A 243793-nucleotide genomic window follows, 5' to 3' on the forward strand; every position below is an offset into this window, starting at 1 on the left:
CTTATTTTACTGAAACCAAGTGTGTGTTAGCTTCAAGTGAATTGTGAAAGTTAAAGAGGAATATTTAACCCCTAGAGGCATCTAACAGCAAAAAAAATCTCAAACAATACATCTAAAGTATTAGGAAATTAAAATGGTATCCAAAAAGTTTTGTTTAATACAAAAGACAGTGGAGGAATAGAGGAACGGAAAAGAAATGAGATATATAGAAAATAAATAGGAAAACGGCAGATAGAAATCAACTACATCAATAATTACATTAAATGTGAGTGAGCTGAGCACTCTACTCAAAAGGCAGAGGTGGAATGGATAAAAAAACAAACAAAAAAAGCTAGAAGCAAAATCTTACTCTCTGTCTACAAAAGAAATACTTAAAATTCAAAGATACTAATAAGTGAGGGTAAAAGTATGGGAAAAAATGCCTGCCTACAGTAATCATAACAGAGTTAGAGTGACTATATTTACATGAGATAAAATAGACCTCAGTACAAAGATTATTACTAGAGATGGTTTTGTTCCTAACATTTCATAGTGATAAATGGGTCAAAACATGAGAGAGATATATTAAGTATATATGTTAATAACAACAAAGTCCGAAAACAAATGAAGCAAAACCTGACAGAATTAAGGAGAAATAGAAAATACAACAGCCATAGTTGGAGATTTAGCTACTCCTATCCCTGTAATTGGTAAAAGCAGAGAGAAAATGAGTAAGAATAGGGAAGCATTGAACACTATTAACCAAAAGGATCTAATTGACATTTAAAGAATACTCTAAGAAGTAGGAAGATCGGTAGGAGAAGAAAGGGAAGAAGAATGGGGGTGTAAACAGAAGGGGGAATGAACCATGAGAGACTGTGGACTCTGGGAAACAAACTGAGGGCTTCAGAGGGGAGGGGGTGGGGGAATGGGATAGGCTGGTGATGGGTAGTAAGGAGGGCACTTATTGCATGGTGCACCGGGTGTTATACGCAAGTAATGAATCATGGAACTTTACATCAAAAACTGGGGATGTACTGTATGGTGACATAATATAATAAAAAAATATTACTATAAAGAATACTCTCCAGATGGCAAAGACAAAATACATATTTTCAATCACACACGGAACAATCTTCAGGATAGACTATATGCTATTCCATAAGGCAAGTCTTAAAAAAATTAAAAGGGCTGAAATAATACAAGTATTTTTTGTTGTAACAGAATTAAATTAGAAATATAAAGGAGAAAGCTATTCGAAAATGCCTAAATATTTGGAAAATAAACCACAGACTTCCAAAAAATCCTGATAGTTAAAGAAGAACTTACAAGGGAAATTGTACAATACTTTAAAATCAATAAAAATAAAAATACAATATATCAAAATGTATGAGATGTGGCTAAAGCAATGCTTAGGAGGAAATGTAGGTCATAAAATGCTTAGACAGTTAAAAATGAAAAATCTAAATCAAAACTTATTTTCTACCTTGACAAGCAAGAAGGAAGAAATCAAACTCAAAGTAGAAAGAAGGAAATAATAAAGACCAGAGCAGAAACCAACAGAATAGGAAAGGAAAACATGAGAAAATGTCAGTGGAAGCCCAAGCTGGTTCTTTGTAAAGATCCATAAAATTGATACACTCGAGTACACACCTTACAGGAATTGCAAGAATCATAAGGAAATATAAACAACTTTACATGCCTACAAATTTAACACTTAGAAGAAATAGATAAATTCCTAGAGTGATACAAATTACCAAAACTGACCTGAGAAGTAATGGAAAATCTGAATAGATCTCTGCAAAGTAAAGAAGGCAAATTAGTGATTCAAAACAAGAGGAGGGAAATTGCAGTGTAGAGTTCACTTTGCAAAATTCTATATATTATTTGAAGCTTTTACAAGGAGAATATAGTCCCCAGTTGTTTATGTGATAATGAAAACGTCTGTTTCTGCTGGCTGTAGTTGTTTTACATTTCAGCTGAGCACACATTAGGCTTGACCCAGCACCATATGTATGTCGTTTTAAAAAAGCAAACAGGATAGATGCAGCATGCGAAACAACACAGCCATGGCCTTGTACCTCCCAGGCGCGGCTTGCGATGTTCCTGCCACGCTGCTTAGAGAGCACGCATGGTCATAAGAAATGAAGCTGAAAATGTGCATGCCGCCACAGCTCGGGGACTCGTTAGCTCCGGATCCTTTAAGCTTTTATTCCTGATTTAGTCAGCCTGCTTTCTCTGGTGTGTGCAACCAGCCCCAAGTCTCCGGGACAGCTCTGCCTCATAAATACCAATGATTTGTTACTTGGTCGGCACAAGGAGGTGGGATTTGGTCCTGTACCTAGTCCTTGGTCAGATTCTTTTTAAATACAGATCTGCTCTAGTTAAATTCTTAAAAATTACTTCAGTTAATATTGCAGGGAGGGTTGAAAACGGCTCAGATCATCAGACTTTCCTTGAGACTAAAGGAAATGTCAAAGAAACAGCTGTTAACTCCTTCTTTTAAATGAGTTGTTTTTCTCTTTATTTTTTTATTTAAATTCAATTAATTAACATATAATGTATTATTGGTTTCAGAGGTAGAGGTCAGTGATTTATCAGTCTTCTATAGCAGCCAGTGCTCATTACATCACGTGCCCTCCTTAACGCCCATCGCCCAGTTACGTTAACTCCTTTTAAAAGTCTGGACAGAGATCACTGAAAGGTTAATACCAGATATGTGATAAGGTTATAGGTGATTTCTTTTTTATTTATATTTTTACTTGTTTTTGTAATTTCACAATGAGCAGTGATTCATTTTATATTCAGAAAAATAAAGCTATTTCCAAAAATTTTTGTAAACAAAATCACATGTCTGTTCAATTGGGGAAATGAACAGTCGGTGCCGACGGCAAATATTTTCATGTTTGCCGTTCCTTGCCGAAATGACACAGAATTTCATTGGCATGTGGTAGTCTTACATATTACATTTTCACTTCATTAACTCTGATTTTAAAAATTACATCTTTAAAAACTTCCATAGAGGCGTTAAAACTAAAATAGAGAAAGGAACATGTTTTGAGTACATTTAATTTCCCGTTTCATTTTTTGCAGCAGGTCGGGCCGTCCCGGGAGGAGACGCGGAGACGGACGCTGGCAGGCGGGAGGTTCAGCCGCGGTGCGCCGCGCGTTGAGCGCACCTGCCGAAGCAGGATCGGGCAGACGGGAGGGCGGAGCCGCAGTGCGGTCTCCGCTGAAGCTTCAGCCGACCACCGCTCCGAAGAGGAGATGACCTTCCAGGGCTGTTCTGAGTGTGGGAAGAACCGTGGGAGAGAGCGGGAAAAGGTAGGAGAAGGGGGTGGGGGCGTGAAGGGGAGGAGGAGCGAGTAGCGCCCCTGCAGGCGCACGTGGATGAAGATGGCCTCGGGAAGGGGGTGAGGCCTTGGTGAGGTGACTCCTTCAGTTGGGGCGATACCTGAAGGGAGCTGATAGCTGGAGGCCTGTCTTCCTCGGAGCAAGCCTCCTAGCAGCAGGCGATCAACCTGGAAGGTATATTACAGTGCGCCCTTGCGATTTGAAAGTGACAAATGACGTGCACGAAGTGTGTCTTGTAACGCAGTCTTGGACAGCAGACACTCTTAGTTGCCCAGCCAAGAAGCTGCAAGATTCTCCTGTGGTCTAATTTGTTTGAAGCAACGATGCGCCGAGGCCAAGGGAAATGACACGCGTGTCTAAACCAATTCTAAGAATCCTGTTCTCTGCTTTCCTAGAGTTTCACCTGCTCTCCCACCCTCTGCCGTGGTTAGATGTGGTCAAATAGCCTGACGATGATAAGATAATGAGACTCAAGGAAATGTCTGCTACAGGAATTCTGAAAAATATTTGTTTTCGTTGTTAAAAGGAAAGAATGATGCTGATGTCCCCTCATGACCTCCCAGTTCCCTCTTCCTTTTCTCATACTCGGCTGTGGTACTTGTAGCTGTTGTTGAAGTTACCTTGCAACTGAGAGGAAAAGGTCAAGAGAATTTTTATGAGTTTGTTCTGACATTTATGAACCACTGAATAAAGCCACAAACCTACCTCTGGGTTTCTTGCTCTTTAATAAAAATAAGCCCTAATTGTTTAAGTAGCTAAAATTGGATATTCTGTCACTGGTAACAAAGAGTAATCGAAAATGTGTTGAGCTGTAAGATGGGATCATGACTCTATTGAAAATCTAGAATGGATAGATCTAATGTACGTGTGTGTTTACCAAATTGTGTATTTTCAGTTAAGTTTGGAAACACCGTAGTATGGTATTTTCCTTCGGGGGTTGCATCCTGCATATTAGCAAGAGTGATATTATTAGTGTTACGCTGTTCTGCCATATATCTCTTCCAATGTTTATCCTTCTTACACGTATTTGACCAAAAAATACGTAATAAAATCCCTTCACCGACTTCTGTGGAATGGATTAGGAATCAGGTAGCACGAGTTCTGACCCCTGGTTCACTACCCTGCTCCTTATTTCTGTGATTATTTTCTGCAGCAGTATTTTTCTTTCCTTAGAGATTTTATTTATTCATTTGACAGAGAGAGAGACAGAGAGAGACAGAGCACAAGTAGGGGGAGCGGCAGGCAGAGGGAAAGGGAGAAGCACTCTCCCCGCTAAGCAGGGAGCCCGATGTAGGGCTCGATCCCATGACCCTGGGATCATGACCTGAGCCTAAGGCAGATGCCCAGCCGACTGAGCCTCCCAGGCATCTCTCTGCAGCAGCATTCTCAGGAGCATCCAGTTCAAGTTGAATTAAGCAAAAGCAGTCAAACATGGTGACTTTTTTCCTCTTGTGCTTATGACTGGATCACTCAAACAAACTAGCTGTGAGATACTGACATGTCTGTGTTTTAGGATGTGGTCGAAGCTTAGCAGAGAAACACGTGTGGCAGCACATTTGCAGGTCACAACCAAGCTGCAAACTTTGTTTGTTGGTCACAACTAACATCCTGTGTCTGTGCGCTAATTATTTTTATCTGCCTGCAATCAGCCCCCTTTCACTCAGGTAGGCTTGCTTAGTGCGGAAACAGACACAGTGTGGAGACACCCGGCATCCTATGCTGAAGGACGGCGTCCTTTGTTTTGACACAGGAAGTCAGGGTTGTGGCCACTTCAACAAATGTCCTGAGTTGCGCTTGCTCGCTCGTGTCGTTTCTCACGCCAGCCCCTATAGAAAGGGCTGTGGACACTCCCCCCAAAGTCGTTCTAGCGGGACCGACTGGGGACCCGCCTTGCTTCTCTTTGACCTGCTTCAAAATGGTCCATCTTGTAGTTACTCGGTCATTCCTCTTCTGAGGGATGACTTAATGTCTCACAGACATGCCAAACTAAAATGTTCTAAAACTGAACTTTTGATTCCTTCTCCATCTGCCCCATTTTGATAACAGCACTATCATCACCCAGAAACCTAGAATTCCTCCTTGCTGCCTTGGCATGGCCCCACTCCCCTCACACCCAATCCATTTTCTTTTTTCTTTTTTTATTAAAGATTTTATTTTATTTATTTGACTGAGAGAGAGAGACAGCCATTGAGAGAGGGAACACAAGCAGGGGGAGTGGGAGAGGGAGAAGTAGGCTCCCAGCGAAGGAGCCCGATGCGGGGCTCGATCCCAGAACGCCGGGATCACGCCCTGAGCCGAAGGCAGACATGTAACGACTGAGCCACCCAGGCGCCCCCAGAATAATATTTTAAAAACTGAATTAGAACAAGTCACTCCCTTGCTTCATGGATGCTCTCAATGGCTTTATGTTGCACTAAGAATAAAATTCCAACTCTTTACTGTGCCCTCAGGCCCCGCAGGGTCTGGGCTGTGCGCAGTGTTCGTACTTCAACATGTAACGTTTTTCCTTTTGCTCTATTGTCTAGAGCAGAGCAAATTACAACCCATGGGGCAAATCCCCCCATCACCTGTTTTTGCAGATAAAGTTTCGTTAGAACACAGCCACACTCAATCATTTATGGACATCTATGGCGGCTTTTGTGCGCAAAGCAGAGTTGAGTAGTTTCCACAGAGAACACCTGACCTGAAAAGCCTAAAATAGTCACTGTCAAGTTTGAGAAAAAATGTGCCAACCCCTCCTCTGGAGCCTCAGTAGCCTTTTTTTACCCGCTTGATCAAGGTAAGATCTTTATCACCTCCAGCCTTTGCCCTGCTTGGAGAGGGTAAAATGTTTCCTTGTAAAGCTTCTTTGATCTCCTCCTCAGTGGCCCAGCTCAAATTTAAATATTCAGCACAGCCTTCCTTTAGAACTCTGACTGAAGTAGGGCGCTCCTCTCCCCAGGTGCACCCTACTCTATTATATCCCATTTCCTGTGTAACACATTAGAATGGAAATGACTTTGCTTATGTTTTTGTGTATGGTCTACTTTCCTCCACAAGACTCTAAGCTCCAGGAAGTCAGGCCCCATGTCTGTCTTCTTCAGCACTGCTTCCCCAATGTCTAGAAAGCGACTGCACACAGTAAGCGCTCAGCAAATATTTGTCGATTTTAAAAAGTAACTGTTATTAACCAACTTCCCTGAATGACAGTCCTCATTTAGTTTGACATCCAGTAAAAATTTCCCACAGGAAATTTTCCCTTCAATACCGCCTAGAATGCATGAGAGGATAACAATAGGTATTACGACTGCCACTCCGAGAGGTGGTACAGTTGCATTTTGTATTCATTCATTCATGCATTTATTCATTGAACAAATATTTAGTGATTGCCATCTGAGGGAAGGGTGGGGAGAGACAGGATTTAATAGGCTTGGCCATTAGGCAGAAGTGATTATCATTGTCTTAATTTGACTAAGAGACCTTGAAAGTTAAAGAGACACCATTCTGAGATTTCCCCAACCTGTTACCCTACTCATCAGGAACGACCGCCTTGGAAGACTCAGCAAGAATTTTGCTGTTAACCCCAGGGTGAAAGTAGTCAGCATAAGGCCTTCCAAGACCCAGCGGAAACTGTTCTGTAGAGCTCAGCCTGGATTGATAGATGCTGCTGAAGCATTCTATAAGCTGGGTTAAAGTAACTGGTGTTTCCTGCAATGATTAGGAGTCTTGTCAGTGATGGAGAAAGAGGAGCAGTTGGAGATGAAGGACTTTTCTGGAGCTCAGTGTTACTGGGCTTGGATGTGGCTCCGTAGTAGAGAGTTGTGGACCGTGTGGTCACTGGGTATTTGTGGAACTAGACAAAATGTCATCTGTTCACTAAGGAGAGGGGTGGAGAAAAAAGCAAAACCATACTTTGTCTACATTATGCCAGTTGCGCCATGTCCCGCTGCCACTGCCTTCTCTTTAGCCTTGGCCACACCTCGCAGGTCTTCCCTTATTTGTCTTTGTACCTCTCAGTGTGCCCAGCTCAAAGTTTTCACACTGTATTCTCTTACACATTTTCTAGATTGAATAGCAAGTACAGTTCGAGAGAAGGGATTTTCCCTGTGATTTCATCTACAATGAATGCACCAACAGCATTTGCGTGGTTTTTCACTAGAGTAAGGCAGGAGTTCCATGCTACTAAACTCATTCAGTTTCGGAAACTCTTTGTAAACTGCACGAATAGGTGAATTTGCAATGGCAGTATTGAAAGATAGAGCTAAGGGCTTTTGGTGTCAAGAGATCAAGCTGCCGACACTTGCCATCTTGTTCGGAAATGGCAAAAGATGGGTGTTAGGATGATCAGCAAGTTGCAACCTCATTAATCTGTCCTTGAAATCAGTTTTACTACAAGCTGCGAGATGAATTTCCTGTGGGAAACCGCCACTCTGCCCCTAACCCTCCTCCTCCCACCACTGAGTCTTAACTGGCATCATTTCCAAGAAAGCTCAGTAGAGTTAGCAAACAACAACAACAACAACGACGATGGTGATGAGTTTTAAGATTTTTAAGAAATCTACATTTCTGGACAAAAAAGGAGAGAAGAAGGAAGGAGCATATAAGCGTTATGTATACAGTGGCTATTTATTTAGTCTTATTGAAGTGCTTTGCATACGTTGGTATAAACCCTTTCAACTTTAGCCTGTTCTTGCTACAGAGACAATTACAATTTTAAAAAGGCTCTTCTGCCTCTTTTCACTTTCATACTCTAGAGAGCCACTCCTTGCTAATTATTCTAGTAAATATTCATACACATTGTTCCTGTTTGCCATCATTCTTCTATCAGTGAAGACATTGTATTAGAAATAGCAAAACAAATTGCTAGCAATCGTGATTATACAAAAAGCTCAATATTGCCCTGCCATTAATAAAAGCCAAACTATTTGGGAGGAAGAGATCACAACATAAGGATATCACTTCGCTCAGAACCCATGTCCTCATTTGATACCAAAAAGCTGCCAGATTGAAGCACTTAAAACTATTCAGACAAAATAAAAGGCTAATAAATCATTTTGAGAATCATGGCTAAGGGTAAATATTGGAATTTCACAGCTGTTTCGGAAACTTCCATGTATTTGAATAACACTGAATTAATATATCCGCAAGAAAAATGAGAAAATAGTTTTAGTCAGGTAAGGAAATGCAGATAAATTTTTAAAAATCGAATGGTACTATTAATAGCTCAATGTTAACTCAACTACCATGTTGTTGAGAAGAAATCAATAGTGTTTCTCTCTTACAGGTGAAACACACAAACTCACTGTCCAGCAAAACCCTATCAGGCCAAGGTCCAACTTATTTAGTGGCTCTATTAGTGTAAAATGCATCTGGATTTGCAGGAAAGGGTACATGTTATAGAAGTAGTATGTAAATGCCTTTAAATTGTATTATGTAACCGTCCTAGGGCAGAGACTATTTCTTATGCATTTTTGTGATTCTCCATAGTGCCTGAAACAGTTCCATGAATATCGGAGCTGCCCAGTGTTTGTTTCCTAACAGAATGGACTTAGTGCTAACTCAAACTCGGAAACCTAGACAATCCTAAATTGTACGGTAACTTAGCCATGTTTTACACTTAAATATTGTAAAGGACTTCATTTTGTTATATACTTTTGTATTTTTATCTCTCCTGAAATTCTAACGTATATAAATAGGTAAATTTTTTTTTTATTATATTATGTTAGTCACCATACAGTACATCCCCGGTTTCCGATGTAAAGTTCGATGATTCATTAGTTGCGTATAACACCCAGTGCACCATGCAATACGTGCCCTCCTTACTACCCGTCACCAGTCTATCCCATTCCCCCACCCCCCTCCCTATAAATGGGTAAATTAGTATCAGTTCTTGGTGAACAATAAGCGGATTTTATAGAAGACTGGCTTTTGAATTATATATTCTATCAGCCTGATACACGGTTATCATTCATCGTGTAGAGCAGGATGGCAAGATAAGAGATGTCATGATCTTTAAGATGCACATTTCAGGGCAGCTTTTTAAAATTTTCTAATCAAAGGTATTTTATGTTTAACTTTGATTTTACATATAACTGTCTTGTCTTGTTTGTTGCTCAAATAATTTATTGTATGCCTATTTTTTGCAAACTTTTAATTATTGAGTACTTTTAAATTTACAGAACTATGACGAAGATAGCATCGAGTTTCACATGCCTCACACCCAGTTTCCCCTATAATCCTACCTTACATTGGTACATTTGTCACGATTATGAGGGCTAGTGTGGTGTATCTTTCTCCATCTCTTTAATTTTGACCTATCGGTGTCCTTATATTTCAAATGATTTCTCTGAGATCACATAGAGTTGGGTATTGTTTTTTTAATCCACCCTGACAGTCTCTGTCTTTTAATTAGTGCATTTAAACCATTCGCATTTAGGGGCAAGTGGCTTAGTCTGTTGAGCGTCGGACTCTTGATTTTGGCTCAGGTCGTGATCTCAGAGTCATGAGTTTGAGCCTCATGTCCACCTCCATGCTGAGCATGGAGGCTACTTAGGATTCTCTCTCTCCCTCTGCCCCTTCCCACCTTCTTCTGCTCATGTGCATGCTCTCTCTCGCTAAAAAAAAAAAAAAAAAAAAAAATCATTTACATCACATTTAAAGTGATTATTGAGATATTTGGATTAATATAAGCAAATTTTGTAACTTTTCTATTGATTGTCAGAGATTTCTGTTTCTGCCTTCTATGCTTCAAAGCATGTATTTTATGAGTATTTTCTATTTCACTCCTCTCTTAGCATGTCAGTTATACTTTTTAAAAACATAATGCACTGTTTGTCCTAGAGTTTGTAATATACATTTTTAACTAAATCTGCCTTCAGTAAAACTATTCTACTTCATGTATAGTGCAGGAACCTTCTGACAGAGTTCCCAATTCCTCCCCCTCACCTCTTGCTGCCATCCATTTATTTATCCGTGATGTTATAATTACCCAATACACTGTTACTATTATTGCTCTAGATAGCTATGTTTTAGGTCAGTTAAGAATAAAAAAATATTTTACCCACATTTATTCTTTCTCTAAAACTTTTCCTTTCTTGATGTAAATCCAAGTTTCTGACCTATGTGGTTTTCCTTCTTCCGGGAAAAAGTCTTTAAACATTTCTTGCACAGTAGGTATGCTGGTGATGATTTTATTCCATTTTAGCTCGTCTGAGAAAGGCTTCATTTCTCCTTCACTCGTCAAGTATAATTTCACCACATACAGAATTCTAAGGTGATGGATTTTTTTTTCTTTCAACACCTTCAGTATTTCATTATATTATTCCTCTGGTTTTCCTCTTTTCTCATAAGCCTGATGTCATTCTCATTCTTGTTCTTCCATAGATAAGGTGTTTCTTTGCTTCCTTATTTCCTGGCTCCTTTCAAGATTTTCAAGTTGTCTTTGGTTCTCTGCAGTCTGACTCTGATACAGCTGGGTGTATCTTTTGATATTTATCCTGTTTTCTGTTCTCTGGGCTTCCTGAATTTGTGGCTTGGTGTCTGCCATGAATTTTGGAAAGTTTTCCATGACATTATTTCAAATATTTGATTCCCTTTTCTCTTTCTTCTTGTCTTACAGTTTTTTAATGCTCTGTTTTATTTTCTTCATTTTTTCTTCTCTTTAAATTTCGGCTTAGAGATTTTCAAGTAACCTGTCTTTAAACACACTAGTTCTTTATTCAGCCATCTCGAGTCTTCCTAGCATTTCTTGGTGATTCTTAGAATTTCCATTTCTCTATTTATATTATCCATGTTCTTGATGTTGTCTACATTTTCCATGAGAGCCTTTAACTTAACCATATATATGTTATGATTTTCTGATCATTCCAACATCTGTGTCATATTTGAGTCTAGTTCTGATGATTTGTCTTTTTACACTGTGTTCTTTTTTGCCTTTTGCCATGCCTTTTTGAAGGCCAGATATGTTGTATTGGGAAATAGGAACTCAGCTAAATAGGTCTCCAGTGTGAGGGTTTATGTTAATTTGGCTAGGAGTTGGGCTTTGTGTACTATTTTCTGTAGCTGAGAGAGGCGTCAAATTTCCCTAGTGTCCTCACGTTCTGTCTCCCACATTGACTCTGGGCTTGCCTAAGTACTGCTGCTTCAAACAGAATCTGGGTCTCATCGGTCTTTCAGCTGTAATCCACTGCAGTTACACTGGAACCCTGTTGGTGTGGTGGTAAGGTGTTGGTGGAGGGGGCATTCTGTAATCTTTCAGTTTAGTCTCGGCCTTTCAGTGAGCTGCATCTCTGGTTTATGACTTTCACAAATGATTCTTCTTGTGTAGCTCTCCCTACCCCACCACCTTCCTTAGGGCTAGGTGAGGCTGGAGTGGGAGCAGTGTCTTTCTGCCACAGTTCTGGAACAGGCTGATAAAGTTTTTTTTTCACCCTCCCCCCCATGGGAAGTAGGCCTTTGTTAGGAGGAGGGCCCCAGGCAGGTGCATTTCACAGCAATTATTCTGTCACGAAAACGGCTATCGTTCTCAGATCTTTGCCATGAGAACTTGTTGGATTTCCTGGATATAAAGTCCATAAAAGTGTGGCGTGCCCCCTAAAACTTTGACCCCCAGGAGTTATTCTCACATTAGTTCATAGATAACTTCCAACAATCCATTAAAATCGCCATTTAAGTATTTCTATCAGTTTATGCCATCAGTGATGTCTACTCTAGGTAAGCAAATCTTACTATGATGCTGGATTTCTGTCTCTCCAGATGTCAGGCAGGATTTTGTGCTGCAAACTCATTCTCTGATGACTCCAAGAAAAGATATTGATTTTCTTGGTAGCTTGGAGAGAGGGCCTCCAAGCTCTTTAAATGTTGGAGCTGAAACCTGCATTTAACTTTCATTGGCTGTCTTTTGCATATGAAAGTTTCATACTTAAATCTTAAAATATTCGTGTTTTCCTTCTTGACAAGACATCAATGGCCATTGATTTAGATTTTTATCACCAGCAATAAAAAGGCTACAGAGCCATTTTCCACCTCATGCTGCACGTCTTGCATCCACGGTGCTTCCTTTCATTTTGTTGAAAATGCCTGGCTTCATGTCCTTCGGCCACAAATCTTAGATGTACAAATGGACATAAATTACATCAAAGAGCCTTTTTAAATGTACGTATATATGGTTTTCTTATGTTACATTTTTAATCTTTTTATTGTAAAATACATATTCATAAAATGTACAAAGTACACATGTACAATTTAGAGAATGATTATAAAATCATTACCCACATTAAGAAATATAATATTGTGAGTTAAAAGTCTGCAGTATAATGCTAGATCATAATAGAAGTAATGGGCATCCTTGCCTTGTTCTTAACTTTATTGCAAAAGCCTCTAGAGTTTCTCCATTAGATAAAATGATTACTTTAAGTACCGAAGTATATGCTTTTTATCATTTTTACTATTTTATTGACTGTTTTGTTTTTTTTTTTTTTATCAGGAATGGACGTTGATCTTTTTTTTTTCCCCAAAGATCTTTCAGCATGTATGGAGATACTGAAATGATTTTTCCCTTTGGTCTATTAATATGGTGAATTAAATTAACAAATTCCCTAATAGTGAATGGTCCTTGTATTCTGGAGATAAATCATACTTGGTCATCTTGTCTTTTTTTTTTTAATATGCTGATAAATTCAGCTAATCATAAGGGATAATGAGGTCATATGAGTGGGTCCTAATCCAGTATGACTGGTGTCCTTATGAGAAGAGATTAGGCCACAAACACACACGGAAGGGACACTATGTAAAGATGCAGGAAGAAGACAGCTATTTGCAAACTAATGAGAAAGGCCTCAGAAGAAATCAACTGTGCCAACACCTTGACTTCTAGCTCCAAAACTGTGATGAAATACATTTCTGTTGTTTAAGCCACCCAGACTGTGATACTTGGTCATGGGAGCCCTACCAACTGAAACATGACAGTCTTCACTTCAGTGCTTATAAACACAGTCAGGAAAATCACTATGGGGTGATGACTGGGAGTATGAAGCACAAGGATTTCAGGCAACTGTTAACAGAAATTTATATGTGTACATTTTTCCTGAGAAGTCAAGTTCCTGTGTCATATAATGGGCTAGCAGAGTTGCTCATTTTTGGTCCATTGATCATTCTGTTTTAATCCTTGAAAGCAGTATTTTTTCGGCCAAGAAAGATGTGACTAATGAGAGTACCATTTTTTTTTTTTTAGAGATTTTATTTATTTATTTGACAGAGAGTCAGACAGCCAGCGAGAGAGGGAACACAAGCAGGGGGAGTGGGAGAGGAAGAAGCAGGCTCCCAGCGGAGGAGCCCGATGTGGGGCTCGATCCCAGAACGCTGGGATCACGCCCTGAGCCGAAGGCAGACGCTTAACGACTGCGCCACCCAGGTGCCCCGAGAGTACCATTTTTTAATCCAACCCTGCAAATGAAGTAAGTGTCCTAAATAATCTGTTTTCTCTATCAAAACTCTTACCCAATTGTTAAATGTTTTCTGGTTTAAATTCGTTTTGTCTTATGCTGCTCCGTATTCACAGCGCACTGAAGTTATGTATTGAAGGTTCAGCTTTGAAAAATTATCTGCGGAATAAGCTAAATTTGTGAGTGACTGTTTAGCTGAAAAGTGAGAAATAAATTCATGTACCTTTCCCAGTTTTACTCTTTGCCATGGAGACTTTTCATTTTATTAATGAAGAAAAAGTAGCAATTTATCCCTCAGTTTAAAAATTCTGACCAGCAACTTTTCCTGGCTAAGAAAACATACATCTTTGTGAAGAAATACTAAAAAAAAAAAAAAAAAAAAAATCATAAGCAAGTCTTTTAAATTTATAATTTTTATCTCTCTGTAGAACGTAGAAAGGCAGACTTGGAGGCAAAGTATCTTGCTTCTACATCCAGGATGCTTGGTGACCATGCGAGCATCCCCTCGGGGAGTTTTGTTTCATATAGATTTGACTCCAACTTTCCTCACATCTGGTCATATGTTCCATTCAATAACCAGCTCAAAAAACCTTGCTGAAATTTTCACCCATCATTTTACTATCAAGTACATTATAAATTAACCTGACTTCAGATGTTCCTGGTATAAATGTAGTGGATAAAAACAAAAAAGGGACCATATCACGAATGTCTGTATTTTCATCCAGCCCCATGATGAAGGCTCAAGGTAACCTTTATCTCTCAGCTACTTGTTTGAATCCAGCCTTATCTACAGCACAGTGCTGTATCAGGTTTTATTCTCTTAAAATAGGAGGCCCACCTTCCAGAGTAATTCCCAAACTGAGTTTAAGGGAAAATGTCAGGCGATTTTATTCTCTTGTTTACGCATCTCATGGTATGACTCTTCCTCAAGGCTTCTTTTCCTTTCCTTCTTTCTCTCTTTCTTTTTTTGTTACAAAATGTAGACATTTTCCTAATGAACAAATGATTAATTCCCGAGCATTCACAATTTTTGTTCTTTCTCAAGGATTCTAAGGATTTTGTGTTTTGAGTCACCTCCAGAGCACTCCTTGGTTCTAAAGAAATGGATGATATTAATGGGATGTGAAGTAGAACTAAGGTTGTGTTTATTTGGGGGAAACATCAAGAGCTGGGGAAGGGAGGAATTTGGGAGAGTTGAAGGTGGAAAAGAGAGAGAATTGGAGGGAGAAGATACTTTTTGGGTGGAAGTTGTAGAGGGGAGGGTGATGATTAAAGATTTTTAAACACACTTGCTTTGCTTTAAAATAGACTTTCCTCTTACATGATCCACTAAGAGACTGATTAAATCATTAAATCTTTTAAATTACCTTTTAGCTGTCAAAACCAGACAATGCAGGCTTCAGGATTGGATCCATTTATACCGATTGATTTTTAAATGTCACCTCTGAAAGGACTGCTTCAAGCTACTATTTCTCAGGGCTTTTTCCACACAAGAATCACAAGAATGGAAAATATAAAGGATAAACTCTTCCCAAGGCCATGATTTGGCTACGGCTGGTTCTTCACCAGCTTGTTTTACTTTGACTACATCAAACTACCAACTCCTCATCCTTGCATTGGGTGGTTCCATTAGGCTTTTTTTTCTGAAGAGCCTTCCCAGAGAAACTTAGGAAAAAATCATCACAAGTGGGCCCTCCAAATACTTCTTTTTTTTTTTTTTTTTTTAAGATTTTTATTTATTTATTTATTTGGGAGAGAGATGGAGATAGTGACAGAGAGCACAGGAGTGGGGAGGAGAGGGAGAAGCAGGCTCCCTGCTCAGCAGGGAGCCTGACATGGGGCTGGATCCTTGGACCCTGGGATCACGACCTGAGCTGAAGGCAGATGTTTACCTGACTGAGCCACCCAGGCACCACCTTCCAAATACTTCTTAGATGAATCAGTTAATTTATTTCTTAAGTTTTAAATTTTTTAAAAGATTTTATTCATTTATTTGACAGAGAGAGAAAACACAAGCAGGGCGAGGCAGGCAGAGGGAGAGGGAGAAGCAGGCTCCCACTGAGCAAGGAGCCTGATTCAGGACTTGATCCCAGGACCCTGGGATCATGACCTGAGCTGAAGGCAGACACTTAGCCTACTGAGCCACCCAAATCCCTGAATCAATTAATTTAAATTGATATGCATCTGTCTTTTTGCTCTCATGCTCCCCTGTTCTTTACCTTTTGTTTTATAGGAGTTTCTTTTAGAATTCTTCATGAGAATGCCCACCTGTCACCACCAGGATAGAATATGGAGGTCTATAGGTAAGTGGGTGCTCGCGCCTGGGGGCTGAATCAGACGTGAAGCAGCTTAAGCAAACAGCGTCTCCTTTCCTGCCCCCAGTGACAAATTGCTTCTCAGAAGCCTTTCCAAACCCAATGTGCTGATTGTGGCCAGTAAGGCTTCTGGACACACTCCCCCAACCCTATTCCAGTTCACAGTGGCCTGGTGAAAGGACAGAATCTGAGCCTAGCACATGCATACACAGACCACGGCCTGCTCCATTTTCTCAGGGGCGGCAGTGCTTCTGGGCCCCTGCATCTCAGTTGCACAGGACAGCTTCCAGAAAGCGAGCGAAAGCGAGTGTAGGTGGGAGCGCCTCACACCACGCTGGCGTGTGAGGCAGATGCTGTTCGGGCCTATGCGCCCGGGGGGCTTGTCTGGATGCTGGATTTTGTCAGTAGGGGAGTAACACTGTTGTGCGGCTGGGCCTGTATTTACCCACTCCTTGTCAACTGCGATCTTGAAATATCTTGAACCCCCTGCATTCCCTACTCAGTTGCTTTTAACTTTGCTCTCTGCTGCCGTTTCCTTCCTAGATGGGAAAGGGTAGAGCACTTCAGGTAAGTGTACTGCTTTATTTTATTTTTTAAAACAGATTTTATTTTTGAGTAATCTTGGCACACAACTTGGGGCTCAACACTACAACCCTGAGATCAAGAATTGCATGCTCTACTGACTGAGCCAGCCAGGCACCCCAAGTATACTATTTTAAGAGGAATTAAATTTTTTTAAAAGATTATTTATTTATTTATTTGACAGAGATAGAGATAGCTAGTGAGAGAGGGAACACAAGCAGGGGGAGTGGGAGAGGAAGAAGCAGGCTCATCGCGGAGGAGCCTGATGCGGGGCTCGATCCCATAACGCCAGGATCACGCCCTGAGCCGAAGGCAGACACTTAACCGCTGTGCCACCCAGGCACCCCTAAGAGGAATTAAATTATCTCCATAGAATGGGTCTGCTTTGGGCCACTGAGCAGACTGGCTTCTCCTCAGGTATGTGTCATCTTCACAGATGAACCTTCACAGAGGAGAGAATGTCCTTATTGCTGTCCCTGCCTTATGCTGATAAAGAGGGTTGTACCTTCATGGCCATACTCTCCTTTCCTTCAGCAATTATTCTCTGAGTCCCCACAGCCACCATGTATTAGGCTAAATACTGGGGATACAAAGATGAGATTGCTGCTGCCTTCATGACTGATCAGAAACCAGACATGAAAATAATCAGTCGTACCAGAAAGCACAAGGAAACAAGTCTAGGAAAAGGCATATGTAAGATGCTATGCTTAATCCTCATGACAAGAAGATACCACTGAGAAACTAGTATTTGAGGAAGGACTTAACAATGAGTAGATAGAGAAGGCAGGAAAAGACTTTCTAAATGGGTGGAACAATATAACTTGAAGCAAAGAGGCATCAGAGAGTATGGCATCTAAATACTGTCCGTGGGGCTATTAAATCAACCAGATTAACTATTTTTAAATCCTTTATCATCTTATCACTTTAAATCCTTACCATCATCATTATTATTATCTATCATTTGAAATATCAACCTCTGATGGAGGAGTGTCTCCTACTTGAAATAGGATGTTTTATAACATTTTTTTCTTTTATTTTGATTCATTTTTTAATTACGTATTTTTATGCTATGTTCATCAGTATATAAACTTTCATCACTATTTTATCTTCTTGATGGATTGCATTTTATGAATATAAATTGAAATAGCCATCTTTATCTGGTTAACCATTTTTGGCTTAAATTCTACTTTGTCTAACTTACTAAATTACTTTCATTAAATGAAGTAGCTGAATCTATAATAATTGGATCCCAGTCTTCTGCCTGGACCTTGAGAAAAGAAAGAATAATGCAATGAGAGATGAGCCCAATCTTTGATCTCAGCTTTGAGAGTAGTGATCAGTGAGGACATGGTTTTGGTGTATAGGAACTAGGGAAATAGTAGAAGAGGGGAAATCTGTAAAATCCTGAGGCCTGGACATACACCAGAGCAAACACAATTAATGACGTTCACTTCCCTTTCATACTTCTTTGAAACCCAAACTCACTTCTCTACCTCTTCTAAAGTTAGGGGATCTCAGGCCCTATAAAGTTGAGTTGTAGGCCAGGACAAACCATTAACACTTCCTGGACGCCCCATAAGCTACATGTTCTCCCAAAGGAAACAATGTTCCTTCAGTGAAACCATTCTGCCATGGGACCAGAGATGGGAAAATGGGAGGAAAGGTAATTGGTTACACTTTATCTTTGTTCATAAATAAATATGCCTCTTTATCATTTTTGGTTGAGCCATGTAAACTAAGAAGAAGGGGAGAGGGAGAGAGAATCTCAAGCAGTTTCCACACTGAGCACAGCGCCTGACACAGGGCTCAACCTCACAACCCTGAGATCACAACCTGAGCTGAAATCAAGAGTCAGATACTTAACTGACTGAGCCACCCAGGCACCCCGTGAAACTTTATTTCTAAATCCAGCCACCATGCTGAGAAAAGTGCAAGCTCATGAAGAGGAACATGAGTGTTGCAATTAACAGCTCCATCTGAGCTTCCAGCCAATGGCGAGCAATGCAAGTGGGCCCCCTTAAGAACCTAGCGTAGTTCAGCCTTTGATGCCAACATCTGGCTGCAACTGCATGAGCAACTCCATGTGAGAACCATCTAGCTGAACCCACACAGTGTAGTGAACTGTGAGAGATAATAATAAAGATAGCTGGTATTCTTAGATAGGCATAGTACTGACTCTGTGGCCCCACAGATGATGAAACTGTCACAAACTTAATCTGCTTTTCCTCTTCCTTTTCTGAACATTACAGGTGTCAAAAATAAAAATGTTTGTTCTTTTTTTATCCCTTCTCCTCCCACTTTCCTTTCTTAGAAACGTGATTTCTACCAAAGATTGTTTTCACTATCTGTGGTTTCTATTTACCTTTAGATTCTTGCTTAATTCCCCTGTTTCTAAGAATTCATTGAAGAAAGATATCTGCTTTTTATAAACTCTTACGTTATATAGCTTTGCAACACTCAAGAAGTGAGCCCCACAAACTCACTTCTCAGTAGTACAAGTGTGAAGGGAGGGCAGTTAGGTGAAATCCAAGTGAATTTATCCTTATATTTTATGTCCTGAATATCAAGAACTTAGACAAGCACTGCAAGTAAGAAAAAAATTCAAAATTTAAAAAATATATATAACATATATAATTATTGGATATCTGCATTGGTTTCACTAAAAAAACAACTGAGAAAAGTGGAATGGAGATTAAAAGTTTTCATTCAGCAAATATTTATAAGGGTATTTTCCATTCAGTATTAGATTTCTGTTCAACCCACCGTCAATCATGGCTGTTTGGTAAGGAGTCAGTCCATTCACACGATTTCTGGTGACATTTTATAAGGAGTAACACACAAGCCTAGCTTGATGAGAAAGGATGCTTTCCTGGCAAAACTGGAATGTATCGATAAATTGAACATTTCCCTAACTTCTTAAAAAGAAATCATCTTGACAAAGTGTTCAGTCTCGTTTAGTGAGTTACGTGATGAACAAGTTATGTATGGTTTCCCAAATGTAGGATGAGGTTTAAACAACAGATGGAAAAATTGGAAAAAAAAAAAAGAAAGACTGATTTAGGGAATGCCACCAGAGACGAAGATGGAATGTCAGAGTGAGTGCTTTCATGAGGAAATATAGAAAAACTATACTCAAGTGTTCTCACAAGGACATATGAGACACTTGGTACCTTTGACTTCTCTGGAAGCGTTCTCTGAGTAGAAACTATTTAAGTTGAAGTACTGCCTGTTAACCAAGTTCATAATGTCCATTATTTTTTGATAGAATAACCACAAACATAAAATTTAATCAATTATAAATATATCTATGCGTATACCATTAACTAATCGTTCACGGATTTAATTTAATGTAGAATACTGTAGTAGTTGCCTCACCCTTATCTTACTCAAAACTCCCTTCTTAATTTTTATAGCAAAACATAGAAGAAGTTGGGTGATTTTGGATAGCTTCTTTGAAGAACTGCTGGACAACAGTAGAAAATATATGAATTTTGCAACAAAAGCTATCTGGTTGGGTAGATTTCATGTTAATGAGGGTAAATCACAGCTTTCTGAGACCTAGTTCCTTATTTTAAAAATGAGAAAGAGGTCTTATCTAGTATGAAAAATTAGCGAAGTACATAACATGCTCCAAGTTGTAAATCTCCAATCTCTTTCACCCATTTGGGTTAGGTGTCTCTCTGTGTCCTTTTTCAGCACCTTGTAACCAACTCATTGTATTGTATTCCATCTGTCTGATGAGTTATCATCTCACATGTTTCTCATGGGTAGGGGCAGTGTCTCCCCTGACATTGTGTGCCCAGTGCCTATCCATGTTACCTGAGCCAAACTAGGCTCTCAGTGAATGAATGAGTGAATGAATGAGAAAGACATTCAAGGTGGCTCACTTTTGTTTGGGTTTATGTATTGTGTCTTGAACAGTACAAATATTACAGAACATTTCCATCATCACAGAAAGTTTTATTGGTCTGGCTACACTAGATGCAATAATGAACAGTAACCATATCTAGTTTGGGATGAAGAAAGGATTTTTTTTATAGGAACGGTGCAATAATTACATGTTCTGTTTGTTTAAATATGTTATAATTATCTTCAGAGAATGCTGCATACCCATCTTAATGGGACTTAAATACTTCACAGTATGCAAATCTCACCTGATTATCATAAGTAACAATAAATCATCTTCATGGTGAATGTTAGAGAGGCCTTTTATGTTTGTAAAGGGTAGTGTGACCAAACCAAGATCTTCCAGAACAAGATGGTTGGCAGTACAAACACAGTGGTAAATTTGAATAAGTGCTGAGGGAGCTCCAGCTGATCTCCTTGTGCATAATTCTAAATCAAGCAAGTTGGCCTAAAGCTTTGGTGTCCTTTTTTTGTTTTTTCAAGATTCTGTGATTTTATAAATTGTTAAATGCTTTAATAACAATCCTCAGGGGACTGTGTGATATTCAGCTAAGTGAGAGATACAAAGCTGGTGATATCCCAGTTATGAGAACAGATTCCAAAGTATTTTTCTAGGAGAAGAGGCAGATACTGAACCTGATATTCAAATGTCATGCTAATGTCATTCCTTTTAAGTGCTCAGAAAAGGTTCTCACACAGATGAAAGAATGTGAAATCACTTGACACTAATCTGGAATCTCTTTTACTGTCTGAGGACATTGCTTCCAGGAGTGGATTCTCTAACCCCCTGGCTCTTTTTTAGTACCTGTGTCTCCTCACAAGTCCTGCCCTGGTTGAAATTTAGAAGATAATACTAATTCAGCATAAATAGTTCAATAATTCATTATTTTATTTTCCAAGACTTGAACTAGCAAAGAAAGAATGTATATATCAGCAAATAAAACATTCTTCTAATTGGTTTTCCCATCCCAAATAATACTCTCTACCTTTTGACACCCAACTTGTCTGTTATTTTTGTTGTTCTGCTTCTGCATTCAAAACAAACTTTTATATAATTTTATTAAAGGAGAGAACCAGGAATATGGTGGGGTACAGGGATCCCGAGCTCACCACATCCCATGGACACACTGAGGCAACAACTACACCTGTACAACTTACTCTGAAAATGACCAGAAGACTGGCAGAACAAACCTCTGCAGCTAGTCATGGAGAGAATTGCACATCGAAAAGGGTAGGAGGGGTGGGGTTGTCGTTGGGAGCCTAACCCCTGGTTGGACTAACCACAAACAGAAGGGACCTCAAAAGCATGGAGGAGAGAGGGGATCATACCCCACACTGGGTGCCACCCACCCTAGGGACCTGCCCTGGGAAGAAAAGTCCCCACAAGTCTGGCTCTGAAAACCAGTGGGGCTTAATTAATTCCAGGAGTTCTCAGCAGGGCTTAACTCTGGGAGAATGAGAGGATGATAAGAAGCTGAGTCCCTGCCCTTAAAGAGCCAGCATACTAAATAACTCAACCCACAACACAGCACAGAAGCAGGGGTTTGAAAAGCACCTGGGATATGTGTGAAGGAGATCTATTGACCAAACTTAGAATGTATGCTGGAGGGGCAAGGATCTGCAGGAGGGTTTTCCAGAAACAAAAGCGATGGCAGGTGCCATTTCCCCCCTCCCCCAGCCCAGATAGCCAGACACTTGTGGGAGGCAGCACAACAGTCTACACCTACCTTGCTCGCATCATGTGCCCTGTCCCCACATTCCCCTGTGGAGCCAACCCACCCGCTTCTTCAGGCATCCTACCAAAGCAGCTCCCATTCCACCACGTCTGGCAGGCAGCCCTTACTGGGACCAGCACCACTCCAAAGTAACTCCTGCCCTTCCCCACCCCCAGTGGGAGGGAGATAACACACACACCACATCTGTAGTCCCTGCAGCTGGGCCTCTTAGCTAGCTGTGCAGGGAGTGAGCCCTGCCCTTTAGTGCACCTAAAACTGTGGCACACAGGCTAATTTCAGACAGCTGGGGCTGACTGCCAGCCCCGCCCACCAACCAGTTGCTATGCTAACTGCAATAGTTCTCTCAGTAGCATAGGGAGAAGACCCTGCCCAGTGTGCCCACCACAGGCGAAGCAGTCACAGCTCAGCCACAACAGGAAGACACACACAGTTCACACAGGGAACACCCCTGCAGTGTGTGGTCCTGGTGATCAGGGGATGGCACCATAAGGTACCAAAAGACTTCTATATAAGACCATTACTTTCAAGATCAGGAGACACAGTTGACCTACCTAACACAAAAACAAACAGAGAGAGAAAAGAAATGAGGAGTCAGAGGAATATGTTCCAAATGAAAGAACAAAACGAAATCAGAGTAAAAAAGCTAAATGAAACAGAGATAAGCAATATGCCTGATAAAGTGTTCAACGTAATGATCTTAAAGATACTCACTGGACTTGAGGAAAGAATAGATGGACTCAGTAAGTACCTCAGCAAAGACATAGAAAACATAAAAAAGACCAGGTAGAGGTGAAGAATTCAATAACTGAAATGAAAAAAATACACTTAGAATGAATCAACAGCAGATTAGAGAATGCAGAAGAATGGATCAGCAATCTGGAAGACTGGGTAATGGAAAGCAACCAAGCTGAACAACAAAAGGAAAAAAAAAAGAATAATAAAGGGAGAATAGGTTAAAGGAGCTCTGTAACATCAAGCATAATCACATTCACTTTATAGGGATTCCAGAAGGGGAAGCGAGAGAAAGGGGCAGAAAACTGATTTAAAGAAATAATACTGAACACTTCCTCATCTGGGGAAGGAAACAGACACATAGATCCAGGAATCACAGAGAACCCTAACAAGATTAACACAAGGAGGTCCATACCAAGACACAAAATAATCAAAATGACAAAAAATAATGATAAAAAGAGTTTTAAAATCATCAAAAGGAAACAGTTACATACAAGGGAAACCCCATAAGGATGTCTGCTGATTTTTCAGGAAAAAGTTTGTAGGCCAGAAGAGAGTGGCAAGGTATACTGAAGGTGATGAAAAGAAAAAAACCTACAACTAAGGATATCCAACAAGGTTATCATTCAAAATAAAAGAGACATAAAGAGTTTATCAGACAAACAAAAATTAAAGGAATATATTACTACTCAACCAGCCTTGCAAGGAATGTTAGAGTGAATTATTTAAGTGGAAAAAAAGGCCATACTAAAAGAAAATTATAAAAGGAAAAAATTCCACAGGTAAAAGCAAACATATAGTGAAGGTAGTAGATTAATTATTGATAAAGCCAGTATAGAGGTTAGATTTCAAAAGTAATAAAATCAATTATATCTACAAAATTAGTGAAGGGATACACAAAATAAAAATATGCAAAGTATTTCATCATATAAACGTGGAGGAAGGAGTAAAAATTTAGTGCTTTTAGAAAGTGTTCAAACTTAGGTGACCATCAGCTTAATGTAGACTGCTATCTATACACGTAGGATGTTATATACGAACCCAACGGTAACCACAAATCAAAATACTAGAGACACAAAAATAGAGAAAGAAATCCAAGTATAACACTAAAGAAAGCCATCAAACCACAGTGAAAGAGAGTAAGTGAAGAAGAAAGGAAGAGAGAAGCCCTACAAAAACAACCAGAAAACAATAAACAAAATGGCAATAAGTGTGTGCCTATCAACGATTGTTTTAAATGTAAAAGGACTAAATGCTCCAATCAAAAGACATAGGATGACTGAATGGATAAAAACAATGACCCATCTATACTGCCTACAAGAGACTTGCTTCAGACCTAAAGACACATATAGACTAAAAGTAAAATGATGGAAAAAGATATCCTATGCAAATGGAAGCAAAAACAAAAACAAAAACAAAATCCACAGTAGCAATGCTTATAACAGACAAAACTGACGGTAAACAAAGACTGTAACAAGAGACAAAGAAGGGCATTATATAATGATAAACGGATAAATCCAAAAAGGATATAACAATTGTAAATACCATGCATCCAACATTACAGCACTTAAATATATAAAGCAAATCTTAACAGACAACATAAACGTAGAAATTGATCAAATATATTAATATTTCCAATAAGGAATTATTATCTGAAATATATAAAGAACTTATAGAAGTCAACACCAAAACAAACAATCCTATTTAAAAATGGGCAGAGAATCTAAACAGACATTTTCCCAAAGAAGACAGTCATGAAAAAATGCTCCACATCACTAATCATCAAGGAAATGCAAATCAAAACCACAACATGATACCTCCTCACACCAGTGAGAATGGATAGTATCAAAAAGACAAGAAAGAACAGGTGTTGGCAAGGGTATAGAGACAAAAAACAAATTTGTGTACTGTTGGTGGGAATGTAAAATAGTACAGCCACTGTGAAAAACAGCTCGGAGTTTAATTAAAAATCAGAAATAGGATTTTGGGTATCTACCCAAAGAAAACAAAAACACTAATTTGATAAGATGTATGACCCTATATTTACTGCAACATCATGTATCATAGCCAAGATATTGGACGCAATCTCGGTGTCCATGGATAGAAGAATGGATAAAGAAGAAGAGGTTATATGAACAAGTTTCTTGTAGATATATTTATATATACCTTATATATATATATAGGTGTGTGTGTGTGTGTGTGTATATATATATACATATGAATATTACTTAGCCATAAAAAGGGATGAGATCATGGATGGACCTAGAGGATAATACGCTAAGCGAGTCAAGTCAGAGAAGGACAAATACCGTAGGATTTCACTTGTATGTGGAATCTAAAAAAACAAAACGAATGAATAAACAAAAGAAAAGCAGCAGCAAACCCATAAACACAGAGAACAAACTGGTGGTTTGTGGGGGGAAGACATATGGTGAAAAGGAGTGGGAGGTACAGGTCTCCAGTTATGAGATGAATACGTCACAGAGATGAAAGTACAGCACAGGGAATATAGTCAGTGGTATTGTAGCTGTGCTGTATGGTGACAGACGGTCGTTACACTCGTGGTGAGCATAGCCTACAGAATTGCTGAATCACTGTGTTGTACCCTTGAAATTAATGTAACATTGTGTGTCAACTCTGCTTCAGTAAAAAAGGACCCCTTTTAAACATCCTTTTATACTTCCATGATAGATGTCATACTTTCCAGTATTCATGAAGAAACATTTTTCATATTCATTTATCAAAATGAATATTTCTTGAGAGAGTATTATTAAGGATCTGGGCCACCAACAAGGTAAACATAATCTCTGCCTTCACGGGGATTATAGTCCAGTGGGGGAGAGAAGCATAAAATGATTCATAGAAATAACTACATATTTACTGTTTGTTAAGGGTTAAGATGAAATCGTGGAGAGAAACCTCCCCTGTGGAAGTGACCTTTATGTGACTTGAAGATGAGTGGAACTGAGCCTGGTTGGGAAGGTAAGTGCAAAGGCCCCTCCCACGGGAGCCTTCTTAACTGGTACCAGCCTAGTTGGGGGCGGGGGGCGGGCAGCACACACTTCATTTAGATATAACTCAACTGGTTAGGAAATAATTCAGTGGAACTGGATTTTACATGGCAAAGCAAAGCACCTCTTTGGTTATCTCTGGAGTACTCAAAAAAGCTGCAGAACCTGCTGGAGATTCCATCCAAGAATGGAGAACAAGTAGGAACAGACATGCAGGTTTGAAGGTCCAGGGGAAAAAAGAAGAGAATTGCATAATCATTTTATCCTACCAAATCCTGCTCATTCGGTGAGAGAACTAGGAAAGATTTTGATTGCTGCAGATTTGCATTTAGGAAGCATTCCCTGGGTACCATGTGGGGACTGAGTTAGAGGGAGCAAGGACACTTTCAAGGAGACGCTTGGGGGATCAATAAGCCTGGGGAAAGATGACAGAAGTCTGGAGGAGAGTCGACAGCAAAAGGGGTGAAAAGAAGTGCAAACATGCGAGGTGTAAATGTAAATACATAAAAACCAAAAACTGCTTATGAATTTGGTGACACTTTTAAGTGTTTGTGTTTATTATGCCAGCATACTTACATGTTGGAAAAATAGTAAAACACTTTGTGGTATTTTGAGTCCTCTGAGCTGCCGCTGCCAAGATGGGATTCAGGCCCCCCCGGAGTTCTATGGAGGGAGAGGAAATGAGGGCCAGGCCCCTGAAAGTACAGTGCCAGTCTGCAGTGCAAGTCTGACCCCGGGGCGTGGGGGGGGGGGCGGTGAAGGAGAGACTGCCAGCAACTCCCGCACCATTTAGCAGGGTTCTAGGGCTGGTTCCCTAATTAGCAGTTGCCCTTTTAAGCTGTGGCTTTGTTTCTATGCCTCAGGGCAGACAAATCTGCTCTCGGGCTCTCAGTGCCATCCCTCCCCATTGCAGATGGCAGCGTGGAGGGTGGGGGTTCCCTTCACGACCCTGTCTCCATCTGTCTTGCTGGTCTCTGTGTGGTCGCTCTATCTTTTGTGGTGCAGGTAATGTTCAGTCAGCCCTCGGTTCTTTAGGAGAAGTTTCTCTGTAAATAGGTATATATTTTGTGTATCTGTGAAGGAGGTGAGTTTAGGATCCATGTTTCCATCTTGGACCAGAACACAAACGGGTCCTTTAAAAAAAAAAAAAGAAATTGCTCGGAAAACCTGTTTTTAGCTCCTTAAAATGATGACACTAAGGCCACACATGGGTTTTTACACGATTTCTCCCCAAAGAACAGGCTCAAGTATGTGATTGGGATGAAGGATTTGGGGAACAAGAAAATCACAATATGAAATAGAAACAGCATCAGGAAGGTCAGAATTCCGTTTTCTCGAATACTTGCCCTTGATTTAAACAATAAGCATTCCTTTAGAGGAAAAATCAGAGAAAAGGAAAGTGTGTGTCTTTTGTACTCTAGCCAAGGCTTTGTGAAGAAAATGGAAACTGGGGACCAAGAAGGGCAAACCTGAAATGAGCACTTTCCTCTGGGATAAGTGTTTGGAGAGAAAGCTCCAGATGGGACAGGCTTCCCCTACCTGAGCTGAGGGCCCACATGGTGCCTCAAGAGGAGATGGAAATTTGGATTTGAAAGTGAAATATCCTACAGTTTCTTGTGGGCAGCTACTTTAACTTTTACAAAATAGTGTCCAGGCCAAACTCTTCAGCCAAAATTTGCATCCTTTGTGTTATTAGACCTTCTCCCTTTGCTCCCAGTTACGCTTTTACCGCTCATGTTGTCCCAGGGCCTGCTCAACTCCTGACTTCTTGGGTTCTGACTCCTGCTCTAAATGCCATGTGTGCCTTTGACCTTAATGAAAAATCTCTCCAAAAACAAGGGGTAAATGAGGTTACAGGTTTTCCAGCTCTTGATCCTCATATTGCCCAGACCTCCACTCCTACCACCAGGCCTCCAGGCCAGGACCCCAAGAACAAGTAGACAGGGCTTCATGCCAACAAAAAGTGACAGCCCCCCAAATACCCTGGGGCTTTGCCAGATTTGTACAAGCATAACTTATTATTTTGCTGGCAGAAGAGTGAGATAAATGAGGACTCAGAGGACCAACAAAAACTGAAGGCTGTCAGGACTAAAGCAAGCTCAGACATCGTGGAGCCTTGGCCCGAACTTGATGCCAAAAGGGGAGTGCTGAGGTCACACCCCAGATGTCTTGGTTGGCATCAAAAAGCTCCAGAAAGAGCCAATTGTTTAAATTCTTCCCTTCATTCTGGGCCAGAAATTCTTAATTCCAAGGAGGAAGTACGGCAGAAAGAAGGAGGGGACCTCAGAGCAGAACGAACTCCTGGACTCTGATTTATGGGCACAACGGTCGGATTTGGGCATGTGACAGTAGATCACTGTTCTTGTGTTTGCTGACACAGCTTTGAAGCCCTCATCCCCATCTCCAGGCTCTTGGCCAGAACTCAGATGGAAGAGACAAAATAATAATAATGGGGACCGATTGTGGAGGAATATGTCAGCGAGTATGACATTCATGAAGATTCTGTTCGGGGGAGACGAACTGCAAAAAATTGAATATTGAAACTAGCAGTTGTCAGAATTCTTTTCCCCGATCCCCACATGCCCCTGCAAAGTTTTATAATAAATATCAATTACCCAGTAGGAGAGGTGTGAGTTAACAGCCATCACCAGACATCTGGCTTCCGAAGCACCTTTGCCAAAGAGAGCACAACCTGTGCAACTGGATCTGAGCAGCCTTCACTCTCGGTGGTCTCGAGCATCCTTGCACCCAGAGAAAGGAATCACTTTGCTATTTTATCTAATGGTTTATTTATATTTTTGCATAACATATTTTGGCTGTATGACTTTCTGGACTTCCCTCTTTTACAACCAACAATCGCACTGAAATGTGAAATGTGCCTAAAATTAACAAAGGCAATGTCTCATCCCACCTCTCCGATCCTATTTAGGCTTGAAGAAGTGGGACAACAGCAGACAGGGTGCAAAGCAGAGGAGCAGAGAGACCTGGGGTTGCTCCCAGCTTTGTGCCTGCAAAGCTGCTCATCTGTGACCTGAAGTCAGCCACAACAGTTGTCTCAGTCTTAGAGGGAGTTGTCTTTTGAATGACGGATTAGAATTAGATCATCTCCAAGGGCCCTGGTTGCTCTAACACTCTACTGCTGAACTCAGGCTGACATCCGAGACAGACTCATGGGACTTATCTTCAAGTTTTCATTCCTATAATGATATGTGGATGACTAGGGGCTGAAGTGTTGGGAAGATATCTTGGAAATTTCCCCATAGAGACGTCAAGAGGAAAGAGTTCACAGTCTTTTTGCACCATTTCTGCCGAGTGTTCCTTATTTCTCTGGTCAAGAAATATAAGTTTTGAGAATATCTTCAAAAATAGTATGGCTCTCTCCTTCTCCTCTACCCCTGGAGGTTCCACTGGGTGATGAAGGTCTGAAAGAGATGCGGGAATCCAGCCAAGCACTGCCTTCCCCCGCACTCACAGGAAGGAGGATCCAAGAATCTGCCGACAGCCAGCAGGGGGTCCATTTTGAGCCATCTGCAGATACTTTAGAGAAATTGTTCTCTTTCAATGAGGAAAAGCCACACATACACAAAAACATGCTCACTACCTATTTCCTGACCCATTGCAGACCACCAGTCTCTTCTCACCAGTCATTCTTCCAAAATGTAAACTATACCACAACGCCCATAATGCTTCCGTTTCAATTTCTGAGGCAATATTTTCAAGATCCTTGAAAGCTAGATTGACAACAGCCATCCTATGACTTCTTTTTTAAAAAAAATCAATGGTTATGTGGCTGTTTCATATCTATTTCTGAGTAACAGTTCACCCCAAAATTTAGTGTCGAAACAACAATTTCTTTCTCATGGGGTTCTGTGGGTTGATGGGGAGGTTTTTCTGGTAGGCTCATCCAGGCTCACTCATTTTGCTGCATTCAGCTAGAGAGAGTCCCTGACTCCTTCACTGATGTCTGGTAGGTGGCCCTGGCTGTTGACTAGAAGAATTTTGTTCTCCTCTGAGAGGCCTCTTATCTTCTAGTAGGCTAGACTGGTTTCCTTACATGGTGGTTTCAGAGCAGCACTTCAAGGGAACAAAGTGGAAGCCACAGGCGTCTTAGAGCCTAACCTCAGAAGTTCTACATAATTTCTGCCATATGCATTGGTCAAAGTAAGTCACAAGTCCACAGCAGAGTTAGGAGGTGGGGAAACAGACTATCTCTTGATGGGAGGCACAGCAAAGTCAAAGAGACATGTGTGCAGGAATTGGAGGACTGTGGACTGTTCTCTTTACCTCTACCTACTGCAGATAACTTTTAAAATGATTTTTAAAAAGTAAAACATTATAACTATGGAAAAAGTGGAAAATGTATCAATAATTATAAATAAGGAAATAAAAATCACCCTTAATCCCACCACCCCAAGAGAATGACTGTTAATATCATCAGCGTATGTACGCCCAGCATTTTTCTATACATCTTTACATTAGGTCAAGATATACATATTGTTTTGTTCCCTGATTTTTAGAATCCAACAGCATGCCCTAAACATTTTCTCATAATGTACCTAATCTTATATTAATGTGCCGTGACTTATTTATATATTTCGTGTATTTTTACTACTATAAATAATCATATAGTGAACTTTTTCATATAAATCTTTGTGCATATCTCTGGTTATTTCTTTAAGGTTAAGTTCATAAATTAGAATTGCTGGGTCAAAAGAAATATATTTTAAGACTTTGAGATATTTTGCCAAATGACTTCCCATAAAAAATTTAAAATAATTTTATGTTCTCAGCAGAAGAATACAAGGAATCCCTATTTTCCCCTTTTCCTTAACCCTGGTGAATCTGAGAGGTGAAACTGACATTCATAGCTATCTCAATTTGTATATCATTGTCAATAATGTTGAACATTTTCCCATTTTTATCAGCCATTTGCATTCTCTCACCAATACAGTCTACTGCTTGTCTCTCTCTCTCTCTCTCTCTCCCTGGAAATATCAAGAAGAAAAAATGGAGAAGTCATGTTTCTTGCTCATTCTTAGTGGTGATAGAAGCTTAATGCCGTAAATGACTTAAAGGGTAAGGGTCTCACTGTGGATACATCATAGGTTCATAGTCTAATAATTAGACATCAGTAAGTATCTCTGCTCTGCCCAGTTGTTTCTTTCCCCTAACATCTGATGCCTTACTAGATTTTAAGTAGTTCGGGAGCAAGAATCATTTCTTAATGCTTCTCTGTGTCTCCAGCACCTACAGATGGCAGATGTCAATGGTTGTTGGTTGGCTGGTTGAATAACTGAATGGATGAATGTTGGCCTAAGAATTTTTCTACCCTTCTATCTGATTCTATCCTGCTTCAACTTGAGAGACAAGCTAGAGTTTTTCATGCTGTTGAAATATACCATGCTACTGAAATATGCCATGAGGATATTTCTGTTAACTTTCTAAGGGCTATCACTGAGTTTTGGTGCAAAAGGATCAATCCTGGCATACCCCAAATGTAGTAGTGCATTATTTCAAATAATGGGTTGCCCAGTCTCCCTGGCTCTTATACCCCATGTTCTCATTTAGCTCTACACCAGCATCCAGCCAATATTCATTTTCTAAGCCTTTCTGATCCATCTCTGCTCATAAAATTAATTCTAGCTTTCCTTCCCCACCTCTCCTCTACCTTCTCTTGAGCATATAACTTTTTTCCCTTTCTTCTCTTTCCCTCCCTGCCTCTCCCTTCTTCCTTCCTTCCATCCTTCCATCCTTCCTTCCTTCCTTCCTTCCTTCCTTCCTTCCTTCCTTCCTCCCTCCCGTCCTCCCTCCCTACCGTCCTTCCTCCCTCCCCTTCTCCCTCCCTCCCCTCCTCCCTTCCTTCCTTCCTCCCTTCCCCCCTCCCACCCTCCCTCCTTGCCCTTCCCTAGCCTTCCCAGGCCTTCCCTCCCCTTTCCTCTTCCCCACCAGACTTGGTCTCATGAGACATAATTATTTTATCACTTTAAAGTGCTCACATTTATAATAACTACTTGTCCATAGGAGAAAGAGACTAATATAATGATAATTAAGGAAAGGTTTTTCCATTAAGACTCCTTCTTCTCACAGACACAGGAGACAGAATAACAAGTATAGAGGAGAGCACTGAGCTAGAATGTCTGCCATGACAGGTGATCCCAGGGTGAATCTAATAATGCAGACTTGATCTATGTCACTTTTAAACCCTTCCACCAAAATGCTATCCACTTCTGGGAAAATCTACACGTTTTTGCCTCCTTTAGCCTCCACCATGCTCAACCTCTTTCTTTTCACTATTCTCTTCTCCAGACTCTTCCTTCATTATTCCTTCCAGTGTCCCTTACGGCAATCATCTCCATCCAGGATCTCTGTCTCTCACCTCTGCTTTTGTCCACACCCAACAGTTGAGTTTGTTAGCCTAGTATTACCACAACTAACTTAACAACAAATGCCAAGAACATACTATCATCTATTAGACATTTCCAGCATCCAAAGGACCTGGATGGTCCAATTACTGATCCTTTGGACAAATAAATTCACTGAGCCACTCAGGAATACTCTTTTTGGGCACTGGAATGCAAATTTTCTTCTTATAACCGACTTGCACCTGATTAGAACCTTGATGAGTGAAGATATTTTATGGGTTCACAGCTAATTGACAGGATCAACTCATCAAGTTTTATAGAGCCATTTTTTTTTTTATCTCTGCTTGATGATGCAGAACTCTGCAGTCTTAATCAGGTACCTCTGTACCCCTTGAGCTGATTCCAAGATAATTTTTGAGGGATGTATTGCCCTATCTCCAAGCAAATCCATGACTAACCTCTATTCAGGGTGGGTCAGCCTCTCATTTTTTTTTTAGGTTTTTAATTAAATTCCAGTTAGTTAACACACAGCTAAATATTAGTTTCAAGTGTAGAATTTAGCCGTTCAACACTTAACATAAACACCCAGCGCTTCTCACAACAAGTGCCCTCCTTAATCCCCATCACCTGTTTAACCCATCCCCCCCACACCTCCCCTCTGGTAACCATTACTTTGTTCTCTATAGTTAGGAGTCTGTTTCTTGGTTTGCCTCCCTCACTCCTTTTTTCCCCCCCTGTGCTCATTTGTTTTGTTTCTCTAATTCCACATATAAGTGAAATCATATGGTATTTGTCTTTCTCTGACTGACTTATTTCACTTGGTATTATACTCTCCAGCTCCATCCATGTTGTTGCAAATGGCAAGATGTCATTCCTTTTTTTGGTTGAATGGTATTCCGGTGTGTGTGTGTGTGTGTGTGTGTGTGTGTGTGTGTGTACCACAACTTCTTTATCCATTTATCTATCGATGGACACTTGGGCTTCTTCCATAATTTGGCTGTTGTAGATAATGTTGCTATAAACAGAGGGATGCATGTATCCCTTTGAATTAGTGTTTTTGTATCCTTTAGGTAAACACCTAGTAGTGCAATTGCTGGATTGTAGGGTAATTCTATTTTCAACTTTTTGAGGAATCTCCATACTGTTTTTCGGGAATCTCCATACTCTTTTCCAGAGTCAGCCTCTCAATTTTTTTTTTTTAAAGATTTATTTATTTATTAGACAGAGACAGCCAGCGAGAGAGGGAGCACAAGCAGGGGGAGTGGGAGAGGAAGAAGCAGGCTCCCAGCAGAGGAGCCTGATGTGGGGCTCGATCCCAGAACGCCGGGATCACGCCCTGAGCCGAAGGCAGGCGCTTAACGACTGCGCCACCCAGGTGCCCCCAGTCTCTCAATTTTTATCTGCATTTCAGTTTTGTTTGTTTGTTTAACAGGCTCCATGCCCAGTATGGAGCCCAATGCCAGGCTGGAACCCACGACCCTGAGATCAAGACCTGAGCTGAGATGAAATGTCGGATGCTCAGCTGACTGAGGCACCCAGGCACCCCTGACTTCAGTTTTTACATTGAATATCAACCTGACTGGTTTTTCATGTACTGTCTAAAGTATATGCATCCACAAGATGAAATAGTAGCACTTCCATGCCTCATCAGAGAACTCTCCACCTCCAGCCAAAGACAGCTAGAAATTTGTGCTTGAGACACCTGCAAACTTCCTGTGGCTATTGGTTTTTCTGGTCTCCTCCTATTTTTTTCAGATGTACCATGAGTTTTTAAAAATTAAACATACATTCAAATGCAAGTTATAAACTGTAAACAGGTACAAATAGGTTTACTATAAAACATATAAAAACAGAAAAGGTTAAAGAATGAGAAAACTGAAAACGAGAAACTATTATTTACTTCTTATAACGCACGGATTGTTTTGCGTATTTCCACATTCCACATTGAAGACCTCTGCCACATGCACAAGGGAAGTCATAGGAAAAGAATGCTGTGCCTTAGCTTAACCTGTCATAGATGATCCCGTCAGCCCCAGCACCATCTTTCCTACCTTTACTTTTCTTAATTGCTCAGTTACTTTTACTGAGATTTAAGGTCCCAGTTTTTCAGCCTCTGCTCTATGCTACCAATTTTTTAAAATAATTTTTATTTTGTTATATTAGTCACCATACAGTACATCCCCAGTATGCTACCAATATTTCAAACTTTATTTACATACTATAAAATAAAATGAAAAGTGAGCAGTAGAGGATTGGACGGCAGAGGAGATAAAAATGATAAAAAATTTGCCTCCACATTTGAGTGATTGGGCAACCAGTGCGCTCTTAGGAAGAAGATAGCTCCAAAGAGAGAAGAATGTTAAGATTCCACTTAGTTTGTCTACAAATTTTGGAGGAACGAAAACCTTTCTTCCATCTTCTTTGTGTGAGACCTACTGACTGTTTTCCAGGGATGCTGAGGTGGAAGCTCGAACGAGCAGTGGTTTTTCCCTGGCAACACCCTTATAGCATAAGCAGTGACTGCCAAGGTCAGGGACGAAGGCAAGAAGCAGGGTACGTTGTCTGCAGAGAATTTAAAAGCAAGAATAAATCTGAGTAAAAGTCTATTCAATTTTTATTATCACCATACACTGGCAATTCTAAATAATGTCAATGGTGAAATACTCCTCCCACAAAACATTGTTAGTCTAAAAAATTGCTCTGATTACTGTTGAGTATCTTTTTTTTTTAGATTTTATTAATTTATTTGACAGAGAGATAGAGAGCACAAGCAGGCAGACCAGCAGGCAGAAGGAGAGGGGAGAAGCAGGCTCCCCGCTGAGCAGAGAGCCCAACATGGGGCCCCATCCCAGGACCCTGGGATCATGACCTGAGCCAAAGGCAGATGCTTAACCGACTGAGCCACCCAGACGCCCCAGTGTTGAGTTTTAATAATATTTGTGTAAGCTTCAAATTAACACCTTTTAATTTCTCATCCTTTAATAAGCAACGTATTCTACATGGAAGTTAATTCAGGAAACTTCCACTTATATGGGTACGCCCTATATATTCAGTCTCAGCTCTCAACCCTCATTTTTTTTTTTATCGAAATGTAGTTGACACACAAGGTTACATTAGTTTCAGGTGAACACCACAGTGGTTCAATAGGTCTGTACATTATGCTCTGCTCACCACAAGTGCAGCTGTCATCTGTCACCATGCAACACTATTACAGTGTCATCGACTAGATTCCCTATTCCCTAGATTCCCTTTTTATCCCTGTGACTTATTCATCCCATACCTGGAAACCTGTATCTCCCTCTCTCCTTCACCATTTTGCTCATCCTTGCCCTCCCCTCTCCCCTGACAACCATCAGTTTGTTTTCTCTATTTATGGGTCTGTTTCTGCTTTTTGTTTGTTGGTTTATTGGTTGATTCATTTGTTTTGTTTTTTAGATTCTACATTTCAGTGAAATCATATGGTATTTGTCTTTTTTCTGACTGATTTGTTTCAATTAGCATTATACCCTCTAGATCCATCCATGTTGTTGCAAACGGCAAGAGCTCATCCTTTTTTATGACTAATATTCCATTATATATATACATATATAATACACACACACACACACATAGACACCACATCTTCTTTATCCATTCATCTGTTGATGGACACTTGGGCGACTTCCATATCTTGTCTCCTGTAAATAATGCTGCAGCAAACATAGGGGTGCATATATCTTTTCAAATTAGTATTTTATTGTCTTTGGGTAAATACCCAATAGTGGAACTACTGGATTGCATAGTATTTCTATTTTTAATTTTTTGAGGAACCTCCATACTCTTTTCCACAGTGGCGATAGCCAATTTACAAGTATTCCCTTTTCTCCGCCGCCTTGCCAACACTTGTTATTTCTTGTGTTTTTGAGTCTAGCCATTCTGACAGGTGTGAGATGATATCTCATTGTGGTTTTGACTTGCATTTCCCTGGTAATTACTGATGTTGAGCATCTTTTCATGGGTCTGTTGGCCTTCTGCGTGTCTGTGGAAAAATGTCTATTCAAATCCTCTGCCCATGTTTTGATCAAATTACTTATTTTTATAATATTGAGTAGTATGAGTTCTTCATATATTTTGGATATTAACCCCTTATCATATATATCATTTGTAAAGATCTTCTCCTATTCAGTAGGTTGTCGTTTTGTTTTGGTTTCCTTCACTGTGTAAAATCTTTTTATTTTGGTGTAGTCCCAATAGTTTATTTTTGCCTTCGTTTCCCTTGCCTGAGGAGACATATCTAGAAAAATGTTGCTAAAGCCAGTGTCAGAGAGATTACTCCCTATGTTTTCTCCTAGAAGTTTTATGATTTCAGGTCTCACATTCAGCTCTCTAACCCATTTGAGTTTATTTTTATGTATGGTGCTAGGAAGTGGTCCCGTTTCATTCTTTTGCATGTGGCTGTCCAGTTTTCCCAACACCATTTATTGAAGAATCTCTCTTTTTTCCATTGTATATTCTTGCCTCCTAGGTCATAGATTAATTGACTAGATAAGCATGGGTTTATTTCTGGGCTTTCTATTGTCTTCTATTGATCTATGCACCTATTTTTGAGTCAGTACTGTACTGTTTTTAATTATTATAGCTTTGAAGTATATTTGAAATCTGGGATCATGTTACCTCCATTTCTGTTCTTCTTTCTCAAGATTGCTTTGGTTTTTCAGGGTCTTTTGTGGTTCTATACAAATTTTAGTATTATTCTCGTTCTACAAAAAATGCTGTTGGTATTTTGATGGGGATTGCTTTGAATCTGTAGGTTGCTTTGGGTAGTATGGACGTTTTGACAATATTAATTCATGAGCATAGAATATTTTTCCATTTGTATTGTCTTCATTTTACTTCATCAATGTTTTGTGCTTTTCAGATTATAGGTCTTTCACCTCCTTGGTTAAATGAATTGCTAGGTACTTTATTCTTTTTGTTGCAGTTATAAATAGATGGTTTTCCTGATTTCTCTTTCTGCTACTGTTACTAATGTATAGAAATGCAACTGATTTCTGGGTGCTAATTGTGTATCCTGCAACTTAACTGAATTTATTTATTCTAAGTTTTCTGGTCTTCAGGGTTTTCAATGCATTGTATCATGTCATCTGCTAATAGTGACAGTTTAACTTCTTTACCAATTCGGAAGCTTTTTTCTTGTGTGTGTGTGTGTGTGTGTGTGTGTGTGTGTGTGTGTGTGGTTGCTGTGGCTAGGACTTCCAGTATTATGTTGAATAAAAGTGGGAGTGGACATCCTTCTCTTGTTTCTGATCTTAGAGGATCTCTCAGCTTTTCAACATTAAGTATTATATTAGCTGTGGGTTTATTATATGGCCTTTATTATATTGAGCTATGTTCCCTCTAAATTCACCTTGTTGAGAATTCTTATCATGAATGGATGTTGTACTTTGTCAAATGCTTTTTCAGCATCTATGGAAATGATCATATGGTTTTTATCCTTTCTCTTGTTAATATGGTGTATCATGTTAATTGATTTGTGAATATTGAACCAACCTTGTATCCCTGGAATAAGTCCCATTTGATTGTGATGAATTATTTTTTAATGTATTGCTGAACATGGTTTGCTAATATTTTATTGAGGATTTTTTTACATCTACGTTTATCAGGATATTGGCCTGTAGTTTTCTTTTTCTGTAGTGTCTTTATCTGTTTTGGTATGAGGGTTATGCTGGTCATAGAATGTATTTGGAAGCTTTCCTTCCTCTTCTATTTCTTGTAATAGTTTGAGGAGAATAGGTATTAACTCTTTTTTAAATACTTGGTACAATTCACCTGTGAAGCCATCTGGTCCTGAGCTTTTTTTTGTTGTGATTAATAGTTCAATTTCATTACTTGTTATCAATGTATTCACATTTTCTATTTCATCCTGATTCAGCCTTAATAGATCATATGTTTCTAGGAATGTATCCATTTATTTCTAGGTAGTCCAATTTGTTGACATATAATTTTTCTTATTACTCTCTTATTATCGTTGTATTTCTGTGGTGTCAGTTGTTACTCTGCTCTTTCATTTCTGATTTTGTTTATTTAGGTCCCTTCTCTCTCTCTCTCTCTCTCTCTCTCTCTCTCTTTTAATGAGTCTGGCTAAAAGCTTAGCGATTTTGTTTATTTTTTCAAAGAACCAGTTCTTTTTTTAAAAAAAAAAAGATTTATTTATTTATTTGAGAGAGAGAGAGTGAGCTAGAGCACATGGGTGGGGGAAGAGGCAGGAGGAGAGAGGGTGCAGACACCCCACTGAGTGGGGAACCTGACATGGGGCTTGATCGCATGACCCATGAGATCACAATCTGAACCAAAACCAAGAGTCAGAGGCTTAACCAACTGAGCCACCCAGGTGCCCTTCAAAGAACTAGTTCTTAATGTCATTACTTTTTTCTTTCTTTCTTTCTTTTTTTTTTTTTTTTTTAGTTTTTATTTCATTTACTTCTATTCTGATCTTTATTATTTCCTTCCTTTTACTAACTTGGGGTTTGTAATATGCCTTCATTTCTATTTTTAAAGTAAGTTCATGACACTTTGGAAACATTCAAGTTTGCCTTTGTGTCTACAACTCCTGTCCTGCTATGTATTTATATCTCAAATTTATATCTCACCTTTCCCCTGAACCCCAGACTTGTATACACAACTCTTATGCCACAGCTCCACCTGGATGTCTAATAGGCCTATTGAATTGACTCTGATCAAATATGATTTAACATTCTTGCCATATCTGTTCTGTCCCCAGGGGTCCCCATTTTAGCAAATGGCATCATTCTTCAACAAGTCATTTAGAATATAACTTGATCTTTCATTACTCTGTTTCTCCTGTATCTCATACCCTGTGCATTAGTAGAACTTAAAAGGCTCAACCTTCTGTATATAACGAAAATTTATCCAGTTCTCACTCCTTCCCTTACTACCATTTGATATCCGGAACTGTACAAAAGCTTGCTGCTGGGTTTCCTTGCTTACCTGTTTTCCTCCAGTCTCTTCCATAGCAGTGGCCTTAGTAAGCTTTGTAAAACATAAATGATCTTATGTAAATAAGTCATATCATCACTCCCCTGAGCAAAATGCTCCAGTAATTTCCCATCAAATTTACAATAAAAACCAGAAACCGTACGTTGGTTTACAAGTGCTGTATAACCACCCTGGCCCCAGTTGTGTTTTTGACCACTTTTCTCATTTCTCTGTCCTTATTCATTTCACTCTCTTCGGCCACACTGCCTTTGTTACTATTCCTTCCCGCCTTATGCTTTTTATATTTGCTTGCCCCTTAGCCTGAAACATTTGTCCCAGCGTTTTCTGTGCTTTACCCCACACATCCACAGGTCACTGTTTACAAGTTATCTTTTCTGAGATGTCGTCCCTGAACGCACTGCATTCTATACAGCACACAAGTATACTCAATTGCCTTGCCTTCATTTCTTCCCCTTCAGGGCATTTTTCAATATCTGACATATTATAAATTTATTTTCCACCCTCGAGTGTAGTCTCAAGAGCGCAGAAACCTTGCCTACATTGCCCGCTGCCCACCAGAGCTACGATTTGTATAGAGACACTCTATAGTCACTGAATTAACAAATGGACAAATGTAGCCAACTTTTATACCAAACCCAAGTCTGTGCTCTTTCCTGCTCTTTTTCACTCTTTTGTTTCCTCAGCTCCTATTGGGGCATTAAGGAAGCATCCTTGACTTTTTGCTAGCGTCATCGAGCCCCATTCTCGAAGTTTCCTGAGAGAGATATGTCGAAGAAATAGCGGGTCCTCAGAGGGCATCTTTAGGGAAAGGGGCAGTGAGGCTATCCACGGCAGCAGCAGAGTCAGGCTTCCCCACCTGACTGCCTCCGACAAGGCTTATCCAACAGCCATTCTCTGCTTCTTCATCTTGCTTTTAAATCATGGGATTCAATCCTGGTGACCATGTATCCCATCCTAGAGAATAAATCACATATGAGCCCAATGGTCTTATATAAGGGGTTGTAGCGATCTACTCAATTTCTCGGTCACACTGGGAAGGGAGGTCATGTGACCCAGAACTGAACAGTGAAATATAAGGGGAAATCTGCTTGAGTTTCTAGGGAAAAATCTTGCTTCCAAAATGAAAAGGCAAAGCCTCCAGAGAAAATGGCCTTGCCCCAGTCCTTCCTTCCTGCTCAGGATTTTGGCTGAGGCTGTCATGATGCCTGCCAACTTGGGACTAACAAGAGAGCAGATCAAGGATAAAAATCCAGTGAACTGAGGATGGTAGGGAAAAGGGGCAGAGATCAGGCCGGTGATGACCCTATCGAACCTCCAACGAGAACCTTGCCATCAAACACTAGGCTTCTGGTTAAGTAAATAGTAAACTTTCCTGTTCATAAACCACTGCTAATCAGGTTTTCTCTTACTTTCCCACAGATGGAATAGCCAGGCACAGTAAAATGATGTCTAAACAGGTGACAAATAGGGTTTTGCTGAGACCCTAAAGTCACCTCTTCCTAATGAAGGATCAAACAAAAGGCCTATAATATGGGGCCATTAACAGAAGGCGTGGGTGCTGTCCTTATCAGGTCGCCAAGAAGAAAGCAGAGGGAAGAACAGAAAGGCGGGAGGGCTCCCCTTGGCAGAGAACCAGAGCAAAGGCAGCTGGTGCTTATCGTGGACACACTGAATTTATCACAGTTGTGTGTCACACCCTAGCAGGCATTTCTTTGAAAATGTACTGGGGAGTGTGCTTGTATGTTGTGCTTGCTTGTGTGTGGAGGCGTGTCCACGTCAGTACCCCAGGGTATAAAACATCCTTTCCTGACCAGTCTTTTGCAGACCTTTTCTGAACTTCTTGGTGAGTGAATTTGCCCTGCAGCCACCCTTCCTAAGTCTTCAAACCACTTGGGAGAGGTCCGGGCTCTTCCATGCTGATACCGTTGTTCCTCTGTCTGTTCTCTCTTAAAACTCTCCACGTGCTCTTTCCCCTTCTTCCCAGCCATAGTGGAGCTCAGAGACACCAACATTCTGTCTTTCCTCCAGGCCCCGGGACACTGCTGTTCTCCAGGATGAAGTCTCCCTCCTGCTTCATTCTCATGCTCATCCTCCTCCAGCTGATGACCCCAGGGACTGCTCCGTGTACCTTAGACTCCATTGTGGCTACAAAGATAAAGGAAGCTCTCACCGGCTTAGGTGATTGACTGGGGGCGGGGAGTGGGAGAGAACCCCTGATCATGCCTCCTGCTCCTAAACCTAGCTTGTCTATTCCGTCCCCAATTACCCAACCTCTTTGAAGTCCATTCAAGCTTAATCTTCCCACCCAGAGCTCTGCTTCCATATCCTTTTTGGATTCCTGGCTAGAACTTCAGGTTTCCCCGATGGTGATAGCTTGATGATGGTGGTGGTGAGAAGGAGGATAGTTATAACTTATGAACACTCATCATGAATGAAGTATAATGCAAAGCTTTACATAGATCACTTCACTTAATTTTTTTTCACTTTAGAAAGTAAGTACAACTATTACTTTCATTTTACAAATGAGGAAAGTAAACTTCAAAAGCTAGTGAGTACCATGATTATGGACACAGTGATACCTCTGAGGTAAAAGGAGATTTGGAAGGGGATTATGGGAGACAGATATCATGGGCAATATCCCTTCTTCTCTCCTATTCAGAGTTAAATCCTTCCCCAACAAGAAAGATGTCATGTATCAGTATCAAGAACTCAGGCAGACTGTCCTCCTGCCCTGCAGGTGAGTAACTCCACGAGGAGGAATGGTGGGTAAGATGCCCTATGACCTCCCCTGACCAGCCCCCCGTCTCATGTCTGTATTATCCTGGGGCCCATTCTCATTTCCCTTAACAATGCTACTGAGGGCTCTTGGGTTTCTGCCTCTTCGCTTCCCACCTCCCTTTCATGACCTCACACATCAGCCCTCCTTCCCTCAGTCGTCCTGTTAATGATTCGTCACCTACCATTCCCCCTGTCATTCATCTCCCTTTCTCTGTCTATTCCCTTATTTGGGTGGGTAAGGCCAGCATAGAGGTAAATATATCATGAAACTAAGCAAAGAAATGCCCAGGTCCCTCACTTTCACAGGTCTCCCGTGGCCCTATACCTAAGTTTGTTTTAGTAATTTTTGTTTTTTTTTTTCCCCTTAAAGAGGGATCTCAAAATTGAATTACCTTTCAGCTCCAAAAAACTTAGATCTACCACTGGGCTGCACAGAAATGAAAAATGGTAGGAGTGCCCCCCCCCCCCCGCCCAAAGCCAAGGGTTCTAATGTCTGCGTCTCATGTGCCCATGCAGGGATGGTTGTCACCGGCTGTGCCTGTGGCTATGGCTGTGGTTCCTGGGATATCCGGGGCGAAACCACATGCCACTGCCAGTGCAGCACGATAGACTGGACCACTGCTCGTTGCTGCCACCTGACTTGAGGGGGAGGAGGAGGAGAACCCAGCTGTGTGACCATGACCGTAATGAAACCATAAGCCAAACAGGAAACCTGACTCAAACTGTCCCTTTCATTTGTTACAACCTGCTTCTTGGGTAGTAAAGACAATTTTTACATCTCTCGTGGTTGTATTTTTGATATTACTGCTCCTGGCTTAGGATTGCTCTAGTCAAAAAATTTCTCCAGCATCCTAATTGCCCCTTCTCAGCAAGGATGAGGAAAAATGTGGGGAGAATGGGAAAAACTGGATTTGATACTCCAGACTCCTAGTTCCCTCACTGTTTAACAAAAGAACGATGACTGTGCCAGGCATTTTGCTTGGCACTATAAGTACAGAGAAAAAAAATAACATGCATGCCCTTATGGAGCTCACTGAGTAGAACGGTGCAGGCAGACTTTCCAAGGTGGAGACAGGTCATGCCAGTTTTACAAGAATAAATTTCTAGATTTCTGCTTTGAGTATATACTGTTTTCTAAACGTGTCAGAGACCCATTTTGATCAAAGTGATGAATTTGCCATGTCTTTCTCCCCCATAACAAAAGAAAAACACAGGCTTTACCTGCCATAGAACCTCACCATGATTCATCAGCTCGGGGTATAAATATCCGCAGAATGGAAAGGAATGATTTCAAATATTGGCACAAAGGCTGAGTGATCTGGTGACTGGGTAACGAGTCCTTTTATAAGTTGTGAGGCATCCAGTGTTTGATGTAGAAGGGTACCATCCTGTCGTCAATTGGTAGACCGCCCAAAATATTTTTTTTTAAAGATTTTACTTATTTATTTGACAGAGATAGAGACAGCCAGCGAGAGAGGGAACACAAGCAGGGGGAGTGGGAGAGGAAGAAGCAGGCTCCTAGAGGAGGAGCCTGATGTGGGGCTCGATCCCATAACGCCGGGATCACGCCCTGAGCCGAAGGCAGACGCTCAACTGCTGTGCCACCCAGGCCCCCCCCCCAATATTTTTAATAATAAGTTGCAGTATAATTTTTAACAAATACTTAAAAGGAATTCAAATGAAGCAAATGATATTACTACAATAAAATTTTCCCTCCCTGCATACTTAATTATGAAGTTGTCATCTTAAAGCTTTTAACTATGAACAGAAAAAAGGGAAATATACTTGGCTTTCAACCTCATCTCTCTCTAGGATTATTTGTTCATGGAGATATAAACTACTCAAAGGGGAAAAAAGCAGCTCCATCTCTCTCATTAAGAAATACATTTCCAAAATATACTGTTTGTGTTTATTACTTATCAAAATTTGTTACAAATGTTTTGTTCAATTGTGTACTGTTAATTGGTGTAATAATAACTCAATACCCCTACTTATGGCAAGTAGAGTGAGTCTCTTAAAATATAAACCAAAATCATGTCACATTTCTGCCAAATTATATATTCCAGTGACTTCTCGTTACACAGAAAATAAAATCCCAAGTATTTATCATGGCCAGCATGATCTGCATCTAGCCCCTGGAAGTATCTCCAGCCTCATTTCTAATCCTTCACCCTGGCCACATCTGAGTTCTTGGTGCTCCTAAAGGCAATAGCCACCCTCCCAGCTTGGGGCCTTTCTACTCCATGGCCCCCAGATAGTTACATGGTTCTCCACACACAAGGTCAATCATCATTATTTCAGAGAAGCCTTTCTGGCATGCTCTATCTCTTGTCATTTTCTTCTTCTTCTTCTTTTAATACTTTTTAGTCTTGACTTCAAAATATGTATTTATCGGTTAATGTATGATCTCTCCCTTTGGAACATGTAATCCATGAAAGATGAAACTTTGTCTAACTTGCATATCATTGAATCCCCGGTGCTTAGAATGATACCTGGCCCGTGGAAGAGCTGCAATGAGCAAATGAATTAGTGTCCTACCAAGTCCGAGTCAGCTCCCTCTCGTGCCTCTATCCCATTTCTGTGGTCATTGAGGGACAGACACTGTTTTACTGGTCTCCGGGTCGCGCGCTCAAGGTGCCTGTAGAAGAAATAACTGTACATCAGAGGGCACATCTTTTAAAGAAAAAGTCAAGGTGAAGATGGAAGCCAGAGGGGTTAGCAACAGCAGAAGCAGAAATTGGATTTTGTAGCTCTGGCTGATATGGGTGCCCACTGAGTGGCCAATTTCCCCTTTCTCTGTGTGAACAGCGTCCTGGTTTCACTCAGAATAGTAATGTGCCCAGTCCTGGGGGATAAATTACTGTTTAAGTCAATAATGGAGCCACTGTTCCTCTTGGCCAAATACTCTCTTTCCTAGATACCTTTGCATGGGGTGGAGTTGGGACATGTGACCCAAATCAGGCCAAGAAGACAGAGGAGGACTCTGCTTGGGTCTTCTGAGAAAGGGTTTGCTTCCTGGATGAAAAGCAGAGACTCAAAACTGTCCATGCCAATTTGTTGCTTTGGGTTTGAGAATGTGAGGTCTGGAGCTGCGACCATGGAGTTAGTCAACCATCTTGTGATCTTTGAGGAAAACCTGTAAGTATGGGGAAGAAGGAGGGAAAGAATCTGAAGCTGCTGGAACAAAGAATTTGAAAAAAGTCTAGAATCATCAAAACCTCATTTCTTCATAAGTGGAGAAATCCATGTTTGTATTTATTCATTTTTTAGAAGTATTTATTGAGTTCTGCTGTGTGACAGGCAGTGGGATACAATGGTGGCTAAAATAGGCAAAAATTACTGCATTCGTGAGCTTCCATTCTTTTTTTTAAAGATTTGTAAAATTAATTAATTATTATTATTTTTTAGAGCACATAAGTACGGGAAGGGGCAGAGAGAAAGAGAATCTCAAACAGACTTCCTGCTCAATGCAGAGTCCAACTTGGGGCTGGATCTCACAACTCTGAGATCATGACCTAAGCCGAAATCAAGAGTCTGAGACCGACTGAGCCACCCAGGAGCTCCAATGGAGCTCCAGTGGAGCTTCCATTCTAATTCTAGGCATCCACCAGCTGGAATTTTTGTTACTGTCCCACAGATAATAACCAAGCAGATGACAACAGAGTCCCAAGACCACACCTTTCTGCCTCTTCCTGTTGAAGGAATGAACGAAAGATCTGTAATGTGAGATGTCAGCAAACTTGGTAATTCCTGGCAACTTAGCTGCCAGGTTTGTGGGGCTGCCAAGAGGAGAGGGGAGGGGGAAAGAGAAAGGTGGAAAGATTTACCCAGCAGAGAACCAGAGCAAAGGCAGCTGGTCCTTCTCTGGACACACTGGAGATTGTTGCGGCCTCTTTCTGAAGGCTGGACCCTCCCCAGCTCTCTTAGATCCCAAATATTGTCTGTGTTTGTTGGTGGAGATGAGGGAAAGCCCTTGCCACATGCTGCCAGGGTGAAAAACGTCGTGCCCTCCCAGCCTTGGCAGCCCTTTCCTGAACCTGCTGCAGAGCTCTGTTCCCTGACATCTCTGCCTGTCAGGAGTGCTGCAAAGGGATCCAGGTTCCCCAGTCCAGTTCTTCCCCATTGTCCTTTCCCTACTCTCCCCTCTGGACCCCAAAATTGTTTCATCTTCTCTCCACATTTTCCTCATAGCAGGATGCTGTCTTCCACCAGGATGAAGCCCTCTTCTCGCCTCCTCCTCATCCCTCTTCCAACTCATGAGCTCAGAGGATTCTTAGTGCTGCTTACACTTCGCTATGGATGAAAAGGTAAGAGCAGCTCTCAGTGAGTTGGTTGACTTACACTGGGAGGGGAAAATGGGAGCAGGGGCAGTCATATCTTGGATTCTCAATCCTATTAGACTCCACCCCATTTCCTAACCCATCTTCAGATGGCCACCTCTAACTGGAAGATTCATCCCCAAACTCCCTGCCTTCCCTGTGCCTTATAGGCTCCTAGAGCTGCTGGTGGCTCGGCGATGAAGTCTACACCTAACATTCGCGAGCATTTACCATGTGCTAGGCACTGTTAGGCGTTCTATTATTATTTTATTAACTTCTCACTACAGCTATGAGGTAAGCACTGTTATTTCCATGGTGCAGAAGAGAAAACTGAGGCTTAGACAAGTTACATAATTTTTCCAGCAGCACACAACTATTAAGTGGCTCAATCCTGGATACGTTGACTCCTTTGCAGAAGGGGGATGTAGAATGTAGGGGAGGGGGCTGGCCAGTGTAGGCCCTGTCTTAGCTCTTCGTCTCTCCCAAAGAATGCAAGCCCTCGGACTGCATGAAACAGCCCTGCTGTAGTAGCATCAGTAATGAAAATAGCATGTCCTCCTTCCTCTCAAATAAGTTACTACATGAAGGTGGAGGTGTTTGCTCACCCCTTGCCCTTCCTCATGCACCTGAGCCCATTACTGTACCAGCAGGTTTTCTCCAAACTCAGGATTGTAATGTCATTGTGTTGGGTCACAACTCCAATACCCATAATTTCCATCCTTCCCTCCCAAAGGGCTACTAAGGGACCTGAGGTTTCTTCCCACTCCTCTTCCTTAACGTCCCCTACACCAATCTTTCCTCTCCTCCAGTGCCCTGCCATATCACCTCCTTCCCCTTCTGTGTTCTCCCTCTCCCCCTCCATCTAATCCTGTACTGTTTCTGCCCCCCTCAGAAAGGAGGAGGCAAAGGATAACTGGGGAGGGCTTCCTCATGTGCCTGTGCCCGTGGCTCCTCAGATGTCCGGGGGGACGCCGGGTGTCCTGCCGCGCAATCCTGCAGGGCATACATGGTCCACTGCTGCTTCCTCACCTAAGGAAGGAGGCAAGATCTCAGTGTGGGGACAATAAAGGCTGTAAAACCGTGAGGCCAACCAGGAAAACTCCACCCCCTCTCCTTCAAACCGTGACTTCTCAAGTCCCCTCTGCCTGTGACATCCCTGCCTCACCAGTAGTAAAAGTAGTCCGTTCACCTCCCTGTTTGTGTCTCCGGTGTTACTGCCACGCTGAGGTGCTAGCAGAGGGCAGAGAGCATGAAATGGTGGTGGAAGACGGACCCTGTGGCTACCAACCACGGCCTGTGAGCAGCTACAGAGGAAGAGACCTCCGAAGCTGAGTTTTACACCAGTTAATTGTTTCTTATCTTCCTTTTTTCTCCCCATTAACTTTTATGGAGAGCACTGGGTGGTAGCTAACGTTTTCGGTACTAGTTTGCAGGGAGGAGGAGAATATGTAGCCAGGCTCCTTCCACATCAGGTCGCTATGTTCTACCAAAGCCAGAGTTCCTACCAGGGGGTTATTTCTATGTTCTCTCTCCCGGCTTCAGGATCTGCTCCTTCTTCTGAACTGCTGTTGGGTTCTCCTTAGTTACACCTTAGCCTGGGTGGGCATCTACTTCCTGCTGCAACTCTGACAGATACGATCACCAGGAACAAGTCTGCCCCGCTCCGCCCCTCTGCACTTCAGGGAGTACAAGGGGTTTAGAACCTTCATAGAACTTCCGTAGTCTAGCTAATCACATTTTCGCCCTGACCGCTCTCTCTGTTGATGTAAGCTCATTCTGACGGCTTCATTTGTATTGCATTGCCACAAACCAAGCCCAGGCCCGTAGTCCTTTGAGGAGCATTAGCGCGTACTGACAAGCCACTATTTACCAAGTGCTATAACAACCCTTTTACACACGGTATATCATTTAAAGGTCACAAGATTGGCAAATCCATTCTACTCATTGCTCAGGCCAAATATACTGGAGTCATCCTGCTACCTCTCTTTTCCTTACCTGACAAATGGGGATACTCTACAAATGTTTTGAATGAATCAATAAACACTTCTATGGTAGAGGTGTTATCTACTATTGCAGTCGCAACTGAGGCTGAGGGTCATGGAGAAACCTGCCTGAAGTGACACAGCTGAGAAGTCAGAGCTGGGAGACTCTAACCTGTTCTGTGTGATTCTGAAGCCACCCTTCCCCTGGACCAGGCTGCGCCCCAGCGTGGAGCTGCACGTTAGCCTCTGTCTGCTCTTTCCGATCCTGCCCCACCTGCTGCACCCACTGTGTCCATCTGCATAAGGGTCTCCCCTGAAATCATCTCTTTGCAAATCACTCAAAAACCTTCACTGCCGCCCACCCCTGCCACTGCCTGGGGTACCAAGCTTACCGTCCTCAGCTTTGCTGCGGTCCGCGCCTCCAACCTTCTTTGCTGCTCCGCCCCAGGAGATCTTCACTTTATGCAAATGTGTCAATTCCTGGTAGCCCTAATCCACTCCCCACACTTCTTTTTCCTCTCTGCCTTTGTACAATCCATTTCTTCTACCCCAGCTGCCACCCCACTGCCACTGCCCAGTTCCCCCTCCCCCCACCCGCAATCCCACTCTATAGAAAGCCTGCCTGTCCCTGAAGGGCAGGAGCAGACCTCATCCCCACCGAAGCTGTCTCTGACCAACCCCAGCCCACAGTGACCACGACTTCCTCTTGCTTCCAACATCTGTCTACACCTTCATTTTGCACTCGCGGATTGCTTCCTGTAGTGTTGATTATCTCTTTATGTGTTACGTCTCATTTCTCCTACTACATTTCATGTTTTCTGTGCAGCAAGGACGATGTCATATCCATCCTCCAGAGTGCCTAGGACAGAATTTTACATAGTGTAGGAGTTTCGTATCTGTTTCTTATATGTCATAGCATGCTCTGGAATTTAAATGAAGTACAACCTAGATGCTAGACTGATTCCTCTATTACAGGGTTTTATTTCAGAGATAGGAAGTACATGCTGTGCATAGAATATTGGCTTTAATTAGACAGATGGACCCTCACGTCTCATGCTCTTTCACAGCATGAACTTGGTCGATGCTCTTAATATCTAGGAATCTCAGTTCCCTTTTCTGTAAAATGGGGATAATATTACCTTCCTCATAAAGTTGTCTTAATGATTAAGTGAGGTTCCTGTGCTAAATGCCAGCACTGTGATTGGCACATAGAAAACACTCAGTAAGTGGTATTAACTACTCTGGAGCCATCAGAAGCACATGAGCTATTATCATGGAATCAGAAAATTGGATATCCAGGAAGCAGCCCAGCCACCATCCAGTCTGCCCTCTACCTTTTTTTCAGGTGTTAATTGGAAGGTGAGGGGCTTGATCAAGGTCAAAAAATTGCTAGTATGACAGTAAACACCAGCAGTCAGATCTGTGATTTCCCAATCCCAGGCTCCTTCTACTTTACACCCTGTTTCTCATGACCAAAGCATGTAGTTTTTAATTCTTATTTAAACCTCATTTAATTTTTTTCTAAATAAACATTGGTTCTCCTGAAAATTTTATTTCTAAACTTTTGTATCAGTTGAAAATTATATCCTGGAGGCTAATGTTTAAAACAAGAAAGGATCTAGTGTCATGGTTTTGGCTTACGGATATAGAGAGCTGGAACGAGCATCACTCTTATACCTACAACAAGAAAAAGGGTTGATAAATGGCAAGTTCGTGACACTTTTTGGAACCCACCTGAGGGCTGACAAAAAAACTAACCCAAATCTGAGGAGACAGCTTCTGAGGGAGAAATGGGATAGAAGCTGTTGTTTACCTGGGGCAGGTACAGCCAGTAAGAAGAAGTTGGACCATTTCCATAGTCTCAAGGTATTTCACTTGAATGCTTATTAATTACAGAGGGAAAACTAGTGACTGTACAGTTGATAAACCCAGAAGATCTCACCTTAACTCCATGATCAAATTGAACATTACCAGTACACCCGACGTGATAGCTGACACATGCACCTCTCTTCTGTGGTGTTCTTGCCAAAAACGCATGACCTCAATCTAATCCTGAGAGAGCATCGAACCACCCCAAATTGAGGGACAGTCTTCAAAAGAATGGGCTAATAGTCTTAGTAGTATCAAAGTAAAAAGTCTAAGAAATTATCACAAATTGAAGGATACTAAGGTGACATGATAAAGAAATGTAGTATGGGGTTCAAGACTAGATCCTGGGAAAAACAGGATCTTAACAACAACAACAGCAAAAAGTGGAGAAGTCAGAGGAGAAATAGTCTGCAGTTTATTTAATACTGTTACATTGATGTTAATTTCTTAGTTTTCGTAATTCTGATTATGAAAGGATGTTAACATTTGAGGAATCTGAGTGAAGGGTGTGGGAAAGCTTTATTATTGTTGTAGCTTTTCTGTAAGTCCATGCTATTTCAAAATAAAAGTTTTTTTAGACATGGAAGTCATGGTAGTCATAGGTTCTCAAAATTGAAAGGGGTAGTTCAGTGTCATTTAGTTCACTTTTCACCTAAACTTACATATTTCTGTTTCAGGCATCTACATGTACTTCTACTAACATCTATACGCAGTCTGCTTTCAGTCCGTCTGCTTCAGAAAGAAGCAGAGTAATTGTGAAATAGCAGGCATCAGAATTTCATTTTAGGTGGACAGAAAAGAGAAGCCCAGAATGGACCCTCAAGTCAGGTGGCCATCTTCTTTCTTTCTATTGCTGGGAGGGAAATCAGTCAGACCACTTATGATGAGTTATTTGGACAGAGTACAAATTTATTCAAGTATGGTAATGTCCTAGTTAGACAAATTAAAGAGTAAAATACCAAATTTTCAAGATGCTTATACAAACATTGATCTTGGCCCTGGATACTCTACCAGAGCTAATCTATGTAACTAAATCAAAGAAAGCTATATAAAGAGTTGATTGTCTTGCTTTTTCATCCCCAGTGAGAGAGAGAGAGAGAGGCTTTGTAAGGTAGAACTATGGTCTTCATAAAATTTGTAAATGTAAGGAGTAGTCAACAGGATGGTGGAATAGGAAGTCTCAGTCCTCATTTCTCCGCACAAACACCAACTTGACAATGATGTGCATACCACAATACCTTTATGAGAAATCTAAAGTCCACTTAAGAAGTTGCAACACTCCAGATGAGCCCAGAACCTTTAATAGCTGCATTGAAATGCGTAAGAAGAGCAAATTCAGGGGCGCCTGGGTAGCGCAGTCGTTAAAGCGACTGCCTTCGGCTCAGGGCGTGAGCCCGGCATTCCGGGATCGAGTCCCACATCGGGCTCTTCTGCTGGGAGCCTGCTTCTTCCTCTCCCACTCCCCCTGCTTGTGTTCCCTCTCTCGCTGCCTGTCTCTATCTCTGTCAAATAAATAAAATCTTTAAAAAAAAAAAATTTAAAAAAAAGAAGAGCAATTTCACTTTAAGCTCATCAACCCCTCTCCCAAGCCAGCACAACCTCAGTACCAAGAGAGATGGCCTTAGCCTGCAATTTCTCCTCGCAGGATAGGGAAGGAAGTGTGCATCCAATTTTCAGCATGCTGCCCAAAGGGCTGGTTTCTGTCTCAACACACCCAGAGCACTGATGAAACCAGCAGCCTAAAACAAAGGAAAAGAGAAGGTTGGCTTGCTGTGCCCAGCACAGCTCCACAAGTTTGGGGAGAAAAAACCCACAAGAACTTAAGGTTTCTCCATAGGGAAAAAGAAAGGAATGGAGTGTGGCTCCAATGTCCCAAGTCTTAATACAGAAGTCAGACACCAGGAGCAAGAGATTATGGGCTCCTGAAAAGAAACCAAGAAATCCCTGAAATTGGGACTTTATAGGTACAAGTCCAGAGAAGACATATGCATAGAAAAGGTTTGAGAAGCTCTCAGAATCTCTATGAGGGCAGATTGGTGAAGGTCTTCTGAACCTGTCAAAGCCAGTCCATAAAGATTGGGAGTGGTGGCTATTCCCTCCAATGCACAGGCACCAACACAAAGCCACTCAGAACATGAAATCAAAGGAACTGCAAATAGATCTGCAGTAACTAATCCTAAATAAATAGAGATCCACGAATAGCCTGACAAAGAATTCAAAGTAATCATCTTAAAGGATCTCAGTGAGTAAAGGTTTTAGCTTTCTCCATTGTTACGAATAATGCAAGCAACTGTGACTCGGGCCATGCCTGGATATTTCTGCCAAATATCTCCCATAGAGTTGTTCCTGATTAAGGCTGGAGTCTGACTGGTAGTAGCAAGACAAATACTCATATAGACTCCCAGGGTGGAGGAGAAATAAGCTGCATTTTAAAAGGTAATGAATCGAATAGGAACTTCAAGGGGGGATCCAGTTATAAAATCGCACAGCTTTCCAGCTATGAGTCAGGTAATATGTGAGGAGGCAAAAATCTGGCCAAAACCTTTCTCTTTTTATAACCTAAAACACCAAATGCATTAGAGCACATCTAAGGTTGATGGGATCTTGTTGCAAGGATCTTGCCCTTACCTTCACGGGAACTTGGAGGGACCTCGTGTACCTCGGCCTCGAGTAAGGCTGGTTCTGTAGTAGGGTAGATCTCCGTGATCGTTTACAATCTCAGCAGCCTGAGTTTAAATGGCACAGCTGGAAGATGGCCATGTGATGACAGAGCTGTCTGGAACCAGCACAGTTGGAAAGTTTCATCCTGCCTTGTTGTTCTTCACCAACCGCACCCCCCCCCCGACCCCCGTAGGCTGCTGAATACCAAGAGCCATACTATGCTTATGAGTGCCTTCTAAATAAATTTATGATTTTGGTCCCAACAAATGCCAAGTCATCTTGACTGAGAAATGCCGACTGTTGGAATGTATGGTGGGTTGGGCCTGATTAGAATGAGCGTGAACCACTACCCAGACCTAAAAATGATAGATTTATCAGGGCCCAATATGTATTGCAGACAGACTTCTCTATGATCTATACCACTGTTCACCATAGCCCTTAGCCCTTGCAGCTCAGAAGAGGGGTGATTGATGTATAGAGCTGGGGTGGTACTATCTTCTGGACACAGCAAAGGCAAGTGCACCTGAACAAGTGAGCTTGAAAGGTCACCCGGGCTCAAATGTGTTTAAACCATATTCTTGAGTTTGGAAATGTCTCTACTTATTGGGTATTGACCTAATGTCTTTTTTAAAAAAAAGATTTTATTTATTGATTTGACAGAGAGACAGCGAGAGAGGGAACACAAGCAGGGGGAGTGGGAGAGGAAGAAGCAGGCTCCCTGCGTAGGAGCCTGACATGGGGCTCGATCCCAGAATGCCGGGATCATGCCCTGAGCTGAAGGCAGACACTTAACGACTGAGCCACCCAGGCACCCCTGACGTAATGTCTTAAATGCCCTGACTAATCGGGAATTAGACTGGCTAGGTTGCCGTGACAAAAAATTAAAACAAAGTTTAAGAAAGTACCTCCTATAATGCTAAGTGAAATAAGTCAAGCAGAGAAGGACAACTATCATATGATTTCTCTCATCTATGGAACATAAGAACTAGGATGATCAGTAGGGGAAGAAAGGGATAAAGAAAGGGGGGGTAATCAGAAGGGGGAATGAAACATGAGAGACTATGGACTATGAGAAACAAACTGAGGGCCTCAGAGGGGAGGGGGGTGGGGGAATGGGATAGGCCAGTGATGGGTAGTAAGGAGGGCACGTATTGCATGGTGCACTGGGTGTTATATGCAACTAATGAATCATCGAGCCTTACATCGGAAACCGGGGATGTACTGTATGGTGACTAACATAATATAATAAAAAATCATTAAGAATAAATAAATAAATAAATCTCAATAAGAAAAAAAAAGTACCTCCTATCTAATTGCCTGAATGCTTATCTTTAGGGTATGAAAACATTAATATAATGTTCCTTTGTGCATCGGAGTAATAAGTGCCACAGAGCATAAGATAGTACCAGTCCCATCAGTAAGGGTGTTTAGGTAGAATGTTTAGTTCTCTTTCTCTATTATGAACTTGTTTGTGACAGGTACATTTTTGACTAGATTCCAGCCTAATTACTTCAGAATAGTGGTTGGATATGAGGTAATTGAGCAGTAATAAGTTCTGCGATGTTCCCAGTACTTGGATAGCCGAAATCGCCACCTGGTTGTAAATCATAACCATGGCTAGCCCTTCAGATGAAACTGGGCTCTGGTGCAAAACTTTGTCAGTTTGGGATACACCTCATACCTGAAAAGGTCTGTGACCAATAAAAACATTACCACTGTGAAAAACCTCCATCCCTTGGGTAACTCTCAGTTCGGGGGACCATGGTTTAGATCAGAGCAACTAGAATGACCATAGGACATAATTAGAACTATCTGGTAATTATAAAGAATGTCAATGAACAAAAAACACTGAACTTGAGAGAAGCCTTGGCAAAATGTCCTACAGTACACTGGCTCGGACTGATGTTTTTTTGCTTCATGTTTTGTTATAAATGCTTTATCATATGAGTTAATTATTTGTGGTGCTAAAGTCTTTGGCTTTACGCCCTGTTGAAATAATTCTACTGCTGTATCATATTTTCCTGCAGAATGACCAAGGGATCATTTTCCATTGACTACTCTGAAAAAAAAATAAACAAAATTATAAGCTAGAGATAGTTGGAGTATTACAGACTTGAACGAAAGATATTCAAGACAACAAAATGAACTGTAATCATATGCTTAATGCTCAAGACAGGGGATGCTCTGTGCTTCGTAGTTAGATATGCCAAGCGCTTAAGTAAGTAAAATTTAAACAGGCTTAACAATAGAATCTGCCTAGCAATTTAGCAGTTTAGGTCCCACGAAGATTCACGTTTATGTCAGGAAAGAGGACCAGGTCAAGGCAGAGGACAGTGAGCTGCCCACGGCATGCATGTAAGTCAAATGATATCCAAGGTAGTGATCCCAGAAGATGACCTTACTCAACCAGGAGCATTAGCTTAGCTTGATGACCCAGACCACAAGGAGACCAACGGACAAGTTGTTCTTGCCTTGAATTATAGAAGAGTCTTGAGGGGTTTGTGCAAGCTGCGTGGCAAGATGGGGCCGGCTCGACTAGGAACTTCTGCAAACATTAAGAATGAACTCAGGAGAAAAGGGAACTGCTCTGCCTGAGCGGTAGCTTTAGAGCCAATGTTCATCTTTTGTGTATTCAGAAGAGGTGGCTTCCACTATTACATCAGAGGGAGGCTCGCTCCAAAAGGCCAGTTTGCAAGGTCTGTGCATTTTCTGTGGCAGCCTCCTCTCCAGCTACTCTTTGCAGAGACGATTGCACTGGTAGGAAGGTACAAAGGGGAAGAGTCTTTGTGTCTTTGGCTGAGGCCATATATACAGTCTATGTCAGCCCAAATCCTGCACCTGTTTAAAAAAAAAAAAAGCATTTTATTTATTTATTTGAGAGAGAGAGAGCACAAGCAAGGACGAGGGGCAGAGGGAGAGGGAAAAGCAGGTTCCCCACTGGGCAGGGAGCTCAATCCCAGGCCCTTGGGATCATGACCTGAGATAAAGGCAGATGCTTAACCAACTGAGCCACCCAGGAGCCCCTATGCTGAACTTCTTTATCAAGACCTGGTGAGTGACATCGTACTTTCTTCCAATTATTTTTTCTCCTTCCAGCTGTCTCCTGAGACCTCAACCTGCTATAACCTGGCTGCAAAGCTTTTTAGTCCTGGTTTTTCTAGGAGTAACCATGTCCCCAGTCCCCAGGCATCTTTGTAGTTTTCTCTTCTTTTCCTGTTCTGTCCCAGGACATTACTGAATGGGCAGGAAGAGAAGGACATTTTCTCATACTAAAGACAAGGAGAATACACTTCTCTGGGCTAGCAATTAGAAAGAGGCCTAAGGTCTCCCTAGTCGTAGGAATGTCCTTACTTCCCCTTCCTCACTCCACCTGGATGAGGTGAAAACACCTCAAAAAAAATAAGGATTCCATATTTGTCAAGGAGACTAGCATCCAGGGAGCTTTGTACCCTGAACATGGTGAGGAAGCAGTGGAACTGGTGTCCCCAAATGGGCCATAGAGTCGGGACAACTGTGGTCTTTGGTAAATGATTGAAGATCAAAGGAGATTTCCTCATTTCTTGGCTTGATATAAGATGTTGACTCCGCTGTATAGTGGGTAGCCCCAATAAAGAGTGAGGTTGAATTTCCTACAAGCCTGGAAAAATGAGGACCGTAAGTCGAAATTAAGTTGACTTACAGAACATAAAGAAATATGGCATAGAGGATGCCCCCAGCCACATCTCTTAGATCCCAAGTGTTCTCAACTCATCTCAGGGGGGTTGTGCTCTGGGAGCCAAAATAGAAACCCCATAAGACCAGCCCCCTCATTATTCCAAACGCCTTTATTGAGCTTTGTTCTAAGCACTCTCTAGGCTTCAGGGGCGCAAAGAGGAATAGGAACCCACATAGCCCACGAGGCCGGTGAGGTTCAGGGCACCAGGGGTGGTTTTATCACAGCTCACATCCTGGTTTTTTGTTTGTTGCTGCCTCACCACCACCTGAGGCAAATAGGGTGTTTCTCCTTTCCAAGCAGTGACCTGGCCATGGCCTGGCTCATATTCTTCAGGGTAAGTCATTAGCCTGTCACCAGTTCAGGCAGAACTTTGGCAGGCCCACCTTCTGCCATTATCAGGATTTGAAAGTGCAAACAGCACGCAGCTGAGCAAGCTGCAGGAGATCAGCTCTCTCAGTCCCAGGGATCGGAGTCCGGCCCGTCTGAGGGAGGAACAAAAGCAATGGCGGACACTGGGAAGGGGATCGGTAGGATTTTTATATCCTAGACAAGGAAAAGGTGCATCCAAAACAGAGGTTATTTCCTCAACTTCACTTTTTTCCTTTGTAGGGATAATTGGAAGTTCACATCAAAAAGCTGTCATGACTTTTTAAAATGCTTTCTGATTAAAAACAAATATTTTTTAGAGGTGCGTGGGTGGCTCAGTCAGTTAAGCGTCTGACTCTCGGCTTCAGCTCAGGTCATGACAGGGTCATGGGATTGAGCACCACGTTGGGCTTTGTGCTTAGCTCAGAGTCTGCTTGAGATTCTTTCCCCTCCCTTTCCCACTCCCTCTGCTCCTCCCCCTGCTCTCACACACACACACTCTCTCTCAAAATAAATAACATCTTAAAAAATATATATATATTTTGTAACCAACACGTATTTAGTATCTCTGGTGTACTAGACATTTTGGCAAGTATTAAGTACACAACAGTGATGAAGATATGGCCGCTGCTCTTGGGTATTCATAGAGTAGTCAGGGCGATAACAATAGAATTTCAAAATAATGCAGTAAGTGCTGGGTGGAAGGGTGCCCCAGGTACAAGAGAAGAGCTGACTTAACCACCTGAAAGATGCTGAAAGAATGAGAAACAGTTGAGGTGAGGTGACTGGTAAAGCCTCTCACATAGTAACTTCTCATTAGCAGGAGCTCTCACTGTTCTCTCATCAGTTAGGTGGACTTGTGGGCACATGGGCCCAGGTGTCACGTGATGACTGAAAGTCATACTTCCACTCTCAGTGCCTCTGTTACTTTTTTGAAACATTTTCCAAAATATTTGTAAAAGATTTTCCATTTATTAATGAAAACCTAAATGTTCTGTATGTCTCCTGTTTCAAAGGAAATGACAGCTTTTGCCTCTTCTTGGACATTTTGGGTTCTGTTTTTTGGTTTTTTGGGTTTTTTTTTTTTTTTTGCAATAGAGCTGTATACAGGCAAGCAAATGAGAAGAACCACTATTTGCCTTAGTGACCTGGAACTAACCATTTTCCTTTACGTTTTTTTCTCATGTTTCTCTGCTCAGGATCACTACCAAAAAGCTCTCTATAGCCAATGTGAGGATTCAAAAGCAAACACCTAACTGTTAAGAAAAAGCAGGAACTTGAGAGAGTTGTATAATCTATGCCTCTGTCTCTTTGTGTATAAAATGGGGATAGTAGTAATACATACCTCATAAGGACGTTGAAAACGACTAGGTCACACATATAAAACATTACATAAATAATAGCTTTAATTGTTTATGCAATTAAAATATCTTTAAAATGACTTTTCCAAAGTACCAATTCAGAGTCTAGTATGTAGTCAGTGCTCTAGGGTATTATTTATCTTGCCAAAGGTACGACTTCAGAAATGTTACTATCTGCCATTGACATTAATCTTTCTTGTCTACACCAAATCATCGTTTTTTCTACTGCAAACAGTAGTGAATCTGGCAGAAGAAGGCCTTCATCAAAAGCAAGGAGATCAAGCAAGGAGATGGGGAGCTGTGCCAGGGATCCATCCATTTATCATTCCAGAAAAGATAAAGAAGACATTTCTGAAGCATTAACTTATGAGCCTAGAATTCTAAATTACATCACCTATAAATCTAAGCTCCCCCTGCGTGAGACTTACACCTGAACTGAGAGCTGAAGAATAATGGTGTTATTTATCTGCGGGGACCTCATGGGTGGCAGAGGTCCCAGAATTAACACTGATAAGACTGCTGAAGAAGGGCTGACCACTCTAAATCAGCCCACATGTTTTATCTGGTAACAGTCTCTGTCGTATAATTCAGACAATTAAAATTGTTGTAGAATTCTCAGGAAACCAGAGTGTCATCAACAGGGAATTCTCTGGCCATAGTTTGTTTTGCTGGCTTTGGGTGGCTTTAAAAGGAGTGGTATTTCTTTTTTTCCCCTCATGAGAAGCAATTATAATCAGCAGGATTTTTTTTTTTAACTCCTCCCTGGTGGCTTTAGCCTTCTCTTTCCTCCTTCTTCAAGAATTTAACATTCCATGGTGGTTTAAATGTAGGGTTTACATTTTAGGAGAAAATGGGAATTGCTCATTAGTGTTGGCTATGGCAAAAAAGTTTTTTTTTTTTTTCATTTTAGATTAAACTGTCTAGTTAGTGACTGGAAAAAAACCAGGGATTTTTTTTTTTAATTGCTTGCTCTCTAAGGACAAATACTACAGATTTTAATGATGTTTAAAAAAATTTTTTTAAATCACCAGTTGAAGCTCGGACCAAATTGAACACACTCCAAATCGCCTAGCGACTATTAGAGAAATGCCCCAGCAGAAGGAAGGAGAAAAACCCATTTCTTTTGACTTCAAGAAAAACTAACAGCATATAACAAATAATGTCCTAATGTTCTGCTTAAAAATTGTTTTATACAGTCAACAAAGGCGCACCATTTCTGAGACGAGATAACTGGAAATGTGCCCTGATTTTTGATATTCTAGAAAGCAGCCTGCTAGGAGCTTTGGGAGGGGTTTCAGTCTGGGAAAGATAAGAACTGTAGCAAAAGCACTGACAGAGACACAGCCTCCCCCACGCGAGTATTTCCTCAAGGTTACTAGTCCTGGCAACGCCATGTTAGGCACAACGATGGAAGAATCGACAGAGGATAGCATGAGCTCACCATAGGAAAGCAAATTCAGTTGTTCTGCTGGGTGCCAGGCAACCCTCTTTTGCTGCATTGCAAGATATCTCAGAGTGACTGTATCTATCTTCAAATCCACAGAAAATGAGACTTTCTGGATGTGATGAACAAAGTAAAATCTCTCCTGTCCAGGCTTTCTCCGACTTGTGGAGAAGAAAAACTTTAAACACGTAAGCACATAGAAAGGCACATAAAAAATGTCGAAGTGAACAGTTTGTTGTGATTCTTGCTAGCTCATTCACCCTGATTCCTTATCATTGAGGGACATACAAGGATGCTGCATTTATTTCCTATAAAATGGAAAAATACCTGCCTTGACAACAGCTTTGAGCCTCACTGGTAATTAAATACAAATTAAAGTAAGATAACATTTTCATTTATCAGACTGGCAGAGATTAAAAGAATAGTATTATCCAGTGTTCGCGTGAACGTGTAAGGGAATGGGCACTTTCACATACTGCTCTTGGGAATGGAACTGACTGTTCTTTCCAGAATGACAATCGGACAATACCATTTTCAAAAGTCCTTTAAAAAGAGAATATTTTAAAACCAGCATTTTCATTTCTGGAACTTTCTCCTGAGGAAACAAGAGTCCCAAAATACATACAAGATTGTTGCTGTGACACTATTTAAAATAGTGGGAAACAGACGTGCTGGCCTCCCATCCTGGGTGAGTCTCCCATGGGGTGAGTCGTTTCCAGCTCCATGTTCGGTCTTCTGGAGATTGGCAAGGCCGATGTCAAGCTGGCCAGCTTTCCAACTGGAATGACGCCATTGGCCATCCCGGATCTCCAGCTTGGCAACAGCAGCTCCCGGGTATTGTCAGCCTCTGTAACCACGCCACACCGGAATAGGGCAGCAGCGTTTGAGGAGGGAGCTTCGTGAGGCATCTGTGGTGACTGCAGAAGCTTGCGGGCCTCACAGGGGAGATGGAGCCGCCATTTTTGCAACCTCAGGCTGAAAGACACACTCCAAGCCTTGGTGGAGGAGGAAGCAAAAAGCTCCATCCTTGAAGTAATGCATCATCCTTGAATTGTCCACCCTTGGCCAGCTTGTTTTAATAAGAGAAACAATGCCCTCATGCAGTGAGTGGTTAAACCCTCAGAGTCAGGTTTCTGTTGTATGCAACTTATCTTACATGGTAACGGAACTTATATGTTAATGCACCATCTTCCACATAAGTTCTTATAGTCGATTTCCAACTTGTTTATCATGTTCTGTTGAGTTGTCTTGTCAAATACAGTAACAATGACACTCTTAAAATCATTGCACCATAAGTTTCGTTACTGGATGGGACTAGTGCCCCCTTTTTTTCAAAATACCTTTTTTTTTAAATGTTTTTTTATTATGTTAGTCACCATACAGTACATCCCTGGTTTCTGATGTAAAGTTCGATGATTCACTAGTTGCGTATAACACCCAGTGCACCATGCAATACGTGCCCTCCTTACTACCCATCACCAGCCTATCCCATTCCCCCACCCCCCTCCCCTCTGAAGCCCTCAGTTTGTTTCTCAGAGTCCATAGTCTCTCATGCTTCATTCCCCTTCTGATTATCTATACACAAATATTTATTCTTCCTGATGAACTCTAGAATTACTTCTCAAGTTGATCCAACCCATTTTATCTTTTGAATGGAACTGTATTAAACCTATAAAGTAATTTGGGAAGAATTCATACCTTGACATTTCATCTTTTCATTCTTTTTTTTTTTTTTAAAGATATTTTATTTATTTATTCGACAGGATAGAGACAGCCAGCAAGAGAGGGAACACAAGCAGGGGGAGTGGGAGAGGAAGAAGCAGGCTCACAGCAGAAAAGCCTGATGTGGGGCTCGATCCCAGATCACCAGGATCACGCCCTGAGCCGAAGGCAGACGCTTAACCGCTGTGCCACCCAGGCGCCCCTCATCTTTTCATTCTTGAGCATGGTATACCTTTCTGTTTTTCCCAAGCCTCTATAACTCCAAATAAAGGTTTGTAGCATTCTTCACATATGATTTCTGCACAATTCTTTCTATGGTTACTGCTAACTATTTTATGTTTTTATTGCTATTGTTGATTTTCTTGTATATTGTACAACTTCTTATGGTTAGCATACAGAGAAATCATTGATTTTCAAATATTTATCTTGTATTTTCTCATTTATCCTAAGACTTTTTCAGCTGATTCTTTTGTTTTCTAGGTATGTAATTGTATCATCTGTAAATAATGATGATCTCATCTTCTCCTTTTTAAGAATTCGACCACTTATATTTTTATATATTTTATTGCATTGAGCAGAAAAACGTTGAAAAAATGGAAGTAGCCATGCTTGTTCTGCTCTTGATTTTACAGGACTATTGTGTCTCCATACATACATTCTATTGTTGTTTTAAGATAAGTATTCTTATTATGTTAACCAATATTCTCCTATTCTGATTTTTAAAGAGTTTATAAAAATTTTAAAAATAGTGAGAAATATAAACTGAATGTCCATTAATAAATTGCTTGAATAAATTTAAAACATATATATAATGGAATACCACACACCCATTAAAAATAAAGATCAATGTTAAATCGTTTATAAACCAACCTGGGTCTGTGGATGATAAAATGTACAGTGATTCTAGATTTATTTTTTCCTTTATGTGTTTTTGAAATTTTCTACAGTGATTCAGCCACCTGAAAGACGCCGAAAGAATGAGAAACAGTTGAGGTGAGGTGACTGGTAAAGCCTCTCACATAGTAAGTTCTCGTTAGCAGGAGCTCTCACGGTTCTCTCATCAGTTAGGTGGACTTGTGGGCACATGGGCCCAGGTGTCACATGATGACTGAAAGTAGGATTCATACTTCCACTCAGTGCCTCTATTACTCTTTTGAAACATTTTCCAAAATATTTGTAGAAGATTTTCCATTTATTAACGAGAGCTTAAATGGCCTCTATGACTCTTGTTTCAAAGGAAATGAGTGCCTTAGCCTCTTCTTGGATTTTTTTTTCTTGCAGTGCAGTTATAGGCAAGCACATGAGAAGAACCATCATTTGCCTTAATGACCCAGAACTAACCATTTTCCTTTGTGTTTTTTCTCATGTCTCTGCTCAGAATCACTACCAAAACATCCTCTATAGCCAATGAGGAAGGATTAAATAGCAAACACCTAAACATTAGGGAAAAGCATGGTATTTGAAAGTTATTTCCCCTAGTTTCAGAGTTTTAATTAAGAAAACTGAGAAACCACAAGTTTCTATATGACGTGTGAATCACATTCTAGAAGTGCGGGATCTTTTGATAAAAAATTGACTCCACTGATGCTTAACGAGGCCAATAGGTCACAGGACACCATCCCCTGCCTTGGGCTGACTTTATTTAATAATCCAAAGACAAATTAAACAGGAATATCATCTCTGTCACCATTAAGAATTACTAAGAAAGCTTGACTTTGTCCCTTGATTATTTATGTTCTCTAAGAATTGGATTCCTTCCTCTCTCACATACTCTCTTTCCCTCCTTTCATTCTAATACCTCCTTTTCTTTCTCCTCCCTTCTTTCCAGTCTCCTCCTCACCTTCCCGGTGCTTGAACCTGCTACCTTCCCTGAGAGTCACATGAACAGGGGTCAAATCAGCAATGCTGCACGGGTTACCCGGCAGTCAGTCTTCACATTTGAAGCAGTCTCAGCCCTTCTCTGTAGAGTCTAAAAATAGTCTATCATTGCTATTTTCTTTCTACATTAAGTAAAACAGAGTAATCACTAAAAAAAGAACTATAGTCAAGCAAAAAAAAAAAAAAAGAAGAAAAAAGAAAATGAAAGAATCTGAAACCTACCATCCTGTAAACCACTGCTATATTTAGAATGTATATTTCCAGTGTGTTGCTATGTATATGAAACATTTTTTTACAAAAACTGGATCATAATCTCATACAATTTTCTAACCTATTACCTTTCCACTTAATCATTATACAAATTTTTCCATGTCATCCAAAATTCTCTAACATTTTTTTTCCATTTCAATTTAACAGACATTTCTTTAGAGCTACAGTATACAACTCTGTTACCCTATACAAACCAGAGAGAAGCCAGACAAACATAGCTCTATTTGCAGATACAAAACAAATACAAGCCAGGTGTTAGAAAGTGGGTAGACAAGGTGTTGTAAAAGTAAATACCCAGGAGACTAAACCTTGACCAGAGCTAAGAAAGAGTTCCTAAGAAAGAGCTCCTAAGGCTCCACCTTGTAATGAGAATGCAGGTATTCTGGTGTATATCTGCTCCTATCGGAGGCTTTCTCACCTAGTTGGGTCTGCCAGGTGTTCCTTTATATTTTAATAATATGTTTCATAATTCCTGTTAGCCATCTGTGTGTAGATAGGCTTGTTTCTTTGCCTTTGCCGATCGAGTGTATTTGCTATCTAACAGGTGTCTCCTAGGCCTGTGATTAAAACAGGGTCATACAGGGAAAGCGGCAAGTGAGTATTTCTCTAGTCTGGCCTGAACCTCAGAACTGCCTGCTGAATGCACTGCGGGTACATTGCCTGGATTCAAACTCCAGACAAGAGACATTGGAGAAAGTTTCTCTCTCCCTCTCTAAGCTTCTTTCCTCATCTGTAAAATGGGGGCAATTATCCCACTTCATTAATTGTCATGGAGATCAAGTTAGAAAATGCATGTGCTTACCTGGCTTAAAGTTAGCATTACTGTTATTGATATTATCAGTAGTAGCGGTATGAATTCACCCGTTTGGCTGACAATGGCAGGAAGGGAGAGAAGTGGAAGCCTGGTGTCTCATACAGCTGCATATTCCCAAATGACTAGTGGTTTCCAGTCACAGAAGTGGTTTCCAGATTGTTCCTAGTACCTCTGGAATGGGATACCTCGCCAAGACCACTTGGAGAGGCCACAGGGTCACTCTCCTGCCATGCTCCAGATCACTTCAGTGCTTGAAGGGTTTTCCTTCTTTCTTGTCTACTCTGCATCATTCCTTCAGATTATTGTCCCTACTCTCCATACAACTGGAACTCACTCTCTTTAAGAAATACTCTGAGTAGGACCTCTTGGGGGAAAAGCACCAAATATTCTTGACATCAGGGAAGCCCCAAATCCCTTTCCTAAACCAATCCTCTCCGTAATATGCCCTGTTTGGTCCCTCCCTCTTCCGCCAGCAGCATCCAGACCATGATCTCTCTTCTCCATTTCTGCTGTGTTTTGTGGGGCATCTTACGTACATTACATATTTGCTCTGACTAAATTTGGAGGTCAGGTGCCGAGGCTTTTTTTCTGACTCGTAAATATCCACCTTTAATTTTATACTTAGAAAAGATGGAATGAGGAAGACAGATATTTGAAATCTGCAACTCAGGGTAACATTCAGGATATCAAATTATGCAGGAAGTCCCCAGTCAAATATTTAGATCAACCAATCTCTTACTTCTCCAAGAGGGAAAGAATATATTTATAACGCTGATCATTGGAGTAAATGTTCTTCTGCTTGGATATGGAGACTTGGGAATGCTGAGGAGTAGTTTACTGCTTTGTGACTCTTTTTGAGGGTAGAATCTTAACGTACGGGTGTCAGAGTCTTAATGTCTTCATCTAAAAATGGATCAAATAATACCTGCCAACGTCACAGAAATGTCACGAGGCTCACACCATACTTGTGAAAGTGGCTTTCAAATGTTAAAAGTTTTGTAAGCGTTAACACCATTTTTAGATGAGCTGGCTCTTTCTTGGGTATAGTGTCTTACGAGGTCCGCGGAGATGTTGTAAGGTGCCCTCCAACAAATTTCACAGCTATTTAAGAAATAAAATCTACTCCTTTCAGATTTATTTCCATGTGTTTCTGTTGCCAACTATTTTAAGGAAGTTTTAAATTTGGTTATGATATTTCACAAAACAGCTAAAAACATTTAACGGACTTGATCTCATCCATCAATTAAAGAGAGGTTTTGTGTGTGTTTCATGTTTTTACTCTTTCATGCTATAGCATTATCACCTCTGATGTTTTTTCTCTACAGAGTCAAGGCTGGGCACAGAAGCAGATGGCTGAGAGCTGACGTCTGGTCTCAACAAAGCTGGTATTGCAGTGACATAATTTGCTTCCACTGACCTGCAGGTGCCACTCCCGCTTTGGGACAACCTACCGGAGCAGAACGGGCATGGCTTTGGAGGCAGACCCGGCTTCAAGTGTTAGCTGGGTCTTTTCACTTAATTATTTTCGTTTTGCATTTTTTTATTTTTTATTTTTTGCTTTATTATTACTTTTTAATCTTTAATCCATAGATAGTCCTACTTTGCAGCATGTTTGAGGACTAAATAAGGTGAGGAGTATTAAGTAACAAACCTGGGATTTAGAGATTTAAAAAAAATGCTTCCTTTTTCTTCATCCACCTCCAAACTGATGCTCTGGTATCTCCAGCTGAGTCCCCAGCCACGTCCCTTGAGCAAAGTGAGGGTCACGTTAGCATCGAGCTCAGCGGCTGCACGTCCTCCATCTGGAAGGGTTCTGCCGTACGAGACTAATTGCTAGGTAGGGTGCTAATTGGTTGGTCATATGGAATATAAGTGAATTCAGATCTGTTTCTTGATGAATGCCTGCTCATTGAATGTGCACCTATTTATCATAGGATAGCAATGACAATTTTTCTCAGAAAGAAATGTTTCTGATTTACATATATGTGGCTGATGCATGAAGTGGGTTTTATAAATCACTATGTCATCACCACCAAAAAATGCCCTGTAGCCATATTAAAAAGAGCCCATGACAAGGGGCCTATCAAATTGAATGGAAGGGCCATAAAACCATCTGTTCATTTGACATAAAACTGATATATTATGTGATAATGCTTCAAGTAGAACCCAGGACCCCATTCATCACATAGTCCGCTCATGGGCTAGGTTCTGAGCTGGGTGTTAATGAAACCGTCACACTCCGCTCAAGCTGCAGACCGCAGGCTCCAGTCAGCACTGGGGACCTACACACCAGCAAATGTTCCCATTGAAAATATGTTTTGTTCACTAATGACGTTTCCTGGGAGAAAGTTGTATCAGGACAGAGGTCACACAGCTCCTTGGAGACAGCGTGTTCACATGTAAAGGGCGAGACTAGGTCCATGGTTCTCCGGAAGAGAAGTGCATGAGACTCACCTGCCTAACCTGCACAGACGCAGGGGCTAGGGCCCTCTCCCAGGGCAGGACCTGGGCAAGCCCAGCTTTAAAAAGATCTCTCGGTGATTCCAATGCTCACCCTGGGTTTAGCCTTTTAAAAAAAAAAAAAAAAAGATTTATTTATTTGAGAGAGACCGACTGTGAGTGGGGGGGGGGCGGGTAGAGGAAGGGGATGGGAGAATCCTCAAGCAGACTCCCTGCTGAGCTTGATCCCTGAGCCGAAATCGAGAGTCCAACACTCAACCGACTAAGCCACCCAGGTGCCCCCCTGGGTTTAGCCTTTTTTTTTTTTTTTAAAGATTTTTATTCATTAGAGTGAAGGAGAGCATAGAGGGAGCCTGAGAGGGAGAGTGAGAGGGAGAAGCAGAATCCCTGCTCAGCAGAGAGCCCCATACGGGACTCAATCCCAGGACCCTGAGATCATGACCTGAGCCAAAGGCAGACGCTTACCTGCCTGAGCCACCCAGGCGCCCCTGAGTTTAGCCTTTTTACTCAGTGTCATTACAGCACTAACAGCATCAGCGTCTGCTGCGAGCTTATTGGAAATGCAGAATCTCAGACCTACATTCAGAATCTGAATTTTAACAAATCGCCAGCGACTCAATGCCCATTAAAATTTGAGCAGCATTAGAGAAGTGTTTCACAGCCTTGGCCCCATATTAATATCTCTTGGGAAGCTTTTAAAATCCCAATGCCCAGCTGTGTCACAGACTCTAATCAAAACCTCTAGGAGTGGAACCCAGGCATCCGAGTTTTATCTCCCCAGGTGATTCTAATGTGTAGCCAGTGCTTGAGAACTACTGCTTTAGAACCTCATTTACAGTTTACACCTGAGGCTTCAGCTGGTCCTGAGCACATGACCATGATGGGACTACGCAGAACCACTGATTTAAGGAGGTGGCTCGGAGTAACAGCAGAAAGGAGAGAGGCATTTTTTATGGAGTTCCACCTTCACCCAGGTATTGTTTCATTCTGTTATATATACCTTCAAGACAACGCTACCAGGTAAGAATTCTTAAATATTTTTAAAACGAGAAAATTGTGGCTCAGAGAGGTAAAGTGATTTGCCCAAGGTTGTATAGCTAGTGAATATTGTGTATCCCACCCAAAAGTTCTGCTCTACGATATTACGCTCCCCTCTCAGGGTTCCATTGCTTCTCTCCCTCTGTACCTCCCGGGATATATTAGGTTTTTCTGTTTGTTTGTTTTTAGTGGGAGCACAATTACAGAAGTGATAGGTAGAAATAGGATGATTGCTCTTTCCAGGATCATTCCTTTTTTTCAAGTATCATCAGAATGAAATGTAGAGAAATATCCAAACTCAAAGCTTTCAGGGATAGGATCAGTAGAAACCTGGAGGAGCCCAGATACGCCCAGCTGGGTGGTGGTAACCGGGTGGGACCTTTTCTTAGTGTTTTTACTCCAGTTGACTAATGCAATCTCCTTAGAATGTAATGACCATACTGCTACGGGAAATGTGGTGCTAAGAACACAGCTTGAGATATAATTGACATACAATAAGCTGCGCATATTTAAAACATACAATTTGGTAAGTGTTGAGTATGTATACATTTGTGAAACTATCACCGCAATCAAGATAATGAACATATCTGCCACTCCCCAAATTTTTCTTTTTTAAAAAGATTTTATTTATTTATTTGAGAGCGTGCATGAGAGAGAGTGAGCCTGGGTAAGGGGGTGGGGAGGAGCAGAGGGAGAGGGACAAGCAGACTCCACACTGATTGCAGAGCCCAAGATGGGGCTAGACACTACAACCCTGAGACCGTGACCTGAGCCGAAATCCAGAGTTGGCTGCTTAACTGAGCCACCCAGGCGCCCCTCCAAATTTTTCTTTGTGCTTCTTTGTAGTAACTCCTTCCTGTCCCTCCCCCCTCCCAGGTAACCAGTGATTTGCTGTCAGTAGAGATAAACTTGCCTTTAACAGAATTTTGTACAAATGGAATCATACAATGTTTACTCCTTTATTAGTCTGGCTTCTTTCAATAATTATTTTGAGATTCATCAAAATTGCTGCATGTATCAAGTGTTCTTTTTATCATTTACCCATTTACCTGGTGAAGGGTTGTAATACAGTAAGAAATATATATATTTGGTTTTTGTCCCTGGTTCCTGACATGGAAATCTTAAAACCCTTGGAATTCTCAAAGGGATGAGGGTCTTTGGGAAGTTAATGAGAGGGCTCTTGCCTGAAAGGCCCTTCGATAGCTTCAGGATGGAAGCTGGTCACCAGAGAGCCCAAGGCATTTTGGAACATTCAGCCCTACCCCTCCATCTCCAGGGAGGGGAGGAATTGGAGATTGAACTAATTACCAATCACCAGTGGTTTAATCAAACATGCCTGTGTAAGGGAACTCCCATAAAACCTTCTAAACAATGAGGTTCAGAAAGCTTCCAAGTTGGTGAACACATCAAGGTCCTGGAAGGGTTATAAACCTAGAGAAGGAATGGAGGCTTCATGTCCCTTCCCCCATACCTATTCATCTCTTCCATACATCTGTTTTTGAGTTGTATTGTTTATAATAAACTGATAATAGTAGGTAAAGTGCTTTTCTGAGTTCTGTGAGCAATTCTAGCTAATTATCAACCTCAAGGAGAGGGTCATGAGAACCCATTTAGTCTAGTCAGTCAGAAACACTTCCAGGGACTTGAGAGTGGAATCTGAAGTTGATGGAGTCTTGTGGTTCTAAGCCCTAAGCGTTTCATATGTTCCATATATTTACCTACACTTGATATGTTCAATCTTTTAAATTTTAGACATTCTAATAACATCTCCCTATGGTTTTAATTAGCATTTCCCTAATGACTAATGAGCATGTTTTCATATATTTATTGGAACGTGTGTGTGATCCGTTTTATTTTTCCCCCCTTTTTATGGACTTGTTTCCCTATTACTGCATTCTGAGGGTTCTCTATACATAAATGTAATTTATGTGATTTAAAAAATATTTTCTTCCAATCTATGGCTTTTTTCTTTTTAAAGATTTTATCTATTTAGAGAGCATGCACGTGGAGTGGGGGAGGGACAAAGGGGGAGGGAGAGAGAGTCTTAAGCAGACTCTGCACTGAGCCCACTCGGGGCGCGGCTAACATTGCCAGATAGAGTATTCCTGGTTGTGGGTTGTTTTTCTTTAAGCACTTCGAACACATCCTGCCACTCTCTTCTGGCCTTCAAAGTTTCTTCTCAAAAATCAGCAAATAGACCAATGGGATTTCCTTTTTATGAACTAAGTGCTTCTCTCTTACTGCTTTTAAAATTGTCTTTATCTTTAATCTTTGAAATTTTAATATGTGTCTTGGTGTGGCCCTCCTTGGGCTCATCTTGTTTGGATCTGTGTGTTTCTTGAACCTGGATGTCTATTTCCTTCCCCAGTTTAGGAAAGTTTTCAGCTATTATTTCTTCAAACTTTTCTGCCCCTTTCTTTTACTTCTCCTGGAGCCCCTGTAAAGCAAAGTGTCTGTTTGCTTGATGCTGTCCAAGAGAACACTTGACCTAGCCTCGTTTCGTTTTTTATTCTTTTTTCTTTTCGCTGTTCAGCTTTGGTGCTTTCTGTTACCCTCTCGTCCAGATTGCTCGTCTGTTCCTCCGCGTCCTCTAACCACCGTTGGCCCCCAGTGCGGTTTTCATTGCGCTTATCGTACTCTTCAACTCTAATTGGTTCTTTAAAAAATTTCTCTTTGTTGAAGTTCTCACAAAGTTCATCCACTGAGCATCTTTATGACTATTCCTTTGAACTCTATCGATAGATTATCTCCATTTAGTTATTTTTCTGAGGTTTTGTCTTGCTCTTTCAGCTGGAGCTTATTTCTGTCTCCTCATTTCTTAGTTCATAGAAACAAGCACTGAAAATTAGGTAGAGCTGCTCCTTTTCCTAAGCTCGAAGGGAAGGTATTGTATATCCCCTGAGTAAACTGTGTGTACCTGGTGACTTTGGCTGGCTGGACCTGTGACTGGCGTGGGCGGGGGATCTTGGGGATCTCTGTGCTGGGGCTGCTCTGGTGGGATGGCCAAAGCCGAAGAGGGTGTGGACTAGGGCAGCCCTGCGGCTGTCTGCAGAGGGAGCACCGTGGCAGGAGAGTGAAACTGAAGTGGACGTAGGCCAAGTTGGCCGCAGGGCTCTCTGCACAACAGGTGCCCTGGCAGGACAGTTAAGGCTAAAGTGGGTGCAAGCTAGGATGTCCTGGGACCCTCTGAGCATGGGGCACCCTGGGGTGGCTGCTGGGGTCCAGGTAGGGAACAGGCTGGAGGTCTTGTTGGAGCAGCTGGAGCTGAGGTGGGCTCGGGCTGGGGTTCCTGGGGTGCTTCATATACGAGGTGTCCTGTAAGAGGAGCTCAAGCTGAAGCGGGCATGTGCTGGGGTCCCCCAGAGTTCTCTGCACTGGGGGCGTCCTAGCAAGTTGTCTGGAGCCGAAGTGGTGTGGGCTTGGAGTGTCGCGGGGGTGCTTTGCCCCTTTGTCACTTTAGGAAGATGACTGGAGCTGTAGGGAATGCTGACCACCAGTGTGCCACTGTGTACCACGCTCGGGCTGCCTGAGCAAGATGGCTTAGGCTGATGTGGGCTGGGGGGCCAGGGGTCACTGTGGCGGTAGGCCGGCTAGGGCACCTGATCTCGGCTCCCATCCACACTGTTCAGGTGGGGAGGGGAAACGTAAACCATGCTGCTCGCCAGCCGCTCCAACACATAGCATTTCCGCAGCTCCCGCCCCATTTGGCAGAATTCTAGGGCAATATTCTAGCTGCTCTCTTACACTGGGGCTTCTTCTTTCTGTACCCAGCACATCTGGGGCTGACTGCAGCGGTAGGCCAGCTATGGCATCTAAACCACGAACTCGTTTGCACTACCGAGGTGGAGAGGGAGCGTAAACGATGGTGCTCACCAGCCCCGCGGCAGAGAATTCCAACAGCTCCCTGCCGTCCGGCGGAGTTCTAGGGCTGGACCATTTGTCTTGTAGCTGCGCTTGTAGACTGCGGCTTGTTTTCTGTGCCCCAGGGCGGACGAACCTGCTCCCCGTCCCTCGGTACTGTCCCTCCCTGCTTTGGTCTGCGGCGGCGTCGGGGATGGTGGTGCCCTTTGCTACCACGTCTCCGTCTCTCTTGCTGTTCTCTCTGTGGTCTCTTTTGCCGTGCAGAAGCTGTTCACCCGACCTCCGTCCTTCAGGGGGAGCTGCTCTATAAATAGGTGTAAATTTGGTACGTCTGTGGAGGGAGTGATTTCGGGGTCTTCCTGTGTTGCCATCCGAACCACTGCCTATTGTTATTAAAATACGACATCAGTAGGGCCGAGTATATACAGCTTAAATAGAAGTTCAAGATAGATAGAACATCGTATAAATTCTCGAGTCTTTCCTCTTGTCCACCCCTGCATGTGCCCTTTCCATCAAGTATTAGTTGATCCTATCTTTATGCGTTTTCCATAAAGGGAATCATACAGTATGTACTCATTTTTATCTGTATTAATTCATTAAAAGATATATCTTCATAATTTATCCATATTGTGAGGAAAATAGTCCTCTTTTTCCCTGCTTTATAGCACTCTATTGTAAGGATATACAACAGTTGGCCCATTCTCTTATTGATAAGTTCAGAGTTATTATGAGTAATACTGCTGAACATTCCTGTACACGCATTGTGGTACACACATGTACACATCTCTGTTGTGTGTATTACTAGAATGGACTTGGTGGATTGTAGAGCAGGTCTAATCTTAGCTTTGGTAGATCTTGCAAATCTGTTTTCTAAAAGGATTATGCCAACTTGCATTCCTACAAGCAAACGGAATGAGAGGTTCATTTGTTTCACATTCTTGCCAAAATCTCGTAATTGAGGTTTTCACTTGTTTATTTTCATTTTAGCCATTCTTCTCCATGTATAGTGGTATCTCTTGGTGGTTCTATTTTTTATCTTTCTGAAAATTAATGATGTTGGCCATTTTTCATGTGCTTTTGGTTATTTTTGGTTATTTTGCTTTTTGGTATTTCATGTGCCTATTTATGAGGGGTGCGTTTTCCTCTTTTGTTTATATTAAGTTTACTTCTTTTTCTTATTTATAAAAGTTCTTTATACAATATGAATAAGTGCCCCTTGTCTTTTTTTTTTTTTTTTTTTAAGATTTTATTTACTTAGAGACAGAGCACAAAAAGAGGGAGAGGCAGGGGAGGGGGCAAGGGAGATGGATAAGCAGACTCCCTGGTGAGAGGGTAATCCTGACATGGGGCTCAATCCCAGGACCCTGAGATCATGAGCTGAGCTGAAGTCAGATGCTTAACTGAGCCACCTAGGAGCCCCAGGAGTCCCTTGTCTTATACATGTATTTCAAATAATGTGTCCCAGATTGTGGCTTCCCTTTTTGTGCTCTTAATATGTCTTAAAAAAAAGTTTTCTTGAGGTATAATTTACATGCCATTAAATTCATCCAGTTTAAGTGTATGGTGTGAAGATATTTAGTGAATTTATTCAGACAGCAACCACTATAACCTAGTTTTACATTTGTTTAATTTCTGGAACCAAAAATTGGAGGGGTAAAATTTATCCTATTCTATACTTTGGTTGTGTAGAGAGGGTTCACTCCACAAAGAGGATTCATGTTGTTGTAGTCAGATGTCACACAAGTCAATGGTTTTATAATAAGTATAAAATCTTAATTGTAATGTCTAGTTTATTAATCCATTCCTTCATGGAAAAGCCTTTTTGTGTCTTAAGAAGTACAAGGGGATTTTTCTCTTATCTTTACCCTGAGAACCAGGTAGGCCTCCTAGAGATAAACCTCACAAAATTCCCAGGGGGTCTCTCCCTTATGTGGGGCCCCAGTAATGTTCATTTCTCAAGCTAGTTCACACTTAGTCTTCAACAATTAGCCATTTGCCCCGTGATTTTTCTCTTGCTGGTCCCAGCAGTGTCTTCTGCTCCCAGTAGGCTGTGATTCTCTGTGTTCCTCTGTCTCTCATTTTCCGATCAGTTTGCCCTGTGACTTCAATTCTCTGATGGATCTAAGAAGAGTCGTTGATTTTCAGCTTGATATTCAGATTTTTCTGGTTGTCAGGTTGGGATGAGAGTGATGATTTCCAGGCTACATGTTGGACCAGAAACTGGAAGTCCTTATGTTTACTTTTGATACTGATTTCTAGCTCAATACTATGGTCAGAAATATACTCTGCATTATTCCAACTTTTTGAAAGTTGTTGACAGTTGCTTTGTGGCAGAGCATATGGTCTGCTTTGGTTAGCCTTTCACATGTAGCTGCAGAGAAAATGTATTCTACAGTTGCTGGGAGTAGTAGTCTATATGGGTCAATAAGTCTGTTTGTTCTATCATTTACTGAGACCAGTATAGGAAATATCCCAATAGGATTATGGATTTATCTCTTTCTCCTGCAGTTTAACAAAGGCTTTGCTATTAGATGTACCCAAGTTGAGGACTGTTATATCTCCCATGAAATGAGCCTTTTATCATTGTATCTCTCTCTAACCCTAGTAATATTTCTTACCTTAAAGTCTATTTTATATTAACGTAGTTATTCCAAACATATTTAGGTTAGTATTTGCATATGATTTTTTTAAATATATTTTTAATTTCAGCATTTCTGTGTTCTTACATTTAAGGTGATTCCCTTCAAAATATAAAATAGTTGTTGTTTCTTGTTGTTTCTTTTGTTTTATGGTTATAATCTGAGCTTCCAATCCTTGTCTTCCAATTAGAAAATTAAAGTTACTGCTATTTAATGTAACTACTAATATATTTGCCATTTAAATCCATATTTTATGTGTTTTATATTCGTCTTTTCTGTTTTGTTCCTCTTTTTTTCCTTCTGAAGTGTTTTTATTCCATTTTCTTTTCCGTTGGCTTTATGATAATATGTTCTTATAATTTTAGGCAGTTAGTGTGGAGATATCATGCATCCTGACTGATTACTCTTTATCTAGCTAGTGCTTTTACCATTTCTGAGTAATGCAAGAATCTTACAACATTTTTAACTCATTAACAAACTCTGCATTTTTATTGTATTTATATTATGTTTTGAATTGTATTTTGTCAATATGGGTTTATAGTTGACCCTTGAACAACATGAGTTTGAACTATATGGGTCCATTCACATGTGGATTCTTTTCAATAAATACGGTCTAGTACTGTATATGTATTTTCTCTCGTGATTTTCTTAATATTTCCTTTTCTCTAGTTTATTGTGTTATAATAATACTATATGTAATACATATTTTTAATTTTTTTATTATGTTAGTCACCATATAGTACATCATTAATTTTTGATGTAATGTTCCATGATTCATTGTTTGCATATAACACCCAGTGCTCCATGCAATACGTGCCCTCCTTAATACCTATCACCAGGCTAGCCCATCCCCCCGCCCCCTCCCCTCTAAAACGCTCAGTTTGTTTCCCAGAGTCCATAGTCTCTCATGGTTTCTCCCCCTCTGTTTCCACCCCCCTTCATTTTCCCCTTCCTTCTCCTAATGTCCTCCCTGCTATTCCTTATGTTCCACAAATAAGTGAAATTATATGATAATTGTCTTTTTCTGCTTGACTTATTTCACTTAGCATAATCTCCTCCATTTCCACCCATGTTGGTGCAAATGTTGGGTAATCATTTCTGATGGCTGAATAATATTCCATTGTGTATATGGACCACATCTTTATCCATTCATCTGTTGAAGGGCATAATACAATATGTAATACATATAACATACCAAATACGTGTTATTTGTGTTATGGGAAAAACTTCTGGTCAAAAATAGGTTAAGTTTTGAGGGAGTCAAATGTTACATGTGGATTGACTGCGTGGAGATCAGTGCTCCTAACCACCCTTTGTTCCAGGGTCACCTGTATTTGTTTGTTTTCCCCTGTTGGTGCTCTTTATTCCTTCCTGCATTAACAGTCTTCCATTTAGGAACATTTTTCTTCTGCCTAAAAAAACTCTCTTTAGTAAATGAGGTTCTATAGGCAATAAATTCAGTTTAGGTTTGTCTCAGAGACATTGATTAATCCTCAATTTTAGAGGATATGTTAACTGGAAATGGAATTCTGAATTGGTAGTTACTATCTTTCAATATTTAAACACATCAATGCATTATCGTCTTGCTACCAGTATTTCTTGTATAAAATTAGCTCTGTTTTATTGTAGCTTTTTAAAATCCCATAATACTTCAAGATGTATTATTTTTCCAGCAGTTTTTCTCTGCTGTACCTGAGTGTGGCAGTAGCAGCTTTTTCTCTTCCCCTCCCTCTCCCCACCCCTTCTTCTTTCTTCCTCTTTCATCTTCTAAATGTTACTTGGGGTTTGAATAGATTCTTCAGCCTGTGGCTTGACTGTGTGTGTGTGTGTGTGTGTGTGTGTGTGTGTGTGTGAAATTTTGGAAAATTTGTAATTACAATCTCTTTAAGATTTATGGGGTGCTTGGGTGGCTTGGTCAGTTAAGTGTCCAACTCTTGCTTTTTGCTTTGGTCATGATCTCAGGGTCCTGGGATCGAGCACTGTGTTGGGCTCTGCACTCTGCTCCGAGTCTGCTTGTCCCTCGCCCTCCCCCACTTATGTCACATTCTCTCTCTCTCAAATAAATAAAATCTTTAAAAAAAGATTTATGACCCATTCTCTCTCTCTTTTTCTTCTGGGAATCCAATTACATGTATGTCAGGTGCTTTCACTTTTACACTTTCCTGCATTTTCTATGTTTTTTGTTCTCTAAGCTTCAGCCTAGATATTTTCTGTTGTATCTTCTTACTCACCAATCCTCCCGTCTGCTGTGTCTAATGTTCTATTAAATCCACCTATTAATACTAGATTACAGTTCATTTTTTTTTGTTTTGAAATTTTACTTAAATTCTAAGTTACTTTCTTTTCATCTGATTTCGCAAATATATTAGTCACAGTTGTTTTGAAGTTTTGTCTCGTAATGAATGAATCTGGAATACCTGTGGGTCTGTTTCTGTTGTCTGTTGTTTCTCTTGGTTTTCAGTCATTGAGTTCTATTTCTCGGCATGTTTGGTAATTTTTGTGTGTGTATGGAATGCCAGTTGTTACGTATGAAAAATAAAAACTGAGTAGACTCCAAATTATTGTTGTCTTCTAGAGAGATTTTATCTTCTAGCAAGCAGATAGAGCATGGGCAGATCACTTTGATCCAATCAGGTCTGACCTATTTCTGGTTTGTCCTTACCCCTGAGATTCTTAAGGTTCTCAGGGGAATGCCTATATTATTTGTGAGCCCTGAACTTCAATTCTGAGACTTTGTGATATATCATAAGAAACATATATTTGGTCTTCATCCTCATTCCTAGCACAGAGCCCTTAAGACCCTTGGAATTTCTTAAGGGATAAGAGTGATAAATGTGTCTTTTTATTCATAGCAAGCCTCTTTCAACCATACCTTGCTTTATGTTAATGAGATAACTTTTGGAAAGCCCCTAAGGATAAGAATGGGGATTTGTTGCCAGAACGAACCATGTGATTAGAGGGTTGGCTCTTTCAGCCCTACTCCATGATCTCCAGAGAGTGGAAGGGGCTGGAGATTGAGTTAGTCACTAATAACAAATAATTTAATCAATCATGTCTATATACTGAAGCCTCCATGAAAGTCCCTGAACTACAAGGTTCACAGAGCTCCTCGGTTGGTGAACACATGGAAGTTCTGGGAGGGTGGTACAACTGGAGAGGGCATGGAGGCTCTCTTCCCCTTCCTACTACCCTGCCCTATGTATCTTTTTTATCAGGCTGTTCCTGAATTGTATACCTTATAATAAACCAGCAACCTAGTAAGCAAACTATTTTCCTGAGTTCTGTGAGCTATTTTAGCATACTGTCAAATCTCAGGGTAATGGGAACCTCTGATTTATGCCTAGCTGGTTGAAGCCCAGATGAAAAACTGGACATGTGATTGGCACTTCAAGTGGGAAGGCAGTCCTGTGGGATTGAGCCCTCAACCTGTGTGATGTGATGCTATCTCCAGGTAGATACTGTCAGAATTAAATCTGTAGGGTGGCAAATGTGTGTCCACCAGAAAGTGGGAAAATTTCTTGGTGTGTGTTTGGGTGTGGGACAGGAACAACCCCCACAAATTGGGCAACAGAATATGCTGTGAGTAGGCAGAAAAAATAGGTGTTCCCCCCCCCTTTTTAAAGAAAGGAAGGCTGCCACATGCAGCACCTCGTTTGGATGTGTCTGAAGTCTTGGAATCTTGACTGCCCTATATTCTCCTATAAATGGACCTTAAGAGCTTGCTTGGGCATTCTAGCAGGGGAGTGTAGCTACTTGCACATCCTTTTTTTTTTCCCCCCAGATCTAGAACTTTTTTTTTTTTTTTTTAAGATTTTATTTATTTGACAGAGACACAGCAAGAGAGGGAACACAAGCAGAGGGAGAGGGAGAAGCAGGCTTCCTGCTGAGCAGGGAGCCTGACTTGGGACACCATCCTGGTATCCTGAGATCATGACCTGAGCCGAAGGCAGATGCTTAATGACTGAGCCACCCAGGCACCCCGCTACTCGCACACCCTTGAGTGAAGAATGGTCCTCTTCTGTCAGAGAAGTTCATCCTCTTCAACAGAGCACACAGCTTCCTGTGGGACATACGTGGAGCAGTGAGGAAGGAAGGGTACACCCACCTACCCAGCCAGATCAGCTGAATCAACCCTGGCAATCGATAGGGTGACAGATGTCACAGCCAGATTGCCCACACTTCCAAGAGGTGTTTTGCCTTATACATTTTCTCTCTAGAATCCTAGCAATGCATAAATCTCAGCTTAGCTTTATAGCCTCTTAGCAACTCATTTCCTGATTTGTAGATTCTTGTCTGGCACATGTGCAACTGAGGAATTGACAATTGCTTCAAGGGGAAATGAGAATGTCAGTCTCACTTCTGTACAGTTTTGTCTCTAGGACATTAGTATCAGGTTCTGCTTGTCATTAGCCATGAACTCCACTGTATTTTTTGTCTCTCTAATCTGATACTTTCTTGAGCAATATGTAGTTACTTCTCAGTATCTATGCCCTTGAATATACAAGTGCCTCCAGGAGAAAATACAGCCTGTTTTCTCTTTGGAATCATGGCTCCTCAACTCCTGGCTATCCTCATTATTCTCTGATGCTTTCAATTAGCTGTCTTTGAAACATTTTTAATCCAGTTTTTATAGTTTTTCTCAAATAACATGTTAGTGATACCAACTTCAGCAAAACCATATGTAGAAGATTTAAAATACAATTTATTTCCTTTTAATTTTTATAAATCCTAAATTCTAAATATATGGAGAATGTCAGTCATGCTTCTCTAAGGATCTTTTGTCTGGCACTTTGAGTACTTTAAGTTGTGGTTGTTTATTAGTTCTAAACTCCATTATTAACTAATATGGAGTTATAACTTTTTAAAATTATTTCTAAGGAAAAATACTATGAATTTATATTCAGTCAAAATATGGGAATGCCTCAGAAATGAAGCAACAGTTTTAGAAGGAGCCAATTTCTTTACTTTTTCTGAAATAAGAAGTAACAAAAAGAATTTTGCAAGATGTATAAACAAAATTTATTAAATACACAGAAAAATCCAAACTATTTTAACTCACTTTAAATCAATTCCAGAAGGGAAAAGAAGTCTTTTTATGTCCAAAAGATACTAAAGAAATGGAGGTGAGGTAAGAAACTATATAAAACAAAGACCAAACCCCATTATTATATATACCATTATATATATATATTATATATACCATTATATATATATATATTATATGCCATTAGACTGAAGAAATTTAGATCTGGGAAATCATCAAGTTCATGTCAGTAACTATTTACCTTAAGAAATAAAGCTGAAAAAATATTTTTCCCAAATCAAAGACTAAAAATTGGAGCTCTAAGGATGATTCTCCAGGGCACAAAAATTGTAATTCTGGAAGTATTGGTTTCATCCCTGTGTTTATACAGAAATAGATTTTTCTTACTATGAAAAATGACAAAAACAACATTAAAAAGTTGTACTGATGGTACAATTGTACCTCAGTAGCCATTTGCATTTAGATCAGAACTAGAAAAAATTAGTTCAGTAACAGATTTATTAGAGCAAGGAGTTGAGAGTCATCATTAAAATTTTTTATTACTGTTATGTTTACGGATATTTTGCATTAAATATAGATTTAAAAGCAAGATTGTATATACATAAAAGTTATAATAGAAAATATTCTAGGGGCTAGAACTATGGGTGGTATTTTTTTCTCCTATGTTTCTATAGTTTGAAATTTGCTGTATTTGGTCTGCATTACTTTCTTAATAAAGAAAATACTATTAAAATAGTTTAGTATTTAGTAAAATTCTGTGAAAGCTATAATATGCTGGTGTGTAGCCTCACTCTGTGGTGACTGCCCTTTACTATCGTAAATTAGTCTTTGATGAGCTTTAACCATTCAGAATACTGAGAAGATCCTGTCCGCTTCCTATCCCTAAGGAAGAAATGCAGACTTACTAATCCAAAGAGACTAGACCGGGGATGGTCTCATGGCATAGGATGGGCAGCACTGATGCTGACAGTTAATGAAGAACACTCAGGTTTGTAATTCCGTCAGTGGCTTTTCATCAAGTTTGTGAGATTTTTGTCTACTCAAGCCTGGTGGGAAAGAGAAGATTGGCAGATACCTACTTGTCAAGCAGTAGTTGGGGAGATATCTGAGTAAATTGTCAAAATATGGTTTTGAAGAAAAAAAGTTTTAATCAACTTAATAAATTACACCTTGGTTTCATTTTCATCTCCATCATAATTTTTAGTCTCTTTTTTGTTCATGGAAATCCTGAAAAATAAGCCAGTCATTTTGAACATCTCATCAACATTTTTGTCTTAACCTTTGTAAAATTTTGTTTCTAGCGATCTAACTAAGTCCTCTTTGAGTTTTATTTGGTAGGTTCAGGGATAATTGGAAGACCTAGGAAAAGGCTCACTGGCTAGAAACTGACTGGGGATTATTACAATAGTGGCAAGCCCAATCATTTGCACTATCAGTGATATTATAAGTATCCCAGGTTTTACTGAATTTTCCAGGCAGAGTATAGAAAGTCATCTAGACCATGACTGAAAGACCTCTCTAGGTTGCACTTGTTTTTCAAGTTGTCCTCGTCCTTACCTAGAATGGCTACTCTGTCCTCTTATATAAGTTCCATTTGATTCACAAGACCCATTTACTCAATATTAACTGAATACCTATATTATGGCAGATAATGTTTTAGACAATGGACAAATAATAATAAACAAGGCAAGATTTCTGTTCTCATGAATCTTATATTATGAAAAAGACAATAGACAAGTAAACAACTGAATTTCAGATAAAAAGGGGGAATATATATCTGTGGTAGAGAAGAGGTCTGTTTTCATCATGGCAGTCAAGGAAAGCTACTCTGAGGTCACATTTGAGCAGAGAACTGAAAAAATGCAAGAATGAAACATGTAGTCTAAGGAAAGACTGTTCCTTGTGGAGAGTACCTAAGGTAAGGTCCTAATATGACTGAAAATCAGCAAGAGGTAATTTGTTTCTCCATTTTTGATGAGAAGCTCTGATTCTCCCATCTCACAATGACCAAACTCTTATAATAGCACTTGTCTGTGTCATTCATTTGGCACCAAATGTATGCTGCATTATAATACTAGCCATCTTTGAGAAGTTGAGATGCTTGCTCTCCACTTAAGATTTAACTACTTCCAGCCAGGGACCTTGTCCTATGCCCCTTGATATACTCAAACCCCAAAATAGTACTCCTATAACAAACATTCAATAAACACTCATGATGATCGTAACCCAATGTAATGACCTGTGCTTTTGTCATGCCCTCAAGGAGTTTGTCAACTCTTGACTGAGAGCAGTGAGAGGCACTGGCTATCTTAAAACAAAACAAAACATATCCAATAAATATATGTTGGTTTTGAACTTCTACTTAGGTTTATTTTGTTTTTGAATTTTTTTATTTTAATTTTTTTATTATGTTAGTCACCATACAGTACATCCCTGGTTTCTGATGTAAAGTTCGATGATTCATTAGTTGCGTATAACACCCAGTGCACCATGCAATACGTGCCCTCCTTACTACCCATCACCAGCCTATCCCATTGCCCCACTCCCCTCCCCTCTGAAGCCCTCAGTTTGTTTCTCAGAGTCCATAGTCTCTCATGCTTCATTCCCCCTTCTGATTACCCCCCTTTCTTTATCCCTTTCTTCCCCTACCGATCTTCCTAGTTCTTATGTTCCATAAAATGAGTGAAACCATATGATAATTGTCTTTCTCTGCTTGACTTATTTCACTTAGCATTATCTCCTCCAGTGCCGTCCATGTTGCAGCAAATGTTGAGAACTCGTTCCTTCTGATAGCTGAGTAATATTCCATTGTACATATGGACCACATCTTCTTAATCCAGTCATCTGTTGAAGGGCATCTCGGCTCCTTCCATGATTTAGCTGTTGTGGACAATGCTGCTATGAACATTGGGTTGCATATGGCCCTTCTCTTCACTACGTTTGTATCTTTGGGGTAAATACCCAGTAGTGCAATGGCTGGGTCATAGGGTAGCTCAATTTTTAACTTTTTTTTTTTTTTTTTTTTTTTTTTTTTTTTTTTAGTGAAAAATTTATTCAGAGAAAATTTTAGCTCTTTGCTTTCTTTTTTTTTTTTTTTTTTTTTTTTTTTTTTTTTAATGATTTTTTATTATATTATGTTAGTCACCATACAGTACATCCCCGGTTTCCGATGTAAGGCTCGATGATTCATTAGTTGTGTATAACACCCAGTGCACCATGCAATACGTGCCCTCCTTACCACCCATCACCGGTCTATCCCATTCCCCCACCCCCCTCCCCTCTGAAGTCCTCAGTTTGTTTCTCATAGTCCATAGTGTCTCATGTTTCATTCCCCCTTCTGATTACCCCCCCTTTCTTTATCCCTTTCTTCCCCTACCGATCATCCTAGTTCTTATGTTCCATAGATGAGAGAAATCATATGATAGTTGTCTTTCTCTGCTTGACTTATTTCACTTAGCATTATCTCCTCCAGTGCTGTCCATGTTGTAGCAAATGTTGAGAACTCGTTCTTTCTGATAGCTGAGTAATATTCCATTGTATATATGGACCACAGCTTCTTAATCCAGTCATCTGTTGCAGGGCATCTCGGCTCCTTCCACGATTTAGCTATTGTGGACATTGCTGCTATGAACATTGGGGTGCATATGGCCCTTCTCTTCACTACGTCTGTATCTTTGGGGTAAATACCCAGTAGTGCAATGGCTGGATCATAGGGTAGCTCAATTTTTAACTTTTTAAGGGACCTCCACACTGTTTTCCAGAGTGGCTGTAGCAACTTGCATTCCCACCAACAATGAAGGAGGGATCCCCTTTCTCCACATCCTCTCCAGCAATTGTTGTTTCTTGCTTTGTCAATTTTTGCCATTCTAACTGGCGTAAGGTGGTATCTTAGTGTGGTTTTGATTTGAATTTCCCTGATGGCTAATGATTTTGAACATTTTTTCATGTGTCTGTTAACCATTTGTATGTCTTCATTGGAAAAGTGTCTGTTCATATCTTCTGCCCATTTTATATTTTATTTGTTTCTCATGTATGGAGTTTGAGAAGTTCTTTGTAGATCTTGGATACCAGTCTTTTATCTGTAGTATCATTTGCAAATATATTCTCCCATTCTGTGGGCTGCCTCTTAGTTTTTTTGACTGTTTCCTTGGCTGTGCAGAAGCTTTTTATCTTGATGAAGTCCCACAAGTTCATCTTATCTTTTGTTTCTCTTGCCTTTGGAGATGTGTCATGAAAAAAGTTGCTGTGGCCGATGTTGTAGAGGTTGCTGCCTATGCTCTCCTCTAGGATTTTGATGGATTCCTGTCTCACATCGAGGTCTTTCATCCATTTGGAGCTTATCTTTGTGTATGGTGTGAGAGAGTGGTCAAGTTTCATTCTTTTGCATGTAGCTGACCAATTTTCCCAGCACCATTTATTGAAGAGACTGTCTTTTTTCCACTGGATGTTTTATCCTGCTTTATCAAAGATTAGTTGCCCAAAGAGCTGAGGGTCTATTTCTGGGTTCTCTATTCTGTTCCGTTGGTCTATGTGTCTGTTTTTGTGCCAGTACCATGCTGTCTTTGTGATCACAGATTTGTAAGTACAGCTTGAAATCCGGCATTGTGATGTCCCCAGCTTTGTTTTTCCTTTTCAACAATTCCTTGGTGATCGGGGCCTTTTCTGGTTCCACACAAATTTAAGGGCTGTTTGTTCCAGTTCTTTGAAAAATGTCATTGGTATTTTGATCGGGATAGCATTGAAAGTGTAGATTGCTCTGGGTAGCATGGACATTTTAACTATGTTAATTCTTCCGATCCATGAGCATGGAATATTTTTCCATCTTTTTGTGTCTTCTTCGATGTCTTTCAAGAGTGATTTGTAGTTTCTAGAATATAGATCCTTTACGTTTCTGGTTAAGTTAATTCCGAGATAACGTATGATTTTTGGTGCTATTGTAAATGGAATGGATTCCCTAATTTCTCTTTCTTCCGTCTCATTATTCGTGTATAGAAATGCAACTGATTTCTGAGCATTGATTTTGTATCCCGCCACATTACTGAATTGCTCTATAAAATGCCACAGGGTTGCAGATTGGATAAAAAGACATGACTCATCCATTTGCTGTCTACAAGAGACTCATTTTGAACCTAAAGATACATCCAGACTGAAAGTAAAGGAATGGAATACCATCTTTCATGCCAATGGACCTCAAAAGAAAGCTGAGGTAGCAATTCTCATATCAGACAGATTGGATTTTAAACTAAAGACTATAGTTAGAGATACAGAAGGGCACTATATATTCTTAAAGGATGTATCCAACAAGTGGATATGACAATTATAAATATATATGCCCCCAACAGGGGAGCAGCAAGATACACAAGCCAACTCTTAACCACAATAAAGAGACCTATAGGTAAAAATACGTTAATGGTAGGGGACCTCAACACTCCACTATCAGCAATAGACAGATCACCTAAGCAGAAAATCAACAAAGAAACAAGAGCTTTGAATGCCATACTAGACGAGTTGGACCTCATAGATATATATAGAACACTACACCCCAGAACCAAAGAATACTCATTCTATTCTAATGCCCATGGAACATTCTCAAGAATAGACCATGTTCTGGGTCACAAAACAGGTCTCCACTGATATAGTCATTTTTAAATGATCTTTTGTATTTCTGTGGTATTAATTGTAACTTCTGTCATTTCTAACTTAATTTGAACCATCTCTCCCTCTTCCTTTTCTTTCTTTCTTTTTTTTTTTTTTTTTTTGAGTCTGGCGGGAAGTTTATCAACTTTGTTTACCTTTTCAAAGAACCAGTTCTTAGTTTCATTAATCTTTTCTATTTTTTAAATCTCTATTTCATTCATTTATGCTTTGATCTTTATTATTTCCTTCTACTAATTTTGTTCTTTGATCTTTTTCTAGTTCCTTTAGATGTAAGATTAGATTGAGATTTTTCTTGTTATTTAAGGTGGGCCTGTATCACTATAAATGTCTCTCTTAGAATTGTTTTTGCTGTGTCCTGTAGATTTTGGAGTATTGTTTTCATTTTCATTTGTCTCATGGTATGCTTTTATTTCGTCTTTGATTTCTTCATTGACCCAATGATTGTTTAGTCACATGTTATTTAGTCTCTGCTTGTGGTTTTCCCTTTTTTTTTTTTCCCCAGTTTTCTTATGGCTGATTTCTAATTTTATACTCTTGTGGTCAGAAAAGATGTTTGGTAAGATTTTAATCTTAAATGTATTGAGAATTGTTTTTGTGGCCTAACGTGATTTATGCAGGTCATTTGGGGTTTCTTTCTTTCTTTCTTTCTTTCTTTCTTTCTTTCTTTCTTTCTTTCTAGATAGAGCATGTGAGCAAGAGTGCACAAGATTGGTGGGGGCTGAGCAGAGGGAGAAGCAGACTCCCGACTCCCCACTGAGCAGGGAGCCCGATGTGGGACTCAATCCAGGACCCCAGGATCATGACCTGAGCCGAAGGCAGACACCCAACTGACTGAGCCACCCAGGCACCCCCTGGTCATTTGTTTTTTTTTTTTTTTTTTTAAAAAGGAGTTTGGGGTGCCTGGGTGGCTCAATTGGTTATGTGTCCAACTCTTGATCTCAGCTCATGTCTGATCTCAGGGTCTTGAGTTCAAGCCCTGCATTGGATACTACTTAAAAAAGGGGGGGGGATAGTTTGAGGTCACGAATCTAGATTAGAATCATGGCCCAACTACTTAACAGTTGTGCAACCTTGGGTAAACCACTTTCTCAGTATTCTGGTCTCCTAAGTGGAAATGGCATCTTTCCTATATACCTTCAAAATTTTTAGGTTCCTAGATCATTGTCAGTTTTTCAACCTTGCTAGGCAGTATTAAAAAGTATTAAAGTTCATGTGGTTCAATGAATCAATCAAATGTTATGGGGTATAATATTTTATGTAATAAAATTACTTCTTAACATTTTATTGCTATGTGAAACTGGAAGTAGAAATAATGGTTATATCCTCTTCTCCCTTCATCCTTTTTAATAGAATTTTTACTTTTCTATTGAAATATAATTGACATATAACACTAGTTTCAGGCATTAAATGTAATGATTTGATATTTGTATATTTTATGAAATGGTCATCACAATAAGTCTGGTTAACATCTGTCACCATTCATAGTTACAGGTTTTTTTCTTGTGAGAAGTTCTGTTCTCTTCGCAACTTACTAATATGTAATGCAGTTTAACTCTAGTTATCATGCTGTACATTACATCCCTATGACTTATTTTGTAATGAAATTTGACCACCTTCACCCATTTTGACACCCCTCCCCATGCCATATACACATGCAACTACCAGACTGTTCTCTGTACCTACGAGCTTGTTTTTTTGTTTGTTTTTTTAAGATTCCACATAAGAGAGATCATACAGTATTTGTCTTTCCCTAATTTCATAGCATAATACCTTCAATGTCCATTTATTTTGTCACAAATGCCAAAACTTCATTCTTTTTAATAGCTGAGTAATATTTCAGTGTGTGTGTGTGTGTGTGTGTGTGTGTGTGTGTGTGTGTGTGTGACCTCTTCTTTATTCATTCATCCATTGGTGGACACTTAGGTTGTTTCCATGTTGTGGCTGTTATAAATGACACTTCAATGAACATGAGATGCATCTATCTTTTCAAATCAGTGTTTTCATTTTCTTAAGATAAATACCAGAGTAGTTCTACTTTGAATTTTTTGAAGAACTTCCACACTATTTTCCATAATGGTTGCACCAATTTACGTTCCTACCAACAGTGTACAAGGGTTCTCTTATCTCTACATGTATGCCATCACTTGTTATTTCTTGTCTTTTTGATACTAGCCATTCCTACATGTGTAAAATATCTCACTGTGATTTTGATTTGCATTTCCCTGATGATTAGTGATATTGACCGTATATCTTCATGTACATGTTGGCCATCTGTATATCTTGTTTGGAAAAATGTCTGTTCAGATCCTCTGCCCATTTCTTAATTGGTTTTTGTTATTGTTGAGCTGCGTAAGTTCTTTATATGTTTTATAAGTTCTTTATATGTTTTATATAGTAGTTCCTTATCAGATACATGGTTTGCAAATATCTTCTCCCATTCAGTTTGTTGCCTTTTCATTACAATGATAGTTTCTCTTGCTTTGCAAGAGCTTCTTAGTTTGATGTAGTCCCACTTTTTACTTTTGTTGCTTTTGCTTTTGGTGTCAGATAAAAAAATTCATTGACGAAATCAGTGTCAAGGAGCTCACTGCCTTTGTTTTCTTAGAGTGTTTTGGTTTCAGGTCTTCAAGTCTTTAATCATTTTGGGTTAATTTTTGTGTGTGATGTAAGGTAAGTATTTTTGTGTGTGTGTGAAGGAAAACCTATTTTTTTGAGGGGGCTCTGGGGCTGAAAATAAGTCCTTTGGGCTTTCAGTGTCCTACTGGTGATTTTGTCCCTTTCAAAATGACAAATGTGAACAATGACTCCCATGCCTCACACTGCATCCTGGTCCATAGCGTTCAGCATGGCTTGTGATATGGTTTCAAGCAGGTGCTCTGGATTCATGTTTGGTTCCCAAAGAGGTGCATACATCCCATACATTTGTTTATTGCACATGTTGCTGACCACAAAGTTATCAGTCACCATGGGGCAGCTGATGAGATGTAGAGAACAATGAAGGGCTTAAAGATCTTTGGGACCAACTCAAAGTGTAGTATTGGCCAAACTGTTTCTGAGAGAGGAGGTTGGCCACTATGCTCATGAGGGCATAAGTCTTGATCTGCCAACCATACTTTAACTCATACAGGTTCATCCAGAACTTGAGGTGCTGGGCAATTGTCTGGACATTGATGGTGAGTCCAGCCAGTCTGATATACAGCCAGTCAGCCATGAGAGAGATCTGGAATTCTGTGGTCACCACCGGGGCCTGGAAGTAGGACTAATACTTATATTTGTTTTACTTTTATTGAGGTGGCAGCCACCAATTTGTTCTCTGTATCAAGTCTGTTTTCTGTTTGTTCATTCATTTGTTTTAGATCCCACATATACGTGAAATCATATGGTATTTGTCTTTTTCTGTCTGACTTCTTTTCACTTAGCATAATACTCTCTAGCCCCATCTATGTTGTCACAAATGGCAAGAATGCATCATTTTTTATGGCTGAGTAATAGTCCAGCATGTGCACACACACACACACACCATATATTTATCCATTCATCTATTGATAGACACATAGGTTGCTTCCATACCTTGGCTATTAAAAATAATGCTGCAATAAACATGGGGTGCATATATCTTTTCAAATTAGTGTTTTTGTATTCTTTGGGTAAATAGTAGAGAAATTACTAGCTCATATGGCAATTGTTTTTAATATTTTGAGAAATCTCCATACTGTCTTCCACAGTGGCTATACCAATTTACATTCCTACCGACAGTGCACAAGATTTTTTTCTCCACTTCCTCACCAACACGTGTTATTTCCTGTCTTTTTGACAATAGCCATTCTGACAGGTATGAGGCGATATCTCATTGTGGTTTTGATTTGCATTTCCCTGATGATTAGTGATGTTGAACATCTTTTTGTGGGTCTGTTGGTCATCTGTATTTCTATGGAAAATATCTATTCAGATCCTCTGCCCATTTTTTGATCAAATTACTTTCTGTTCATCAAGTTGTATATGCTCTTATATGTTTTGGATATTAAGCCCTTATCAGATATATCAGTTGTGAAGATCTTCTCTTATTCAGTAGGTTGCCGTTTTATTTTGTTAATAGTTTCCTTAGCTATGCACAAACTTTTTATTTTGTTGGTAGCCCCAGTAGTTAATTGTTGCTTTTCTTTCCTTTACCTTAGAGACATGTCTAGAAAAATGTTGCTAAGGCTGATGTCAAAGAGATTACTGCATATATTTTCTTCTAGAAGTTTTATGGTTTCAGGTCTCACATTTAGGTCTTTAATGTATTTTTAGTTTATTTTTGTGTAGTGTATAAGGAAGCGGTCCCGTTTCATTCTTTTGCATGTAGCTTTCCAGTTTTCTCAAAACCATTTATTGAAGAGCTTTTTTTGCCCACTGTATATTCTTGCCTCCTTTGTTGTAGATTAATTGACCATGTGAATATGGGTTTATTTCTGGGCTCTCTATTCTGTTAAATCTATGTGTCTATTTTTTGTGCCATACTGCTTTAATTATTATAGCTTTGTAGATATATCTTGAAATATAGGATTGTGATACCTCTAGCAGTATTCTTCTCTCTCAAAATTGCTTTGGCTATTTGGGTGTCTTTTTTGGCTCCATACAAATTTCAGTATTACTTTGGTTCTGAGGAAAGTGCTGTTGGTGTTTTAGTCAAGATTGCATTGAATCTGTAGATTGCTTTGGGTGTTGTGGATATTTTAACAACATTCTTTTAATCCAATTGGCATGGGATGTATTTCCATTTTTTTGTGTCATCCTCAATTTTTTTCATCAATGTTTTATGGTTTTCAGAGTACAGGTCTTTTACCTCCTTGGTTAAGTTTATTCCTAGGTATTTTATTCTTTTTGGTGTAATTGAAAATGGGATTATTTTCTTAATTTCCTTTTCTGCTATGATTCTGTATGTTAACTTTGTATTCTGCAAATTTACTGAATACTTTCATTACTTCTAATAATTTTTAGTGGTCTTTAGGATTTTCTATATGGAGTATCATGTCATTTGCAATAGTGGCAGTTTTACTTTCTCCTTTTAACTTGGATGCCTTTTATTTTTCTTGCCTGATTGCCCCAGCTAGGACTTCTAGTGCTATGTTGAATAAAAGTGGTGAGAGTGGATGGACATCCTTTTCTTCTGTTCTTAGAGGAAAAGCTTTCAGTTTTTCACCACTGGGTGTGATGTTACCTGTGGATTTTTCATATATGGCCTTCATTATATTTCCTCTAAACCCACTTTGTTGAGAAATTTCATCATTAGTGAATGTTGTATTTTGTCAAGTGATTTTTCTGCATCTGTTGAGATGATCATAGTTTTTATCCTTTCTCTTTTTAATGTGATGTATCGCATCATTTGATTTGTGAATACTGAACCACACTTGCTTCCCTGGGATAAATCCTACTTGATTGTGGGAATGATTAAAAAAATATATTGCTGAATTCAGTTGATAATATTTTGAAGATTTTTGCATCTATGTTCATCAGAGATATTGGCCTGTAGTTGTTTTTGTTGTTGTTGTTGTTTTTATAGTGTCTCTGACTCGTTTTGGTATTAGGATAATGTTGGATTTTGTAGAATGAATTTGGAAGTTTTCCTTACTCTTTTAATTTCTGGAATAGCTTGAGAAGAATAGATATTAACTCTTTTAAGTGTTTGGTAGAATTCACCTGTGAAGCCATCTGGTCCAGGACTTTGTTGAGAGTTTGATTACTGATTCAATTTTATTACTGGTAATTGATCTGTTCAAATCTTGTTTCTTCCTGATTTAGTTTTGGAAGATTTTATGCTTCTAAGAATTTACCCATTTCTTGTAGGTTGTCCAGTTTGTTGACATAAAAGTTTTATAATATTCTCTTGTAATTCCTTGTATTTCTGTGGTGTTGGTTATTTCCCCTCCTTCATTCCTGATTTTTGAGTCTTTTTTTCTTGATGAGTATGGCTAATGGTTTCTCAATTTAGTTTATCTTTTCAAAGAACCAGCTCCTAGTTTTATTGATCTTTTTTTTTTTTTTAAGTCTCTATTTCATTTATTTCTACTCTAATCTTTTTCCTTCCTATACTAGCTTTGGCCTTTGTTCCTTCTTCTTTTCCTAACTCTTCAAGTTTAAGATCAGGTGTTTGAAATTTATTTCTTGAGGTAGGCCTGTATTGTGATAAGCTTTCCTCTTAGAATTGGTTTTGCTGCATCTCAAAGATTTCATCCGTTGTGTTTTCATTTACATTTGTCTTTGTGCATTTTTTCTAAATTTCTTTTATTTGTTAACCTATTCATTGTTTAGTAGCTTGTTGTTTAGCCTCCATATGTTTGTGTATTTTCCAGATTTTCTTGTCATTGATTTCTAGTTTCATACTGTTGTGGTTCGAAAGATGTTTAATATAATTGCAATCTTCTTAAATTTATTGAGATATTTTTTGTAGTCTAACATGTGATCTAACCTGGAGAATGTTGCATATACACTTGGAAAGATGTGTATTCTGTTATTTTTGGATGGAATATTCTGTATATTTGTTAGGTCCATCTGGTCTAATGTGCTATTCAGATACTTTCCTTGTTGATTTTCTGTCTGAATGATCTATTAATGTAAATGAGTTGTTAAAGTCCCCTACTACTGTTATATTACTGTCGTTTCCTCCTTTTCTGTCTAATATTTGCTTTATGTATTTAGGTGCTCTTATGTTGGATGCACAGCTATTTATAATTGTTCTCTTATTATACTGATCCCTCATTATATAGTGTTCTTTTTTGTCTCTTACAACTGTTTTTTTCTTAAAGTCTATTTGTCTGACATAAGTTTTGCTACTGTGGCTTTTTCCCCCCCTTCTATTTTCATGGCATTTGTTTTTCCATCCCTTCACTTCAGTCTGTATGTCTTAAGTCTTTAGTGAGTGTCTGTAGGCAGCATGTAGATTCATTTAGTTTTGTTTTATCTATTCAGTCCTCCTATGTCTTTCGATTGGAGCATTTAGTCCATTTACATTTAAAGTAATTATTAATAGGTATATACTGACATTTTGCTTATTGTTTCCTAGTTGTTTTTGTAGTTTTTCTCTGTTCTTCTGTTGTTCTCTTCCCTTGTGGTTTGATGGATTTTTTAGTGTTATGCTTGGGTTCCTTTGTCTTTATTTTTGTGTATCTACTATAGGTTTTTGATTTGGGGTTACCATTAGCTTCATATATAACAACTTATGTGTCTAGCAGTCTATATTAAGTGATGATTAAGTTGGAACACATTCTAAAAGCATACATTTTTAGTCCCCCCTCCATGTTTTATGTGTTTTCATATTTTATATCTTTTTTGTTGTTTTTCCCTTAACTGCTTTTTTTTTCTTTTTTTATAGGTATAATTGACTTTACTACTTTTGTATTTTAATTCCATACTGGCTTTATAAGTGATTAAACTACTTCCTTTACCACATGTTTGCTTTTAGTGATTAAATATTTTTCCTTTCTTTTCTTTTTTTTTTTTTTTTTTGGTTCTGATTATGGCCTTTTCTCTCTACTCAAAGAATTCCCCTTAACATTTCTTATAAGGCTAGTTTAGTAGTGATGAACTCCTTTGGGAAAGTATCTCTTCTTCTATCCTGAAAGATAACCTTGCTACTAGGTAGAGTATTCTTAGTTGCAGGGTTTGTTTTGTTTTTTTTGTTTTTTCCTTTTGCACTTTGAATATATCACACCACTACCTTCTGGCCTGCAAAGTTTCTGCCCAGAAGTTAGCTAGTAGCCTATGGGTTTTCCCTTATGTAACTGTTTTCTTTTCTTTTCCTGCTTTAAAAATCCCCTCTTTATGATTACTTTTTGCCATTTCAATTATTTTGTGTCTTGGTGTGGATCTCCTTGGCTTGATCTTGTTAGGGGCTCTCTGTGATTCCTGGATGTGGATATGCTTCCTTCCCCAGATTAGGTAAGTTTTCATTATTATTTCAAGTAAGTTTTCTGCCCCCTTTTCTCTCTTCTCTTTCTGGGATCCCTGTAACACAAATGTTATTATTCTTAATGATGTTGCAGAGTTCCCTTAACCTATTCTCATTTTTTCCCCTTTATGCTATTCAGCTTGGTTGCTTTTGATTTCCCTGTCTTCCAGAATCCTGATTCATTGCTCTGCATACTCTAATCTGCTGTTATTCCCTCTAGTGCAGTTTTAATTTGTTATTGAAGTCTTCACCTCTTACTTTTGTTTTCTATTTATTTAAGTTCTCAACATTTTACATTTTGCTCTTTTTCTCTGGTGTTGTCTTATTCTTTCAGTTGGTACATATTCCTGTCTCGTTTTGCTTAACTCTGTTTCTATGTATTAGGTCAGCTCCATCTCCTCATCTTGAAAGTAGTGGCCTTGTGTAGAAGAGGTCCTTTTGTGGTGCCCTGTAGCACAATCATCCACAGTCATTAGAACCAGGCACTGCAGGGATATCTCTTATGTGTGCTGCTTGTGCCCTGATTTTGTGGCTAAGCCACTTCAGTCTTTATCTTAGACTGTTGCAATGACCCAACGACTGCTGTGGGCACACTGGGCAGGGTTTGTTCCCTGTACTGATGAGAGGCCTGTCAAGGCCACCATGCTGGGCAGGGTTAGCAGTCAGGGTAGCTGTCTGCAATTAGTCTCTCTTCCAGTTGCAGGCACACCAAAAGGCAGGGTTTGCTCCCTGCAAGGCCAGCTGAGAGGCTTTCATTGGTGGGCTGCAGTCAGACTAAGCAGCTGCAGTTAGCCTTTCTGCCATAGCTACAGGCACAAAGTGGCTGAACTTGCTTCCTGTGCAGCCAGCTAAGAGGCTCAGTTGGTGAAACTGTGGGCACACTGGTGTGTGGGGTTATCTCTCCCTCTCCTCAAGGCAGGAGTCACTTTGGAGTGTTGCTGGTCCTGGTCGGTGGGGCTTACAGGGTGTGGGATGCCTACTGAGGTGGGTGGGTTAGATGGGGTGAGTCTGTGGGAAAACCCAGGGGCAGGGCCTGCAGTACTAGCAAGAAAGTTTGAGAGTGTTACACTGCCTTACACAAGTGTCTCATTTTCCTGGTTGGAGAAGAGAACGGTACCTGCCAGTCTTTGTTTTTTTGTTTTTCCTGGAGAAATCTTGTGAAGATCCCTGTTCCTCCAGTGCACATCCTAAAATTAGCAAATTAATCTCCTTCATGTATACCCCAGGCTCTTTTCAAACTGCTGCTTTTGTGCTGTCTTGGGCGAGTTATTTTTTAAGCTGGCTCTTTATGGGCAGGAAATCAGTTTCCTTGCCCTCCTGCTCTCCCAGAGTTAAGGCGGCTAATTTTTAAAGTATGCTAATCCCTTCTGATTTTAAGAGCTCCTGAAGTTAAACCCCACTGGTTTTCAAGGCCACAGGTCATGGGCACTTGCCTTCCTAGTGTGGGTCCCCTGTTCCTGGGGTGCCTGGTGTGAGGTCTGATCCTTTGTGTTTCTTCATGCTTGTGGTGTCCCTCCCATTTGTGGTTAGTCTCACAGGGGTTTTGGTTCCCAACCATTTTTCCATTCCTTCTACCTACCCTTTTGATGTGGCCTCTTTTCTACAATTGACTATGAAACGTCTGTTCTGCTAGTCTTCAAGTCATTTTCAGACTTAGTTGCATAGATATAACTGTTATCTTAGCAGTCTGTGGGTGAGGTGAGCTCACGCTCCTCCTAGTCTGCCGTCTTCCCTGAATTTTCTCTCCTCCATTCATTTTAATAAGGGTAGTTGAAGATAAAAAAAAACCTTTCAGAATTTTATCAAGGAGTAAATTCCAACATGTTGAATTACTAATGGAAGGTTTCCTACTTTGGGAATGAAGACTAATAAATGTTCGTTTAAGAACACTATGTCAGGCAAGAAGTCTTTTCCCCATTTTTACATAAGTTTTGGTTGAGAAAATTTGTTCATGATTATACAACTTTCCAAAGATGCAAGTTCAACAATTCAAATATGGATCTGCCTGAGAAAGCCACTGTATTCTACACCAACAGTTTTCAAATTTTAGCATGCTTCAGAATACCCGGGGTGCTCATTCCAAATGCAGATTCCCAAATGGCCTCTTGGAATATGTATCATTTATAAACAGAACAGATAAATGTGATGTGGTCCAGGATCCATACTTAACAGGAGTCCATTAACTCTGTAAACTGCCTACTCAAGAAAATTAGAAACCACGTATCTTTGTTATTTTCATCTGGCTATACATCAGATATAGTCCTAGAAGTCTGACCCAAGAGGTTATATGATAAGGCATCCCAGGAACATTTTATAAATGTAGAGCATTCTTGCTAAATTTGAATCTGGTAAAAAAAATAATTAGCTTACATTCCCTGAATTAACTAAGATATAATTCATCATCAAGACTGGGGGAACTGCTGAGAATGAGAGGGGGCACTGTTATGTCAAAACAATAGGCATTAATTAATTGGACCATCCCAGGCAAACCAAGAATCTGAAGGAAAAGTCAGATTATGTATTTTTATATATTCAATACCATGTTCCTAGTCCAAAGAAATCAATAGGTTTACCACCTGTTTCATTTTATTTTGACAAGTATTTATAAGGAAGAAAAAACTTTTTTTATTTGTACAAAGTCAATCCAAAATGGGGATATAACTCTGAAGTACTAGAAGAGAACACCAGCTAATAGAAAATCTGCCTTCAAATCCCAAAATGCCACTTTGTAGCTATGACCTTGGATAAATTATTTTTCTTACTTGGGCCTTAGTTTTATCATTTGTAAAACAAGGAATATCCACTAAAGATGCACTTTAGAATTTTCAGTGGATCGAATGAAGTAACAAACACATTTGAAAGTATCTCATAATAGCTGGAAAGTGTGTGTGTGTGTGTGTGTGTGTGTGTGTGTGTGTACACACACACACATATATATATAAATAAAATTGAGGGAAAACATTACAAGATATATCTTCTTATAGTAGCTGCAATGATATTACTAGATGTTTACAGATTGTTTTTGATGTAAATATTGCCTCATTGTATTTCTGGGAAGGATGGGGTTCTAGATTTCTCAGCAGCCACAGGATTGACAGTGAGTATTGTTTGCACATCAATAAGAAAACAATACCATTGTCTTCAGTATCTGCAGAACTGGACATGACTTTCAAAAGTACAATCCTAGTACATTCTCACTACTTATCAGCTACTGTGTTGAGTCCTTGGGCCCTATCCTTAGACCCAGGAATGGCAGGGTCAGCACTGATAAAAATCTTACAGCCTGATTTTGTGAGGAAAGCATGCGACCAAGTGCCAGAACCTTAAAGAATTAGGACTGGCTCAGCCACTAATTAACCATGTGATCTTAGGCATGACATACTTATAAAATGAGGGGACAGGCTACAGGATCATTAAAGACCCTATAAGTTCTGACATTCTATAATTCTGTAAGTCTCGCCTTCTTGGGTATTTTCCTACTCTGTCATAACAGAAAAAAAAAAAGGCACAATTAAACATAGAGATGTTTTAAATAGATTTAAAATAGTTTCAGGATACATTTAAACTGATACACAGATAAAATCTTCCCCACGTGGAAGTGAAATCATAGTCATAAACAAACTAAGAAACATTTGTTTTACAAGATCGGGCCATGACCTCAAGGTGTTAGACAAGATAATTATTAAAGGCCTTATAATTGCTGAATTTTCAATTCTGAGACATTCTTGGCATTTTAAGTGTCTAGAGGACTGCCTTCCTTCATTTTTGGATATTTTCTTCCACATTTTCCAGTCTATTGTCATTACAGAAGAAAATATTTAGCATACAATTACAGAAATAGCAGTTTTAAATAGAGATTTAAAGTAACTTCAAGATACATTTACACTGAAATATACAGATAAGAGAGTCAAAACACTTATTCACAGTCTCATTTTCATTAATTTATGGAAACAAATATGAACCAAGTAACATCTTACATGGTAACTGAATTCTTCAAATTTTTTAAACTAGAGACATGTACAACACTTACAGCATTTACACAATACTATTTTCAAAATAGGTTTTTGACCTCTAAGTTCCTACTGACAAGCTTTAGATAGCAGCTTAGCCCAGTTAATATTAACTTTGTCATAAGAAGCATCTACATATAGTCCCCCCACACCCTGCAGCATGACAAAGTGAAATTAAGAAACTTTTAAGGCAGAAAAAAATAATCCTTCAAGTGTAAGGTCCAATGACAATGTTTACAAATGAACATAAGATCTCAATTATTCAACTGAGCAAGTGACTTAATTTACACATTAACTCATTTCCATTTCCTGATTTCTGATTCTGGGATATTTATGCTACACCTACTGTGCAAGGCATTGAGAACACACAGGAGGATCAGACATAGTCCAGTGGTATGCGGGTAAATGTTTAACAAGTTCTTGGAAAGAGAAGCCCTGACTTAAAACATTTACAAATTTCTATGGTGTAAATACTACCATTATGCAGATTTCAAGCTATGAACAATTTGATCACTGGCTCACAAAATCCCTGAAACTTCAGAGTCACCTCTCACAAACTATTAGCTAAGCTCCAACACACCACTGTATGGTCCACACCCTCAAGTAGCTCATAATCTCTCCATGGGCATATATTTAGAGGCCAGAGAAGGATGGGGAAGATAGAGATAAAATTTAAATAATTCAATTATGTATTTTGTAAGTAGTTTAAAAGGAAAAATAAAATCTGGAATTTTCTTATTTGCTATTCTACTTTTCCTCTTAAATTGATTTCAGGAAATTAAAATGTAGCATATTTTGGGGGACAGTAAAGGATAAGTGGAGTAAGAAGGAAAAAGACACAAACATCCTAAGATATATGCGAACGATGATAAGGGCAAATATAATGTACCTTTTAAAATTTAAGCCCTTTCAGTTTAGCTCCAAGACCTGAAGATTTGTCCCGTCCTCTTTGGCTGCAGCTTTGATGAGATAAGCTAGCTTCTTTTGCACAATACTAAAAAGCACACTGCTTCACACCACTCACACTATCAGCTCATAATAAAAGGCAAAACTAAATTCTGGAATCTGATAAGTGAAATTCCTTTGCGTAATCATCCCCTTGGATCAGACCTTGGGCAAGTGCCGGCTGGGATGACCTGGAAATTCTTCTGGTAACAAAACATGGAGTCTGCAGGTTGGGCATGTCCCCTGTTGCATCAGCCAAGGTCTAATGCACTAAGGAGCAAAAATATTCATGTCAGTCTTTCTGATTTAGCCTAGCAGAGGCAATTGTTGCTCTATATAATCAGTTATCTAGTAAATTGCCAAGCCAACTGCTGCAATAGTGGCACCTTCTCGGATTCACTAAGTACTATAGCTGGTAACAGCAGAACACCTTTCAGCCAGTTTATTCGATTAGGATCCTTTCCCTAGCCCCAATTTTCAGAATGACTTAGCAATTCTTCCTAACAAGGAGGCTGAAGAAACCTGCTACATAGTTTTCCTCTACTTCATTATATATTGTTCTTGTTTAAAATCTAGAAAAAAATGATAACATACAAAAGTCACTAATACTCTATATTAAGTGCTTATGGTGTTTTGACCTTAAAATCCCTAGATGATGGATATACTTTTCAGATGGCTCTTTGGTGACAATGATAGTACTCTTGGGCTATGAACTAACTCTCCCCCCAAAAATCAATTTTACCTGTGTAAATAATGAGAGCCAGATCAGATGAGAGAGGATTAAGAATAGGCACTATATATTAGGACCACTAACTGTAACCCTAAAAAGTAACCTGAATAGATTACCTGCATTCTATTCTATGGGCAACGGCAAAGAATAAGTTTCGTGAAACATTTATTTTCTAAATGGGTAGGACTTTAACAACTTCAAATGACTAAGTATCTTTCCTGATCTTTTGGGATTAGCCATTCTGCATCTATTTCTTCATATCAAGAGTAGATAGAAAATAGAATTCTGTACTAGACATCACAGATCTTTGAAACTGTGTTTTACAGATATGGCTTGAACGAGCTGGCTACTATTCACTTCCCTGAGAACACTTTCTAATGTAAGGTTATCTTTGCGCTAGAAGACTTGATCATAATTGTGTATCAATAGCATTTGCACAGCAAGAACACGAGGAATTAATCTATATAAATGCCAAGAATCAACAAAAGATATGCCAGTCTCATATTTTTCTAACATCAAAACTGAAACCTGAGCATCTAAAGAGCAAAAACAAGATCCCAGACAGACTGTTAAAGTAAACTTTATGCTTTATAATGGTAGGATGCCATCAGTACATGGAGACAAAGGACACTATACGTTATTTATAGCAAATCAAGGTGAAGTGACACTGTTGATAAACTGCCACTGAATCACTATGTCAATTAACATTCCTTCCAGTTCTGTTCAAGGGAGCTACTCCATATTATTTCAATCTCATCATTGTCTCTTCTTTTCCTGTAAGGTGTATGGAGATCTGAGAAAGCACAGTACAAACTGGGCCTAGGTATGGTGAAAGCAGATGTAAATGTTTTCTGTGCAGTACTCCAAAGCCCCAAGTTATAGTCTGTGGAACTCATGCCACAGCAATAGCTGATGATACATGTATATCATTTCAAGTAAGGCAGCATGAATCTCACTTAGCTGATTTTAATGGCAAAATATTTAAAAAGATAAGTTTAAAGGGTTACCTGAGAATGGAATTTGTGAGCACAAGGCAAAACAGAGAGATTTTCTGGAGAGAGATTCTCATGACAGATCACACAAGGCTCCTCTTCTTCCTCCTCATCATCCTAGGGAAAATATACATAAGGTTCAATTCAGCTCACTTCTTTTTCCCAAATTTAAATGCACATAGAATCAACAGCCTCAGTCTCACCAAATTATTGGCTCCTTCCCATGAGGCAGGCCCTTGTGAACTGAGGGGCCTCCAGGCTGGTTTTGGGGGCTGGGCAGCATTAGACTGTGGAGGAGTGTGGCTGGGTGAAACACAGTTACCATTTGGCACAGATTTTCCTTGACTCTGAAAACAAGAATATTATACTTTTTTCCCCCAGAAGTGTTCTAAAACAGGGAAAACGAATAGACTAGCACAGAAAATGGGGTACAGGGGTACAGTGAGAATTAGCAAAAGGGTAAAAGGTCAATTAGATTCATGAGAAATCTTGAAACAAAATGTTAGCAATATTACTTGTATACACAGAGCCAGGCAAAGAAGAAAAAAAAACAACACTATCTCCTCTTTTAATTAAAACAAGTCTTTACAAAAATTAGAAGAAAGGTCTTCCTTTAGAGTCAAAGCAACCTAGAAGAAATTTCAAGAGGGTCAGTTTTATTCTAGAATGAGCAGGTAGTATTTCAATAAGACTTCTATGCCATTTGTTAAGTTGAAGTTGAATTGTTAATAGACAATGTGATTATAGGTTATTGATTTATAGACATGTTATGAAGATAATGAAGCCCACTCACTACTACACAGAAGGGCAGGGAGATAAAAGCTTTTTGTTTTTACCTGTGATCTCTTGGGGTCAATAAATTGGGAAATCTTGTACACAATTTCCTCAAATGTCAGTCCAGATAAGGACTTCCCATGAATGTCCTTCAATTTCCGTAAGAAATCCGTAAGCTCCTTTCTGGAAGAGATCAAGGAAAGTACAGTGGTGATTTTTCCTATTGCCTTGAGGGTGTGTCCCCCCCACCCCTCCCAAGATCCTAAATCCTATTCTATGATTGATATGTAGCAGCATATAGATGTGGCCCTTTAGCTCTCTGAGCTAAAGTCTAACTGCATTTATCTTATACCAAAACAAAAACTCCTAAAGTTTAATACTCCTTCCAAAAGGAAAGTTTAACTGTTTTTGAAAGCTTGTATGAAAATTGAATTTACTTATGTACTGAGCTCTTTATATTGTGTCTCTCACTGCTTTTACTCAGGACTAAAAAACTCCTTTTTAACTATGTTACTATAGGTCTGTCTCTATTCTGTATTAATAATTTTACTTTTGTAAAACTCAAACAAAACAAAGATTACACAGAACAGAGAAGCTAAAAGACATATTAAAATATTTCTAGGTTTCTCTGTTCCCATAGTCCCTTGACCCAAAGCCTCTGAATATATTTTTGGTAGGATAGAGCAGGATGAAATATTTTCTTTACCAAATGAAGTGTTAGGTCATCAGCCTTGTAAAACTACCTTTGATTTACTATTCATTCTATACATATAACAACTGTATTACTGTTCTAATTTCATTATCCACTATATTTATAAAACCATAATCTAATCCTGAAGCACAACAAAATTGTTAGGCTTCAAATGAAAATACTGGCTAAAAACTAGAATTATTTCCTTGAATACATAAGTAAAGATAAAAAACTTGATTTCTGGAGAAGAAAAATATCTTTCTGCTAAAGTCAGCACTGTGTAAAGCACAGTAAAATCATTATTTCTTGCATTTAACTGTGTTCTCTAACAAAAACTAAGAGCCCTTAATACATTTAAGGAAACAGGAGGGTAAAACCTGATGTTTGGGCTCGTATAGCATACAATCAACTTAAAATTCACTTTGGAAAGACATTAAGATAATTATTGCAGCTGGTGGCATTAAAATTGGATAGGTTTATGACTAGTTGTACTTTTAATAAAGGAGCAAACCTAAATTTAAAAATCTATTGTCTCATAACTTAAGACTAATCAATTTAGTGAAGAGGTTTAGCATTTATATTGAACACTATTCCTTTAAATTTCATTTTCCTTACCAAGGCCACAGTAGGGAAATATGTGTGTTTGTTTCACTGTCCTAACTATGGTTATGGAAACTGTAGAATATGATCTGTACTCCCAACTAAATAAAAGTTAAGGTACCTGGTTTGTTGTGGAAAAGCAGTTTTCAGTCTGTCTGTAATCCTCTCCCAATTCATCAGGGGGGGATCACTTCCCAGACCTGCACTGGGAGATACAGCCTCTCCCACAGGTGCCGGCACAGTCCAGGCTATACCAGTCATCTGTAAGGAGCACAGAGTTATAACCCATCAGCTTCAGTTATTAGGAAGTAACATTCCATGACAACATGGTATTTCCATACTTCAGAAAATGGGTAGAATGAAGAGGAATACTGACATATACATTCCCCTTTTAGAGTTTTATTTAACTAGCACAATACTATTTCTTATTATTTATAATTACCCTTATTTTAAAAAGGGGACATGTGAGTCTCAGTAATTGCAAACGTACAGAAATACAGGGTATTTACTGCTATTATTTTAAAAAACTAGAAACAACCTTGTCTGCTAATAGGGGAACGAGTGGATTATAGCATATCTAATCAATCCGTAAGAACAGATCTATATATCTGAGTATGAGATGTCCATGAAATGTGTCATTTTCTAAAAAGTCTGTGGTATGGTATTTATGGTATGACTCATTTTTATATTAAATTTTTAAAAAATATATATATATGCATAGAAAAAGATCTCAAGTTATAAACAATCTGTAAACAGTGATTATTTCCTAGGATTCAATTGCAGGGTAATTTTGCTTATTTTTCTAATTATAAAGGTAGTTTATGTTAAATTTGAATTTTCAAATAAAGATGAGAGTACTACTAGAAGTTTGCCCAATGTCTCATGAATGTTACAGACAAAGGTGGTGTGGAAGTTGTTGTGACACCTCTGAGCCATGAAACCATCAAAGTTTTGCCATATCTTTGGGTAGTTTCTTCTTAGAAGCTTTAAGATTCTAATTAATATCAGCAAGTGAATATTTTCACATGATTACTGGTTATAAACATGACAACTTTTACCTAAGGTTCTACAGGTTATTTTCAAACATAAGGTTACTCATGAAAAATTAGCCATGACTAACAGCTACTGAAATAACTCATACAAAGCCTACTAAGTTAGAGGAGAATATTGCCCAGAAACCTGGGTTTGCCTCCGTATCAAGCTTTTCCCCAGGAACCAGAAAGTAATCTTATTAGAAGGCTGAGGTACTTTAAAGTTTTCAATAAAGTTTTACATATGTATATGTGTGTGTGTATATATGTACATAAGTCTATATGTGTGTGTGTGTGTGTGTGTGTATAATGTATATGGCTCCTTATATAATGGTGCAGGTGCAAACTACATGAGGAACACTGATATCATGGGGAGAAAAAGATGTGGTATCAGTTAACACGTTAAGGCCTATATACATATGTTTGCAGGGGCAGACTCTACAAAAATGAGTGCAACTGACTATATATTTCAAAGGGAGACTGTTTACAGGTACAAAAAACTGACTAGAATGTATTTAATGAAAATTCTCTAATCTTGACTTTTCCATAATTATATTTAACATCAGTCTTCTAGTTTTTTTTTAAATGTTTACCTTTGCCAATATTACAATAATCCTAGCATTTAAAATTTCTCTATTGCCTCTTCAGGTTTGGATAAGGCTTATCTGGCTAGTTGTAGCTAGGAAGATTCATAACTTTACAGTATAATATATTCCAAGATGATGTTATTTATAGTGTGTTTATAAAGTTGAAACACTGTCCTATACCTATGTGTGTGTATGTTTGTGTAAATAAAATTTTTCTGTAGCATTGTGGCATAATTTTGTTCTTTGCTTTTTAATCTACCCATCAAACATGCTAAATATAAATGATCTATTAAAAATGTCATTTACGCTGTATTGTTGCCTATTATAGAAGCAAAACTATAAAACCCTGTAAGGATTGTCTACTATAAAAATGTATTAATCAGTTTTTGGATACAAAGATAATCAGTTAATGAAATAATATATGTAATGGCCTAGCACAATGCCTCAAATGAACTATTCATTCACTTATCATTCAGTTAACCTCTCTTCCACCATTGCCACCATCACCACTTATCAAATAAATAGAAGACATTCATTCAGGAAGTCTACTGCGGTGATAAAAAACCAAAAAGAGATCTGTACCAGGGGGGCCCTAGGCTGGCCAGGTGCAGAGATGACTCCAGGGCAAACGGCAGGCATCTGAGGAACAGTGAGTATGGGTCTAAAGAAAGATTCTTTCACGAGGGGTCTTCCCAAGAACTGCTGCATCTAAAATAGAAAAGGTTAAAAAAAAACAAAAACCCCACACATTTATGTATTTATATAGGCAAAGATTTAAACTCAGAACAATGGTTGGGGGAAAAAAGCCAATTTGAAATCTAGTACAAAGCACTAGCAGCAGAAACGGTGTTGTCCTAACAGTTAAATGTATGAATATCTGGAAAAGCAAAGGGCAAATATACTAAAGAACACAGCAGAGAAGTGGGTTCTAGTCTCACCTTCTTTCCACCTAGCTAGGTAACCATGGATGCCAGATTACTAATCTATAAAACAGAGGGTTAAGTTAGGTGATTTTTTTAAGGTTCCCTTCCAACTATAATAATATAGGACTATGCAAAGGAGCTCCTCAATGAGTACTGGCCATGTTGATGAACAATACTCACACTCAAATTCCACTAACGAACCATAGTTGTCTACAGAAAATATTACTTTCCCTGATTATGTACTGGGGGGATCTTATACCACCCGATGGAGTTTTGACTTTGTTTAGCTCCAATGAGAGTAGAAAGCTGAAGTGGAGTGGGCCTGGGGCCTAAACCCTCCTACAATGACTTGTAGACACATGCTTGTAGGTGTTATTGCACGTCCCAGGGGCTTGTGGAAAGCTAGCCCTGCTTAGCATCTACCAATGGGATGGATACCTTACCAGGCTACAGAAGAGGACAGATTAAGTTTCTACCATGTGCCAGATCTAACACTGGCATAAAGCAGAAGTTCAACTATTTTCTGAACAGAAAAAAAACCATCAGCACAGCCCTTTTAAGTAATGATACTAAAAGCAGTAGCTGAAAGATTAGTGGAAAACATGAAAATGGATACATGAGATTGACATTTTTTATTTAACATTACAAAAGAAAGACATTGTATACATCATTGTCTATAAAGTACGCTTGCTAAAAATATTGAACTTGATTCTAAGCAACCCTCTAGATCTAATGAACAGTTCATAGGAAATAAAACATGTACAATGACATCACAAGGATGCAATCAATTAAATCAATAATGTGGGAAATTGAACAAGGGAAGTAACTTTAACAAATAAATGACATGAGTAAAGGAGAGGGGAGTCCGGCAGCTGTTACAGATTTAAAGAACAATCAACCAAATGCAAAGTATAAACCTTATGTGGATTTTTTTTAAAATAAGTTTTTGAAAGTAAGAGTAATTATAATCAAATTGGAAATATTGCAAACTGGTTAATAAAGACATTTTTCAGACAAGTGGGAAATATAAATTTTAACTGGATATTAGATATTAAAAATTTTAATTTCCTTAGGTAAAAAACTGGTATAATAATTATATCCAATAATAAGAGTCCTCATCTTTAAGGAATATATACTGAAGGATACATGGATGAGATTATATGGTATATACTTTAAAATATTCCAAAAGGAAAAAGTGGATGATATGAAACAAGTTTAATAAAATGTTGATAATATTGACGCTCGCTCTCTTGGTTCACAGAGGCTTATTATACTATTCTATTTCATGTATGTTTCAATTTTCAGAATGTAAAATTTTCAAAGAATGAATGGATGGTAGGTATGAGTCTCTCTTCACAGACAACTATTGCTGCTCTCTTTGCAGACAACTATTACCTAGCATTTCTTTGAGGATGAGATAGCCAGGGTACAAAAACCAAGATATAATAAAACACATAAAAATATTGGGTTAAACTAGGAAGAGTGCCCATTATTTCAGACTTTCTGATTAGACTATTATACATTTAAAGCCTGGTGACTATTCCTTAGAATACTAGGATAGATGGACTTTCTTTTCTTTCTTTCTTTATGTATGTTTTAAGTTTTTATTTAAATTCTAGTTAGTTAACATAGTGTGATATTAGCTCCTGGAGTAGAATCTAGTGATTCATCACTTAAGTATAACACCCACAGATGGACTTTAGTAGCCAGATCATCTAGTATAATTTCCTAGTTTATACATGGGAAAACAGAAGTCCAGAATAGCTGATTTTCCAAAGACCAACAAGTTATTCACAGAGTTAGGACTTAAACCCTGATCTCTAGTTTGCTTCCACTGTAAAAACCACCTCAATTTATGGTGAATATCATGTTACATTTCTAGCATTTAGGCTCCCAAACTATTTCATTAATGTTCAATGGTCACTGATGCCTGCACTTTAACACAACTGTCAGCTTTGATCAAGCACAGCAGTGACTCCGGTTTGCAAACATAAAGATACACGTGTACCTCTCAGATGTTAGCAGAAGGATGCACAGAGCCTGTCAGTGGGTTTTGCCCTTGACTAAACCTATGTAAGCCCCATCAAACATAAGAAAGCCTCCAAAGTGATGAGGATCCAGAGGTCAAGGTTTAACTACATATATCCGCTATGGAGTTATCACTGTTATCAGGGAGCTTGTGCTGGTCTGGTTTCAAGAAACTCCATAGAATACCTCTCTATCTGGCTTCTGAGTCTCCAGAGCCATTTAATATTTAGAGTCATGGGAGAGTTAATTACAACCTACAGGCAGTAGTTTGAACATGAGCTGAAGGCACAGGGTTTCTAGAAATCATACCAGAATATGTGTTACTTCCTGTAGAACTACAGGGACTCTTTGGACTTCTCCATCATTTACATAATACATTCCTTATCAGGGTAGTTGGGTATAATAAAGTTCCAAACTTAAAATAATAATGTCCATAATGTAGTGCTCCTATAAAAACTGAACTGACCAAAAATATAATAGGCAATACTGCATTCTAAAGACCATGGTGTATATCATATAATGCTTCTAGTTTTGGATTCTACTTTTGAAACCCAGCGTAACTCCACCCAATTCACGTAATTTTTAAGTTCTCTGATACGCTCAACTATTTACAGAAATAACATTTTCAAAGTTCTACAAGAAGTGCTGATGGCGAAAAGTGATTTGCCGCTAAGTATCTCACACCTTTCTCCTTTTCCTATTCCCAGATCTGTTCTGATAATAAAAATTATCACCTAATGGTTCTGTCCTAAAAGTTCTTTTGGAAAGCTGTCTGAATTTATTGGGTTAAGGTACTAGGTTTCCCAAAAGGGTAACATAAATAGTGTAACAGAGAGATATTTGGTTGAGACTCACTGATTCCCAGCACTAAGCAGGGAAGGGGCATCAACGGGAGCTGTTAAAAGTTACGGAAAAGAATGTCAAAAGTAGAAGTGGAGGAGTGAAGTCTAGCCAGCTAGGGTACTATGCCGAGATGTTTTAGTCACTGGGGAAACCTGAGCGCATTGGGAATTCTGCACATTCGTTAGTTTTCTCCAGCTCCGCAGATGAGACTGACAGGATGGAATGAGAATACATTACCTCTTTACATACCAAATGCATCACTAAAATCCAGTGATACACTTATGCACTGGCCTCAGCTAAGCCAGCCAACTAGTTACAGCATCTGGAGACAATGTAGGTAATTACAAACAATATGCACAACACGTGCCTATTCTATTTTGAACACACATTAAACATACTGAGTACTCACTGTTTTATAGCCCTTACCATTTCATCAACATAAAGATGGCAATTGTTCAAAATGTCATATTTCTTACCAGTATCTCAGGACTAGGTGGTGGTGGAGGAAGTTGGATTGGAGGCAGGGTACTCAAGGCAAACCCTTGCTTCACCTTGTTAATTTGTTCATTGTACTGTGTCTAGTAGAAGAGGAGAAACAATATTTTAGAGCAAAATAACTTCAAAGAAATAGCATATGGGAACACTTGGTGTAGTTTTGAATAATAAAACATACAATAGTTATTCTCAACCTATTATGTCAGGAATAACATAAAAACAGTTTTTAACATAAAAATAATTCTATAACACACTATCCTCAAATAGTTGTATCTTTAGAAGTATCTGTTGGCTGGCAAGATACAAAGAGACATAATTCACAGACCCTGTGATAATTCCTCAGTATTTCCATAATTCTCATCCCCAAAATGGGAACCAATCACATAAAGTGAATAGCGTCTAAAGATTCAAGAAGCTATAAGTAATATATGGGCTGAAAAAAGTATTTGTAACAAAGAGTTGAGCTACTTGCAAATATTCACTGGAGGGGAAATTTTAGGGAATATTCACTAAATATCCACATTTTGTTTATTTCAAAGTTATACCTTTCGCTTTCTCCAGTACCACATATACCTTTGTTTTATTCTCTTGGATTTTGCCAAAAGTATGATTCCAGTCACTGAAGCTTAACAACATGCTTTCAACATTTTTTGACACTGTCCCCATTTTACTTTACAGTCTTGTTTTGTAAACAACCCCCAGAGACTGAAAAAGAAATGCTTAAGAAACAAAACATTTAAAAACTTCACACAGAAGATGTGTGCTTGAAAGAAAACAAGGATGGAGACCAAGGGGGCAAGCCAGAACTATGAATAAACCCAATACGAATGCTAACCATCACTAAAGACTGAATAAGAAAGAGTCTGGGAGAGAAACAGTCAAGACCACCAGTGGAAAAGCTAGACAAGAAGGTAACACTTTGAGGCAGCAGTCACAATTAAATGTCATTATTTTGCTAGCAGTGTTGTGAAATCACAAAACAATGAACATTATATATTTACTTTTTTTGGGAAAGATTTTATTATTTATTTGAGATTTGAGAGGGGGAGAGAGAGAGTGAGAGAGAGAAAGAGAGCACAAATGAGCAGGGGGAAGAAGCAGAGGGAGAGGGAAAAGCAGGCTCCCAGCTGTGCAGGGAGCCTGATGTGTGGTTCTATCTCAGGGCCCTGAGATCATGATCTGAGCTGAAGGCAGACACTTAACTGACTGAGCCATCCAGGTGCCCCTATCTATTTACTTTAAGATATAAATACAAAAATAACCCAAAGCCAAACGAAGAAATTAATAAATATCCAGTGAGTTACCTCTTTAGATTACCTTAAGCATAGTCCTAATTCTATTAAACCAATAATGAATAATTTATTATTTTGCATTATGAAATAATTACATAAAAATTTAAGATTGAAAACTAATACAGGTCTGCTTGATCTTCCTTTTAATTTTATAAATACACAATTATTCAGACCAAGTTACAACATTTATTTTTGACTGAAGCAGCATCAGCTTTGGAATTCTAGGAAAATTAGGTGTGAAGCACAATTTTTGAGTTTATCATTTACTGTATGAAGGACCTGAAAGACCTGAAAAGACCACAAGCAAAAGTCTAGGATTTTGTCTACAACCAACTACATGCAGGTAATCAATATCAAACCTTAAAAAGGCATAAATATTAGTAGCTGAAATAAACATGTTCTTCCTTAAATTTCTCCAGTAATTGTTTTTAATGTTAGATGTTTTCTTTTAGTATATACCACCTACAACATTCACTCAATTTACTCTAGAGATACTTCACCACTTACCCTGAGGAATGCAATCTTGTTTCTAACATCTGTTACGATGGCATTCCAACTCTCTACTGCAGCCTTTAATTGAAGTGATTCCAGATTGCTGGTGTAGGAAAGGAGACACAAGAGAAAGTTCTTTCTTTTTATATACCACATAGGTCTCCAAAAATTTCCATTATATTCTTTAGCATGTATGTAAATAACATAAAACAACAAAATTACCTCCATCACCAACAATTACTTCAAATGGGCACAAAGTTGTATGGAAGCGTTTGTTATTAAAACAAAGACTGGGAACATGTAAGATTTCTTTTTTCAAGAGCAAATATAACTTCTGCTTCCAGAACATCAAGTGTTCTTCTATCTTGGCAATATATTTTTTTTACGACATATAAAACCTTTACACAGGAATCCCTCCAATGAAGTAAGGTGACTGAGAAGGCCAAACAGAGAAACTGCCCTAGCCATCCAATGTAAGAGTATTCTCAAAGATGCTGACTCCTCTTGGAAGCAGGTTTTGGACTATCTTCACCATAACCCTGACATCACAGGGCTATGGTTGGCCTATCAGCTCTTCTGCAAATTAGAAAAAGATACTCCTTATGGGAAGGCAAATCAGAAAGAAGTACCTCTTCTGCAAGGATCAATTAGATTGTTGCCTCTATGCAGTGCCTAAATTGCACAAACACAGCAGCTCTGCCAAACATGCCCACCAAATGACTTAAGTAGGAAAAGCTTTGAGGTGTTTAAGGTCTGCCATCTCTAGAAGAGAGATTTCATCAGGCCTTTCAAAAGGCTCTGTTATAACATCCCCACCCCAGTATCACCCAGCACACCAGCTTTAAGAGAGCAGAAGACGTTATCGCTGAGATCATCTTATACAAAGAGGCTTGATAATATTTTAGTTTATAGAGTGCCCCTTCTCCCTCTAGCAAGCAAAGATAGACTGATCACTTACAACAGTGCTTCCCGGACCTGAATGCACATCAGTATATCCTGGGAATCTTGCTAAACATCAGAGATTCTGATTCTTTAGAATTGAAGAATAATGATGATCATTAAAATGATAATCATTAAAAAATAATGATGCCTTGGTCCCAGAAATTCTAATTTAATTAATTCAGTATGAAAGTATATTATAAATTTAAGGATAATCTCATGCAACCTGCCCGAATTTTGAAAAGCATTCATTTATTATAACAGGAAAAAATTGCCTTTAACATATGATTTTAGATGTTAATACTGATTTTTTCCCTCAATGTACTCCAAAGATATTTAAAATTAAGCATTACAAGAAAAATTAATTAGAAAAAGGTTTTCCACTTAGAATCCACCCTGTTTTGTAAATATCTGGGCTTCATGCATGTTTCTGAGATTTTTTTTTGTCTACTTCACTACAGAGAAAGGGAAAAATCTGTCCGCAGCTATTACTGTACTCAGTAGACCTCAGTGCTTCAGCAGAAGCAACCAAGTAAAAGCAGCAGAGTGACTAAATGACTTCTGAGGTTTAAAAAAAATAAGGGTATTTTCACTTCAAAGACTCTGACATAATACATGTAAAGCACAGATTCTATTCAGCCTTAAAGCCACTTGTATCTCTGAGATGAAGACGCATTAAGGAAGAGGGAAATGTTACCTTGCTGCCATGTGAGTCACCCTGGCAAGCTGACTGAGGCATTCCTTTTCAGTCTGCTCTAGATGAAGCAAACCAAAATCTCTACGACACTGTAAGAAATACACCTACAGATTTTTGAGAGAAAGACAAAGAAGTTGAAGGTGCCCTTTTAAATGAATACATTCTTTTCTCAATCATTTCAAGTAAAGTTGAAGCTATTTTTCAATCTATTCCAGCACCTGAGCTTCCTGACCATCCACAATACATGATAAAAACTCTGATTAATTCTACAATTCTAACTTTTTTACTCAATGGTTACTGGGTTAGTAAACATTCCAGAACATTAGTTTTCAAACTTGAACATACCCTGGTATCATCTCAGACTCTAAAAAAATGATGCCTTGGTCCAGAGATTCTAATTTAATTGATACCAAGTGCTGCCTGGGTAGTGGGATTTTTAAAAGTTCTCAAGTATCTCTAATATTCAGCAAAGTTTAAGAACACTCCCAGAAGTCCTGCTATTTGCTTTTTTTTTTTTTTAATTGATGAAGGGATAAGAAAATAATCAGACCACACAGGAGGACCATGCAGTCCAAATGGGACTTGGGAGGTCATCAAGTCTGTCTCCCCACAGCAGGAATTCCTTCTGCACCATTACTGCTGCATGTTCACCTGGCCTCTGTTTTTTCTCACTAATCATTCAATATTCGCTGAAAACAGATTATATTCTTGGACAGCATTAAGTGTTTCTAAAATTAATAGTGGAAGTAGAAAGGAACATTCTGACTAAAAGCAGTGAGACACAAAATATACAAACTTGAGCTCTTAATCTGATGGTTACCCATGACCGATGTGGAAAGGTTTATAATCCTTTTAATGTTTGTGAGCTCTCTAAAAATTTGAATCTTATTGTATATCAAGTTTGGTTATCTGTAAGTAAAAATTACATACATACAGATAATCATATATCTTTTGGAAGAGACACGTGCTGTGGTGTTCTAAATTAACTTAGAAGAAACTAGGTGACATTCTGTGGGGTCTAGAAGATAAGCTGTTTTTGAAATTTGTCTGATGTGTATGTGTTTTGGGAAAATCTATGTAGAAAGTAAGAAAGAAAGGAGATGTTATCTCCAGCAGCAGAAAAATGTTATTCTTAGAAATTTGGCTTGGTGACCTGGCTTCATGAGAATTTTCCCAAATGTATGTATTTGCTATACGTATTGAAGCAGACCAATTTCCTGAAGTCATTTGGGGAAAAACAGCATAAGATCATCAACATTGAAGTAATCATATACAAAATTCCAATGAGTCAAAAAAAGCACAAGAATTGAAGCTATGTTCTTCTGGCTGGTCCTAAGATGACTTATTTCTGTTCATTTAGAACAGTCTTTTTTCAAATCTTTAGTATACTAGTACACGAGCAAAACTTCCCTCCCCAACCCCATTTCTCTCTCTCTCTTTTTTTTTTTTTACCTCAGCTGTTAAAGCTCTGCTAGTTTCTGCATTCAGTTTGTTTAAGTATGTTTTAATTGTGCTTTCCAGATTATGCTTCTCCATTTCCCACTGAGATCTGAAATATACGATCATTAAAGAGTCAACAACATTGCAGCAAGGACAGACTTTTCCACCTTATTCAGGAGGGAGAAAGATTCACGCTGTTCAGTAAGAAATATTTTCTTGTAAAAGTTTACAGAATATAAAAGCAAGAGAAGACATTACTTAACCCTACTGTTATCCTCTACTACCAAGAGTATAGAAGTTTTAAAGTTGTCAACCTAAGGGCTAGGATTTAAAACCTGGCTCTAAAATAAAGCTATCTGAGGATGAATCTGAGTTCTGAAACTTAATAGATGTGAAACCTTGGGCAAGTTCCTTAACTTCTCTATACCTCAGTTTCTTTACATGTGAAAATGGAGAACAATGTATTGCTGACCTCAAAGAGCTGTTGCAAAAACACATTCAGCTAATATACATAAAAGCATTTTGTGTTTAGTACATATTATTAAATAAATGCTAGCTATTATCATTAGATTTCACACAAAGTTCCTACAAGCTTTTCTGTATCCCCAAAATAGCAACTACAAAGGTTTTTACCATCCCTGCCCTCACTGCATTAAAGCTAAAGCACTGCATTAAAATATTGCACTGGTTATCTCAGTATCTCAGCTCACATTCAACACCTTAGAATGAAAACAAATCCTACAGCTTGAAAAGGAGAGAGGGAGATGATAAGGACATTATTTATGAAGGACATTAGAGAGAAAGGCTACCTATAAGGTTTCTTTTTTTTCTATCCCATTTCAGCTTCCTACACCTGAGGCCCAAACTTTAGGGCATACAAACCAAATTATGTCCTTAAAGGAAACAACTGATTAGAAATATAGTATTATAATAGGGACTTTTACAAAAGCTATCCTCAATGTTTTATTAGAAACACTTGGATGCTTGCATACTTGACAAACATTGATGAGAAGTTTGATAAAACAATATATTGTTAATACCACTATGGCCAGAGTGTTTTGAGGGAAAAAATATTCAAGGACATATATTCAACCAAGAGGAATTATTATGCCATTGAATATTGTGCAAAATTGCTTACAAGAACAAGAGAAAAAAATAAACTGCATGAAAATGAAAAACTTTTGTGCTTTAAAGGACGTCATCAAGAAAGTAAAAAGACAACCCGCAGAATGGGAGATAATATTTGGAAATCATGTATCTGATAAAGGACTTGTATCCAGAACATGCACAGAACTCTGAAAACTCAACAAAAGACAACCCAATTTAAAAAATGGCCAAGGATTTAAATAGACATTTCTCCAAGGAGATATACAAATAGCCAGTAAGCACTCAAAAAGATGTTCAACGGTCAACAAAACAAAGAGGCAGCCCATGGAATGGGAGAAGATATTTGCAAATGACACTACAGATAAAAGGCTGGTATCCAAGATCTATAAAGAACTTCTCAAACTCAACACCCAAGAAGCAAATAATCAAATAAAAAAATGGGCAGAAGATATGAACAGACACTTTCCAATTAGGACATACGAATGGCTAACAGACATATCCAAAAATGTTCAACATCATTAGGCATCAGGGAAATTCAAATCAAAACCACGTTGAGATACCACCTAACACCAGTTAGAATGGAAAAAACTGACAAGGCAAGAAACAACAAATGTTGGAGAGGATGTGGAGAAAGGGGATCCCTCTTACACTACTGGTGGGAATGCAAGTTGGTACAGCCACTTTGGAAAATAGTGTGGAGGTTCCTTAAAAAATTAAAAATAGAGCTACCCTATGACCCAGCAATTGCACTACTGGGTATTTACCCCAAAGATAAAGATGTAGTGAAAAGAAGGGCCATATGCACCCCAATGTTCATAGCAGCAGTGTCCACAATAGCCAAACTGTGGAAGGAGCCGAGATGCGCTTCAACAGACAAATGGATAAAGAAGATGTGGTCCAGAGCCGGTCCTCCGAGTCGAGCTGGATAGGTACCAGACCAGCCTAAACAACCACGGAACCAGCCTGAGACGCAGGAAGACGCATCTGGATCTCTACAAATGAACATCTCCAGCGCTGAGTATTGAGGTACGAAGCGGGGAGCCATGAAACTGTGCACAGATATCGGAAGATAAACGGAAGGGGGAGGGAGCCGCCGCGTTCGGGCGCCGGGAAGCGGTAGCCACTTGCACGGGAGAGCGGGCGGGGCTCACGGTCGGCACCCGCAAAACAGCAGACTGAGACCGTGAGCCGGGTGCGCACGCCACCAGGCATCTCGCGGAACCCCAGAATCCTGGTGCGCTCACTGAATCCAGACTGAGACCGGGAGATCCGGGAGCGCGCGCGGGGCGGCTGGCGGCTGGCGGCATTAGAAACACAAAGGACAGAGACGCGCCGGCCCTGGAAGTGAGGGCTGGGACGCCGGGTGTGGGGCGCACATCCCGGGACACTGCAGGGTTGAGCAGCACCAACAGAAACAGAGTTAAAGTGGCCAGAACATTAGTAGAGAACGGGCCGCAATCCTTCTGTTCCGTGACAGAGGCTGAAATTTGGCCGCTGCTGCTCTGACTCTCAGAAGAGGCACAGCAAACCGCCAGGGAAAGCCGCCAGAGAACAAAAGCCTGGAAATACCGGCTCAGGGAGTGCCCATCCCCATCCCCCCTCGCAGGGGACACGGAGACTCTACCCAAACAGGGCTGCCTGAGTATCGGCGCGGCAGGCCCCTCCCCCAGAAGGCAGGCTGAAAAATCAAGAAGCCCACAACCCGAGGCGCCGGGGTGGCGCAGTCATTGAGCGCCTGTCTTCGGCTTAGGGCGTGATCCCGGCGTTCCGGAAAGGAGTCCCTCATCGGGCTCCTCCGCTGGGAGCCTGCTTCTTCCTCTCCCACTCCCCTGCTTCTGTTCCCTCTCTCGCTGGTTGGCTGCCACATAAATAAATAAATAAAATCTTTAAAGAAGAAGCCCACATCCCTAAGATCCCTATAAAACAAGGGGCACGGCCTGGGACCCAGTCAATAATTTGGGCTCTGGAAACCCCGCAACCTCTCTTCATCAGAATGACAAGAAGGAGAAGCCCCCCCCAGCAAAGAAAAGACAGTGAGACTGTGGCCTCTGCCACAGAAATAATGGATATGGACGTAACCAAATTATCAGAAATGGAATTCAGAGTAACGATGGTCAAAATGATGAGTAGAATTGAAAAAAGTATAAACGAAAAGGTTACTGAGAATATAGAATCCCTAAGGACAGAAATGAGAGCGAATCTGACAGAAATTAAAAATTCTATGAGCCAAATGCAGGCAAAACTAGAGGCTCTGACAGCCAGGGTCGCAGAAGCAGAGGAAAGGGTTAGTGAATTGGAGGATGGGTTAATAGAGGAAAAAATGAAAATAGAAGATGGTCTTAAAAAAATCCATGCCCACGAATGTAGGTTACGGGAGATTACTGACTCAATGAAACGATCCAATGTTAGAATCATCGGCATCCCCGAGGGGGTGGAGAAAAACAGAGGTCTAGAAGAGATATTTGAACAAATTGTAGCTGAAAACTTCCCTAATCTAGCAAGGGAAACAAACATTCGTGTCCAAGAGGCAGAGAGGACCCCTCCCAAGCTCAACCACGACAAACCTACGCCACGTCATGTCATAGTGCATTTCGCAAATATTAGATGCAAGGATACAGTATTGAAAGCGGCCAGGGCAAAGAAATTTCTCACGTACCAAGGCAAAAGCATCAGAATTACGTCAGACCTGTCTACACAGACCTGGAATGAGAGAAAGGGTTGGGGGAGCATTTTTAAAGCTCTTTCAGAGAAAAACATGCAGCCAAGGATCCTTTATCCAGCAAGGCTGTCATTCAGAATTGATGGAGAAATAAAGACATTTCAGAATCGCCAGTCACTAACCAATTTTGTAACTACGAAACCAGCCCTACAGGAGATATTACGGGGGGTTCTATAAAAGTAAAAAGGCCCCAAGAGTGATACAGAACAGAAAGTCACAGCCAATACAAAAAAAGACTTTACTGGCAACATGGCAACATTAAAATCATATCTATCAGTAATCAGTCTTAATGTAAATGGTTTGAACCATCCCATAAATGCCACAGGGTTGCAGATTGGATAAAAAGAAATGACCCATCCATTTGCTGTCTACAAGAGACTCATTTCGAACCCAAAGATGCATTCAGACTGAGAGTAAGGGGATGGAGTACCATCTTTCACACAAATGGTCCTCAAAAGAAAGCTGGGGTAGCAATTCTCATATCAGATAAATTGGATTTTAAACTACAGACTATAGTTAGAGACGCAGAAGGGCACTATATTATTCTTAAGGGAAGTATTCAACAAGTGGATATGACAATTATAAATATATATGCCCCCAACAGGGGAGCAGCAAGATACACAAGCCAACTCTTATCCAGAATAAAGAGACATATAAATGAAAATACATTAATAGTAGGGGACCTCAACACTCCACTATCAGAAATAGACAGAACACCCTGGCAAAAACTAAGCAAAGAATCAAAGGCTTTGAATGCCATACTCGACGAGTTGGACCTCATAGATATATATAGAACACTACACCCCAGAACCAAAGAATACTCATTCTATTCTAATGCCCATGGAACATTCTCAAGAATAGACCATGTTCTGGGACACAAAACAGGTCTCAACCGATACCAAAAGATTGAAATTATCCCCTGCATATTCTCAGACCACAACGCTCTGAAATTGGAACTCAACCACAAGGAAAAATTTGGAAGAAACTCAAACACTTGGAGACTAAGAGCCATACTGCTCAGGAATGACTCGATAAACCAGGAAATCAAAAATCAAATTAAACAATTTATGGAGACCAATGAGAATGAAAATACAACAGTCCAAAACCTATGGGATACTGCAAAGGCAGTCCTAAGGGGGAAATACATAGCCATCCAAGCCTCACTCAAAAGAATAGAAAAATCTAAAATGCAGTTTTTATATTCTCACCTCAAGAAGCTGGAACAGCAACAGAGGGACAGGCCTAATCCACGCACGAGGAAGCAGCTGACCAAAATTAGAGCTGAAATCAATCAAGCAGAAACCAGAAGTACAGTAGAGCAGATCAACAGGACTAGAAGCTGGTTCTTTGAGAGAATCAATAAAATTGACAGACCACTGGCAAGACTTATCCAAAAGAAAAGAGAAAGGACCCAGATTATTAAAATCATGAATGAAAAAGGAGAGGTCACGACGAGCACCATTGAAATTGGAAGGATTATTAGAAATTTTTATCAACAGCTATATGCCAATAAACTAAGCAATCTGGAAGAGATGGAATCCTTCCTGGAAACCTATAAACTACCAAGATTGAAACCGGAAGAAATTGATTCCTTAAACAGGCCAATTAATTATGAAGAAATTGAGTCAGTGATAAACAGCCTTCCAAATAACAAAACTCCAGGCCCAGACGGTTTTCCTGGGGAATTCTACCAAACGTTCAAAGAAGAAATAATACCTATTCTCCTAAAGCTATTTCAAAAAATAGAAACAGAAGGAAAGCTACCAAACTCATTCTATGAGGCCAATATTACCTTGATCCCCAAACCAGGCAAAGACCCCCTCAAAAAGGAGAATTACAGACCGATTTCCCTAATGAATATGGATGCCAAAATCCTCAACAAGATACTTGCTAATAGAATCCAACAGTACATTAGAAGGATTATCCATCACGATCAAGTGGGATTCATACCTGGGATGCAAGCGTGGTTCAATATTCGCAAATCAATCAGCGTGATACATCATATCAACAAGAAAAGACTCAGGAACCATATGATCCTCTCAATCGATGCCGAAAAAGCATTTGACAAAATACAGCATCCTTTCCTGATTAAAACCCTTCAGAGTGTAGGAATAGAAGGTACATTTCTCAATCTCATAAAAGCCATCTATGAAAAGCCTACTGCAAATATTATTCTCAATGGAGAAAAGCTGGAAGCCTTTCCCTTAAGATCAGGAACTCGACAAGGATGCCCACTCTCGCCACTATTATTCAACATAGTACTAGAAGTCCTTGCAACAGCAATCAGACGACAAAAAGGGATCAAAGGTATTCAAATCGGCAAAGAAGAAGTCAAAATGTCTCTCTTTGCAGATGACATGATATTCTATATGGAAAACCCAAAAGAAGCCACTCCCAAATTATTAGAAGTTATAGAGCAATTCAGTAACGTGGCAGGATACAGAATAAATGCTCAGAAATCAGTTGCATTTCTATACACGAATAATGAGACGGAAGAAAGAGAAATTAGGGAATCCATCCCATTTACAATAGCACCAAAAACCATACGTTACCTTGGAATTAACTTAACCAGAGACGTAAAGGACCTATATTCTAGAAACTATAAATCACTCTTGAAAGACATTGAGGAAGACATAAAAAGATGGAAAGATATTCTATGCTCATGGATCGGAAGAATTAACATAGTTAAAATGTCCATGCTACCCAGAGCAATCTACACTTTCAATGCTATCCCGATCAAAATACCAAGGACATTTTTCAAAGAACTGGAACAAACAGTCCTTAAATTTGTATGGAACCAGAAAAGGCCCCGAATCTCCAAGGAACTGTTGAAAAGGAAAAACAAAGCTGGGGGCATCACAATGCCGGATTTCGAGCTGTACTACAAAGCTGTGATCACAAAGACAGCATGGTACTGGCACAAAAACAGACACATAGACCAATGGAACAGAATAGAGAGCCCAAAAATGGACCTTCGGCTCTTTGGGCAACTAATCTTTGATAAAGCAGGAAAAAACATCCGGTGGGAAAAAGACAGTCTCTTCAATAAATGGTGCTGGGAAAATTGGACAGCTACATGCAAAAGAATGAAACTTGACCACTATCTCACACCATACACAAAAATAAACTCCAAATGGATGAAAGACCTCAATGTGAGACAGGAATCCATCAAAATTCTAGAGGAGAACATAGGCAACAACCTCTACGACATCGGCCAAAGCAACCTTTTTCATGACACATCCCCAAAGGCAAGAGAAACAAAAGATAAAATGAATTTATGGGACTTCATGAAGATTAAAAGTTTCTGCACAGCCAAGGAAACAGTCAGAAAAACTAAGAGGCAGCCCACGGAATGGGAGAATATATTTGCAAATGACACTACAGATAAAGGACTGGTATCCAAGATCTACAAAGAACTTCTCAAACTCAATACACGAGAAACAAATAAACAAATCAAAAAATGGGCAGAAGATATGAACAGACACTTTTCCAATGAAGACATACAAATGGCTAACAGACACATGAAAAAATGTTCAAAATCATTAGCCATCAAGGAAATTCAAATCAAAACCACACTGAGATACCACCTTACGCCAGTTAGAATGGCAAAAATAGACAAGGCAAGAAACAACAATTGTTGGAGAGGATGTGGAGAAAGGGGATCCCTCCTACATTGTTGGTGGGAATGCAAGTTGGTACAGCCACTCTGGAAAACAGTGTGGAGGTCCCTTAAAAAGTTAAAAATTGAGCTACCCTATGATCCAGCCATTGCACTACTGGGTATTTACCCCAAAGATACAGACGTAGTGAAGAGAAGGGCCATATGCACCCCAATGTTCATAGCAGCAATGTCCACAATAGCTAAATCGTGGAAGGAGCCGAGATGCCCTTCAACAGATGACTGGATTAAGAAGTTGTGGTCCATATATACAATGGAATATTACTCAGCTATCAGAAAGAACGAGTTCTCAACATTTGCTACAACATGGACAGCACTGGAGGAGATAATGCTAAGTGAAATAAGTCAAGCAGAGAAAGACAACTATCATATGATTTCTCTCATCTATGGAACATAAGAACTAGGATGATCAGTAGGGGAAGAAAGGGATAAAGAAAGGGGGGGTAATCAGAAGGGGGAATGAAACATGAGAGACTATGGACTATGAGAAACAAACTGAGGACTTCAGAGGGGAGGGGGGTGGGGGAATGGGATAGACCGGTGATGGGTAGTAAGGAGGGCACGTATTGCATGGTGCACTGGGTGTTATACACAACTAATGAATCATCGAGCCTTACATCGGAAACCGGGGATGTACTGTATGGTGACTAACATAATATAATAAAAAATTATTAAAAAAAAAAAAAAAAAAAAGAAGATGTGGTCCATATATACAATGGAATATTACTCAGCCATCAGCAAGAATGAGTACCCAACATTTGCACCAACACGGATGGAACTGGAGGAGATTATGCTAAGTGAAAGAAGTCAAGCAGAGAAAGACAATTATCATATGGTTTCACTTATTTGTGGAACATGAGGAATAGCAGGGAGATCGTTAGGAGAAGGAAGGGGAAAATGAAGGGGGGGGAACAGAGTGGGGGATGAACCATGAGAGACTATGGATTCCGGGAAACAAAGTGAGGGTTTGGAGGGGGGATGGGCTAGCCCGGTGAAGGGTATTAAGGAGGGCACGTATTGCATGGAGCACTGGGTGTTACACATAAACAATGAATCATGGAACACTACACCAAAAATTAATGATGTACTGTATGGTGACTAACATATAATTAAAAAAAAAAAGATGTTCAATGTAATAAATCATTAGGAAAATGCAAATCAAAACCACAACAATCTACTACTTCACATCCACTACAATGGGTAAAATAAAGACAGGTAATCCAACAAGTATTTGTGAGGATGTGGAGAAATCAGAACCCACATGCATTCCTGGTGGGATTTTAAAATGTGCAGTCACTTGGAAAAGTTTGGTAGTTCCTCAAAAAGTTAAACAGAGTTTACTGCATGTCTCAGCAATTCCACTCTTAGGTATATACCCAAGAGAACTGAAAACCTTATGTTCATACAAAAATATGCTTACAAATGTTCATAATAGCATTATTCATAATAGTGAAAAAATGGAAACAAATCAAATGTCCACCAACCAATGAAAAGATAAACTGTGGTATATTTATACAATGGAATATTATTTACCTATAAAAAGGAATGCATAGTGAGACATGCTACAATATGGATATACAATATAGTAACTGTAAGAAGTTAACCACAAGAGAGTACTTATATGATTACATTTAAATGAAATGTCTGGAATAAGCAAATCCAAAGGGACAAATAAAAATTAATGATTGCCAGAAGCTAGGGGAGGGGAGAATGAGGAATGCCTTTTAATGGATCCAGGATTTCTTCAGGGCTATAAAAATGTCCTGGAATCGGATAGAGGTGATGGTTGTATACCTCTGTGAATGTCCTAAAAGCAAATGAATTGTATAATGAACACACTGAGTTTCATTCTGTATGAATTAGATCTCAAAAAAGTTTTATTAAAAAATTACCTACAGGCAAAAATATGTGAATCAGAATAAAACTCAGCCAGTTTCATAAATCAGTCACACTTAGCAGTATTGATTAGGGCAGAGATAAGAACACATGAGCTCTGGTCCCTGCCTAGCTTGTTGTGGGACCATAACTTTGCTGATCTAATCTCTCTCAGCAGTTTTCTAGGGCCAGAGCTAAGATGAACATATCCCCCAATTTTCCTAGGACACTTCCAGTTTATAACTGTTGTCCCAGTCTAATTATTAATAATGCTCCATTTTATGGTCAAAAATACCCCAGTTTGGATAATAAATTATATGGCTACCCTGGCCAGAACATGCTGAATGGAATATCTAGAGTTTCAGAGATGTACACACAACCAAAGCAACAGCTAAGTTTGTACCTTTTCATGGAAAGTTGCTCTTTAAGATTCTTGATTTCATTATCTTTAGCATGGCTCTGACGCTGTAATCTAATAAAAGATGAAAGTGATAAATATTAGAAATTATTTGTCATCAATACAGTCAGAACAGCTCTACTTGTAGCTGAGGAGGGACTAAGTATGACCATTTTGGGCCATGAATATTGAGCCTGAAAATAATTAGTCTCCTATACCTAGTCCTTTTGGAATTTACCTTTTTTTCCCCCATGTCTGATATACTGACTTCCCAAAGAAGGTAAGTACTAAGTTCTAACCCCATCAATTAGAAGCCAAAGAGAACTTGTATCCCCAGTGCAAAGACTCAGAAAAATGTCTTTAGCTCTTTGTACTTCAGTTTACACACTAGAAAACAACAGACAATATGTTCTGATTTCCTAGACCTTGGTAGGATGAGAACTTTAACTTTTCTTACAAAGTTATTGTGTCAAGTCACATAAACTACTAAAGGGTTAGGGTGTGAAAGAAATCAGATATTAAATATAGAAGTAATTGTGTGCAAATAAGAATTTTAATTAAAATAGTAAATTATAACTGGGGAGTCACTGACATGACCTAATCATGGGATGGCTGGGTAAAAATTTTATATAAATCAGAAAATCATAACCAGTGATTGGTTTAAAAACTAATATGCAAAAAGCTACCGAGAGAAGTGAAAAGTAATACTTTTTGGTTGATATATGTTCACAAACCATTTCGGATGTTCCTTCCTTGTGCTGCTATATATCTCCTCACAAGTGAGTTTTTACACTGACCCATTAATTTGCTATAAAATGAAGAAGTTTACAGAAAAAGCACATTTCTCTTTAAGTTCTGATATGTTCAGACACTTGGGATACACAGGAATTTGGGTTAATATAAATTATTGGAATGATAGCCTTAAAACAATGACTCTAAATGTTGGCTAGATTGCTTACTATTAGATTTCAGAGATTACCCACTCACCTTTACTCCAAGCTTCTTAGAAGCTACAGAGACTTACAATCAATGCTCTATTGAACTGAAAATGCAATGAAAAGAAACCAGATCTGTTTCTACACAAAAGAGATCATGTTCTCAAGTAAAGAAGAAGAAAGATGGGCTTTGTTACTATTTATGCAGGAGTATGTACAGAGATTTGAAAAGGAGGTAGTTAGATTTTTTAAGTTGACATCTTCCTTTCCTTTGAATGCTTCCATTATTTTAATATTTTATCTAGCTGTAGTTTAGAGTGGGCAATAAAGAGCTGACAGAGGGGGTGGGGAATTCTGAAGACCTGGATTCTTAAATAACGGAGAATAAGGTAGGCATCATCCAACTTGGATGGGAAACAGCTATATATGTTCAAACAGTCAAAACTTCTTAGTCCTGTTTTTCTCTTGAATAACATGAGGGTAGGATTAGACATTCTTTTCTGAAAAATCTACATTTCTTAACCTTATTCTGGCTGGCTATCAAATTTATTATATAGATTTTATTAACAGTAATTACTTTACATTTATTAAGTGCTTATTGTAATTTGTTCAAAATATGTTGCTATTATATAAATCTTCTTTGTTAATTCTTCAATTATCATCAGCAAACATTTACCAAACATTTACTGTAGGGCTGACATTGAATTAGGCCAAAGAAAAAAAGATTTTTTTGCTTCCTAATAAACACCATATTCTAAAGTAAAAGAAATCAACATTTTACAATTTAAAAATATTTACATTTTTATCATATACTCTTGAGACATGTTCAAGTGAATTGAACAAAGGCTTAAAAGCTAAATTATAACACATTCCATACTCACTCAGGTTTCGTTTCAGCCTAGATGCCCTGTTCTCCAATCTCATTCTACATAGTTGAGGGTAAATACTGTCTTCAGTGAAGTTCTTCCTTACCATAACAATCACAAGTACTCTTTTTACCCTACAAAATCCCTATTAAGTATGGTGCCACTTGACAGTTATTTATATGTACAGTTGGTCTTGAAGAACACAGGGGTTAGGGACACTGATGCCTACCTCCAGCAAATGCAGTTGAAAATAGTATATAACTTTTGACTTCCCCAAAAGCTTAACTAATAGTTTACCATTTACCATTTACCAGAAGTCTTATTGGTAACATAGTCAATACATGTTTTGTATATTATATGTGTTATGTACTGCTTTCTTACAATGAAGAAAATATTACTAAGATCATAAAGAAGAGAAAAATACATTTATAGTATTGTACTTTATCCAAAAAATCTGCATATAAGCAGACCCACATAGTTCAAACCTATGTTGAAGGGCTAGCTGTACTTCTTTTTAAAAAAACATTAAACTTATGAGATAACCATAGATTCATATGCAGGTGTAAGAAATAATAGAGAGATCCCATGTGCCCTTTACTTACGTTCCCTCAATGTTAATGTCTTACAGAAAGAACTATAGTATAGTAACCAAAATATTGATAATGATCCAGTCAAGACACTGAACAGTTTTATCACAATACCTCATTTTGCTCCCATACCCATTCCCTCGTCCTATCCTTGGATCACTAATCTGTTTTCCATTTTTATGACTTTGTCATGTTAAAATTTTTGAAATTTTGCCATTTCAAGAATGTTATAGGAATGAAATCATATGGTATATAAGCTTTGGGGATTGACTTTTTTCACTCAGCATAATTCTCTGTCTGCAGGGTCTGCAGAGTTATCACTCTTTCATTCCTGATGGTGGTGTATGTATCTCCTTTTTGTTTATTTGTTTTGGTAGAGGTCTGTCAATTTTATTGTTATTTTCAAAGAAACACCTCTTTGTTTCATGGATTTTCTTGTTTTTTCTGTTTGCAATTTCATTACTTCTAATCTTTATTAATTCCCACTGCTTGTTTTAGGTTATTTTGCCTTTCCTTTCTCTGGATTCTTGAGGTGGGAGCTTAGATTAGATTGAGACTTTTCAACTCTTATCAAATGTGTATAGTGCTATAAATCTTCCAAGAACTACTTTAGCTGTGTCCCACAAATTTTGATATATCATATTTTAATGTTAATTCAGCTCAACGTATTTTTATTTCCCTTCAAATCTCTTTTTTGACCCATGGATTAATTAGAAGTGTGCTGTGTAGTTTCCAAGTGTTCGGAGATTTTCCTGTTTTCTTTCTGGTATTGACTTCTAGTTTGATTCTATTTTGATCTGAGTATATACTTTGCATGATTTCAATGCTTTTAAATTTGGTTTGTTTCATGGGCCAGGATATGTTCTATCATGGTATATTTCCTATGGCCACTTGAAAGCATATGTATTCTGCTGTCGTCTGGTGATGTGGCCTATAAATATGGATTAAATCCTGTTGGTTGATGGGGTTGTACAAATTCTATATCTTTGCTAATTTTCTATCTAGGAGTTCTATAAATTACTGAGAATAGGGTGTTGAAATCACCAACTATAACTGCAGGTTTTTCTATTTCTCCTTACAGTTCTATCAAGTTTTGCTTCACATATTTTGAGGCTCTGTTGTTGGGTACATACACCTTTAGGTTGTTATGTCTTCCTGGTGGATTGATCCCTTCATCATTATGTAATGTCCCTCTTCGTCTCCAGTAGTTTTTTGCTCTGAAGTCCATTTTATCTGATATTAATACAGCCATTCCTGCTTTTTTGACTAATGTTTACATTGTATACATCTTACCATCCTTTTATTTTCAACCTATGTTAATGAAACTGAAGTTTCTTGTAAACAACTATTGTTGGATTACAGTTTCGTTTTGTTTTTAAAATCTGCTCTGCCAGTGTCTTTTAATTGATGTATTTAAATCATTTACATGTAAGGTAATGATGTTAGGGCTTAAGTCTGCCATTATTTTTTTATTTCCTATTTTTCTTTTCTTACCTTCTTGGGGTTATTTGAACATGTTTTAGGATTCCATCTTGACTTATTTATAGTGCATGTGAATGTAAATCTCTCTCTCTGTAACTTTCTTAGTGGTTGCACTTGGTGTTACAATATGCATACATAGTCTACAGGTATTTGTATTTTCTCTACTTTCACATAGGTCCCTTTACCCCGTACAATTTTAAAATACAATTGTTGTATTTCCTCTACACGTTAAACTCCACAAGAGATGGTATTATAATTTTTGATTCAAGCATCAAGTATGATTTAAGAAATTAATGAGAAACAGGATGGACTCTTATTATTTACCACCCCCCCTTTACTCATTTTGATATTCTTTCCTTTCTGAAGTTCCAAGCTTCTATTATCATTTCCTTTATGTTTACAGACCTTCCTTTTAGCCATTCTTTAATGGTAGCGTTGGTAGCAACAGATTCTTCTACTTTTCCTGAGACTTGTCTTTATTTCCCTTCTTCCTAAAGGACACTTTTGCTGGATATAGGATTTAAGATTCTTGTTTTCTGTTGTTTCCTTTTAAGTTTTTTCTTCCAGTACTTCAATAATGTGCCACTTCCTTCTGGCCTCCAGTGTCTCAGATGAGAAATTCGATGTCATTTGAATTAGTGTTCCCACATGTGTTCTTTTACTCTGGTTCTTTCAAGATTTTTTGTCTTAATTTTCTGCAGTTTAGTTATGTGACTTGGCATGGACTTCTTTGGGTTTATACTATTTGGGATTCACTCAGCTTCTTGAATTTGTAAATTTATGTATTTCACCTCATTTCTTTTAATACTGCCCCCCATCTTTCTTCTCTCCTCCTGAGATCCTAGTAAGAACTTAAACTCTTTTATTATTGTCCCACAGGTTACTTAGACTTTTTTTTTTTTTAATCTTTTCCTTAGTCTATCTCCTCTCTGCTGTTCAGATTAAGTAATGTCTTTTGATCTATCTTCAAGTAAACTGGTTCAATCCTCTGTTATCTTTATTAGTGATTATATCCAGCAAGATTTTCAGTTATATTTTTTAGTTTATAATTTCCATCCTTTATAACATTTTTTGCTAAGATTTTCTAGGTTTTCATTTGTTTAAAGATAATTCAATTTTCTTGCTGACGCACTGTTACGATGGTTGCTTTAAAATCTTTGTCAGACAATTCTCAAATCTGAATCACCTTAAAGTTGTCCTTTGTTGACTATCTTTTCTCTTTCATGTTGTGATTGTCCTCGTTCTTTGTATACTTAAGTATTTTGGATATTATGAGACTCTGGATTTAATCTTTTTTTTTTTTTAAGCAGGAAGACCCCCTGCGTAGTGTGAAGGCTGAGTGGGTGTGTATGTTTAGCGTCCCATTCGGCCCTGCTAACAACATCCCACCAAAATTGGACACTGACACTCTGCCTCAATGCAGATGAGTGGTGTAGAAATTCAGTCCCTCCCTGGTCCCACTGACATTTCCCAAGAAAGTGGGGCACCAACTCACTCTGCTTTTTGCCTCTGAGTAGGGTATAAGATCAGCTTCCTGTTGGGCCCTACTGACACCAGGGAAGGAGAAAGCAGAGGGCTGACTCACACTGCTCTGTTGCTACAGAGTGGAGAGCAGATCCCTGTTGGGCCTCTCTGGCATCAGTTGGGAGAGGAGAGAAAACAGAGTGCCAACTAGCCCCAGGGGTGGAAACTCAGCTCCCCATGAGGACAGTGGAGGTGAAACCTAATATTGACCAGTTCCACCTCAGATTACCCTAAGTCTCATTGATGCTAGGCAGAGGTAGAGACTTAGCTTGATCACACTGACACTATCCTAGCAGAGGAACTAGAACACTACCTGCTTTTGCCTGGTGGGGAGTGGAAAACCAGCTGGATGCTCAGTATTGTTGATACTGCCCCAGCAAGGAAATCTGTTTTCTGCTATCTGCCATTACTGGAACACACTACTTGCTTCCAAGGGGTGGTATGAGACCACTGGTGCTTGACTAGAGTAGGTGGATACTGCCAAAAAGGCTTTCTGTTGTTATATCTTCCTTTTCCTGATCCTTTGGTTAGAGGAAACAAGCTTTTCTCGAAGTCTTCCCCCTCTCCATCTCTTGGCTATTCCAGGTTGGTGATTTCTGCAGTACCCTGTCTAGGATATATGGCAGGCAATAAGGAAAAGTCGCTGCTATATCATTCCTCAAGTACTAAGGTCTCTAGACAGTCCGTTTTCTTCTAACTTTTAGAGTCTTCCTCTGCTTGTTTGTTGTGTTATATCCAGGGTGTTTAGTTGTAAGTAGGAAGACCTGCAAGGAATACTACTACTATTTCTTGGTAGAACTAGAAGTCCCTCTGTTTTAAGTAATTTTAAACAAATTAATCTGTACTCTCCATTAGCTCACAATGTCTGACATGTATTGATATCTTCTACATGTGCTTTGCATAATTCTTCTCATATAATGGGCCCCTGATAAATGTTTGGTAAATGCTCCTTGCACAAAGACATATGCATCCCCTAAAATGGTCTGTTTGTAGTCTCAAGCATACAAAAGATGTCTGAGTCAGCTATCAGAGTTGAGGAAGATATCCTCAGATGGTAAAGGAGAGAGGCAGCAGCTCATATGCATGGATGGCATTACTTTTCTGATCTCTGATATTATATAATATGCATCTGGATTGGTGATTGCCTTCCAAGCTAAAAGACAAAGTTTTGTACCCCGGAGTGAGGATTCTTAAGTGACTGTAGCCAGCTTAGATTTGCCAAAGCCATCTTAGGTCCTCACCTCCTTGAACTTAAAGGATCTCTCTCATGAGCAGGGATAAGCCCAAGTGTTTTTAACTGAGATTATGTTGCCAGCACTAAGGCATCCAGTTCTTCCCAAATATTCCTTCAAGGTTAGATGATATCATATGTGGGAGAAAATTAAAGACCTAAATATCTGCCAAATATTTCTCCAATTTCATAATTAATATTGTGGACTCCTCACTCTAAGATATTTCCTAGAACTTGTCTATTCTCCCTATTAGCAGTCTAAGAACTAATGGATTTCAAATCAGACTTCATAGACAACTGGTATCCCGTAGCATTACTATTTATTAAAATAATGTATTACAAGTCATGTTATTATTTAAACTGATATGACTGGAGACAGTGATTAGTACAAAAAGAATAAAACAAGACACTCATTTTCCCCTATTAAGTCAGAATTTTTAGTCTTAGGTATTTAATACTTAAGATTGTTAAGGGAAATGAGACTGGAGGGAGGGAGGAGTCTTCAGGAATTTGATTCATTTTTAATCTCTTGGTCTTGGAACACAGAAACTCTGAGAGACCGATATAAAAAAGCATTCAAATGATTTCATGGGTATCTCTGAGGAACACATTCATTATATGCTATAAAGAAACAGCAAATCATTGGTCATATTTTCATAAATTAGAATCATGACCTGAAAGTTAATTATCTTTCTCATGTAATTCTATGTAATTCTATTATAATCACACTTGTTCAGCCAATACATGTAAAGCTTGATATATAGAGTGAGCACTTATTTCTCCATCCAGCTGGCAAGGCAAAAGTATAGTTGGTTTTTAAGCAAGTGCAGGCCTGTTCTCGGCAGTTCCTAATGTGTAGTCACAATGCCACCTAGTGGCTACACAGGGATTATCTTTTAAAGATCGTGTATTACAGAGCAAATCCAGATTTTCCCGTTATCAACAGATTTGCACTTACTTGGAAACCTTATTGATTCCAAAAGCCACTTGTTGGTTCAGAGAAGCAATGATTTTGTCTTTCTTCTTAATCTGCATTTGGTTTTCTTGCCACCGAAAAGTCACTGTTTTCAACTGTCTTTTGAAATCCTGATCAATGAAAAATATTACTTCATAGTTATTTCTGTTCAAGTCACCATATATTTAAAAAAACAACAACGCGTATTTAAAAAAAAATGGGTACTTTAAACAATAAAAAGAAACTACCATTAAATTGAACATTTCAACTACTTCCGACTGGCTTCAGGTAGAATGACAAAAATACTTACTTCACATTGATAGTGCAATTTATAAAGCTGCCGCTGCCGAGCAAGCTTTTCCTTCTCAGTTTCTCCATATTCTGCAGTTACTTTGCTGGTTGAGCCCTAATGAGCAAATGGAATATGTATGCCTTATTTTCTCCTAAAAAACACTAATTCTTCAGTTAAAGGGGATTTAAAGTTGTCATCTAACTCCTATTCATGCTTTATGTCTCAATGCAAACACCACTTCTCTGATAAACCCACCTCTCCCAATTACAGCGTTCACTACACAATCCCACAGTTACTTGTCTACTGCTGCTACTTCTGGATAACAGTACCTGCATGCTTGCCATATTTTTAAGCTTTTTTTCGGTCATGCCTTTATTGTCATAAAAACCGTATGAGATAGGCACTTATTATTCCCATTTTAGAAATGATAAAACTGAGTTCTTACCCAAGGTTACACAGAAAGTGGAGAAGACTGAATTCTAAGTCAGGCAGTCTTAAGTGCCCAAACACTTAATTATTACTTAGTACCACCTTAGCATAATATTCAACTTCTCCACTGGACTGTAAACACTATGATCACAGAGACCATGTCTTAGCTTAGCTCTTGACTAAAGGCAAGTGCTAAATGTTTTTTGAATAAATGAGGGCATAAACATTTTCTAAAATGTGTGCCAGATTTTTATTGTATTTTGGAGCTTTCATAGCCTTTGAATGAAAACCAAAGGCCCCGTATTTAAACTTCAGTCTGACATCCAAAGCTAAGAATATGTCATTTCAGTTAAAATACATATATTACATTATTATAACTGGAAAGGGAAAAGGAGATATGACAATTATCAGCCAGGGAATCATTTTTACTAAATGTTCTGTTAGACAATCAATATTCCTACATACTATGGAACAGGTTATCATTAAATTACCTTATCATAAAATTATCATTAAATTACCTTAGTATGGAATTCTCATTTAAATCAAGTGATTAAAAAAAAAAGAGTCATATGCTTTGCCTGATTTAGTGTTCTATTGAGTACTTAAACCATGTTCACGTGTACTGTCACATATAGGTACATCATTCCCAGCAGTGACTACTACTAGGAAAGGAACCAAAGGAAAAAAAAAAAAACCAAAAACCACTGTTGTACATTAATATTTTTGTAGACATGTCAATTCTACAACCAGCTTAATTTTTTAAAAATGAAAGTATCTTTGTTTTACAAAACTATTTTTCTCAAAATTAAATCAATAGGATTAAGCCAAGTTTTTTTTCCCCTTGTGGTATTTGAAAACCTTTCACAAGGAATGCATTTGTAATCAACACTGCCTAATAGTTAAAGCCAGGAAATGGTTTGAGGGCTAAAGTGAAAAGTTTCAGCTCCTAAGGTTCTTTCCTCCCCTTTCTTGTTTTTTTTTTGCTCCTTACAAACACAGCACAGACCACTAGGCTAACACGCTGTTCAAAGAGTCATGGGAAAAACAGTTAACAACTGTTTCTGGAAGAAGGGAGGCAGGGCTGTACCCTCTCTTATCAGGCTTACCTGCTCTATCATGTCCAGAATATGCAATTCATCCAGGCTATAGAACTTGTCTTCAGATGCAGAATCCTCTTGAATATCACTTGCATCATCTTTCATAAATCCACTGACTGGGTGTAGATTTGCTTGCTCTTTCTTCAACTGCTCTTCCTTTCCTATCATACTGGGGCTATAGTAGTGACATAATCAATGTAATCTTTTATAATGGTTGAGTGTTTTTCATCTAAGCCATTGCTTCCCAAATTAATACTGTATTGGTCTCATGAAATGTTCAGCATCAGAAGAGTTCATGGCCAAAGAAAGTTTAGACAGTGTTCATATTGTGTATTTCTCTTGATGATTCATAATGAATTTATTTAGCATATATGAGCTAGTGCTCAATCGAGGTACCTATTCTGTTCATCCTAGTGTTTTCAAGACTTATGAGACCATGGAGTTCATTTTTCAAATTATAATTATTAACACCAGTTACTTTTAGGGAAATAATACTTTGGGAAATACTGACAAGCATTTCCACATCTGCTATATTATTTTATCATTCCAGCATTCTTAACAAGTAGGTTGGTTTAATCAATTTCACTGCTTAGGTCCAGTGTACATTTAGAGAGAGGGCTGTAAAGATAGAGGGCTGTTAATAGCAACATAAAGGAGATTTAAAAATGGAGGTTTCTTTGGTAATAGAACTTAAAAAAAAAAAAAAGAAACTGCAATAACATGGATTTCAGTAACCAGAAAACCACTAAAAAAAGAATGAAAATACTGTAAGTGCAATGACAATTAACTCATTTCTATACCTATGTCTAAAAATTTAAATGCATGCTACTATCCTTTCAAATTGGTCTACTATTTATAAATTTCCTTCTTAATCTCATTAAATGGTAACAAGAAATAGTACTTTTACTTGTAATGTGACATAAATGACTTAGTGAATAGAAAGAAAACAGATAACTCTAGGATGCATTATTACTTCTTTTAGTCACTGAGACCTAGAAAACAATGGCATCTAATGCTTGCAGAGTAACCCGTAAAACGCTATAAATACATTAGTTATCACTAAGGTATTCTAGAATGACTAAACCATTTCGGAAAGTTCAATGAAATCAATTGCCTGTGTAGACCACTGGTTCCCAAACCCAATTAATTTTCCAAATTATCTGAAGAGCTTTTTAAAATTATTATTTTTGCAGGTACCCTGACAACTGTAAATATATAGAAGAATTTGTATTTTTGAAAAGCTCCAGAAGATTATTCCTATAACTTTTTTTTTAAAGATTTTATTTATTTATCAGAGAAAGAGAGGTGGAGTGGCAAGAAGCCCGGATGCAGGGCTCAATCCCAGGACCCTGGGATCAAGACCTGAGCCAAAGGCAGCCGCTTAACCGACTGAGCCACCCAGGGATTCCCTATTCCTAAATTTCTAAAGTTTAAATAATAGCATTGTGAAAATATAGGAAAATGTTCATATCAGTAAGAGATGCAAACTGAAGCATGGAGAGGTAAAATTACATGAAATTTAGGATTGAAAACACTTCAAAAAAGAACAAAATGTTAAAGGAAGAATGAAGCAAATGTGGAAAAACAGTGTAATTGCTGAATCAGGATGACAGTTACATATATTAATGTAGACGTATATTATGCTCTTTTTATGCGTATTTGAAAATTCTCATGTGAAAACAAAGGTTCCTGGGTAATTTGATGATCATCCAGGTCTGGGTCTACACTGTAAGTAAAAATAAGCAAAATGACTGACTGCACTGTTTTACTCTTTAGTAAGTTATTTTTATGGCACTTAGACCTGGCTTGAAAAAAGCAAAAAACAAAAAACCATTGCTCTAGTATTGTTTTGCTCAACTTGTTTAAAGAGAACATGAAAACTCATCTTGGATGATGAACATTTACTTACCAAGTAGATCATGCCATTACCAGTGAGAAAATATCAACTACAAGTGATGGCTTTAAAGTTAAAATATGTTCTTGCTACCATTTTAAAGATATCTTAATAATTTATGTCCTCACAGTGAGTTCTCTAAAGTTACGATTTTCAATTAAACTTTTTGGTGGGTATAATGAATCTCTTCATTACAGTCTCCCCTACTTCCATCCTCTACGGCACTGTCATCACTCACATAGTTTGTAACAGTGATCTTCAGGCATTAAAAGGTTACCAGTAAAGGTTCAAAATTCACAGTTAACAAATGGGATTAACAACAACAACAACAAGCTGTGGGTTAATCAAACCAAATGAAAACAAACTCTTTTGTAAAAGAGGTCACTAGGACAAACAATGATCTGCTCTTTAAGGTTAAATCTTACTTAAATTTAGATTTGGCTAATCACAATTTAGGGTATATTTTAAAAGATTTTGTGCTTAGTCTTTGAATCCAAATTAGTCTTTGAATAAAAAAGCAGTCAGTACTGGGTGACTCTTGAGTAGCCATCTATAAAAACGGTGAGAGATTCTAACCTCCCAAAGTAAAATGATAATTTAACTTTTTATGACTCTGTTAAAAAGTGACAATTTATTAAGACAAGGGATTGTACTTTCTTCTTTTAGAACACTTTCCAAGGCAAGGCTGTGTCATACTGGCAAAGCACACTTTGAAAATAGAAAAATATAAAAATTAAATAAATACTTACGCTTGTTCTTCTTTTGATTCCTTATTCTGAAAAACAGCATCAAGAATTAGTAATCTGTATCAACTATGTCAGTACAGCATAGTGATGTGACTGCATTTAGATCAGTGTTTCTCAAACTTTTTTGACCACAATAAAAATAAAAAATACATTTAACATCATGACGTAAATGCACTTATATATGGATCTTTATCTATATGTATAAAACTGAAATTTAAGTTCCACTAAATAAACTTTACCCATAGTATATGTGTTATGGACTGCATGTTTGTGCCTCTCCCAAATTCATATGCTGAAACCCTAATCCCCAATGTGATGGTAACTGGAGTTAGGTCCACTGGAAAGTAATTAGGTTTAGATGATGCTATGAAGTCCTCATGATGGAATTAGCGCCCTTAAAAGAAGAGACCCCAATGCTAGATCTCTTGCTCTTGTGTGTGCCCTCTTTCTCTCCACCGTGTAATGATACAGCAGAATGTTAGCCATCTGTAAGCTAAGAGGGCCCTCTCCGGACACCAAATCTGCTGGCACCTTATTTTGGACTTCCCAGCCTCTAAAACTGTGGAAAAATAAATAAATGCTGCTTAAACCACCCAGTCCATGGTAGTTTGTTATAGCTGCCTGAACTAAGATACTATGTAATGAATTCTGAAGTTTTTATTCCTACGAATTCTATTTATTTTATAAAATGGTAGTTGTGACCCAATGAATTGATTTTGTAATCTACCACTGAGTCATGAGACAACTTAAAAATTATTGATTCAGGTATTGGAAATAAGTAATGGGGCTGAGTTTGTACCTGCTGGTAATCTTGGGACAGAGTTGTGTAATTCTCCTTTATGGAATACTATACTAACTACAAGAGTTCTTGAAAATCTACACATAAGGTAAAAGCAGACTGATGTATTAAAATCTTATAGAAAAAGAAGTGTTAGGGAGATCACAATTAGAAGGAAATGTTAAAAAAAAAAAAAACCCTAAATTTTAAGTTCATTTAAGTAAAGCTATAAAAACAACATACTACATATAAAGGTAACATTAATGACACTCAACACACGCTAATTAAGAGTATTAACTACTCTTACACATTACCTTTCTATTAATAGTATTAATTACTTTTATATAAATTAGAGTATTAATTTCTACTACCACCTCTTATTTACAAGAAACTTCAGGGTCTTCTTCCCCACAGATTCCATGATGTACTTACAAATTTGTTTTGCTTTATGTCTGTATACTAAGAGGATTGTTGCATTTTAGTGTCTGATCAATGTCCAGTGCCTATTTGATTCTACAATTTAGAAATTATTAACTCCTACACCTTGGTTCCAGTGTACCTGAATAAGTGAATGGAAAGACATCTGGTTGTTCATAATGAACACCTAGTACAGCTGAAATAGTTTCTGAAACTTTTTAGCTCCTCCCATGACAACTTTTTGTCAATGCAAGCATTGTTCTACATGCATCTTAGCAACTTCCCTTCTGTGGAGAGCACACCCAGTTTGAAGGGCTAGATTTATTTCCTGCCATGTTTCTTTCTTTTCCAAAGGCTTCATCACAAAGCCTTCTATTCTTCTACCATCTGCTTTACCTCCCTTTTCTATTCTTAACCCTTAATTCCCCTGGGTGGGAGGTGGGAGTGGGAAGGAGGATCTAATTAACTCCCAAAAGAGTTATTTATAATTTGGATATATTAGAAGCTAAATATGAAATTCCTAACTGAAGAAAGAGTAACTACAAAGCCTCTCTATATACTATTTAGTAGTCGTCTGTACTGTCCCCTCTATTTGCTACACAAATTTTACTTTACCATATTCTTCCAGAGTCCCTGGTAGATGTTTGTAGGAATTCAACTAGTGTTAGGTAGAGATATTGCAAAACAAATCATTAAGAGAAGACACAACTTCATTAATAGGGACTTTGATGTTGTTCTGTATAACACAAGCTAATTTCTGTATGCTAGAATTTTCATGAGGAAAACTCCTGATTAGAAAACGTGATTGACTTAGCTTTTTACAACTGGTTGCTTACATTTTAACTAGACAATTCTTTGTACCTACAATAACAAAGTATATTAATAGGACTATTACATGTGAAATAGTCATATGCAAAAATTTCAGCATTTTTAGGTCCTATAACTTTAAAATTTAGATAAAAAAGATATAAGATCTCTCTTCTAATGTCCAAATCTTATCTATATAAAATTATCTTCAAAGTATCTCAACTTCTTCTAATAAAATAAATTGGAAAAAAAACTTAGGTTGTTATAAACAATAACAAAAAGCTTCCTGACATTTAATAAGACATTTTCAATATTACTAGCATATGAAGTCTTGAGCTGTGTTTACATTTATTTTCAGTTGTGTTTATTCCCTGTTTAATTTCAATTTGACATAAAAGTGGGACTTTCCATTTAACTAAAATTGAGAATCTGAGTAAACATATTTTCATTTTTTTGGAAGAGACAAACTATATACCTTTGGTGTGACAGCTGTGGATTTACTTGGCCAGCTTTATATAGTATTAGACCTGAGATTTACTAATGTTTTGGCAAAAATTTAAAAATATTAGCTAAAATAATGGACCAGGTTGTGTTTTGTCATACAAGAATTGCCTAAAAGTAAGTCTTATTCAAGTCTTTTAAAAATATAACAATTTTCAAAACAACTTTTGGATGAAATGGTAAGTTAGAATAAATGATGGTTATGATAAATATGAAAATGATATTGATATTTTATTTATCAGAGCATAAATAACCTTTATTTTATCCTTCACCTAAGTTTTTTGTAACTTTCCCTTCATTGTATTAAATTTCATTTATGATTAAAATTTGTGTATACTTTCAAAAGACTAGATAACATGGGCTTACCAGATTGTAGTTGGGCAAATATTCTGAGTTTATAATAAAATCTACAGAGTACATCTAGATTTTAAGTATATGTTCCAGGCCAGAAAATAACACTTTTTTTTTTCCACCATAAAGTTTGCAAAGCATAATGGTTAGCTCTATGCTTGATTAAAAACAAAAAAACCTCTTGAGTCCAAATCCATAGGAATCTATGAACATCAAGAGTAAATCAAAATGTAAATGAACTTTGGGTGATTATGATATGTCAACGTAGGTTAACCTACCGTAACAAATGTACCACTCTGCTGGGGTTGTTGATAATGGGGGAAGCTATTGATGTGTGGGGACCAGAGATATATGGAAAATCTCTGTACCTTCCCTTTAATTTTTCCCTGAACAACAACAACAAAATTGCTCCAGAAATACAGTCTTAGTTAAATAAAAAATTAAGTCAAAAACAAAACAAGACTCAACTTTCCTTTGTAATTTTCCAAGCAATTAAGAGACTTTTTGCTAAAACTGTTATAGACGTAACAAGAAGTTGTTTATTTTGTAACTGGCAAAACAAAAGGCATGAATGAAGCTTCTTGAAATTGTACCGTTTTTGTACAGTCTTGCATTGTTGTCAGAGTCTTGGACACAAAGAAGAAAATCAAGATTTCTTAAGGTTTTGAAAAATGCTTCTAAATATATCACTAGAAATATGATGAGAAGCTGTTTTTCAAACACTGAGTAGGCATTTTTTAAATGACAGTGGTATGCAAAAATTAGTGAAATTTCCAAATAACTACTTCAGTTTCTCATTTGTATATTTAAATGTATAATCATTTAGGGAAGTGAAGTAGGACACACCGTGAGTTTAAATCATTCATGATCTAATATATATAGACTTCTCTATAAGCCACATATTCAATAAACTATTGACATTTGTAAGTCATTTATGCTATATGTCTACTTAAACTAATTTTAAGTTCTAACAGTGAATCCATGTATTAAATCTAAGTGTTTATAATTAGACATCCGTCTATTATAATGCTAATACAGTCACTTACCTTTTTATTCTTAGTCTTTTTCTTTTTCTTTGGTTTACTCTTAACCTGACAAGAAATAAATCACTTAATATGCAATTCAAACTGCACAATAAGTTATTTTGCAAAATATATTTCCTCTAACCACTGAAATCTTTTATCTTCTAATATCATACATCACATTTTCTTCCTAGATTCTACAAAAAATTATTTTCATTTTCACTTTGATTTTAATCTCAGTCTTCTGCTCTTGAGAAATCACTGATCTATAAAGGAATAACCTATCAATAAATAGACTATAGAAAAAAGCTCACAGATCCTCATTTACACATGTGCATGCATAAGCATAAAAGGAGGAAGAGACTTTAAAAAACTCAACATATTCAAGTCCATAAGAGGAAAAATTAAGTCTGGGAGTAATTTAGTGACCATATAATATCTGTTAAAGAAATACAGAGATTCCATTCTGCAAGATTTTAATTCTACCCCTGTGCAAATGGCATTGAAATATCCCTGTTTTCTTCTTTCTCTCCTCTTCTATTCCCCGTTGTGCTTTCTTCTACTTTCTATTAAGTTCCTACTTCCACTCCCATCACTCAGGATGAAGAAACATGTTCAGAAATCTAGCATAGTGGCTGGCACATAACAAGTGTTCAGTAAATGCTGGCAAAATAAAAGGTTAAGGCAGGAAAGATTTTGGAATAAGTACTAGGGGAGGAACCATTCCAGTTCAAGCTCTATGTAAACACTATGATAAACTAAGATCGTCTGGGATGCTCTAAGTACAGCACATGCAACAAACTAAAGGCCCTGATTAAGTTTTAATTTAAATATTAATGAGAGCTTATACTTCCTGGAGATCTTTAATAGATTCTGTTGAAGATTCACTGGGTATCGATGCTCCATCTTTATTCATTTCTGCTAACTGTATTTCAGGGTTTGATTTCACATTTATATTGTACTCCATGAGGGGTGGACTTAGTTCTTCTTCCTCATTCTGTAACTCTTCTATTTCAATTCCTAAATGTTAAGAACAAAACACTCAAGATTGGGATGCATACAGTTTTAGCCTCATCACTATTATAAACAAATCCTCCCCCCACAAAAAACACCATCCCAGGAACAGAAATAGAAGACATCTAACTCTGTTCCATCACTAGATGAAAATGAAATGCCCATTTATCAATGACCAAACAGGTACAGATACTAGCCTAGAACCAATCAGTATAAGCCCAAATGCTAAGATAACTGTTATCTTAAGTAGACTCTAAATATTAGATATTCTAGAACTTAAGTTGACTCTAAATACAAAGTTTTTGAGGATCCTGACATTGACCCTATTAATACTGAAACTAGTATAATTTTAGGATAATGAACATTTTTTATTTCTAACTTAAACATTTTTATTAAGTATAATTTTACTCCAAACAAAACCCATGGTGTTGTTTTCGTATGTATAATTTTACTTGCACAATATGAATTGCATTAAAACAAACAAACAAACAAAAAACCCAAGAGCACCAAAATGGAAATTAAAAAAATCAGCAATTCACTACCAGGCAAAAAGAGTATATAGTTTAACACTGGAGAGTTAACCACATAAAAGCTACATAAGCTAAAGAGTAGCATACATGAACAGGTAGAGCAAGCAGGCAGACATTTCTGCCTGTTGAAGGGTCCAATGTGTTAAAAAGTTAACAAACTATGCTTGGATAAATCCTGGAGCACATGCACTAAGACCAAAGCAGAGTAAAAAGGCTCATACTACATTCAGCTGACCAGTAGGAATTTGACCACATGATTTTCCAAGCTTATAACAAATAATTATAGTTTATCATATGGTTTATCTGACCAAATAAAATGCCTGTAAGTATCCCCTAGCTATCCCAAGTTGAAAGGTCACCTAGGCATTTTGTTTTTAAACATACTTACGTTGACTGCCCGTTATTGACTGTAGAGCAATTCCTATGATACATAAAGAAAAAGTTTAAGATGTACAATTGCAAATACAACCAAAAAATATCTGACTGGGACTAAGACAAGCCAGAAGATTTTTATAGTGCACTAATTAATTTTATAATTAACTGTAAAAACAACCAGCTTCACTCATGAATCCAGTTTAAACAGGGCAACAAGGCATAATCTTTAGATTATAACACAAAGGTTATAAACTCATGTTTAGGGGCACCTGGGTGGCTCAGTCGTTAAATGTCTGCCTGTGCACACGCTGTGCACACGCCTTGTGCACACGCTCTCTCTCTCTATCTCTAAAATAAATAAAATCTTTTAAAAATAAATAAATAAAACATTTGTTGTTGAAGGGGCACCTGGGTGGCACAGCGGTTAAGCGTCTGCCTTCGGCTCAGGTCGTGATCCCAGAGTCCTGGGATTGAGCCCCGCATCCGGCTCCTCTGCTGGAAGCCTGCTTCTTCCTCCCCCATTCCCCCTGCTTGTGTTCCCTCTCTCGCTGGCTGTCTCTCTCTCTCCGTCAAATGAATAAATAAAATCTTTAAAAAAATAAAAAAAATAAAACAAAAAAAACTCATGTTTAAGAAAAAGAAAACAAAATTTTGATAGTTCATAATAGATAATGCCTAGAACATAAGCACTTTAAAACAAGTAGCACATTCTTACAATTTAAAAAGTCTAAGGTCATGAAGTAATAATAGTCAATTATGAAGCAAACCTCCATTGAAAGTTGGAGCATTTTTTTAGCAATATGAATTATCCTGATCAGTCCTCCCTCTCTCTTGTCCATTAATATTTATTAAGCACCTACAATGCATCAGGCCCTATTAAGCTCTAGATATTGAATGGTGAAGAAATAAGACAACCTATACAGTGATTTAGTGGGAACAGTGGATACTAATCAAACAAATGAAAACAGCAACTGTAATAACACTAAGAAAGATATAAGATGCTAGGAAAGCCTCTATTAAAGGGACTTGAAGTTTTTTGGTCTACTTAAGTGAGAACTGCTTGAAATGCACTGAATTTATTTAGTGCTCAAATATTTCCCAAATATTAACTTTATTCTGATTTGTTATTAAAAATCTTAATAAAGTAAATGTAAAAAAAAAAAAAAAGCCCTTATTTTAAGTCAAGGGTTCTTGCATGACTTTCTAATATCATCAAAGTCAGCATTTTCTTTTATGCTCAAAGAAAGCTCTTACAGGTTAAGCAGGAAAACACATTGGTATCCCAGAACCTTAGTAAAAGGACTGTTACTGGGGCCTAGCAATTATCTCTGAAGAAAATCTGGACCAGCTCAACAATTACTAGAAACCTGGTAAGTTGTACAGTTACATAGTATCAGTGTGGTCATCAGTTGCTCACTAGGTAATACAACTAATAACCTGGGACCAGGAAAAGTCACCCAGAATAACACAGTAAGGGTTTCAGTGATGTTGACATGCCTTGAACTCCACTCACCATGATGACAAGTGAAAAGCTATCCAGGAATGTGGGAGAGGAAGTATGAAGTCTTTCCCATATCAAGAGACGATGTCTGGGAATGGCTAATGCTGACCTTGGATACCTACATAAACATTATTTGATTTTTTTAAATTACCCATGGGCATGGCCAATGGATAGCTGCCAAACTTTTAAACTAAATGTCATGGTTCTGCTGGAAAGGAGGAGAAAATATATACCCCTGGTATCTAAAAGGGTGTCCTTGAAACACACAGTACCTGTATTCCATGGTTTTCCTTAATTTTGTAATAGTGATAAAACTCCTTTACTTAAAAATCTTCAACAATTCCTTTCTGAAAACAAAAACTCAACATGGCAAGAGAAATCCTCTTGAATGTATTTTAACTTTCCCCTACTTTGATCTCAATAAGGCAAAACTTTTTAGTTCCTGAATTACAATATATTTTTGTGTTTCTACACCTTTATTCTTGTTTCCTTCTGAAACGTCCTTCTCCATCTTCTTCACTGAGCTAACTTTTACATGTCGTTTAAGAATTCCTTAAATATTACACTCTCCAGAAAGCTTTTCTGGACTCTCTTAGGGTAGGATTTCCTATGGTATTCTGGAACATCTCTAGCACTATGATTTTTATTAGTTTCTTGATGAGTCTATCCTCCCAAGAATGTGAGCTCACTGAATCTCCTGCCCTTAGCACTGTGTCTGGCACATGACAGATACTCAGTGAAGTTTTACCAGCTGAAGTAAGTAATTATTTTGTACCTTGCTGATAGCAGGATAACATCCTCTGGATGATTTCTGGTACTGGTATGCCTAGGTAGATGGATAGTTGATGGTAATCGAGGGAGATATTCTCAATGGGATTCTCCTTCACTTTCTCAATATCCTCTTGCTTCATCCCAAGGCGCAGAAGAATATCTGAAACTTTTTTCCAAATTGAATTGAATTGTGACTCAGTGAGACCATTCATCAAAATCTCACTAAGGAGGATATCCCTGTATTTGCACAGCCTCAAGATGTCTGCAGACTTAGAGAGATCAGAAGATGGTGGTTCCATATTCCAGCCTTTTTTGGGTGCAGGGAATACATTCAAATGTTTTATGAGAGCTAAGAGGAGGTACAAGTCAAACTGTTTGGACTGTGGTAGTTCCTTGTTTGGGGGATAAAGCAGATGCCATGCTCCACCCAAAGGGTGATTGGTCCAAAGATGGTTGTAGTAGGGTTCCAGCACATTCTTGTGTATAAGAAGCTCTTTTTTCAAAAGAGGGGGTGGCATAGCCTCATCAAATATTTGCCGGACAATGTCAGTACCAGAAATGATAATTATATGAAGCAGATGATAGAAATAATTATAATCAAGTTTGAAGATAGGCATTTCATCTGAAAATGAATTTTGAGAAGTCAAAACATTCCACATTAATGCTCTTTTTCTATGTGGTCTCTCGTATTACATCCTAAGCTCCTGTAGGACAGGGACTATTCCAAAAGAATGAAGTACAATACGGTGCTTTGCCACAGCCAGCGCTCAACAGGCATGCTGCTAACTGTCTAGCTGTCAAAAAATCCCAACAAAAACAATATATTCCCAAGCAAAAATAATCACAAAGACTAATCACCACAGAAGCCTTTCAACCATCCAGGGTTTTGTTCAAGTAAATTGTTCAAATGGCATAAAAAGTATTAGGCCTTTGAAAATTCTGAAGGCTGTCAAGAATGATAACTGCCAGTGTTTAATTCTACTTTATTTAAGCAACTATATTTTATCTTAATCAGCACCGTCCAGTAGAACTTTCTGTGATAAAAGTGTTTTAGATTTGGTCTACTAGCTACTGAACACTGGAAATGCTGCTTTTTTGCCAACGGAACTGAATTTGAATTATATCTAATTTTTATTACTTTAAATAGTTGCATATGGCTAGTGACTATCATATTAGACAATACAGAACTATATATCAAAATCATAAAGTGACCTAATGCCTTACTACTCAAAGTGTAGTCCGCAGACCAGCAGTGGCATCCCTATGGGAGCCTGTCAGAAATGCAGAATCTTAGCATCCCTCCAGCCACCTCCCCCAACCCAGAGCTACTGAACTGGCACCTATGTTTTAACAAATCACCAGATGATTTAAATATATATTAAAGTTTGACACACACTGACCTGATGATGATTCTTACCCTCTCAAAAAATAAATTAATGATTAAGTTCATTAAGTTTATTATTAAGATATTTCATCAATGAAATAGAATAAAGTATGAGAATGAACTACTTGGTATTTTTCTGGTTTAACAGCACTTCCAAAGGAGGAAAGTAGACTGAGGTGAATTAGAAAGTAATAAGAACTTGATATATGATGACATATTTTTTGTATGAATATCCAAATATATATTTATCATAAAATGCAGCTTTATTATTTTATCCTTCACGATTCTATGTTTCAAGAAATTTTAAACATAAATATTCTTGTTTGATATACTTGACATACACTATGGAGGCAAGCAAGGTTACAAGCAAATGACCCAAGGAGCTTTCTCTCGTTGGCCAAATAAGATGCTGGCAGGGATCAAGAACATTCATTTTCCCCTAGCAAGAAAGACTGCCACCAAACTAATATTCCATGGGACTAGGAGCCCTAAAGTATCCAAGCGCCGAGCAGCTGGCATTTCTTAGTATACTCCTAAACAGCTGGCACCTAAGTTTAGACTGCTTGGCCTTGAACCCAAACTTCATGCCTTCTCTTTAGCTCTAGTCACAGGGAATGCTACAGGAAAGGAGACGTTTGTTGGGAACACCTGCTGGAGTCCAATCTCATTGTGTAGTCACAGCTATACACACCAGACCTAGCAAACTTCTCCACAGGAGGCCAAGGTAATATAAGACTCATATACCTGATTTCTGTTCATGAATTCCAGCCTATGTCAAGTGATGCTTACTTAGTGTAAACCCAAACTCAGTGAATGACAAACATAAACACATGGTTGTTAATGGCATGATACACTACACAGCAAGTCAAAACTTTTAATATAGTTTTCAAGAGGAGGAATAGAAGAATAAAACAGTACCTTTTGTACTAAATTTTAAACTGATCTTCGGTCTTATATCAGTATCAGTGATTTTCAGAGACATTAACTTTTTATAACTGCAAGTAGAAAAAAATTAAGTTACAGTTAATACCAAAGTCAGTCAAGATTTCTGGCATCAGCATGGCTAAGTAAGTGAGCACTTTCATCTCCTCCTTCTCCTGGAAAAACTTAAAAACAAAGGAGAAAAGGGAATGAACAAACAAAACCCACCAAAAATGACAACCCCACACTGTCATTTTCATTGGAATTATGAAACAAATAGATATGCCAGACTTCATACCCCCCCCAACAAATCATGTGACTAGCTTATTTGTAAAAAGGCATGGCAGCAGAAACACTGTAGAAAAACCCAGCAAATCTATAACTCCTTCTGGACCCCCCTCCAACATAAGATCTTCTTACTAATCACTATTCCAAGGAAATTCAATTCATTCAATGACTAGTGACTTAAAAAAGAAAAAAACAAGGCAGCAACAAAGAACCCAGCATAATAGCAATACAATTAACTAGAAAAAAATGAGGTTAAAAGTAGCAAAATTTATTAAACAGATGAAACACTAAGTAAATGTTGCCATAAAACAAACGAATAACTTAAAAGACTTGGCACTGAGATAAACTTTGCCACAGAAAACAAAACAAAACAAAAATGGGACAATACCACCACAGAACGTTTGTTTAACAAGGACAGAGATTTTGGTGGTGCTTGTTGTTAACTGTTTTATCTCCAGCACCATAACACTGCCAACCATCCACTATACCAGAAACATTTTAAACTCAAACGGTATGAAGTACTGGCGAAGATACTGAGTAAAAGGAATTTGGTGGTGGGAGTGTGAATTGGTAAAACCACTGTGTGAAACAGTTCAGCAAAATCTAGTAAAGCCGAAGATACGGACAGATGGCCTACCAGTTCTACTCCTAGGTATAAATTCTGGAAAACTTTCTGCACATATACATTTGGAGACATGTCCAGGCATGTTCATCATAGCACTGTTTTTTATAGCCGGAATTCAGAAATAACCCATTTATCTACCATTGTAATTAAAGTAGTATAGCCATACAATAAGATTATAGCAATGAAACGGAAAAGCTATAATAAGAATGTATCACACAATGTATGGGTAAGCATAAAAAGCTTAAGTGTTTAAATGTATATAAAGTTCAAAACAGAAAGAAATTAAATTATACATATAAATATAATTATGAATTTATATCTATAAATAAAACAAATGACAACAATAGCACAAAAGATGGGAAGAAAAGGAAACATATAATAAGGTTCATACACTCTATGTGATATAGTATTTGAAAATGGACTTTAAGAAGTTAAAAATGTATATCATAAGTCTTAGAACAATCACAAAGAAGAAAGCAAGGAAAGGAAAAAACCCAAGAAATAAAACACAAGGAACAGATGGGGAAAACTGAAAACAACCAGGAAGATGATAGATTTGAATTCAACCATATCAATAATTACAGCAAATTTATATGGAATACACATTCCAATTTAACAGACAGACATTGTCAAGTTGGATATAAAGAAGCAAGACCTATGCTGTCTATAAAAACTCTCTTTAAAAACAGACATATACAGGTTGAGGTAAATAAATGCACAGATATACCATGCAAATATTAATCCACAGATATAAAATGACTAACAGGTACATGAAAAGGTGCTCAACATCATTAATCATCCAGAAAATGCAAATCAAAACTACAATGAGATATCACCTCACACCTGTTAAGAGTGGCTATTATCAAAAACACAAAAGATGATGAGTGCTGGCCAGGATAGGGAGAAAAAGGAACCCTTGTGCACTGCTGGTGGGAATGTAAACTGATACAGCCACTAGGGGAAACAGTACAGAAAGTCCTCAAAAAATTAAAAACAGAATTGATCCACCAATCCCACTTTCGGGTATATATTATATATCCATAGGAAATGAAATCTCTAGCTTAAAGAGACATCTACATCCCATTGTTCACTGCAGTATTACTTACAATAGCCAAGACATGAAAACAAACTAAATGTCTATTATGGATAATTTGGAGAGCATTATGCTAAGTGAAATAAGCCAGACAGAGAAAGTCAAATACTATATGATTTCACATATACGTGGGAGCTAAAAACCCCCAAACTCACAAAAACAGAAAGTGGAATGGTGGTTGCCAGGGATGAAGGTGTGGGGAAAATGAGTAAGGGGGTCAAAGGATACAAACGGGATCCAATTCCAGTGTACAGCGTGGTGACTATAGTTAACAACACTGTTTGTATACTCGAAAGTTGCTAAGACAGTAGTTTTTTTTTTTTTTTTTTTTAAGATTTTATTGATTTATCCTAGGGAGAGAAAGAGAGCATGCATGTGAGCAGGGGGAGGTGCAGAGGGAGAGGGAGAGAGAGAGAATTTCCAGCAGACTCCACACTAGGCTCAGAGCCCGACATGGGCCTTGATCTCATGACCCCAAGATCACAACCCCAACTAAAACCAAGAGTCTGATGCTTAACTGCCTGGAGCAACCCAGGTGCCCCAGAAAGTCGATCTTAAAAGTTCACATCACACACACACATGAAAAATGTTAACACATCTATCACCTCACACAGTTAACTAACCTTACCGAGGTAATCATTTCTCAATATATATGTGTATCACATCGTCATTTTGTACACCTTAAACTTAGATAATGTTATATCTTTAAAATGCTAGGAAAGGGGCACCTGGGTGGCTCAGTCGGTTAAATGTCCGACTCTTTATTTCAGCTCAGGTCATTATCTCAGGGTCCTGGGACTGAGTCCTGTTGGGCTCCACACTCAGCAGAGAGTCTGCTCGAAATTCTCTCCTTCCACTATCTCTCTGCCCCCCGCCCCACACACGCTAATAAATAAATCTTAAAAATTTTTTATTTTTAAGACGTATTATAGAAAAAAACAGCAATATGGAAAAAATAAACAGATCATGACCAACTGTTATTTATCCCAGGAAAGCTTAGTTTGACTCATCATTTCAAAATAAATGAATGTAATTCAGCATATTAATAAATTAAAGAATAAGAAGAAAACCATATGATCATCTCAATGCATGCAGAGAAGCATTAATTCAATACCCATTCATGATCAAAATTTTCAGAAAACTAGGAAAACAAAAGAATTTCTTCAACCTAAAAAAAGGTCAACTATAATCTACAGCTAACAACATACTAAGTGGAAAAAAAAAAGTGGTCTTCTCATTAAGATCTAAAAAAGGCAATGATGTCTACTCTCACCACTTGTATTTAACACGGTACCAGAGGACCTAACCAGTGCAGTAAAGAAAAATAAACACAAAAAATATAATTGGAAAAATATAAAAATATATAAATTGGAAAAATACAAAAATATATATAAAAAATATAAAAATAAATTGGAAAAAAGAAACAAAGTTGTCTTTAGCCAGAGATGATACGATCATCTGTAGAAAACCTCAAAGAATCTACAAAATGGTATTAGAATCATTAAATACCAAGTCACAGGATACATGCTCAGTCTATACAAATCAGTTCTATATAATAACTAGAAATTAAAATTTTAAAAATATCATTTGCAACAGCATAAAAGACCAAATACATAGGGACAACCTGACAAAATATTTACGAGACTGTACACAGAAAACTACACAACATTCCTGTGAGACATCAAAGAAGATATAATTAAATGAAGTTATAGTCCATGTTCATGGATGGGAAACCTCAATATTGTTAATATGCAAATCATTCCCAAACTGACCTACAGATTCAACATAATCTCAGTCAAAATCCCAGCAAAGATTTGGAAGATTTTATAAGGTATTTCTTAGATTTATTATAAAACAGCAAAGGATCTAGAACAGAAAAACAACGGTTTTGAGAAATAAGAACAAAGTTGAACTCATACCACCTAATTTCATAAGATAATACAAAACCATAGCAATGAAGATAGTGAGGTATTGGTAAATGGACAGATAAATGAATGGAACACAAAAATGAGTTCAGAAGGACAATACATATAATCTGTATATTGCATATATGTATATAGATACGACAGAATGAACCGTGACCCTTATGTCACACCATATGCAAAAATTAACTTGAAAACGATTATAAATCTAAATGTAAAACCTCAAACTTTAAAAACTGCTAGAAAAAATATAGGGGAAAATCTTTTGATTTCGAGGTAAATATTTTTCTTCAAACACAAAAAGCATTAAGAATAAAAGAAATATAAGACCTCACTGAAATGATTAATTTGTGTTTTTTGAAAGATACCTTTTAGAAAATAAAAAGACATGCCATGGACTGGGATAAAATATTTTTAAAATACATATTAGATAAAGAACTTGTATCTGGAACATACAAAGAAATCTTACAACTCAAAATAAGACAAACAATCCAATGAAAAAAGTGGGCAAAAAATTAGAACACATAATTCATCAAAGTGGGCAAAAAATTAGAACACACAATTCACCAAAGAAGATACACGGGTGGCAAATAAACACATGAAAAGATATTCAACTTCATTAGTCATTAGGCAAATGCAAATTAAAACCACAATATACCATTACACACCTGCAGAGAAAATAGAACTCTCCTATACTGCTGGTGAGAATGATAAAATGTACAGCTGCTTTGAAAACCATTTGGCAGTTTCTTTAACCTTAAACATATACCATATGACTCAGTGCTCCTGCTCCTAGGAATTTGCATAAGAGAAATGAAAGCATATGTCTATAAAAAGAGTATATATGTGAATATTTATAGTGGCTTTATTCATAATAGCCCAAACCAGAAACAACTCAAATGTCATCAACTGTTGAATGAATAAATAAGTTGTGGTACAGCTACACAATGGAAGACTACTTAGCCATAGACAAAAATAAACTAGCGATACATGCAATAACACAGATGAATCTCAAAAACATTATGCTAAGTGAAAAAGTTCAGATGCAAAGGGCTCTCCTACTAAAGGAGAGTCGGTAAAAGGCAACATTATCAGAACAGACATCATATAAGTGGTTACCCGGGTTTAGAGGTTGGGAGAGGGTAATGACTACAAAAGAGATTTGGGGGAAATTTGGGGAAGATCAAAATATTCTGTATCTTGATCATGGTAGTGGTTATCCAACTGTATACAAAGAAACTCATTTAAATGTTTGTTTCTCAAGAGTTAATTTTACTGTATATAAACTGTAGCTTGAAAAACCTGACCTATAAAAAGAACTTCAGTGTTTAGAAATGCATTTATAAGTGGCACTTTTATAAAGAAGAGCAAGAAAGGGATAACTGTGAGGTTCAGGACAACAGTTACCTAAGGAGAAGATGAGGAGTGGGGGAGACGGGAACAGTGAGTGCTTCCAGAGGGCTAGCAAAATGCTATTAACTTGGGTGGGGACACGAGAGTGTTTGCTTTATAATAACTGTTAAACTCTGCATTTATATTTTGTGAGTGTTTCCTTATATATATTTTAATAACAATAAAGCATTTTAAAGTTAAAAAAATAACCATCCTCTTATTCATTCATAAAACCCCATGAAGTAGCTCTTCCAATTTGGGTACTGAGATCCAGTTACCAGAGGATTCTCCCACAGAAAACAACTAAAAAATGTCGGCAAATTACAAAAAGCAGCTCCCTGAGGCACTGGAGAGTAGAAAGAAAAGACCAACTCTGCTGAGAGGGTGCACGCTCAGGGGAAAAGAGGAGAGGGCTGGATGAAATGTCAGTAAGTTCACCTATCTTACAGCTTGTAACCTGGGGCTAGGTATATCCTGGTGGAAAAAAAAAAAGTCTCCTCCACTGCAGGAACCAGAAAATTGAAGCCAGGGAACAATGGCTACTGAAGAGTGGGGGAATCCCAAAAGGGAAAGAGTCAGAGAAGAGATCCCCAATTGTTTCTAGCCAGACCTCTGAATGCTGAACCACACATGTGTGGAACAGACTCAAAGCAGCTCAGGTGAAGGCAAAAGATCCGAACTGAGACTGGAACCACCACCCTCAAGAAAAGAGTTCACAGTTCATATTCAAGTTAATTGACTGTCAGAACTAAAGTAACATACCCACTGCAGAATAATGGAATTCAGAACCTCTACATCTGTCATGTATTTATTGAGTACCAGCTATATGCAGGCACCCATATGGCATTATGCTATGCACTAGGAATATACTAGTAAGCAAGATAAAGTGCTTGCCTTCAAGGATGTTACAGTCAAATGGAGAAGATAGCCAAGAAAGTATAGTAAAACTTAGTACAGTTGACCTTTGAATTGGACGTGGGTTTGAAATTATACATGATTTTTTTTATAAATTCAGTATAGTACTGTAAATGTATTTTCTCTTTCTTATGATTTTCTTAATAACATTTTCTTTTCTCTAGCTTACTTTAATAATATAGTATACAATACATATACAAAATATGTGTTAATTGGCTGCTTATGCTATCAGTAAGGCTTCCAGTCGACAACAGGCTGTTAGTAGCCTGTTAAGTTTTGGGGGAATCAAAAATTACATGCAAATTTTTGACTGTGGGGGGGCAGGGAGGGTCAGCACCCCTAACCCTCACATTGTTCCAGGGTCAATAGTAAATTTTTTGATGGGAGAAGTAAAGGGAACATGTGATAGAAACACCTAATCTAATGTAAGAAAGGCTTTCCAAAAATTTTAATCAGGCAAAGCCAAAGGAGTATCCAAGCAAGGCCTGGAGGTCAAATAGATGGCATACAGAAGGACTGAAAAAAGCTTGGTATATTGGTGCATATATAGTAAGAAAAGAATGACGGGAGATGACACTAGTGAGTGCAGCAGGGACGAAGGTGTCTGAAGAGCTAACCTAAGAAGCCTGAACTAAATTAAGAGCAATGAGAAGCCTCAGAGAAGTGAAATAGTTCAATTTTCATTTTTCAGAAGTGTTCTTGATGGCTATGTAAATAAACAACAGAAGTGAAGAAAGGTAAGGCTAGAGACAAAAAGACCAGTATAGAAACTGTTTCAGAATTCCAAGTGAGAAATAATAACTTTATTTAGTTTAATGCAAATGTAGGGGCAGAAGGAAGAAAGCATTTACAATATTTTGGGGAAGCTGAATTGACTGGACTTAAAGTTACAGAACAGTGTTGTGAAGAAGGATTGCAAGTCTATGCTGAACAATAGATATTTTTGGAAAATAAAAGTGAAGATATTTAGTACACCAGTAGATCTAGATTTAAGAAGTGGAACCTGTGCTAGAGATGAAGACTTGGGTTTTCATTAGCTCATGAAGGAAAACTGATGTCTTAGATATCAATGCCATAATCCTGGTAGACTAAAAAATGGTAGACATTTACACTTGCAATAGAAGAAAAGAGAATCAATAAATTAGGAGAACATTTTATACTGAAATTTCTAATTTCAATAGCAATAATGTTCTATACCTCTATGAGTTCCCACCTTATACTGTACCTTGGCCTGGATGAGTTTTGAAAGCTAGGAGAAAGTTTTTATATCCTAACAACCTAATTTTAAATAACTTTAAGAAAAATATGTTTTGTTTTCAGGGAAGGATAATTTTCATACTTAAGGGAAAAGTATCCACAAAAATTTACTCTTATTTTAGAATTTAAATGTCTACAAAGTGGCGAATGAGGGGGAAATAAATGTTAACCAAAGACAGTTTTTTCATACAACTAATACTACCTTTAAACTTAATGGACCTCCAACAAGTGAACAGAAACAGAAAAAAGCAGCAAGTGAAAAATATATATATGCTCAGGAAAAAGAATATTTTATTTCAAGCTTACCTTGCTCCTAAATTTTCAATGGTTATATATTCATCCTTTCTCACAACTTCAAACTGCAAGTGATGGAAAAAAAAACAGCCCTAAAGTAGTTCAATTTTCAAAATTCTTTAGTGTTACTTCTTACCCTTAATATTTGAAAAAAGACAATGAGAATGAAGCTATAGAGACTTTAAAACAAGTAAAACAGAAGTAACAAGGTGAGCCATAAGCAATCCTAATCAAACAAACTAGAGTTGATCTTAAAAAGCAATTCTACTATATATCAGTATAGGATTTAAATGATGAATCTGAAATACAAAAATATACATACGTAAAGAAAGAAATAATACATATTTCTAATTTTGGTCTATTTATATACTGAAAACTCAACAAAATATTTCATTAAATAAAAAAAATTAAGTGGATACCATTTGAGTATGTAACAGGTATAATATGTGATGTTCTACAGATATATTTTTGGGAAGATACTCACAGACTAAAAGAAGTTCAGAAAGTCTGAAATTATTTTTAACCTTAGATGGCACAGAATTAGATTATCATTCTTGGTTTATGACTTTCCTCATTGGTACAGCCGTTGCCAGCTTTGTCTCTCTCCCTCCCTCCCCTTCTGTGTGTGTCTTTATTTTTAATTTTAATTTTTTTAATTCTTAAGGACCACATAAATTGTACTTTGAAAAAATCAAAGCAATAGAAAGGTCAGAGAGCTTACTCATCATCAAAGAGAAAAAATATGACTAGAATACCATTATTATGATTCTCAAATCTGTATGAAGTAGAAAATACCATTCCAGTGAGAAGGCAAGAAAAATAAGAAAAAGATACTCACCAAAATTTTAACAATTCCAGGTACATCACATTGCAGCATCCTTACCATGTCACCTGTACATCCTTCCTTCAAACATTTTTTCCCACTAAAGGTCTAAAGTTATCAACAGAAAAAACAAATTACTAATAGAAAAAAATATAAGCAATAAAATAGAAAAAAATCACTAATGTGCAAATCTGATTAAGGTTAAAAGCAGATGTTGCTAAACGGTAAAACAAAAGATGTGAATAAACTTTTGAGAGTTGTTTAAAGATAATCCATTTCATGTATCAATGGATTTCCTATTTAAAATGCATGATCACTCTTTTCTCTCTTATCATTTCTACTTCAAAGTCTTCAAGTACCAAAAAACAGCCTAAAGTGTATTCAGTACCCCTAGAGAAAGCAACTTCAAGTGAAATGTACTGATTAAGCAAGTGTAAAAAAGAATACTGAATTTCTATCAGATATATGAGGATTCCAGGGAAAAAAAATAAAAATGTTGACTTTCTCTGGCTCTGAACTTGCTATTTTCCCTAGTTAAGTTACTTAGTTTTCGTGTACTTCTTTTTCTGAGGTTGAGCTATATTGATTGTCCTAACAATCAAAGAAAGTGAAAAGTATTCACACGCTACTTAAAAAAAAAAAAGGAGAATAACACTTCACACAATGATTTTTGTGTACAATGCAAGTTCATGTTTTATCTATTAATCCTCACAAAAATCTTAAGAAGTAGGTATTACTATTCTCACTTTATGGTTTAGACAACCGAGTCTCTGAGTGGTTAAATCACCAGCCTAATGTAAAAAAAAAAAAAAAGTAAATGCCTCAGTCTGGACTTGAACCCAGATCACCCAACTCCATATACAATCCTTTTTCTATTATGCCACAATTGCTTTATAAAGATTTTCTGTTGTCTGCGCAATATAAACACTCTAGAACCAAACAGTATAAACCTAACTTATGGCCATTAGCTCACTAAAAAGTAATCAATATAGAATTGGGCTTTGGATTTCTCCTTTCAGAAGAATATAATTTAGTATATTACCTTAGGTAAATATAAATAATTACAAATATTTGATTGAAGACTATAAAAATTATTATTATTATTGTTCTCTATCCCTTAAAATAGAAACTATCCTTAAAATTATGTGTCCTTTCCATTTTTTTTGTTCAGCAATTATATTCTTTGATTATACATCCTTTATGTGAATACACACAACAATATTTCTATTTTTAAGAGCATGAACTAAAAGGAAGGGAACAAATTGAGAGAAATCACTAAACAAAGCAACTAGCAGAGTATCCCTTGCAAAGATGTGTTTAATAAATGGTGATGATGAACAAATGAGGAGAAAAACATCAGAGACAATAGGGAAAGAAAAATAGAGCGAGGAAAAAAAAGCAGAGAAGGATGTGAACACGAAGATATGGGATGGATAAAGGAAGAAATGCTGTAAAGTTCTGAAGGAAAAACAAATACCTGATCATTTTCACCTGGATATTTTAAATTTTTGAACTTTTTCCAACAAATTTTATGGAAATAAACACAGCAGCTTTTGCTGCACATTAACTGAAAAAATCCCTAGAAAAGACAAAAGCAAGCTGTTGATATGGAAATAATAATTCATATAGGTATAGAAAATACTACCATAAGTCTCACTCATTCATTCATTCACTTATTTAAACATGAACACCTTAAGTGACTTTCAAAATGATTCTATAACTACATGAGTTTTACATGGCATTTAAAATTTATCAACAGATCACTGGTAATCAAAGAACTTTGTAAGTCATTTTTACAGGTCCATTTTTTTAATGTTTTTTTATTATATTATGTTAGTCACCATACAGTACATCCCTGGTTTCTGATGTAACGTTCAATGATTCATTAGTTGCGTATAACACCCAGTGCACCATGCAATACGTGCCCTCCTTACTACCCATCACCAGTCTATCCCATTCCCCCACCCCCCTCCCCTCTGAAACCCTCAGTTTGTTTCTCAGAGTCCATATTTTACATCACTAAAGACAGAAGCATTAGGACAAAAAGGCAATAACTGGAATAAGCCAATGTAATATTTTCCATATACTGATATATATACTGTTGATCTGATACAACAAAATATCAGAAATCTGGTGAGTGACCTTTTTAGAGGAACATGTTGTCTACCCCTCTTCACATCCATTTTTACATTTCTCATTTCCTCTAGCCCCAATTTCATACCATTTTCCCCCTGGCATCTCTATTAACAATAGCTAGACCTGATTTGCAATATTAACGACAGATAGCTACTGCATTATCCCAAGGCATAAATTTCTAGTCCTTCCCAGTATGTACTCCCTGGGAACTACAATCCTGCTTCCTTTAAATAGGTAAACTGCTTGGATGACAAAGATCTAAATTTTGTGGCCAGGATCTTCTGATGCTACATGCTGTCCATGTGATTGGAACCCTGGAAGCCTCCCTGGGAAATCTTAGGACCATATCACCACGTCACCTAAACCAGACCCAACTTGCCCCCACCCTGAGCACTCCATTTCACCCAGCCCACTTCTCAACACCTGTGTTATCCTAATGAATACATTTTGGATTTCTCCCCCCACCACTCACTCATCATGCCTTGCAACTGGATTTCCATTATATGATCGAAGTGGTGTCAGATTGGTACTGATGATCACGTCTCATCCTATCTTGTGATTCACACAGCCTTATTCTGATATATCCAGAGAGAACTATATATATGACATACTTTGTTGAGTTTCTTCAAATCCAGGCTGGTTTCATTTGCTTGCCCAAGACCCATTCAACAGATACGGATCACTTACTTAGTAACAGAATTCTTGAAGAGTAACAACTTTCACCTTAGTAAAATGCTAATATTCTCAACCTATAACATTTCTAAGAATATTTTACATAAATTTTACTGTTATGACTGCAGGGACATTAACTATAACTACAGAGACATTTGAATATTACAAAATCCCTAGCAAAACTGATTTTTTATTGACTCACAGAATATATATATAATTCCTGCTCACTATGAATATAAGTTCTTAGAGATACTCAGAGAGAGAGGCGGAGAGAGTGCATGTGCACACTCGAGCAGGGGGAGGGGCACAGGGAGAGAGAGAATCTCCAGCAGACCCCCCCGCTGAGTGCAGAGCCGGACCCAGGACTTGATTTCACAACCTTGAGATCATGACCTGAGCTGAATGTTTATAAACAGCTGGATGTTTAACCAACTGAGACACCCAGGCACCCTGAGATATTCAACTTCTTAGCTGCATACTCTAAGTAAAGTAAGTACTCTTCTTAAACAATGTTTTGATGCATGATAACAGTAATGTTTTTCTAAGTTTAATTTCATAATTTCATTTTTAAAAATACCCAGTTAATAATTATATTACCTTATAATTGGTGTTCTTTAAAATGTCAGCTTCACAAGATCGTTCACAATCTAGGTAACTGCAAATGGTCTGCTTCATTATATTACTTTCCGTTGTCTTGATAAAATCATTAAGAAGATCCTAGATTTTAAAAATTAAAAAAATCTTATGAATTATTAGTAACAAGACTAATAATATGGAAGCAACGCTTCCCATAATTTACCTTAAATAATATGTCCATTGATTATCTCCCTTTTTGAAGGCACTGTATGTTTTTTTTAAAAAACAGTAACAGAGCATATTTCCTTCATTCAAAGTAAACAATATATGGGAAGGCCCTAAATTAGAAACACTGGATTTCTTACTGAACATAAACATGGAGAAAGGAAAAAAGTCTATGTTTGAAGCTGTACCTCTCTTAACCATCCTAACTCATAGCATAGCACCTGGCATGTTCCTATTAAAAACTACTTGCTCTCTCTCTCCTTCTCTCTCTCTCTCTCTCTCTATATATATATATGTAAAATACACACGCAGACAACAAATCACTGGGAGCCCAGGAGGGTCCGCTAGAACTGGTCCCCAGAAAACAATGTTGGCAGTGGGACTCCTGCAGTGGTCCAATATACCACTCACTGCCATTATGGGCAGAAGTAGAGTACAGAAATATGCTTCCAGTGTTCAGAGTTACAACTTGGAATGCAATTTCCTATTTTCAAATGCTGATTAAATGGAGGTAAAACACATTGTCAAGTCTACATTAAACAGGTCCTTAGACCAGGTCCTTAATACTTATCCCTTAAAGAGAGAGTATTACAAGATTCCAAATAGTAGTATTTCTAATATACTGAGAATATACAACATAACAAATAAGCTCCTATAGATTGTTTGATAGATCTAACCACCATTTATAACATCCCTTTGATGGCATTCAGAATTTTATTTTTTTTATTTTTTTAAAGATTTAATTTATTTATTCGACAGAGATAGAGACAGCCAGCAAGAGAGGGAACACAAGCAGGGGGAGTGGGAGAGGAAGAAGCAGGCTCATAGCAGAGGAGCCTGATGTGGGGCTCGATCCCAGAACGCTGGGATCACGCCCTGAGCCGAAGGCAGACGCTTAACCGCTGTGCCACCCAGGCGCCCCGGCATTCAGAATTTTAAATTGATGGCTGATATTGAAGAATAAAGATGTTTTGACCAGGTCAACTAAAATGTTTTAAATATCAAGATAAGCAAGAGAGAAATGAGAGGCACTTAAGGACCTGTCAGTATGAAGGTAGTATATCCTGTCAGCATAGCCAACAGCCTAGTGGAAATGCTGAAAAAAACAAACAGGCTCACAGAATGTATACAACTACTGTAGTTTCACATATCTCAAACTTAGTAGTTCAATATTGATCTACTGACACTCCCATCAGTTATATGCCACATACATATGCCTATATGCAGCTATATAAGTGTATATCTCTGTGATCTCCATTTTCTCTACCCCTGCACCTTGACTTCTTTAGAACACTAACTACAATTTGTAACTACTTTAACTAATTTTTTTTTTCCTTTTTAATCCTTTTGTCCTTGTTCTGTACTCCTTATTTCTTGCCTCTAGTCTTTGGCATTCATTCATTCAACATATTTACTGAGTGCCTGTTATAAGCCAGGTTGTTATGGAAGTTAAGGGATGTTATGGATGTTAAGGAGACAGTAGTAAACTTAGCAGGTCCACGGGACTTAAACCAATCTCATCTATCACTATCTATTCAGCTTCAAGCCAGAAATCTTGAAGTCATCCATTGCATAACGGATTCCATCACCCTTTGCACACAATATATCATCAAGTATTGTTGCGTCTTTTTCCAAATTACGTTGCAAATTCTTCCATTTCTATCTACATTGCTACTACTCTGTCTTACCTAGATTATTGGCTGTAATAGCTGCCTAACTGGTCCCCCTCTTCCCCCCTACTTTGCTCCAAGTTATTCTCTACACAGAAGCAAAAGATGTCAGTTCCTTGCTTAAAACCCCTCAAAGGCTTCCCACTGTGCCTAAAATAAAGTCTTAACTCTTACCAAGGACAGACTGCAAGGTCCTGCAGAACCTGCAGAAGCTAAATTCAGTATATCTAGCCATATCTTTGAATTTATCTCTACCCTTGTTCATTATAAAACTCATATGGTTTTATTTTTTCAGTTCTTCAAACTTGCGTGTCAAGGCCCAAGGGCTTTCCCACACTCTTTCCATTTACCTAGAATGCTCTTCCCCCAGTCTTCACAGAGCTAATTCTATTCTCAACCTTCTGGTTCCCACTTAAGTATCACCTCCCAGAGAACACACATGCATATGTGCATATATACACATAGATAGATACAGGTATACGAGTGTGTATCTGTCTGTTCTCTATTTCTCATTTTATTATAATTTGTTTATATCATTCCAGTGTTTAAAAGTCTTCAGGAGTTTCACATTAACTTCAAGATAGGGTCTGAACCTCATAGCTGGCTTATATAAGGCCTTCCATGATCTGGCTGACATTTACCTCTGATATATTATGCATTCACGAAACAAAAACGGACTGTCATTAAAAAAAAAAAAGGAACATTCATAATAACAGAAACTCTTGGTAGATAACAGCTGAAATAATCATTAAAATTAAAAATTCAATAGAAGGATAGGAACAAGGGAAATGTTAAAAATAACCATATGAAAGGACACTACCCTGCTAGGGTGCCAGCATCTTTAGGGGTGCTATATTCTCCCACCAGAATGAGTTTATCTAAGGAGATATATGAAGATAGGCGCAACTCGGGGCAGGGTAGGCCTTTGGTAGAACTCACCTAGCATAAAGCGGTACAGGTCAGCCTTCTAAATGCTCTAAAAAAACTAATCATAATGTCTGGGAAGCAAGACTTTTGGTGGGGTGCCAGGCACCAATCGTAACAGATTAAGAACATGCTGGCCTACATCCACAGCAGGGTCACTAAAGCATTCTGCCCTACCGGACATTAAACCTTTATTAGATTTTAAAGAAGTATAGGGAGGGAGGGCTGGTGGAAAGTCTAAAGCAGCCGGAATGATGGCTGGGTGTTCAAGAAACCCATGGCAGCAACTCTTTTTGAAACAGTATGTAAATATTTTAACATTATAACAACTAATATGATAGCACTAGTGTGCACTGCCTGAATATCAGCCCTATGCAGAAAGTTAAAGTGGAGAAAAATCTCCTAGAAAGTAAAACAAAAAGATAAAATGCAATAAATAGGGAAAAAAACAGGAAAATCATAGATTTAGTCCAGGATGTCAAGTATCTGAATAACAAACATTTCATAAATAAATAAAATTTTTAAATATCCCAGAACATTTTTAAAACATAAGCTCAGAATACTAGGGAACACAGAATACCCTAAAAACTCCCAGAAAGAAAAAAATAAAACAGGTTACAAGCAAAAGACTAAGAATCAGAATGTTAGATTTCTCAAAAGTAATACTGGAAGCAAGGAGATAACAGAAACACTCTGAAAATACAAAGGAAAATAATTTACAACCTACAATTCTATGCCCAGGCAAGATACAAATAAAGTGTACAAAAAATATTTTGAAGACTTGAAAGTTCTCAAAAAATTTACCTCCCAATCATACCCTTTTCTAAGAAGCTGCCAAATGAGCTGTAACACCAAAACAAGGGAGTAAACCTAAAAAGAGGAAAACTAGAGATCCAAGAAAGAGAGGATTCTACATAGAAGTGAAGGATAATCCATGGAATAAAACCCTGAAGTAAACTTAATAAAAATGTATAACTATTGGTAGGCTGGGGAAAAAGAAGTGTATGTGTAAAGGGGATGTATAAGAGAGCTAATAGGGGCGCCTGGGTGGCACAGCGGTTAAGCGTCTGCCTTCGGCTCAGGGCGTGATCCCAGCGTTCTGGGATCGAGCCCCACATCAGGCTCTTCCACTATGAGCCTGCTTCTTCCTCTACCACTCCCCCTGCTTGTGTTCCCTCTCTCGCTGGCTGTCTCTATCTCTGTCGAATAAAATAAAATAAAATCTTTAAAAAAAAAAAAAAGAGAGCTATAATAAACTCTCCTTATCTGCCATAGTGGGTAGTCAAAAGATAATATCTAAAATGGAGAAATATTATAAAAAGCAGTACATCTTTTCAAAAGATATAGATATATCAAAGAAATATGCCTAGAGATCTGGAAGAAAGTGTCTCTAGTTAGGAACCACAATTAGAAATGATGGACCACAGACTGTTAATGTTAAGTCTTTTAATATTATTTGACAAACTGTATATGTTTATTATTTTGCTTGAAACAAAAATTCACTAAAATGTTTGGATAATAAAAAAAAATATTTTAAAAGGAGGAGGAAAAAGAGAAAACTGAGACCAAGTAGGGACTGCTTTAGGCAAGCACAAAAGTTTAATGTTAAAAATAATATATAAAATCACTAAGTCTAGGTTTAAAGTCATATGATTTTCCTGACAAATGACAAAAACTGTCTGCTTATTCTACTGATTACTGAGAGAGCTATATTAAAATAGTACCCTGTGATTGGAGAGTTTTCTATCTCTCCTTCTAGTGTTACCAGTTTTTGTCCTGTATATTTTGAAGCTATATCATTTTATTAGGTTTATACAATTTGAGAGGCTATAGCTTCCAAGAAAATCGAATTTTGTGTTTTTTCAAAACATCCCCTTTGAGGAATGGATTTGGCTTTCAACTCAGCCAAAATATAAGGATCCAGAAAGGTTTAAAGTAAAACTTTGGAAAGAGACAGGTCATTCAAACACTAACCAAGAGAAAACCACTGTAGCTATTTTCATACTAAACAAATTAAAAAGTTACTTTAATATGGCTTAAAAGATGGGTAAAAATTACCCCAAAATTAAGAATACCAAGAAAGTATGGGGAAATGGAAACTCTCATACTTTGTCTTAAGAATACAAACTGGTGGGGTGCCTGGCTGGCTCAGTTGGTTAAGCATCCAACTCTTGACTTCGGGTCAGGTCATGATCTCAGGGTCATGAGATCCAGCCCCACGCAAGGCTCCTTGCTCAGTGTGAAGTCTGCTTGAGATTCTCTCCCCCTCCCTTTGCTCCTCCCCCAAGTCGCATGTGCACACACATGTGCCCTCTCTCCCCCTCTAAAAAAAAAAAAAAAAAGAATACAAACTGGTACAAACTTTGAAAAAAAATATGAAGATAAATATCAACAACTTAATAAGTGTGTAAAGACTTGATTCACAATTCCACCTTTAAATATTTGTCCTATGGGAATTATGTGGGAAATGCACAAAGATCACTTCACATAATAGTGAAAAACTGGAATGTTTAAGATAAACTAAACGTTCAATAGCAGGAAACTGGTTACACAAATTAAAGCAGTTATATGATGGATCATGAAAAAAAATATCATACTGTAGAATAATCTAACTACTGGGAAATTCACAGTATTCCCAAACTACACATCAATGTGTATAACATCATTCCAATTTACTAAAAATAAAGGGTACAAGTGTTTATACACGTCTGTCTGGAAAGACATAAATGAAAATACTAACAGTTTCTGCATTTGAAGAAATATGGGTGAATTTAATCTTTGAGCACCTTCATATCTTTCAAGTTCTCTGAAATAAGTTTTTCAAGTTTTCTTAGTACTTTTTAAATTTAAATCAACAACAAAATAATGTAAATATAATTAGAAAAAAAGAATTAACTATTACATTTAGCTCTAGCCATGTGAAGTACTGGACCAGTACCACTTTTAATCTTCTTGTTTTTAAATACTAACAAATCTTGTTATTTGCTAACCCAGCCACCCCACTTCTCTCTACATGCTGAATCTTACATTCTGCACTATGTAATAGAATCAATGTTGTTTCTTACATAAAAAGCTAATTTCCAACAAAAGAATGTGCTTGCTATAGAACATGACAAAGTTAGCACAGACCACACTTCATCAAAAATGATTCTAATTAGTCACAGATGAAATGTTCTTAAACAATTTCTTACTGTGAAAGTTGTAGGTAAATCTTCATCTTCTGTAGGATCTATGTCAAACCAATGATCATTTGTATCTATTTCTTGTAAGCTTTTGTGAAATTCTAGCAGTCCTCCATTATATCTGCAAGGCATTTTAAAATAAGGTTAGTTTGAATGGGACTCCGTAACTAGACAGTTTACCAAGAAGACAATAAGCAACCCTTTTATTTTATTTTATTTTATTTATTTATTTTTTTGTGGTAAGTAGGGTGGTGATAACCTCTGGCATGCTATAGAAATACAAATGCTAGGACTCTCACCTGTGGTAGATTGGGATGAAATACAGGTGGAAGGGGAGGCAATAGATTATGTAGTAGCTCAAGCTTGAACAGTATGGGGGCCATGGTAATTAAAGGGATTGTAGAGTTGGTTGGCTTTTGTCTACTGTCTTGGAAGCCTTGAAGAAAGAGAATGATAGGCACAGGTCAGCCAACTGTTGACTCAGGGCACACCATGAAAGACAGAGGACTCTATGGCAGCATTTAAAAGGCTCTCATCTCCTGCAGCCATAAAGATAATCTGTACTGAAAATGAGGCCAGATTTAATCACAAGGTGAAACAAACTGCAAAAGAGACCAATGCACCTCCCTGCCAGGACTATTATCAACTTAGGACACTCTGTGAAAGCTAAAAGGTCTCTATGGTAACATTTAAAAAACCTTTACCAAGTCTAACCTTATAAGGGCAGATGGTGCAGAAAATGAGGCCCAGTATTTAATCACAAGGGTAGAACACCAGCAAAGACTAAAAGCACTGCCTCAGCAGGACTGTTATGCTAAAATCAGGGCTTTGATAGGGAACAAGTAGACCCTGAGATCTGACCTGCTCCGTTTCTGACCTGGGCCAGTTCATCTGTCCTTAGGCAACCTGGTGGTCCCCCGCTCCTGGGAGGTCACCATATTGATGCCGAACTTAGTGTGGACACCTGATCGGCATAGTGCACTACAGCCCAGAACTCCTGGGCTCAAGCAATCCTCCTGCCTCAGCCTCCAGAGTAGCTGGGACTACAGGTGCGCCATCACACCTGACAACCCTGAGATCTGAAACAGGGACATTTAAATGAAACCGCTCAATTGTCCTGAACCCTCTGGCTGACAAGGACCCCTTCTTTTGCTAGAGGGGTGCAGAATCCCTTTATTGACCAAGCCAAAATATCATCTAAGGTGCGTGTATCAAAAGATGATGCCCTTCCTTCTCAAGATCTTCTCCTATCTCTGCTCATTGCTCATAGACCAATAACTCTAGGATCAAGTATAAGCAGAGCCCAAGCAGGAAAACAGAATCTCTGCCCCTAAAGAAAAAGCTGATTCGCCACAAGAATTACAGAACTTGACAAGTATGTACTGGCAGAAACATATGTGGGAGTGAATCTTAAAAGAGTGCTGAACCAACACACAAAAACACAGCTGGATAGGGAAGTGTATGTTGACATGGGATGATTCCTCCATAGTTCAAGATTTACTTTCCTAGCAAGGACACCTGAGCCATCTAAGCCAACACGCTGCTGAGAAGGCTACTTCAAGCTTGGATCCAACAATGGCCTATAGTAATTAAGGTGGAGATGCTGGAAGTTTTTTGGCAGGGTATTGAAGAAAGCTCAGGGAGATAAGGTTGTTAGAATGGACTTCCTACACAAGACCAAAGAAGCCACCACTTGACAAGATTCCCTGGAAAAGCCCAGAGGACACTCCACCCATTGAAGCAGTTAAGAAATACACAGTGGAAAGGCACCAGTGTCTTTGAGCAGCTCAGTGGTGACTGTTCTCTGTAGGCCAGGGATGAAAGAAAATGATGCTGCCATGTGACTGGGCTTTCTCCTATCAATGATATGGAAAACGAATTCTCTCCAACGTCCAACAGTAAAGAGACTAAAGAGTAGTTCACACATCTGAGGGAAGGACAGCAGTATACATTCTTTGTCTTGTCTCACAGCTATGTGAATTCTCTCTACAATATAGACTCTTAAAGAGATTCTGACCATCCTGAAATTCTGCAAAACATCACACTGGCCCACTGTATTGTTGACATCATGCTAGTAAATGGGAAGCAGAAAGTCTTCTGGGTACCCTAGTGAAAAACAAGCATGCCAGAGGATAGAAGATAAACCTTACAAAAGAATCAGGTAACTTCCACAGAGGGGACTCTTTCAGGAATCCCATGGTTGTACCCAGCAGTAATCCTGCATAAGGACTGGCACAGCTGCCAAATTCATCTTTCAAGTCTCAGCCAGACAGGATTTCCTCAGGAAGACTTCTGATTCACAGAACTGGACTGGGTGTCCAGTGAAGACTAATTATTCACTGCATTTTCCTTCATAGCTCTTTATCACATTTCATTATTATTTGTATAACTCATTATTTGATTAAGGTCTATAACCTTCACTATACTGTTACATGAAGACAGGAACTGTCTATTTTGCAAACTATCATATCCCCAACACTTAGCACACATAGTCTCTAGAATATACTAAATTCTTAGCAAATAAAATTAATAAATTATGCTACACACAGCTAAGAATCTCCATATAGAAAGTAAATAGATAGTCCACATAGGTTTCCCTGTACAATTTCACTAAATGTGTAATCCCCAATATTTCCCAAACCCAGCATCTAGACCTTTTCAATGCTTTAGAAGCTCATTTATACCTTAAACATCTATTCCCACTGGTGATGGTACTTATAACTATAACCGTCATTTATTTAATACACCTAACATTTTTGTGTTCTGAGCACGTATTTAATCATCTGCAACATCCTTATAAGGTAGACACTATTATTAGTTCCATTTTACAGATAAGAAAAGATAAAGCTGAGTAACATTACATTTCTCAGGGTCATAGATGAGTACATGGCAGAAAATGTATTTAAACCCAGGTCTGTCAGACTCCAAAGCCTATGCTCCTCATGTCTTTGCTACACTGCCTTTTATTGCTATGACCGGTTAAGTTTGATACTTAATATTCTCAAATACATTAAAGAAATTATTATCTATAGGAACTGAGGTGAAGAACCACCAGTAGAGCACAAATGTCATGATACCTGGTATACTTTAAAAACTTTATCCCATTTTACAATGCTAAAAATTGAAAGGCAAGATCTGCCCGTTCATTAAAATCCTTACCTCTTCTGAGCACATCGAAGCAAACCACGTCCAAAATAAACTAAAGACATAAAGTTCTCACAAATTTCATTCTCTTGAATCACCATCTTCATCACTAGAAATTTATTCTCCGCTTCTGTGTAATCCTGTAGTAACACAAAACTAGGTTTGGCTGATATAAAAAGCATTTGTTTTTCTTTTACAAAAATTATTTTCCAAACTGGAGAAGTCAGAGCAGCTTTCATATTGATACAGTCATGGAGTCATTTATTAACATCTCTAATCCTAGCATCTCTGTTTGTGATTACACAGATAATGTACTCAGTGATTAAAATACTTATTTATAAAAGAACTTAAGATCTTCTATAGCCAACGTTTCAAAATGAACATTTAAGAGAATTTCTAAAATTGACCTCTTATTAAAATGAAGTCAGAGAGTGTGAAAGATTTACAATGGGCAAATAACACATGCTACATACCTCTTTCTTTCCTCTTTCAGTAAGTGCTACTCCATACAAAAACAGTAATGTCAAATAATAACCAATATTAATCTGATGTGCCTAAAAGAAAAAAAAATTAATTGGTTATTTAGACTAAGCTAGTTTTCAGTATACCAAGCTTAATATCCTAGGCCTATCAAAAAAAAAAAAAATGAGATCTTACCATTTGCAACAATGTGGATGGAACTAGAGGGTATTATGCTAAGCAAAATAAGTCAATTAGAGAAAGATAATCATATGATTTCACTCATATGTGGAATTTAAGAAACAAGACAGAGATCATAGGGGGAAGGGAGAGAAAAAGAAAAGACAAAATCAGAGAGGGAGACAAACCATAACAGACTCTTAACTATAAGAAACAAGCTGAGGGTTGTTGAATACGAGGTGGGTGGGGGGATGGGGTAACTGGGTGATGGGCATTTAGGGGGGCACCTGATGTAATGAGCACTGGGTGTTTTATGCAACTGATTTAACCACTGACCTCTACCTCTGAAACTAATAATACACTATATGTTAATTAATGGCATTAAAAAATATATCCTAGGCCTACTTAGTGATTATTAAAAATAGCAAAAATTATCATCATTATATTGTCAACCATCTAGTAAGAATAACAGCAAATACATTTTAGATGTATTTGACAATTCAACACTGAAGAAAAAGGATAGTTGATAATCTCAAAATAAACCATTAGTTTGATTAAAGAAAATGAAAGCCATTGGGATTTATTGTCTCCTTCCTCCTCCCACCCTCACATGCTACAAATGGCTAAGATCTCCATATAGATGTAGTAATGAATACAACTATATTCTAAGTCCTGTGAGTCCTTCTGAACATGGGGGTAGGTTTTGGAGACTTCAGACACAACACACACTGTATGAATGCCAACTTTCTGGTTTTGATAACATATATTGTTATGTAACATGTAACTATTGAGGGAAACTGAGTGAAGGGTATGGCAAGACCTCTTTGCACTTCTGTATTATACAGCTATATTTTTGCAACTTCTGTGCATCTAAAATTACCTCAAATAAAATGTTTAAAAATTATCCATGGAGAAAAATACTGTACATTCTGTTCATAAGCTCTCTACTAACTGAAAATCATAACCGTATCTGTTGTCACATTAACTTTTTACAAAAAGACTGTCCCATACTATAAACAAGAGTTTCTTCAGGTACACAGGGTTGATAAGCATCTACAGGATATGAGTCTTTTTCTTTACTGATCTAACTGTATTCTCTTACCTAGCATACTTCTCATGGCCAACAGTACACATTTATGAGGTAACTGGCTGGAGTTAGAAGTTTGGCTTCAAACTGATCTCAGTGGAAACAGACATGTGTGTTTGCTCTCAGTGAACCCATGTAACATCTAACTGGTTTCCATCTTAAAATTCCCATCTTTGCAGAGGTGGTAAAACGCAGTTCACAGAATAGACGCTAAGCCAAGACTACCTACATGGGTTTGTATCCTGACTCCACTATTTACTACCTGATGAATTAAGCACGTTGTTTAACCTCTATGCTTCAGTTTCAAATCTATAAAATGGGAATAATGAGGTGGGGTGCTTGTGAAGAGTAAATGAGCTAATCCTTACAAAAACTGTCTGTCATATAGCAAACACTAAATAAGTGTAAACTATTATTTTGTAACTTAAAAAAAACTCTCTTCATAAACAATATGACCGAGCCTTCGGCTCATACAACTCTAAAAAGAACACTCTGAGAACAGGATAAAATGTGGAATTGTAGTAATGCTACAAGTACAAGGTAAAGAACTCAGGAATTTAGAGATGTAAGCAGTACATTTCTAACCAATATGCTCTGCCCTTTCTTACCTCCCCCCCCCCACCAATAGCAGGGATTATTCCAAGTATTGGAACTAAATGGATATAGAGATATTACCGGCAACTGTCCCCCACCCTCACGCCACCTCCTACAACAAAGTTGCCCCACCTATCCTTGATAGCCTTGAGGAACAGGGAGAGCCATTTGCTCTGATTATGACAATTTCAATTCTGCTCAACAACGCTACCAAGAGAAGGATCTCCTCCATTCCTTATGTAAGACTCATCTTTGAAGTAATGCCCAAGTACGGTAGGCTAAGCAATCAGCATCTGTTAATGTTGATTTTATACTCATTTATTTTACTGCTTGGCAACCTGATCAGCGAGAGAAACAGTAGAGCTTCAGCATCCCAGAAGTTTTTGGGAATATTGGTTAATGCAAACTCCCTTTTGTTACCTCTTTTGACTCCATGTAGAACTCGTTTGGGGTGGTATATATCGCCACTTAGAACCCTCATCCTGAGAGTCCTAAACAAAGATGATTTCTCCACTTTCTTGTATGCCTTAGGGATTTGGTGTTTTTGGCTACCTTGGTTGGTACCTAGGTAGTCCTTTCTTGAAGATAACTCTAATCCATCTTCTATATGTGTGTGAAACTTAGTTTACTTTACAAATCCAAAGTATTCAAGAACTGATTTTTTCCTTTTACAGTCCTGTACTATTGGTTCTGATTTTTGATGCCAGGTTTATTTTTCCTCAGATTTTCTATTTATTTCTAAAGTATCATTTGATACTGAACATATAAATATATCTTGTCAATTTTATCTCGCATGAGTACTCATTAACAGATGATACAAGTTCCAATTTTTACAAATACAGAAATATCAGGAGTTGATTAATAACTAGGAGGAAAGGAAGGAGTCATTTCTGAAGTTTATAATTCTCCATTTCTAAATGGGAAAGCCCGTGCTTACTAGTTCAAGTTTCTCTTCATTTAAGATGAACAGTTTTATGGTAGGGAGGGGACTAGATTAGGCTCATTACAGAGATGCAGTCATAAAGTACAAGACATAGGAAGGAAACCAATTTATGCATACTTTTTCCCCAGAGGTAAAAGGAAAATACAAATTGGTCTATACCTTAAAACAAGGATTGTACCAGCTACGCTCTCACTGGAAAATGTTGTCCAAGTCCATTATTTCAAACTTTCAGAAGAAAACACTTACAGTATAATTAGTAGCCTGAATATTCCTAAGTGCTGCTTCCAGTTGTGTTATCAAGAAACGTAAAGTCAAAACAGGAACAATTTCCTCCCCATTCTGGCTGTTAGCTGCAACTTCTCTCTGTGGAAATAATTTGGTCAAAAATTTCTTTAAGTTAAAGCAAATACCTACATACATTTTTATTATACAAGTAATACATGCTAGTCGTAGAAAATCTGGAAATGATTTTTTAGAAAAATCCACACTACCAGGGTACCTGGGTGGCTTAGTCAATTGAGCAACCAACTTTTGATTTTGGCTCAGGTCATGATCTCAGGGTTGTGGGATAGAACTCCAAGTGAGGCTCCCCACTCAGCAGGAAGTCTGCTTCTCTTTCTCTCCCTTTCCCCCTCCCCGCTTTCTCTCTCTCTCTCCCCCAAATAAATAAATAATCTATACCATCCAGATACAATTGTTCTCTCATTTGTTTGTTTTTAAGTAGTCTGATAAATCTTCTTTGTAACTGTTTCCTCAAAACATTTAAAAGCACTCATGCCTGCCAAGAGTTGGCCACATCCACTCCTGCTTTAGAGGAAAGTGGTAATCCCAGTTTATTCTCATACCTTCTATTCTCTAAGCATGGCTAAAATCTTTCTTCCAACCCTGACCCTGCAAGAATGCTGACTTAATTCCAACACCAGGGCAAGGCATGATAAGCTACGATCTGATTGGAACGAAACTAATATAGGATTTTTTATATACCATACTTTGTTATTTACATGGATGAAATGAAAAGGAGGACTATGTCTTATCTTTGTGTCCATTTCTCAATGCCTTGTACCTACAAGTGCTTCGCTTAAATTCCATTATGTGTTTAACAATGTGTTATGTGTGTGGAAAGTTTAACCTACACTTAACATGGTTTTTAATATACAATACTTTCTTGTTTTTCTCCTAGATAACTACTTTATTTGTCTCCCAGCACTCAATTTATTGAACCTCTTCTCCATCAACATATATGTTCCCTAAAGTAATCCACTGCCATGTTTTTAAATAATGTCTACATATGGATAGTTTCCAAGTTTGTATTTCCATCTCAGAACTATCACTTGAATTCCAGACTCATTTATCCAACCAGTTACTCAATAGTATCTCTTGGATTTGAGTAAACATATAAAACATAACACTGAAGTTCCACCTCCTTTAGAACTAAAAATAAAAACCATTTTTTGAAAGCAACAGAAAGCTACCAAGGCATTGAAAACCTCTGGGGCCAACATTCAGAGAGAAGGAAAGCCTAGAGACATGAGACTGACTTTTAGAGCCACTTTTATCCTTAAGGCAACTCCCATTTTCAGCTGTGGCTGAGAGGCTGAGATGCTAGGCTGAGTTTTTAGCCAACTTACAAAGCTGGGGGGAAAAACAGAATGCATTACCTATCAAGGATAAGGGATCCTGGAAAACACTTCATCCTTTGGGTGGGGCCTTGAAGAAATATACCCTTAGAGTAAGAGTATCAGTTTTGTTTCCAGCTTGAATGCAAGTAGTTTATTTGGGAGGTGCAGAGAACAATCGTAGGGGAATAGAGGTGTGATACAGGGAAGGGAAAGCAGGCTTTAAATTAATGGGTATGTTATTTATTTATTTTTTTTTTTAAGAGAGAGAGGTGGGGGGAGAGGGAGAGAGAGAATCTTAAGCAGGCTCCATGCCCATTGTGGAGTCTGATACAGGGCTCGATTTCACAACCCTGAGATCATGACCTGAGCCAAAATCAAGAGTCAGACATTTAACTGACTGAGTCATCCAGGTACCCCAAAGGGTGTGTTATTAAGTTAGTTATCCACAATGGGAAGGCTGGGGTTAATACAACAGAGAAACTCAGTAAAACAGTGAAAAACACAAGCCTAGTATTATTCAACTCAAAGGGAGAGAAAACTGGGATATTTGCAGAACTCCCAAGGCTTATTGATTGAGTGGTGATGGGGTGATGCAGGAGTATTAATTCCCTGGGACTTCCGAACTGCCATGAGAAGTACAGCCTTCTGTAGTTCCAGAGAGGGGAAAAAAGCCTTAAGGCATAGAGATATAGACATTGAAAACTGGAAATTCTCCAGAGCATACTTTAAGAAGCCAAGGGTTATGTGCAGGAAACTGATAATATCTACTACAAAAGGTAAACCATAAATAGACCCTTATTTGCAGAACAGAAGCTTAGAATCCCCAGTCCCCAGTTGAATTAAGTGATCTGCCAGAAAAGCACATTACTAAGCAAAGACTTTGCTTAGTTTTTCAAGTACTTCTCAAAGGAAGGTTGCTCTAAACCAACTCAGGCAGCCACTGCAAGCAGCAGAATTCTCTATTATCCTTTAGATGACTATGGAATTAGTTTTCATGTTCATTCAAGCTTTGGGTTATTTCTGCCTTTTTAAGATTCTTACCAGGAATTTATCAACTTTACTGATCTTTAAAAAAAACAAGTTTTGGCTTTATTGACTTTCTCTATTTTACTTCCTTATTCTATTTCAATAGACTTAGATATCTTTACTACTTCCTTCTTTTGACTTTGTTTTTAATTTGCTATCCTTCCATTAATCTCCTAACTTTATGTTTAGATGATTGATATTCAAATTTGCTTCTTTTTCTAATATTTGCATTTCAAGCTATAAATATTCTTTGAAGCACATATTTTACTTATAACACAAGCTTTGATATATATTTTTTATTCAGTTCAAAAATTTACCTAATTTCTACTGTGATTTCTTTTTTTACTCACGGGTATACCTAGAGGTACATCTTAAGAACAATGATTTTTTAAATTTATCTTTCTGTATTGATTTCTAAATTAATTGTACAATGGTTAGAGAGCATGCTCTATATGTTGTGATTCTTTAAAATTTGATGAGACTTGCTTTGTGACTAGCACATGGTAAATTTTTGTAAATGTTCTGTGTGCACTTAAAAAGAATGTATATTCTGCCACTGTTGGGTGTAGTGTTTTGAGTTTGTATGTGTGTGTATGTGAATTAGATCGAGTTTGCTACAGTTCCACTAATTTTGTGTCCATGTTGTATCACTTATTAAAAGATCATGTTAAAATCTCCTACTGGAAAAAAATTAATTAATTAAAAAAATTTCCTACTGGGATTGTATATTTGTCCAATTCCCCTTTAGTATTATCGATTTTGTCATCTTCTGCAGAACAGTTCTGTATGCATTTGAGTCAACTTCTGGAATTTCTCTTCTACTTCCTAGACTTGTCCATAGAATCAAGAGCAAGTAATACAATCTTGCGGTTATGAGAGCTTCATAGTAAGTTTTAATATCTAAGTGGTAAATTCCCAGCCCTTCTCCCCTACACTTCTCTTTCATAATTTTCTTGGCTAGTCTTCCCTTTATTTCCCATCTAAACTTTAGGATTAGCTTTCAATAATAACAACCAAAAGAAACCCCTTTTGTCACTATTTGATATGTGGTATTTATAAATTTTAATTTAGGGAAAATGGCCAGCCTTATCACACTGTGTCTTCCTACATGTATTGCTTTCTATTTGGTCTTTTCTTTTTTTTTTTTTCTTTTTTTTCTTTTTTTTATTTAATGATTTTTTATTATATTATGTTAGTCACCATACAGTACATCCCCGGTTTGCGATGTAAAGTTCGATGATTCATTAGTTGTGTATAACACCCAGTGCACCATGCAATACATTGGTCTTTTCTTACCTTTATTAGAGTTTTAGAAATCTTCATTTACAGTTTCAATATAGAGTACTGATTTCTAAACTTAATGTGAAGAAAACCAGTGTGTAAATACTTGATAAAATCCAGACTCCAGACCTACCTCCAGAGATTTTGATTCTTTAGAACTAGGATGGGGTTCAGATAGTTTCATGTAGGAAAAACTTTGAGAAATACTAATTTGTATCTTGTATACTTTTTTGGTTGCTATAATTATTCTTCTTTCATTTTTACCTTCTAATTGGCTATTGTTTGCATATAGAAAGTCTACTGATTTCTATTTCCTGTTGTTGTTGTTTCTGGGTAATTTCCAAAAGTTAGGAGGGAAATAGTGGCATTATTCCACAGTTTCAAATCAGAATTCATACTGGCAAATTATCTCAGTTAAGGTTATAACTGTATGTAAAGTCTTTGGATATTTTTAGAGTTTGTTTGAATTTTTAATCATAATAGTATTAATTTGTTTCATGGAAATAATAATATATTCTTCCACAGAAAAGGCAACTGTGGCCTTTTCAAAACACCTATGGTGTTTTGTCCCCAATTAAAAGCTACAAAGATACGAGTAGAACATTTTCTTTAACTTTGAAAAACTCCATTCATTTAAGAACTGATACCCACCTTGTGCTGAAAGTTTCATAAATTATTATCTAAAAAAACTACTTCCAAGATACAAATCTACAATATATTCTCTAGAGTACTTATTTTACTCATAAATAAAAAGTTTTGGACATTGTTTTTATCTTACATTTTTTAAAATTTGTCAACATTTTACAAATTAGAAAACCAAAAGAATCCCCTGTCCTAGGGTGGCATGTCATGGGTTATTAGTGGAAGAAGAACACTAGACCTTATAGTCAACAGTGGCTTACTAGCTACTAACCCACATTCCCACCATTACTCTTGAAAGGTTAGCACCAAATAACTATTTAATAAAAGTCTACAGTCAAAGCTGACACCAGAGCCCTTCACAAAAAGTAAGATGGAGATTTCAAGACTTTAACTGCACTGTTGTGGGAAGGATGGAAGGAAGGAAGGAAAAGAGGGAAAGAGTCACTGTGAAATAATAAGAAATATATACATTGATATATGTTACTAGTTCCTGGTAATAGTTGGTCTTTGATCTTTGTTCCTGACACAGAGTTCCTAAATCCCTGGAATTTCTTGAGTGATAGGAGTATCTTTTGTTCTAATGAGGTGACTCTCAGTAGGCCCCTGGATGAAGGCTGGTCACCAGAAACACTAAGCCATAATTAGAAGCTTAGAGTTTTTAGCACTATCCCCCATTCCCAGAGAGGGAGGGGCTGGGCATTGAATTAATAATCGATCATGCTTATATGATGAAACCTCCATAAAAATCCTTCAAGTATGGGATTCATAGAACTTCCAACTTACTGAACACATCCACATGCCAGAGGAGTGGCATACCCCAACTCCACAGATACAGATACTCCCATACTTGGGACCCTTCCAGACTGCCCTATGAATCTCTTCATTTGGTTATTTTTTAAATCCTTTATCATAGCCTTTATTATATAATAAATTGATATATATTAAGTAAGTGTTTCCTGGAGCTCTGTGGCCCATACTAGCAAATTACTGAACCCAAGAAGGGGTCATGGGAACCCCAATCCATAGCCAGCTGGTCAGAAGTATTGGGGACAACCTAGGACTTGTGACTAGTGTCTGAAGTTGGAGCAGACTTGTGGAACTGAGCCCTTATCTTGTGGGATTTGATACTAACTCTAGGTAGACAGTATCAGAATTGAATTGACTTGTTGGATACCTAGTTAGTGTAGGAGAATTGGCTGATGTGGGAATAAATCCACACATCTAGTGTCAGAAGTGCTGTCAGTGTAGTAGTAGTGTGAGAGTAAAGGAACATAGTATGTTTTCCCTGGACAGTCATATACAAAGAGCTGTACTTCTACCCCAAAGAACAAATTATAATCTTACCTGCATAATTTGGAAGGAAAAATTTTCTTGTAAGAACTTCTTAATGTGAGGGACCACCCCTTTTGGTAGAGTATTAATTGCATTCAATAATTTCTTCACTTCTAATAGTAAGTTAACAGGGACAAGATCAGTAGGTGTGTCCTTTTCCTGTTTACCCTAGAAGAGAATATTTATTAAAAATGTACACAATTATACATTTTTGTATTACTCTAATATAAAGACCAGTAAAAATATTTAAAAAAGAACAAAGAGTGGGGAGCCTGGGTGGGTCAGTCAGTTAAGTGTACAACTCTTAATCTCAGCTCAGGTCTTGATCTCAAGGTTATGAGTTTAAAGTCCCACACTGGGCTCCATGCTGGGGGTAGAGCCTACTTAAAAAAAAAAAAAAAAGAACAAAGTGCCTTTATATACTATATGTAGATCACTGTGACAGAGCAATAGAAAATCCAAGTAAGAATATGACATTCTCGGTCGCCTGGGTGGCTCAGATGGTTAGATGTCTGTCTTCTGCTCAGGTCATGATATCCAGATCCTGGGATCAAGCTCAACATTAGGCTATCGGCTGGCTCAGTGGGGAGTCTGCTTCTCCCTCTCCCTCTGCTTTTCCCCCTGCTTGTGTGGTCTGTCTCTCTCTCTCAAATGAATAAATAAAATCTTTAAAAAAAAATTTCTTTAATTAAGAAAAAAAAAAAAAAAGAATAAGTCATTTTCTCTGCTCAAGAAACTTAAAACATAGCAGGAAATTTAAGACCAAAACTCAGGAAGCTTTAATATACAGAAGGCCAACATAAATTCATTTGGAAGTTATAAATTAAATACTCCAAAATAGGCATAATTACACCATTTTTAATAGGGTAGTGGGATGAGAAATATGTACAATTTAAGGCATAAATGTAAATTAGGCCTCAAAAAATGGTTGCCCATGAGAAATACATAGCATGCATTGAATTGATCTGCTTAAGGCATAAAAAATGCTGTTTAAAATATTACATAGATTATTCTACATAATAATATGAAAGCTAGATCTAAGAGTACTTTCTACGTATGTGACTGATGCTTTAGTTACTAAACACACAGCATACTGAAAATAAACAGAATTGTAATAGTTTAAATTATAAACAAAGTAGTAAAACAATGACTCTTAGTTCAGTCAGAGCTAAGTCATACTAAACTTGGGTCTACAGGAACTCATTTTTATGACTTAATAAGCCATCCTTAATGGCTAATCAATAGCTATATAGTCAAGTCCTGCTGGACTGTCTATTAACAGTAGTTGTGAAGAACGGGTGGGCAACAGAAATGGAAAAGCAACTGGAACACATGGATGATGGACTTCCTTCAAACCTTAACCAAGACACCACAGTTCCTACACCCTGTTTAAACTTTGGGAATATGAATATGTTGATGCTGACCTCTGAAAATCAGAAAAGACAGCTTCTTATTATGGAGGCCATGTGAAGCTTGAGTCACTGAAAATGCCCTGGGGGTGGGGAGAGGGTGACTCTTTGACCCTCAGTCAGGTCTAACAGACTGCAGTTACCCAGGAAAGTGACTAGGAATCAATAAAGTCCATGGTAGGACTATCTGCCAACTCTCCCCTTCTGGGTTTGAGTCTTAAATTAAGATTCCTCCAGCCCCATCAATACCCAACAAATAACCTTACATTTTATATTTCATTATATGAAAATTATACACAAAAATGTAGGAAAGTGTTAATAGTTTGATAAATCTAGGTAAAGGGTATATAAGTATTCATTGTATTATTCTTTCAACTTTTCTGTAGGTTTGAAATTTTTCAAAAAGTTACAAAAACAAAAAAGCTTCCACAATGTAACTGGACTAACCCTTCAAAAGAATTACCACTGTCAGTAGTGCATACATTCCAAACTAAAGGTCAGTTCTGCAGTCAAAAGTCACCACAAAATCATCTAATTACCAAACTGATACACAAGCAAGATTATGGCATGAATTAAAATTTTTAATAGAACATATTATAAGCTTAATGCTTATTAAATATTTTTATCTTATTATAAATACAATTTTTTGTTAAGTTGTATAAATACAATTTTTTTAAGCCAGTTATCAAAATATTTGATGCTCAATCCATTTCACAAAATTAATCTAGCCTCTAAACTAAATTCAGGTCAAAGTTTTCACCTCCTTTGACTTCTGTATTTCCAATTCTATATTCAGAAATGTATTTTCTGGATCTAATTCCCACTGGCTCAAGTGTACATCCCTATGTACATCTGTATATATTGTATTTTCTCTGCAACATTTTTTACAGTGATAACCTCACACAGGTGAATAATATGATTATTTTATGTTTATATATTTTCTCCTATAACTAGATAACCTTTATAAAATTTATTAACAGTGGACAGCAATAACCACATAAAACTATGTGTAAGGTTAAAATTACACTAAAAAAACCCAATAGGGGGCGCCTGGGTGGCTCAGTTGTTAAGCGTCTGCCTTTGGCTCAGGGCGTGATCCCGGTGTTATGGGATCGAGCCCCACATCAGGCTCCTCTGCTGGGAGCCTGCTTCTTCCTCTCCCACTCCCCCTGCTTGTGTTCCCTCTCTTGCTGGCTGTCTCTATCTCTGTCAAATGAATAAATAAAATCTTAAACAAACAAACAAAAAAACCCAAATAGCTCTTCGTCCATCCTTCATTAAATACAAGCACATGTGACATTCATATATGTGTGTGTATATATATTTTTTTAAGCTATCATGAAATATATTGTCATTGGCAATATAAACCTTATATTAATGTATGCTTTATTCTCTTTCATTTTGAACTGGAATATCTAAAGTAAAATGATAAAAACAGGAAAGAGAATTTCAAAACAACTCTGAAATTTCTTACTAAATAAAATTCTGTGTGTGTATGTTTGCATGTGCATAGTTTTCATTTTGTTTGGATTTTGCTTTTAAAAGACAAGTAAGGGATTTCTTAAAATTGTTGTGATGTTTCTGGGCAAGTCAATTCAATCACCTATGAGTTTTAACTTATAGTGAGAATTGGTGCTTATAATAATATTGAGACAGAAGTATCGATTATCAGAGATTTATTATGACCATAATTTTACTTATGAAGGAAAGTAGAGTCACCCCCAAATTCTTAACAGATAAGTAACCTGACTAGATTTAGAATTACATTATCACATATAATTACTCATTACTAATTAATTAACAATTAATGAAAATTAACTCTTCTCTTACCATTTGGTCAGTAGGCTTTTCTACTTTATTCTTGATTTCCTCCTTAGTCTGCTCCTCCACAGTTGGATCCCTACTTTAAATGAAAAAGAAAGGTATATTCAGAGTATCTCCTTACAAAGAACACAATTAAATTGTAGTAGTAAAGAATCTAACAAGTGAATTTGTCTGAAAGTTCAAAAGTGTAAACAATGTATAGCAAGACTGATAATAGTGGTAGGTGTCACACCTTTAGGGACTCACGTTAAAGAAAAAAAAGTATGCTCTGCCCTTATTGCCCTTACTGGATGGCGGTAAACAGAACTGAAAGCTGATATAAAAAAACTTTTCTTGAACAGAAATACAATATGCCATGGGGCGCCTGGGTGGCACGGCGGTTGGGCGTCTGCCTTCGGCTCAGGGCGTGATCCCGGCGTTATGGAATCGAGCCCCACATCAGGCTCCTCCGCTGGGAGCCTGCTTCTTCCTCTCCCACTCCCCCTGCTTGTGTTCCCTCTCTCGCTGGCTGTCTCTATCTCTGTCGAATAAATGAATAAAATCTTTAAAAAAAAAAATACAATATGCCAAAATCATGGGAAAAAATTAACTTTGTAGCACTGTTTCAATGTAAAGAAAAAAGGGTCTTAAAAAGGCTGATGTTTTGTGCGTGTACATGTGTATGCGTTTATGAAGATAATGAAGGTTTGGAAAGGATCTATCTTATGCAGGTACTTTTATTTGTTTCAGGTTCCTGGCCTTACAGTTATCCAGTTTTCCAAAATGATTTTTTTAAAATTGACAGAGAATATCATATTTAAAAATTATTTTTGTGAAAAGGAATAACTTGACAAGTATTGCTTCTGACACTGGCTTGAAATGTGAACATATGCAGCGTTACATACAGAACTGAAAAAACTATTTATAAAATTGCTTTTGCCTACATAGAGAACCATGACATAGGGCCCATAACATAAGAACCATAACATAGGATCATATAGGATTTATATGATCTTAATTCTATAAACTAGCAGAGAAAAAACTAAGAAACATCAATGGATTTACTCTGCACTGTATTTTACAAAAATTATCCTATCTTACTTCACATTTATGTATTCATTTCCTAGACAATCATTTATCACCCACTATGCGCCTACCGACTTTGTCAGTGGAAACTGGGACATATAAATAGTACAGTATTATCCACGTAGTGAAAGTTTCAACAGAAGATGATTTATACACACAAACAATATTTCACAAGATGGTTCTCAGTGCTCATAAAATGTCATGGCAAAAAAATCCTCTTAACTGTCTTTTCATCCACTTCTAAGTGCCACTCCAAAGAGGAACACAAGGAACTTTCTTGTGTTGTCAAGGAATGAAAAATACTGCAGCAGTATTCTGAAGCCTCAGGTTTGTGGAAGAGTACAAAAAGTTCTCAAATGTATATCCTTCTTGCTAACTCTATTTCATGATCATTCACTCCTCAACCCAACAGTTCTCAGTCTCAGATGCACATTAAAATCACCTGTGAAGCTTCTGAACCATCCAGATGTCCAAACCCTACTTTAGAGCTTCTTATTCAAGTGTGGAACGTGGGCTGCTATAATATTCACCATAGTTTCTAACAAATTTTGATATGTAATCTTAACTAATCCTCATTCCCTCTCCAACATTAAAATGACTCTATTAAAGGTTACTAAAGAAATCCTACTATTTGCTATTTCAACAGCTTTGTCTTAGTTCTTCACTCTACCTGTCTTTCTGCATCATTTAACATTGCCCATCATACCTTCCAACCTTCCTTGAAAACCTCTGCGATCTTTGCTGCTGCTGGTTCTCCTCCTAGCCCTCTCCTTCACAGTTTCTACCACTGGCTACACCTCTTCCTCATTTGTCATATTCATTTATTATTTTAATATTTAATACAAACTATGTAAATTAACAGTATCAAACCATGCTCCTGGTATATTAGAATAAGAAGGTACATAAGCAGTCATCTATGGCAGTCACTTTATATATTAAAATGATTAAATTGATGTCCAGAGAGATTATATAACTTTTTAAGTTACACACCTAAAGAATGTAGCAAAGCTAGAACTAGACACAAGACTAGTATTTTTCTTTTGCTATTTTGCTACTTTTACCACCTATATGTTTTGTTCTGCTGCTAAGAGCTGAAGTTTTGCTATCACAATATATCCTTAAATATACATAGTATATATACTAATGTTCAATTTTTTTTTAAAGATTTATCCATTTGAGAGAGAGAGCAGCAGGGGAAGGGACAAAGGGAAAGACTCTCAAGCAGACTGCCCGCCAAGCGTGGAGCCCGACACGAGGCTCAATCCCACAACCCATGAGCTGAAACCAAGAGTCACACACTTAACTGACTGAGCCACCCAGGCGCCCCACTAATGTTCCTTTTTTATCCCTCTGTTTTCTTACTACATTTTCTACTTAAATCAATTTCATTTATGCCCATGTATAAACAAACCCCCTCAGATAGGGATCAGGCCCTTCTAATTACTTAACCTCCAAGTCTCTATCCCAACATCAAACATAAAGTAGGCACTCAAATATTTATTGGATGAATAAAAAAAATAAGCAAACTTTCATGAATTCTATTAGCAGCCATTCTAATGACACCTGAATCTATACTTCCAGCCTTGCTTTTTGACACTTCTACAAATTTCTAACCATCTACTCAACAACTTCCACAACTTAAGACATCTTACCAACACCTCCATTTCCTCATATCCAAAAGTGATGCATCATCTGTCCTCTCTTTCTCATGCACACATTAAACTGGTCTCCATTTTTGAGCCCCATATTAGTTAATGGTACATATCTCCTTCTGGTCATTAGAAACCTTTGAGTCATCTCTCTTGTCCCTCTCCTCATATTTAAGCAGTCATAGAATTCTGTTCATTCTAGTTCTATAAATCCCTCTTGTTTTCTATTCCTACCATTGCAAGCCTTTATCAGCTTCTTCCTGAGCTAGTAGTGTTGTATTTCATTATCTCTTCCTTCCCACCATTAAGAAGTAGTCTTTCCAAAATACAGTGTAAAATTTCCTTTCTCTTTTTAAAATGTCATTGGTTCTGCACAAAATATAGCTAAACTCCTTATAAGACAGTTGAAATCCTCCCAATCATTTATCTTAAGTACTTTGTCTTATTGTTTCCTTCCATTTCTACATATATTAAAATGCTTCTTTCCTTTAATGTTCAGTTCAAGTGTCATCTTGTGGAAACCCACTTAACCCCAGTCAATCCATAGTAACTCTCTACATATAGCCATGGCATTATGCATGTACTTTACCTAAAGATATAACTTTTTATATATCTTCCTACTACATTATAATTCTAAGTACCCAAAATTTTGTCTGTCTTTATTCTCTAAGTACCAAGGAGGCACTTTACATTATAAGCATTACAGCAAATGCTTGTAAAATAAATTAATAGATCAATTAATCAATTTTGGTGAGAATGCCCACGTGTAGTAAGCTGTAGCAAATTCTTCAATTCTTAACTCTTTAGCTAGAGAGTGGTCCTTAAAAGAAATTTTCTGTAACTAGATTTCACTAAGTCTACATCCCCCACTAATCAAAGTCGATAAATTATCTCCAAGCATAAGGGTATCTCAATCACGCTAGCTTCCCAAAGTTATGTGGAAAGGACAAATGTTGTGTCTTCAAAATGCAACAAATGTAGTTGGTTTTTGTCAACCCATCCCTTACCTTGTAAAAAATTCCTCTGATAGAGAATCCATGCTCCACAATGTTGTTTTGCAAAAGTCTTATTCCAATGCTTGCAGACTTTTACTACTGATGTTTAAGGCTGTAAGAAAAGTAATATTTTTAGTGGGAAGGTAGAAGGATTACATTCTTTTTCCCCATTATAAAAATATACATAATTGAAGAAAATTTTGAAATAGCTATAAAAGAAAATGAAAATTACATGGTTTCACCATCCAAAGATAAGTCACTGCCTACACTTAACTATACTTTGTCCAAACGTATTTTACAAATTTGTAATCATACTGAATAATCAATGTTCTACACTACAGTTTTCACCAGTGAACACTGTAACAAAAGCATTTTGCATGTTATGTTATACTCCTACTATGTATTCTCACTGGCTACCCAACAACTGGTTGACTGGGGTTTCCTAGACCACTATCTTATAGATGGACATTCAGATTGTTTCCTAGTCTTCCATCATAATTAGTTTTGTGATAAACTCCACTATCCATAAGACTTTTCTATATTTATGATTATTCACTTACAAGAAATTCTCAGAATTTCTCAGTCAAAAGACACCGATACTTTAAGTCTTAGCACATACTGCTAAATGGCTTCCCAAAAGGTTCATACTAATTTATTTCCACAGAGTGTAAGAGTTTCTGTTTAACACAATCTTCAATAACACTAATTGTTTTGTTTTCTTTTAGTCTAAAGGCAACATTTAGCCACTTTCCCCCAATAGATATGATTCTGTATCTTCATAAAATAGGAAAGGTGGGATGTATACTCTGGTTCAAATATCAATGAATGTTGTGAATGTTTCCTCAAAGGAAAAAAAAAAAACCTGCAGCAACATAAATGAAAACAAAAAGAATAGAGTGTCCATTAGTATATCTCTTTATTTATATAACTCTCTCCTTAACTGTCCCAAGAACAATTCTTCTAAACTTAGTCACATTTACACCCTAAGCTGCACAATAACAATAGCCAAATTATGGAAGCAGCCCAAGTGTCCATCTATAGATGAGGGGATAATGAAGATGCGGTATATATGTATGCAATGGTATATTATTCAGCCATAAAAGAGAATGAAATCTTGCCATCTGCAATGACATGAATGGAGCTACAGAGTATAATGCTAAGAAAAATAATCAGAGAAAAGCAAATACCATAACCATATGATTTCACTCATATGTGGAATTTAAGAAACAAAACAAATGAGTGAAGGAAAAAAGACACAAACCAAGAAACAGACTCTTAATTATAGAGAACAAACTGATGGTTACCAGAAGCGGGGTGGGGTGGGAGGATGGGTTAAATAAGCGATGGAGATTAAGAAGTGCATTTGTGGTGATGAGCACTGGGTGAGGTACAGAATTGTTAAATCACTGCCTTGTACACCTGAAACTGATATAACACTGTATGTTAACTAACTGGAATTAAAATAAAAAAAAAGAAACACTTATATCTTAATGAAAGATGTTACTTGAAAGAAGGTATATACACAGTGTAGTTTTAATGAGTTGAGCATATGGCTTCTCCCATATGCTTCTATACATAACTCTGTATCCCTGCATCTTAATGAAAGATTTTTTTTGAAAGAAGGTTAAACAGTGTAGTTTCAATAAGCTGAACACAGGACTATTCCCATATGCTTCTACACATAAGTTTATAGACATATCTTAATTAAAGAAGATGTTACTTAAAAGAAGGCAAAGACAGTATAATTTCAATGAGTTAAGGATACAACTCTTCTCATTTGCTTCTACACATTAGTTTACAAATATTTGTACCTCAAAAAAAAAATAAAATAAAATTAGTCACATTTGTTTTGTATTTTTTGAGAGTTCAAGCCTCCAGACTCCATTGTTCTCAGCTAGGCTGATTTCCCATTCTAATCCCTTTGTATGAACGTCCAGGAAGTATTAGAGCAAGCGTGTAAAACCACTATTCAGTGCTATGGGACAAAGAAAGAAATAATGAAAAAAAAGAAAGTGGTAGCGATAGCATAAAGAAAACAGACCTAAAGTGCCTTGCTGCCAAGCCCAAGACTGGATAAAATTTCTCATTTCTTATCTCTGAACCACTTATTAATCCTAGTAACTGGGTAGCCAGTTTCTCTAACAGCATATGTAATATACAGCCATAAGTTAGAGCGGTAGAGCTTTTGGAGGCCCGTTATTAAAATGCAATTCAGCATAGGTAATACCCAAATCAAGAAAATACAAGATCATTCCCAAGTCACCTATTAAGAATTCAGATTGCAATTACTCAAAGAAACACTATTTTACCTGATGTTGACTCTCCCTAAATGGCAGAAAAAGCCAACTGAACACATAGAAAAGAAGTACCAGCAGTATCTGAACCCTCATAAGCCTTGAGGTTTGAGTATCCTGTCATTAGTGAACTTAACAGGGAAGGGGCAACTCAGTGCCTGGCTAAAACAAGTCCAAAACTAGTATTCCTAATTATGATACTGCCTGTATCTATATTCTATATTTGACTCACACCAGCTCTAAATTACATGGATAAGTCTTGAGAGACAAGGGTAATTCTCTAACAATTCAATGGATACTTCTTAATCAAAACACACACACACACATACACACACACACACACAGACTTCTATCTAAATTTCTTCATTTACTAACAAGTGTTGGTGAGGATGTGGAGAAAAAGGAACCCTCATACACTGTTGGTGGGAACAGAAATTGGTGCAGCCACTGTGGAAAAAAGTACGTAGGTTCCTCAAAAAATTGAAAACAGAAATACCATACGATCCAATAATTCTATTAAGTACCCAAAGAAAATGAAAACACTAATTTGAAAAGATATAAGCACCCCTATTTATTGTAGCATTATTTACAATAGCCAAGATATGGAAGCAACCCAAGTGTCTGCCAATAGATGAATGGATGAAGATGTAGTATATATACATACACATAATACAATGAAATATTACTCAGTAATAAAAAAGGATGAGATCCTGCCATTTTAAAAAAAATGCTGGATCTAGAAGGTATTCTGCTAAATGAAATAAGTCAGACTGAGAAAGACAAATACCTAAAAACAAAACAAATGAATAAACAAAATAAAGCAGAATCAGACCTATAAATACAGAGACTGATGATTGCCAGAGGAAAAGGGGTTGGAGCATGGGCAAAATGGGTGAAGAGGAGTAGGAGATACAGACTTCTAGTTATGGAATGAGTAAGTCACAGGAATAAAAGGTACAACAGAAAAATATAGTCAATGATACTATAATAATGTATGGTGACAGATGGTAGCTATACTTGTGGTGAGCATAGCATAACCTACAGAGATGATGAATCACTATGTTATACACCTGAAACTAATGTAACACTGTATGTCAACTACACTTTTAAAAAGTTAAAAAAATAAATTTTCTGATTTAAAAGAGAGCTTTTTAAACCTTAGTTTCTTGCCCATCCCTAACAAAATATGTCTTGCTGTCAGTATAACTCACCTATGCAGAATCCAGTTCTCCTAGGTAAATTATTTTATAGTTTTACTCTTATTTTTAAAAACTCAGTAAGCAGAACCATACATCTATTTAAATTTGCATTCTCTGTTCAATACCGATGAAAGATACAACCTAACCCTAAAATGAAACAGAGCGACGTTCTTTCACACTAAATCAGATCTACTTCATCTCTTCAATAAAGCTGTATAGAAAAGGACATGGCTTTGAGAATTCTAGGATTGTGATCAAACTGTTTTTATGTTTTCTATAACCTCCCAGCTTATTTTTTTAAAAAGTTAGGCATTATCTCACAGACAGAACATACAAACAGACGCCTTTTCTAGACAAAGCAATCCCCTCATTTCCAGAATTTAAAAGCCCAGATACAGATACCTCCCCCTCTGATAAGCTCTCCTTCAGCCAGTTGTTTGTACAGATCACAGCAAGGCTGAAAAGGGAAGAAAATTCTCTGGCAACAAGGTAAAGATGGAAGGCCTCTGCTAAGGTATTCAGTGTTCAGCTTGAAAAATAAAAGGGCGTAATATTAATTAATAAATCAGAAGATATTTGGATCCTGAATTAAGAGTTAAGAAAAGCTAATGGCTTTTTCAGTTTGCTTAGAAATACAACCTGAGCTGAATCTCTGTGATGAAAGGTTTTCCAGGAGAGTATCATCAACCCCATCATCTCCCAGGAGCTAAGCAGATCACGTGTGGCACACCCCACTGCAAACAGCAGCAGCGGCAGCACTTTACAGCCTCTGTGGGGAAGGAAGGCGTCAGTGCCTAGCAACGGAAAGGAAGTAGCCAGCCTGAAACGTTAACACTGTGCTTCTAAAATAATCCACAGGTTCTTACCATTCTAGAAGAGGCTGAAGGAAACCTTTAAAATCAGGGTTAACATGGGAGAAAGGATGGATCTGGTTTCCCCTGGTGTATTCATTTCAATCAACTTTCCCTGTCAGGAGGAAACTAAAAATTTACTCAGCCTTCCTGGAACTAAGGGACTGCTCTCCTACAGGAACCTATTCGGGTGCTGGCTGGTTGATCAGAGGGCGAGTTAAAGTTCAGTGTCAACTTACAGCACATCTTTGTCCACCAAGCAAAATGATTTAGCCATAGGCTATTTTACTGGTTGGAAAATAAGGTATTGCCATCTTTATCTTCACTACAGTAAGATGCCTTCCTTATTGCTCCGAGTTCCTAGCCCCCACTTTCCCTCTTATCTACTGAAATTATAGCAAACTTTTTTTTTTTATCACAAAGGATTTTCCCACTTTTAAAGTTGTGCTTATTCACATCAGAAGGGACACAGCTTTTGTTTATAATTGTTTAATCATTCGTTCAAATGTTTACCTTGTAGCACGCTTGTCACCTCCCCCAAACAGTATATGAACATATTGTTTTTTAAATCCACTTAAGCGCTCACCTTAAGTCACCCGACCAAGGTAGAGGCTCTAACTGGCCAACAAGTTCATATTTCAGTGTGTGGGTAGATATCCCATTAATTTGCTACCCTTGTCAGTTCTGGCCCTCACACAATGCCAGGTGGAAAAAGAGAGTATCAAGTGTGCAAAAACAGTAAAAATAAAACTCACTTTTCTCAATGCTATTAGCTTGAAAACAAAATAATATACTTGGTATTTTTCAGGAGAGAAATTCAGTTATGAGAACTTCTCTTATGCCCACTAAATCAGGGTTCCTCAATCTTGGCGTTATTTACATTTTAGGCTGGATGATTTTTTGTTATGGGAAGATGTACTATGCATTTTTAGGATGTTAAGGAGCACCTCTGCCTCCCACCTAATAGATGCCAGTAGCAACTCTATCCCACCTCTCAGCTCCATTGTGAAAAGCAAAAATGTCTCCAAACACTGCCAAATGTCCCCTAGGGGACAAAGCGCTGCAGTTGAGAATCACCTAACTGATCAAAAGTGAAAAGGTTAATTAAGTAAACACATAACAGATTGTTCTGAGGCAGAACAGTAAGACTATCCTGGATTCATATAGCATGTACAAACACAAGCAAATCATTTGCCTACAAGAAAGAAATGACGTGAAATATCTTATTTAGATTTCTCAAAGTCAAAAGTTAAGAGATTGCATAGCATTGGTAGTTAAGAGCACAGAAACACTGGAATCAGTCTGCAAGGGTATATAGAACTGCTTTGACACACATTAGCTGTGCAACCTTGTTTGAAACGAAACTAACATCTGTGCTTCAGTTTCCTTGTCTGAAAAACAGGGATAAAGATGGTCCCAGCTTCACAGGTAATCAAGACTGAATGTTTAAAACATGTAATAGAACAGTACCTAGCACATAGTAAGCACTATATAAGTGTTACTATCATTACCACCATCATTATCATCAAATTTTGTTTAAATTTATAGCAAAATCAGTTCACTTTTTTTCCAATTCTCTACCTCGATGAAGAATTGCTATTATGGAATGATATTAATAATGAGCTTAAGAACTGGGACAAAAAAACACATTTTTCAAATATATCCTACATGGCACAAATGGCAGCTAGTACGCACATCTGGCATTTTGAGTTTTTCACACCAGCATATATATATCTCTCATATTTCTTAAACTGTATGATATACCGTTGTATAAATATATCATTTTACCAGACGACTATTGATAAACACTTCCTCTTTAGTTTTCCCTTTTTTTCTTTTGCTATTACTAACATTGTTCCAATAACAACCTTGAAAATGCAACTTGGTAAAATTTTGATAGCTATTTTCAAAAGTTAGATTTACTACATCAGCATTGAACTAAGTATACTTAATAGAAGGTCGTGGGTCTATTAGCAAAGTAGACTCTGATAATGCTTGTTAACACTTCTGCTAGATTTTATCAAAAGAATTCCAAAAAATTCCTTGAAATTGAGAGGTGAGATGTTTTGATCTGTATAAGTAGTAACTACTTCAAGGCTTAAAAAAATATGAAAAGGACAGTTTCTAGGAATAAGCTAAGACATTTGGGATGGGAGTTCTTAAAATCAAAATTTTATCTATTATTGATCTGCTTATGTATGCTAGGCAACCAGCAACAGCCATTCCGGGTGGCTTTTAAAGCAGTAAAATAGGTGCTCTGTGACCCTAACACTCCAAAAGTCTTTATTTCTCAAGTGTGAGCTCCAGGTAGACAAGAATGACTAGACCATGAGGTTAGACTCATTATTTTGTTACTAGCTGTGTTAAGAGTGAACAAAATATACTGATTATTTGGTTTTCTAATTTTCCATTAATTTCATCCATTTTTGTATTTGTTCAACTTCTTGGCAAGGCCACAAAATGAACATACCTAGACACAGGTAGCCAAAACATTATTTTACCCCAAAGAAAAAAGTTTGCTTAGGCCATCTTCAGGACTGATGGATGATGGTTAGAAAATCTTTGTAAAAGTTATCAGAAACTGAAGATCCTTCCTGCCCCAAAAGATCAGGGCATTCATGGTCTATCACAGCTCTTGCCATTTTGCAAAAATCATCATTAACACTGTCTGGCACCTTATTTCAGAAAGCAAGAACACTGCAATGCCTACCCAGTACTCCTCCTTATAAATCTGCCAAAAAAAAGAAACATCCTTGTCAAACTTAGTTTCTTGTCAGAAGTAGGTTTTTAATTCTCTTCAGATCTATTCAGTCAGTTACTTCTGGACTTACACAGCAAACCTATAGAATATATATATTAATTTGTTTTCAATATCTGGAATGTACCTACAATGAATATGCACAAGGTTAGGATTTACCTGGAAAAAAATCCAGATATTGAAACACCCATCAATTTCAGTTTATGTACAGGTAGCACTGCCAAAACCATGCTGTTCAGAAATGTTGCTAGAAACACTTGGAAGGAGCACATGTTAACACTAAGCAAATTTTCAAAAGTGGAATATTTTCAGTAATGTTGTCATTACTGTGGTTAGACAATAATGAAAAAAGGAAAGGCAACAAGACAGAATGTTGAGACACGACACAGGTAGAGCTGATAATCCAGCAGGGAGTGGAGGACACAATATGTATTTGACTCTCACCACCAATGACAAAGCCTACAATACCCAAATCCAAACTGATCCACCAATGTTAAGAACACTGACGGCCCCTCATTATCTCAGAAAGAAATATGTTAGTAAGAAAGATTTAGTTGAGAATGTAGGTGAAGCTTTTGGTTATGAAGAGTTCTCTGTCATAAAATTAATTGGGTGTATTAACTTTGATTTCATCAAAAATAAGATTAATTTTCATCAGCTCCATCAGACACATATGTCTGGCCCTGGGCTGAATATCTATATTCTATATATATATGGCTGAATACAAATCTGATCTTCACACAACTCTGAAATATAAACATGACTGTAATACATTTTAAAAAGTAAGAAACTGAGGGTTAGAGAGTTCATATCGCTAACAAATTAATAAAAGCAGAAACTCAGGCCCAGATTCACCAACTGCAAATTCCATGTTCTTTCCACTATGTCCCATTAAGTGCAATATTTAACTTGATATAAGCGTGGTGTTCAATTATGAGCTGAACTAAATAATGTGCATAAAGACAAACACTCAGAAACAAAACTGTTCACATGGTCTTACTGGTTAGTAAATGATACTGCAAAGATAATTAATCAAGACATCTTAATATTTCATCATACAATACTCTCGTCAGTTTTTGCTAAGAGAATTCATTTGTTCAACAAAACCATTCAGAAAAATGCCAGGTACTACACATGGCACTGAAATGAACAATAATTAATGTGTCTAAATGCTCTGTTAAGCTTAACGATTTTGGAAAAGTCTCCAAATTTTTTTGATCACATGTATCTAAAGCAATAAATCTGAGAATACACTGAAAATACATAAATAGCAGTTCATTTATGAATTATATGCAGGTATTACTATAATATAAAAAAAAGAATGAGATTTTAAAAAAGTAAAAAGTTCCAATATTTGTTCCCACACCTTGACAGTTTCACATACCCTAAGGTGTGCATATTCCACTTCGGACATCACTTTCTTAGAAAATGGCTTCACATTTTAATTCAAGAAACAGATATCTACCCTTTCCATGAACTAAATAATATCCATTTCTGAAAGATCAGAAATTTTAAAACGACATATGCAAAGGACTTTGCTCTGTTCAAAGGTCTTCAATAAATACTAGTTATAATTAAAAATGATTACTATACCTTAATTTAAAATAAAATTATGTCACTTGTCTTTATTTACAAAATTGGATTCAGAAACAATGGATAATACTCATATTTTTTTAAAAAAGCCAATCTTCTGATACTAGGATATGAAATTAGATGTGAAAATAGGGTAAAAAAAACACTTATCCAAATTATCCAAACGTACTTAGACTAAAGTTAAATTCTGGAAAATGTATTTTTAAAAAAATCAGGGATTGTTTGAAAAGTGAAAAAGTTAATTTTACAGTTTGGCAAATCATTTAGAGATTTATATAAATTTTAATACTTGATTGGGAAAAGAAACAGGAAGAATAACTGAAAAGAGAATAATTTTAGCTTATTTAATAGGTTCTTTGCCTTTGTGTTGAAGGTAACATTTCTGAAAAATGAGAGTTGAAATTCTATAGACTGTTTTCTGGCTCTGCATAAAGGGAAAAATTGATTTAATATTAATATTTGAATTGTTTTAACCACAGTAAAGACAGGGTATCTAAATGACCCCATGCGTAGACCTCTGCCAATTTTCTACCACTAGATTTCTTTGCCTTGGATCTTGAGAACCTGGGCTGCTGGAACTTTTGTTCTACCTGCTGTTTATTCCTACAATCTCTTACTTTACATCTGACCTCATGTCTCCACTGAACAGAAGCCCCCAAAAGTCAGAATTTTTTTTTAAATCTTTTTGTTATATCCCCAGTGCCTACAACAGCACCTGGCACACTTTCAGCACTTAATACTGATTTAGAGAATGAAGCTATCCATCCTTCTGCACATCACAAGTCCTCTGAAGGACTCTGCCAACCTAGATTCCTCCTTTAGGGGTCAAAAGCAGTCCACATACTACCGTAAGACTGATCCCTGCAGATAACCATGGAATAAAGACAGGGCCTCTGTCCTCTGGCAACCAGTTCTCCATGTTCTTTTTGGTTCCTCTAAGTATTTAAGTACCCTATGGTTCAGTCTTTTCTATCCGTACTCACCCTTTATCATTTAGGCTGAAGGCTTTAAATTTTTATCTTCAGTCTTAACCTCTCCGTTAACTACAAATAATATATTCGACAGAACACTCAGCATCTCCTGGACGCCTAGTAGACATCGCAACATAACAGAAACTGAGCTCTAGATATTGCCCTCTACCCACAAAATGACTGGAGCAGAGCCACTCAGCCAAGTTGGGTCTAGATCAGACTAACTGCAGTCAACCCACAGAAATAAATGCTTATGGTTTTAACCACTGAGTATGAAGTGATTTGCTATGCAGCAAATACTGAACTGTATGCCATACTATCTAAAATTCCAACACTCCATCCTGACTCTGATACCTCCTATCCCTCCTCCTTTTCTTTTCCTCCACAGCACTTACTACTACATTCACATATTTTACGTACAGGTCTTATTTGTTGACTATATTTCACATTAAAATAAAAGGTCCAGTTGGGTATTTTTTGTCTACCATATTAATTAATTCACTGCCATAACCCCAGAACCCAGAAATGTACTTACCACTCAAGCACTCATTAAATGTATGGTGGGTAAATGAACAATTAGCCCTGTATTCTGTTATAACTCCCATACTACAAGATTTAGTATTCTACGAACTCTGTACTTCGGTCAAAAATTTGTATCCTCATTCAGGCTGATTTATCTAACAGGACTTAAGCCCTGGTCATGAGACATTAAAAATTTCCATTTTACTCTTCAGTACTGATGATATGTAAAGTTTTTCCAAAAGAAATAAAGGAGATAGAAAGCCCTAATACTGAGTTGTAAGGTCCTAAGAAAGTTTTTTTTTTTTTTTAACTCCCTTTAATGTGTTTCTGGAACTACAAATTAAGGAAAATATCTATGCAAATATAAAGGACAGCAATAAAAATATATGAAGAAAAGGGATTTTAGGCCAAACCTTGAAGATACTGATATTTTGCCATAATCAAGTATTAAAAAAATATCATGTGGGGGTGCCTGGGTGGCACAGCGGTTAAGCGTCTGCCTTCGGCTCAGGGCATGATCCCAGCGTTCTGGGATCGAGTCCTGCATCGGGCTCCTCCTCTGGGAGCCTGCTTCTTCCTCTCCCACTCCCCCTGCCTGTGTTCCCTCTCTCTCTGGCTGTCTTTCTCTCTCTCTGTCAAATTAAAAAAAAAAAAAAAAAAAAAGGCAATCTCTTTCCCATGGGTCAGAAAGATTTAAAAAAATTAAAAAATTAAAAAAATTAAAATATATCATGTGTTCCTAAAGCTAATCTATTTCTCTCAACAGCACTTATGCCGTTTTGTCTAACAGAATCTAGCTCTTTGAATATGAAGGAATATTAGTATTTTAAAAAAATTGTATCTGATTGGTTAAACTAATTTAACTTTTTTTAAAAGTGAAATACAGATGCTCACTTTAGCTACTGTCTTCTTAAAATCTGTGGGCATAAATGTTCTTTATAAAAATATATACAGTATGTAAATATGCTAACCTGAAACTTTTAAAAACTATAAGAATAAAGGAAAAATTTGTATATGGATGGAATAAACATAAAAGTAAAATTAATGATTTTAAAAAAAGAAAAACAAAAATAAAATCAAAGTTGGTTCTTAAAAAGTTGAATAAAATAGACAAACCCCTATGAATGGAATTAATAAGCATGAAAGTAAAATTAGTGATTCTGAAAAAAAGAAAAACAAGAATAAAATCAGAGTTGGTTCTTGAAAAGCTGAATACAATAGACAAACCCCCACAAAGCCCAAATAAGAAAAAATACAGATAACATTACAATCAAAAAGGAAATTTAAAACTACAATGAAGAGATTAAGAGAATTACTAGAATTCTGATGAACTTTATATCAAAAAATCTGTAAATCTAAAGAAATAGTTTCTATGTTAAAAAAATTTCCTACTTTCAAACTTAAGAAAGGGTAGGAAAAAGTTATCGGATCTCTAACCATTTCACAAATTCAAACATTTTCTAAAGATCTACCACTAAATAAGGTATCAAGCTTGACTTTATAGGCCAGTTGTATACAATCTACAAGGATCAGATGTTTCCAATGTGAGTCTCATTCTATAGTACAGAAAGCAGAAAAACTTGATTCATTTTTCAAAAGTAACATATAACCCAAATTCCAAAAGAGAGAATTAAAAAAATTAATGAAAAATTTCAAATATAAAATCCTAAATAAAATATTTGCAGCATAGCAAATATAAGGTTTGTTACAATTACCTGTATGACCTTGGGCAAATTATTTCACCTCTCCTTAGTTTTTTCACCTGTAAAATGGATATCATAATAGGACCTAATGCATGAAGTTGTTATGAAGATTAATTAGTAAGTATAAAATTCTTCAACAGTGCTTGACATATAACAAATACTCAATAAGTGTTAGCTACTATTATCCTAAGAACAAAATAGCAACACAATTCATTGCATTATCATGTTAAAGTGGAAATTGAGAACTATAAACAAATATTTGATAATTTTTTCTAAGTAGACATTTTGGAAAATCTTTAAATAAAACAGGTATAAAAGACAATCTCCTAAACATTTGAAAGGCTATTACAAGCCAATAGAACAAATTATACCTAGTGTTAAAATACTGGTCATTCCCATTCAATTAAGTAATAAGACAAAGATGTTCAGTATCACCATAATTATTCCATTTTTTTGGCGTGCATTAATGAAATAAAGACAACAAATACTGGAAGAGATGAAATTATTATTTGCATACGATATGCAGCTAGAAAGTCTAAGAGTGAGCAAAATTCTATTAAAATTAATATGAGATTTTAGTCAGGGTCTGGATAAAAGACATATAAAAATCAGCTCTTTTTTTACAATAGCAATAACAAATTAAAATTTTAAAGGAGAAAAAGGGAACCCACTCATATTAACAAAAATTATATAATGTCCTGGAAGAAACTTAATACAAGATTATATGATAAATTATATAAAATTTCACTGAACATAAACCACATGAATACTATTAACTACCTCAGCAATATCTATATCTTCTCAATCACCCAAACTAGAAACTTGAAAGCCCTCTCTTCACATCTGAAGAGTCACTAAGTCCTGCCCATTTTACCTAATACATATTTCTCAAATCTGTCACTTGGTTATATGCACTTCAATTACCCTGGTAATCCTTTGGAAAGACTGCAGCAAATTAAACATTCTCCTTACTTCTAACCTTATCCATCTTAAAATCATAGCCCACCCAGCTGTCAGAGTAATCAACCTAAAGCACAAACCTAAATAGATCAGGCCCCATTTTAAAACTAGAAATCACCACTGAATTCAGGATCAAGAATAATAAGGTCTTTAGTCATCTGGACTAAGCTTCATCTCCTCCTCCTCCTTCCCCCCTTTTTGGTGCCTAAAATTAGGCTCTGCGTTTCTCATATTAGGATATGCGAGTATTTCTGCCTAAATACATGAGGGCTTCTCACAGCGACCGTCATGGTACATCCTACTAAACTTCCAACATCAATTTTTTAAGATTTTTTGAGAAAGACATTATTTTATATTAAAATGAATATTTTACAGAAGAGAATGCAAATTTTATATAACTGTTTAAGTTAAAATGCAAGATTTTAAAGAAAGATGGCATTTACAACTAGCAGCTTTGACCTTTTCCCTTGGCTCAGAGTGAGTATGAAGATGACGCATTTGTTATTATTAGTGAAAAGTCTAACACTAACCAAACTGTTATCACTGCATTTGCCAATGAACCAAGATATAACTAACACCTGCTGAGAATGTAATTATGCCAGGCAACTGCTCTAAATTTTTTAAGTTGATAAACTCATTTTATAATGGTTTATACCACCTGACATGACCTCATTTTCACTGCTATTCTCACCCTTGCTCTCTATTCCAGTCAGTGGCATCCTTGCTGCTCCTGACAAACTTCATGGTCCCACTTCAGGACCTTTTCCCCTAGAGAGCATGACTCTCTCCTTCAACTCCTTGAAGCACTTACTCAAATATTGCTTTCTCTTTCCCGACCTCCCAATTCTCTTCTTCCCAATCGCCATTACAATAAAGAGTAATTCGGCTAATTTTTCTTTCTTCATCTCTTTCCTTATAAACACTGTTATTTCCCCTACCAGAATGTAATTTCCATAACATAGGATTTTTTTATGCACTAAATCTCTAGTGCCTAGACAAGTACCTAGTACACTGTAGGCTCTCAATGATCTACTGAATTATTTATTGACCTTATCTTATTAAACAGGTACTACAGTTAGCCGGATTTTATCTCATGAAGAAACTGAAGCACTGAGAATCTGCCTTACAGTCACATAGTAAAAAGTGGAACTAAAGTTTGTAAGCACACAGTCTGGCTTCACTCTTTAAATAACTGAATGGTGCCTCTAACTTACATGAATTCTGTTATGTACTACCCATTGAGTACATTTCCCTAATTAGGCAGTTGCTTCTCAGCAGGGGATTCTTCATGATCTTTGTTCTCTCATGACTTCTAACCCGTTTTACAATCAATAATTGTTTACAGAATGAATGCATAGATACATTACTCAATTATTTTTACATGTATGTTTCAATTGGTTGGTTATATTAAGCTTTCAGATTAAAATATTTTTAATATAAAAAGCAATCCTGCCTTTTAAAACGTAGTGATGTAAAAAAATATTTTCTTTGAATTGACAAAACATGATTAATGACGACTGATTTAAAGGACATGTACCCTACTCTTACAATTTTCTCCAAACTGATCTTTAAAGCTTAATTCAACATTAGCATACATTAAGCAAAAAAAGCTCCAGAGCCAGCTACTCAGTTCATTATATACACATGCACAATAATTATCAAAAACCGCAAACGACAGTGCCATGTTCAGAGACACCGATATTTAGAAAACATTTGATCATGCCAGATAAAAAATAGATACCTTCACTTACAAAAACTGATGCTAATGAGAACACTCTCCGCAGCAATACCTGGCCCAGAAGTCACCAGGAGCTAGCTTTCTGGAATTAAGTTTGACGACTACCTTAAGGGCATGGCTACCTTGCCACAGAATCCCAATGGTCACTGGCTTACTCTGAAAAACAAACATTCCTGGGTTTAGAAAGGCTGGACATAGGAGAGATTTTAAAAAGAGGCCCCTCCCAGGCCGCCTCAAAATCTAGAGCGCAAGATTCTCCTCAGAGCTCCTCACCGTTGTCTAGACTAGGGGGAAGCGACCATTTCTCAAGCAGCGGCTCACGCACAAAAAAACAAAAAACCAAAAAACCAAAAAAACGGCCATCCAGCGTAAAGGCCGAAAAAGCAAACAAACTGAGAGCTCTGACGAACAAGAACCCCCAGGCGCCTAACTGCCTCTTCGCAAGTTGAGCTGCAATCACATTTCTCGCGAGATTTATCGTCTCCACGCGATCTCGAAGCTGAAACCTCGCGGCTTTTTAGCTAAGCGAGGACTCGGTGGGTAGTGGGAAGGGGGTTCTGGAAGGACAGCTCCCAACCCCCTTGGTGAACCCACAGACCTTCTCGACCCTCCTCCCCACTTTTCCCCTTTCTTCACTGAGAGCAGTTCCCCAGGGTGCCTAGGGACTTCCGGAGCTCTACCGGAACCGGAAGCGTCGGGAGTGAGGGGGTGGAGCTGAAAAAAAATCAAAAAAAGCGCGGCGAAAGCTGGAGGCCGGAGCTGGCAGGTGGCGGACCTCAGGAGGGGTTGTGGCGGGTTCCCATGGACTCCACCGCCTGCTTGAAGTCCTTGCTCTTGACCATCAGTCAGTATAAAGCCGTTAAGTCGGAGGCGAATGCCACTCAGCTTTTGCGGCACTTGGAGGTGAGGGGCTCCGGGGTGAGGGACCAGACGGGCTTCCCTGTAGAAATCCTTACTTCACGGTGCGGCTGGGGTTTAGCGGCCGCAGCCTAGGAAAGGAAGGACTGCGCCTCGCTCCCTCAGGTGTCTTTTTGTATTAGTAAGGAAAGCGAGTGTCAGCTTTGAATTCCCACCCATCCTCTTACTCCGCCCCAAGTCCCTCCGCGTTCAGCTGACTACAGCTAGAGAGAAGAGTGACTAACTCAAAAGTCCTAGGAATAGGGTAAAGTGTGATATATGGTTGGGGAATTTAAGCTGTGTTTGGGATTGGTAGAGGAGAAAGTTCGGAGCTGTATGTTTTCCTTCCTTTCTTTGGTTTTTCCATCGCAACAGAGCCCTTACAGAATAGAATGCACAGAAATTCTCGGGGGTGGAGGTGATGGGGAGTGACGATTAAACTTGTTTTATTCCTTGTCCCTTAGGCAGTTTACAATATGAACCGGTTGCTTACTGCTTTTCTTATAACTCATGTTGAACTAAGATTTGAAAAAAATATTTTAATTTTTTTTGAGTTAAGAAGTAATCTCACTAGTAATCATAATCTTTTTTTTTTTTTTACCAAAATATATTGCTCACATTTTTCAAACCTAAATTGCTAAATTGCTTTCACTTTTTCTGTTAGCTCCACTGGTTTGTGTCTAGATCACTTATTCACAGCTTTCTGTGTTCCTGTTTGTTTTTAGGCTTTTAATCTGTCATTTATTACATATTCATGGAATTCCAACTAACAATGACCTCAACTTAATAAACAGTTTAACTCAATCGAAGCTTATTTTAATTCTTTCTGTCAGCTTCTGTTAACATAGAATTGAACATAATTTTAAAATATATTCTATTTGCTATGTTAGCTCTATGATATAAAGGCTACATTACCAGAGATTAGCAAAATACATACTACAGAGAGAAGACGATTGTGAATGGGATGGCATTAATCTTTGGTGAAACTGGAGTGCATTAAATATGCCTTTGTTTTCTCCAGCTTCACTGATGCTCCTCCTTATGACTTCGGTGCCCACCTTTCCTAAGTACATTTTCTTTTTTCATTCATTATTTCAACAAATCCCTGCAAACCTAATAATTAAGGTGTTAGCTGTTAAATGGTAAAGCTTGGCTTCTCAGAATAAAACAATGTGCTAGTGGGCTCCAGAAGCCCCAGAATGAGCAGTTTTATTTAAGAAGTAGGAGTACAGCATTTTGAATACTAATCTGAAACATTACTTCTCTTTGAGAAAAAACAGATATTTCTTGAATCTGAGAGCCATGTTATAGTGAATTGAAGGAGACTCAGAAATTGGAGGCTTAGAGACTGATTCCCTGATATTGCATTCCTGAACTTTTAAGAGGTTTATTGAAAACTCTTCTGCCATTTAGAAAGATAATGTGCATACAATGCATAATGTGCATTAATCTTAAGTGAAGAGTTTGAGTTTTTAACATGCATGTACAGTCAAGTAGCTACTGCCTGTTCCATGATACAGAACATTTCCAGTTTGCTATAGGTTTTTTCAATTGTCCCTTTTCATAAGGTTCTGATGAGTGGACTCATAAGATACGTACTTTTGTGTGTGGCTTCTTCTATTCTATAAATCTGTGAAATTTATTCATGTTGCACATGTGCTAGTACTTCATTCTTTTTTTATTGCTGTGTAGAATTCCACTGTATGAATGTACCACAGCTTATGTACATTCTCCTGTTGATGGGCAATTGGGTTTCTAGGTCTGGGTGGAATTTTGAATAAATCTGTTATAAACATTTTCATACATTTTTTGGATATATGCATTCATTTATATACCTAGAAGTGGGATTGTTAGGTCTTATGGTAGGTTGATGTTCAGTTTCAGTTGAAACTGCCAAGCAGTTTTCCACAGGTTACACCATTTTTACCTTCCTGTCAGCAATACATGAAATTTGCTGTCACTCATCCTCATAGATCCTTGGTGTTTTGAGATTTTTAAATTTTGACCATTTTGGTGAGTGATGTTAACGGTGAATATCTTTGTGCATACTTCATGAGAGCAACATTAGAGGATACAAAGAAATGGTTACCATGTGAAAGGAGATGATTCATTTTGCTATTCTGCTGAACTTCTGCAATATTTTTTCTTTATAGCCCCATGCAGAATCTGAACTTTGAATTTTTTTTGTGATTGGCAGAGCTGAGCTGATCCCATTCATAATGGTTTTTTATAGCACTGATGTTACATAATGATTATGAGCACGGATTCAGGAACAATGAATTTCAATTATGCTGCTGTCTTGGTGTATGCCTCAGTTTACTCATCTGCAAAACAGCACCTAGCTTACAGTTATTATGAAGATGAAAAGAATTAACATATACAGAACAATGCTTAGGCCAAAGTAAGTGCTTAAATATTCATTATTACTAAAATAAATTCTATTTGCATGAAAACATCCAAGGAAAGAAGAAAATTTGTAAAGCGATTTTTACATTTTACCTTGTAATAAATAACTATTACATGGTAGAATACTTACGTTGTTGAAACATAGGTCTCATCCTGAAGGAAACTGTATTTAAAGCAGAGCATGTCTTAATCTCAAAGGCATAGCTTCATAAGTACGCAAAAGGGCAATCAGAACATTCCTTACCCCCCAAATATCTACTATCAGTATGTAATTTCACCATTGGACCTGTATTTTCTGTCTTTTTAGACTTCAGTGTTAAAACACATGTTCCTTGGGAACAGATATTCTGAAGCTTGCTTGCTTGAAGATTTATTTATTTTAGAAAAAGAGAGGGAAGTGAACACGAGCAGGAGGGGCAGAGGGAGAGGGAGAGAGAATCTCAAGCAGACTCCACAGTGAGCACAGAGCCCAAAATGGGGATGGATCCCACGACCCTGAGATCATGACCTGAGCCGAAACCAAGAATCAGTCGCTTAACTGACTGTGCCACCTAGGCACCCCAGATATCAGCAAAGCTTTAGAAGAAAAACTGACATCTGGGTGAGGAGATAAAGGGTTGCAGAAAGAAAAGATTAGAGGGATGCTAAAACAGCCTGTTTAGACCTTATCTTTTAAAAATAAAAGTGTTTGGAACAGATTTTATCTAATTCTAAAATAATGAATTGTTTTTCCATCCTTATAGAAAAGATACTATCTTTATAGAAAAGTTAGGCTTTTAATAACATTCAAAAAGCCTTTCGAAAATACCTGGCTATCGAGGTGCCTGGGTGGCTCAGTCAGTTAAGCATCCGATTCTTGTTTTCTGCTCAGGTCATGATCTCAGGATCCTGGGATCAAGCTCCCCATCGGGCTCCCCACTCAGCAGGAAGTCTGCTTGTCTCCCTCTTCCTCTGCTTCTCTCCCTTCTTGCTCTCTCTTTCTCTCTAAAGTAAATGATAAAAAATCTTTTAAAAAAGGGAAAAAGAATACCTGGCTATCTGACTACAGTTTTTGGCCTTCAATCTCAGCTTTACATTTTCACATGTGAAAGGGAAGGATGGTTTATAGAGTTATAAGAAAGTAAAAGTGGAATAACCAAAAATAAAATTTGTCTATGCATGACCCGGCTACTTAAAAACTTTTTTTTTTTAACTTCCATTTTTGTAATCTCTAACTTCTGGGCTCAGCTACTATCTTTGGAGGGAGTAAAAGGAGTAACCACATAGTTAATGCCATAGCTAAGCCTTTGGATTTAGCTACTTTTCACTTTGCATTGCCTTCCTCAAGATAGGTAGAATGCATGTACCAGAACTTATTTACTCAATAAATACATTGCAGTAGAGTGTTGATTTATACCCTATGCCTTCATAGGGTGTTCAGTGTAGTAAAGAGGATAAATATTGCTATGTTGTCAAAGTTTGCCAGCTCATAAAATAAAAGTATAATGTGCTATAGGATAGTGGAATAGGCAAACATAACCTACTTGGTGAAAGAGGGTTAGTTTCCTCCTTCAGGAGGAAACAAATTAAAACTTGAATCTAAATGATTACATGAGCTAGTGAGAGAAGAGATAGGTAATCTTTGAGACAGAAGGAACAGCATGTGACTTTTCGAAATTGGAAAAAAGCATGGCAGTGTCACTTTGGAAGAACTGAGCTCTTATTTGAAATGGAGAAGAGATGGAAATTGCCAATTCTTAACTAACACATTTTAATTACTATTTTATAGGTAATTTCTGGGCAAAAACTCACACGATTGTTTACACCAAATCAGATATTACCAAGTGAATGCTTGAGTTGCCTTGTGGAGCTACTTGAAGACCCAGGCATAAGTGCACCACTGGTCTTAAGTATCATCAGCTTGCTATCTCAACTAGGTAATGTATTTAGTTTCTCTTCATTTTTTAGAAGATGTTGAATTTAATGTTTTTGTAAAGGGAAGATTGGGTTATAGTATCTTTTGAAGAATGATTCACATTCAGAAGATTTCTTCATTGTAAGACCTTTCAGAACTTTTTGCATTGTGAATCCCTTATAAAAAGAATATATTGTACGTATCCTTTCTTAAAATTCTTGGAACAAAGAATCTGAAGCATAGCAAAGGTTCAGGGGTCTACAGAAAAGAATACATCTTGTGAAATGCTGACCTACTTTTGAATTTAAAAAAAATACATGCACATAATGCCTGTATTAAATACATCACTCAGAAAAGTCATAGCTAGTGAAAAAAAGTCATCCTTTTTTGATAGACTACACTGAACTCAGAGCTAAGGGTAAAAATGCAGGTGTTGCTTTTTCTACTTTTTTCTATCTTTAGTTTTTAAATTTTCATTTCATGGGTAATTTTTTTCTTGATGTGTGCTTGAGAGTGGAGGGGAGATAATTCTTGTGTGGTGATAAAATTAATGCATGCTTATCATAAAAAAATCCCAGTGATCCAGAAATATTAACATAGATCATCGTGTCCAGTGGAACTTTCTATGATGATGGAAATTCTATATGTGCATTTTCCATTGTAGTAGTCATTAGCCACATAGGGCTTTTGAGCATTTGTAGTGTGCGTAGTAGACTAAAGAACTAAATCTTTAATTTTAACTGATCTAAATTTAAATAGTCACTGTGGCTTATTGTCTACCAAATTAGCACAGATACAGAGTAAAAGAGAATGTCTTTGTTCATCACCACCAACTCTTATCATTTCCTTTGGTAGATAATATTTCTTAATGGTCTGATAGGTGTCTTTCTAGGTCTTTTTCTATGCTATAACAAATTATTTTAGATCAAATAAATTAAATACTTTTTTAAAGATTTTATTTATTTGAGAGAGAGAGAGAATGCACAGTCGGGGTGGGTGCAGAGGGAGAGGGAGAAGCAGGCTCCCCACTGAGCAGGGAGCCCAACTCCTAGGCTTGATCCCAGGACCCCCAGACTATGACATAAGCCCAAGACAGACGCTTAAGCAACTGAGCCACCCGGGTGCCCAATTAACAAATAATTTTGGTTGTTTTTAAAAAAATGGTGTTGCGGAGCATCAGATTTTTTTTTTTTTAACTTAGCATATGTTAGCTATCTTTCCATATTGGTGTCTTTTTAATAGCTGCCTTGTACCATACTGTAGAGTACTATAATTTATTTAACTACTCTTCTAGTGGTGGGTACTCATCTATGCTCTTTTTCAAGTTTTCGCTATTAGAATCAATACATTTTTATGTATTTTTGCTCAAATATTAGTCTATTTCTGTTGAATTAATTCTCAGAATTTTCAGGTCATTTTTCAATCCGATAGTCATTACTAAATTACTTTCCAAAAAGGGTATCCTAATTCTAGCATCCACCAACCTTTTGTATGAGAATGACAGTCATTTTCAACATTTAAATATATTAGAAATTTTTTAAATATAGTCTTTTTATTTTGTTTAAGTTTTATTTTTTAGTTAATAGACTTATCCTTTAGAACAGTTTTAAATTCCAAAAAATTGAGATAATTGTCTTTTAACTGAAAAACTTTTGCAAATATGTAAAGCAAGTTTTTTCCTTTAAATTAATTTAGTCCACATAGAAAAATCATTTGTTTATTGAAAAAAAGGAAAAGCTCATACTCCCTTTCCTTTTCCAGCTCATACTATTTCTGTGATTAAATTCCAAATTGTAAGGTAATTATAAATAGAATAGCCATATCATACTTGATATTTTTATACATAGTAAATTTAATATGAAATAAACTTAAAATTATTTATCTTTTTTCTGTGAAGACCATATATAAAAATGATATTTGGTGCCATTTTATTTGCACTTATAGCTGTAGACAATGAAACCAGAGACTGTCTTCAGAATACATATAACCTGAACAGCGTGCTGGCAGGAGTGGTTTGTCGGAGCAGCGCTTGCCATAGTGATTCGGTGTTTTTGCAGGTATACACACCTAGACTGTACTCTTCACTTAATATTTGTTTTTCCTTCTCTATTTGCAGATCAAAGTTGACGGTATGTATTGTAAATTGCTAATTTATAGTGTATGTGCTGACATAATCCTGCATGAATAGGACAGTTCTCTCCATTAACAAATTTAAGAGCTGGTTAATCACACATGTACTACTATTTAAAAGTTTCTAGAGAAGGGAAGCTTATCCACATCTAGCATTATTTTTGAAGAAAAACAAATCTACCTTATAACCACTTTGACAGACTTATAAACACAGATGTCAACATTTTGAGATGTAAACTATTTGTATTAAAATCGCAAATTGAGTTGGCATCTAGTCCTAATCTGTTGAGGAAACATTCTACAAAAAATTAAAGCTATAGATTTAGTCTTGTTTAACATAGACTCAAAGCTCTCATACAGATATTTTGTTGAACCTAAAATGCCATCAGTTGCAAGAAAGGAAAACTTCACCGATTAAACTGGCATGCCGTTTTAAAAATGGCAAAATATGAAAAAATATATCTTAGAATTCATGGAATATGTATATGTTTTAGCCTGCATATATGTTTAAGGTAGTTAAGTGAACCAGGTTGATGACAAGATGCTCTGTTTAAGATAGATTTTATAGAAATGTGTGGAATCAGGAGATGAACCCTAAAATTCTTAGTAATCTTATTACTTTATGTTTAAAAAGCAGAACCATTTTAAGGAATAGAAAAGGTCTTGCTCTAAACTGCTTCCTGAAATGGTGACATGTTCAGAACATGCTTAGGAGTCCATGCTTGTAAGCATGCAGTATGTTTTTATATGTTTATATTCATTAATATTTTCTTATTCTCAGTGCATTCAGCTTCTGCAGAGATTAACATACAACGTCAAAATTTTCCATTCTGGTGCCAATATAGATGAGTTAATTACCTTCCTGATAGATCATATGTGAGTATGCAGCCAAACATGTAGCCAAATAATCTGTTGATTTATTTTTAAACTAAAACTATGTAATAGTCAGTTTTTCATAGATAGGATTTTCCAACTTTTTAAATTGAATGAGACTCCAATTCTTGTTTACTCCTTTTAGATGATTTCAGGGATCAAATGGTGTAAAGCAGCTTTAATTTTCATAACAGAAATTTATGAAATGAATTGATTTGAACAGAAAAAAACTATTGAAGCTGAAAATTTTATGCTTATGTTTAATCTTGATAGAATATACTGATGACATAGCACATGGTCATTCTAACAATTACTTCCATATTTCTGTGCTATTATTTAGTTTCAAAATATATAGTGAATGGTCAGTATTACTCAAAGCTTGACTGTCTTCACATGTTAATCATTTTTGCGTATAAAAAGTTTAAATATAAATTACTATAAAATAATTTAGAATGACCTTAATGCTTTTATCTTTTATTATCTTCCTTAAAACAACAGTCAGTCTTCTGAAGATGAGTTAACAATGCCTTGTCTAGGATTATTGGCAAATCTTTGTCGACACAATCTTTCTGTTCAAACATACATAAAGACTTTGGTGAGTTTTGCATAAAATCTTTCTTATTTGTGGTGGGTTCTGTGCTTAAAGAAAATTATATCCATGTTTTTCTTTAAAAAATTAACAAGAGTTCTCATGTCTCATCCAGCTGACTCATCAAAGTTAAGGAACAGATTGACACATAATTAACTTGAAGTATTCCAACCTTTGCACATGTTGTATTTAAGATGTTAAGTATTAATGAAAACGTTGAGTACCAAAAGTTTTCCTTCTTCATAGCATCCCATTATATCTATGCTAAATTATTTTGTGCTCAAAGAAAGGACATACATCACTGACAATCCCATTTACCTCAGATCTTGTATTTCCACAAAATCAGTGGCAACTCCACCAGAAAGATTCATGAATAAATGACTACAATGACTACTAGCACTTATAATGAGTGAAGGCATACAAATGAGGTTAACTGAACCACTGTTAGAAATATGTTAAATCAGGAAAGTTCATTGATTCTTTAAGGTACTTTGTGAAAAGTTCCCCTGCTGTGCAGTATCCAATATTACCTGTTTCATTTCAAATTAAACAATATCTCATTTGTTCACATACTGGAGGTTCTTTGGAGGTGGAAGTTATCTTGAGCCATGGAAGTGTTTGAATAATCTCTTAAATTGATAAGGTTGTTTAATAAAAGTTTACCTACTCTGTGCAAGATACACTGTCTAAACCAAAATATAAAACTAATAATTTTTTATTCTGATTTATTTAAAAAATTTTTTCTTTCTCAGAATAATGTGAAATCTTTTTATCGAACTCTTATAAGCTTCCTGGCCCATAGTAGTTTAACTGTGGTTGTGTTTGCACTTTCGATATTATCAAGTTTGACATTAAATGAAGAGGTCGGGGAAAAGGTAAATATTTTCTTTATTATTTTTGAAAATAGTTCTGAAATGTATATTCTCTGATATTTTAAAAATCCTTAACTTTGTTAAGCTTTAGAATGGTGTCAACTTAAATTTGTTTGTATAATATCCTTTTCCTAATTTGTTTTTAAGCTGTTCCATGCTCGAAACATTCATCAAACTTTCCAGCTAATATTTAATATTCTCATAAACGGTGATGGCACATTAACTAGAAAGTATTCAGTTGATCTATTGATGGATCTCCTTAAGAATCCTAAAATTGCTGATTATCTTACCAGGTATGGCTCTCTGACAAATTTTAAGACTTGTTTTGTTTTTCTTTTCAATGAACCAATATATGTTTGTGATTAATAAAATTGCCTTTTCAGATTTGGTATACTTGGATTCTACTAATGAACAAGGGACTCAACTGAAATGTTGTAATGTGCTTTATTCCCATTCTTTTTGCTTTTCTGGCCTGAAATGTACAAGTATAAGAACGTGGGCAGGTGGGGAGGCATGTTTCAGTCTTTGTCTTAGATAAATAAGGTTGTATCGCTTTCTAAAATGTACATATCTTGATTAATCTTTTCCAGCGCCAGATTTAAATCTTGAACATTACGGTTTTTGGAAAAACATTGTATAGGAACGTTCATGTCAGTATATATTTGTCTTTTCTTTTTTGCATAAAAATGAATAGCATTTTCTTCATTATGTGCCTCTGTTGTGTCATAAGGTAAAATGAGAGCATATGTTTATGTGCCCATTCTATCTCAGTGGCATTTCATGTGGTCATTTATCTTTTGAGATCAGTTAGCAACTGTTTTCCAAAGAACTCGTGGCCATTTAATAGCTTTTAATTTTTAGAGAGGGATGGGAAGAGTGAGAGGGTGGGAGGAGGGCAAAAGAATACTAAGCAGGCTCCACACCCAGCGCAGAGCCCAAGGCAGGGTTGGATCTCAAAAGCGTGAGATCAGTATCTGAGTTCAAATCAAGAGTCAGACACTTAAACAACTGAGCCACACAGACACCCCTGGCCTTGTTATATCTTAAGTGAAATTTTCCCAATGCTTCAGCTGTTTTGTGGTCATAGGTTAGGAAATTGTAGAAATTGCTTCAAAGAGTTCAATTAATCATTCACAAATGAGAAGACAATTATGGAACCCCTGTTGTGGTCAAATATTGGGGGAGGTGGGAGTGTTAGCAGAGACAGGAATTTGAAGACATATCCCCTAATCTTTGAGGAACATGGAATCCAGAGATTGTACAAAGACAGAGTCCCTAATTTTAAGGAACATAGAATCTAGACGTTAAAAAAAACAAAACACTATGGGGCGCCTGGGTGGCACAGCGGTTAAGCGTCTGCCTTCGGCTCAGGGCGTGATCCCGGCGTTATGGGATCGAGCCCCACATCAGGCTCTTCTGCTATGAGCCTGCTTCTTCCCCTCCCACTCCCCCTGCTTGTGTTCCCTCTCTCGCTGGCTGTCTCTATCTCATAAATAAATTAAAAAAAAAACAAAAACAAAAACAAAACACTAGGGCAAGGTTGACCACTACCCATGTGGTTAACTGATCTTTTACAGAACCAAGAAGCATTCACATTAGTAATGAAACAGAGTTGGAAAAAAGACAGGCAGGGACAAGGGGCCCCACCCTAAGAGGAGAGGATTTTACACCACTCTGGAAGGAGCCCTCCACCCTTTCCCACGTGATAGGTAGATGACAAGAATCTGATTGGGTGACAGGCTCATGGACGATTAATCAAATTAAAACTGCCCACCAACAAGCCCATAAAAACCCTGAGACTTAGAAACTCCGGTGGCAGCTCTCGCAGGTCCCCTCCCTCTTCGAGAGCTTTGTACTATCATTGAATACACTTTGCTTTGAGGTCACTCTTCATCTGATCTACCTCTTCATTCTTCGAAGCAGCGGGACCAAGGCCTACGGGCAGTAAAGGAAAAGAAATCCCACAACATTAGCATTTCATTTTTTTTTTTTTCTTAAGCATAGGTGGGTAAGAAAATGTTCTTCCAGAGTGCCCTTCTTTTACTTGTCCTCCCTTTATCTGTTCTAAGAGTCCTCCCAATATACTCTCATGTAACACCCATTCTGACCACCAAATAGTTGTTTAACAACTCTAAGGAAACAGGATATACCTCTGCAGGACCAAAGTATAATCTGATTTAGCATTAGTAAGTGGTTGCTTAATCACTTCTTCTGTAAATCTCTCAGTTCCATTATCTGTTTTCTTTTTATATAGCCTAGAATTCCAGAATCACCTCTGGAAAGGAAGTTAGATTTAATCGTGTTGTCTTCTTGTTTATTTGCTATGCCATTTAGCAAAATATTCCTGAATCTGTTCCAAAGTCTAATTTAATGTCTGGGTTCCTAATCAAAACCTGAGAAAATCACACTTCATGAATTTGTATTCTTATATTCACTACCTCTAACTTTATCTGGGCAGCACTTCTCACATTTATTCCCAGCTTTCTTTCACATTTCCTATAGTAGCCCTTTCAAATATTTACTATGCTCTTGCCACTTTTCACTCCAAAGATGACCTTATCTTTGTTTCACAGGAAAAAAAACCAAAGAACAAAACTGAATCCCATCTGATCGGAGTTCTTTCGAATTTTTGCTCTTAAACCAAGTTACTTGTGTTTATACCAGTTCTTAGTGTCATTTTGTTTTGCTCATAAACACATTCCTTTATTCTATGCATTAAATCTCATTCTGTCCTATTTTTTCAACAGTACCCTTTGTTTCTTCAATGTCTCCCATTCCATTGACTCCCTTCACTTATATTTGACTTTCAGTGTTTCCCTCAGCCATATGTCCATTCTAAAATCCGTGATTTCCCATTGCATTCGAGGTAAACAAATTCTCAGTATAGCCCTCTAAAATCTGGTCTCTGGGAACCTCTCAGCCCTGTTTCTTTACATTTTCTTAGGTACTTTTGTCTAATCACTTCAGACAGTAAATAGAATCTCTAACTTGCTAGAAATGCCTTTTGTGTATCCATGTGCTATTCCCTCTGAAGTACTTCTGCTGGAAAGCTGGAATACTTTCTCCTGTGTATGTCTAATTCCCATTTATTTTATAAGACTCAAGTGTGGGGAAACCTCATCTGATCAGGCCTGCCACACCGAATCTGAATTCCATATTCATCCTCCTAGCATTCTATATATTTCTCCATGATAGTGTTGTATTTTACATTGTATAATATTCTGTGTTTCTGCCTTCCTTCTTAGACTGTTAACTCTCTCATAGAGCATCGTTCTCCCAAACACAGGATGCACTAGTCACATAGACAATAATGTGGGTGGTATCTCTAGTAGCTCTTAGAGTTCTGTAACACAGGGCCCTGTGCCTTACTTCTGTATATGCAGAGCTTGATATAAAGCCTAGCTGTTGTAAGTGCTTTATAAATAAATAGCTGCCTGATTTATTAGTCTATTTCATGTCCTTTGAATTTTTACAGACTGAGCATAGCTTTTAAAAAAAAGCAATCGAAGTACTGAAAGTTTCAAGGATTTATTTATTGCCACATGAATCATTGTTTTTTCACTGTTCAATAAATAACGGAGCCAATTTATGTATATCGTAGTGGTGGAATGTTTCAAATTTTAAGTATAAATTTTGCAAAGACTGTTCTATATTAGAAGCTCAAAATAAATAGATGAAAGAAAATACACTTAAATTTTATATTTATTTTGTATATAAATTCTTTTTGATGTATCAATTTCATAATTATCATTTGATGTATATTTTTATTTTAAACTTAGGTATGAGCACTTTTCCCCATGTCTCAATCAAGTATTAGGTCTTCTTAATGGAAAGGATCCTGATTCTTCTTCAAAGGTGTGTAAAAACATGACTTTTTGTTTTAAACTTTTGAAAACTAATATGCAGAAAAATCTTAAGTGTGCAGCTCTCTGAATTTTTACAAACTGAACACAGTCATATAACCATTATCTAGATCAGATAATATAGCATTACCAATACTCTAGAACCTTTCTCAAATCTTCATTCACTGGTACTAAATAAAAATTGTTTCACAGTGCCTGATGAATATATGTATACCGTGACACAGCAGTTCCACTCCTAAACCACATAGCAAAGACAAACATGTCCGTAAGCTCATCAAAAGACATGTAGAAAACGTTAAATAGAAAATGCAGTTTTAAAAATGATACTATTTTCTGATTTTTAAAAATGTCGGATACTTAGAGGATAAATACAACAAAACACATACAAAGTCTCTACTCTGAAATTACAAAACATTGAGAGGTGTAAAAGATCTAAATAATACAGATATACCAAGTTCATAGATTAGAAGAGTTTCAAAATCATGGCAGATTTTAGTGTTTTTTTTGTGTTTACATTTGTTCTGGTGTATGTGGACATTGGGAAAGTCTAAAAATAACTAGTGCTATCCTGAAAAAAATGAACAAAGTTGGAGGACTTCTAATACTACCTGATACCAAGACTTACTCTAAAGCTGCAATAATTAAAACAGGGCAGTATTGTCATAAGGATAGACAGCTAGCCCTCTGAAACAGTACAGTTTAAACAGAGTACATAAAATATGGTCTCCTGATTGATAACAGTGCAGTTTTAAAAGTATGGTCATTTCAATAAATGGTACTGGGTCAATTGAATATCTATATGGGAAAAAACTGAATTTTATTTCCTACCTCATATCAAATGTGAAAATTAGTTCCAGAAAGATTGTAGATCTACAAGTGAAAGGTAAACAGTGAACTTATAGAAGAAATGCCTAGCAGAATATCTTTACAGCCTTGGAATAGACAAAGATCTTCTTAAATAGGAAACAAAAGCACCAACTACACAGGAAAAAAGTTAAGTTGTATTAAAATTTAAAAGCTTCTGTTCACAAAAAGACCGCCAGTAACCACAGCGGAAAGGCAACCCACAGCATGGGAAAAGGTATCTACAATACATATATCTAACAAAGGACTCTGATCTAAAATATATTTATTTATTTTATATATATTTAAAAACACGTATATATAAATCAAAGAAACACTGAATCCAGTAGATAATCTGAACAACAACAAAAAGAATTGGTCAATAAATATGAAATGGCTGTTCAACTATATTAATCTACAAGGAAATGTAAATTTAAATGATAATGTGATGCTACTATGTGCCTCCCAGGTCGTTAAAATTTTTAAAAAGAGCATCAAATATAGATGAGAATATAAAAAACCCATAAGGTTGTAGTACACATGGGCTGAAAATTGGCACAACCACTTATGAAAAAGAGATTATCTGGAAATTTTGGACACATTCGTAGAGTATGAGCCAGCAATTTCACTCTTAAGTGTTTACCCCAAATAATCAAATATGTACGTTCACCAGAAGACGTGTATAACTGTACTACTCCTATTAGGCAGGAATTAAAAACAATCCAAATGCCATCAACAGTGAAATGGCAGATAAATTGTGATGCATCTATACATTAGAGTACTACAGCAATTAGGATGAGTAAAGTGCAACTGTGTGCAATAGTATGGATGAATTTCACTAACCTAATGCTAAGGTGAAGTCAGATGGAAGGAAGGATATACACTGTAAGAGTCTTTTTATATATAAAGTTCCATGTGACTTGTTTTATATAAACTGGCAAGCTGATTAAAAAATTTATCTGGAAATGCAAAGATCCAAGAATAGCTAAGATAAAATTAGTCTACAGTGTCAGAAATCTGATGGAGAGGAGTGATTGAGGCATTCATTGTCTGGGAGGGAACACAAGGGATTTTAGGAGTTTTGGTAGAATTCTCTTCATCTGGTTGCTAGTTACACAGGTATGTTCACTTTGGAAAAACCATCCACCTCTGTAATAGTGATTGATTAGTTTATTTCTGTACATTATACTTAAAAAGTGTATGTATATGAATGAGAAGGTATTTTCTTATATGGGTATAATATGTCTCTGGTAAGAGAAAAGAGAAACTAATAACATTGCTTGCCTTCAGGGAGTGTGGCTAGAGATCAGGCTGCTTTGTTTGGCCATGGAACCAAGTAATTGCATTACCTATTCAAAAATAAGTACTATAATTTATATTTGAAAAAATCAAAGATTATCATTTGTTCATAGTAAATGCTAATGGGCTGAATTCTATTAAAATCAGATGCTATCAAGTTGATCAAAACACAAATCCCAATTATATGTCATTTATAAAAATACAGATAAAGGTAGAAAATAAGTGGATAGGCAAAGAGATGCCAATATTTTTTTTTTAATGATAGGTTGGCAGTATATGAAATGAGGTAAAATTTAATTTAGCTAATAAGTATGTTGGTGTAAGATGTTATGTGATGTTATAAAGGCCCAATTTATAAGGTAAAGAACTGAGGTAGAATAGAGGCGCTAACAGGTATAACGTCAACAGTGTGCAAACAATGTGGAAATAGCCATACTTAAGGTTTTAAAGCTTGGGAATACCACTTTTCAGTATTATCGTAAAGTATGCTTTATAGGAATTCTCAAATCCCAGCATGATAGTAAGTGTTGGTGGTTTCTAATTTTATTTTTTAATTTTTTTTCATTATGAAAACAAAACATATCTGTGCTTTGGGGAAAAAAAAGTACTATAGAAAGCATATGATATTAGTGGAATTTGCCCTCCTTTCTTCGGCTCTAACAGTCCTCCTTCCTAGGAGTAACTACCATTAACAAATTTCTTTGTAACCTTATGGTACCTAATCCCACATTTTGAAAAATATTACTGAAAGAAAAATTGGAAGCTGTCTTTAATTTTTGTTTTAGAGTATCTTCTTTAAAAATGTGTCATTTTCAGCTTCATCACTTGGTTGCTTTGTACATTAAAGGCCAATGAAATTGACATTTAACGAAGACTTTATATTGCACAGGTTTTAGAATTACTTCTTGCCTTCTGTTCAGTGACTCAACTGCGCCACGTGCTCACTCAGATGATATTTGAACAGTCTCCATCTGGCAACACCATTCTGGGAAGCCGTTCTAAATGTTTAGAACCTACTGTGTCTCTACTTCGTTGGTCAAGCCAACCTCTGGATGGGTCAGAAAACTGTTCTATTTTAGCCTTGGAGTTGTTCAAGGAAATATTTGAGGTAATATAATGATAGACAAATTGACTTTTCCATTTAATGATTCTTAGTGAACAGTTTACTTTCAAACACATCCACAATGATCATCATTGTTTATACACTTTAGGAAACTTTTTAGCAAACTTCCTTTCATTCAGCTACTGAATTTCTTTTTTGGGGCAAAGTCAGGAACGTTGGCGTTTTCTTTTTCTGCACTGAATAGCTTATGTATACTCCTTTCAGTGCAATAAGTAAAGGTATTAGCTGAGATTTGTACAGCTTGTTGTTGTCTGCTTGTACTTCTTGCAGTAGTCACATTCTGTTTCTCCATCTTGGTAGATACTGTCTACTGTCTTTATTAGCCTACTGAGTGGATTAATATAGGAACGTTGGATTCAGTCACTAAGATGGAGTGGAATATGCCAGACACTGGTAGGCACTTAGGATACAAAAATTCTTTCCCTAGAGGCCATTACACTGTGGTAGATCTTATTTTCTAGGTCATTTAGCGTTCTCTACTGTTGTCCCTGGTTTTATACCCATTCTGCCTACCACAGTATCTTCTTAGAGTATTTCCCCTCATGACTGGATCCTATGCACAAACAAAAATGTATATGAGTGATAAAATACATTCGTCAAAGATGATGCACAAATCACTCTTTCTGTTTTATGTTGGTCTTGACTGTTAATCAGTTTTAGCATTTAAAAAACTCGTCAAGATTCTTGGTGGGAATTATTCATGGTTGTAAAGTATTAAGACCAGTGGTGGTTATTTAATTATTGTAATTCCACTTAGCAAATTCAGGATACTTGTTTTCAAATCATGGACACAGTCCATTGGAAAGTCTGGTTTGCTTTTGAATAGCTTAAAACCTTATTGTTCCATATAAGAAAAAAGTCATCATAGCCATCAAAACTGGATAAAAGAGTAGATTTTAAATAGGAGACACAGGTCAATTAAATATTGAAGTAATTATAAGAGATTTGATAAGAATGTTGCAGCTTGGTGATGACTTTGTCTGTGCTCTGTATTCCATCTTAATTTTTCATCATTGGTGGGGGTTAATTCTCCAGGACATTGTAGATACTGCTAACTGTTCCTCAGCTGACCGTTTTGTGACCCTTCTGTTGCCTACAATCCTTGATCAACTTCAGTTCACAGAACAAAATCTAGATGAAGCCTTATTAAAAAAAAAATGTGAAAGAATGGTCAAGGCCACTGAAGTTTTGTTAAATATCCTTTACTATTAAAACATGGAAACTATGGGGCGCCTGGGTGGCTCAGTCGTTAAACGTCTGCCTTTGGCTCAGGGTGTGATCCTGGCAATCTGGGATCGAGCCCCACATCAGGCTTCTCGGCTGGGAGCCTGCTTCTTCCTCTCCCACTACCCCTGCTTGTGTTCCCTCTCTCGCTGGCTGTCTCTCTCTCTGTCAAATAAATAAATAAAATCTTAAAAAAAAAAAAAAACAACATGGAAACTAACCACTCGTTTTTGTCTAGCATTACCTTTACTGCATTTTTATCTTTATTGGTAATTTTGTCACTTCCATGTTTATCTATCCAGAATTATTGAATTGGGATTTAAACTATGAACTAATTCTCAATGGGGAGTCTATAAAGGAGTTGTCTAGACTTCCTTCCCTTATTTTTCTGTGTAAAATTTTTAACCTAAAGAATATTTTCAGAATGTTTTTTAAACTTGATTTGGACACTTTTACCTCAATTTGAGATTAGGAGGTACAATCTAATATAACAGCTGGGTTACTCTCTAATGCTAATTGCTGTCTCTGGATGATTTGTGGTGCCATCTTTGGCTTGGTGTATCAGAGAATAAGCAAAAATTGGTAGAGTCATTAGTATTTTAGCTTATATTATAATTTTTACTGAAAATTAAATCCTCTAGAAATGTTTTAATAAAGATGATATCACACTAGATTATAAAAAAAGACAAATATTATCAAGACACATTCATTCATTACAAAAAAAGAAAACCTTGAGTGCAATTAGTGTCGCTACCTAACTTCTGTATTCAGATTTTCTTAGGTCTTTTCTTGTGTTAGCTTTTTCTTTTAGATCAGTTGATTCTAAGTCTTTATGAAGCCCAAGTCCCATCTTTAAAATATTTCATTAATGTGTTTTTATTACTATCAGCAAGGAGCCATTATATCTCAACCAGATCTTTTATATTTATCTGGTCAATTTTCCTTGTATCTCAGCAACAAGAATTTGCTCAACTTCGTCCTGCCCTAGAGCAAATTCCACATCTGTTTACTCTCTTCTTGGAGTTGCTGCTCCTTAATTTTCCTCTTCCCTACAGCAGGGATTCTCAGTCCTGATTATGTATTAGAATTACCTGGAGAACATTTTAAAAATCCTGACACCTGAACCTTACTTCCAGCAATTCTAATTTGATTGGAGTAATGCGAAACCCTGGTGTAGGGGGAGGGGGGGAAGGGGGAGGGAGGAGATTGTGATTGATCAAACTACCCCTGTGATTCTAACATGTAGCCAAAGTTGAAAACCACTGTTGTAGAGACACATTATTTTGCTTGGTTGTAGAGATATCTGTAATATATGCAGGCCTCAGAATTGGTACCATTTTGAGCCAAATTTGACTCTTTTTTAATGATATTCAAATTAACTTATAATATTACAAAATAGGAAAAAAAATACTTCCCTTAGTTCAGCAAATACTGAACCATTGTAATAACCTGCTAACAAAATACTAACATCCAGCAGAATAACAGACATGGTGTCAGTCCCATCTCTTGCCACTTACCAATCACTTAAATGCTCTGAGCTCTAGTTTCCTAATCTGTCATTGAGCTAATGTAACAATGACTATATGGGAATGCAGTGACAAGATAATTTGTATGAAATCACTCTAAATACTATAAAGTGTTATACAAATATAAGGGTTTTTTTGAGAATTTTTTGTTTGTATTCCTTAACAAAACTTACCTCTGTGTGGAGATGATACTCTAAAAATGCATGTTGCAAAAATTCTGACTACTATCAAATGTACCACTCTGATAGAACAACAATTTACGTATGGCAAGATTGACCTGGGCTTTGGAACGAAGGTAGCAGATTCTGAATTGTGGTGAGTATATGAAATCCAAATGGCAAAATGGTAACGCCAAACATAAAAAATCAAAAGATCTAGTGATTCTCTTCTCTTTTGGAGGGTAATCCTTGGGTATGCACTGTTAACTCAAGGTGTAGCAGAGAACTAACAAGTTTTTTCATAATTTTTTAAAAATTCATTCAATTCATAGATTACGTGCTTCGAAGAAAGGATAATCTTAACATCTGTGATTTGTTTTTCATTGTTTAGGTCTGTTTTGTGTTGTTTTAATTGTGATTATCTAAGGGTCTTTTGTACTCCTTTTCTGGAGGTTCTTTCTGACATTGCCTCAGTAATTTTATGTTTTAAGCAAAAAAACATGAAAAAACAGAGGAGTCACTTTTTTTATTACTAGGAAATCAGTTACTACTGAAGGTTTCCTACTGAAAAAGACAGTTCTTTTCCTAAACGTGTCAAGACTTATGGTTTAAAGGTGAATTTTCACTGATAGTGATTAGAGAGATTATTTTATCCCTCCCCCCCGCATGAATTAAGCCCATTAACAAATCTTTATTGAGGACTGGAATGCTAGACATTGATTTGTTCCAATTTCCATAAATGACATAATTGTCAATAATTGTGCTCAAGAACAAGGATTACCTTTTTTCACTTTTTTGTACTCCCTTTGTGGTATGAGTCTAAGAACATGGCTTAGTATAATTTATTTGGTAAATATTAGGTATTCTGTATTGCTTAAGGTTGCCTTTTATTGTTGATATTCCAGTGACAAAGCTAAGAATTAAATAGGTCATGTTGCTGATGCTGCTAGTAATTTGGCGCAGAAAATGAAAGCTTGGTAGTATTTGAGATTAGAAAAAGAAACACTGTCACAATTTAGACTATTAATGCCAATTTTTTCTTTGGGTGCTTGGGTTACAAGGATGTTGGTCTCTATTATATTTTTAGTTCTCCAAAGAAACTTTATCTTCCTGAGGTTTAAAAACAAAGGTAGTGTTTTTTCAGAATTTCTTTAGAATTATGGACAGAAACAATATTGTAAGCAATTTTTTAGTTATCTAATTTAAATATGATTTATTTTTAAGCAAACTTGCTGCTGATGTAGTTTTGAAAACTCTTGATTTGATGAACAAACTTAAACAGTTGGTTCCTGGTATGGAAGTAAGCTTCTATAAAATCCTTCAGGTGAGTTTAAGCTCTTCAAATATTGAAGTTTATTCATACATAAATGCTTCCTAATGTGTGAGTTTCTGTTTTAATATTCTTCGTCTTTAGAAAATGTTTCTCTGAGAATTGGCCATCAGAAGAAAGTTAATTGCCTTAAGTAGCTATAATATTCCCACCACCTGGTAATTTTACTTAGTTTTGCAGGAATTGAGCATAAATGCCTCTGACTGTAATGTACAGGATGTTCATGATAGTAGAGCTTCCTCAGCCTTTTTCCTTTCTTGTGTCATACTTTAGGTTTCTTCGTTTATATCTAATAGCATTGCAGTGACGCGGGAGTGGTATTTGTTTTGGAGTTTTTGTTTTTGGTTGGGATTGACGATGTAGGGTACTAAGGGGATAAGGGACACATCTGGAAGAGAAGGACTTGATTGTGAGTGATAATAAGATTAGAGACGGTATGCAGAGAATAACTGACTCACAAATTCAATGATGGTAGCTGTAGAAGAGCTCTTCTATTTACCTTGATAGCCACAACACCTGACTTATAATAGATACTTAGCAAACGTGTGAATTGAGTTACTATAACAAACAAAGATGGCTCTGGTCTGTATAGACAGGTTAGAAGCCAAAACTGGAACCTTACACAGGAGCCACTTGTACACTTTTTTTTTGCTTAAGAGATGGGGTTCAGATGTTGACTCCACCATCAGTCAGTCAGGTCAGTGCAGACTTGAGCAAGCTATTTCACTTGTCTGAGCTCTAGCTTCCTTAAATACAGATTGAAAATAATGAATCTCCCTCCATGGGAGCAGTTACGAAGGGTTACCATGAGGGTTAGAGATAAAGCCCAGCTTTTAACGTGGTTTTGTGGCATAAGATTTATACTTGAGTACTTACAAAACACTCGACATTGTAAAATGTAGGTAACTATAAAGGAGTCATATTTTAATATTTTTTCTCTGTTAACAACTTAAAAATTGAGTCAAACTGATTTTGCATCAATTAGATGTTTTTCTGAATAAATGATTTGGGGCTTACAGTACTAATGTAAAATATTTACTGACATGGAGGACTTACACTTCAAGTATAATTGTTTCAGTTACTGAATTAGAATTTTTTTAGTTAATTTGAATTTTATTCTTATTTTTTACTTTAATTGGAAATGACTAACTGTTGTTTCTTATAGCCATATTTTCTTTTAAGGGTAGCTAGAAAAATAAAACAACAATTCAAAACATCAGTCAGTTGTAGATGATATTTTAAATTCATCAATATATTTAATATGTGATTTTCATAGGCACAACAAAACTCTTGCCAGTTTTTTTTAAAGCTAGTGTTCATATTGACTGCATAGATAATTATAACAAAGTAAAGGCTAATAAATACATTCAAACATCAGATAGAAACCTTTCAGAATTTGCCTAGAATTATTTTATGATTTAGCTCTGTTTACTCACCTTGCTCTAAAAATCCTGACATTATTTATTCTTTGTGCCTCTTGTTTTCTGGTTTCTGATTTGCTTAGGATCCACGCCTGATTACTCCCTTGGCTTTTGCTTTAACATCAGATAATAGAGAACAAGTACAGTCTGGATTGGGAATATTACTGGAAGCTGCTCCACTGCCAGATTTTCCTGCTTTAGTGTGAGTTGTAGTCATTTGCAGTGTATCTCTTATGGTGCAGGAGTACCCTGCTGTGTTTCTTTAGTAGTCCTCAATATAGATAGATTAGAAAATTTGTGAGCCAGAGACTTCATTATAACAGTAATTTTTCAAGTAATTAAAAGAAAATTTGAGGGGCGCCTGGGTGGCTCAGTCGTTAAGCGTCTGCCTTCAGCTCAGGGCATGATCCCGGCATTCTGGGATCGAGCCCCACATCAGGCTCCTCTGCTGGGAGACTGCTTCTTCCTCTCCCACTACCCCTGCTTGTATTCCCTCTCTCGCTGGCTCTCTCTATCTCTGTCAAATAAATAAATAAATAAATAAATAAATAAATAAATAAATAAATAAAATCTTTTTAAAAATAAAAAAATAAAAGAAAATTTCATTCCAGTAACTGAAAAGACCAGGTGTATACTCAGGGAAAAGCTAGCTTCAGGTGAGTTAAATATGTTTTCCAGGCACTATGCCCCTCTGTCTCTCACCTCCTCTATTTGACATAGTAGCTTCTGGACTTTGCTTACATCTTACCAGTTTAGTTCTTACATAAAACAAATTTTCCCTGTGTCAGCTATACTAAAAAAAAAAACATTTAGATTAGATGTGAGGAGGAACTTTCTCAGTTTAAGGGTTGTAGATAACCACAGGATTGCCAGAAGTTAAGATGGGAATCTGCTCTAAAGGATTAAACACTTAAATAAACAACATAGCTTTTAGGACTAAAAAACAACCAACAAAAACAAAACAGGGAAGAAAACAAAGAGCTTTCCCTTCCCAGTTGTTTAAAGGATAAGTCAAACATCACTTTCATCGACCAAATCTGGGTCATTTCCCAATGAGGGACCTTGGCAGATCCCCAGGATTCATCTGTGAGAACTACATGAACTCTAAGTTAGTTTAGGGGCGGTGGGAGGATTCCTAAAGAAAAATTCTGTGCTTTTATCAGAAAGTGGAATAGATAATGGCCAAGCAGAATTGTCCACTATTCTCATTAATTTCAAACATTAAGAGAATATTTGCTATTATGTTTTTTAAAAAATTGAGATTTTCGGGGCTCTCCATAAACTAAATGAATTGATCAAACATCCAGTTGTATTCTACTTTAATTTTAAAAAGTTTAAGGGGCTTATATAAATGAATTTGCAAAAGTGGTTTGAATAAACTGAAGTAAGTTGGTGAGTAGGTGAGACATTCTATATGCCAGGGGTCTGAAAACTATAGCCAGCAGGCAGGAGCATATGTTTGTAAATAAAGTTTTACTGAAAAAAGGGCACATCCATTCATTTTCATATTGTCTGTATTTTCTGTGTCTACATTCATGCTACAACATCAGAATTGGGTAGTGGTAAGAGAGACTATATGGCCCCTTAAGCTTAAGATTCTTACTGCTTTGTCCTTTAAGAAAAAGTTTGCCAACCTCTGCTATTTTTCTGTTGTTGTTAAAGATTTTATTTATTTATTTGAGAGTGAGAGAGAGCGTGTGCACAAGTCGGGGGAGGGGCAGGGAGAAGCAGTCTCCCAGCTGAGATGGGAGCCCGATGTGAGAAGACATGGGGCTCGATCCCAGGACCCTGGGATCACGACCTGAGCCAAAGGCAGATGCTTACCCGACTGAACCACCCAGGTGCCCTCTCTGTTTCTTTTAACTGACTTAGCAAACTCATTTTTCAGAATTAATTAAGTAGTCATAAATTAAGAGATTAAGAACTGTGGAGAACAAGACCTAGAGACCACATAATCAAAATTCTCTTCATTTTATAGTAAATACTTTTTAACAAATGGACAAATAGGGAGCTTCTCAAGTTAAAACCTGGAAATGGTCTGTGAAGCTGCTTCATTTAGTCGTTGCTCCAGTTGTGGTAATCTGACATAAAGGAAAGCCCCTAAGTTTCAGAACGAAAGCTTCAGCTTCACTGAAAGTGGGAGTCTCATCCTCTGTCTCTGTATATGAGTTCTTCCTCCCATTTCTTTGTATCTTGGCTGCCCCTGTCTTACTGGTGTTACATAATTTTCTCTTTAGACACTATCTCAGGTGTTCCTTTATTTTATTTATGTCTGTGTATGCCTTTGTTTATATCATCTTAGTTTAATAAGGTAAATTTATATGTTGGATGAATGGGTGGGTGGGTAAATAAGTAGGTTTTTTGGTGTGCGTTTCTATCTGGTGAGGGCCAGCTGTGTGCCAGGCCCTCTTCTAGTCATTTTAGATACTGCAGTAAATTAGACTGGGGGCCTCTGTCATATGGTTTACATTCTAGTTGGGAGACAAATTTAAAAAATTAAGTTTCATAATGTGTATGTCAGTATGGGTGGAGGGGCCTCTCTGAGGAAGTGAATTTGAACTGAGACCTGATGATAAGAAGGAGCCAACTCTATGCAGATCTGGTGGGAAGAATCTTCTAGGAAAGAAAAAGCTCATTCAAAGACCCTGTGGCAGGAACAAGGCATGATAAATGGAAGGGGCAGAATGAGAGTCAGGTTGGTGAGAAGATAGTGAGAAACGGCAAGGATGAAAGACATAGGTAAAGGACAGGTGATGTTGCCCATGGTGAGAAGGATGTTCTTACCAATAGCAATAACATTGTACTTAATTTTTATAAATAATCCATACTCACAGACTAATTCTAGTGCCTCCAGACCAGAGGTGGAATTGTCATTATAAAGGATTGTAAGTAGAAAGGCATTTCTGTGGCAAATATTTAGGGTATTTCCCAAAATTTGGCTTCATCATAGACTCCAAGATTATTTCAAAAATATTTGAAGGCTTATATTCCTAAAAAGATCCATTCTAGAAGTCCCCTAATTCTATACTAACTGCCTTTTCATCTATTTTTTTTTTAATTTTTTATTATGTTTTGTCAGTCACCATACAATACATCCTTAGTTTTTGATGTAGTGTTCCATGATTCATTGTTTGTGTATAACACCCAGTGCTCCATGCAATACGTGCCCTCCTTAATACCCATCACCAGCCTATCCCAATCCCCCACCCCCTTCCCCTCTGAAGCCCTCAGTTTGTTTCCCAGGGTCCCTAGTCTCTCGTGGTTCATTCCCTCTTCTGTTTACCCCCTCTTCAGTCTTCCCTTCCTTTTCCTACTGATCCCCCTGCTATTTCTTATGTTCCATAAATGAGTGAAACCATATGATAATTGTCTTTCTGTGCTTGACTTATTTCACTTAGCATAATCTCCTCCAGTCCCGTCCATGTTGTTGCAAATGTTGGGTAATCATTCTTTCTGATGGCTGAGTAATATTCCATTATATATGGACCACATCTTCTTTATCCATTCGTCTGTTGAAGGGCATCTTGGCTCCTTCATCTATTTTTTTTTAAGATTTTATTTATTGAGAGAGTGCACACAAGTGGGGTGGGGGGAGGGGGCAGACAGAGAGGGAGAGAGACTCTCAAGCTAGCGCAGAGCGCATGGCAGGACTCAATCTCATGACCCTGAGATCATGATCTAGGCCAAAATCAAGAGTTGGACACTCAACCGACTGAGCCACCCAGGCTCCCCTTCCACTATTTTTTTGTAATTCTTTCATTCTTTTTTTTTTTTTTTTCTTTTTTAATTCCTATTCAGACTTGGAGAAAGCATAGCAGCAAACAATGCCTACAGACAACAGGAAACAGAACATATGCCCAGGAGAATGCCCTTGCAATCACTAAATCACAGTCTTCCAACTTCAGTAAAATGTTTAACTCCTCCACTTTTGAAAGCTAGAGTTCCTGGGTTGAACATTGAGGAATTAATAGAGAAACTTCAGGCTGGAATGGTGGTGAGTGGTAAATAGCCATTATAAATAGGATTCTGCCTTGTACATACCAACTAAATATCAGCCCTGATTATAACATTTATTTAAATAACTTTAGATGCAGATTTGATCAATGAAACCTTATCTTTTAATATGAAAACAACAATATTCTAGGAAGTTTGGAAAGAAAGAAAAAAAATTAGCCATAAAATTCCCACATTTTAACACAGCAATCATTTTTCCCCCAGTCTTCCCCAATTAGCCTACCCACATCCTCTCTACCCCCCTGTTTAAGAAATATATCCCATAAGCATATCAAGTCCTACCCAGATACTCTTCTGCAATAGCCAGGTTAATGAAATGTTGTGAACCTTCTAATACAACACTCATTTTTTTACTTTGTTACTAAGTTTTAATGATTTAGTTTCACACTAGGCATTTATTTTTTTGTTGTGTTGCGTGTTAAAATTTTCTGATTTTTGACTGTTGTATTAAAACTTAGGTAAAGGATCAGATTAACGATGTGAGAATATCTGACATAATGGATGTATATGAGATGAAACTGTCCACATTAGCAGTGAGTACAAGCTTATTTTAACTATTCGTAACCATTAAGCTTAAATAGATGTTTCTCTGGTAAGTGATAAAGATTAACGGTATGTTTTCTTACAGTCCAAAGAAAGCAGGCTACAAGATCTTTTGGAAGCAAAAGCTCTAGCCCTTGCACAGGCTGATAGACTGATTGCTCAATATCGCTGTCAAAGAACTCAAGCTGAGACAGAGGTGTGTACGATATAAAGACTTATCTGATCAGTAGAAAAATAAATGAAGTAGAACATGTACAAAATTTTAGTTATATTTTTGTTACTGTTTGAACTAAACTGTTCTCAGCATTTGACACAACTACTCTCTTCCATCTTGAAACCCTTCCCCCTTTAATTTTGGTCACCCCATTATCTTCTGATTTTTTTTCTACACTAATGGATATTCTTTTCCTATATCCTTTAGCGACTTCTCTTTCTCCACTCAACCCTTAAATGTTGGGTTTTCCCAGCATTATGGTCTAAGCCCTTTGGCCTTCTTTAGGTGGTCCAGGGTTTCAGTCATTACCAGAATGTTAATGCCACCAATTTTATGTGCCGAGCCCAGATCCTTTACGCTAAGCACTAATGCTTCCTGTATACCTCTGTTTAAATATATAGCAGATACTTCCCATTCAGTATGACCAATGCTGAACTCATCATCCTTTTTAAAAATTTACTCTTTTTTTGTATATTCCCTCTTGTTCTGAAGAGTTTTCCAGACAAGAAACCTGGAAGTCACACAATTTACTTCCTATGATTAGCCATCCACCAAACCCAGTTGATTCTACCTTCTAAATATTACTTTTTTCGGCCTTGTCTCTTCTTGCCACTATTTGCTATGGGTCAAATCCTTGTCATTTTTTATATGAATCATAGCAGAGCCTCTAGTTAGTCTTTTTACCTTCAGTCTGGAGCCCTCCTCTTAACCACCATCTGTGTGCATCCCAAGTCATCTTTTTGTATTTGGTTCCGCCCTCCCTTGTTCCCCTACATTGATTCCTGAGGATGTAATCTGATTTTATTGCTCCTGTGCTAAATATCCTGCAGTGGCTTACCATTTTACTCAGCAGATGATTTTAAATTCCTTAGTTTGGCACACAGGATTCTAAAACTACTATCATTCCTCATCTCCTTGCATTTCTGTGCATTCTCTGCAATCAACTGTATCAGATTACTTTGCAGTTTCTTACGCAGTTCTATTGCTTTGCAGTTACTTGACATACTCTTAGGTTTCCCTGTGCTTGTACTTGCTCTTCCATGTCTGGAACACCTTTTTCTCTTTCTCTGCCTAACTCCTAATAATCCTTCAGATTTTAGTTTAAATACCTCCATTTCTTTTTTTTTTTTTTTTTAATGATTTTTTATTATGTTAGTCACCATACAGTACATCCCCGGTTTCCGATGTAAGGCTCGATGATTCATTAGTTGTGTATAACACCCAGTGCACCAAGCAATACATGCCCTCCTTACTACCCATCACCGGTCTATCCCATTCCCCCACTCCCCTCCCCTCTGAGGCCCTCAGTTTGTTTCTCATAGTCCATAGTCTCTCATGTTTCATTCCCCCTTCTGATTACCCCCCCTTTCTTTATCCCTTTCTTCCCCTACCGATCATCCTAGTTCTTATGTTCCATAGATGAGAGAAATCATATGATAGTTGTCTTTCTCTGCTTGACTTATTTCACTTAGCATTATCTCCTCCAGTGCCGTCCATGTTGTAGCAAATGTTGAGAACTTGTTCTTTCTGATAGCTGAGTAATATTCCATTGTATATATGGACCACAACTTCTTAATCCAGTCATCTGTTGAAGGGCATCTCGGCTCCTTCCACGATTTAGCTATTGTGGACATTGCTGCTATGAACATTGGGGTGCATATGGCCCTTCTCTTCACTACTTCTGTATCTTTGGGGTAAACACCCAGTAGTGCAATGGCTGGATCATAGGGTAGCTCAATTTTTAACTTTTTAAGGGACCTCCACACTGTTTTCCAGAGTGGCTGTACCAACTTGCATTCCCACCAACAATGTAGGAGGGATCCCCTTTCTCCACATCCTCTCCAACAATTGTTGTTTCTTGCCTTGTCTATTTTTGCCATTCTAACTGGCGTAAGGTGGTATCTCAGTGTGGTTTTGATTTGAATTTCCTTGATGGCTAATGATTTTGAACATTTTTTCATGTGTCTGTTAGCCATTTGCATGTCTTCATTGGAAAAGTGTCTGTTCATATCTTCTGCCCATTTTTTGATTTGTTTATTTGTTTCTCGTGTATTGAGTTTGAGAAGTTCTTTGTAGATCTTGGATACCAGTCCTTTATCTGTAGTGTCATTTGCAAATATATTCTCCCATTCCGTGGGCTGCCTCTTAGTTTTTCTGACTGTTTCCTTGCCTGTGCAGAAACTTTTAATCTTGATGAAGTCCCATAAATTCATTTTATCTTTTGTTTCTCTTGCCTTTGGGGATGTATCATGAAAAAGGTTGCTTTGGCCGATGTCATAGAGGTTGCTGCCTATGTTCTCCTCTAGAATTTTGATGGATTCCTGTCTCACATCGAGGTCTTTCATCCATTTGGAGTTTATTTTTGTGTATGGTGTGAGATAGTGGCCAAGTTTCATTCTTTTGCATGTAGCTGTCCAATTTTCCCAGCACCATTTATTGAAGAGACTGTCTTTTTCCCACCGGATGTTTTTTCCTGCTTTATCAAATATTAGTTGCCCAAAGAGCCGAGGGTCCATTTCTGGGCTCTCTATTCTGTTCCATTGGTCTATGTGTCTGTTTTTGTGCCAGTACCATGCTGTCTTTGTGATCATAGGTTTGTAGTACAGCTTGAAATCCGGCATTGTGATGCCCCCAGCTTTGTTTTTCCTTTTCAACAGTTCCTTGGAGATTCGGGGCCTTTTCTGTTTCCATACAAATTTAAGGACTTTTTGTTCCAGTTCTTTGAAAAATGTCCTCGGTATTTTGATCGGGATAGCATTGAAAGTGTAGATTGCTCTGGGTAGCATGGACATTTTAACTATGTTAATTCTTCCGATCCATGAGCATGGAATATCTTTCCATCTTTTTATGTCTTCCTCAATGTCTTTCAAGAATGATTTATAGTTTCTAGAATATAGGTCCTTTACGTCTCTGGTTAAGTTAATTCCAAGGTAACGTATGGTTTTTGGTGCTATTGTAAATGGGATGGATTCCCTAATTTCTCTTTCTTCGGTCTCGTTATTCGTGTATAGAAATGCAACTGATTTCTGAGCATTGATTTTGTATCCCGCCACGTTACTGAATTGCTCTATAACTTCTAATAGTTTGGGAGTGGCTTCTTTTGGGTTTTCCATATAGAGTATCATGTCATCTGTGAAGAGAGACATTTTGACTTCTTCTTTGCCGATTTGAATACCTTTGATCCCTTTTTGTCGTCTGATTGCTGTTGCAAGGACTTCTAGTACTATGTTGAATAATAGTGGCGAGAGTGGGCATCCTTGTCAAGTTCCTGATCTTAAGGGAAAGGCTTCCAGCTTTTCCCCATTGCGAATAATATTTGCAGTAGGCTTTTCATAGATGGCTTTTATGAGATTGAGAAATGTACCTTCTATTCCTACACTCTGAAGGGTTTTAATCAGGAAAGGATGCTGTATTTTGTCAAATGCTTTTTCGGCATCGATTGAGAGGATCATATGGTTCCTGAGTCTTTTCTTGTTGATATGATGTATCACGCTGATTGATTTGCGAATATTGAACCACGCTTGCATCCCAGGTATGAATCCCACTTGATCGTGATGGATAATCCTTTTAATGTACTGTTGGATTCTATTAGCAAGTATCTTGTTGAGGATTTTGGCATCCGTATTCATTAGGGAAATCGGACTGTAATTCTCCTTTTTGAGGGGGTCTTTGCCTGGTTTGGGGATCAAGGTAATATTGGCCTCATAGAATGAGTTTGGTAGCTTTCCTTCTGTTTCTATTTTTTGAAATAGCTTTAGGAGAATAGGTATTATTTCTTCTTTGAACGTTTGGTAGAATTCCCCAGGAAAACCATCCGGGCCTGGAGTTTTGTTATTTGGAAGGTTGTTTATCACTGACTCAATTTCTTCATAATTAATTGGCCTGTTTAAGAAATCAATTTCTTCCTGTTTCAATCTTGGTAGTTTATAGGTTTCCAGGAAGGATTCCATCTCTTCCAGATTGCTTAGTTTATTGGCATATAGCTGTTGATAAAAATTTCTAATAATCCTTCCAATTTCAATGGTGTTCGTCGTGACCTCTTCTTTTTCATTCATAATTTTAATAATCTGGGTCCTTTCTCTTTTCTTTTGGATAAGTCTTGCCAGTGGTCTGTCAATTTTATTGATTCTCTCAAAGAACCAGCTTCTAGTCCTGTTGATCTGCTCTACTGTACTTCTGGTTTCTGCTTGATTGATTTCAGCTCTAATTTTGGTCAACTACTTCCTCGTGCGTGGATTAGGCCTGTCCCTCTGTTGCTGTTCCAGCTTCTTGAGGTGAGAATATAAAAACTGCATTTTAGATTTTTCTATTCTTTTGAGTGAGGCTTGGATGGCTATGTATTTCCCCCTTAGGACTGCCTTTGCAGTATCCCATAGGTTTTGGACTGTTGTATTTTCATTCTCATTGGTCTCCATAAATTGTTTAATTTGATTTTTGATTTCCTGGTTTATCGAGTCATTCTTGAGCAGGATGGTTCTTAGTCTCCAAGTGTTTGAGTTTCTTCCAAATTTTTCCTTGTGGTTGAGTTCCAATTTCAGAGCGTTGTGGTCTGAGAATATGCAGGGGATAATTTCAGTCTTTTGGTATCGGTTGAGACCTGTTTTGTGTCCCAGAACATGGTCTATTCTTGAGAATGTTCCATGGGCATTAGAATAGAATGAGTATTCTTTGGTTCTGGGGTGTAGTGTTCTATATATATCTATGAGGTCCAACTCGTCGAGTATGGCATTAAAAGCCTTTGATTCTTTGCTTAGTTTTTGCCAGGGTGTTCTGTCTATTTCTGATAGTGGAGTGTTGAGGTCCCCTACTATTAATGTATTTTTATTTATATGTCTCTTTATTCTGGTTAAGAGTTGGCTTGTGTATCTTGCTGCTCCCCTGTTGGGGGCATATATATTTATAATTGTCATATCCACTTGTTGAATACTTCCCTTAAGAATAATATAGTGCCCTTCTGCGTCTCTAACTATAGTCTGTAGTTTAAAATCCAATTTATCTGATATGAGAATTGCTACCCCAGCTTTCTTTTGAGGTCCATTTGCGTGAAAGATGGTACTCCATCCCCTTACTCTCAGTCTGAATGCATCTTTGGGTTCGAAATGAGTCTCTTGTAGACAGCAAATGGATGGGTCATTTCTTTTTATCCAATCTGCAACCCTGTGGCGTTTATGGGAGCATTTAAGCCATTAACATTAAGACTGAGTACTGAGAGATATGATTTTAATGATGCCATGTTGCCAGTAAAGTCTTTGTTTGTATTGGCTGTGACTTTCTGTTCTGTATCACTCTTGGGGCCTTTTTACTTTTATAGAACCCCCCGTAATATCTCCTGTAGGGCTGGTTTCGTGGTTACGAAATTGGTTAGTGACTGGCGATTCTGAAATGTCTTTATTTCTCCATCAATTCTGAATGACAGCCTTGCTGGATAAAGGATCCTTGGCTGCATGTTTTTCTCTGAAAGAGCTTTAAAAATGCTCCCCCAACCCTTTCTCTCATTCCAGGTCTGTGTAGACAGGTCTGACGTAATTCTGATGCCTTTGCCTTGGTACGTGAGAAATTTCTTTGCCCTGGCCACTTTCAATACTGTATCCTTGCATCTAATATTTGCGAAATGCACTATGACGTGACGTGGCGTAGGTTTGTCATGGTTGAGCTTGGGAGGGGTCCTCTCTGCCTCTTGGACACGAATGTTTGTTTCCCTCGCTAGATTAGGGAAGTTTTCAGCTACAATTTGTTCAAATATCTCTTCTAGACCTCTGTTTTTCTCCACCCCCTCGGGGATGCCGATGATTCTAACATTGGATCGTTTCATTGAGTCAGTAATCTCCCGTAACCTACATTCATGGGCTTGGATTTTTTTAAGAGCAGCTTCTATTTTGGTTTTTTCCTCTATTAACCCATCCTCCAATTCACTAACCCGTTCCTCTGCTTCTGTGACCCTGGCCGTCAGAGCCTCTAGTTTTGCCTGCATTTGGCTCATAGAATTTTTAATTTCTGTCAGATTCGCTCTCATTTCTGTCCTTAGGGATTCTATATTCTCAGTAACCTTTTCGTTAATAGTTTTTTCAATTCTACTCATCATTTTGACCATCGTTACTCTGAATTCCATTTCTGATACTTTGGTTACATCCATATCCATTATTTCTGTGGCAGAGGCCACAGACTCACTGTCTTTTCTTTGCTTGGGAGGGGGTCGCTTCTCCTTCTTGTCATTCTGATGAGGAGAGATTGCGGGGTTGTCCAGAGCCCAAATTATTGACTGGGTCCCAGGCCGTGCCCCTTGTTTTATAGGGATCTTAGGGATGTGGGCTTCTTCTTTAAAGATTTTATTTATTTATGTGGCAGCCAACCAGCGAGAGAGGGAACAGAAGCAGGGGAGTGGGAGAGGAAGAAGCAGGCTCCCAGCGGAGGAGCCCGATGAGGGACTCCTTTCCGGAACGCCGGGATCACACCCTAAGCCGAAGACAGGCGCTCAATGACTGCGCCACCCAGGCGCCCGGGTTGTGGGCTTCTTGATTTTTCAGCCTGCCTTCTGGGGGAGGCGCCTGCCGCGCTGATACTCAGGCAACCCTGTTTGGGTAGAGTCTCCATGTCCCCTGCAAGGGGGGATGGGGATGGGCACTCTCTGAGCCGGTTAAATACCTCCATTTCTTAGGAAGCTGTCTCTGGTCCTCTGCTTCCCACACATGTGAAAATTGTATTGCCCTGCCCCTCACCCTTGATGTCAGAGATGGTTTTGGTATCTCTAGGCCCCAGCAAGCACAGTCCTTGGCACATGGTAGGTGCTCAGAAAGTTTGGCATTGTGCTGTGTGCATATATGTACACAGTGTGTACATTAGGAGTGAGAGCTTACTGCAGTAATATGAAATTCCTAGCAGATAGAAATGGAATCTCAACAGTTTGATATCATTTATAATAAACTATAATAAAGTCATTTGGCTTTTGAGAGAGGCATTAAAATCAGTGACACGTAAAGTACCTTTAGAGTCTTCTCAGAGTACACATCTTTGAAAAAATACGGATAAATATAACCATATGTTTTCCTTTTCTTCTTTTGACATGGATTCCTTTGTCTTGCCTGATAGCATGTTGAATTTATCATAAATTCCAACAAAGAAAATTAGCGATATTAAACTCATTTTGTCCTCTCCTTTCCCATAGCACATTCTTATATTCTATGTCTGTTGGACATGTCTTGTATTTTATTGGAGAATTTAATGTTTTATCCATTTTACTGGAAAAGCTTCTTATAAAAATAACACTAAATAATGGGGTATTACTGCTTTATAGACTGTCATAAAAACAGAAGGGCTTAGGTTTTTATCTGGCATTTCAGAATAAGAGTATTTTTCAGGCTAAAGGGTGTTGGGGGGAGTTCACTTCTCATTCTAGTTTTCTGTTTCTTTAATGTTTCACAAATACTTTCATATTAATTTTGGTTGTATTCCCTGATAGTCCTAGCTTAATTTTAAGTGTTTGCTTAATCATCTGTGGTATAGTTAAGATCTTATTTTTAATTTCTACCTGAAATGGGAAAACTGATTTGTGTAAACTTTATGGTTTAGTGTTGATGGCTAGCGCCAAGGACCACACATACCCTTTTAATTAAATACTGGATGTAGAGCTACCTTCTTGTTGTTATAATTGTGTTCATTTCCATGAGTCTGGTCATACTGAGATTATTCTAGTCAGGATAATCTCCTAAGTAAAAAACTATAACAGTGTTAGATTTATTAGAGGTAGTTAAGTAATAAGTATATATGACTACTAAAACTTTATATAACCCCATAGATGCTAGCCTATTAGATACTTGGTAAACCTTTTAAATTATAGAAACTGAGCATATTATATACATGGTAGCAGAAAAGTCTCTGTTCTGTTTGGTTTTGTTTTAGGCACGGACACTTGCTGGTATGTTGAGAGAAGTTGAGAGAAAAAATGAAGAGCTTGGTGTGTTGCTGAAGGCACAGCAGGTTGAATCAGAAAGAGCCCAGAGTGATATCGAGCATCTCTTCCAACATAATAGGAAATTAGAGTCTGTGGCTGAAGAACATGAAATACTGACAAAATCCTACATGGACCTTGTTCAGAGGTAAATTAATAAAGTAAAATTTCTGTGTAAAGTTGGAATCTAGAATGAACACACAGCATTTCTTTTCTGTGGCCTTAAAATCCTTTTGTAAACTTTCACATATTCTGATAATTCCATAAGTTAAGTAGTTGACAAGAAACTTACATTACAGGGGCGTCTGGTAGCGCAGTCGTTAAGTGTCTGCCTTCGGCTCAGGGCGTGATCCCAGCATTCTGGGATCGAGCCCCACATCAGGCTCCTCCGCTAGGAGCCTGCTTCTTCCTCTCCCACTCCCCATGCTTGTGTTCCCTCTCTCGCTGGCTGTCTCTATGTCAAATAAATAAATAAAATCTTTAAAAAAAAAAAAAAAAAGAAACTTACATTATAGGTAAATGAAGTATTGTTTACTCAAACTCAGGATCAAAGTCAGAAACAGAATACAGGTCTCTCTGTTTCTTTCCGGTTGACTCTGCATATTTCAGGTATTCATACAGTCCTCAGTCGTCTGGGGTGTTAGCACCTCAAGAACAAGTTAAGTCTGCTTTGTTCACTGACAGACCCCTAAGGCCTGGAACAGTACTCGGTACACAGTTAGGCATTTCATAAATATGGAATGACCTTAGTTGTCATGATTCATGTTAAGTTGAGCTATATGAATTAGCCATTTCTGTACATCAAATGCATTGAATATGAACAATTTCATAGTATTCAGTCAAATAGCATAGAAATTCAGGTGTTAGTGTTTAAAACATCTCTAAGTTTGTAGTGAGTATTTCTCCTTAATGGCATTGAATATGGTTTACTTATATGTGTGACTGTAACAATCTGTGGAATAAATTCTTACAGGTGAATTGTTGGGTTAAAGGGTATGTGCTTTCAAATTTTTTATGGATTGACAAGTTTCCTTCCAAAAAGGCTGTACAAACTTACATGCCTACTAACAAAATATGAGATTGATCATGTTTTCCTTCTTTGTCAAATTTTTTTATCTTTTAGGTCAATTTTAAAACTTCTGAGGGGCGCCTGGGTGGCACAGCGGTTAAGCGTCTGCCTTCGGCTCAGGGCGTGATCCCAGCGTTATGGGATCGAGCCCCGCATCAGGCTCCTCCGCTATAAGCCTGCTTCTTCCTCTCCCACTCCCCCTGCTTGTGTTCCCTCTCTCGCTGGCTGTCTCTATCTCTGTCAAATAAATAAATAAAATCTTTAAAAAATAAATAAATAAATAAATAAACAAATAAATAAATAAATAAATAAATCTTCTGAGATATAAAGAAGACCCAGAACAATTATGTATTTTCTACCAAACAATACAAATTGAAGCATTCTGGTTAACTTGTTTTTTGTTTTAATTTATAATTAAAGATTGGTTAAGATTTGAAAAAAAATGTTCTATCTATGCTATTAATATAGAGTTTGAGAAAATTTTAACTGCAAGGTCCATGTGCTTATTTGCCCATCAGTAAAAATGAAGGCTGGAAAATGTATAGCATCTAGAAAATTTGTGATGTTAAAATTTCCTAAACAGGATATTTTCTCCCAACAACAACTTTCTTCAAGCTCTGTTTGAGCAGCCCTGATAGAGTGGACTATCAGCGTTAAGTCAGGATGTGAGAAAAAGTAAGCATTGGTCCCACAGAAATACGTGGTTTCCAGGAACCATGGGAATATCCCGCTGATGTTCCAGATAGTGAGTGAGGGGCCAAGAGGTAAAACTCCTGCCTTCTGGGGCCAGAAGGTAACAAATAATGAAGTAGGCTGGGGAAAGAAAGGTCATCTGTAATGGTAGGGACTGTCTAAAGGCATTCAAATTCAGAATTTTAAAAACCACGTGGGACAGATAAAACACTTGTAGGCAAATTTGGCCAGTGCTACCAGTTTGTACTTAGTGAAGTAAAAAAGGACATGTTATGCTTAAGATACTTGGGTGTCAAAGTATCACTTTAGAAAGTATTTCTGTGTTTACTTTGCTGGTAAACTAAGCAGGACTGTTAGATGCAGAGCTCTAAAGAGATAAGAGAAGTTTAGTATCCTCAGCTACTTCATTAATTCGACATTTTTAATTAAACATACATTATGCCCAAGAGGCTAATGATGGCAGATTTAAGTTTTATTTTTTAATAAACTTCATCCTTTTACAGAAGTTTTAGAAAATTTTCTGGATCTAACTATAAAAATATCATATATATAGCAAATTATGTAGAGCAATGTTATCTGTAAGGCTCTATATCCTTATATATGCAGTAAATGCCCTGTACTTTTTATAGTAAATGTAACCTCCTAAATCAGCCAAAATACATCTTTAATGTCTTTTAGAGTTTAATCTAACTTTCTTTATGTCCTGCTTGTTCATGACATTCTTCTTCTTCAGTGTATGAAGTTTGGTTTGAAGAAATAATAAAGAACACAGTTTCTTTTCTCTATCATATGTTTGCCTCCATAAAAATATCAACTCATCTTGTCTTTTCAGGAATGAAACCACTGAAAAGAAGAATAAAGATTTGCAGATGACATGTGATTCTCTGAATAAACAAATTGAGACAGTGAAAAAGTTGAATGAGTCTTTCAAACAACAAAATGAAAAGTAAAATCTCTAGTTCTTCTAATTATTTTGGATTTTTCAAAAACAGTGATTCCCTTTATACAGAGCATTGCTTTTTACAAATAAAATTAATAGAATTACCACTTATTTTAGATATAAAATATATATTTGACAAAATGTAAAAGTAATTACTGTTCTTATTAATTTTCTCTTAAAATTCTTGTTGAGGAGAGGAAGATTTCCTTGATGTTTTCTTCTCTATTTTTATAACTTCAGAACTATTGCCCAATTAATAGAGAAAGAAGAACAGAGAAAAGAAGTACAGAACCAACTAGTAGACAGAGAATGTAAGCTAGCAAGTAAGTAGCTTCTCATTTAATATATTGTCTGTATTTTAATATATATTGGTAGAAAAATCAAAGCATAATTTTATTTTCTAGTTCTCTCATTTTTTTAAATCTTAAGTCATGTTTTAAACAGCTTCCCTTTTCTTGCCATAACATTTTACAGAGCAGTTTAGTTAGATTGATTAAATTGAAAAAGCAGTATGTTTTTTTAAAATCTGGGAGTTAGAGGAAATGATGGTCTTTTCAAAAGAAAGAGTTTTAAAAGAACATAACAGCAGGTGGCAGCGCTAGGTAACTTTTAGTAAGCAGCTTCTTAATGGCAGTAGCTCTGAAGTGATCCATAAAAACCTTTTTGTTCTAACTCATTTGCCTTAGAACACAGACATCTGCCTATTTAATTTTTCATACTTTTCTATATCTCTCTAACCCTTAAGCTATGAGGATTGTCTTTCCTCTCATAACTATACATATAATATCAGGAACAGAGGAAGAGGGAAAGACATGGAGATTTGGCATTTTCTATGGAATACTGGCCTAGGGGAAGAGTTCCACGGTGTTTTTTTATTCATCAAATACTGTAGAAATTTTATTTCCAACAAGGTATTTCTTCATCTTCCCAGTTGTCGTTCTTTTGCTCTAATTACATAGTGGCGAATAAACCTTTTCAGGGTAACATCAGTATCCACCCTCTGAGCTTATAGCTGACTGTTTGTTTGTTTGAAGATTTGCAACAAAAAACAAAAGTACAAGAAGAAAAGATTAAAATCTTGCAAAAAGAAAGGGAAGATAAGGAAGAAACCATTGATATCCTTAGAAAGGAATTAAACAGAACAGAACAGATAAGAAAAGAATTGAGCATTAAGGTAAGAATCTGTTGAGTTCTCATTGGTAGTAGATGAGTAAGTCTGATTTTGTGGAAAAGGTGAACTTGGGTAAATTAAAGTTCTGATTCTTTAGTAATTTCATTTAGAAGATATGTAATATCTTTCTCACAATGTGAAAACCTGTATTTTTCCTAAAATCATGAAAAACTTACTAAATACATATTGTGTACCAGCACTTACTACTTTTAAGTGGGCAAAGAATACAGAAAGAGGGTCTCAGTTCTGAATGTCACCTACAGGTGGCTGTATTTGGCTGCCTCTCCAAGCTTTTAGGGATGGGAATAATAACAGTGGTTCATATTTGTCTAGAACTTTATAATTTGCAAAGCACTCTGAAACATTTTTCTTAATCCTCTTCTCTTTAACAAATATATTAATATATATTAAATATTTTCAACCTACAAATGAAACTGAGTCTTGAGTTACTTACTGAGGGTCTGTCACAAAGCTAAGTATTCAGTATTCTGAATCTAAGTCCACTGTTCATTCCACATTATGGTTGTTTGTGTGTGGTAGCTATGAATAGGACTTTCTAGCCCATCTGCTACCAGGAAGATGAGAACACGCCAGGATTAAATGACCGTTTGAACAACTACAGAGCACGAGTGACAGAAGAGGCATAAAATTTAATGCCACATTTACCGATTTCCTAGTTCTGCTTTCATGTGATCATCTTAATAGTGATTCTGAATTGTGATGTGTAGTGTTTTCTGCAAAATTTCAGCTGCTAATGTTGACTTAAAAAGACAAATTGAATATGTTTTTCCAATTTGTATTATATTGTTTAATAATTACTTATCTTAAGCTTACCATAAAATTTAATTAACTAAGATAGAATATGTATTTGTAATGTGTCTTTTGACATGGTGGTTTTACAAATGAAAAATAGGACGTCTTAAAATATCTGTGAAGGGAAGACATGCTAAGTTTGTTTTCCTCAATTCCTCTCCTCCCCCATTTCCTAGGCTTCCTCCCTAGAGGTTCAAAAGGCCCAATTAGAAGGTCGTTTGGAAGAGAAAGAGTCGCTGGTGAAACTTCAGCAAGAGGAGTTGAACAAACACTCTCATATGATAGCAATGATCCACAGTTTAAGTGGTGGAAAAATAAGTCCAGAAGCTGTGAATCTCAGTATATAGATGTTATGTATTTATCTTCCGGGGGAGGTGTGGTAGGGGAGGTAATTTGTGACTCCGGAACAACAGCAAATTATTATCAAATTATTAATTTAGTAAAGAACCTGATCTGATAAATATTTTTTATTTGGTCTTAAAAGTTTTACGTCCTGTTTCTGGCTTTTATTGCTTAAAGCTTTCTTTGGTTCTTATATTAGAATGTTCTTCTTGACCTCCATTATTGTTTTTCTGAGGTTTTTCCCTTTTCCTTAGTTGCTTTCCACTCTCTTCTGTTTTTTAATTTATTCTCATTTGTGATTAGATTTAAAAATCAATTTTTCTTGATATCACAATCCTAAAGATTAAGAAATTGAAAATACAGTTATTAGTATAAAAAAAGAAGGCGTGGCATTGCCCGCAAAGTTTTTCTCTACATAGCACAAAAGAAAATTCAATGAATTTAAAATAATTTTATTACTGCATTTAAAATGCAGTAAGATATATGGTATAAATTCTAAATTTGAAAAAAATGCAATGAATAGTTACAGAAATAATGTGAAAAAATTAGAAGATATCAGATGTGCTAAACGAATACATTGTCACATTTAAAAAAATGATAATTCGTAGAATTATTTGAGATAGCCTTAGTTTTTTTACTCTTTTTAAAATGTACCATGTTGGTCTGCCCATATCATTTCCAATCAATTATGAATTTCTTTTGACTTGCACAAAGAAAACTTGGATTCCACCCTTGCTACATATTCAGACATTTATTACTAATTCAAATGTGAATTGCATTTAATATGTTGTCTTTCATTTAAATAGTTTTTAATTTGGCCATTTAATTTTAAGGCATAGGTTAAATATCCTTATTCATGTATTTCTTTAATACAAGGGAATTTAAGTACTCTTCATTTGAATCAAATGTTGTAAATAGTGTTTAAGAAGAGTTCTTGTATCAATATTTTAGTTGGTTTTATTGCTACAGTTTCCAACCATTAATTTGCTTGGTGTTGCCTTCCCCATTTATATCTTCATGTGACATAAGTGAACTTAGATTTACTTCTATTTTTCAACCATAGTATATCTGAATTTACGTTTAGAAATTAGACATTTTCATAATTTGGTAATTATGTTAAGTATCAAACTGTCATAGTTTTACATTCTTGAATACATTCTGTATAGTTCTGCACATTTTTTAAAAAAGCATTGTACAGAGTAACATATTTTAGATTGCTACTTGTTCTATAAGGGTTACATTCTATTTCTCTTTTGAAATTGTAGTCATTTTCAATTTTATATGAAAAAATGTTTAAATGAATAGATATGACTGAAGAACAAAAGGCTCTATAAAATAAAACAAAAAATTCTGTAAAATGAATAAACCAAAACCTCTAGGGAAAATCAAACTACTTTTACAATTTAGACACTTTCAAGACACTGAGCCTAGACCACTGCTGCCCAATAGAACTTTTCGTAATGTTGGAAATGTTCTCTACACTGTCAAGTATCATAGGCTTTAGCCACATGTGATTTTTGAGCACTTAAAATACGGCTAGCGCAACTGAAGAATTTAGATTTTAACTGCCATCCTGCTGGACAGTGCAGATCTTGTCCATTTTTGCAGGTATGCATTTATTTAAGACACTCAATTTGCCTATTCTTGAAGATGTATATAGGCAGAGATTCCATGTATTTTTTAGCAACCTTTTTTTTTAATACAACAGTTTTAATGTGTCATTCCTGATCTCCCTAAAGAGAAAAAAAAATATGCTTTAGCTTTAAAGGTGAATACCTAATCATCATCCTCTTCATTTTTTCTGTGTATCCTAGTCTGTCTCTTACAGCATCTTTCATATTGTCCCCATTATTTTTCTTGACCTTAGTATGTTGAGTACTCTTTTTTTTTTTTTTCGCTTTTTAGGTCTGTGTACCTCAGATTAAAACAACAAAGTGTGTGTGCGTGTGTGTGCGTGTGTGTGTGTGTGCTTTTTTAAAAAACTTTAAGTTTGAGCCAGCATCATAGGGTTTTACAAATGATTTCTATGTGTCTATGTGTGTATGAACATTTCCTAATGGAGAAAGTAGAACTAAGTAAATGTATCATTATATTAGAATTGTTCAAATTCTCTGAAAATCTTGCTATGAAGAGTTTGTCCAAGTGTACATTAACACAGTTCCGTTTGCCATTTACATTTGCCGCTTTACTAGATATGGACTTCTATTAAAATTGGGTTGATTGAAGTTTATACTAAACTATTTAATGTCAGGGCAAAAACAAATTAAAACTTACTGCTGTGTTTTGGGAGGAAATTGTCAGATTAGTGTCCTTTTAGTTGTATTTATTTGTCATAAAGTCTAGTTATTTATGTTAAGGATATAATGAGACTCTGTCTTGAGTTAAGACTCTTAGTCAAATGAGAATGTTTGACTTTCAACTTCTACCCGAAGCTCATTCACATATGTTAAGATACTTCTAATCAAGTTATTTTCCCTAAAACTCATATAACATTTAATTTGATTCTTTTCCTCTTTTCAAATAGTTATGAATTGTATTTATGGCCTTGCTTCTGATGTACCTACTGATGAACCAAACACATGCTCTGTTTGTGACTTAATTACTTTATAGGAGTCAGCAAACATTTTCTGTAAAGGGCCAGAGAGTAAATATTTCAGGCTTTGTGAGTCATAGTGCCTCTCTTACAACTACTTAGTTCTGCAACAGTAGCAAGAAAGCAGCCATAGACAGCACATACATAAATAGGCATTGCTGTGTTCTAATAAAACTTTATTTACAAAAACAATCAAGGCTCTGCTCTTGGGTGTTATATCTTACTGATTAATTGGCCCTCTTATCATTAAGAAATGTATCTCTTTATCTCTGATAAACTTTGTCTTGAGGTCTGAGGTCTATTTTATTTGATACAAATATAGCTTCTCCAGCCTTTTTATGTTTTCTGTTGGCCTATTATATATTTTTCTATCCATTTACTTTTAACCTGTGCCTTTATATATAAAACCTATGATTGTAGACAGATACAGTTCGGTCTTGCTTTTTTTTTAATCTGTCTTGGCAATCAAGCCCTTAACTTTCACAGTCCACTTGGAGTTAATATTGTACTACTTAGTATAAAATGTAGAAACCCTGTAAGTGTGTTGGTCCTTTTATGTTCTCCCCATTCTTTATGCTATAGCTGACACATATATCTATATATATTATTAAACCCCAAAACAATGTTATAATTTTTGCTCTAAACAATTATATGGAAATACCCTGGCTCTCAACATCATAATATATTTACCTATTTACACACAACAATACACACAAGTAGTATCTTCATTATAACACTATTTTTCTTTTTTGAAATAATAAGTAACTTGTAGGGAGATGCTGCAAATACCTTGTTTCTTCCACCTTTCACCCACTAGTTTCAGCACTCATTGATAATTCTTGCTTGAATCAATTATTACTCTGGTGGCCACTTTTTTTTTTAACATTTAATGGAAGAAAATGGAACATTTTGCTAATATCATGATATGCTGGGAAGATTAATCAAAATTACATCTATTACATCATTGACAAAACTAAATATAGTATTTATAGTTTTACAGTTAATAGAGTATGTACTTTTTTGTGTGCATATTCTCACAAGGGAAGAATTTGAGATTTGCTTTCTGTAGTTTAAGAAAATAATAGATATGTTAAGCATATGGAATATTTTTTCAACCACAGGGCCCTTTGGATCTTATTTTCCTTCCAAAAGCCCCAGTCTGAGAACTGCTCACTTGCCTTGGCTCCCTCAGTGATCACCAGTAAATATCAAACACATATTACCCATAATGATAAGTAAGTCTTTTGGATTAAGCAACAAATTGTTTATTTTCAGCATTCACTGAGTTTACACTCAAGATAATTTTTTAAAAATGAGCAAATAAAATATGACCTATGCCTTTAAAAGGTAGATGGCTTATTTTTTTATAATATGGATAATGAATCTTATAATATGGATAATGAAATTGTATGCTTCTGTAATCCATGCACTGAGATGAAACAAAAATTTTAAAAAATCATGGGTTTCCTTGAATCTGCAAATCACTTTGAAATCCTAAAGTCTTACTCTGTTAAGCATTTTGTAGCTAATTGACTTTCTTCCTGTCATGCAAAGACTGAGGCTTATTTTGTTTATGCTTGTATTCATCTAAACATTTCAAAAATACCTTCAGAAAACTTAATTATCACCATGAATGAGAGGTACCATAATTATCAGAAACCAGCTTTTCTTCGCATTGAACTACAAATAGCCCATCATAAACATCATTAGATGTGAGAAGTAACTTTCCTCCCAACTAAATGCACATTTTTAGTTATTTTAATTTCCCAAGGACCTAGTGTTTATATGCTCTTGGTATCTCAAAAAAAGATGGATAATCCTAGGATATATAGCAAAGGGCTTTTTATGTAAGTTCTAGCCAGTGCTGCATAAGCAAGTGACATTTTCAAAGTCAATAGAGTAGGTTGGGTTACAGTTTCATTATGTTATTAAAAACTAATTTTCCACTAAGTAGCTGCGCATTTGGCAGGGATTTAGTAGTGAATATGATTCTCCCTCTCCATTACATTATCTACACTATTCCAAGAATTATATTTCATCTCACTAATCTCAAAGAGCCAAAAGATACAATGTATTAGAATAGCCTTATGCTTTTCTCAAACTTCAAATAAAAAGGCTTATGATTAGCCCTAGGAAAAGACAACACTCTTCATGTTCAATTAGGCAGGGTTTTCATTTACCCACAAATAAAGACTGATATTAACTACTACACACTAATTTGTATAAAACCCACAGTTAATCAGAGCATGTTAGAGCTGAAAGGATTCTTAAAGAACAGTAAACCCAGGCCCCTTGTGTTTCAAAAAGATTTAAACTTTTTATTACATCTTCAGAAAAGAACTCTGGTGATTCAAACATACTGATCAAACTACATGATTAAAAAATAAACATGGATTATAGGCCGTTTCACTTCTAGGAATTTATCTTAAGGATGTGCACTAAGATTTAGGATGTGCATTACCACATGTTATTGTAGCACAAAACTGGAAACAACCCATGTATACAGTGTAAAATTCGTTCATTAAAATAACAGAGCCTTTTTAAAAAATATTTTTAAATCTATGGGCACATGGGAAGAGATCCTCGGTGTGTTATGTGGAAAAAGCATGAAACCAAACTGTAAGCGGTGATTCACTTACTTGCATATCTCTAAGATATACAGGCGTGTGTAAATATGCAATACATAAATATAAATGGTAAACAGTGGTTGCCTTTGAGGAATGAAATTGCTTGATTTTGTTGTTTATTTACATTCTAAAGTTTGTAACTAAATGTTACTTTAAAATTTTAAAGCCATGTTTTAAATCATGAGTTTTGTAACTACATCGAAATTTAACTTCTAGCTTTACCTAAAGAAAGTTTCATCTGTAAAATGAAGATAATGCGTATTTTATAGATTTGTTATTAATTTTTTTATTTTTCTTAGAAATACAAAATAAGGGGGTGCCTGGGTGGTTCAGTCAGTTAAGCATCAACTCTTGGTTTCAGCTCAGGTCATGATCTCAGGATTGTGAGATCTGAGCCCTGAGTGAGCCTCCACGCTTAGCATGGAGTCAGCTTGGGATTCTCTCCCTCTCCCTGTGCCCCTCGCCCCACTCATGCACTCTAAATAAGTTAAATAAAATCTTAAATACAAAATAAAGCTGATGGCTTTCAGTAATTTCTTAGTGTTTATCTCCCTTTTGGGAGGGAAATAGGGTAGAAACCTCTATTTCTTTATCCTTGGTTTCTGATTTCTCATCAAACCTGTGACCAATTGTAGAAAATAAAATTAACAGTAAAGATTCTGTATTTTCAAGAGTTGTACAGGGTGGCAAGTTTAGTTCTAGGAGTTAAATAAATCTTCAAAATATTCTAGTGTGACTTATTGACCAAAGCTAGTCTAGGTTGCCCTCTTACCTAATTTTTTCTATGAAATAGCTATTCTAAGCGGTGTTAAGTAAACATTTTTCTCTTTGAAAGAGACATTTTTCATACTTTAACTCTGCCTTCTTTTGGGTGTCAGCTTTTCTAACTGATTAATATACCTACAAAATTCATTAGGAAATTGTACATTATTTTTGAATTTCCTGGAAGAGATTGAGGAAAGGGTACAGTTGAGAAAAGTTTGCCAAATTTTAATAACAAAACAGTAGGTCTAAGACTTGGATGCTGTTATATTCCTAGCTCTTTTGACAGATTTATGGACACTTTAAGAGCAAACAGGCTTTAAAAAGATACTTGGCTACTTAACCCACCACATATTTATAATAGCTTCATTCATTTCCCACTTAATATAAATTAGAGTTTTCCTATTACATGTTAATATTTCTATTTAGAAGCGTCATTTTTATATTAGCCCCTTAAAAAGTCCAAAAATATTAGAGCCGCATATCCCAAAGTAAAGATTTAAGCATGTGTTTACGGAAATAAAATTGAAGCCGTTAGCTATAAGGTCAAGGAATAAGAATATTGGAAATTTGTATAGAATTTAGAGGAGAGAGAACGTAGTTATAGATGCTTGAGCCTGGCTGTGTAAAAATACTTTCAGAAAATAAGCAAGGTCACCCTGAACCATTTAGTCAGAGTTGTATTTCATGCAAATACCTTTGAGATTAGACTAATTGAAGCTATGTCTTGAATTGCTGCTATCTTTGAACTACTAATCTAAATAAGAGACTTGAGTTGCTGATGTGGATTGATCCAAGTAGTAAAATGTCTCATTCAGTGATGATCACAGTATTAACCAAATTATATTTATGTCCCTTTTTCATCTGTCCCTTTCTGTGGGCAATAGTATC

The 243793-nt window shown here is 37.4% G+C and overlaps 3 protein-coding genes, 1 non-coding gene and 1 pseudogene across 21 annotated transcripts; 2 read left to right on the plus strand and 3 right to left on the minus strand.

Moving 5' to 3' along the window:
• Positions 1-13560: 13560 nt before the first annotated feature.
• On the plus strand, positions 13561-42930 carry RETNLB (resistin like beta). 2 transcript variants are annotated; one of them, XM_087861297.1, is made up of 7 exons: positions 13561-13766; positions 15988-16057; positions 21624-21788; positions 25918-26007; positions 41423-41572; positions 42054-42131; positions 42689-42930. In XM_087861297.1, exons 4-7 carry the CDS (start codon positions 25980-25982, stop codon positions 42814-42816), a joined length of 384 nt encoding a protein of 127 aa, XP_087717423.1. In that variant the 5' UTR covers positions 13561-13766; positions 15988-16057; positions 21624-21788; positions 25918-25979; the 3' UTR covers positions 42817-42930. The 2 variants fall into 2 exon arrangements, with proteins under 2 accessions (XP_087717423.1, XP_045641592.1); XM_045785636.1 differs by lacking the exons at positions 13561-13766; positions 15988-16057; positions 21624-21788; positions 25918-26007 and adding an exon at positions 41124-41237.
• Positions 42931-85115: 42185 nt separating this feature from the next.
• LOC123784249 (proteasome subunit beta type-3 pseudogene) lies at positions 85116-94386 on the minus strand (annotated as a pseudogene).
• A 2336-nt stretch (positions 94387-96722) lies between these two features.
• Positions 96723-197346, minus strand: DZIP3 (DAZ interacting zinc finger protein 3). 17 transcript variants are annotated; one of them, XM_087861637.1, is made up of 34 exons: positions 197002-197312; positions 196742-196884; positions 186272-186401; positions 182152-182251; positions 178437-178506; positions 175210-175365; positions 169544-169660; positions 166508-166588; positions 166050-166174; positions 162900-163011; positions 156911-157030; positions 154983-155084; positions 153521-153613; positions 152695-152747; positions 144894-144970; positions 142596-143213; positions 140333-140365; positions 139251-139420; positions 138425-138469; positions 134528-134553; positions 131894-132059; positions 130377-130472; positions 130070-130197; positions 122493-122561; positions 112722-112818; positions 111270-111373; positions 109649-109736; positions 107831-107932; positions 104143-104268; positions 102064-102203; positions 100714-100834; positions 100081-100224; positions 99893-99994; positions 96723-98425 (listed from the first exon to the last, which is right to left on the minus strand). In XM_087861637.1, exons 4-34 carry the CDS (start codon positions 182181-182183, stop codon positions 98315-98317), a joined length of 3624 nt encoding a protein of 1207 aa, XP_087717763.1. In that variant the 5' UTR covers positions 182184-182251; positions 186272-186401; positions 196742-196884; positions 197002-197312; the 3' UTR covers positions 96723-98314. The 17 variants fall into 17 exon arrangements, with proteins under 17 accessions (XP_087717763.1, XP_087717762.1, XP_045641205.1 ...); XM_087861636.1 differs by having other exon boundaries at positions 178437-178509; XM_045785249.2 differs by lacking the exon at positions 186272-186401 and adding an exon at positions 194043-194089.
• On the minus strand, positions 163668-163958 carry LOC148110246 (signal recognition particle RNA). The gene has a single exon (XR_015724310.1).
• A 19-nt stretch (positions 197347-197365) lies between the features above and the next one.
• Positions 197366-242537, plus strand: CIP2A (cellular inhibitor of PP2A). Its single transcript, XM_045785258.2, has 21 exons — positions 197366-197631; positions 201800-201947; positions 203870-203982; positions 204837-204931; positions 205427-205523; positions 206270-206392; positions 206537-206682; positions 210169-210244; positions 213284-213502; positions 214553-214712; positions 216441-216582; positions 217650-217749; positions 219260-219378; positions 222975-223170; positions 223649-223723; positions 223819-223929; positions 231844-232040; positions 234487-234600; positions 234835-234917; positions 235629-235768; positions 236755-242537. Exons 1-21 carry the CDS (start codon positions 197530-197532, stop codon positions 236923-236925), a joined length of 2727 nt encoding a protein of 908 aa, XP_045641214.1. The 5' UTR covers positions 197366-197529; the 3' UTR covers positions 236926-242537.
• Positions 242538-243793: the final 1256 nt, after the last annotated feature.

This window comes from Ursus americanus, chromosome 4 (assembly GCF_024610735.1).
Source record: "Ursus americanus isolate L20-20 chromosome 4, mUrsAme1.1.p, whole genome shotgun sequence".
Taxonomy (NCBI): domain Eukaryota; kingdom Metazoa; phylum Chordata; class Mammalia; order Carnivora; family Ursidae; genus Ursus; species Ursus americanus.

Bases quoted from the DNA above. Each gene is read 5' to 3' on its own strand.
- DZIP3 (XM_045785247.2), bottom strand. From the start codon at position 182,183: ATGGATTCTCTATCAGAGGAATTTTTTACAAG. The intron at 140,366-142,595 runs GTACAAAATAAT...TATGTATCATAG, and splicing joins GTTATCCTGCTATCAGCAAG to GAATTGCTCTACAGTCAATA. The intron at 138,470-139,250 runs GTATAAGCTCTC...ATTTCTTGTCAG, and splicing joins CTATTAAAGATCTCCAGGAA to GTTAAGAGTAAACCAAAGAA.
- RETNLB (XM_045785636.1), top strand. From the start codon at position 41,135: ATGTTGTGCTTGCTTGTGTGTGGAGGCGTGTCCACGTCAGTACCCCAG. The intron at 41,573-42,053 runs GTGATTGACTGG...TCTCCTATTCAG, and splicing joins GGAAGCTCTCACCGGCTTAG to AGTTAAATCCTTCCCCAACA. The intron at 42,132-42,688 runs GTGAGTAACTCC...GTGCCCATGCAG, and splicing joins ACTGTCCTCCTGCCCTGCAG to GGATGGTTGTCACCGGCTGT.
- CIP2A (XM_045785258.2), top strand. From the start codon at position 197,530: ATGGACTCCACCGCCTGCTTGAAGTCCTTGCTCTTGACCATCAGTCAG. The intron at 234,918-235,628 runs GTAAGTAGCTTC...GTTTGTTTGAAG, and splicing joins CAGAGAATGTAAGCTAGCAA to ATTTGCAACAAAAAACAAAA. The intron at 235,769-236,754 runs GTAAGAATCTGT...CCCATTTCCTAG, and splicing joins GAAAAGAATTGAGCATTAAG to GCTTCCTCCCTAGAGGTTCA.